Source organism: Nematostella vectensis, chromosome 11 (assembly GCF_932526225.1).
Source record: "Nematostella vectensis chromosome 11, jaNemVect1.1, whole genome shotgun sequence".
NCBI lineage: Eukaryota > Metazoa > Cnidaria > Anthozoa > Actiniaria > Edwardsiidae > Nematostella > Nematostella vectensis.
The window spans coordinates 3,418,601-3,693,190 of NC_064044.1; the positions used below are offsets into that span (position 1 = coordinate 3,418,601).

Genomic DNA, 274,590 nt, shown 5'->3' on the forward strand with positions numbered 1-274,590 from the left:
GGGGAAGGCATGCACGGCATTACCCAAGATGGTGACTTGTGCAAGTATATGGGGGAAGGCATGCACGGCATTACCCAAGATGGTGACTTGTGCAAGTATATGGGAGAAGGCATGCAAGGCATTACCCAAGATGGTGACTTGTGCAAGTATACGGGGGAAGGCATGCACGGCATTACCCAAGATAGTGACTTGTGCAAGTATACGGGGGAAGGCATGCACGGCATTACCCAAGATGGTGACTTGTGCAAGTATACGGGGGAAGGCATGCACGGCATTACCCAAGATGGTGACTTGTGCAAGTATACGGGGGAAGGCATGCACGGCATTACCCAAGATGGTGACTTGTGCAAGTATACGGGGGAAGGCATGCACGGCATTACCCAAGATGGTGACTTGTGCAAGTATACGGGGGAAGGCATGCACGGCATTACCCAAGATGGTGACTTCTGCAAGGCTGTTTTTTGACCTAATACAACCACAAGCAAATTTTGGAGTTTTCAAAAAATGAAAGATTTATTTGACATCAATAAGAAAATAAAAATAGAATTGAGTTTAACCCTGGGGGTGCACCTTTTTAGACATTTTTCTTACTATAAATATGTTGTTACTCAAAGATTGTATTTTATGCTACTTGGCATGGCCCCAACGACGGCTGCAACAAATTTAATTTTAAAATATTTAAACATGTAATTACAGCATAGCTGATCAAGTTATACTCGAACTCACTCATCGTAATTAACTATCTAAACTTTACCAAAAACTAAAGCTTTGGTGACTAACTTAATTAACTTTAACATACTATACATACTCAACTAGCAGATTGGTAGTCTTCTTCTAACAAGTCTTATTGCTGAATAGAAGCAAATGTTTCTAACAATATGAATTTCTAGCAAGTAGCTCAGTCAGGAGCAGGGCTATGAGTTTCAAGTGGGCAGAAGCTAGGGTTTTAAGAGGGAGGGGGGCAGGTGGATTTATTGTTCTTAAGTGGATTATTGCCTTATACTCCTTCAGATTTTTATGTGAAATCTTTGAAAATAGGGAGGACCAGCTTGGCCCACCACTAAATCTGCCTGTGCCGACGCCCGTGCCAGTTTGGAATATGTGGAAATCGTTGTAATTTTCATCATGGTACTAAAAATAAATGTATGCTGTCAAATGGAGGCTATGCAATGGTATCTAACCACTGTGAGTAGATTGCCTGGTGCATACCCTCCGCTAGTGAGAATGCAGATGCTCTGCCTGTACCCATCATAATCAATCAAGGAAGGTTTGCGTCCTCCTATTGCATATCTCTTAGAGGGTGTTTTAGGGTTTTTCCCATTCTGCTATCTTTTAGGGTGTCTCACGCTAAATGGTGGCCCAATCGCTCGAAACATATTTTACAATAAACCACACGTCCACTGATCGGTTGATACTTCCGGCTATATTGTCGGTAACATAACAATACAGGATCCTTCGACCACACCCAATGTGCTATCTCTTAGGGGTAAAAATTGTTGTTGACCACGCCCTAAGTGCTATCCCTTAGGGTTAAAATTGATTTTGCTTTCGAGCACCCCCGTCTGTTTTTTTCTGGGAGTCCCCCAGGGGTTTTTAAACTCTCTGCATGGAGGACAGGAAAGGCATGATTAAATATTGAAGACAAAGTCAGAAGTAATGTACAGATGATCAAACAATAAGAATTTTAATGCATTGGTATCTAAGCACTGTGAATCCCCTCCACTAGTGAGAATACAGATGCTCTGCCCGTACCCATCGACATCGATCAGGGAAGGTTGCCGTCCTTCCATTGCAAGGATGTATAAAATTTTAAACTAATGATTAGAAGCAAATGTTTCTAGACTAAGCGTGGTACAAACGAATGTCTTTTATCATCATAGTACCAAGAATATATGCATTCTGATCATTAATCATTTCTGCTGTCAAATCATAAAAATAGCCAGCTAATCACAATTATGTTGAGTTCCTTGATGACCAATATAGAAGTGTTTTACATAAATGGTGCTGAATGGGGGTCAGAGGAGAATGTTTTTTTGATCACATTCAGATAGAACTCGGAAGAATATTGCATCATTTGATACCCAATAAAAAAAACATATCCTACAAATACTTACAGTAGCTACAGATAACAACATAAAAAGTGTTAGAAAACACAGGCTATATTTTTAGGCAGGCCTTATTCTAAAATAGATTAGATCTATTAAATAAAGTACTAGAATAGAGTGAAAAGAATAGTAAAAAAAAGCAATTTTCACCATGGTAACCAAGACTAATGTACTCACTACATTTCTGCCGTCAATTGGAGGCTTATCATGAAACAGCTTTATAGTTTGAAGATCTAGCCATTGGCATAAAAACTATCGTATAACAAAATCCGAATTTATGATAGATGATTTATTCAAACATACCAAGACCAATATAGGTGGGGGGGGGGGGGGTATAAAACAGTGCTTAGGAGGGGTCAAAGGCTAATATCATTTTTATCACATCGAGATAGAGCTAGAATCAAATATCGTAAACATTTCATTAATTATTATCATCAACTCACACTCTAGACACTGTACCTATATAATATATATCTATAAATATCGCTATAAAAGGAGTTGGAAAGTGCAGGCATTATTGCAGGGCCTTATTTTTAACAATATTTCTCTTCTTTGCCAAAAAAATATAATCTAGCTAGTTTGTAGATATAAAAATTAGGAGATAAGACAACAAAATGTCTAGTATGCAAGCGGTTAAAAGATATTAAACAAAAAATATTTCCAAGGTACCAAGACTAAATGTTTTCTGATCTCATTCGTAACTTAATCACTAAGACGCAAAGTGCCGGCTTAATTTCTGCTGTCATATAAAAGCACAAGTCACGAAACAGCTGCTGTTTTCAGTGCTAGCTAGCAATGCAAGCTCTACATGCAAACCATGTAGACAATAAGACAAGCTATGCAGTGGTATCTAAGGGTTTTGAGTAAATACCTTGTGAATCCCCTCCACTAGTGAGAATACAGATGCTCTGCCCGTACCCATCAACATCAATCAGGGAAAGTTGATGTCCTTCCATTGCAAGAATGTATAAAACTCTTAACTAATGAATAGAAGCAAATGTTTCTAGCCTGAGAGTGGTAAAAAGTGAATCATACCACCATGGTATATATGCATTCTGATCATTAATCATTTCTGCTGTCAAATCATTAAAATAGCCAGCTATCGTAATATGTTGAGTTCCTTGATGACCAATATAGAAGTGTTTTATATAAATGGTGCTGAATGGGGGTCAGAGGAGAATGTTTTTTTGATCACATTCAGATAGAACTAGGAAGAATATTGCATCATTTGATACCCAATAAAGAAAACGTATCCTACAAATACTTACAGTAGCTACAGATAACAACATAAAAAGTGTTAGAAAACATAGGCTATATTTTTAGGCAGACCTTATTCTAAAATAGATTAGATCTATTAAATAAAGTACTAGAATAGAGTGAAAAGAATAGTAAAAAAAGCAATTTTCACCATGGTAACCAAGACTAATGTACTCACTACATTTCTGCCGTCAATTGGAGGCTTATCATGAAACAGCTTTATAGTTTGAAGATCTAGCCATTGGCATAAAAACTATCGTATAACAAAATCCGAATTTATGATAGATGATTTATTCAAACATACCAAGACCAATATAGGTGGGGGGGGGGGGGGGTATAAAACAGTGCTTAGGAGGGGTCAAAGGCTAATATCATTTTTATCACATCGAGATAGAGCTAGAATCAAATATTGTAAACATTTCATTAATTATTATCATCAACTCACACTCTAGACACTGTACCTATATAATATATATCTATAAATATCGCTATAAAAGGAGTTGGAAAGTGCAGGCGTTATTGCAGGGCCTTATTTTTAACAATATTTTTCTTCTTTGCCAAAAAAATATAATCTAGCTAGTTTGTAGATATAAAAATTAGGAGATAAGACAACAAAATGTCTAGTATGGAAGCGGTTAAAAGATATTAAACAAAAAAAAATTTTCAAGGTACCAAGACTAAATGTATTCTGATCTCATTCATAACTTAATCACTAAGACGCAAAGTGCCGGCTTAATTTCTGCTGTCATATAAAAGCACAAGTCACGAAACAGCTGCTGTTTTCAGTGCCTGCTAGCAATGCAAGCTCTACATGCAAACCATGTAGACAATAAGACAAGCTATGCAGTGGTATCTAAGGGTTTTGAGTAAATACCTTGTGAATCCCCTCCACTAGTGAGAATACAGATGCTCTGCCCGTACCCATCAACATCAATCAGGGAAAGTTGATGTCCTTCCATTGCAAGAATGTATAAAACTCTTAACTAATGAATAGAAGCAAATGTTTCTAGCCTGAGAGTGGTAAAAAGTGAATCATACCACCATGGTATATATGCATTCTGATCATTAATCATTTCTGCTGTCAAATCATTAAAATAGCCAGCTATCGTAATATGTTGAGTTCCTTGATGACCAATATAGAAGTGTTTTATATAAATGGTGCTGAATGGGGGTCAGAGGAGAATGTTTTTTTGATCACATTCAGATAGAACTAGGAAGAATATTGCATCATTTGATACCCAATAAAGAAAACGTATCCTACAAATACTTACAGTAGCTACAGATAACAACATAAAAAGTGTTAGAAAACATAGGCTATATTTTTAGGCAGACCTTATTCTAACATAGATTAGATCTATTAAATAAAGTACTAGAATAGAGTGAAAAGAATAGTAAAAAAAGCAATTTTCACCATGGTAACCAAGACTAATGTACTCACTACATTTCTGCCGTCAATTGGAGGCTTATCATGAAACAGCTTTATAGTTTGAAGATCTAGCCATTGGCATAAAAACTATCGTATAACAAAATCCGAATTTATGATAGATGATTTATTCAAACATACCAAGACCAATATAGGTGGGGGGGGGGGGGGTATAAAACAGTGCTTAGGAGGGGTCAAAGGCTAATATCATTTTTATCACATCGAGATAGAGCTAGAATCAAATATTGTAAACATTTCATTAATTATTATCATCAACTCACACTCTAGACACTGTACCTATATAATATATATCTATAAATATCGCTATAAAAGGAGTTGGAAAGTGCAGGCGTTATTGCAGGGCCTTATTTTTAACAATATTTCTCTTCTTTGCCAAAAAAATATAATCTAGCTAGTTTGTAGATATAAAAATTAGGAGATAAGACAACAAAATGTCTAGTATGGAAGCGGTTAAAAGATATTAAACAAAAAAAAATTTTCAAGGTACCAAGACTAAATGTATTCTGATCTCATTCATAACTTAATCACTAAGACGCAAAGTGCCGGCTTAATTTCTGCTGTCATATAAAAGCACAAGTCACGAAACAGCTGCTGTTTTCAGCGCCTGCTAGCAATGCAAGCTCTACATGCAAACCATGTAGACAATAAGACAAGCTATGCAGTGGTATCTAAGGGTTTTGAGTAAATACCTTGTGAATCCCCTCCACTAGTGAGAATACAGATGCTCTGCCCGTACCCATCAACATCAATCAGGGAAAGTTGATGTCCTTCCATTGCAAGAATGTATAAAACTCTTAACTAATGAATAGAAGCAAATGTTTCTAGCCTGAGAGTGGTAAAAAGTGAATCATACCACCATGGTATATATGCATTCTGATCATTAATCATTTCTGCTGTCAAATCATTAAAATAGCCAGCTATCGTAATATGTTGAGTTCCTTGATGACCAATATAGAAGTGTTTTATATAAATGGTGCTGAATGGGGGTCAGAGGAGAATGTTTTTTTGATCACATTCAGATAGAACTAGGAAGAATATTGCATCATTTGATACCCAATAAAGAAAACATATCCTACAAATACTTACAGTAGCTACAGATAACAACATAAAAAGTGTTAGAAAACATAGGCTATATTTTTAGGCAGACCTTATTCTAAAATAGATTAGATCTATTAAATAAAGTACTAGAATAGAGTGAAAAGAATAGTAAAAAAAGCAATTTTCACCATGGTAACCAAGACTAATGTACTCACTACATTTCTGCCGTCAATTGGAGGCTTATCATGAAACAGCTTTATAGTTTGAAGATCTAGCCGTTGGCATAAAAACTATCGTATAACAAAATCCGAATTTATGATAGATGATTTATTCAAACATACCAAGACCAATATAGGTGGGGGGGGGGGGGGGTATAAAACAGTGCTTAGGAGGGGTCAAAGGCTAATATCATTTTTATCACATCGAGATAGAGCTAGAATCAAATATTGTAAACATTTCATTAATTATTATCATCAACTCACACTCTAGACACTGTACCTATATAATATATATCTATAAATATCGCTATAAAAGGAGTTGGAAAGTGCAGGCGTTATTGCAGGGCCTTATTCTTAACAATATTTCTCTTCTTTGCCAAAATATATTATCTAGCTAGTTTGTAGATATAAAAATTAGGAGATAAGACAACAAAATGTCTAGTATGCAAGCGGTTAAAAGATATTAAACAAAAAATATTTCCAAGGTACCAAGACTAAATTTATTCTGGTCTCACTCATAACTTAATCACTAAGACGCAAAGTGCCGGCTCTGTCATATAAAAGCACAAGTCACGAAACAGCTGCTGTTTTCAGCGCTAGCTAGCAATGCAAGCTCTACATGCAAACCATGTAGACAATAAGACAAGCTATGCAGTGGTATCTAAGGGTTTTGAGTATATACCTTGTGAATCCCCTCCACTAGTGAGAATACAGATGCTCTGCCCGTACCCATCGACATCGATCAGGGAAGGTTGCCGTCCTCGCATAGCGATATGTTCCCGCTTCGCTGAAGGCCCTGAATCTGTGAAAACATCGTCAGCCTTGCGTTTAAGGGACGTCATTGTGGGGTTGGTGGAGTCAGGAGAAAGTTTCAGGTATGAGAAAAGTTTGCGCGTAATTTCGGTCAGGAAAAAGAGAAGTAATTGAGACATGTCGGACAAAAGGGTCGAGCTGCAACACGGCACGCAAAGGAGCCTGGGTATCGAGCCCGTAATGACCGACGGGTAAATTATGTTCCGGCATTTAACGCCTTTTTATTCTGGGCAGGGGTCGAAAGGCAGCCTAAGGCGCTCAACCTGCCTCCCAGCCCCTCCTCTTTAATTCGTCACGTTTGCTCTCCACAGAGCTCCCGCGTCTAAATTTTCTGTTCTTTATTGTTTTGACTCTACAGACCACGTAAAACTACGGATATAAAAAAGGAGGCATATGAGTAATAGTCGTCCTAAATTTACTGTGTCTAGAATAAGAAAAAGAAAAATCAATGAATAAAATGACAAACAAACTTTTCCCACCTTTTTTCGAATGCGAAACAAGTGTTCAGACCTGTATTTGCTTTTTATTTTTGTCGCTTGCTTGTGGGAAAGATAGTTATATAATCCTACAATAAAATTTCGCATAGGAACTAAAATATGCGGTTTTATCTTCAAAATTTAAAATGCGCTTGATCCTTTTAAAAATTCTAATTCAATCATGCCTTGAAAATTGCGTTACTCAAGCCCAAAAATAGGAATTCCCCGGTAAGAAATCTAGTCTGAGCATAATGACCTCCTAGAACTACTCTTTCTTTAAATAGAAGCAGCGAAATTTTTGGCTGGGCTTCAAATCCCGTCTCGCGAACAAGAGTCTATATATGACACCTGCTGACAAAGTATTAAAACATAGAACGAGAATTTTATTTGCTCGACAAGCTTTTTGCCGAGTGGTGTATAAACATAGTATTCCTACCTTCCCAGAAACGGCCTGAGTTTTGTAAGTCTTCCATTCCCTCTTGGCGTGGTAACAGAAAATCGAGAATTCAAAACAGATGAAGTACACTTTAGCTTGGGCTTTGACCCAAACACTAACAGATTTTTAAGATCTGAAAATTGGTTAAAGCACTCAAAACTTGGTAAACGATAAAAGTGTTTCTGCTTATAATGAGAAGGATGAATATAGCTTTGTCGTTTGGATGTGCGTTTTGCTATAATCAACCAGATTATTTTGGAACAGAGTTTGATGGTTGACTTCGACCGATTGGAATGAATGTGTGACAATCAATCTGCATGATAATCACTATAATCTTTATCAAATATAAAAAAAAGATATCTCTTCAATAACCACACAAAAGCCCTCTGATCGTTGGAAAAAGACGTATTTTATCAGCCATTAACCACTATCCCTTCAATAAACCCCCATCCATACCACCAACAAAGCAAAGCATTGCTCAAATTAAGATATATACAATATATTATTAATATTTAATATATATTTTTTATATATTTTAATATATTAACATATTATATTTTAATTAGTATTAAAAATTCTCTCCTGCTTGAAATGTGAGTTTCTGGCTTCGCGAGGCAGTTAGCAAAGTGAACGCGTGAAATTTTCCTCACATGTGCGCAGGGCTTAAGCCGTAATCATGCCTTGCGATGCGGTTTCCGCTGCGAAAACGTGTGCCCCGTGAGCTTTTCGAAACGGGTTAATGTCCAAGCTAAAAGCGCTTGCGACATGAGAAATGACCACGGATTAACAGATTAATTAAAGCATTTACATCGAGCATCGGTATAGCTACCTCATTAAAATGGCATTACTCCCATTCGACCACACAAAATAGATAGACTAATATTCTCATTCCAATTGTACAACCTCTCCAATTACAGTAAGCCCATGCTGTTCAGGATTACCTTTTCGAAAAGTCTAAAGTTTCATTCTCTCTGCATGTAGCAGAATGATAAAGAGATGAAGGTCAGGTTACCGGGTGAAAGGGCAGAAACTTCCTACTGCGCCAGAAAAAAAAGTAAACAGAAAATGTATCAACTTGCATCACATTCTTGTACAATGCTAACCACGCTATCTTGTTTGCCTTTCTCCCCAGTAGATATTGGATTATTTTTGCATTATCATTTTTCTAAAAAATTTTTTCTGAAAACTGACTGAAGCACCCAAAACTTGCTAAAAGATAAACTGGTAAGATAAACCTCCCATCTCACGAAGCGATATATTTTTGTTAACCCAAATACAATAATAATACGATTGTGACGGAGGCTAACACGACCTGCTTCACATCGGATTCAACATAAAACAGAACAATTACCTGATTACCTATCTATTGCTGCCGAAACGAGAGGTGCGGGAAAAATCAGAGGGAGGGGAGGGGGCAGATTGAAGTTTTTCTATCCGTCAAAATGCATCAGAGACAATGTCTTATTCTAACAAGCACGCTATTTTTAAAGTTTGTTATTTTGTAGTCATTTCAGATGTAGAAAACAAATTTCTCATGATCATCAGAGTAATCTTTACCAAGGAGGAAAATAAAAATACAATATAAAAGGCATATTGAGTAATGAAGGCTCGGAAGAAAGCCGTGTATGGATTTGAAAGGCAAAGAAAACATCTGTTTTCAAATTTCAACCTTGATTTTCACTGTCGGAGGATTCGGCGTTAATCGAGCTAGTTTCTTCCTCGGAATGCATCGGTACTATTCCATCTTGCTTTTACCGCCTTCATGACTAAGATCATCTGCGCGCCATCACGACGCGCGGCGGTTGATAATTTGCTTTGACGAAGTGTATCATGGGAAGGTTGTCAACCACCCCCGGCCCTGGACGCACACGGTGAGGAAATTTTCACGCATGCACTTTGCTAACTGCCTCGCGAGGCCAAAAATTTTCACGCGTGCACTTTGCTAACTGCCTCGCGAGGCCAAAAATTTTCACGCGTGCACTTTGCTAACTGCCTCGCGAGGCCAAAAATTTTCACGCGTGCACTTTGCTCACTGCTTCGCGAGGCCAAAAATTTTCACGCGTGCACTTTGCTCACTGCTTCGCGAGGCCAAAAATTTTCACGCGTGCACTTTGCTAACTGCCTCCCGAGGCCAAAAATTTTCACGCATGCACTTTGCTCACTGCTTCGCGAGGCCAAAAATTTTCACGCATGCACTTTGCTAACTGCCTCGCGAGGCCAAAAATTTTCACGCGTGCACTTTGCTAACTGCCTCGCGAGGCCAAAAATTTTCACGCGTGCACTTTGCTAACTGCCTCGAGAGGCCAAAAATTTTCACGCGTGCACTTTGCTAACTGCCTCGCGAGGCCAAAAATTTTCACGCGTGCACTTTGCTCACTGCCTCGCGAGGCCAAAAATTTTCACGCGTGCACTTTGCTAACTGCTTCGCGAGGCCAAAAATTTTCACGCGTGCACTTTGCTCACTGCTTCGCGAGGCCAAAAATTTTCACGCGTGCACTTGCTAACTGCCTCGCGAGGCCAAAAATTTTCACGCGTGCACTTTGCTAACTGCCTCGCTAGGCCAAAAATTTTCACGCGTGCACTTTGCTAACTGCCTCGCGAGGCCAAAAATTTTCACGCGTGCACTTTGCTAACTGCCTCGAGAGGCCAAAAATTTTCACGCGTGCACTTTGCTAACTGCCTCGCGAGGCCAAAAATTTTCACGCGTGCACTTTGCTCACTGCCTCGCGAGGACAAAAATTTTCACGCGTGCACTTTGCTAACTGCCTCGCGAGGCCAAAAATTTTCACGCGTGCACTTTGCTAACTGCCTCGCGAGGCCAAAAATTTTCACGCGTGCACTTTGCTAACTGCCTCGCGAGGCCAAAAATTTTCACGCATGCACTTTGCTCACTGCTTCGCGAGGCCAAAAATTTTCACGCGTGCACTTTGCTCACTGCTTCGCGAGGCCAAAAATTTTCACGCGTGCACTTGCTAACTGCCTCGCGAGGCCAAAAATTTTCACGCGTGCACTTTGCTAACTGCCTCGCGAGGCCAAAAATTTTCACGCGTGCACTTTGCTAACTGCCTCGCGAGGCCAAAAATTTTCACGCGTGCACTTTGTTCACTGCCTCGCGAGGCCAAAAATTTTCACGCGTGCACTTTGCTAACTGCCTCGCGAGGCCAAAAATTTTCACGCGTGCACTTTGCTAACTGCCTCGCGAGGCCAAAAATTTTCACGCGTGCACTTTCACTGCGTCGCGAGGCCAAAATCTTTCACGCGTGCACTTTCACTGCGTCGCGAGGCCAAAAACTTTCATGCGTGCAATTTGCTCACTGCCTCCTTAGGCCACAAACTCACAGGTGTGCTGACGTCGATCGAACGAAATTATGTCTCGCGAAAAACTGAGACAAACCTCTCTCCTGCTTGAAGTGTGGGTTTCTGGCCTCGCGAGGCAGTAGGGGACGTTATCACGCCTCGCGATGCGTCCGCTGCGAACTGACCACGGATTAACAGATTAAAGCACTTATATCGAGTCCAACCAGATATAATCGGATATAGCTACCCCATTATATTACTCCCATTCTACCACACAAAATAGGTAGACTAATATTCTCATTCCAATTGTACAACCTCTCCAATTAAAGTAAGCCCATCTTGTTCAGGATTACCTTTTTGAAAAGTCTAAAGTTTCATTCTCTCTGCATGTAGCAGAATGATAAAGAGATAAAGGGTCAGGTTACGGGGTGAAAGGGCAGAAACTTCCTACTGCGCCAGAAACAAAACTAAGTAACCAGAAAATGTATCACTTTGCATCAATCTTATTCTTGTACAATGGTTACCTTTTTTGTCTTTCTACCGGGTAGATGTTGGATAATTTTTGTAGTAAAATCATTTTTCTAGACAAAAAACTTCCATTTTAGCCTTGTCTTCTTTCCTGAGATTTGATCATGGGACCAGTGCTGGCATGTGTACCTCGGCAGGGCAGTTGTAAAAAACGATTCTTTGCGCTGAGGCGAAAAAGAAAATATTTTGTGTTCGTGCTAAACTCAGACAAAGAAAAGGAAAGAAACTAAGCCTCCTTTTTTGCATTTAGCGTTTTTATTTTGCCTTCAAATACACTTTAGAAGGCTGTTCGAAATTTACTACTCAGGAATGGAGATGTTACTGCTATATCTGTTACATATTGTGACAGGTTTCAATAACATGCATACCGCATGTAATTCATCACCGGTTAGAGCAGCTATCTTGTATTATCGTGACTTTTTTGTAGCTTGGGGCTAAAACTCAACAGGCTTTCTTAATCACCTAAGTAGGCGGGGAGGATTGACATGCGACAAAGGGGTTTTATAACTGACAAAGAAGCCGGTAAGACGTCAGAGTCAATTCTTCTCCACAAGAAAGAAGTTCGGTAAACGAACAATAGAATGCAGCCAATGTCGGAGTTTGACAGGCGCACTAGAGGGCCAACGAAAGAGAAATTGAAAACATTCTCTCGAAGACGATATTCTACGAGTGATGTCATTGCAGAGTGGAGTTTATTGGTCGTTGCTGCTGTGGGCTTTTTTTTCGTGGTCGCAGCAAGAAAGATGTTGGCACAAAGAGAAATACACAATGTCCTTTATTGTTGAATGTGTTACAAGTTGCGCTGAAAGGGAGATTTGTAACAAGAAAAAGGAAGAAGCACTTTGTCCCAAAACTTTCAACAAGACCCGAGGAGAAAGACAGCAAAGATGAGCGTGCAAGTAGAGGTGATATCTAAATGCGGGTAAAAAATGCAAACAGCACAATAGCAAAGAGCCTATAAGAAGTTACAGAGCTTCTTAAGACGTTTGACAAAAATGCTGTTGCAGTTAAAGATCGAATTCAGAAAAAAACACAGAATGCATTCTGCGAAGTAGCAAATTCTTTTGGAAATTCAATATGACCGGAAAATAAAAAAAAACACCCGATAGAATGTTCTAGAACAAAACCAGGATAACACAGAAGTAATTGTACGCCATCCACATCCACTATTCTTTGTGGGCAATTGTCACTGACATTTTTATTGAGATAACTTTGAGGAACTAATTAGGTTTCTGTTTTAACGACAGCCAGCTGGTCTGGTACAGAGAGATATTTGTAAATTAGAAACATTATATTTATGTCATAAGGCCTGTAGCCAAGGGAGGGGGGGGGGGGTAGTTCGGGATTCGGAATAATCTCCCTACTCGACTTAAAGGTCCGCTCGAATGGCGGAAATTTAAGTACCACTTCGCTAAGAGAAAATGATCCACTAAATGGTTTTACGACCCTTGGCAACGGCCTTGAATCGATATAAGGAATGTGAAAGCTTGTCTGCTTTATAATGCATAAACATTCTAAATGATAACCCACCAAAACGGGGTAAAGGGATAGAAGATTACTTGCATGGCTGGCTGGACCGACAAAGAAGCTTGTGGCGGTTACCTGATGTATATGGAGTACGCCAATGTCAGTTTCCCTAGAAGTAATAGTTATTTTGTACACGTTTATGAAGAGCATTTTGATGTACACACATAGCCGTAGCAGGCCTCAGAAACTTTTAGAAAACAACACGCCCCTACTGGTCATTTCCTTTTAATTTTTGAAAATATTGTGTGTGTGTGTGTGGGGGGGGGGGGGGGGGGGGCACGTGCCCCCAGTTCCCCACTCCCTGCTACGGCCCTGACACAAGTGCAAACCAAATGAATCAAGTTTTTTGTAGCTGTTTCTTTTTTCGAGTTCGCGCATGCGCATATGTTTTTTATCGCTGTCCCCTAGCACTCACTGCAAAACACCTGTGTGTAAGTTGCATATAGGGCGACCGAATGGTGCTTTTCAAGCAATTAAGCAACTTTTTTAACATGCAATTATAATGAATAAATATGAAAAATTAACGGAAGGCTGTAAAGAACCGAAAGGCCCCAAGCACCGATAATTCCTGCGATTGTTGTACAATGCTTTTGCAAGGTATAGATAGATAGATAGGTAGACCAACCCGCGCATTAATGGAGAGGGTTCTCAGGTTCTCAGGCCTGCTAAAGTTGGTTAAGCCACGCACAGCTCGCTGGGATATAGGAGAAACAAATACAAGGTCTATTTGGGAGCCTTCGCTCTCTTGGGTGCTCGCTATGTCGCCATGGCATCCAAACGCACGGACGTACAGGACATCAAATTAGCAAAGAAAAATGACGTTGTTTCACTTGAAATGCATAAAATAAATATAAATAAATAAACTGCGATTTGGTGATTTTCTCTTCAGGGTATCTAGAAATATCTATTCCAGGATATCTAGAAAGTAGTTAATAAATGCTTAAACTATTATCCTGAAGAAAATCCCCGATTTTAATGAATGTGCTAACAACACAAAGATGGTTTGATGATTTTACGATCATAGCTCGATCTCTCCTAGACCTTGACTTTCCAGACAGATCCAGGTTCAGTTGCGTTATGTTGAAGAAGATTTAAGGGCCGAGAAATCTGAGAAAGTGGACCTAATTTTCGTTCGCACCCCCTGCTCCCCCCTGGGTACGGGCCTGAGTATGCTGTTTTCTTATTTTTCAGTGGTCATAGTTACAACTGGTATAAAAGCAAAGTTCCGAGTACGAGTTAATAAAACGGTCACTGTTCGAAGGCCCTTTTCCAGTTTGCATTTGAAAAGGAAATTTAGCGCGCAAAGCAAAAAAGCAAAACAAATTTGATGTTATTTCTTCCTTTCATCACTTTTCAGGTAAAACCACATGGTGGTGGTCGACCACCACCCCTCCATCTCTATCTCCTGTACTTGATGAGTCTAGGCTTGAACAGGAACGACCCCGATGGCGATGATGCCCTTTGACATTAAGCGATGATCCCAACCTCTTCCTCCCAGGCTGCAGAATGTGGAGAGCGCCTGTGAATAAGAACACAAGCATGCAGGATCTGCAATGAATAGATAAACATCAACGCAATGGCCGCCATCTTGGCCTTGCACAATCCCATGGTGCACCGCGCTGGCCACAGAAAGACCGCGACGATACTACAAGGATCTGTAATGATTAGGATAAATCTAAATGCTAATCACTCTCCTTACAGCTGGAATGCTGAATCACGTGAGTGCAGATACAACGTGGCTGAGTCAAAGGGCAGTCGCCGTATAATATCCATGTCTAGCTAAGGTTCCCCCGGGCGTTGTGAAAGTCACATATATGTGCTCGTTCAATGCCTTAGGGTGTAAAATTTGTGTGCTATCCCTTAGGGTTTAATTCAAGTCTGCTTTCCCTTAGGGTGTAAAATTTGGGTACTATCCCCTAGGGTCTAATTTAACTCGCTTTCCCTATGGCTGTAAAATTTGAGTACCATCCCTTAGGGTCTAATTCAACTCTCTTTTCCTATAGGTGTAAAATTTAAGTACTATCCCTTAGGGTCTAATTTAACTCTGCTTTCCCTTAAAGTGTAAAGTTTGTGTACCATCCCTTAGGGTCTAATTTATGGGTGTAAAATTTGTGTACTATCCCTTAGGGTCTTATTTAACTGTACTTTTCCTATGGGTCTTATTTAACTCGCTTTCCCTATGGGTGTAAAAGTTTGTGTACTTTCCCTAAAGAGTGTAAAATTTGAGTACCATTCCTTAGGGTCTAATTTAACTCGCTTTCCCTATGGGTGTAAAATTTGTGTACTATCCCTTAGGGTCTAATTTTGGGGACTCAATCGTCGAAAAAAAATAACAATTTTAGCCCTAAGGGATAGCATTTTGTGTGTGGTCAACATCAATTATGACCCCTTGGTGTGGTCGAAGCAATTTCTAACACCAAGCACTAAACTGCTAAAAGCAAACACATTTTCAGTTTGTCGAATTGCCGTCCTTAAGACACTACCATCGAACACATCTCTTTTAACTACATTCATGTACAGTTGATATACAGATGATCCACTAGCTTCATCCCCCTAAGGGATAACAGAAGCAAAAAAAACTTTGAAGAACCCCAAGGGAAAAGCAGCTTGAAGCATCTTTTACACCTCCTCCCCCCACCCGGCGGACAAATTTATGTATCTCTTCAGGAATGATTCCCTTAGGACACGATAAGAGGCCTTTTTTAAGTTATTACCTTTCGAAGGCTGTGCTTGTTTTAGTGCAGGGTAGTCCCTCAGTGATTTCTGCAGATGGACCTGCCTTGTCTTTAACGCCTCTTTGGATAAACCACATCCCGACCGGAAGAAGCTATGAAACCGGATGTCGAGGCCGATATCGATGCTTACAATAGACAGACCGATCAGTTTCACATCACTTCCGCCGGAAGTAAACAACACGTTGCTACTGCTATTGAAGTCTGTCTCTCGCATGTCTTCAGTGAAATATGCGCTGAGATTTTTGGCCGAAACAACTTCAGCCTGAAGAATAAACGTATGAAATAGTTATCAAGTTTTTAAAAAATGCGTAACCAAAAAGAACAATTATGGATCTTTATTTTTAAAAAATAGGAGATTCCTAGCCGTATGTTTCTTTATTTAAAAAGATGAAAATAACGGAATTAATCAGATCCCTAAGAAGTACCAATCTTTTGACCGCTTCCCTTTCATGCCCTTCTTGCCAGGATTTTTAGCTCTGCCTAGTCTCCGACCCGGCAAGCCTCCCTCACAGGACCCCCATTAGCAGCAAAACGGCCAACTAGATGTCATGTACCCCCACCCCATTCTGCGCATGCGCGACCCGCCAAGATATTCCTAGCTACGCTGTTACATGTTCCTGGCTAATATTATACTAGAAACTAAAATATTACAAAAACTCACATTTTCCAGCGAAAATCTAGCGAATTCTCTCCGCGTTGTTTTGTAGCGCTTTATCTGCTGTTTTCCCACTTGTAATCCTATGACAATGTGCTAATGTAAAAAGAAGACCCATTCAAATTTTATTTACTCATTAGTCACAAAACAATAAATAAATAGATAAACAAATTAATGAATGAATGAATCAATCAAAACGTTATAGATTACGCTCATATCTACCGTTCCCCATTTGTCGATAAAAGTGACGTAATCAATGGCAGAGTAGAGCTGGGGCAGACGGCACACGGCGTCCGTGAAGGCCTGGGTCAGAGGTGTGCTTGCTCGTCCCAGGAGATACCGCACTCGACCTAGGCTGCAAGTAGTCTTTTCTTCATATAATACTTCATGGTCGATAATAGTTTTTCGGTGAATGATCTTGAATCCTGACAATCATTTTGCATATTTAGTTATGCTATTTCCATATATACTGTAGTTATGTTTTTTTTTTTCTGGAAAATCAACCCTTTTCCGAAACAGAAGCAATTTCACACAAATTGGGGGTGTATCCATTAGATTTTTAATGTTGGCTTTCTTTATGTTCTGTAATGGAGGTTAATACTACAATTAAAAGAAGACACAGAATATACAGTTGTTTGACAAAAGGTTGTCGTGAACCGGCTTTGCGACTACGCGACATGGGCTAAAGCGCCTAGCTGCATAAATTAGCTACCACTACCACGTCTAAGTCTGAAATTATGCGGTGGCTAATATACGCAGCTAGGCGCTTCAATGGTTTTTACCCATGCTTACATGCGGGCTTGTCCTGTAGTCGCGAAGCCGGTTCAAGAAAACCTTTTGTCAAACGACTGTATAACATTCTTACTTTGGCTTTGACTGAAGGCGAAGTCAGCAAGGACATGATTGGCTGTACCTGTGAATAATGTGTAAGGGTACGTAAGTACACCCGAGTAGCAGAAAGGTTGGCAGGTAGGTACCTAAGAGGCAGGTAGGTGGGTAGGTGGGTGGGTGGGCTGGTTGTTAGGTAGGTAGGTAGGTGGGTAGATACGTAAGTGGGCGGGTAGGTCGGTGGGTGGGTTGGGAGGTGGGTTGGGGGAGGTAGGTATGCAGATAGATAAGTCAGTGGGTGGGTGGGTAGGTATGTAGGTAGATAGATAAGTCAGTGGGTGGGTGGGTAGATATGTAGGTAGATAGATAAGTCGATGGGTGGGTGGGTAGATATGTAGATAGATAGATAAGTCGTTGGGTGGGTGGGTAGGTATGTAGGTAGATAGATAAGTCGATGGGTGGGTGGGTAGATATGTAGATAGATAGATAAGTCGATGGGTGGGTGGGTAGGTATGTAGGTAGATAGATAAGTCGATGGGTGGGTGGGTAGGTATGTAGATAGATAGATAAGTCGATGGGTGGGTGGGTAGGTATGTAGATAGATAGATAAGTCAGTGGGTGGGTGGGTAGGTATGTAGATAGATAGATAAGTCGATGGGTGGGTGGGTAGGTATGCATGTAGATAGATAGATAAGTCGATGGGTGGGTGGGTAGGTATGTAGGTAGATAGATAGATAAGTCGATTGATGGTTTGGTAGGTATGTAGGTAGATAGATAAGTCGATGGGTGGGTGGGTAGGTATGCATGTAGATAGATAGATAAGTCGATGGGTGGGTGGGTAGGTATGTAGATAGATAGATAAGTCAGTGGGTGGGTGGGTAGGTATCTAGATAGATAGATAAGTCGATGGGTGGGTGGGTAGGTATGCATGTAGATAGATAGATAAGTCGATGGGTGGGTGGGTAGGTATGTAGGTAGATAGATAGATAAGTCGATGGGTGGTTGGGTAGGTATGTAGATAGATAGATAAGTCGATTGATGGTTGGGTAGGTATGTAGATAGATAGATAAGTCGATGGGTGGGTGGGTAGGTATCTAGATAGATAGATAAGTCGATGGGTGGGTGGGTAGGTATGCATGTAGATAGATAGATAAGTCGATGGGTGGTTGGGTAGGTATGTAGATAGATAGATAAGTCGATTGATGGTTGGGTAGGTATGTAGATAGATAGATAAGTCGATGGGTGGGTGGGTAGGTATGTAAGTAGACAGATAGGTCGATGGGTGGGTGGGTAGGTATGTAGGTAGATAGATAAGTCGATGGGTGGGTGGGTAGGTATGTAGGTAGATAGATAAGTCGATGGGTGGGTGGGTAGGTATGTAGGTAGATAGATAAGTCGATGGGTGGGTGGGTAGGTATGTAGATAGATAGATAAGTCGATGGGTGGGTAGGTATGCATGCATGTAGATAGATAGATAAGTCGATGGGTGGGTGGGTAGGTATGTAGATAGATAGATAAGTCGATGGGTAGGTGGGTAGGTATGCATGTAGATAGATAGATAAGTCGATGGGTGGAGGAGTAGGTATGTAGGTAACGCTTTTGTGTTATGCTTGAAATGTCGTGGATAGTCAGTATAGCAATCGCACCTGTGATATTAATCTGTGCTGCGAGTTTTGTCTGATAACCTTCTGTTCCTGTAATAATGCTTGTCTCAGTAACATCGACGCACGATCGGCGATAGTCAAAAGCAACTTCATCGGCGATGAGAAATTTCCCGTCTACAGAAGTCTTAAAAAACACATTGGTTAGGAAATATCCTGTTTGACACATAACGAAGTATTGGATTACACATGCACAGGACTTCCTTCCAATATAACACGAGGCATTTAGTCTTCATTTTAATTTTCAAGTGCCTCCAGGTTAAGTGTCTACTGCTTAGAAGCTGCTCTAAGTGTCACGCACTTAGTGTCAAGCACTTTGTGTCACGTTCTTAGTGTCACACACGCATTCCTCACTAGCAAATACAACTTGCACATTATATTCTTACAACTTTTGTTGGAAGCGCAAACACTGGCTGAAACCCCTCGCGCTAAATTTCCACAGATCCCCCATTATCTAGAAAAGCTCATATTTCAAGCATTTCCTGGTTTGAATCAACATTCGGGAGCCCTGTGGTTTTCTTTCACCTTGTTGTGCCTGAAGTGAAGCTGAAGTACGCGTCTCTTCGGCATGAGCCCTGGGTCGATCTGCGCGGTCTGCTCACCCTCAGGGTTCCCACTCAAAATGTTGTACCCAGCACCTATGAAGGGCAGAGCTCCTAGACTTTCCTGCGCATGTCCGAATCGCCATAGAAATAGAAGGGCGAAGAGACTTGGTACTGTCATCATTTAGTTATGCTATTTTCTGATAAACAGCAATAAATAGTTCCATTTAAAAATCACTCCAGTGTATTGTTCTTTCATCTAATTGTGCGAAAGCTTTAGTATGCTTGTCGTTAAAGAGAATGCGTGCCTCTGGGTCGTTTTAAAAAATGTCCAACAAGCATTGAGAATTATTCAAGCGGGCTGCGTTTGTGAAAGAAATTTCCTTTTACGAAAACGTTTCGTTGCCGGCGTTATGTTGTAATTGCATTTCAAGACCTATACGATCAAAACATTGTACCCAAATATATTTTTCGACATCAAACGAGACGGTAAATATCGCTGATCCCATAAGACATAAACAGCAAGCAAACGAGACTTACCAATCTAAGAATGGATTTGCTTCCTTTTTCACCAAGCTCATTGATCCGTTGTAATCAAATCTATTTGAAAACGAACTTCTTGCTTGCTGGGCGAGAATGTTTATTTTATCAGTCTTTGTCTTGGCAAACTCATCATACCCGTAAGTGCCGGCTGAAATTACTCTAGGGCTTCTTGACAATACGGCCTGCGTTGACACAACACACATATGATAAAGAAGGAAGCAAGTTATCTCCTTAAGAGAGTGATAATTGGATCAGATGAAAAGAACTCTATTTAATTTACCTGGTCCTATCATAAGTCTTGAGGGATTAAATGCCAAAGTGTTTCTTTGGCATCCACTCGATAAACTTCCTAACAATATTTTCTTGCCGGAAGAAAAACAGAATCTGCAACAAATGGAAATTTCATATGGCGTTTGTTGTTCCTATGAATCTGAAGTCAGCGACACCAGTTGAAATTCTCGACGTTTTATTTTTCATCATTAGAAAAAGGAATCTATATCGAAGGCGCATTTTATAATCTCCAGTCCTCTCCCGCACAAACACAATATCACTCATAAAGCAAAAGATGATTCTTGTTATCCCCCGTCGTCATTTATTTTAATTGCAGGGGCGTAACGAGGGTATTATGTAAGTTCTGGGAGCCGATGATGGCCTTTTAAATTTTCTGTTGAAAAAGAAAAGAAATGAAACAGACAATCACTAAGAGGGTGTTACAGTGCGATGCAAGTGACCACCATGGCGGTTTTTGTGAAGTAAACCAAATAAACCAAAGGGAATGCGAGTATCATCCTATCTGATTGACATGAACTTCAACTAGGCAATCAGCGAGGCAAAGAAATCCCTGAATACGAAGGAAACGGAACCCTTCCAGTTGTGACATTCGTGTCAATCAAACTGTGAGCCTTGGTTGCTGATTGGCCAACGCTCATAAAACTAGTAGCGCGCGTCGCTCTATAAAAGTGGAACTTCGAGAGTAGAAATAGGGAATAAAAATAATAAAGACATTTTTGCACGTACGCGGCGTGTGGCTCGTCTATCATTATCGATTTCTTGAAATGCGCGCTTGGTCTTTAGTAGTTACTTAGGTATATATGATATCTTGCCAGATCCTGACATCATCGTAAGAAAAATCAGAGACAACAAAAACAACAAGAAAAAGGCTAAAGCCACTTATAAAAAGGATGGTAACTTTTTTCTTTCGCTATAGAAACGCACAAACTAAAAATGTCGCCATCTGGTCACACGGGCCCATTTCCGAGCGAGTAATTCAGTTACTTTCTATCAGATAATTTGCTAATTTAGTATCAGATCCAATCGCAGGATGGTTATTTTAATTCTTGTAAATAGACTGTTTTATTTTTAGATAGAACTGTAGATGTAAAGGAGATCGACATTGGCATCTCCGTGAATCGTTTCGTAGAGACTATTACCATCCCTCCCTGGGATAATAATTTTCCTAACCTATTATCAATAACATGACAAATAGATGACAAATAGAAACACCATGAAAAAAACAAAAGTCATCAACCTATTTTAGTCATTCCAGGTTACTAAGAATCTGAGATGATTGGATTTGTTCTCAAAGGCTCTTGTTTTCTCGATGGTGCGAGAGTTCACATACAGGTGGGGACAATTGAAGGCGCATTCAGGCAGCTCAGATGTCTTTGCATTATTCATCGCTTTTTTGGATTACGCTATTCTGGTAATCAAATTACTGTGGTTGTTGAACGTTTGAATTCCGAGAAGCTGTACAGTAAAGTTGTATTTTTGTAGGAGGTTTCTTGAAAGTCATCCATTTAAGTTTAATTTTCGTGTAAAAGCTCCCTACTTTTTCAAAAGTAACAAGGTAGGTCACATTTAATTGTCTTGCTTCTACTTTGTGTTCTTTCAAAAGGTTTTTTTTCTTCCTAATTCTTTATCAGCACAATTTTGGCGGGTTAACTATCATTATACAGAAATAAGAAAAGACTATCGTTCACACCAGAGTGCGATGTTCTTTTGAACAGGAATTTAAAGGCACCGAGCAATTTTATTCCAAAGTGCGATTTTATTAGCATTATTCACACAGAGTCGCTCTTTTATGAGTCTTTCTGAGGTTTGAGTAGTGAAACATAATAAGATTAATTTGGCATTGGACTATAATTTCTGTCGCCATAATATTCGCATTCATAAACAAACGTTCTTGACAATTATCTTTAGGTCACAAACGGGTCATTTGGAGAGCGTGTTGGGAGGGTCCCTATCACTGATCTTATTTGAGCACAGGAATCCCATCACAGAAGACATCGGTGATTATCCCATCCGTCTCGGAGGCAGATGCACTGTTCCCACAAGCCTCTATAACTAGAGGGAAAGAACCTGTCATGACCACACCCAATTCATTAGGCTTGATGTCACCCGATGATTCTGATTTCTGTTTTCACGCGGCTTCCCCATCAGGGTTGGAAGAATTCTGTTCGTTATGACAGACGACATTTTATTTTAATTATTCACACAGCCCAAATCATTCCAATTATGCTTAGACATAACATGTTTTTTTTTTCTTTTAGCAGCAAGCTGTCATCATGTCTATCGTGTTGGTAGAAGGACGAAATCAGTGTCTGCAAAGCTTCTTGGTCTTTGCTTTATTTTTCATCCATTCAGGTAGCGCAGTCATAGGATAAAATATGGAAAAGTGTGATAAGTAATGATTCGAATAAGCGCCCTTCATATAAGCACCCTCCTGCTCCCCGACCTTACATTTTGGAATAAGCGCGCCCTCCTCTTCCCCTGAAATGATCTCAACAGAAGCATGACTTGCGCCCAAGAATCTAATTATCGATGAAATCGACTGTGTAGACAACACTTTAACTGTCATTTCAGTTTTACCACAATTATACTTTTCTTCTATATTCAGAAGATTCAGAAGCTGAGATTTTCCGCCGAAATTAATAAGCGCCCCCTCCCCAGTCCCTTCCCAAATAAGCGCCCCCTCCACAGTCCCCTCCCCAATAAGCGCCCCCTTCCCAGTCCCCTTTTTCAATAAGCGCCCGCTCCCCAGTCCCCTTCCCCAATAAGCGCCCCCTCCCCAATAAGCATCATCATCCCCAATGACCCGAAAAGTAAAGCCCCGTCCACACGTATCCGGAAATTTGTGAAAACGCAAAATCTTTTCTACGAGTCTGGCTGTAATTTCCGACTTTAAAAGCACACTAGCATACACACATTGGCATTGGGACTTTAAAATGGTTGCCGAACTTGGCCCGACTAGTGCCAATGTGTATATGCTAGTGTGCTTCTAAAGTCCACATTTATGTATACATACTCGCAAGGATAGTTTGGCTATCCGACGGAGTTTTAGACTAGCAAAGGTCGCATGCGTGATCCGCACAATTGGCATCACGCTAGTCGCAGCTCTAGATCCCACATGGATCTGAGCTGTGGTTTAAAGCACTTCGTTCGAGTCGAAGTCGCCCTGCAGTTTTTTTGCCGATGAAGTTTAACTGAGGCAAACCGGCTATGCCATGCTGACGAGTCCTAATAAGGACGAAACCGCTGTCCATGGTTGCCGAACTGCACGGATAATAGACTGTGCTAGCGTCCTGTCTTGGCCCGACTGGTGCCAATGTGTGTATGCTAGTGTGCTTCTAAAGTCCACATTTATGTATACATACTCGCAAGGATAGTTTGGCTATCCGACGGAGTTTTAGACTAGCAAAGGTCGCATGCGTGATCCGCACAATTGGCATCACGCTAGTCGCAGCTCTAGATCCCACATGGATCTTCCTCCATGTGTTGGAGAGGAAGACCGCTTACTGGAGTTTGACTGTACTAGTGACTGTGGGCTCTTATGTTCAGTTGCAGCCAAGCCAAGTGCAGAGTGGTGGAGCTACGGACCTAAAGGCTCGTATTCAGGTATAGATTGACATTATTTTTTTATTCATTAATAGAGGACTTGCGCTTAGAGATCATCTGACTTTTAGGAAGTTCTAGGGTGTTCTAGGAAGTTCTAGGGTGTTTGAGGAATAAAAGTCGGTTCTTGATACCTCAGCAAGTGTGCTTAATGATTGCGCGCTCATTGTTATTGTTTATTTATTATTAATTTTTAATACGGGGTTCGGTCAACCCCCTGTACCCACCTCCTGTAACCGCCCCTGTTATGTTAATGTTTTGGTCAGTATGATTCGCCTACTTGCTCGAGGAATTTCGAGGGGCCTGAGACAAAGTTTTCTGAATTATTAAGGTGAATACATTACCTCATCTTTTCAGAGTCTCTCTTTGACGGGAATCAGCATTTTCTAGCATGTTTTCTCGATAGTTGTGAACAGAGAAACTCCAGTGGACATATATGCCCATATTAGGCAAAACAAACAATACTCAAACGATTCGTAGGTACCAGCAATAACTATAAGCCAGTTTTACAAATCCACAGTTGAAGAACTTGGTACACTTCCTCCTACAACTCGTTCAACACCTGTTAAACCAGCCGTAGCACCTTCTCCGCCACCTCCTGGGATCCCTGTTGGATCAAAACCAGGTGCTGGTCTACCTGTGGCACCTCAAACGGGAGCTGGGAAGCCTGTGGCACCACCAGGGACGACTATCCGTATCGCTGTAACCGTAAACCGGACTGGTCAGCCGGAAATACATCCCGAGGTACATCCGGGACCTTTACCACCACCACCAGCAGCAACTGCAAGACCAGGGAACCAGGCCAGCACAGCAAACCCACTCAGCACCCCTGTAAGCACAACAAGCACAAAGGCGACACAAGGACTTCTTCCGTCAAGTACCCCTGAAATGCCGGAAACAGCTAAACCAACGACAGTCGTCACACAAGTAACAACAATGCCAAACACTTCTGTCACGCCACTGACATCGCCAAGCACTTCCGTCACGCAAAGGACTAGGCCAACCACTCCTGTCACGCAAGAGGCTACACCATCGCAAACTTCATCGGCAAGCACTTCTCATGGAAAGGAAGAAGGTATTTAAATTTTAAATTTACAAGAAAAGAAAATATTTAGCTGTCATATTTGAAAGACAAGTCTCGTCTTCTTTTAACATCTATTTCTCACGGGCGTGAGTGGCGCGTATCATTATTATCGGTCGCGCTAAGACTGGGACTCTCTTTGCGCTCGACATTCTGGCTCGGGTGAAAGAGGGCCCAGTATTTATTGCATGCGCATGCGCGAAAATACACCACATATATGTGGTGTGGCGTGATTGCTTATTTCAAGATGGCTGCGAGAGGGACGAGCGAGGGTTTATTTCAGAAATAATACGCTAATTTTGGTCTTGGGTAAATACTTGATTGTCAATCTTTTCTGGGAATGGGAGAGATGATAATTAGAGTCTGAAAAAGATATAAATCAATGATATTTTAAGATTTCGTTATTTTTACGCGCGCGTTTTATATTACAATAGTGTCATTTCAAATGAGCGCGCGCTTTTTTGGAATTTGATTTTTAACCACATTCCATTGTGTTGTTATAGAAAACAAATCGCAAGCAATTCGCCGATATTCCTTCACATGTATAAAACATTCTTTTCAACTTAGCGATGATCGATTTTCGGAGCTCTGCACTCGACAAGGTGTAGCGGGAATCGACTCACCTTAGGCACATCCGTTTTTGCGCGCGCTCGTATTTCAATTTTTGCCGCGAAGATCGCTGATTGGTACATGTTCGCGCATGCGCATGCGCATGCAATAAATACTGGACCCTCTTTCACGCGAGCCAGAATCTCTAGCGCAAAGAGAGTCCCAGGTCTGGACTATCAAGACACTTACTCTATACAAAGGCAAGCCTAACACATTGTTTCACAGTAATCGCCGACTTTGTACCAATCGGGTGTTATCGGGATACATTCGGAACGCCCCGACCGCTTCCGAACCTAATCGGAGACTTGCGTAACGGTGAAATCGAACCACAGAAGCTCGAAAAAAACGAAACCATCAAGTCATGCGCGCAGAAGGCGCGGGGCCTGGGTATGAGTGTATTTGGGATCCAGTCCTACGCAGAATGCTGGAGTGGCGAGCAAGCGCAGTTGACCTATGACCGGGACGGGCCTTCAAGTAATTGTGAGGGAGGGGTGGGACGATTTGGAGCAAACTTCGTCTACAAGTTTACCAAGAAGAGTAAGTACGCGAATCATTAAAAATACTGTTTCTTTCAGCCTTTTTGCCAGGTCAATATATAGCTATTTAAGCAACGATACCCAGGTACTGGACTCTGATTCAAGATATGGATAGATTTTTAGAGAGAAATTCCAAGCTAGCTCTAGCACGTCTATGCCAAGCTGCCTTTTTTGTTGTAATTCGCGCAATACGCACGTTTAAGATACTATACTTGGAAAACATAACAACCTATCTTTCTGTAATAGCTGCGACTTATTCGATTTTTCATAGTATTGGTATTTTTAATAATATTGCGATCAAAGTAAACTCCCTCTATCAGTCTTCTTCCCAATAAAATTTAAAAAGGTATTTTTGCACTTGGTGGATATTTCCTAAAAACAAGAGCAAAATCGTAGGACGCGTTTTTGCGTTTCAAAGCCTACTTTAATTGTAGGGAAAAAATATTTTGCAATTAATTAAACAAATTCAAATGTCTTTAGAATCTTCTACAAAAGACCCGAACATGAACTTTATTGACTAAAAGCAAGAGAGCTCTTCTTGCTAAAGTCATCTAAGAACCTATAATTTATGAAGCATCCGGTCGATCGTATGAATAAAAAAGCAAACCAGAGTGGATTTTTACATTTCCAAGACTTGCCCAAACCTTCGTCTAATATGAAGATAGGGAAGGGTAAACACCACTATTTGAGGGTCGAATTTAGGAGACTAGTTTTCCTACTTGGTCCTCAATCAGTCATAGACATATACCACCAGGCTATTACTTGGTTCAGTCGAGATGGCAGGGCGAAATGTAATTTCTTTCTTGCGAAATAGACTTTTGAGTATTTGGTACTACATAATTGAGTTCGGGCGTTGCTCCAAAGCCGTTTTTGTTGATTAATTGCTAATGCCACGGCGTGGAATTTACTCCTTTGAAAGGAGAGCGCGTCGCAGTACAAGGCACATTTCAGCCAAGTGTTTTTCATGGTCTATTATCACTATTTTGTTCCTACTGCCCTTGCCTCAGCGGCCAGGAACGCCTAGCACATATTTTATCAATACAAAAATCATGTTGATTCGATAATATTCGAGTCCTAGACTTCATTCTAGAAGTATGAATATCGTGTTTGGAAATGGCCGTTTTCTAGCGGCCTTGATCGTTTTGGTCTTACTTGCGCTGGTAGTTACGGTGATGCAAAATAGATCTGGCATTAAGAAGAAGTTAAAAGAGTATACATGGCAAGAGAGTAATATCAAGATTTTAAGCTTCGGGGACTCGCTTACTGCAGGAACTCTAACGCGAGGAGATGATCAAAACATGCACCCTTACTCAAAACAGCTACAGGAATTACTATCACAGCATTTTAAGAAGGAATTTAAGGTGCAATCTGACGGTTTACCCGGAGATAGAGTTCAAGCTGGTATGGCTTCAAGATTAAGGAAACAACTGGTGCGAGACAAGTTCGATTGGATCATCATACTAGCCGGGACAAACGATTTGAGTTATCAATACATGAAGCGAAAAGAGTTCCCTCGTGTCACGATAAATGGTATGCTTAAATCGTTGATAAATTTGCATGAAATGTCACAAACCAATGGTACAAGAACGGTGGTTGTAACAGTGCCAGCCCGCGAATGCGAAGAAAAAGAACCAATATGTATTCGACACAAATTAGAGAGAAAAAAGTTCAACAAACATCTGCGAATTTACGCAGAGAAAAATAAGCCAAAAACCATCGTCGCAGACGTGGCTAAGGAGATGCCATTTAAAAAGTTCAAGTCGCTATGGAGTAAAGATGGATTACATTTTACTGAGAAGGGTTATGATAAACTTGCTACCATAATATTTAGTGCACTAAAGAGTGAAATGGAGAAACCGATAACGCCATGATTCTACCCGGTGGGTGGTGTCCGCTGAATATAATAACTCTTGCTTAATGTAAAAAAAAAAATCGCATCTAAATGTAATACCAACGCTTAATGCAATAACAAATCAACGCTTAGTATAATAACACGCTAACTAGTGCCGTAGCAAGCCTCGAAATATTGGGAGGGGGGGCACGATACAGTAACATTAGGAAAATATTAGGGGGCACAGCCACGCCTCTACTGGTCATTTCTTTATAATGTTTGAAAATATTGGGGGGGGGAGGGGGTGCACATGCCCCACCACCTGCTAACGCTTAAAGTAATAACTCCTAAACTCGAGAGACGATCAAAGTGATTGTAAGTCGTTAACAGGGCACAAGTAACGCGGAATACCTCAACTGCTCAAACGTTAGAAATACCGCTTTATTCTGAATAAATACACATCACAAAAGCAATGAGAGTTTATTGTGACCGTTATTTTAGGATATAAGACAATTATAGCACAATTACAGGAGGTGAACATCGTGAAAATATTCAAGCTAGTTTCTTGGATTGACTGGAGACTGACTAAGAGGCTGGTAAGCCTGTGGTTAGGGTCAAGGGGTGCAACAAAAGGCCATGTGACGTCACGCAACCAGAGATAACTAGCGACCAATATACAGAGGTGTACCCAGCCGAGGGGGTAGGCAGTCATATGTATCATACGGGTCATGTAGTTTGCTAAAAATACGACTCTTCTCGCATACTCTACAGATCAGACCATCGAGACGGGCAAGCGATGTTTCCCTGGCAACGGAAAATCCGAGCTAGAATCCGGTGTGCAAATGTACATACGGGACTTGCGCATCGGAGACCGCATCAAGACCGTGGGCTCAAGTGGTGACGTAATTTATAGCGATGTCATAGCCTTCCTCCACAAGAACACTAACATAGTAGTTGAGTTTGTTGCACTGCATTTAACCGGTGAACACCGCATTATTATTTCAGCTAAGCATTTGATTTTTGTCTCTAAAAATGGCAATTCTACTAGCGAGGCTATATTTGCCGACAGAGTTCACGTTGATGACACCGTGTACGTATTAGAGGGGGGTAAGCTAGTGGGTAAGAAAGTAGTCCGTGTTGCTATGGTGACAGAGAGTGGCATATATGCACCGCTGACCCGGGAAGGTACCCTAGTTGTCAATGGAGTATTTGCCTCTTGTTATGCACACTGGGAGTCGCACCAAATCGCTCACGGTGTCATGCTACCGCTCAGGGCCTGGTACGACTTGTGGAACTTTTTTGGCCTTTCTTTTTCTGTTTTCGACATGCAAAATTCTGTCACCGGGAATGAAATTCACTGGTTCGCATATGCTCTAATGAAGGCTAGATTTGCATTACCTAATAATTTGGCGTCATTTCTTGGGGCGTAACGCACAGTGACGTTAAGGCACACATTACGGGACTTGCGCTAAGAGATCACGTGACCTTTCTAGGTGGCAAATTCGCGCCAAAATAATCCATATCAGTCAATCTTGTTTTAAAAACTGTCGTTTTTCTAGCTTGCTCGGTCATTTCCTTATTAGGCATTACATACCATATTTGGGAGTCCGCTTCAATCATTTTTTCGCTATTTTTATCGCTCTAGAGCTTTGTAAAACGCGAATTTCCACGTAAACTTGCAGGAATTCGTGTTTACTACGGTTTTACTTGCAGCCATCTTGGAAATGGAGCCTAGTCCCTAACGTTTTGGAATATCACAGATCTCCCCCGCGCTCGCCCCTCTTTTAGACCATTTAGAAAAACGACAGACATTGATTGATATGACAGAAAAGACTGAGCCCGTCACTCCAGAAAACGACGAAAAAATACAATCTTTAAATGAAAATTAACCCTTTCTGAGCAAAATAAATTATGGCTTATTCATAAGCGCGAAATAAGTTGCTTTTTGTTGCTTTTATTTTGCCGCTAAAGCCTGAGCGCGCGCTAGCTTGCCACCCAAAAAGTCACGTGATCTCTTAGCGCAAGTCTCAGGTAATAAAGTCACAAAAATCACAATTGAAATCTGTATTGCAAAGAAAAAGGATACGGTACTGATCAGGGGCTCGTCTGCGTCCCGGTAATAATGTATTATACAATGAAGTGAAACTTTTTTTTCTTACGCGGAGAGGATGTAATATATCGCATGTAAAAACACGTCGCGCATTTACACGCCTCGTAGTTAAATGTAGTTTAGCCTGCCGGGGTAGCCTGGGTACCAGGGGCTGGAGCTTCACTCGTTTACTGACACGTGACACGCCGGTCTTGGCTCTAGTACCCAGGGTAGCTCTTATTCGGGGTTATTCGCAGGCGTGTACACAGGGGGGGGGGTGCGCATGGTGCGCGCGCACCCCCCTTGGCGTACGAAAGTAGGTCATCGCAGTACAAGGCACATCTCAGCCAAGTGTTTCATGGTCTATTATCACTATTTTGTTCCTACTGCCCTTGCCTCAGCGGCCAGGAACGCCTAGCACATATTTTATCAATACAAAAATCATGTTGATTCGATAATATTCTAGTCCTAGACTTCATTCTAGAAAGATGAATATCGTTTTTGGAAATGGCCGTTTTCTAGCGGCCTTGATCGTTTTGGTCTTACTTGCGCTGGTAGTAGCGGTGATGCAAAATAGATCTGGCATTAAGAAGAAGTTAAAAGAGCATACATGGAAAGAGAGTAATATCAAGATTTTAAGCTTCGGGGACTCGCTTACTGCAGGAGCTATAACGCGAGGAGATGATCAAAACATGCACCCTTACTCAAAACAGTTACAGGAATTACTATCACAGCATTTTAAGAAGGAATTTAAGGTGCAATCTGACGGTTTACCCGGAGATAGAGTTCAAGCTGGCATGGCTTCAAGATTAAGGAAACAACTGGTGCGAGACAAGTTCGACTGGATCATCATACTAGCCGGGACAAACGATTTGAGTTATCAATACATGAAGCGAAAAGAGTTCCCTCGTGTTACGATAAATGGTATGCTTAAATCGTTGATAAATTTGCATGAAATGTCACAAACCAATGGTACAAGAACGGTGGTTGTAACAGTGCCAGCCCGCGAATGCGAAGAAAAAGAACCAATATGTATTCGACACAAATTAGAGAGGAAAAAGTTCAACAAACATCTGCGAATTTACGCAGAGAAAAATAAGCCAAAAACCATCGTCGCAGACGTGGCTAAGGAGATGCCATTTAAAAAGTTCAAGTCGCTATGGAGTAAAGATGGATTACATTTTACTGAGAAGGGTTATGATAAACTTGCTACCATAATATTTAGTGCACTAAAGAGTGAAATGGAGAAAACGATGACGCCATGATTCTACCCGGTGGGTGGTGTACAACCGCTGAATATAATAACTCTCGCTTAATGTAAAAAAAATCGCATCTAAATGTAATACCAACACTTAATGCAATAACAAATCAACGCTTAGTATAATAACACGCTAACTAGTGCCGTAGCAAGCCTCGAAATATTGGGAGGGGGGGCACGATACAGTAACATTAGGAAAATATTAGGGGGCACAGCCACGCCCCTACTGGTCATTTCTTTATAATGTTTGAAAATATTGGGGGGGGGAGGGGGTGCACATGCCCCACCACCTGCTAACGCTTAAAGTAATAACTCCTAAACTCGAGAGACGATCAAAGTGATTGCAAGTCGTTAACAGGGCACAAGTAACGCGGAATACCTCAACTGCTCAAACGTTAGAAATACCGCTTTATTCTGAATAAATACACATCACAAAAGCAATGAGAGTTTATTGTGACCGTTATTTTAGGATATAAGACAATTATAGCACAATTACAGGAGGTGAAAATCGTGAAAATATTCGAGCTAGTTTCTTGGATTGACTGGAGACTGACTAAGAGGCTGCCTGTGCTAAGTTTTACCCTTAACCTGCTTTCAACACATCCCGAACGCACTTTATGTGTATCTAAGGATGTTTACAGGAAATTGGTTTCTTCTGACTGGATTACATCTCAAAATAAGTACGCAAAATGGGATATTCTGACCAGCTCTCGAGATGGTTTCTGTGATCCATCCGCCTGGATTTGCATAAGAGAACAAAGGAGGTTATCGCCATCAACGCCTCAAGACAATGGACACCAAGCCGAAACCAGCGAAGCGAATTATTCAACTCGACAACGAGCCAGGACAACTTTGAGCCTATTCTGCGAAAGTATACGGTGATACAAGACCCAAGCAGCCTCTTACAATCTTACGGTGAATAATATTACTCATGTAGACTGTGGCAGTATCATTTCTTGGCTCTCCTTTCGCACCACAGGATTCCCGTCTTCATTTGTCCCATCATCTGCCACAGGGTACCCGCCAAATCGCTGGAATGCTTCACATGGGTTCACTTGTTGATCATCGGGTGCGCATGGAATTCAGTATCAGGATTAAACGCGCCAAACGCCCGTGCGCGTATTATACTAACAGTACCGCTACTTTCCATTGTCTCCTCGAAGGAGATTTAATCTTCAAACTGAATCCCGGCCCTTCAAACAATGGGAGCGCCAAAAAGGATTGCGCCACCTCCAAGAACAAAGCGTCTCGTCGGACTCCAGCGCCTGTATGCCCTGTTTACGATAAAGCAGCATATGCAATCAGAAGCGGTATGTGTGCGCGACGTGCAAACACACAACTCACGCACGGTGCGCGTCAATCTCTGGCCTCAACATTAAAACATTTCGCTTCGATTCTCCATGCAGCTGGACTTGCTCTAATTGTTTGCTATCTGAAATGCCGTTCTTTGGACAGCGGTCTATAAATACATCCGGACCATCTGATGGAAACCCTGTGCATGACGATTCTCACTTATGTGCTCTTAAGGAGAGAGAACATCAACTCAAGATCATGCATATAAATACCCAATGCATGACTTCCACTTTTGACAGCCTCCTCCACATGGTCAACCGCTATTCCCTTGACATTATCACTATGAGCGAAACCTGGTTAAAGGAAAATAAACTTCTTCTACAGCATGTAACTATACCTGGGTATGTTCATGCCTTCAACAACAGGGATAAAAAGAAAGGCGGCGGCGTTGGTGTATATGTCAAGGAGTCAATTGAATTCAAAAGGAGAACTGATATAAAAAGGCGATATCCTGCAATGGAACATCTCTGGCTGGAAATCAAGGGACGCAACAGGCACAGTAATTTGCTGTTGGGTGTAGTCTACAGGTCTGGAGCTATTATGACATACTCTGACTGGTTAGACACCTTCGAGTCACTCTTATCCGATCTGTCCATCTCCTGGCATGGGATGCTGTTAGTCACTGGAGACGTTAATGTGGACCTCTTCCGCCCATCGGAATGCTATGTGCGCAAGTATATGGACGTGCTGGAATCCTTGAATTTAACGCAGCTTGTTACCAAGGCAACACGCACTACTCTACACTCTGAGACACTAATCGACCATATGATTACGGACTTGCCTAAACAAGTGTCGTACTGTGACGTCCTCCCGTGTCCGCAAATAGGTGACCATGAAGCACCCTACGTGTGCATGAATATTCGCGTTACGCGTTTTACCCCCAGATACAAGTACATACGCGATGAGCGCAACTTTGATGAACATGCTTTCACAAATGACATTGAACAGCTTCCTCTTAGTATCGTTTATTCCACTAGCGATCCCGAGATGCAGCTCGAAATGCTTAATACTTTATTGCGCGAATGCATTGATCGTCATGCTCCGCTCAAGCGCACCAAGGTGACGCGACCACCCTCGCCCTGGTTGAAGGAACTTGACATCCAAAAGCTCCAACAGGATTGTCGTAACATGCGCACTGAGGCACGCAAAGATAAGAGTGATTCAATTTGGAACTCTTTCAGGGAGAAACGTAACCAGCTCAAGGCTATGATTGGCAAAGCGAAGCGTAATTTCTATTACAAAGCACTGTCGTCAGTCAAAGCCAAAGATGTGTGGAGGGTGATTCACCGGATACTCCACCCAAACCCTCAGCCTCTCAGGTTTGACCCTGATGAACTTAACACACATTTCGCCTCTACTGCTGAGCGTGTTACTGGTGCCACGCCCACCTCTGCTAATAACATCTCGGATCTTATCCAGTCTCTACCGGAAGATCCTGTTTGGGCTTTTACGCTGAAGCCTGTCTCATGTCTTCAAGTTCTAGCAGCACTCAAGAAATTAAGATCAGACTGTTCATGTGGCCCAGATGGGATCCCTGTGACATTCATCAAACACGCCGCTGACCATCTGGCTTCACCATTGACCCACATTTTAAATACCTGTATCTTGCAAGAGTATTTTCCATCCGCCTGGAAAGTGGCTCGTATAAGCCCTATACCCAAGCAGTCTGATGTAAAGGACAGGAATGACTTACGTCCCATCTCTATCTTACCTGTCCTCTCAGAAGTCTATGAGCGCTTAGTGCTTGGTCAAATGAGTGACTTTGTCTCCAGTGGTCCTGACAGCATCTTAAAGGACACTGTTAGTGCATATAGGAAAGGTCACAGCACAACAACAAGTCTCCTTGCAATAAAAGATGACATTACTAAAGCAATGAAGCGTGGGGAAGTAACCTTAGCTGTCTTAGCCGACTTCTCCAAGGCTTTTGACACCGTTGCGTATGAAGTTGTCTTGAAGAAACTACACCATCTTGGTTTTTCAAAGTCATTTTTGATGTGGGCCACCAGCTATTTAACAGGACGAAAGCAGTTTGTGCAAATCGACGACAAGAGCTCTAGATTGGCGGACGGGTATTTCGGTGTACCACAGGGATCAGTGTTGGGCCCCTTATTATTCAATCTATACGTCAACGATCTCTCAGAGCATCTGAGCCTTGTTACATGCCATCAGTACGCCAATGACACCACGTTTTATGCTTACGCCAAACCTTGTGACATCAGTGACTGTGAAAGACGCCTGCATCGGCTGTCGATCGGCTGTCATCTTGGTCGAGTGAGTGTAACCTCACTCTAAATCCCAAAAAAACCAAAACCATGCTCTTGTCAACAGCACAGATGGCCCATCGTCACAAGCTCGTCGAGCGCCAAGTCCAACTCACCGTTGACGGGCAGTCTCTCGAGAGGGTACAGTCCACTTGCCTCCTCGGCTCCGAAGTCCAACAGAACTTAAAGTGGAACAATGACATTAAAACAAAAATTAGTTCCTGTTATTCCACTTTGTCTGTTCTCGGAAAACTAAAGAACCTATCTCCTTTCCACGTGAGAAAGCAGCTAGCAGAGACTCTGGTCTTGTCGAGAAACGACTTTAACGATGTTGTAGCCTACCCTGCGCAGGATTATCTCTTAGCGCGCTTACAAAAAGTTCAGCTAGCCGCCGCGGGTTTTGTCACTAAGAGGTACGCTGGTTTAGAAGAAGTACTCAAAATAGGCTGGCTGCTATCACCGAAAGACGGGATTTCAGTCTAGCTAAACTAGCTTTCAAGGCTGTACATTTTACTAATTGGCCGGTACATCTTCGGCTTCAACAATATGTACCTGGCAGAACTTTAAGGTCCAGCAGTGAATTTAAACTTAGCACGGCCCACACACCTGGTACTTTCTCGTATAATGCCTCTCAAATGTTTAACATGTTACCAACTGCAACGAGAGAGGCTCGAGATTTCACAATGTTTAAGCGGAGCGCTAAGCTCTACCTCAGCAATAGAGCCAGGACCAGAGAAACCACACTTAATGCTAAATAGGAACATGTATGTTTTCTTGTATATTTATATTTTTAAAATTTCAAGTTTATAGTATATTATTTATTATATTGTTAGTTAGTGTAGTTAGTTTCATTAGCATAGAAAAGCCTCTCATGTTGGAATGCTAATAAACCATTATTATTATTATTATTATTATTATTATTATTATTATTATTATTACTATTACTATTATTACTATTACTATTATTATTATTATTATTATTATTATTATTATTATTATTATTATTATTATTATTATTATTATTATTATTATTATTATATTGGTTAGGGTCAAGAGTGCAACAAAAGGCCATGTGACGTCACGCAACCAGAGATAACTAGCGACCAATATACAGAGGTGTACCCAGCTGAGGGGGTAGGCAGTCATATGTATCATACGGGTCATGTAGTTTGCTAAAAATACGACTCTTCTCGCATACTCTACAGATCAGACCATCGAGACGGGCAAGCGATGTTTCCCTGGCAACGGAAAAGTCGAGCTAGAATCCGGTGTGCAAATGTACATACGGGACTTGCGCATCGGAGACCGCATCAAGACCGTGGGCTCAAGTGGTGACGTAATTTATAGCGATGTCATAGCCTTCCTCCACAAGAACACTACCATAGTAGTTGAGTTTGTTGCACTGCATTTAACCGGTGAACACCGCATTATTATTTCAGCTAAGCATTTGATTTTTGTCTCTAAAAATGGCAATTCTACTAGCGAGGCTATATTTGCCGACAGAGTTCACGTTGATGACACCGTGTACGTATTAGAGGGGGGTAAGCTAGTGGTTAAGAAAGTAGTCCGTGTTGCTATGGTTACAGAGAGTGGCATATATGCACCGCTGACCCGGGAAGGTACCCTAGTTGTCAATGGAGTATTTGCCTCTTGCTATGCACACTGGGAGTCGCACCAAATCGCTCACGGTGTCATGCTACCGCTCAGGGCCTGGTACGACTTGTGGAACTTTTTTGGCCATTCTTTTTCTGTTTTCGACATGCAAAATTCTGTTACCGGGAATGAAATTCACTGGTACGCATATGCTCTAATGAAGGCTAGATTTGCATTACCTAATAATTTGGCGTCATTTCTTGGGGCGTAACGCACAGTGACGTTAAGGCACACATTACGGGACTTGCGCTAAGAGATCACGTGACCTTTCTAGGTGGCAAATTCGCGCCAAAATAATCCATATCAGTCAATCTTGTTTTAAAAACTGTCGTTTTTCTAGCTTGCTCGGTCATTTCCTTATTAGGCATTACATACCATATTTGGGAGTCCGCTTCAATCATTTTTTCGCTATTTTTATCGCTCTAGAGCTTTGTAAAACGCGAATTTCCACGTAAACTTGCAGGAATTCGTGTTTACTACGGTTTTACTTGCAACTATCTTGGAAATGGAGCCTAGTCCCTAACGTTTTGGAATATCACAGATCTCCCTCGCGCTCGCCCCTCTTTTAGACCATTTAGAAAAACGACAGCCATTGATTGATATGACAGAAAAGACTGCGCCCGTCACTCCAGAAAACGACGAAAAAATACAATCTTTAAATGAAAATTAACAAGCGCGAAATAAGTTGCTTTTTGTTGCTGTTATTTTGCCGCTAAAAGCCTGAGCGCGCGCTAGTTTTCCACCCAAAAAGTCACGTGATCTCTTAGCGCAAGTCTCAGGTAATAAAGTCACAAGAATCACAATTGAAATCTGTATTGCAAAGAAAAAGGATACGGTACTGATCAGGGGCTCGTCTGCGTCTCGGTAATAATGTATTATACAATGAAGTGAAACTTTTTTTTCTTACGCGGAGAGGATGTAATATATCGCATGTAAAAACACGTCGCGCATTTACACGCCTCGTAGTTAAATGTAGTTTAGCCTGCCGGGGTAGCCTGGGTACCAGGGGCTTCAGCTTCACTCGTTTACTGACACGTGACACGCCGGTCTTGGCTCTAGTACCCAGGGTAGCTCTTATTCGGGGTTATTCGCAGGCGCGCCCCCCCCCCCCCCTCCTTGGCGTACAAAAGTGGGTCATTTCAAGATACATATGATTGTGTACCCCCCCTCTCAGCCAATCCTGAGTACGCGCCTGATTCGGAAATGTTTTGATTTCGAGTATTGGGAACTCTGTGGCGCCAATCACTTCCGAATAAGCCCAAACGAGAGCCGGCTAGCGGGTTACACGTAGTTCAAATGTTTCTACAGCTTGTCTGTAGTCTTCCTTCCAGCGCGGCCGCGGAGCTCCATGGGTATAGAAATATGGTACAGCTTGTCTGTAGTCTTTCTGGTTATACCAGAAAAATAAAAAAGGCGTTCATTTTGTTGTCGTTATACTGTCATCATCAAAATTTAAGATATAATAATCATGCTATCATCGATCCTACAAAAGAAACTGTAAACTTGTTGTAAACTGTAAACTAGATGAAAGTACTGGAAATGATGCTCTATTCGGTTTTCTATTCGGCTCAACGCTGCGAAATAAAATTTAAATCTTATTTTTAACTGTTCAAAGTTTCAAAATTAAAGAAATAAACACCATTGGGGCTTGTTATTGCAGTTTATCTGATAAATCTACTAGACTTGAATGATTTGGCGAGTCTTTAACTGAAAAAAAGACCGTTTTTTGGCGGTAAAGGGGAGGGCGGAACCCTTTTTCCCCCTTGTTCATTTTTACAATTTTACACCTACCTATGTAGCGGCTCAAGGGAGAGGGACTGGGGGGGGAGGAGACGAGAGAAGAAAATGCGAGCGCGCGGCCGAGTCCCCCCCCCCCTCCCTTGATGAGCCGCTTCGCAGGCTATTTTTTTTTTTTACAAAGAAATGATACGTCGATAAAAAGGCAGTTTGACGACTGTAGAGGATATGTTACAGGAAATGTATGAAGATGAACAGAAAAATTGAGACATTTTTTTAAACACATCCATTAATACTACGCCCCAGGAAGCCAGTAAAATATAGGCCAAAACATCAAAACGTTAGGAAAGCAAATTAAGCATTACTAGACCCAGATACTAAAGGATTCATCCAAGGCAAAGACGACCTTCAAAAGCGCATCCAAGCAATGAAAAAGAATTTACTCCGTTGGAAAAATATCAATTTTGATTTCTGACAAATTCGTAAACAAATGCTTAAACTCAGAAACATTTCAAAGACACCAAATTCCGAACTACAAATAGAGACAAGCAAACACAGATCAAGTCACAAATAGATAAATACCTTTATTTTGCTTTCCATCAGGCCCCATTTTACAGCCATCAGCCGCAATAATAAATGCTAGTACCTTCATTACAAGCGAGCTGCCCTGCGCAAAAGTACTCAGGGTTATAAAAAGGCCATTGGCCTGGGATCGAACCCGGCCTGAAGATCAAAACTAAGCTAATAGCTTCTATGGAAGGCTGTAAAGAACCCGAAAGCCCCAAGCATCGATATTTCCGGCAAATATGCTGTACAACACTCTTGTGGCAAGGTATTCCAACCCGCGCATTAATGGGGAAGCAATAACCAGGATCCCAGGCCTGTTATACGGTTACGCCACGCACAGCTCGCTGAGATATACAATGAAAAAAAAAACAGGTCTATTTAGGGCCTTGGGTCCCTTGGGGGCTCGCTATGTCGGCGCGTTGCATCGTAACGCACGGGTGTTGTCTCTGATTGTGTACCAGGATACCAAAGTAGTTGTTTTGGAAACAGCTGTTTTGATATCATTTGAAATGCATAAAATAAATAGCAATAAACAAAGTGCGCTTTAGCGATTTTCTTTTAGGTTAAAGGTTATCAAGCCAGACAAAAAATCACAAAATGCAAATAAAAAGTGGGGCGCAAGGGGGGTTGTGAAACCGCATAGAATATAAACACAATCTGCAATACAACTTTAACTTTTTCTCGAAATACAACCCGGTCTATCACCGAAAAAAAACGCAACGATTTGATTGACCGCACTACCGCAATAAGAGGGCCCCCGAAGGGTCTTTTGCGAGCGCTCCCGTTTTTTATGCGAGACCGAGCATTTTTAGGCGGAAAAAATTGCGCGAGCATGTGAGCGCGGCTAAATTTCGGGGGCCCTAATAAGAGGGTCCACAATATGTTTTTCGAGATACCGTATTCAGCGTTTTTAGCGATCGGGATACGAGAATTCGAGTTTAACACGAGCAGGTATTAGGGTAGTAATTACTAGTAAAAACGCATCAAGCAGGATAAACGAGCTCATCTACGCGGTGGTTAACTCAATGTCTGCATTTCTGGATTGAATGCAAATGAATCACATAAAAACAAAATGCCTAGGCATTGGGTCATTGAAAGCTTAAAATCTTCAAATAATATCCTTTTTTCATATGAAACCTATGACTGCGCCTCTCCCCGCCCCCCCCCCCCCCCCCCCCCCAGCCAATCCTGGGTACGCGCTTGATGCCCTGTCATAAAAACAATTTTGTTCATCAATGAATAGACCCACCTAGAAAAAGGTATAGATCAACACGAGGCTAAAAAAAGGCCCCCGAATGGTCCCCGAAATTTCGATGTGCTCGGTCTTGCATAAAAAACGGGGTGTTGAACGCTGTGTGAACAAGAGAAGTTGCGCTGTTTCGGGCGTGCTAGCCCTTTCTGCTCCGATCCTATTTTTTTGTGTCGATTTTGTGCTGGCGCCTAGATAGAGAGAGCCGACAAGGAATTTTTTGTCATTTTATAGTTACGTTGAAAGGTTTGTCCTTTATCTCACTTGGTTGGCTATGATATTTATAAGCTTGCCGTTCGTCTTTTCCCATTTTTGTCTTTATCTTATCTCTATTGACGTATTTATTGTGTATTTGTGCGTAACCGGCGAAGCTATTAAAATAAAATAAATAATCCACGATTTTACATTGCAAAAGACCGAAAAGCGTTTTATACTTACTACCGAAAGGGGCTCCCTGTGTAGTGGAGCGAGCGGGAACTGGACATCAGCAAGACTTATAAAGAGTAAAATGGCGACGATAAAGAAATTGGAGAAAGTATAAGTTACATCGTAAAAAATAACACCCAACGCACTTCCTTAGCAAACGGCGAACATGTCGTCGGTAGAAAAAGCTATCCAGAAGATACAGAAAAGGCTTTTCTGTGATGATATCGATGCTCGGAAGGTAATAATTCGCGGATTATTTTGATTCAAATCAGTTTTATTTTGTATATGTGTTGTACTTAAGTAATATAACTTACTTATCGAATATTTTTTTTTTCTGATGTCATTTTTTAATAAATTTTCACAGGTTCTTAAATACATTAAGTATTTGGAACAGTTAGAGGTTGATGTCGACGTATTAAAGGTACTGGAACAAAAAAGCCTTTTATAATTACTTAAATTTAACCAGCGGGGCAGTAAATTTGCATAATATAATGCCAAGAAAACTTTAAAGCTGTCCCAACATCTTAAGGAAATATAGTGGGAAAGCGGAAAGGGGGGGGACTTTGAAAAAGCAGGAATTGGAATTCTTATGATATTATAAAAAACAATTTTTTTCCTGTATGCATTCTTCATGTATTTGAAACAGTTTTAAATTATGCTCCCTTTAAAGGAAAATTCTGAATTCAAAAAACATCCACAAACACATACACATTATTCCTGCATTCTCAGAGTGACAACGCACGATCAGACACATTGTCAAGGGTTTACTCATGGGCCGTATGATTATTCCTGCTAAAAAGCACTTTTTATTTATTTCTTAATAGAGGACTGGTATCGGCAAGACTATTATTGGCCTTATTATCTTTTTAATGGACTGGTATCGGCAAGATTATTTACAGCCTTATTATTTTTTTTAGAGGACTGGTATCGGCAAGACTATTAATGGCCTTATTATTTTTTTAATAGACTGGTATCGGCAAGACTATTTACATCCTTATTATTTTTTTTAGAGGACTGGTATCGGCAAGACTATTAATGGCCTTAAGAAAATGGAAGGTCCTATAGGAGATGCTGCTGCAAACTTAATCAAGCGCTGGAAAGAGATTGTGACAGGCAAACCTGACAACACAAGTGAACTTACTCCTACCCCTGTAAAGTTGAACACTGAGTTGTTATTGCAGGAGAGTGATACAGCAAGAAAATCTTTGTTAAACACAAGCTTTTCTGAAAAAGAAAAGAATTGCAGTGGTAAATCCCATGCACATTCCAGTGACCTTGGGGAAAGACATGCCAGAAATATAGACGGTGATGATAAAGTGAAAGGAGATTCTAAACACAAAGATAAAATGCAATGGGACAAGAGAAAAGATAAAGATAACAGAAAAAGAGATAATTTGGACAGTAGAGTAGAACATAGCGATAATAGACATGATAATGAGGCAATTAAGCAAAAACACAAAGAGCACAAGAGACGAAGAGAAGAAAAGGGGAAAATAGAAAAACAGCATGAAACTACAAAGGATGGAAGAAAAGATGTAAAATACACTGAGACAAAGGCAAAGGTATTTGAAGGGAAATGATTGTCAAATATGTACTCATGCAATCAGCATCTGGCATTATTGCTGTCATAAGCTTAATTGAAGTTTAAGGAATGGAATTTGCGTCATCATTGACATAAACCAAGTACATCCACATTACCATCAGCATTACTAATAATGGCAAGGTACTGTCAAAATTTATCATGATCATCAGTATTGTTATCACCATCACCATCATCAGTAGTCTTGTTGACTATTTCTTTGATTATCTTAGATTTTTCTTGCTATAACTGTTTTTCTAGGCCACACAACAGCCCTATTAGTCCTGTTTCTAATCTATATTATAAGACCTAATACAATAATTTAAATGTATTCCAGGCTCCATCATTACAACTATGTGATGTCTCCTTTGGCTGTGAAACTCTTCCTCAACCTGTTAGACAAAAGAAGAGAGACACACATTCTTCCACCAGAAAAGATAAGCAGCCTAAGACTGACAGCAGTGGCTTGAGTGATCTGCCGCCATTACCATCTGTGTACTCCGTCAATGAGGCCTTATTGCCAGAGATCCAACCGTTGTATCGCCCTTCTCGGCTGCTCGAATGTGAGGGATCGCCTGCTAAAAAAAGCAAAGGTGTGTTTTAAAGAGTGTTCATCAACCATACCTATGTTTCTTGTTTACATTTTGAAAATAAAGTCTTTTTTGAAATCAAAATTGAGCAATAAGCAGTGAAACCACAAAAAAAACAAAATAATAAGTAATAAGAATGCTGACTAGAAAAAGATTGGGATCAATTAAGCTTTAGGGCCAAGGCCGTAATATCAGTGCGAATTCCATTAATCTTAGAATGATAAAAATTAAACTCACAATCTTGCTGGTATTTGCAAACAGTTTCCTGAAGCCAAGCCTTTGCGGTTATTATGATTCATTTGTGCCATTAGGTACGTTGAATTTGAAGCTGGTTATTACTGCAACAACAGTTACAGATTAGTGGTTTTAACTTTAATGTGAATATCATGAAAATGGCATCACATAGCTTTATTCATGATATCAAGACTGAGTAAAAACTGCAAAAGTTTATATAGTATGTGCATAGGTTATGGACAAGGGAGAGGTAATGACCCTAAAAAATTAAACTAGAGATCACAATTACAATTATTAAACATACATAATAATCAATAAGCAGACAAACATGGATGAAGACTAGACAGCCAAGGCAAGCCAGCAAAAGAATCATACTACATAATATATATTTATGTGCATGTCCTAACACAAGAGGTCATCAAATGGGTCCAGGCATTTCAGTGTACATTGTGAAACTAAACAATTAGTTCATTTTTTAGGTACCATCTCTGGGAGCATTCTCAGTGATTCTGCACTTACGTCAAAAAAGACCAGAACACAAGTGTTTTCCGGAAGAAGGAATGCTTTCTCTGGTGGGGGTAAGATCTGTCTTTCACTATTTCTGTTATTTTTTTATCCCTTAAAAGGAAAAAAAATGGTTTGTTATAAATCATAACCTGAATATTGCGAAAAATGGTGCCATTACACAGCACACAAGATTTTTGGCCTTCAACCACTAGACTTAAGAAAACTTGCTTGGTAGACCATTCAAGAAATTTGACCAAATTGTCCCAGAATAATTGGAGAAAGCCAAATTACATGATTCCGCCCAGAAAGTGTTGCTCCAGAAGCCCTGTTAATAATGTACTGAAAGATTGTTTTTTTTTCCTAGAGATCAGCAAACTCTTCAACATGTGCATGAAAGTTCTTATTGAGAACATTGATGGTAAGAATAAAAACAGGTTTTTCCTGGGTTTCGATTTATAGGGGCTTTAGTGTATTTTATAGAGTCTTTGTTCTAATTTTTTCAGCTCTTCATGACACTGGAGGTGTCCCAGGAATTATCCTAATGCCTGTTCTGATGAAGTAAGTGGAATTATTTCATAAGAAAAATTATTTCTAAAAAGCATAGATAAAGAAATTATTTATAAAAGGCAAGGATCAAAATATATTTCATATATTCTAAACATGAAAACAAAACATTTCAATCTTAGCTCAGTTATCTGTGCTATGTGGTCAGACATGGGTCATATGGTGGCTACCCCTTGGATTCAATGACTTTGTATCTTCACTCTCTCAATTCAGTATTCCTACTGCAAGGAGAGTGATAAGCCTATTTTATTTTATAGACTGCCTGGTTTTTTTTAAGACTGCCAGGGTTTTTAGACTGCCAGTGTTTTGGATGGCCTGGATTTGTAGGCTCCCTATATTATCCATTTAAGGCTGAGCATCCAGTTGTTCTATATACAACTACCTTGTTGAATGATAACGTGTGTCTACCTTCTACCTTATTGTATACCTCAAAGTGGTTGCTTTACTGAGGGTTAAATGATTACTTGTATCTACCTTCTACCTTATTGTATACCTCAAAGTGTTTGCTGTACTAAGGGTTAAATGGTTACTTGTTTCTACCTTCTACCTTATTGTATACCTCAAAGTGATTGCTTTACTAAGGGTTAAATGATTACTTGTATCTACCTTCTACCTTATTGTATACCTCAAAGTGGTTGCTTTACTGAGGGTTACATGATTACTTGTATCTACCTTCTACCTTATTGTATACCTCAAAGTGATTGCTTTACTAAGGGTTGAATGATTACTTGTATCAACCTTCTACCTTATTGTATACAGTACCTCAAAGTGAATGCTTTACTGAGGGTTGAATGATTTCTTGTATCTGCCTTCTACCTTATTGTATACCTCAAAGTGTTTGCTTTACTAAGGGTTAAATGATTACTTGTATCTGCCTTCTACCTTATTGGCGTATACCTCAGAGTGATTGCTTTATTGTGGGTTGTGTCTGTCAGGTGTACCCCCCAGCAGCTGATACATCTTGAGGAGTGCAACCCAGTAAGTGCTTACCAGGTTTTCTTTAAGTAATTCTCCATATAAGAAATTGGGCATGTAAAAAATATTTATTTATTAGTTGACATTTAATTGACACAAACACAAATTTGGCATATAGTTGATGTAGAGCATAAAGAACACATACTGTACTAGAAATACCATTTATCTCAATATTTCCCCTGAATTGCAGCACTTCCTGGAAGAAACAGAGAGTCTGTGGCAAGGCCATTGCAAACGAGAGTTCAAGTGTGAAAAACCTGGACATCGTATGACCTGGAGGGATACATTCATGGTACTACTAGCCATTACCACCCTCCCCCTCATGGTACTACTAGCCATACCACCCTACCCCTCATGGTACTACTAGCTATACTACCCTCCCCCTCATGGTACTACTAGCCATACCATCCTCCCCCTCATGGTACTACTAGCTGTACCACCCTCCCCCTCATGGTACTACTAGCCATTACCAGCCTCCCCCTAATGGTACTACTAGCCACACCACCGTCCCCCTCATGGTACTACTAGCCATACCACCCTCATGGTACTACTAGCTATACCACCCTCCCCCTCATGGTACCACTAGCTATACCACCCTCCCCCTCATGGTACAACTAGCTATACTACCCTCCCCCTCATGGTACTACTAGCCATACCACCCTCCCCCTCATGATATCACTTGCTATAACAACCTTTCCTCTCATGGTACTAATAGCTATACCACCCTCCCCCTCATGGTACCACTAGCTATACTACCCTCCCCCGCATGGTACAACTAACCATACCACCCTCCCCCTCATGGTACTACTAGCCATACCATCCTCCCACTCATGGTACCACTAGCTATACCACCCTCCCCCTCATGGTACTACTAGCTATACCACCCTCCCCCTCATGGTACTACTAGCTATACCACCCTCCCACTCATGGTACTACTAGCCATACCACCCTCCCCCTCATGGTACTACTAGCTATACTACCCTCCCCCTCATGGTACTACTAGCCATACCACCCTCCCCCTCAGGATATCACTAGCTATACCACCCTCCCCCTCATGGTACTACCAGCTATATCACCCTCCCCCTCATGATAGTAGTACTAGATATACGACCCTCCACCTCATGGTACTACTAGCTATACTACCCTCCCCCTCATGATATCACTAGCTATACCACCCTCCCCCTCATGGTACCACTAGCTATACTACCCTCCCCCTCATGGTACTACTAGCCATACCACCCTCCCCCTCATGGTATCACTTGCTATAACAACCATTCCTCTCATGGTACTAATAGCTATACCACCCTCCCCCTCATGGTACCACTAGCTATACTGCCCTCCCCCTCATGGTACAACTAACCATACCACCCTCCCCCTCATGGTACTACTAGCCATACCATCCTCCCACTCATGGTACCACTAGCTATACCACCCTCCCCCTCATGGTACCACTAGCTATACCACCCTCCCCCTCATGGTACTACTAGCTATACCACCCTCCCCCTCATGGTACTACTAGCTATACCACCCTCCCACTCATGGTACTACTAGCCATACCACCCTCCCCCTCATGGTACTACTAGCTATACTACCCTCCCCCTCATGGTACTACTAGCCATACCACCCTCCCCCTCAGGATATCACTAGCTATACCACCCTCCCCCTCATGGTACTACCAGCTATATCACCCTCCCTCTCATGATAGTAGTACTAGATATACGACCCTCCACCTCATGGTACTACTAGCTATACTACCCTCCCCCTCATGATATCACTAGCTATACCACCCTCCCCCTCATGGTACTACCAGCTATATCACCCTCCCCCTCATGATAGTAGTACTAGATATACCACCTTCCCCCTTATGGTACTACTAGCCATACCACCTTCCCCCTCATGGTACTACTAGCTATACCACCCTCCCCCTCATGGTACCACTAGCTATACCACCCTCCCCCTCATGGTACTACTAGCCATACCACCCTCCCCCTCATGGTACAACTAGCTATACCACCCTCCCACTCATGGTACTACTAGCTATACCACCCTCACCCTCATGATAGTAGTACTAGCTATACCACCCTCCCCCTCATGGTACTACTAGCCATACCACCCTCCCCCTCATGGTACTACTAGCCATACCACCCTCCCCCTCATGGTACTACTAGCCATACCACTCTCCCCCTCATGGTACTACTAGCCATACCACCCTCCCCCTCAGGATATCACTAGCTATACCACCCTCCCCCTCATGGTACTACCAGCTATATCACCCTCCCTCTCATGATAGTAGTACTAGATATACGACCCTCCACCTCATGGTACTACTAGCTATACTACCCTCCCCCTCATGATATCACTAGCTATACCACCCTCCCCCTCATGGTACTACCAGCTATATCACCCTCCCCCTCATGATAGTATCTCTACTTTATTACTTTTCAACACTTTCGTATCAAGAAAAGATGACAAAATATATATAAATCTAAATATAGCCATACCACCCTCCCCCTCATGGTACCACTAGCTATACCACCCTCCCCCTCATGGTACTACTAGCCATACCACCCTCCCCCTCATGGTACTACTAGCCATACCACCCTCCCCCTCATGGTACTACTAGCTATACCACCCTTTCCCTCATGGTACTCCTAGCCATACCACCCTCCCCCTAATGGTACCACTAGCTATACCACCCTCCCCCTCATGGTACCACTAGCTATACCACCTTCCCCCTCATGGTACTACTAGCCATACCACCCTCCCCCTCATGGTACTACTAGCTATACCCCCCTCCCCCACATGGTATCACTAGCCACACCACGTCTGTATCCTGGCAGCTGCAAAGTAAAGTATTGGCAAAGCTTCCTGTACTCAGACACACACACACACTCACACACTGTATTAATACTTTTCACTTCTTTCAGCAAAAAATGGAAGAGAGAGAAGAGAGACTGGAAAAGATCAATGCAAAAATCAGTGCTGCACAGGCCGCTAAAAAGCCAGGTAAGCTGGTGATATTCCACTTTAAAGGATAATATTTTATTGTTTTGTATACAGGATTTATTTTGCATTCTGGGTGACGTATTCTAAAATCCCAGGGGCACTAACAAACCGAATAAAAGAATAGAAACGAGGCAAAATGACCTTGTATTTTTTTTTAATTATTTGTGCTTACCTGACTTTTTCATTTTTTAACCACAATGAGACCTCAAGAGAAGGCAAGTTTTTGTTCATCCAGTAAGCACTGAATAAGTTGATTTTTTGGCTCTCTTATTTTGCTGCTATAAACCTGATCGCGCGCTAGTTTGCCACCCAAACAGTTACGTGATCTCTCAGCGCAAGTCCCCTATTACCTTTTTTTTTCAAGAGCATCAAGTAAAGCTTGCATATGTGATCTCTCAGCAAAGTCCACTATTCTTTTTTTTTTTCCAAGAGCGTCAAGTAAAGCTTGCATATGTGATGACTGAGGCAAAGCCCCCACCCCAAGTTCGCAGGAAGCAGGCCAAGTTTGGGACAGGGAAGGGAGACATCCCTGTGGTGGCCATCTCGCCTGGCAAGTCAAGAGCTCCCGTCAGGCATAGCGCTGACTCAGGGCCTAGCTATCAGCAAGAAGCTGCCACAGCTAAAAAAAAGAATGGTGAGTGGAAATCCCGAATTCCTGTCTACAGTTGGATGACCAATAAACAGACAGACGGCCTGAAAAAACTGACGCACACAGACCCCCAGATGGACGGACCTACAGAGGGACAAACGGACGGACGGACAGAAAGGCATATACAGACAGTTGGACAGACAGACAGAAAGGCATATACAGACGGATGAACGGACGGACAGACAGACCATCAGACAGAGAGACAGACTGACAGATTGGCAGATGGATGGACAGACAGACAGACAGTCAGATAATAAAGGCATATACAGACGGACACACATTAATGCTATCAAAAATTATCTTTTACCATTAATATCCAGGTGTGGCACCAATGATGAAGAAAACCATGAAACTGTTAAAGATTCAGAGGTCAGTAATATTATTATGGCCAAACTTTATATATGAACTTGGTCTGTAACAACATTGGCAAAACATTCTCACAGCCTATTGAGTATCTGAATATTATATGCTGTGTGCGATGATTAGTTACCGTCAATGATCTAATAAACGTGAATAATTGGGGGGGGGGGGGGGGGGGCTATCAGAGAAAGGTTGTTATTTAGAAAGGTGTTTATTATAAAATTACAACAATATAATACCGTAGTAGCCCTAAAACTCAATGTCAATTGCTGGTATCCTAAGCAAGGAGATCAGGAAGTTACTCACTTGCCATTGTTAAGCAAGAAGGCAATTAAATGAGATTTATGCTACAGGCATTTCTATTTCCTTTGTTTTTAGGAGGGGAGGGGAGCAGGGAATCGGGGAGTGTAATGGATAGGGGGGAATTGTTAGAGAAGGATGCTCAATGCAAACTTAGCTAAGCTAAGTCCATTAGATAGGTGGCGTTTATTAGATCATTTGCGGTGTTATATCGAAAATATTTTTTTGTTTGTGTAGAAATTGCGCTGGGGCCCAAATAAGAAGAAGATGAAATGGGACAAGATGGCAAAGGAAACCAAAAACAAGATGAATATTTGTGACGATGTACAGAGTTTAATTATGAATTTAGAAATTAACTTATGGATTATTATTAAAAAAAATTTCCAAGCTATATTATAAAATATAAACCTAAGTTATTAAAAATAGTACTAGATAATGTATTTCAAGTTTTAGAAAATGCATACTAAAGTAGAGTAGTTAGGATAGTAATGTACATCTTTGGTTTATTTGTATGTATTGTTTTCATCGTCCCATTAGATAAGACAAAATTCTAATGTCTGTAGATCAAGGTCTTGTACTATACCTAACACAACACAGCGACATCAGAGTAGATCAGGGTCTTGTATTATACCCAACACACCACACCCATCAATAAGACCTTGCAGTAGATCAGGGTCTTGTATTATACCCAACACACCACACCACTCAATAAGACCTTGCAGTAGATCAGGGTCTTGTATTATACCCACCACACCACACCACTCAATAAGACCTTGCAGTAGATCAGGGTCTTGTATTATACAAAACACACCACACCCATCAATAAGACCTTGCAGTAGATCAGGCTCTTGTATTATACAAAACACACCACACCCATCAATAAGACCTTGCAGTAGATCAGGGTCTTGTATTATACAAAACACACCACACCCATCAATAAGACCTTGCAGTAGATCAGGGTCTTGTATTATACCCACCACACCCACCAATAAGACCTTGCAGTAGATCAGGGTCTTGTATTATATCCACCACACCACACCCACCAATTAGACCTTGCAGTAGATCAGGGTCTTGTATTATACCCAACACACCACACCCACCAATAAGACCTTGCAGTAGATCAGGGTCTTGTATGATACCCAACACACCACACCCACCAATAAGACCTTGCAGTAGATCAGGGTCTTGTATTATACCCACCACACCACACCCACCAATAAGACCTTGCAGTAGATCAGGGTCTTGTATTATACCCACCACACCCATCCATAAGACCTTTCAGTAGATCAGGTTCTTGTATTATACCCAACACACCACTCAATAAGACCTTGCAGTAAATCAGGGTCTTGTATTATACACACCACACCACTCAATAAGACCTTGCAGTAGGTCAGGGTCTTGTATTATACCCAACACACCACACCCATCAATAAGACCTTGCAGTAGATCAGGGTCTTGTATTATACCCAACACACCACACCCATCAATAAGACCTTGCAGTAAATCAGGGTCTTTGTATTATACCCAACACACCCATCAATAAGACCTTGCAGTAGATCAGGGTCTTGTATTATACCCAGGACACCACACCCATCAATAAGACCTTGCAGTAGATCAGGGTCTTGTACTATACCCAACACACCACACCCATCAATAAGACCTTGCAGTAATCAGGTTCTTGTATCATACCCAACACACCACACCCACCAATAAGACCTTGCAGTAGATCAGGGTCTTGTATTATACCCAGGACACCACACCCACCAATTAGACCTTGCAGTAGATCAGGGTCTTGTATTATACCCACCACACCCACCAATAAGACCTTGCAGTAATCAGGGTCTTGTATTATACCCAACCCACCACACCCACCAATAAGACCTTGCAGTAGATTAGGGTCTTGTATTATATCCAACACACCACACCGCTCGAGTGTGGCAGAGTAGGAATGATTAGGTCACCATTATCATGGAGTAGGACTACCGAGTAGGTCAACAGAGGACCTGATATAAGGAAAATTTGAACAGAGAATTCGGAATCCCTTCTAAGGCTGTGTGCCTTTTGTTGGTCCTTGTGGTGGTGAATTGGGCCTCTAAGGTGAAGAAATGTATATTTTATTATCAGAGCTTTCTTTCTAGCTCTCGCAACATATAGTTTCGCGGAAAGAAACAATCAATATATAAATTGCTCATCTATGCAAATGCGTAAGAAACTGTATCCTAGCTTATTCTCACAAGTAGTATCGAAAATATGATGTATCACCTTTTATTTTTTTCCAAATACTTAATTAAAAGCATTTATAGAGCTTAATTACATGTCATATGTTTATGCTTAAGGAGTTTAGGAAATCAAGAAGCACTTCAACTTTAAGGGAAGGGTTACCTAGTGCATAGGGGGTGGCCCCCCCTTCTAGCAGCCAAAATTACCGTAAATGTATGAGGCATTATTTAAAATACAGGAGAAAATGCCTTTAAAGGACCTTTTGGGTCCCCTTTTGTTAAACATCCTGGCTACGCCGCTGTAGTGGAAATACCACATTCACTTTGACATCACATGGAAGGAGGGCGGCTTGGCATATTTGTTTTTTGTGGCTTGGGGTTCATGTTTCTTTTGGTGGCATCCTGACAATTGTCCCAAAGGAGGTTATAATTCTTTCCTCCTCGCTTGACAAAGTCGCTAACCGTCTCGCCCGGAAGTCCATTTCGACCTAAAAACAAACACAAAGTTCCAATTATGTTCTAGGTACCAGGCCGGCGGAGAGTGACTGATAACTGAGCCACTATTTTTGTTTTTAGATACTAAACGGTGATGATTTTCGACCTTTTTTGCGTCTGGGTGAGAGGTCCCCCTTTACGATGCTTAATGTGGAGGGAGGGGGAAGGCATATCTCCCAAACTCAAGAAAAAGGTATAAGGTCATGACCAGAGCAGTGAACACAGACACATGAAAAGGTTTTGAAGTTTGCTAAGTAAATTTTTTCAACATTCAAGCTGTGTTATAGTTACTAAGGGCCCTAAATACATCGATGTTGCTACAAGTTTGTAATAGGTCACTTACACTTGGAAATCACGTGACTTCTTGGGTGGTAAACGCGCGCGCCCAAGCTTTCGGCGGCAAAACAACAACATGAAAAAGCAAGTTTTTCAGCGCTAACGGATCATCTAGAAGCTTTCTTTGTCAGAAAGGGATTATTTGCATTGAAAGATTTTAATAAGGCCGAAGCCCTTTCTCGAGCGCTATCCTCTTCAGGGCAAAAAATCACGCCGCAGATAAAGAGTAGTCTCCTTCGCAGCCGTTCTGGACTGTCACGCTAGTCGAAGCTTTTCTGCGCTAGATACTGGGTCACTCTCCTCTGCTATCTAGAACAAGAACGGGAGAGAACAACAACGAGAGAGAGAAAGAGAGAGAGAGAGAGAGAAGAGAGAGAGAGAGAGAGAGAGAGAGAGAGAGAGAGAGAGAGAGAGAGAGAGAGAGAGAGAGAGAGAGAGAGAGAGAGAGAGAGGGAGAGAGAGAAAGAGAGAGAGGGAGAGATGCAAGTGTCTGGCCACCCTGTAAGGTCTGTAAGTGTCTGGTCACCTTGTCTTGGGTAACCCACCATCGCCATCCGTATACTCACTGTCTAGTTTGTCCCAGTTAGGGGGCATTTTATTCATCTCCACTACCACCGTGTCGCTGGCTATACCAAAACCCTTTCCCTTGTGCACGAGATACGTTTTCCCTGAAAGGAGCAAATAGCACAATATCAAATCAATTGAATTTTCGTTCTCAAAGCTCTTATAGGTCTTGGTTCTAGTCTACTGAATTCAAGAGAACAAAGATGATTTATGGGTTATCATTAAAAGTTCATAAATATCTTGTACTGGTACTGCCGGAGTTTGATGCGAGTAGATATTGATCCCCATTAAGCACAGGGGCGGATCCAGACCGTCTGTTTACAGCGTTACAGCGCTTTTTTTGGAAACATGACAGCATTTCCCTTGGATACATCCCCTTTCAAACCCAAAGAAAACAAAAAAAAACATACTCCTCTCTATCATGTTTTCTTATTTCTATTTAAGATCGCCTAATATTGGGTCGTTATTTTTTTTTTTTTTGAAATATTTTAAGACTGAAAATGTTCGAAATTTCAGTGATAAAGATATGACACAGTATTAGGAGAAGAATAACATACATGGCACATAACAATAATATTTATGCTTGTTATTATATACACAGCATTGACAACATTGAAAGGCGGATCTAGTTTTTTGCAAAGGGGGGTGGTGGGTTTGATTAAAAAATTTTAGTTATTATTTTAACCCCCCCCCCCCCCCCCCACCCACCACCCCATCTCCCTGTAGATCCGCGACTGACATTTCATGCTGCTATCTGAGCCTCGGCATGTTGGAATGTTCTGGCATGTGTCCTGTGTCTGAAGCAAAAAAGGAAATTTAAGCGGCATTGTCGCCAGTTTACTGCCGGAGGGCCAGCGAGAACCCCAACCGACATGAGACAAATAACAGAATCAGAATCTTTTTCAATCCTCGCTATTTAACAGGCCATCCGCTCTAAATTATCAGTCACAAAATTAAAAGAAAGTGAAAGTTCCAACAAACACACTGCTTTCACAATTTTGAAATATTTCCCCCCTTTTTTTCGTAAAAAATCATAGGAGATTGTTATGCAATCGACCGGAAGTAAACTGCTGACAATGCTTCTTTGCCTTTTGTCAATCGACCACAGGCAACCCAAAAGTATAGAATAACGGGAGTACGCCGGGGCCGTAGTACACTTTACCGCTTTTTGTTTCGACAAGGACGCCATCATGCTTGAGTGGCCCGATTTTTTTATCAAAACCCTGTAAAGGCCTCTCGTATCGAGTCACTTTCGCCACTTCCTCGTTGTATATATCCGTGAGTTCGGCCTGGCTTTTGGCCGAGTGTGGCGGTCTGAAACATGAGAAAAACATAACTTTAATCAAAGAATAAGAAAGCTATCGCTTGAAGTATATAATATATATATTTCCTAGAGTAAGAAAGCTGTTCTTTAAAGTATATAATAGACTGATTACCTGGTTGGATTGGGTCTAGAACTTGAACTTGATCCTGAGCTGCGTGGCGGGATCGGAACAGGTTTCCGTGGCGGGACCGGAACAGGTTTCCGTGGAGGGACCGGAACGGGGTTGCGTGGCGGGACCGGAACAGGTTTCCGTGGCGGGACCGGAACAGGTTTCCGTGGCGGGACCGGAACAGGTTTCCGTGGCGGGACCGGAACAGGGTTGCGTGGCGGGACCGGAACAGGTTTCCGTGGCGGGACCGGAACAGGTTTCCGTGGCGGGACCGCAACGGGTTTCCTTGGCGGGACCGGAACAGGTTTCCGTGGCGGGACCGGAACGGGTTTCCGTGGCGGGATCGGAACAGGTTTCCGTGGCGGGACCGGAACAGGTTTCCGTGGCGGGACCGGAACAGGTTTCCGTGGTGGAACCGGAACAGGGTTGCGTGGCGGGACCGGAACAGGTTTGCGTGGCGGGACCGGAACAGGTTTGCGTGGCGGGACCGGAATAGGTTTGCGTGGTGGGACCGGAACAGGGTTGCGTGGCGGGACCGGAACAGGTTTCCGTGGAGGGACCGGAATAGGTTTGTGTGGCCGGACCGGAACAGGTTTGCGTGGAGGCGAGACACGTGACGGGGTCTGTCTGCGCGACGAGACCGGAACAGGGTTGCGTGAAACGACACGTGACGAGGTCTGTTTGCGTGACGAGGCCGGATCAGGTCTGCGTGACACGACACGTGACGATGTGTCACCAACAATCATAAGCACAACCAGCGCAACTAGCACCAGCTTGAGGTCCACCTTCATGTTGCTATCGAAATAGGGAATAGTTGGGTAAACAGGCAATGCATAAAATAGGCGCGTACAAATGATTTGCTGGGGGGAGGGGAAACAGGGAATAGTTGGGTAAACAGGCAATGTATAAAATAGGCGTATACAAAGGATTTGCTGGGGGGGGGGGGGGGAACAGGGAATAGTTGGGTAAACAGGCAATGTATAATACAGGCGTATAAAAAGGATTTGCTGGGGGGGGGGGGAACAGGGAATAGTTGGGTAAACAGGCAATGTATAAAATAGGCGCGTAAAAAGGATTTGCTGGGGGGGGGAACAGGGAATAGTTGGGTAAACAGGCAATGTATAATACTGGCGCGTAAAAAGGATTTGCTGGGGGGGGGGAACAGGGAATAGTTGGGTAAACAGGCAATGTATAATACAGGCGTATACAAAGGATTTGCTGGGGGGGGGGGGGAACAGGGAATAGTTGGGTAAACAGGCAATGTATAAAATAGGCGCGTACAAATGATTTGCTGGGGGAGGGGAAACAGGGAATAGTTGGGTAAACAGGCAATGTATAATACAGGCGCGTCCAAAGGATTTGCTGGGGGGAGGGGGACGATATTATATTTGACGATCCTTGAAATGAACCACTTTAGGGGACCAAAGGGGAATGCTCGCCCACTCTTTGTAGTTAGGTGCGCGCCTCTTATAATAATAACATAATTCTTCAACACACTTTCATACATAAAAACTTGTGATCAAATTTACTTAATAAACAAATATCGAAAATAATAAGTGTAGAGAAAAGTAGAGTAAGTACGCAGCTGCTTTGCTTTGTTCTACAAAGGAGTTCTTTTGTCTCTATTCTTCTCGTTCTTTGTGTCGAGGTGCGGATATTGTTCATTTGCCCAATCAAATTCAGCTTGTAAGAGCTGCGTACTGACCCGAAAAGTATGTATAAAAGCAAACCTAAAACTAACAAAAGACGACGAAGCTCAAGAAAACCCATGTTTTAAACCCATAAAGTTTGTTAAAGTAAACAGTGTATAATCATATAAGTTTCAAAGATCTAAAAGGAATTAAAAGTGGAAATCTTATGACGCACAATCCTACAAAAGTGGCAAATGTTCATGTAGTGTGCCAGGCATCTCTTCGGAAACTCTCGCAGCGTTTTTGTTTTGTTTTGGAATTCTCTCTTCCCCCGAAGATTTTATCCTCTCTAAACGGACATGCTAAGTACTATGAAGCCCTTTCCTTTTTCCGGAGTGTAATTATTAGTTACCTTTCGTAAGGCTCAGCCTGTGTTTTCTCAATGTAGTTTTTCTTCTTCTCCCTGTGAAACTGCACGAAACTCAGTTTTATGCGTATTTATAAAGGCAAGAGTCTATAGCGCGTTAATATACATTAGAGCGTTAATATATTAATCCTGACCAATAGAGATGCGAGAGAGTTGAACTCGAGGGCAATAACTCGAGTTATTCACTTCCTCGAACGTTGAGGAATCCTATGTGTTATACGTGCTATACTGGCTATATACTTGCTATACTGGCTTAGTACAACCGACAAAACAAGACTCTAATCAAGAATCATTTTCCTTGGATTCGCTTCATATATATTCACTGTCGTGATTTTACACCATTTTTACTACGATGACCGGATGCTCTATACTCCGAGCAAATGCTTAATCATTTGTCAAGATTTAGAGCATATGTCAGAAAAAAAAATGAAATATCGGGCAGGGAACCATTCAGATGGCATTCTATCTCTCTTAAAGAACCAAACTATGCTCATACCCAACATTTAATGATAAAAAACATATCTTAAACTTTATCTACAGATATTTATTACCCACCGCTAGCGAAATACATAAAAAAGGGCTTCTGCCAGTAGGGTGCGCATCTGTTTTTTTTCTCTAATATTGGAAAACTTTGGTTATTTTGGAGGATGACTACAGTTTAGCATTTAAATGGGCTAGGCTGTGTTATATTATTGTCGGATGATTGAATTTCAAAAGAAGTTAGTTTGCAATTGTAACGTAAACCTTGTGCTAATGCGGCTGTGAGTGATCCATTACCAAGTCGGGTCTAAGTCAAGTAAGATTCGACGCAGTAATACCACACTAGATTCTTCCCATACCTCTTCCATCGTTGGATCGTGTGGGATTGCTAGTCGCTGCGCAATGCACGCCTTTTTACCATTTGTTGCTATGATCACGAATTTCGCCCAAGGGTCTCCGATGATACGCGCAATTAAAATTGAGTATTATATAGGGTTGTATGTTATATACCTTATATCCTTGGTATCATTAACTTAGCACCCCTTCCACATATTTAAGCCTTGGTACTGGGTACATTATTCTCTTCTCTTTTCTCTAGTATTGCTTCTATTTACACATTCTTGTGTTAACTTTTTATTTTGAAAAAGGACGTGTCATTTTGTAGCCTCGTAATTCAACGGCTCATTTCAACGCACTTTACTTTATTTGCGATAAAATACACCCTCACTTCCTACCCCACCCACATTTTGCTTTTCATTTAGATTTTCATTTATTTACTTTTCGGTTCATGGTCCCCAATGCTTAAAAGTTTATTAAATGCTACTATTTGAAAGAGATCATTTTCGCAGGGGTTTCAAAACAGCATTTCAAAGCTTCGAAAACATGCCTCCCCCTGCCTATTCAAGTGACATGACCCCCCCCTTTCCCAGCCTCGACAGAAAGTAAGACGCGTTGAAATAGAAGTGCAGCCCTTTTAGTTGTTAGTATTAAGAAAAGAACGCAGTATTCTTTTAAACGCACTCCTAAACTCCCTGTTTCTCAGCCCGTATATGATGGGATTCATTGCAGATCCTGAGCAGAGAACAATGAGTGACCAAGTCCATATTTGGAAAATGTGATATCCTTTTTCGCAGCTCTCAGCTTTGCTGAACCAAACAGCGAAAAAGAGATTAGGCGTGAATGTCACAACAAGCATGGATGCAATTATAGCGAACGTGGCCACTGCTTTTCTGTTTTTCGCAAAGCGGGAAGGGGCCATCGGTGCGATTCGGCCTTGGTTGAAATTGCCTAGAGAGTCTTCTATGGTGTTCTCAACCCCTGGAAGCTGACGGGAGGGTGATGGTGCGATTCTGGCGTGTCGTTTAGAAATTTTCACAATCTCAAAGTACGTCCAAGTAATGATAAAAGAAGGAAGAATCAATGTTATGAAAGCGCAAAACGCTGTGTAGGCACTTAATGTTGTTAGATCTTTAAAGACCAAAGTCGGTACTGCTAAAATGAAGGATGAGATCCAAATAAATACAATCATTCCCGTGTATACTCTTTCGCTTGTTAAGGCATACTTAAGCGGCCATTTTATCGCCATGTACCTATCACCACTTACAGCACTGAGATTTAACGTCGTTGAGAAGAGAGTTTGCGTCCACAGAAAGAAATCAAGTTTGAGGGTCGCCCCGCTGCTGTCGGCGCGAATGGCGACCATGATGCAGTAAAACGGGCAATGGAGTATACCCACCAGTAAGTCCGCAAAGGCCAAGGAGCACAGTAACTTGTTTGATACCGTTTGTAGATTTGGGGTCTTGTAAACGGCTACAAGAACTAAAGTGTTGCCACTGATTGCCGCGAGACCACAGACGGAGTATAAAATAAAAAAAAATGCTTCAAGACTCGGTTTCGGCTCGTCGCTGAGTTTGTAAGATAACGGTAAACAGGAATTGAAGCTGGAAGTATTCATACCTGAAATTAAAGGAAAGATTCTCAGTTCTGCTTAAAGACAATATTTACGTTATTTGTTTTCAAAGATATTAGAATAGAATCCCTTTTGTCTAATTAAATCATTCGTTAGTGAATCCATCGCTTTGAAATACAAGATAAGATAAGAAGATAATCATCTCTCCAGGTGCAAAGAGGCTGTTTTTTTTCAGTGCCAGTCATCCTCAATAGGACAAGAAGCTACGTACACGGAGCCTAGCTTTTCCATGTGACCTCGCTCGGCGCTAAGAGATCACCCGTCACGTCGTTCTCTGGTGTGACGGGTGCAGTCTGTGATCTCTAAGCGCAATTTCCCTATTCAATCAAGTAGCTGCTTAGCTTGATGGTTGAATCTATTAAAAATGTGCAGAGCTCAGGGTGGTCATGCAGGCATTTATAAGGACCTTTTCACCAAATTCAAAGAACATGCTAAAAACATGTGCAGATGTATCCGGTGGCTCAGATAGCAGGAAATAATGTTTTGTTAGTGATGTTTTTTTTTAAAATGCAGAATCAAATTGTGCTCATGATAACATTGATTACCACCTTAGATATTATTGCTTTTCATCAATTGTGTAATTTTTTCTGATATTTCCGTACGTATTATATTTCTATATACACTGATAAATTTAACAAAATTCTTAAGAACACTTTAGCCTTTAAATCCCCCCCCAAAAAAACTACCCAGCCTCAACTGAAACTGGACCCTGCTAGAAGAGCTTTTTTCTTTTTGTTTCTACCAGTTCAGTTCACTTATTCGTGTCGCGTCTCTGTTCTAAATTCGCGTTCCCGTTTGTTTGTGACACAAACAAACTGAAAATGTGTCGTTCTTACAGAAAAAAGATTGTCCGCAATCTCAACGCCGAAATGCTAAGGTCCCATACACTCATCCCACATCAAAAAAAGGAAAAAAGAAAAAAAAAATACTGAAAACGAGGAATTCAAGCCCTAAAGATACTTCGGAGAACATGCTGTATTCCGACTATATCCCTGGGGACAACACGTTATCCTGTCGCTGAGAGTACTTCAAGAGAAAAAGGCCGATCTTTACCTGATTGGAAAAAGACGGTTTTTCTGGCTTGATAAGAGAAGTTCGTTAACAAATAAAGTTATCTTTTGGACAAAACTGTGGCAAATAACCAGGTATCTGCAACCCGGCCTTGATAGCTTGATAGCTTGAGAGTTGAGGCTGAGACTGGAGACGTATGAGTTAATGAAAAGTATTTGAAGGCTACATGTCTCACTTGTCTTTTAAAAATTATTTATATAGCGCAACAAATTATTCCATTTAGCTGTTATAAAAGTGTTAAAAAAAGAGAAAAGAAGTCATTAACGCAAAAACGCATTATAATCGACGATCATCCTATCTTAACAACAAATTTAAGCATTTGAAATTGCCCCCTTAGAATATGAGAGCATCATAAGTTAAAAAGCGCTAGTAGGCTTTTGAACATGGATTTGAGTGGAGAGCATTTTTAAACCCAGCGGTTGCACAGCCCAGGATACCAAACCAAGTCATTAGGCCTAATTGGTTCTTAGACGGGAGAACAAAAACACGTAAGTACTTTTTCACAACATCCTTGCACGGGATGCATTTTAAGTTATTGCGATACTGTGATAAGGAACCTTCGTTTTTGAGAGTTAAACAATTTTTTAAATGGTGGTCAATATAGTTTTAGTTTACGTGAATTGAAACCTTTCTGCTGCCTCGCTTCATGACTCCTGTTTCGCCCTGAATAAGAATATGTTTAATTTCTGTTTATTTTTTTGTTATTTTTTTGTCAATTAAATCTAGGCAAACAGATTCTAATGATAGGTATTTATTTCCACATATTCGAAGATTGAACGTTATTGTTACAGATGTGTTTCCCAATAAATCAATCATCCACAAGAGATCACGGATTAACGGTGGTGCTTTTTCATAACTTTTATGAAACAGGTGTCTTTAAATCTAATTACATAAATCAAGTATCAATTCATGATGTTGTATTCGTCGAAGGCTCGACTTTGGGTATACAGATACGTTACTAAGGGTATAAGGCAATGAAATGAAGGAGAGATTTAGTACAATTAAAAAGGTTGGTTCTTACTTGTGTTGCGCTTGTTTGATATTCTCACTTGTGTTTGACATTCTTACTTGTGTTGCGCTTGTGTTTGACCGATTCTCACTTGTGTTTGATCGATTTTCACTTGTGTTGGGCTTGTATTTGACCGATTTTCACTTGTGTTGGGCTTGTATTTGACCGATTCTCACTTGTGTTTGACCGATTCTCACTTGTGTTGGGCTTGTGTTTGACCGATTCTCACTTGTGTTGGGCTTGTATTTGACCGATTCTCACTTGTGTTTGACCGATTCTCACTTGTGTTTGATCGATTTTCACTTGTGTTTGATCGATTTTCACTTGTGTTTGATCGATTTTCACTTGTGTTGGGCTAGTTTTCCAAGTGAAAAGATATAGTGTCTACTGTAAAAAAGTTCCTTAACCTCAGCCTGGGCGACACTTTCTCTAGCTGTATAAAAATCTGCTTAGTTTTCGTAATTTGTCGGACGGCTGTACTTTTTTCTTTGTTTTCTTCTGGCAGTTTCAGTTTCAGAGGTCCACGAAGTCTAGTTGTGGAATGACGACGACTTGCGCGAAAGCTTGCGAAAAAGGGGGCGGACCTATCTCTTTTATAGCACGCCTTCGTGTTTATGTTTAATCCTGCTTGTGTTAAACCCGAATTCTCGTATCCTGATCGCTAAAAACGCTGAATATACCGCATCTCAAATGCCTATTGTGGACCCTCTTTTTGTAGTAGTGCGTTTAATTAAAAAGTTGCGGTTTGCGATAAAAGACCGGGTTGTATTTCGAAAAAATATATAACGTTGTATTGCGGATTTTGTCAATATTATATGCTGTTTTAAGACCCCCCTCACGCCCACTCTTTATTTGCATCTTTTATTTTTTGTCAATGGGTTAATAACCTTTAAAAAAAGAGAATCGCCAAATCACACTTGATTTATTTCTATGAATTTTGGTATACCTTGCAAGAGCATTGTACCGCAATGTGTACAGCAATCCCAGGAAATAACGGTGTTGGGGCCTTTCGGTTCTTTACAGCCTTCTGTAAAAATCAATTACAGTGAAACCAGGATTTTACGACATGCCTCGGGAGAAAGAAAATGTATCCTAAAATCGATGTATCGTTGAAAAGAGGTCTTCGGTTTTGCGATTATGCAATGCACAGCTTTTGTCTTTTGAGTCTAGCGATAATTACCTTATTCAAAGATTGCTTTCAGGCTTATTCTGGGTTTCTTGGACATGGAAATTTTTCGAGTGGCTTCAGGTCAAACAGACAGTATTTTCATATGAAGAATCTTTGGGCAGTTTAGGGAAAAGACCCGAAAGACTACAGTTTTGCTATTTATTTTGAGGACAAAAAAAGATCCATAGTTACAACATTCACCTCTGTATGGCCTGAGATACACATTTTCAATAAACGTCAGTGCAAATGGCGAATGGCAAATGGCAGTTCTAAGGCTAATCACTGCCAATTTGAATTAATTAGTTGTAAGAATAAAGATGATATGTAAAATAATCGAAGGAATTATCAACATTTTTCTTCATCTAGTAGAAAGTTGACGAGTTCCATGGTATTTGTCGATCAAAGAACTGCCATTTGATAATCATCATTTGCGTTTGCGCTGACAACTTTATTTCAAATAGTTGTATATCATCCCCACCCCTTTTGAATACATACAACCGGTTTCAAATGCATGGTCCTGGCTTTATTTTATCAAATTTTAACTATTTTCACATTGCAATGAAATGCTTGACCTACTCCCAACTTACAGTATGTGTTCCCTACTCACACATACTGTAAGTGTTCCCTGCTCACACATACTGTAAGTGTTCCCTGCTCACACATACTATAAGTGTTCCCTGCTCACACATACTGTAAGTGTTCCCTACTCACACATACTGTAAGTGTTCCCTACTCACACATACTGCAAGTGTTCCCTACTCACACATACTGTAAGTGTTCCCTGCTCACACATACTGTAAGTGTTCCCTGCTCACACATACTGTAAGTGTTCCCTGCTCACACATACTGTAAGTGCTCCCTGCTCACACATACTGTAAGTGCTTCCTGCTAACACATACTGTAAGTGCTCCCTACTCACACATACAGTAAGTGTTCCCTGCTCACACATACTGTAAGTGTTTCCTGCTCACACATACTGTAAGTGTTCCCTGCTCACACATACTGTAAGTGTTCCCTGCTCACACATACTGTAAGTGTTCCCTGCTAACACATACTGTAAGTGTTCCCTACTCACACATACTGTAAGTGTTCCCTACTCACATATACTGTAAGTGTTCCCTGCTCACACATACTGTAAGTGTTCCCTGCTCACACATACTGTAAGTGTTCCCTACTCACACATACTATAAGTGTTCCCTGCACACACATACTAAAAGTGTTCCCTGCTCACACATACTGTGAGTGTTCCCTACTCACACATACTGTAAGTGTTCCCTGCTCACACATACTGTAAGTGTTCCCTGCTCACACATACTGTAAGTGTTCCCTGCTCACACATACTGTAAGTGTTCCCTGCTCACACATACTGTAAGTGTTCCCTGCTCACACATACTGTAAGTGTTCCCTGCTCACACATACTGTAAGTGTTCCCTACTCACACATACTGTAAGTGTTCCCTGCTCACACATACTGTAAGTGTTCCCTGCTCACACATACTGTAAGTGTTCCCTGCTCACACATACAGTAAGTGTTCCCTGCTCACACATACTGTAAGTGTTCCCTGCTCACACATACTGTAAGTGTTCCCTGCTCACACATACTGTAAGTGTTCCCTGCTCACACATACTGTAAGTGTTCCCTGCACACACATACTATAAGTGTTCCCTGCACACACATACTGTAAGTGTTCCCTGCTCACACATACTGTAAGTGTTCCCTGCTCACACATACTAAAAGTGTTCCCTGCTCACACATACTGTGAGTGTTCCCTACTCACACATACTGTAAGTGTTCCCTACTCACACATACTGTAAGTGTTCCCTGCACACACATACTGTAAGTGTTCCCTGCTCACACGTACTGTAAGTGTTCCCTGCTCACACATACTGTAAGTGTTCCCTGCTCACACATACTGTAAGTGTTCCCTGCACACACATACTATAAGTGTTCCCTGCACACACATACTGTAAGTGTTCCCTGCTCACACATACTGTAAGTGTTCCCTGCTCACACATACTAAAAGTGTTCCCTGCTCACACATACTGTGAGTGTTCCCTACTCACACATACTGTAAGTGTTCCCTACTCACACATACTGTAAGTGTTCCCTGCACACACATACTGTAAGTGTTCCCTGCTCACACGTACTGTAAGTGTTCCCTGCTCACACATACTGTAAGTGTTCCCTGCTCACACATACTGTAAGTGTTCCCTGCTCACACATACTGTAAGTGTTCCCTGCACACACATACTATAAGTGTTCCCTGCTCACACATACTGTAAGTGTTCCCTGCTCACACATACTGTAAGTGTTCCCTACTCACACATACTGTAAGTGTTCCCTGCTTACACATACTGTAAGTGTTCCCTGCTCACACATACTGTAAGTGCTCCCTGCTCACACATACTGTAAGTGTCCCCTGCTCACACATACTGTAAGTGTTCCCTACTCACACATACTGTAAGTGTTCCCTACTCACACATACTGTAAGTGTTCCCTACTCACACATACTGTAAGTGTTCCCTGCTCACACATACTGTAAGTGTTCCCTGCTCACACATACTGTAAGTGTTCCCTGCTCACACATACTGTAAGTGCTCCCTGCTCACACATACTGTAAGTGCTTCCTGCTAACACATACTGTAAGTGCTCCCTACTCACACATACAGTAAGTGTTCCCTGCTCACACATACTGTAAGTGTTCCCTGCTCACACATACTGTAAGTGTTCCCTGCTCACACATACTGTAAGTGTTCCCTGCTCACACATACTGTAAGTGTTCCCTGCTAACACATACTGTAAGTGTTCCCTACTCACACATACTGTAAGTGTTCCCTACTCACACATACTGTAAGTGTTCCCTGCTCACACATACTGTTAGTGTCCCCTGCTCACACATACTGTAAGTGTTCCCTGCTCACACATACTGTAAGTGTTCCCTGCTCACACATACTGTAAGTGCTCCCTGCTCACACATACTGTAAGTGTTTCCTGCTCACACATACTGTAAGTGCTCCCTGCTCACATATACTGTAAGTGTTCCCTGCTCACACATACTGTAAGTGTTCCCTACTCACACATACTGTAAGTGTTCCCTGCTCACATATACTGTAAGTGTTCCCTGCACACACATACTGTAAGTGTTCCCTCCTCACACATACTGTAAGTGTTTCCTACTCACACATACTGTAAGTGTTCCCTACTCACACATACTGTAAGTGTTCCCTACTCACACATACTGTAAGTGTTCCCTGCTCACACATACTGTAAGTTTTCCCTGCTCACACATACTGTTAGTGTTCTGTACAGGACCCGAAATGATCCCAGGACCCGAAACGATCCCAGGACCCGAAATGATCCCCAAAAGTACCCCAACTGACCCCGGGACCCGAAACGATCCCCAAGAGTCCCCGAAATGAACCCCAAGGAATTGCAGTAATGGACAAACAAAAGGAATGTGGAAGGATTGGCTTTCAGTTTTAAAAACATATGAAACATTTAAGCGTCATTTTTGTCACTATCCAGAAATTTGAATTAACTAAAACCATAGTATTAAGATTTTTATATACGACTGCGCGGGAAATACAGCTTTCGACAGCTTGGTTGAGTCAACAATTGGGGTCAAATAAAAATTCCCGTGATGGTAATTTGAAGAACCAGGCGTGAATAAATAATTCATACATAACAAGCCATAAACGAATGTCTCCAAAGATTAGACATGCCTCTGCTTTCCCGTAGAAAAATGTTTGTTTGTGTTCGGTGAATGAAAGACCTATCATAAAGAGAGATAGAGAGAAATCATGCAGTGGTGTACGCACTACTACATAAGGAAATTCAAAACTCACATATTGCTTTCAACAAAAGCCACATCTCTTAATATTTTGCAACGGTAGTAAAAGGGTTGTTCGAGTGCATTACTCAGTGTGCTTTTGTAATTCCATCTTCTCGGCCAAACCGGCTGTCGGTAAATATTCGCTCGTGTGAACATGGATTTCGTGGTGAAAAACACGTTTGGTTGTCAAATGAATATAGATTTTTAGGGTGATGTTTACCGGAAACGAGATTTATAGTGTCAGAGTCATGTGTTGGAACTGCAAATGTTTCGAAGGTCAAAAATTTGGTTGTTCTGAGCAAGGCTGTGCTTTGGCTGTGCTATGTTTATGTTGTACTCCTTTCAGTAGCAATTAAAAGTTGTGTATTTGTTTAGGACTCTGTTTATGGGTTTACCGCCGGGGCAATGTAATAAATAGAAGTATTGTATTGGAATTTAAGTTTTTTAAGTCATGTTATTTAGAAATAGATTGGCTGTCAACCCTAAATTATGCTTTAAGAATTGGAAGTGCTTCTTCTGCTTTCCCTTTGTCCATTACCGCATTTCCGTGGGGATTATTTCGGGGACTCCTCGGTATCGTTTCGGGTCCCGGGATCGGTTGGGGTACTTTTGGGGATCATTTCGGGTCATGGGATCGTTTTGGGTCCTGGGATCATTTCGGGTCCTGTACAGTTCCCTGCTCACACATACTGTAAGTGTTCCCTGCTCACACATACTGTAAGTGTTCCCTGCTCACACATACTGTAAGTGTTCCCTGCTCACACATACTGTAAGTGTTCCCTGCTCACACATACTGTAAGTGTTCCCTGCTCACACATACTGTAAGTGTTCCCTGCTCACACATACTGTAAGTGTTCCCTGCTCACACATACTGTAAGTGTTTCCTGCTCACACATACTGTAAGTGTTCCCTGCTCACACATACTGTAAGTGTTCCCTGCTCACACATACTGTAAGTGTTCCCTGCTCACACATACTGTAAGTGTTCCCTGCTCACACATACAGTAAGTGTTCCCTGCTCACACATACTATAAGTGTTCCCTGCTCACACATACTGTAAGTGTTCCCTACTCACACATACTGTAAGTGTTCCCTCCTCACACATACTGTAAGTGCTCCCTGCTCACACATACTGTAAGTGTTCCCTGCTCACGCATACTGTAAGTGTTCCCTGCTCACACATACTGTAAGTGTTCCCTGCTCACACATACTGTAAGTGTTCCCTGCTCACACATACTATAAGTGTTCCCTGCTCACACATACTGTAAGTGTTCCCTGCTCACACATACTAAAAGTGTTCCCTGCTCACACATACTGTAAGTGTTTCCTGCTCACACATACTGTAAGTGTTCCCTGCTCACACATACTGTAAGTGTTCCCTACTCACACATACTGTAAGTGTTCCCTCCTCACACATACTGTAAGTGCTCTCTGCTCACACATACTGTAAGTGTTCCCTGCTCACGCATACTGTAAGTGTTCCCTGCTCACACATACTGTAAGTGTTCCCTGCTCACACATACTGTAAGTGTTCCCTGCTCACACATACTATAAGTGTTCCCTGCTCACACATACTGTAAGTGTTCCCTGCTCACACATACTAAAAGTGTTCCCTGCTCACACATACTGTTAGTGTTCCCTGCTCACACATACTGTAAGTGTTCCCTGCTCACACATACTGTAAGTGTTCCCTGCTCACACATACTGTAAGTGCTCCCTGCTCACACATACTGTAAGTGTTCCCTGCTCACACATACTGTAAGTGCTCCCTGCTCACATATACTGTAAGTGTTCCCTGCTCACACATACTGTTAGTGGTCCCTGCTCACACATACTGTAAGTGTTCCCTGCTCACACATACTGTAAGTGTTCCCTGCTCACACATACTGTAAGTGTTCCCTACTCACACATACTGTAAGTGTTCCCTCCTCACACATACTGTAAGTGCTCCCTCCTCACACATACTGTAAGTGCTCCCTGCTCACACATACTGTAAGTGTTCCCTGCTCACGCATACTGTAAGTGTTCCCTGCTCACACATACTGTAAGTGTTCCCTGCTCACACATACTGTAAGTGTTCCCTGCTCACACATACTATAAGTGTTCCCTGCTCACACATACTGTAAGTGTTCCCTGCTCACACATACTAAAAGTGTTCCCTGCTCACACATACTGTAAGTGTTTCCTGCTCACACATACTGTAAGTGTTCCCTGCTCACACATACTGTAAGTATTCCCTGCTCACACATACTGTAAGTGTTCCCTGCTCACACATACTGTAAGTGTTCCCTGCTCACACATACTGTAAGTGCTCCCTGCTCACACATACTGTAAGTGTTCCCTGCTCACACATACTGTAAGTGCTCCCTCCTCACATATACTGTAAGTGTTCCCTGCTCACATATACCTTGAGTGCTGTCTACTCACACATACCGTAAATGCTCCTTGCTCTTTATCGCTGAAGCACTATGCAGGTCGGCAATGAAAATTGGGAAAGAATTCTGCTCTTCTTTTTCTTATCAAGAAATATTACAAATTCCAACCCCTTCACTTTGAGCAGTATTATTTGATTAATTAATACATCAATTAATGTATATACTAAAGCGCGTCAACATCCCAATAAAATTGACGACACACATAGACGTGCGTGCAAATGCAAAAAGAACCGGTCTGAACACCTGTTCAGACTGGTTTCTTAACGTCAGAGGGATGTGATTCACGAAAGAATACGTAAATTCATGTGCAAATAAAGACCCTTAGAAAATCTTACAAATCAACGGGAATATTCTTGCTTGAGGGAAGGCTAAAAAAAATGTTTTGCTACCTGTGGACTAAATCAAAAAAGCACGATAATAATTTCAATTTTATCCGATTTCTACAAAAAAAGGGCCTATGGAGGAGGTTTAACAAAATAAATAAAAAAAGCGGGGGTGAAAAGTAGTAGTAGGGTTTTGGCGCAGCTGGCGCAACTTTTTGATCTCCCCAAATTTCATTCCAAAATGGCGCGAAAGTCTCCGCGCACCTCCGCCAAGCCTCGCGACCTGCGCATGCGCGAGTTTGCTAGAGATCTCTTGCACGACCACGCCCACCCGTCAATCACTTTGTCACGTGACGACCACGCCCACCTGTCAATCATTTTGTCAAAAACCTGTCAATCATTTTGTCGAAAACCTGTCAATCACTTTGTCACGTGATAGCCACGCCCACCTGTCAATCACTTTGTCACGTGATAGCCACGCCCACCTGTCAATCACTTTGTCACGTGATAACCAAGCCCACCTGTCAATCATTTTGTCACGTGATAGCCACGCCCACCTGTCAATCATTTTGTCGAAAACCTGTCAATCATTTTGTCACGTGTCGCATCTAGGGGGAGCTCGAGGGGGCTAACCTCTAAGCTTCACATCTAAAAAAAAGCTTTTGAAAAGTGGTTTAAAGACATGGCTGGTTTGATAGAAATGGAGAACCTGAAGGTGAAAGATCTGAAAGCCCTCGCCAAGGAGCGGGGTATCCCAAGATATTACTGGATGCGGAGAGACGAGCTCGTCGGGGCGCTGACCAGCACGTCACCACCACCACCACCCCGACGGGTTCCTTTACCCAAACTTGTCAAAGGGCTGCCACGACCACCCCGCATTACCCCGTCCAACACGTCGGAGAGTATTCTCGACGGCCCGGTACCTGAGATTAATGTCCCTATTCTAAAACCCTCCCAACCCCCACGGAGTTCCCGCGTCCAATCACTCAAGCATTTTGCAAACAGGGCGGCCAACTCGATCAAGAGCGAGTTAGACAAGTTTGTGGATTGGATACTATCTTATGTCCCCGAGCCCGTCAAAAAGACCGTCAAAGAGGCTGCAGATAAACGGGTCGAACGTCTGAAGGAGAGGATTAAGCGTCTACACGAGGAGGTGGAAGATCGCTTCACACCCAAGGAACAACAGACGGCGTTGAAGGGGTATCTTAAAACCCACGGAATAGCCGGGCAGAGAGGTTACGACCCCAAGACATTCATCGCCAGAATCAAACCGAAAGTCTTAGAGCTCATCAGTCAACAAAAAAAGCCTATCAAAGTGAAGTTTATCTTTACTTGCGGGTTTATAAAAGAGGATCCGGCTACAGCTCAGATCGAAGAAGAACTGGGATATTTTCATACAGAAAAGCCCGAGATTGTGACAGAGTCGACTGATCTCTCTGATTTGTTCGATACGATGACAAATTATTTACTCGGATTAGTTGAGCTGTTCCAGAAGCAAGGCTCCGGATGGCAGTTTGACCAAGTGGAATACTTTGACATCAACATAGATCCCTTTGAACCGCTTTCTGGGTCTTCCTATATTCCGCTGCCGCCGAAACTAGCGTCTAAGAAGGCGATCATCAATGTTAAGAACGAGAATGATCACGAATGTTTCAAGTGGGCAGTAACCTCTGCTGTGTATCCTAGGGAGAAAGATCCTCAAAGGTTCAGTAAACAAATGATAGAGAACTCTGAGAAATTCGACTGGTCAGGGATAGAGTTCCCCGTCTCACTAAAACAGATTGACAAGTTCGAGAAACAGAACCAGTATACGGTTAATGTGTTTGGATACGAAACCAAAATATATCCATTGAGAATCAGTGAGAAGGATCCAGATAATGCGATCAACTTACTTCTCATCTCGGATGATGAGACGAATCATTACTGCTGGATAAAGAATATGATGAGATTAGTATCTACTCAAATTGATGAGTTTCATCATACTCGTTTTTTATGCTGTAGATGTCTGAACTCGTTTCGGTGCAAACAATCATTAGAAAAACATTCTGAATGCTGCGGCAATCATGAAGCGGTTGGAATAGAGATGCCTAAGATAGATAAGGATGGAAATCTACCCCACATTAAATTCAAAAACTACAACAGAAAAATGCGTGTCCCCTTTGTTGTCTATGCCGACTTTGAGAGCTTCACAGAGAATATAGACACATGCTCCCCAGATGGGAGTAAAAGCTTCACTAAGCAATACCAGAAACACAAACCGTCTGGTTTCTGCTATCTCATCAAGTGTTTCGACGGAGATATATCCCCACCCGAGCTTGTACGATACACAGCTGAATCTCCAGACGAAGATATCCCACAGCTTTTCGTAGAGTCTTTGGAGTCAGACATTAAGAAAATTTACGATAAGTTCAGGTTCCCTAAGAAGGTGAAAATGACTCCGAAGGACAAAATCGCCTATAACGACGCCACTCACTGCCACATCTGTGAGGGTGGATTAGGGGAAGACAAGGTTTTAGACCATTGCCACCTTACAGGGAAGTACAGAGGTGCTGCTCACAACGCATGCAACTTAGATCACAAAATTCCAAAGTTCTTTCCTGTTATCTTTCACAATCTGTCTGGGTACGACAGCCATCTATTTATCAAGAACCTTGGTACATCGGAAGGTAAAATAAACTGTATACCTAATAACGAGGAAAAGTATATTTCTTTCACAAAACAGATTGTAGTCGACAGTTTCACGAACAAGGAGGGCAACAAGATTGATGTTAAACGTGATATCAGATTTATCGACAGTTTCAGGTTTATGTCGGCCAGTCTCGACAGTCTAGTGGGTAATATGTCAAGGGAGTGCTTCAAAAACCTGGCGGAGTACTATGAGGGGGAGGAGCTCCAGCTGTTGTTGAGGAAGGGTGTTTTCCCTTACGACTGGTTCGACGGCTTTAGCAAGCTCGACGCAACACAGCTCCCACAGAGAGAGGCATTCCACTCCAAACTTAACGACACCGACATATCGGAGGAGGATCACCTGCACGTGCGGAGAGTGTGGGAGGTCTTTGGGATGGGGACCATGAGGGATTACCACAATCTGTACCTAGAGTCGGATGTGTTGCTTTTAGCTGACGTTTTCGAGAACTTTAGGGACGTTTGTCTCAAGAATTACGGTCTGGACCCCGCTTGGTACTACACAGCGCCAGGGTTGGCTTGGGATGCAGCGTTGAAGACCACCAAGGTGAGGCTAGAGCTTCTAACGGACTATGACATGTTGCTCATGATTGAGAAGGGCATCCGTGGGGGTGTCTCCATGATAAGCAACAGACATGGGGAGGCAAATAACCCTTACATGAAGGAGTATGACCCTGACCTACCCACAAAATATATCACCTACCTTGATGCTAACAATTTGTATGGCTGGGCGATGAGCAACCCTTTACCGACTCACGGTTTCAGGTGGATGGGTGACCAAGAGATGTCAGGTTGGAGAGACCGCCCATGCATTCTGGAGGTTGACTTGGAGTACCCTCACCACCTACATGACTTACACAACGATTACCCACTAGCCCCGGAATCTATCGGGCTAGGTAATGTGGACAAGTTGGTCCCCAACCTTAACGACAAGACAAAGTACGTTATCCACCATGAGACTCTGAGACTTTATGTGAGTTTTGGGCTAAAAGTCACTAAGATTCACAGGGGTGTCACTTTTGAGGAGTCTGCTTGGCTGGGGCCCTACATTGACTTGAACACCGATCTGAGAGCCAAGGCGACAAACGATTTTGAGAAAGATTTTTTCAAGTTAATGAACAACTCCGTCTTTGGTAAGACTATGGAGAACATTAGGAACAGGGTGGACATTCGGTTGGTGACGGACGAGAAGCAGGCCAAGAAGCTCATATCAAAGCCGAACTATCAACATCGCACCATCTTTTGCGAGAATCTAGCCGCCATCCACATGAAGAAGACAAAGCTGATCTTCAACAAGCCTGTCTACTTGGGCATGTCCATTCTGGACCTGAGTAAGACGCTCATGTACGATTTCCACTACAACTTCGTCAAGCCCAAGTACGGTGAGGATGCAAAGCTCTTATTCACTGATACTGACAGCCTGATGTATGAGATCGAGACGAAAGACTTTTACGAGGACATCAGCGGGGATGTGAGGTCCACGTTCGACACCAGCAACTTTCCGAAGGGTCACCCATCTGGTATTGAGGTGGGTGTGAACAAGAAAGTCATCGGAATGTTTAAAGATGAGGCTGGGGGTCAGCAAATCACAGAATTTGTAGGACTGAGGGCCAAACTTTACTCGTACAAGATGGATGAAGGTAAAGAAGAAAAGAAATGCAAGGGCGTCAAGAGAGCAGTCGTCAAGAAGAGCATCGGTTTCGATGACTACAAGGATTGCTTATTTGGTAAGAAACCTCAGATGAGACTTATGAATGTCATCAGAAGTCATAAGCATGATGTTTACACTGAAACGGTGAACAAGGTCGCTCTATCTCATGAGGATGATAAACGGGTCATCTGTGATGATGGTATTCACACCTTCGCTCACGGTCATTTCAGAACGCTATTAGGTGGTGGCTCAGTATCTTCAGGGACGACTTGAAGTTCTTCCCTAACGAACGACCTCCTTGGAGCGCCTTCGGAGAGGTAGTACAACACAGGCTGTCCAACTGAAACAACACTGCGTGATAGATCAAACACTTTTAAACTCCAAATAGGATCTGTGGCTCGTCTGCGTTCACCTCCTTCCTCTTCTCCAGGAGCTAACAGATATCTAACTCTAACCCCTGGTGGTAGTCTAACTTCATCAAGTCCAACAGGCCGCTTATACGTTGGAGGGTCAATATCAACCTCTTTCAAACCAATAGATTTTGCAGGCTCTTTGCCAGTAATTCTTATGGGTTGACTATTCAGAGTTTTCAAAACATCTGGCAATCGTTTCACCCAAACTCTAGACCGATCATCGCTAATCATTTCTTGAGCATACTGATGAGAAAACAACCTCTCCGCCAGTGTTCTATTGGCGCGTTCGACAAAAGCCTGTGCGCGATGGTTCCCAGCTTCGCTTCGCTGGATGGTAACCCCCTTCTTTTTCATAATCTTCGTTACCTCTCCCCTAAATTCTGTCCCCGGGTCGACAATCACCGTATGAGGCCATTTAAGTTTTCTGGAGTATATCTTTTCAAACCCTCTAGCAATTCCACTCGAATCCTTGGTAGTCAGTGCTTCTGCATCTTTATATCTCGAGGCAATATCAATCACGACCAACGCGTAACGGTAGGTTTTTCTGCCTACGTTATCGTGGGGCATAAACAACAGATCGGCTTGGTGAATCTGATTAGGTTTATTCACAGTCCAATGCGGTCTGGGGACATACTTTGGGGCTGGGAGGTAGATCTGCCACAACGCCTGTTTTTCAAGCCACCTCTTAGCCTCGGCTTCACTGACTTTAGCGACACTAGCTAACTTAGAAATAGCTGAATACCCTTTCCAGTATCCATCGGTGGAATAGTATATTTTTGATAACCTGCTTTCGTTACTCATTTAAAGATTATCTCTCTTTTCTTAAAATAAAAGATGGCACAAGCGATATCAGAAAAAATTAACCCAAACAGGATCCCACGGGAACCCTTCGGCCTGAAAGCGGAATCGTCGCTGAATCGGATTACATTCAATCCCTCATCAGCAAGTCCTGGAGAAACCCTCTATATAAATATTCCAAAACTTGCTGAAAATGTAGTGATTGTTCCAGGTAGTGTATCCTTACTATTTGACTTAGACGTCGCAGGACACGCGAATAATACTCTCGTCAACAACGTTGGCCGGAACCTAGTGTCAAGACTCAAGATTCTTTTCGGTGGAGAAACACTACAGGATACTCAAAGATACGATCTCTTCCAAACCTATCACGACTTATACTTACAAGCTGAAGATCGTGAGGATAGAATAAAACAAGGTATCTCCTCTGAAAACATGAGGAAGCTCAGGACAAATGCAGGTGACAAAGCGACATCAGATGCTAAGGAAGTAGCTCTTGCAGCGGTTCACAACACCAAGTACTGCATTCCACTCGACCATCCTATTCTCGGCGAGCATGGGGTCTTTTATCCAAAGGCGTTACCTCATCCGCTAATCTTTGAAATTACTCTAGCCCCAGTTTCCGACGTCGTTGTTTATGCTGACACGGTCAAGACTCCAACGTACACAATCACAAACCTCGAGTTGGAATATGCTTGCATCTCAAGTGAATACTTGGCTCGTGAGGCGTTGTCGGCTTATCAGGTTGGTAGAGGATTCTTTTACGAGAACGTCATTCTCCACAAAACGTTCACCATCTCCAAACCTAATGATGGTGTCATAAACGAGCACATTAATCTGCCGAGGAGGTCAATGACAGGGATATTGTGCCTGTTCACAGAGAGCTACACCGGAGGAGCAAGGGATTCCGAAAAGTTTGTCAATCCAAGCATCACATCGATCAACATTAATGTGGATGGCATGCCAAACCGTCTCTACTCCAAGGGGATGACACCGCCGGACCTCTGGGAGTCGGTAAAGAAACGTTTCGGTAGAGAGGGTGTTAAGCAAAAGGATTTTTACGCTAATAACAAGTTTGCTCTGTGGGTCGACTTGAGGGCACATCCAGATAACAGCATTCACGGAGGAGGTCTGGTCTTGAACAACACGCGGGACGGAGTAAAACTAGAAATGAAACGGAAAGTTGGAGGAACGGGAAACATCACCTGCTACATGTTTGTAGTAGCCGACGCGTTGATGGAGGTTATGAACTCGAATTTGAGAGCAATCATGTATTAAAAAGGACTTGTGTGATAATACAAAAAGAATGGAAGAATTACGGGAAAAAGTTCCTTTTCATTGTATTATCACAGGACCTACTAATTGTGGGAAGACAAAGTACCTCACGGAACAGCTCCGAGGGCCGTTCCGGCATGTGTTTGAATACATTGTGTTGATTTGTCCGACTTATGCGAAAAACAAGTCCTATCGTAGATTTGCTCACGGAGATAAACGTTTCTTGGTATTATCGCCGGATGCTAGTAACACCGATGAGATTAACGAGTTACTAACAGATTGTGCGGTGCTATTTTCTGGTACAAATACGTTACTCGTTTTGGATGACTGTGCTGTATCGAAAGATCTAAAGCAACGCTCGAACAAGTTTATCAATCTAGCGTTCTCAGGGAGACACGAAGGATTATCAGTGTGGGTATTGACGCAACAATTAACATCCATAGCAAAGCCCTTCCGTGATAACGTCGCCTGTGTGGTTACATTCCATAATCCATCTCAAATCGGTACCAAAACACTGTTTGAAGATTATGGGGGTGACTTAGACGTCGAGACTCGTAAAAAGTTTGTAGAACTGCTGAAAACTGAAAAGTATTCCAGACTCTGTTTCTGCCTACGACATCCATTCCAACGTTATTTGGAGATTCCTGCCACGCGGTGAGAGCTCGAGGGGCTGACCCCTCGAAGTGGTTTAAAAACATCTTGGTCTACTTACAAAATAAGATGGCAAGCATTGAGGATTATATGGAAGAGGAGCCTAAGTCTAAGGGGAGCTCGAAGGGTGAGCCTCTCGAAGACGATGTTGAAGTCAAACGAGAATCGCTGGCTATTCTCGCATCTCTTGGGACTACGAAGGAATTTCTTGGTGTGGACATGAGTTTAGGGGATATCAAGAAGCTCTCGGCGAAAGACGTCGAAAAGTACTTTGTTCGCTACCAGACTGTCTTAGGCAAACAAGTTACTGATGGATTAGTAGAATCAGCACTTCAAGTGGTGTCTCAAGTCATTTCCTACGTGGTTCCTGTAGATGACACCGAAGCGCTTAGCAAAGACTTACAGAACGACGAGTTGGTTAAACGCGAATTGTCAAACTTTGCAGGTCTCTTGGTATTGAAGGGAGGAAGGATGGTAGCACTTGCTAGTGCCCTCTTTCGGGTCGCTAAGCATGTTAAACTAACACCTTCACAGGAGACTTCCAACAAACTTCAAGAAGTTTCAAGCACAACTGAGCAAACTCTTGACCACACCTGAGCACACCTAAGCAAGCTCTTGAGCACACCTGAGCACGTCTAAGCAAGCTCTTGAGCACAACTGGGCAAGCTCTTGAGCACACCTGAGCAAGCTCTTGAGCATGATGTGATTTAAAGATTCTTTATCCAGAGTAAAGAATCATGTCTGACGAAAATCAAGAGGTTGAGCAAATCACAAAGGACCCTCCCCCCAGGAAGAAGAGTGCCGCTAAGGAGAAAGATCCTATAAAAGTCGCTTCTGGTAAGAGAGTTGCCGAATATAATAGGAGGTGTAGAGAAGCACTTGCTAGGGAGATGAAACGCGAGGCGGAGGCGAGTTCAGAAGACGCTGCACGAGCAGAGACACCCCACCAAGAGGGAGCTCGAGGGGATAGCCTCTCGGACGCTTGGATTCCAGAGCTATCGTTTACAACTGTACTGGCTCTAGTCGGAATAGGGCTCACCGCATTGGATATGTATATGCGTTTTTACAAAAAGACGCCTAAGATCAACGCCAACGAGACTGAAACTTTCGAGAGGCCTGCCGCCCGAGGGGCTAGCCTCCCGAACGCGACGCCAAAAATAGGAATGTTGTGATTTAAAGATTATCTGAATCTGTAATAAATAAAATCATGTCAACTGAAAACAAACTTGTGAAAACGATCACCGACTCAGCAGTCATCATCGGATTAGCCGCCGGTATGGGTTATGTTGCTAAAAAGGCTATGAAAGAGTCATTCATCAGCGACCCTTCGTCAAGTGTTACAAACTACGCTAAATGGGTTGCTGTCCTGTCCGGTAGTATGTATCTGAAAGATTATCTGGAAACACAAAAGATTTTGCCAAAACCGCTGTAGGTGACTTAAAGATCTTATAGATTGATTAATAAATGGCGAGTATAGCATTTATGATTGGTGGAGCTATTCTTAATGCGACGGCATTCGTTGGAGGGAGTTACCTAGCGAGATACTTATCTTCTGACGCTACTCATGTTGATAAAGAAAAAATAAGACACGATAAAGCGCTTGAAAAGTATCAACAAGCAATGGGTGATTGGCAGAAAAAACGACAGGAATATCAGGATTGGTTGGGGGAAGAATATAATAATAAACTTCGTGCAGACCAGAATGATAAGGAGACCGATCAGGCTTTCAAACTATACGCTCAAACACATCCAGATTTTGATTTGAAAGAGCCTGAGCTCTCAGATTACTACAGACCAAGTAGCAACCAAAAGATGGGAGAGATGGCATATGTTGGAGGTGGAATGTTAGCTCTTGGCTATGTAGCGAGTAGGTGGATATGAGCCGGCACGACTTAAAGATTTCTTATTTTCAAACAAAATAAGAAATGGATATAGATTTTGATCCCACAACAGAAGAAGGTAGAGAAGATTTGAATACTACCGTGGACGAAGAATATGATTCTCTTCTTCCAAACGATGATGAGGGAGTAGAACCATGGATTAAAAGGATCTCAACTAGATTCGGTAGAGCTACAAGCCACGTGATAGGGAGGTTGCGTGATTTATGGAAAACACGAAACCCTGGGAAGGCTGTCCCCGAGTACATGGAGTTACAGAATATGGGGGGTTCTTCTTCAACGGACGCACTTAGGGTAGACCTTTTGTTATCGAAATATCCAGATCTTGATGAAAATTTAGTTCAGATTTCAACGGATGAAAGAGGGAAACAATTCATTTCCTTCTATTCTGCGAGAAAAGGTGGTTGGACTAGACCAGAAAGGTTGTATAATGAGGATAGAACGGTGCGGAAGAGTGTTGACGACAAAATCAGATCCGGAAAGTACAAGCAAATTCAGATTCAACTCGATGAACTAGACGCTACAGGTAATACACTCAGAGAAGAAGAAGAGAGAAACACCGAGCAAATGAGAAAAAATAATGAGGAACGAAGTGAAACAACTAACCAAGAAAGACTAAGAGCTATAGATCGTAAAAATGAAGAGCTCAGCGAAAGAAATTCTGTCATAGATGAGACTTTGGAAGAGAATCAATTGGAGAGAGAAAATCTTGAAGAGAGAATGCCGTTGAAAGATCGTGTCAAAGCGATTTTTAAGAAATACGGATTTACAGTCGCTGCTGTCGTTACCGCTGTGGGTGTTGTTATCGGTGTTATCGTCTCTAACCTGAAGACGGGTTTGACAAGTGTTGTAAAAGGCGTTGGAGACGGTCTTAAAACAATAGGCAAGAAATTAGGAGAAATACTCCCAGGAATGGTTGGTGCGATAGCTAGTTTCATCTTTAGAACGGCAGGTGAAGTTGTTGGCTTTTTAGCTAAAAACGCATGGCTTCTCATCGTCGCTGTCGTCCTGTATTTCGTAGAACGATTTAAAAGGAGACGGAAATCATAACAAATGGTATTACTCTACATTGAAGGGAACGTTGGTGACTTTACCGTCTATTTAGAACACCCTATTGAAAAGCCGCGGTTTATCGCGCTGCGAGGATGTGCGTTTCATAATCGTTGTAACAGTCTCTCAAGCGAGGGAACGGTCTCCAACGGTGAGAACATTATCCTTAGGATCCCCGCGGGGCAGTATACGATCGAGACGCTAAAACGTCAAATAGATGGGGGTATGCGTCTTGGTGAAAAGTCAGTCTCTATTAGAGACTCGTCACTCGAAGTTCATCGGAACGTCGTGTTGAATGAGCCGCTCGCCTGCCTGTTAGGACTCAAGACCAGGGAGCTGGAAGCAAACACTCGCCACGAGATAAAGATGATAGGTCACGAGGCTATTTTTATCCACTGCGATCTTGTGAACGCGTCCGACTCCCTCCAACAAGGGGCGCCCTCACAAATCCTAGCAAGTGTAGAACTTGATGAAGGAAAGATATACCTCAATCCAAGCGATCCGGTACGGATTAGTACCACATCAGTCGGTTACGTGAGTAGTCTCCGTCTTAGTATAAAGGGCGGTGACGGAAACACAATAGAGCGCGGTCTCTACCCGATACGTCTAATCTTAGAAATTACTTAAAGAATAAACTCTCCCCATAATAAAGCTATGGAAGAGTACAACTCGATCTACCCGAACGTACCCCGAGGGGTCAGCCCCTCGGGTGATAACTTCAGACTCCAAAAGACCCACGATGTTTTGGGAAGTTTGGAGCAAGAAGTTAAACATTACGAGAACGTGAGGAAAAAGTATAAACGAGGGCAGAGCGTGTTTTCAAAGTTAAGTGTGGTCTTAGGACTCTTATCCGTCATTCTTGGGTCTAGTGGTTTGGGGACTTCTCTGTCAGGTTTGGGCATCATCGTTGGAGTTCCGTTGGGTGCTTTGGCTGGTGTTTTCGGTCTCACCTCTGTAGGCTGTGCGGCGGTTTCTAAACGGCTGTCGCAAAAAGTCTCCAAGCACGACCAAACAGCGGCGATGGCAAAGGCAAAAGTAAATAGCATACGCGACCTGGTCTCTAAAGCTTTAAAAGACAACAAAATATCAGACGAAGAGTTCTCTTTAATCTTGAACGAGTTGGACAAGTTTGAGGCTCTAAAGCTCCAGATCCGTCAAAAGTCGGTAAGAGAGGACGAAAAAAACGTAAACATTACCAAGCTGAGGGAAACAGTAAGAGAAGAGATTTTGAAAGACCTGGCGAGTCGACCCGCTCGGTGAAATTTCTGTACGAGAGAACTCCCGTCGGATGGATCTATGAATTGAGATGCGTAAAGGACTGATTTAAAAACATCTTATATGTCATATAAGATGAAATTTACAGAATTTGTGAAAAGGTACCCCTACTACTCACGCTTAAGGTTCTCTGCCGACGAGCACGGCAATGCGCAATTCGTTTTCAATGGGGACGAATACGATCCATTCGACAAGAATGGGAATCTAGTCAAAACGTTATATCACTTCCCTGGTAATAGCTGGAAACCCGAGAATATCCAGGATTTTCTAGTCGCCGACGACACACAAGCATACAAGGAAACGATCCAGCAACTGTTTGGGTTCCCAAAACAATACAGACTAGACGCGCGTGCAGAGTACAAGATATTGCCGTTGGACGAAAACCCTACGAGAAATAATTACGTCTCTTTTGATGTTTTTATAACACCAAAGGTGAAGACACACTTTGTTTTTAGGGACATATTCACCGACAGCTTGCTAGTATTCAGAACAGCAAAGGAGGCTAGTAGGTGGCTCGACGCCCCGAACCTCAGTTATTGGAGTCAAGCCTTAAATTTTGCTATGTTTTGCGCGACTGCTGGATGTGGTGTGACGCGTGACATGATTGACGGCTCTCAAGTGGGGTCATTCTACAGATTTCACATCATTTTCACTATCAGACGAATATTAAACGAGCTACAATGCCCTCTTCCAAAAGATAGGCTCTTTAGTTGGAATAAAAACTTCTACAGCGAAGCGGCTTACCAAAAACTAAGAACAGAATTCCGAACTGGTGACGATTTCCGGTTCCTCGGACCGATAAATCATGGGTTAGGGAACGTTTATAATTATGATTATCACGGCTTGTCATCTTCTAACGACAAGTATAAGCCTTATGACACCATTGATCAATTACACGACGAATGGGACGCTGCCAAAAGCGACCACGAACACATGAATCACTTTGAGATCGAATACCTGAAAGATCTTAGAACTGGGTTTCAGTATGAGTGGTTCTTTCCGGAAAAATCAATGGGGTTAACCAAAGCTGGGTTGTCTAGGATAAACCAGAGCATCGAAGCCTTTGTTTACTGTATTCTAGGCGCGCAAGTTCAGACCCGGTCGTCAATCGTTGGTGATAGCGGTTCAGCTCAGGAAACGAAACAGGTCTTTTCGAAACTCTTTGAAAGCGCGGTGGTGGAAAACAGTATATCGAAAAGTATACAACGGTATCAGTTTGCTTTACAACAGGCGAGACAAAAACTAGACCTGGCTTTCGCCCTCGGCTGTTGGTTAAGTCCATCGTATCTTGTGATAAATAACAACACTTCGATCGCTGGCTATAATAACAAGTTACAAAAAGCCACCACAGATATGAAACTGGGGTTGAATCCGATAAATAACGAGATAAAAACGATCCCAAAACATAATATGGGTCATTCAAAGATTGTGTTACCTCATACCGAGTCAGTCACGGCTCACAAACCGGAACCGGAGGCGAAAACTAACCCAAAGCCGGACGTGATTAAACCCACGAACACACAGCACGAAACTAACCTTGCCACGATCACAGCCTTTACGGCTGGTTTAGCTTGGTATCTATTCCGGTAACATGCGGGGTGCATGTGGACGGATGTGACGTACCGCAAGAAGACAATACCTGTTCACGTGCCAAACAATAGACTGCATACCAGACCACCCTGGCGACCGCGAACTCCCAATGTAAATACAAAACCTATTTTCAGAATCGCTAGTTGTTAGGGCGATTAGGAATGTATGTGTTTTGTAACGTGAGACGCGTTACAAAACTGAGTGGGTCAATGCTAATTTCCGTTACACGTTCTGCAATGGTGCTTTTGTCTATCGTGTTCGCATATTTGAGACCCTCCGCATAACTTACAAAAGGGTCTCTGTTTGCCGTGTCCACACATCCCTTTCCCCTTGCAGTCTTTACAGACATATCTTGCTCGTCTGTGCTCACAAATGCTACCGCCGTTACATTCTCTGCACCGCGTTTTTCTCCGGTTGTGAGGGCAGATTTGCGATCCGTGACAATCTTTGCAATAATATTTCACTCTACCATGAAGACACTTATAATCCGTTGTTCGCTTTACGGGGGATACTTTCGGGTCTTTCACCGTTTGGTTCTCCATTTCTATCAAACCGGTCATGTCCTTAAATCACTTTTCAGTTTTTCACGCCTCGATACTCACCCTCCTAGCCGGCCGACGTCTACCTGGCGAAACACTCTTCCAACATTCCCTTCTCTTGCTCATCCATGCACCAATCCCAAAACCTGTCTGGGTGCCAAGCTACTGGCATTAGTTCGTCCTCCAGCTTTCTACGGAATCTCACCTTGTGTAGCTTCTCCGGGAGCTCCTCATGCACGAGACTCCACCCCCAAGCTGCACGTATCACCGCGAGAATCTCGTGTAGACCTAAGAATCGCGCGTAGTTCATATGTACAATGAGATCGGTCGCGCCCCACTCCAAGCACATCCTGACGACCTCGAGGTTGCCAGATTCGGTGGCTGGTGTTATAGCATAGTCCGGGTCAAACTCGCTGAAGTTTTCTCTCAGCAACTTTAGAACCTCAACGTGACCATTGTACGCCGCCTCAGCGGTGGCCCAACCGACATCGACATCGGCACCTAGATCTATCAACAACTCAACAACCCCCACCTGACCTTCCGCCGCCGCAGCACCCATGGCCTCGGTCATGGCCTCTCCTCCGTCGGCACAATACTCGCCCATCACCTTCAAAACCTCTACGTGCCCGCCTTTCGCGGCCATGGACGCTGGATACATGAAGTCACAGGCGCCCGACTCACAACACATCTTAACGATCTCGGCGTGGCCGTTCATTGCGGCCCTGACCATCGGCTTTTCGAAATCCGTCGCACCCCAACTCTTACACAACCTCACGGTCTCGACGCACCCCTCCCACGCCGCGCGCTCCATAACGGCGTCAAAGTCTGCGGCTCCCCACCTCGCTAAGGTGGCGGCTTGATCCTCCACGGTGAGATTTGTAAGACTTCCAGCACTTTGCATATCCATTTTGTTATTACATCCACGTCTTTAAACCACTTTTTTCGAATTTTTTTAGACGTGTTAATTCACATCTACTCCGAACTGACAGTTTTCTGGAAATCCTGATTTCTCTGGAAATCAGGAAACATCATACCACACCAGGCGTACCCAGGACTGTGGCCACTTCTCTCGCTTTCCTACTGATGGTTAACTCGGAGACGCCCGTTCTTTCGGAGAATTTTTTAAGTGTAATATCGACCCCCTTTAGCCGTACCCAGTAATAGGTTAAAGCGACCGCAAAGGATTGTGGGCGAGCGCGATTCAACTCAGACGAGCGGTTCTTAGATCTGTAGTAGAGCTGGACCACCTCTCCCTTCTGTGCGGGGGACGCCGAGAATCTGTCCATCACGTCGTGAATGTGATGCACAACTGTGGGAGACGCTCCATGTAGTAAGTAATCTTTAGGCGCGTTAACACTAAAGATTTTTAGACCCTTAAGGCAGCTCTTCTTGCTCAATCCAAAAGTTTCCATCAAGGTTTTCGGTGTCTGACACTTACCGGACATCTTGTAGGCGTAGTAGATGCATGCAAAGACGATCGCCTTCCGTGGGTCGCCGCGAAAAATCTGGCCTTTCGTCACCTGAGTGTATATCTCGTTAGCTTTGGCTACAATTACCCCGCTAAAACCCATGTTCTCCACATCCTTGTCAATGTTTCTATCCTCAGACCTACGTACCTGGACCCGACTTGGATTCGAAGACCGTTTGCCGTCGGAATGTCCGTAAAAACCCCATTCTCTTTCGTGCGCGATCACGCGCTGCATCTGTTCCCCGCACTCTAAGCAACTAGTGACCCCGTCTTCTGTGACCAGGTCGTCATGATTGCAAAGGGTGTTACTACTATCCTCGTCTCCCAAGGAGGCTCTACTAGTCTCGTATTTGGTGAGGGCTCGGTCAAACAGTGCAAACTCCGGCATGAGGGTGGGGACGTTAATCCTGGGTACCGGCCCGTCGGGGATATTATATGGTGGTGGTGACCGGTCTTCGGCCGTACGTTCAACCGTTTGTTCCCCCATTTTATTGAACTGTTCACGTCTTTAAGCCACTTTTCAAAGGCTTTTTAGATGTGAAGTCAAGATGCTAGCCTCTCGAGCTGCCTCTAGGCGTGTTGTGTGTGGTCGCTAAGACTTCCGAAGGGGTCCGCGTGAGGGCGGTGCGGTCTAAAGTCTCCACACCTCATTCGTGGACTAGTATCTTACCCATCTTTTTTCGCCATACCGTGGCATGGAGACTAACATTGCTAGAACACCAAGGACAATTGTCGCCGCTCCGGCCACAAACCCAACGGGGTCGAAGCTTCCGTATTCTGAGTCTTCATAGTAATCAGCGTTACAACAGCAGTGTTCAGGCCCCGCATCCGCAGTGTTACTCACATTCACCTCCGGCACCGAACAACCGCCGGCGGTAGCCGCACCATCTCTAATCTTAACCTCCGTCTTTAATGTCATTTTATCTAGGACCCCATACGTCTTTAGACCAGAATAGCCTCCCCGAGCTCCCCCTAGGTGCGACACGTGACAAAATGATCGACAGGTTTTTGACAAAATGATCGACAGGTGGGCGTGGCTATCACGTGACAAAGTGATTGACAGGTTTTTGACAAAATGATTGACAGGTGGGCGTGGTCGTCACGTGACAAAATGATTGACAGGTTTTTGACAAAATGATCGACAGGTGGGCGTGGTCGTCACGTGACAAAGTGATTGACAGGTGGGCGTGGTCGTGCAAGAGATCTCTAGCAAACTCGCGCATGCGCAGGTCGCGAGGCTTGGCGGAGGTGCGCGGAGACTTTCGCGCCATTTTGGAATGAAATTTGGGGAGATCAAAAAGTTGCGCCAGCTGCGCCAAAACCCTACTACTAAAGTATTTAATATGAAATGTTTGTTCTATAATAATTTATGCACTGCTGAACAGTCATGGTTGCATATCAAACAAATATTCGTTTATGATTAACTAAGCATAACCTTTGGAGCAGAAACAAAAACTCCTTGTTCTGCAGCAGTTAACACTACAAACTAAAGGTATGAGCTTATACCAAATATAGGCCAAGAAATACAGCACCCAATTACTATATTGTTCTAGTCCAGATCAGGATACTTTCGTTGATAAGACTAAAAGCCTTTTAACGTTGCTATCGAACGTTTCTAAATTGCATAATTTACCTAGAGCCCATCACACGAGATTTTGGTAGCGCGTTTAATTAAAGGGAGCACTGAATTTCCTGGAAAATGCTAAGGCCCCGGAGGCCTAAATTAAACTGCTGCCAAAACTCGCATCATCGTGGATTTCGTGACCAGAGTGAAGTTAGTTCCTTATTCGCAGTTCCTTTTTCGTCTGTTTCCTTATTCGCTCAGTTCCTTATTCAAATCCAGGGGGGGTACTTACATAATACCTTTTAATTCGAGTTGAAACAGTATTTAGGCATAACAGTTTATTCAGAATAAGTCCAACAGCATTTTCGTCGGGTAATTTTGGTTGCTTTAACGTGCTCGCTGCTAAGCGGAGCTGTGAACATGAGACTCTATCTGCTACAAAAGGTCAAATTACGAAATGCGTGCAATCGCTTTCACAAATGAATCTAGCAAAAGAGAGGAAATCTACCTCTCATCTAATAAATGTATTTGTATCTTGGGCTTTATTTCCAAACGCATTAATATATTTAGAGGAGAAATATTCACGCTTTACTTGACTACGTACGCGTGTAGAAGGAATTTGACATTGCTAACAAAACCACAATTTGACAGATAGTAGTTAAAGTAGTAGTTATAAGTAGTTAAAACGAGATCGGGAGTTATGAAATACCATTTCCTTTTCCGAGAACTCTTTAGAAAGGAGTAGTTAAAGAGAAATCGGGAGTTATGAAATTTTCTTTCCTTTATTGAGAAATGATAAGCAAACACTGACAATCCTCTTCATAGTCTATTCCTTATTAGGATAAGTCGTAAAACGAAATGGGACGTTTGGAGATTCCATTTCCTTATTCGCGAAAACTAACTTGAATAAGAAACAGTTCCCTATTCGTGTCACTGCACTAATCTATTTGTTTTGTCAGAGCCATATCTAGTAGCCAAGGTGTTAATTGACAACAAGCACTATCTGTCAAATTGTGGTTTTGTTAGCAAGGTCAAATTCAATATTTCTCCTCTAAATATATTAATGCGTTTGGAAATAAAGCCCAAGATACAAATACATTTATTAGATGAGAGGTAGATTTCCTCTCTTTTGCTAGATTCATTTGTGAAAGCGATTGCAAGCATTTCGTAATTTGACCTTTTGTAGCAGATAGAGTCTCATGTTCACAGCTCCGCTTAGCAGCGAGCACGTTAAAGCAACCATAATTACCCGACGAAAATGCTGTTGGACTTGTTCTGAATAAACTGTTATGCCTAAATACTGTTTCAACTCGAATTAAAAGGTATCGTGTAAGTACCCCCCGGATTTGAATAAGGAACTGAGCGAATAAGGAAACAGACGAAAAAGGAACTGCGAATAAGGAACTAACTTCACTCTGGTGATTTCGTGCCGCTCTAGAAAAGTTCGACGGATAATGCGACGTTAGCACGCCGTCTATTAAAATCAACTGAACGGAACTAGAACGGCGCGACTCTAGCACTGGTCGAATTTTCGGCAAATTCCCACAGTTAGCTGTACGAAACCCGTGTGAGTTAGTTGCTCATGACTAATATACTTCACAGAAGAAAAGGAATATGTGTTTTGTCGGCTTCCTGAGTAAATAAATACTTTTTTATAAGCACTATTTCTAATCACCCCTCACTCTTACATACTCACCCCCTCACTCCCACACACACACCTCTCCGGTAACTTTTTGCCCTGAGTGCCTGCTTTTTCATTTAGAATTTCATCCTTGAAGCAGATCTACTGCAGTGCAATGATTGCCGAAGTCGTCACTTTCGCAGTCATTGTTCTGACTGTCCTAGCCTTACTCGAGCGCCAAAGGAAGCCCAAGAATCTTCCCCCAGGACCTCCCGGTCTGCCAGTGATCGGAAACTTGTTACAGGTCTTGAAATGGTCCTCAAAACATCAGGTATGCACTGTAGATGATATGGGCTTTAAAACATTTTCCCAGGAATGCAGGCTGAGAGGGGGGTGCGCGCACCCTGCGCACCCCCCCCCCCCCCCCCCCCCCCCCCTGTGTACGCGCCTGGAATGAGTTTTTGCTTCTTGTGTAATTCCTTCTGGGCAACTTTTGTTTTTTCTGAATATACGAAATAATTTAGAAAATTATCATTATCAATGGATTATGTTTTAGTAACTAAATAGAGCAGTTTGAATTGAAGATGGATTAGATTTCACAGTGATTCCACTGAATTTAGCCCACTGCAGAAATATGTATCTCGTTCGATTAGATATTTCTTAAGGTCTGTAAAAGTCGTCGATCAGCAAGTTTTTTATTGTTTTTGGTTTGTTTACATTTACAATTTTAAACCCTTGAACTGGTTTATTTGGTGCATGACATGGTTTCATTTGTCGGAGCTCACTATTTCTATTTGCAGATTCAAATCGAGTTTACTAAGGCCGCAAAGCAGTATGGGGATGTCTTCATGCTCTGTCTCCCTGGGGAGCGTACCGTAGTGATAAGCTCAGCCTCGATCGCACGCGACGCGGTGCTGACGAAGAAAGACGACTTCTCTGGCAGACCTTACAAGTTCACGTGGGACTACTTGACTAGAGGATCACGGGATATCGCTATTGGGGACTTCAGTCCGTCCCTCATATTACAGGTATGGGCCTCTGTCAGCCATTTTGTTATCCTAGCAAGGTATCAAGTGTGAAAAAGCATCCATTTCCATCGGCTGATTTGCAATATTTCCATATTGAATTTGGTGAATAAAGTTCAAACTTTGTTTTTAGATGGTTATTTCGAGATTTTAATTACATTATGTGCCTCCAAATATTAAATGAAAACAAAAACAGGTGTGGCTGAAGTAATCTAAGGTAAAAAATTATTCACTAAACGCCAGGGTCTTGGGTCTTCAAAATGTGGGCATGCTGAGATGGCCGAACTCCTCTCAAACGATGCCGATAAAACTTGTGAGAAAACCTCTTGGAGATATCCGTACTCTTTTTCCCGTCTCTAGTCTGTAGAGAATGATATAGATATCTCATGTTGAGATTGATTGACCGGGTTTGCTGTGGTGGGTTATAAAAAGTGTGTCGTCATAGGTAACCCTCGCCACAGTCCCCCCACCTACTTACGGTTCATCTCTGAAACAGGTCTAGGAACGCCTGGGGATCCTCTTGCCGCAAACCTCGGGTTAGAACAAACATGAAAACGAACGAGAACTGCCGAATGGCGTCTCATATCTGGCATAAAATCCCACTAGATCTAAAAAAATTGTATTGTAATGATACATTTTTAGCGCAAGATCGTACATTCTGCAATGCGTTCATACATGTCTCGGCTTGAAAGCACAGTCATCCGGGAAGTCGACGAGCTTACCAAGCGACTCCGGTCACACCACAGCAAACCCATGGATCCGGGACATGACTTTTTCTTGACAACACTAAACGTCATTTGCGCTATTGTATATGGGCAAAGGTAAATGTGATCACCGATTATTAGCCTGCACAACATAACACGCGCTTCTTCACCTCAAGATCTGGATCAAGCAAACGAACCCTCTAAAGATCCGGATCAAGCAAACGAACCCTCTAAAGATCTGAATCAAGCAAACGAACCCTCGTTTCTCAAAAGTATTATATCTATGGCAATAGCGGTCTACTCAAAATTGTAATAGACTCTGCCCAATTTCCGTCTAAGAAATCTTCAAAATAATTATAGATCAGTTTTGACTGACTACCGTAGCTGCTCAAATAACCGCCCTCCCTCCCCCCCACTCCCCGAATAAACGCTTCGCCTAAACGTGACCCACTTAAAAGACTCTGATAACGAGAGGGAGCGAATATAAGAGTGGTATGGTGCAAACTTTCATCATTGAAAGCTTGGTTTGTTATGATCCGGGAGGATTTGTACTTCCTGAAGGTTGTAAAAACAGTTCCTACATTGAACGGGTTTTTAAATAAGCGCTTCTCCCTATATCCGCCCCCCCCCCCCCGGATAAGCGCATCGCCTGGGAACAATAAAACAATCGTCCCATCACAGCAATAACGGTTTGGAATTTTATGTATTTAAGGTATGAGATTGACGACCCAGAGTTCCTGAGAATCGTTGATTATAACGAGAAGATGTTTCGTCTGTTAGCTGCCGTTAATTTGTTGAATACTCTCCCCTTCCTGGCGAAGCTTCCAATCAAGGATTCAAGGTGAGTACCTTTTAATATCTCAGAACGTCTTGAACCACAATATGGACCTTAATTAGCCTCTGTCAGCCGCCATTTTGTCATCCTAGCAAAGTACCTAGTGTGAAAAAGCATCCATTTTTATAGGCTGATTATAAACAGATGGTCAGAAAAAGATGACCGTGCATTCATTAACGTAGATGAGTTTTTTGGAGTGCAAACGTCCGCGTCTTCAGTTGACCGTGAAACTTTTCACGTCGTAGTTTGGTTAGATATATCAGACACAGCGGGAGCGTGTCAAGGACAAATAAATTCGCGCATGGTCAGAACGCAGTGCCATGTGCATCACTAAATACTTTGAAGACTCAAGAAGAAGAAGAAAACTTAGCCTGCTAGCCAGCTATCATTCGGTGTTTTTTTTTCCGAATATTCGGAGGGAAGGCCGAGGGGCGCTGTGGCGAAGGTGCTTATTTCTTCGCCCCAGCGCACCTGGTCCTTTTTCGCGATCCACTTGATTCCCAATATTCGAAAACAAAACATTTTCGAATAACCCCGAATGAGAGCCGGCTAGCAGGCTTGAGAGAGCTTAGAGGAGCATTATCGCCATAACTCATTACCATCACCATAACATCATTGTGTTACCGCCACTACCAACCATCTCACACATTATCATCTTCACCTCCATCATTGTGATGATTATAAACTCTCTTTCAGGGATTTAGAGTATGTTCGCATAACACGTGACGAGCTACTGGACCGTAAATTAAATGAGCACAGAGAGACGTATGAAGAGGGGAACATACGGGACCTAACAGACGCCCTTATCAAGGCTCTTGAAGAAGCGAAGGTGATCATGGTGGTCACCCTGTATGTGGTGCCTGATTTTTTTTTTATTGGGGACGGGACGGATGGGTTCTTGGTGGACCAATGAGTATAAAGGGGATGGGTGTACTTTTATTTGTTCTCTTTCTTAGGATTACTTCGCTTCAGGTCTCGTCAACATAGACCAGTTTTATGTACATCTGTGACGCTTCAGTACTTTTCCTTTGTTTTATGCTACATGAAACTATACATGAAACCGCAAAAATTCCAAAAATCATCATCTTTGTATAAATACAGTGGTACCTCTATTTAAACATGACCCTCAGAACCAAGGCGACTGCTGCATTTTTGGTTAATGATCGACAGATAGAGGAATCATGGTTGTACGCAATCAGCCAGTGTTTACGCCAAAATCATCCTACTTTTACCCGGTACAAAAATCATTGACTAAAAAGAGTTTCAGCGACAGCAACATGCATTTTATTATTATTATTATTATTATTATTATTATTATTATTATTATTATTATTATTATTATTATTATTATTATTATTATTATTATTATTATTATTATTATTATTATTATTATTATTGTTATCGTTATTGTTATTTTTTCGACATAAAAATGTTTTTTAACTGACTTACCTTAACTGACTCATGACTTTTCTGTTTACGTCATTCAGAAGGAAGATAGCAAAGTGAAAGACCTGATAACACAAGATCACGTGGTGCTTACCATGGCGGACGCGTTCTCGGGGGGCCTGGAAACAACCACGTCGACCCTTCGCTGGTTTTTCGTCTACATGATGAGCAACCCAGAAGTCCAAGCGCGCGTGCACGCCGAGCTGGATGACGTCATAGGTCGTGATGTCATGCCCCGCTGGGAGGATAAGGACAGATTGCCATATTTGGAAGCAGTGATTGCTGAAACCCTGAGACTAAGCAGTGTGGTGGCCCTGGCAGTGCCGCACAAGACTATTCAGGATACTACTTTGGAAGGTAGGGCCTGCTAATCTGCTAATAAGTCCAATAACAACAACCCTCCTATTTACCCATAAGCTTACATACATTCTTTTTAATAGAATCAAAAAGCCCAAACTGTCGCGATCTCGTACCAGAACAATGAATACAATACACCAAAAACTGGAAATCGACTCTGCCAAATTTTCGTCTTTAATAAGACTTTAATAAGACTTCTTCAGGCCCTGAAGAAGTCTTATTAAAGACGAAAATTTGGCAGAGTCGATTTCCAGTTTTTGGTGTATTACATTCTTTTTAAGATACAGAATAAATATTTACGGGGTACTGGCATCTGAGATAACCTCAGGGTTAACAAAGACAGATGCCAGAAAAACAGGTACAATGTGAAGTAGGTCAGGACACACACACACTGAAACAAAACGATAAACATAAGAATGGTAGTTTCAAAACAGAATTATGAATTAGATTTAATAAGCATCAACAATGCTCCGAGAAATTTAGTTATAGTTTTCTTTTGAAAACAGGCAAAGAAGAATCCTTAACATTTTCGTCTAAAGCATTCCATGTCATTCCAGTCATTCCACATACATTTTTATAGTCAATGTTGAGCTCTCTTCTGTTGGACTTACAATGCCAACGCCCTAATAACTCAAGCCATTAGTACTTGCTTCCTCAGGGTACGATATTCCCAAGGGGACTACAGTGCTTCTAAACATCTGGGCTATGCACCATAACGAGACTGAATGGACGTGCCCTTTAAAGTTTGATCCAAGTCGCTTCCTGGATTCTGATGGAAACTTCAGTGCTGGTTCCGGTTCTCGAAGCTATCTACCTTTTGGCGCCGGACGTCGAGTTTGTATCGGAGAGGCGCTTGCTAAACAAGAACTCTTTGTCGTAATATCGAGGCTCATGCATCAGTTTGTGATTGAGAATCCCACGGGGAGCCCATTACCGCCTTTTGTTGGGAGTATGGGGTTGGTTCATGTAGCTGAACCTTACGAAGTGTGCTTCAAGGAAAGGCTTCGTTCAATGTAAACAGCCGACAGCCCATTACCGCCTTTTGTTGGGAGTATGGGGTTGGTTCATGTGGCTGAACCTTACGAAGTATGCTTCAAGGAAAGGCTTCGTTCAATGTAAACAGCCGACAGCCCATTACCGCCTTTTGTTGGGAGTATGGGGTTGGTTCATGTGGCTGAACCTTACGAAGTGTGCTCCCAGGAAAGGCTTCGTTCACTGTAAACAGCCGACAGCCCATTACCGCCTTTTGTTGGGAGTATGGGGTTGGTTCATGTGGCTGAGCCTTACGGAACTGTGCTTCAAGGAAAGGCTTCGTTCACTGTAAACAGCCGACAGCCCATTACCGCCTTTTGTTGGGAGTATGGGGTTGGTTCATGTGGCTGAGCCTTACGGAAGTGTGCTTCAAGGAAAGGCTTCGTTCACTGTAAACAGCCGACAGCCCATTACCGCTTTTTGTTGGGAGTATGGGGTTGGTTCATGTGGCTGAACCTTACGAAGTGTGCTTCAAGGAAAGGCTTCGTTCACTGTAAACAGCCGACAGCCTCCGGTATTTTCTTATGTTTCTGTATCGTGTTCCCAAATATTTGGAGGCCTGTTACGGCACTGAAGAGCATTGTACAGCAATCCCAGGAATATCTGTGCTAGGGGCCTTTCTCAATAGAACATTCAATTTCTGTGATCGATTTGTTTATATCTATTAAAATTTCACGAGATGAAAGTTCGCGGCCTTTATTTTTCGCGAGTCTTTAAGTTTTTTTTAAATCGCGAAAACCGCGAATTTAAGTAACACTAAGTAGAATAAGGTATTGGGGGAGAGGCATGAAGATTAACAGAAAAATCAATCACGTGCCCCACCCCCGGCCCTGCTCTTGTAATGTATACCAACCCGCTTATTTATAGGGAGGCAATTAAACCAGGATCCCAATCTTGTCATAGTCGGTGACGCCACGCACAGCTCGCTGAGATATAAGGTGATAAAAAAATACATGTCTATTTGGGGCCTTGGGTCCTTTGGGGGCTTGTTATTGCATATGGGCGCATTTTCTGTCTTATATAGGTGCTGTTACATTTGCAAAAAAAGAAGACGTTATGTCCTGGAAACCGTTGTTTTGGTATCATTTGAAACAAAATAAATAAACAGAAATAAATAAAGTGTGATTTTGCCACTGCTCAAAATACCTAATTCATTTTTTTGTCAGTTTTTCGGGATGCATTTCTCAGGACGGATGCATTTTGTTGACAATTCCCTAAACATACTCTCTTATGGTTTATACCCCAAATAGTCCCTAGTCAGTTAATCAGTGATAAAGTATTGTGGGGTGTACATGGGAACGTCATTTTGAGAGGTTCCTGTGAGCAGAACCCAGCTATTTCTACCACCCAACAAACCCTTACGGGGCTGTTATTTTATATCCTCCATTCTCCTCCGTGCGGTCCCTCACGCAATAGCCGCTAATACAAGATGGCCGATATGCAGAGAAGTAGATGAACGCGCGTAGCTAAAAAGGAGAGAGGGCGCAAATATAGGGATTCTGCCAAAATGTATCTTGTTATTTTCAACCGCTTTGCGACGGTTGAGGTTCCCAATAGCCTGTGTAGCAAGCGCAAAGGGAAATGAGGAAAACGAGGGATAGATCACCCACGCCTGGAGAGAAGGATGGAGCGAATGCACAGGTAGCCCAAGCTCTTTATTTCTTCCTATTGATTTTACAGTAAACATAGGGCGAAAATCAAAATAAGTGAAAAATAAAAAAAACATCATGTTGAAAAGACGTGTTTAGTCTAGTGTTGTGTCTATGTTTAGCTTTTTCGTGTTCTTTGGCCGTATTAAAGGGACCTTTTCAAGATTTGAAATTTAAAACGAAAATTTTTCAAATCATGAATCTTGAATCTTGAAAAACTAAGCAAAATAAGGTATTGGGGGAAATGCTTGGGCTATCTGTGGTGAATGCAGAGAAAGGGACTCATCCTTCTCTCTCCCTCCCCAGCGCGCCTCGTCTCATCTCTTCTTTTCCAACCTGTTGGGCTTTCTACACTTGCTACGCAGGTTAGGTTCCGAGGTATCGATTGGCTTCTTGGGTTCCCTGTGCTGACCAGGTCCCTATTATGCAAATATTCCTGCGTATAAGCCACCAGGACAAAGAAACCGGGGAGTGTTGGAGGGAGTGTGTGGCTGTAGAAATGGCTGCTCTCAAATCCTTCGCTACCGCCGTCATTTTGGGAGTAGTCCTTTCACAGCTAGCTTGTGTGTCGGGAATGCCCCACAGCTATTCTCTAGGAAGCTCTCTGAAAGGATTTCTTCACAAAGTCTTGGACAAATTTCACGCAAGTGTGAAATGTGACGCATGCAAAGCTATTGTCGGTTTTACGCAAATTGCGTTCAAAACAAACGCGGCCCAAGACGACGTGGCTGGATTCGTAACAAATCTATGCCTGAAACTCAAAGTAGAGGATACAAGAGTTTGTAAATTAGTCATCCAGGAATTCAAAGGCGAGGTTTTGACAGTTTTTGATGAGTTTTTCTTGAGTTCTAATGAAGTTTGTGGGACATTGTTTGGATCGACTTGTGCAAAGACATTCAACCCGGATATCTTTTGGAACGTAACGTTTCCCAAGACCCCCAAACCACCTGTTGTACCCATACCTCAACCGAAGGTAAGCTTATAGATGCTACAAAATAACCTGAATATGCCCTGACTTATTTTATGGTGAATCTGTTAGTTGTATCAACTCGTATAACACAATCACATGACGGTCAGCGTGTTTGGTTTTCAATTTCACCCAATATTTTTTGTTTCCACTAAAACAAAATAATGTTTTCTTTGTTTCCTTTAGTAGATCTTTTATAAAAACACAAAGTTTTTTGTGTAGGTCTTTTTATGTACCTCGATTGTTGTATCTGGTAAATTTGACAACATTTAGGATCTTGCGTAACTTGTTGACATTGATGACACAATATGGCGTGATCGTTATAAGCCCACTTTTGAATACGAGAACCGGTTAGGGGATTAGAGGGAGTCCCGATTGGGTTACAGACCTTACAGATGTTGATAACAGACATTGAGTCCATCTTCGGTGTTACAACACATGACAATGTTTTATAGCCTACTTTTTAACCCCTATACAAACTATTATTTGTATAAAAATTCTAATACAAAAAAGATTTTTTACATATATGTGTATGTTTTGATCTTTTGTTTTGATATGCTCCTGTTAAGATAGAAAAATGCTCACTTTACCAAGCAAGTGTAGTGTACTTGTAAATTCAATCACTTTGTACATACAACCTCATGTTTGGTGCTTTTAAAATATATTGTTTTGAGGCTGAGTATCCTTTATAGGATCTCCTTCTTCAGTAAGAAAAGAAAATTATGCCCTTAGTGGGGGGGGGGGGGGGTGAATAGGGGTGCGTAAATCCACCGATCCGCTACATTTTCTGGGCAAATCAGTGGAATTTTTAGATCCGCACGGTTTGACAGATAAACAATAGCATCGATTGAAATTCATTTAAAATCCGAAATTGGACCGTCAAAACAGTCAAAATCCGAAATCCGCTCCCAAATTGTCGACAGATCCTTGGTCCGCCGTATTTCCAAAATCCGCCAATCCGCTGAAATAATCATCAAAATTCATAATCCGTGAGCATTTCCGGGCAGAATCTGATGATCCGTTGACTTATTCAGCCCCTCCCTTAGTTAAGTTATGTGCCTCCTCAGAGAACCCCACCCCCGCCTCTCCCATTGTCAAAATTGCTGAGCCTTTGTATTCTCTGGTTGCAGTAATATTTTTTACATGTTTTTAAAAGGCTTTCTATGGCTTTCTTGTTTTGTAGGCAGGGTCTCCTGTCAGTCGAGTTCTGCACATCTCAGATATACACCTGGATCCGCTGTATACAGAAGGTGCAAATCCTGACTGTGGGGAACCACTATGCTGCCGCAGCAATGACCCCACCCCAGGTGATGTGATAAGTTTGATATTATGTTTACAACTTTTAAAAAAAGGTGACTGGTAAACAGCAACAAGAAAGGGGCGAGAAGGGGATAATAGATAAGATATATAAAAAATAGAGTTGAAACCCTTGCATTTATATCCTAAGCTCATTTTTTGATTAAACAATTTAGGTCCTGGCAAACGCAAGGCTGGCAAATATGGGGACTATTCTTGCGACACCCCCTTGATCACCCTTGAGAACATGCTACAGCATATCAGCAAAACACATAAGGTAAAATACACAGATAACATTAAGGCAATGAACCTTTAAGAACATGCTACAGCATATCAGTAAAACACATCAGGTAAAATACACAGATAACATTACAGGCAATGAACCTTTAAGAACATGCTACATCCTATTAGCAAAACAGGCCATATTCGGGTTAACAAATTATAAAGCATCTACTGTATTTTTCTTCTTGACACAGTGCCCAATCCCCTTTCTTTGTTTGTACTGCACAGGTTGCTCGTTATTACATTTGTGTGTTTACTTCGTTTGTGGGCAACTTCTTATTACATTGTGGGTGTTTATTACATTTGTGGGCTCGTCACTCATACAGTTATATGGAAGAATGTGCCGTACACAAAGCATCTAACTACTAGAGTATAATTTAAATTAGCGTACCCACCAGCAACCTATAAAAATATTTCTTCTCTTCCGGTGCCCATATATGGGCAGTAGGAATCCTACCAATTCTTACCGCAGCGACGTCATATTCCTACCAAATTACAAGGCTCGGTCACATATTATAACGTGACCGCTTAGCAAGGATCACTTGGATTCTGTAACTCGTTGAGAACAGAAGTTCTCTATACTATCTAGCCTCTTTCAAAGCTTACCCCTCTGGTGTATGAAACTCCAGTTTGGTTACACTGTGTGCTGAGTTCAACCCCCTGTGCGCACGTACTCAACAAGCTAAATGGCTACACAACGAATCTGCCCCGAGTTAAGGGGACTTGGGATTTCAGCGCAAAACCATTAATTTTTATCCAAATTGACTTATCGTTCAGAAGCATAAAATACTGGACACGTTTATTGCCAAAGGATGACCAGGCTCTTTTGAAAACAGTAATTTTATTATGGAATGTGTGAAGTATAACAAACATTTAAAAATTAGCTCAGCTTACTCGGCTCTTATGACAACAGGAAATATACTAACGAACGCAATAAACTGAAAATTGTTTAAGAATAATAAGCAGAAGCCTATCAGTTAGCCTACCTGTTAGCTAACCCTGCTATAAAGCAAAGAATTGCTCTAACTCTACTAACAATAAGTAACCACATAATTATACAAAGGCTGAAGAAAGAATTAAATTAATTAAATTTCGTAGTCAAATGCAAAGGATTTAACAGGGTAAAACTGTGATTATAAATCCTACAGCTAATATAGAGGGGATAAATGCAAAACTGACATACGACTGTTTCCTATTAATGGCAAATATTAAAAAAAATAGGCTGTTTCTATAACAAAACTAGTCTGCGTCTGTCTGTCTGTCTAAAGTGATCGCCTTTTCAGGCTGGTGGATCATTATATCCTAATAACAACTCTAACTTAATTTTATTGTTGACTATTTTGTTGCTTTTTCAAAATGTGAGCTCGATGTTTAGACATGTACAATGAAGTCTAAAATGAACATAGCCATTGAAGATGATACGCGGAAGATGTTTTTTTATTACTTTTGTGTCTTCCCTCGTCTAATTTATAACAATATATTACCTTTTAATGATTTCCAAGTCTTGTGCTCCGCTTTAACAGGTATTTTCCTGAGAAAGATCGCACTAGGTAGACCTCAAAACTTGCTGACATTTGTTACATTTGCTGACATTTGCTACGTACGCTGACATTTGTTACATATGCTGACATTCGCTACCTGATCATAACCTCGGCAAAGAGAATGAAACTCTACCTAATTACTTCTTCTTAGTGTCTACTTCTTTGTCATTTTGGAACTCTGTACCTAATTACTTATTCTTAATGCCTACTTCTTTGTCATTTTGGAACGAGTTCATCTTTCCTTGCAACTTATCATGTTGCGCTGCAAAAAGCCTTTACGCGCTTATAGTGGATGATGCTATTCTTTGGGGAAAAGGATCTAGAGACTACGCACTTTTTCTATAACTTAGGGGTCAAAACTTATGTTGGTCTCACCTATTTTTCTTCTCTCTGAACGAGCACACCGGCTTATTTAGGTCCCCCAACGGCCTTAGTAAACTACGAGAACAGAGTTGTTCCAAAACTAAGGGGCGGGTTGTTGGTTTCAGGGGGTAGTGAAGGGGTGGGGTTGGGGTGAGATGAGTAATTTGAATTAGAGTAAATCCTAAAGATAAAACAAACATTGAAAATGAATGATATAGTGTCGTCTTTTATGAAGTATTTGACTTATCATTAAGTGAAACCACTTTAACACGGGTATCCCTATATTGACTATACGGGGACGTGGATAAAGTAGGGTAAAGTTTTTCCTTTTCTCTTTCCTACATTTGTGTATACAGTTCCCACCGCTTTTCTGTCATGGACAGGGCTCCGATTATATCAGTTTGCTTTCACATTAATCTCAAAGAATTACAGACCTTTTAGCGGCACCTCTTTCGGGCCAAATACCCACCTCACCTGGCAAAATGTATAATATTTTTAAATTTTGTTTTAAATTTTTATATAAGAGGGGTCTTTTACTTTTTATTTTTTAATTTCCGCTTAATATAGTAAAACTGTGATCATAAATCCTACAGCTAATATAGAGGGGATAAATGCAAAACTGACATACGACTGTTTCAAATGTCGCAAATATGACAAAAATAGGCTGTATCTATAACAAAACTAGTCTGTGTCTGTCTGTCTGTCTGTCTGTCTAAAGTGATCGCCTTATCATTTATGTATGAAATTATACTAACTGCTATCCATTAGGAAGTCTCACGCTGGTGGGTCATTATATCCTAATAACAACTCTAACTTCATTTTATTGTTGACTATTTTGTTGCTTTTTCAAAATGTGAGCTCGATGTTTAGGCATGTACAATGAAGCCGAAAATGAACATGGCCATTAAAGATGATACGCGGAAGATGTTTTTTTATTACTTTTGTGTCTTCCCTCGTCTAATTTATAACAATATATTACCTTTTAATGATTTCCAAGTCTTGTGCTCCGCTTGAACAGGTATTTTTTCTGAGAAAGATCGCACTAGGTAGACCTCAAAACTTGCTGACATTTGTTACATTTGCTGACATTTGCTACGTACGCTGACATTTGTTACATATGCTGACATTCGCTACCTGATCATAACCTCGGCAAAGAGGATGAAACTCTACCTAATTACTTCTTCTTAGTGTCTACTTCTTTGTCATTTTGGAACTCTGTACCTAATTACTTATTCTTAATGCCTACTTTTTTGTCATTTTGGAACGAGTTCATCTTTCCTGGCAACTTATCATGTTGCGCTGCCAAAAGCCTTTACGCGCTTATAGTGGATGATGCTATTCTTTGGGGAAAAGGATCTAGAGACTACGCACTTTTTCTATAACTTAGGGGCCAAAACTTATGTTGGTCTCACCTATTTTTCTTCTCTCTGAACGAGCACAGCGGCTTATTTAGGCCCCCCAACGGCCTTAGTAAACTACGAGAACAGAGTTGTTCCAAAACTAAGGGGCGGGTTGTTGGTTTCAGGGGGTAGTGAAGGGGTGGGGTGGGGGTGAGATGAGTTTGAATTAGAGTAAATCCTAAAGATAAAACAAACATTGAAAATAAATGATATAGTGTCGTCTTTTATGAAGTATTTGACTTATCATTAAGTGAAACCACTTCAACACGGGTATCCCTATATTGACTATACGGGGACGTTGATAAAGTAGGGTATAGTTTTTCCTTTTCTCTTTCCTACACTTCTGTATAAAGTTCCCACCGCTTCTCTTTCCTGGACAGGGCTCCACAAATTCAGCTAATGAAAAATGTCAGATCTAGATTGTTATGAGGGTTGTGATTGCAGAAATAGCAACAAGCAACAAGTAGGAGGACTTCTTTTTGAACATTGTACCTTTTGTTTTAACAACAAGTAGTCTAGGATTGATGAAGTGCGAGAGTAAATCGAAAGATTTACAGCGTAGTTGCATATCCGCCCACTGCTGAGAACTGGATTCCTTGGAGGGTTACAATAACAAGAAGAAGTCGAGAAGGAATGAACAGCTTCCCTGTTTCCCCACACGACAGAGGCGATAATTTTAACTGCTATCCCTTAAGGATAAATCATCTAAAACGGAGACCTTTTCCTGTCCCCTAAGGTCAAAACTCATTTTATTTTGCTATCCCTTAGAATTTGAAACTCATTTTCTCGAGGAGCATATGTTTTTTTTAGAGGTGTCCCACCCCTACCACCCTAACCCCTGTCGCTGCCCTGTTCACCCACCGTTAACCAGAATATCAAAGAACAATTTCATTCGTTAAATAAACATTGTTGTTTATCATGATTCTGGTCAATGGTGAGAAAGTAAGTCCGCTTCAAAACCCAACTATGCATCTGATGTTTGCAGAGTTTCTGTAAAGGTATACAAAACAAAAACCCAGTAACGGTACGAACAGTGCGAGCTCGATGCAAAAAAAAAATCCTTTACATTTGTCATTCAACATGGAACATTTCCAGCCTCGAGTTAAACTCGGGATGAATTTGAGAAAGCGAGCATTTACTGTCATAGATCTGACGACTGCAAAATGACGCTTGGCTACTTTGCCATCGCCTGCACATCGCGTTACACTGAGAATCGCTGTTAGTAGAACTGAGACATTCTACTACAGTTGCAATATAGTCTGGATACACTGTCTGAAAACGAGCCAATAACAAACCGTCACCATCATTGGTCACATCATGTCAAATCCCAAAGAAACCAATCAAAACCGCGGGTTTGATGTTGCTCTCCTGTCACATTTTCGAGTTTTGAGTTGCAGTGTCGCGTGGTGAACGACAGTAAAATTGGCGGGGAAAACATGACAAGTATTCAGACCTTGATGACCGTGAAAACAACTAGTGAAAACTACTAAACAGCTAAGGAACACAAGGAAATCTTGTTAAGAGGTTTAATACTTGGAAACAATGTTAATGGTGACTACAGACTAGAAAGGGAAAACGGAGTAAGCTTACACTTACGGCAGCTGTTCAAAGGGATGAGGTTCAGAAGAAGGAGTTTGTCAAAATTGCAGGTATGTGTATTGTTATAATGCATGTCCAAATCTTACTTTAAAGGTTTCCTTGGAGAGTGAGAAGTTATGTACCTATTTCAGCCTATAGAAAAAACATAAAATGTTCTTTGCGCGCCTTATTAGCTTTAGGAAAACTGGGTAAATTTGGTTTGGAAGAGTTCAGGAGCCGATATCTCTTAGGATGTAAAATTCGACCAACTGCTATTCCTAAGGGAGTAATTAACCTTTTTTTTTTTTTTAAATTCTGTTATCTCTTAGGGAATAAAATTCGACCAATTGCTATTCGAAGGGGGTGTTTTGGCCTTTAAAATTTCCTTGAACCACACCCAATTTGTTATCGGAGTCCCCCTCGCACATCTTCACGACTCCTCCCTGGTGCCGGAGGAGTGGTGGAGATATGCTAAAAATAACTCAATTCTCAGACACAAATTAAAAAGATCCTGGATCAAATTTATTTCAACAAGACAGCACAGCAGAATAAGAAAATATATCTGTAAAGGGATGTCCAATATTCCACTCCATATTTGACAACCAACTGCCACAAGCATAAAGCATTGGAAAAGGATGTGCAAGCACCTGCATAAAATGCAGTGAAAAATTTAAACAATCTCCAGGTGCATTTTCCCATCAGTATTGTTCACCTTTACTTTGGATTCACTGAAAAGAATGAAAAGAATTAATTGGATTCAATGAAAAGAATAATCATGGGGTTTTTGGTAATGGTGCAAATAGAACGAGTTGTGTAAAATTGGTAAGAAACCTAGAAAAGATAACCAAACAAGGGATATTCAAAATGCAAAATACATATCAATTTCAGTTCTTAGGCTATAGGCATGAGAAATGGCCCTGACTTTGGAGTCAGATAAGAAGGAGGCAACAACATTAAAGTACCTCTATTTACCTGTGGGGCAACCCAGAAATGCCGAGGGTGGTATTGGCAGTAAGGGTTTTTGTTCTTAGAAAAGAGAAAAGGGAGGCTAGTGGTGTCTTATCACTTGTCCAAGGCAAACACTGCAATGGTTTTCCTTTGATGGTTTGAATGGTTTCAATTCCATGGTTTTACTTCCATGCATGGTTTTGTTGTCCATTTTTTTGATTAAGGATGGTTTGTAAGGTTTTCCTTCCATTCTTGAAGGTAGCCAGTTAGGGAAGTTAAGACTGTTACAGAATGGAAGCTGATGAGTGTAAATTAACGAGGAATGGGTAAGTCACTGAAGTACAGGCTAGCCAGTTGGAGGCAGGTAAAGTGGTGAAAGGCAGGTTAAGCCGATAAGGGTATGTGAGATGATGGAGGTTGGAATACCTAATCAATATAGATATGTTCAAATGAAAGTATTGTTCTTTTATTTCTTACTTGCTCTTGTATAGATAAGGGCTTCTTGGTCCCCCCGCATAATTCAATGCGGTATTAACGATCAATAGATCGGGGTATCACCCTTGCCAAGGGCTCATTGTCGCCAAGTTTTTATCTGACGCTATCTTGTAACCTAGGGCAATGGGAGGCTAGAGGTGGGATATCACTTGCCCAAGGTGAACACCTAGGGTAGTGGAGGGAGGAAACGCCTGACATCTCCATTCTACACCCCATGGATGTGTAGCCACTGCCCCTCAGGGGTTTACATGGTTTTCCTTCCATGCATGGTCCCATTGACCATGACCACTTCTGCTCTTGTGTCTTGGGTGTAAAGTTCAAAGCTGCTCGACTTCCTAAAAGAAAAGATGAAAATTTACATGTTATGGTGGTTTGTATGGTTTTCCTTCCATGGTTTGAATGGTTGTCCTCCATTGGTTTGAATGGTTTTCCTTCCATGCATGGTCCCATTGATCATGACTTTGATGGAGGGTGGTTTGTATGGTTTTCCTTCCATGGTTTAAATGGTTGTCCTTCCATGTAGGATAGCATTTGATGATGGCTATGATTTGACAGTAGGCTGCCAAGGTGCAAGGGCAGAAATAATTGTCTGGATGGCATGTAGTGGGAGGTGCTTCATCTGAGGGGCTTGAACATCCACAGCAGATGGTCCTGGCTTGGATTGTCGTCATGAAGTTCAGTAATAATTTCTGCTCTTGCGTCTTGGGTGTAAAGTTCAAAGCTGCATGACTTCCTAAAAGAAAAGATGAAAATTTACATGTTATGTATGACGACTTAGAATTCGTCAGGAAATCATGATAAGCAAAACATTCTGGGGTGTGCAAAAGTCCTGAGACTAGCAATTAAGAACACATCACTCACTAACTAATAATATGATAATATGGCAATGACAGCTTGCATGCTTGCATTTTTTTACCAGGGCAAGCATAACCCAAAAAAACTGAAGACAAAAGCTTTTTGATTTTTGGTAAAGAAGCGATGAATACCAACAAAGAAAGCGAAAGTGAATTCTGCTACCCCAGAGGCAAAATTTGCAAGCAAAAGTCAAAACAACAAGAACAACAACAAAAGTGACCTTTCAAGACTATAAAGAGAAGATGCCTAACAACCAGTAGGAACTGAAAATATCAATACAAGGGCAGAAGAGCAGGAAGGACAATTGGAAAGACATCAAGTGATTTTAATGTTTTTTGTTACTGCTGTAAGGTATATTTCAATGAACCAAAACCAGTAAAAACATTCTTTGATTATTATATTCATACAAAAGTTCATATCACATCACAAAATTAATGTCATTCTGCTTTTGGCAAGTGTTCTTACCAGCGACCAGCCCTTTTGATTGTGCTATCATCAGCACCACATCTGGCTGCCCAGCGTGCTGCTGACCTTCTAATGCTATGTGTGGTGTATGGCTTCTCAAATAGGGCCTTGGTCATCTACAAGCAAGAGGGAAATAATTAATAAATGCATGTATAAAATATTAGAGAGGGAGCACAATTTTGTCTGCATATATACCTGTAACAAGCATGCAGTGCGACATGCTTGAGAATCCAGCATACTTTGCAGGCACTGCCAAAGGCCACTACGGGTAGTGCGAGTGTGATACAAAATTAAGAAAAGTGCATGGCATGGTCATATTATTATAACATTTGTAAGAATCTCTAAATTAGTTTTAAAATTCCTGCAACCTTTCTCCTCATTTTGTATTTGCTTTGTATTTGTTTTTGAAAGGAAACCACAAGAATGAGAGAAAAACAGTATTTTATAATTGTAAGCCAGGCGGAAAAACAAGTGATATTATATAATTGACTGTTCCTTATGACAAGAAATTAGAGATTTGATTAAGATATTGATGTACTGATGTATTTACCTTGGAAAAAATAGTACGATATGAGGCCACACTTCGCTTTGATGGAAGTGCACGTCGGTTGTCTTTGGCAATGCGAGGGAAGATGTAACCCTTCGTGATTCCTAATAATATATCACTAGATTAGATTGCTAGGTTTCTATTGTGAGTAATGGTGGAGGTAAATTAAAGGTAAGGTTTTCCTAAAAATGAAAAAAAAAGGAAAAGAAATAAAGAAATAGGATGTGTAGGGGCAACCCAGAATGTGACATTGTGCCTCTAATAACTTACCAGAAAACAGCAGCCACGAAATGAGTGCCATAACAGGGCACAACTTAGGGTTTAGGGGATTGGCCTATAGCGACAGATTAACCCCTGCAATATGTAAATTATAACAATATTATATACCTCAAAAGAAAAATAACTATTCACAAGAAAAGGTTAAGTACGCACCTATGGCATGCTTGTCAGCCTTTGACCATGGCAGCTTTATCTGAATGCGGGAGGGAATTTGGCCAGAGTTGACTAAAACAAAAAGAGGAAGCTGATTAAAAAAATTATAGATGGAATAAGCTAAATCTAAGGATTGAAAATAATGTGACATTTGATAATTTACCATGACTTTAGATTTTATTGCTGATTTACAGTGATAGTAATAGTAGTAAGACATGTGTTCAGTCAACTCTACACCTCACTCAATTTTCAAAAGGATATAGGGATCCTTTTGAATGAACAGACATATAGGTAGTGCCAGGCTATGAATAGGAGCTTTCAAATTCTAATGAAGTTGTTCCAAGTAGGCAGTGTAATTTTTGACTACTTTTAGATGAAATTTGCCATGAATTGCCATAATGGCATTACAATGGCATTATTATGATATAATGAATAAGTTTCAAATCTCAGATTCTGCATTTAAGCTCCCGTAAGCGGCCAACACCTATTGTTCAAGTTTTTGGCGCCCAGTGGTTGCTTATGAGAGCAAGCTCTTGTAAGGGACCAGCTCTGTTAACAACTACAATTATCAGTTCCCAAGGTGGTCGCTTACGAGAGCTTCAACTGTTTATTGAGATTAGGATATTATCATTGTTTTCCTCTAATATGCTATTAGACAGATGTCTATTTAGTTCCTGCTTCTTCCATCTGCTGGACCCTTGTTTTTGTGATAGTATCGGAGATTATCCTAGAATCTACTAGATGCCGTCGTCCTCTCTGATGGACCCCTGGAATATTATGGAATATTCGACTACAGAATCTATTGTGTCTGTCATGTTTGTAGACTGGACCTATATGTGGTATTACCTGTTTATTTCTAAGGCACTTTTTTGTGATGGTAATTAAATTGTTTACCTCAACTGTCTTCAAACAGTATTCTCTCATCTTGAGCATATCCTCAAGAGAGAATGGTGGCGCCTTCTTTGCCTCATAGGGCTTCATGCCGGCCCTCAAGTCTTTTCTAGAAGGTCGGCGCTTCCTTTTATTTAGCGAACATATCAATGTCTTGACACCTTTAAAGAAAATGATAGAAATAAAACCTTGAGACTGGAAAGATATTCTTTATTCCCAAGGTCACATAATTGTTTAGTAATAAACGACAATCTAAGTATTCAATATTTTAACGCATCACGTGAGCCGTAGTTTGTATGAAATAGATAAAGCAAAAAAAAAAAAATGTAATCACCCGACCTGCATTTTGTACTCAACCTGCAGCCGACCTGCAACCTGCATCTTGTACCCTCCGTGATAGAAATAAATCTTGAGACTCCCGCCTAATGCGGGAGAGTTGACAGCTATGCTACAAGTACAAGACAGTCCAAAAATCTGTTTCTTGTACTGGTATAATGATAAGGCTGACAGGAATACTGTCATAATCATCATAACATCATAACCAACATGCCCAAACTTCGGCATCCAGAATCTGTATGACAGAGTCATTAACCAATTATATTATTGCAAAGTGTCTTAATCAAAATACCAAATCAAGTGTAGTTAATCAATATGGATGTCACTAAACCATCAAACTAGAGTAAAATATCTCACATTAAAAATCACTGTACCATCAAACTAGACTAAAATATGTCATTAAAATATATCATAATTAATCTCAAAATTATTAGCTACTAGATATGATACTATATGCAATATTATGTTTAGAGAAAAAGTGAAGACATCTATAATTTATCTAATATGTGATAATTCAATTAAGCAAGTAAATAGGAAAAATATAGTCTATTTTGTTTTCAAATAAGCATTGGATATAAACAAGAATCACAGTATCAGAAAATATCACAATACAGTATCAGAAAATATCACAATATCAAGAGGTACAGCAAGGGAGAGTTAGATATCTACTTTATGCACACAAAATAGAAAAGAGTAGTGAGTGTTTTGCAATCTTTGAATTGTGTAAAGCATTATAAACATGTTGTACGAGTTTATATGAAATATAATCAGGGCTTAAAATTTAAAAATGACAAAAAAAAATTGCCCGTCCATCTCTGTTGGAAGAGCCAACTATGAAAATATATAGTAAATAAATAAAATAAAAACCTGGAAAAACATTAACATTTCAATATTAAAAATATTAATATTAATACCTTAATGCTGCTTCCATTCCTTTTATGGAAGGTGGCGCCAGACCCTTGCAGGCGAGACTGCCAATTTTGGTGCCCTTCGGTTCGCCTAAGTATTCTAAAATATAAAAACAAATGAGTAAATTTTTGCAATTACAATATTTAAAATTATTAAGGTTCAAATTATATAAAATCAACACAAACACAAAAGATGTGTGAATAGATCCATTTGGGGAACTGGATATTTCAAAAAGCCTTAATAATTTGAAAAGTAATATGTTCCTTGAACAAGGACCACCACTATATAAAAAGGCTTAGCCACACCCCTTTCGGAAGAATAAAATTCAAATTCAACATTGCATTAATAAATTGAAGTAATTTTTATTGCACATAGGCGGGCTATCCATTGTTAGAAGCTTGGGAAAATAAACCAAGGAAATGAAAAGAAAAGCACTTTAAAATTTGAATTTGGGTTTTACAGTACTTCTTGTTTGTAAACAAAACAAACTTAATGATGTGATATTCGGCTATTTGCAATTTTTCGACAAAGCATCGAGGCAACCTAGGTTCTTTTAAGTTTCTTTCTCTCGTGCCCGTTTGTTTTTCAACTCTCACTCACCTTGGGCATTCTTACCATCGATAATACAGTGAATACAGACATTTAAAAAAATGTAACCTCCTTTTTATAACACCTCTTTCCTCAGTGCATGTGTAAGAATAATGAGTGACAGTCTTGAGCATTTCCATTATCCTAACCTAATATTTCTATACCAGTACACAGTTTAATAGAGGTTGTTAAACTTTACTAATAATAGCCCTAACTCATTTCAAACTTGTATAATTCTCCCTTCTAACACCAGCCCTCCCTCCCCCTTATCAGCCAGTTTTGAGCTGGCTTGAATCAGTTAGTATCGGAAGCAAATGATAAACGACCTAAATGGCCTAGGGTCTGTAGGGTTAGTGTAGAATCTGTAAGAAATTGAAAGGAACTTCTTATTACCGCATTATTTTACAACAAAGCCGCCTATAAAATCCGGCGCTCCTGGTATTAGCCTAGATTAACAGGGATGGTCTAGCAGGGCAGTACGTTTATCTAGGATATAGATTGAATCTATAGTTATTTCATCTAAATAAGGTAAACTTAAAATCATGAAAGAGCGGCTTTAGGGCAAGTAAAACTTTAAACTTTGCCCGGCGAACGCGGTGAGGAAAATTTCACGCGTGCAGACGCCGATCGAAGTTACATGTCACGAACAACTGAGACAAAATCATCTCCTGCTTGAAGCAACTGTGTCAAAATTATGTCCTGCTTGGAGCAACTGTGTCAAAATTATGTCCTGCTTGAAGCAACTGTGACATAATTATCTCCTGCTTAAAATGTGCGTTTTTGGCCTTGCGAGGCAGTAAGCAGAGTGAATACGTGAAATTTTCCTCAACATGTGCGCCGGTCTTGAGACTTTACGTACGTAAGTTATTAGATCGTTCTTTTTTAGTCTCATTTACAGTATTTAGATAGAGCATCATACTTTACACTTTCCGAGAAAGGTCTTGATAGTAGCCGCCCTAAATGGACGGCTATTTTCACCAAAAAGAATAGCCGTGTCCTTCTCTCGTATGGCGAAATTTCTCCATCTGAATGAGACGGAGTTCATATAGACGAGCTGTGCTCTCTACATGAACTGCCGTCTCATTCTTGGTGGCCAAGCGAGACCCTTCCGATACGTTCTCACTCTCAAACTCGCTGAGATCCTCAGAGAGTCCCGCACTCTCAATATAACGCAGAACATTACTGCTTCTCATTTTGGGAGCCATGTTAAAGCTTAGATAAGAGCAGGGAAGTGGTGTTAGAGAATGAATGAGGAATTTTCAACGGCGTGATGTAATGACGTAATGCGAGCTGGCTCTCCTATTGGCTGAAAATGGTATGAATTCCGTATGAATCGTACGAACCAGAAACCTTCAAATAATCGTTCACTACCAAACTCTAAATTATGCAATACCTTTTTTTTGTTCTGAAGGGGGGGGGGGGGGGGGTTAGTTTTTGGTCACCTATTTGGAAGAGGGTCACCATTTTTGTGCTTTAGATTGGGGGAGGGTGGAAATATTTGAACCAGAAAAAAATCAACTTAGCAGCCCCCCCCCCCCCCGATAAATAATGACCTTACCCTAACAGACAAACTTTCATATCTTTTTTGCCTGAAATTTGGTAGGCTTTCAGCATATTCAGCTATGTTTGTGTATAAGTGAATCATTTATTGTGTTAATTATTCCCAGGTGGATTATGTGCTCTGGACGGGAGATATACCACCTCATAATATCTGGAACCAATCACGAAATGCCCAGGTAGTCACAAAGTGCAATTAGGAATATTTTTAAATTTAAAAATTTAATTTGTTACTTCGATTTTAGATGGTTATTTTTAGATTTTATCCCATCCCTATGGCTAGGGATGTTTGGGAGACAGTGCCTGTGACTTTAATTTGAATGATGTTTTAAAGTCCTGGAAAAGCATACAAAATATAAGTCCTTAAAGGAAAATGTACACATTACTCAGGAAAAACACACTAACATGTACATGGAATTGTTTTTCAAACTAGGAATCATTTTTTCCTATCATTTGTCAATGTTCCTGGAATTCATTGCCATCTGACGTATGGCTAAATATAGTGCAAGGAATATGGCTGAATATTGGTCCATTGTGTTGCTGCGTTTTTTTCCTTTATCTTTCTGATGTCATTACAATCCATTTGTCTCTTTTTTGTAGCTAAAATCTCTGGATAATGCAGTGGATTTGATTTTGCATTACTTGCCTGGAGTCAAAGTCTTTCCAGCTATTGGGAACCACGAGGGATCCCCTGTGAACAGGTAACCTCTATAATGCGGCCAGCTCTCTTAGGCTTTACAAAGTGACTGTGATATATGAACCTCCATTATATTGAACAGCTGTTGGTAACCATGAGGGATCCCCTGTGAATTGGTAACCTCTGTAATATGACCAGCTCTCTTAGGTTTACAAAGAGACTGTGTTATATGAACTTCCATATGTTGACCAGCTATATCCCCCTTGGAACAGGTGACCTCTATAATACGACTACCTCTCTTGCGCTTTACAAAGTGACTGTATTATATAAATCTCCATATGTTGACCAGCTGTTGGGGAATAGTGAGGGATCCCCCTTGGAACAGGTGACCTCTACAGTACGACCACCTCTATTAGGCTTTACAAAAAGACTAAGACTATGAACCTCCGTACCAGCTATAGGGAGTCATGAGGGATCCCCCTTGGAACAGGTGACCTCTACAATACAACCACCTCTATTAGGCTTTACAAAAAGACTATGTTATATGAACCTCCATACCAGCTATAGGGAGTCATGAGGGATCCCCCTTGGAACAGGTGACCTCTACAATATGACCACCTCTATTAGGCTTTACAAAAAGACTATGTTATATGAACCTCCGCACCAGCTATAGGTAGTCATGAGGGATCCCCCTTGAAACAGGTGACCTCTACAATATGACCACCTCTATTAGGCTTTACAAAAAGACTATGTTATATGAACCTCCGTACCAGCTATAGGTAGTCATGAGGGATCCCCCTTGGAACAGGTGACCTCTACAATATGACCACCTCTATTAGGCTTTACAAAAAGACTATGTTATATGAACCTCCGTACCAGCTATAGGGAGTCATGAGGGATCCCCCTTGGAACAGATGACCTCTACAATACGACCACCTCTATTAGGCTTTACAAAAAGACTATGTCATCAGGGCACCTCTGTGAACATGTAACCTCTGTAATAAGACCAGCTCTATCCGGCCTAGCTCAATTGAAATAACATTATGTGCCCTTGCCAGCAACAAGAGAAAACGTAAAAAACCTGCTTCCCTCTTCGCTTTGTCTATGAAAAAATGAAAAAATTATAGCATTGTGACATGTAGCCTGTCTATTATAAATCAAAGATATCTGTTTAGGGCCTATTTCAGTTGACAAACATTAATTTATTTTGTAGTTTCCCACCGCCCTCCATCACAGATGAGAACTCCAACTCATGGTTAAGGAATGAACTGGCAAAAGACTGGGGTAACTGGCTGCCGGAATACACAATGTCAACTATTAAAAAGTAAGATACATACAAATACCACTTATTGACCATTGCACAGGCTGTGCGGAAGCCTTTTGACCTCAGAGCTTGAAGCACCACACACGACATTCTCATACGGCCCAAGCAAATGACTTTGCACGGTCAGCAACAAATCTTTAGATCTTACAGTATCTCTTGGTTCATTCTAGGGGTGCTTTCTACTCCGTGCTGGTGAGCAAAGGGCTACGGATAGTTTCTATCAACATGAACTACTGTAACAACATGAACTGGTGAGGTTTAAACTTCTTATACACTGCTTATGTATGCCCTACCATACACCTACATGCATGGCTTATATATGACCCACCATACACATACATAAATGGCTTATGTATGCCCCACCATACACATACATACATGGCTTATATATGCCCTACCATACACCTACATACACGGCTTATATATGCCCTACCATACACCTACATACATGGCTTATATATGCCCTACCATACACCTACATACATGGCTTATATATGCCCCACCATACACCTGCATACATGGCTTATATATGCCCCACCATACACCTACATACACGGCTTATATATGCCCTACCATACACATACATACATGGCTTATATATGCCCTACCATACACATACATACATGGCTTATATATGCCCTACCATACACCTACATACATGGCTTATATATGCCCTACCATACACATACATACATGGCTTATATATGACCCACCATACACATACATACATGGCTTATGTATGCCCCACCATACACATACATACATGGCTTATATATGCCCTACCATACACCTACATACACGGCTTATATATGCCCTACCATACACCTACATACATGGCTTATATATGCCCTACCATACACCTACATACATGGCTTATATATGCCCCACCATACACATACATACATGGCTTATATATGCCCCACCATACACATACATACATGGCTTATATATGCCCCACCATACACCTACATACATGGCTTATATATGCCCTACCATACACCTACATACATGGCTTATATATGCCCCACCATACACCTACATACATGGCTTATGTATGCCCCACCATACACCTACATACATGGCTTATATATGCCCTACCATACACATACATACATGGCTTATATATGCCCCACCATACACCTGCATACATGGCTTATATATGCCCTACCATACACCTACATACGTGGCTTTTATATGCCCTACCATACACATACATACATGGCTTATATATGCCCCACCATACACCTACATACATGGCTTTTATATGCCCTACCATACACATACATACGTCATGGCTTATATATGCCCTACCATACACCTACATACGTGGCTTTTATATGCCCTACCATACACATACATACATGGCTTATATATGCCCCACCATACACATACATACATGGCTTATATATGCCCTACCATACACATACATACATGGCTTATATATGCCCTACAATACACATACATACATGGCTTATATATGCCCTACCATACACATACATACATGGCTTATATATGCCCTACCATACACCTACATACACGGCTTATATATGCCCTACCATACACCTACATACATGGCTTATATATGCCCCACCATACACATACATACACGGCTTATATATGCCCTACCATACACCTACATACATGGCTTATATATGCCCCACCATACACATACATACATGGCTTATATATGCCCCACCATACACATACATACATGGCTTATATATGCCCTACCATACACCTACATACATGGCTTTTATATGCCCTACCATACACATACATACATGGCTTATATATGCCCCACCATACACCTGCATACATGGCTTATATATGCCCTACCATACACCTACATACATGGCTTATGTATGCCCCACCATACACCTACATACACGGCTTATATATGCCCTACCATACACATACATACATGGCTTATATATGCCCTACCATACACCTACATACATGGCTTATATATGCCCTACCATACACATACATACATGGCTTATATATGCCCCACCATACACCTACATACATGGCTTATGTATGCCCCACCATACACCTACATACATGGCTTATATATGCCCTACCATACACATACATACATGGCTTATATATGCCCCACCATACACCTGCATACATGGCTTATATATGCCCTACCATACACCTACATACATGGCTTATGTATGCCCCACCATACACCTACATACACGGCTTATATATGCCCTACCATACACATACATACATGGCTTATATATGCCCCACCATACACCTGCATACATGGCTTATGTATGCCCCACCATACACCTACATACACGGCTTATATATGCCCTACAATACACATACACATACATACATGGCTTATATATGCCCTACCATACACATACATACATGGCTTCTGTTGCCATGGGTTTCAAAAGTTCTTTCCAGCCAAAAACCTGAAAGCGTGATGAACTATGGGTGGTGCAGTTTGCCTTATGATTCTGCCAATTTTTTTAGACTGCCATAAATTAACAAAATACAAAAAAAAAAAGCAAACATTGCTTTCAATCAGCTATTGATAATAGAGTGTTGCGCTGCATTGTCAACAGTTTACTTTTGGAAGGCCTTATAAACAGGCCATCCGCTCTAAATTACAGTCACATCCTCAAAGAAACTTCCAATAGACAGACTGCTTTTTTCAATTTTGAAACATTTTTTTGCATTGTCTGTTAAAAATCATAGGAGATTGTTATGTAATACCGGTAGTAAACTGGTGACAATGCAGCTTACTGTCAAATCCGTTGTATCGCGACGCCGCATTTTCAAAACATCGATTTGTTTTTGTCTTTTGGGATTTTCTGTTCCGCCAGTCAAATTATTCTAAGGCAATCAGATTCTTGCCATCTCTCGCCTAGTGCAGTTGCCTGGCTCTCTGTCGCGACACTTTCTGGTTTTCGTCCAGAGAATGACCAGGGAAGTGCACAAATCCAGACTCTGAGTGGCTCAGAATGGTTTTACTGACTGAACAGAATACCAAAGCAAATCGTGTTTTGAAAATGCGGGGTACGATACAAAGAATTTGACGGTAAAGCTTCAATAGTCAGAAGTTAAAAAAGGGGGGGCCGGACTTATTTTTCTTAAGTATATTTCCTTATATTTCTTGTTATTTTTTAGCCAAATATCTGAAAATAGGGGGGGCTAGATCCTCCCCTGATAGTGGATTGCAATGTTTTCATACAATAAGAATTTGCGAACGAAATAAGATGTCAGTGTTTAAACAATCCCCCATTTAAACTCCTGCTCAATACCCAGTCACACAGAGTATCCATTTTCATCGGTTAAGTCAAGAGATTAATTGATATACTTTCAATCAAATATTGTTAAGCAAGTAATAAGGTGGATGGTTATTTTTTTAAAGTAAACCTTTAAAATGTCAACAACAACAAAGGGGTGGCCTGCGACATTCTTTAATTGTGGTTGTATCTTCTTCCAGGTGGCTGTTGCTTGACAGCATCGATCCTGCAGGTCAGCTACAGTGGCTTGTTGACACCTTACAGGAGTCAGAGGACAACGGGGAGAAGGTAGGAGCTGACGACGAGCCATACCAAAGGATGACCATTTCCCGATGAAGATTGTTCATTTGTTACCTTCTTTGCTCATTGCTCTCTTGCACGGTTACTTGTCGTCTTGAGAACTTGCGACTTCCACCTCGCTTCTTACGCTGCTTAGTACTAAGATAGTTGCTTGTGTCAAAGGGCCATATGTTTTTTTGCACTCTAAGTTGTTCCCTTGCTTTACAGGTGCACATTATCGGACACATACCTCCTGGAAGCAGTGACTGTCTCAAGGCCTTCAGCTGGAATTACTACAGTATCATCAATCGTTATCAGTCAACCGTCACAGCACAGTTTTTTGGACACACCCATAGCGATGAATTCGAGGTTTTCTACGACGAGAAAACACGTCGAATTCCGATCAGGTACCCCCTTCCCCGTTTTGTTGGAATTTTTAGAAGATCTGCGAGAGCTAAATTCCACACACTTACCTCCCGCCATATGTTTTGTATGTTGCGTTGAGTTGACGCTTATCTTGTTTTGTTTTCCAGTTTTGCATTCCTTGGCCCAAGTGTCACACCATACCAATTCCATAACCCTGGCTACCGTATTTATGACATTGATGGAGACTATGACAATAGTTCAAGGGTAAGTTCTGGTATCTTATATCACTCCATACCAAAACCCTGGCTACCGTATTTATGACATTGATGTAGGCTATGCCAATAGTTCAAGGGTACGTATCCGTATCATCTGTCAAAGCATACCAAAACCATGGCTACCGTATTTATGACATTGATGTAGGCTATGCCAATAGTTCAAGGGTACGTATCCCTATCATATGTCAAGGCATACCAAAACCCTGGCTACCGTATTTATGACATTGATGTAGGCTATGCCAATAGTTCATGGGTAAGTACTGGTATCTTATATCACGCCATACCAAAACCCTGGCTACCGTATTTATGACATTGATGGAGACTATGACAATAGTTCAAGGGTAAGTTCTGGTATCTTATATCACTCCATACCAAAACCCTGGCTACCGTTTTTTATGACATTGATGTAGGCTATGCCAATAGTTCAAGCGTACGTATCCGTATCATATGTCAAAGCATACCAAAACCCTGGCTACCGTATTTATGACATTGATGTAGGCTATGCCAATAGCTCAAGGGTACGTATCCGTATTATATGTCAAAGCATACCTAAACCCTGGCTACCGTATTTATGACATTGATGTAGGCTATGCCAATAGCTCAAGGGTACGTATCCGTATCATATGTCAAAGCATACCAAAACCCTGGCTACCGTATTTATGACATTGATGTAGGCTATGCCAATAGCTCAAGGGTACGTATCCGTATCATATGTCAAGGCATACCAAAACCCTGGCTACCGTATTTATGACATTGATGTAGGCTATGCCAATAGCTCAAGGGTACGTATCCGTATCATATGTCAAAGCATACCATAACCCGGGCTACCGTATTTATGACATTGATGTAGGCTATGCCAATAGTTCATGGCTAAGTACTGGTATCTTATATCACGCCATACAATAACCCTGGCTACCGTATTTATGACATTGATGAAGGCTATGCCAATAGTTCATGGGTAAGTACTGGTATCTTATATCACGCCATACCAAAACCCCGGCTACCGTATTTATGACATTGATGGAGACTATGACAATAGTTCATGGGCAAGTACTGGTATCTTATTTCACGCCATACCATAACCCTAGCTACCGTATTTATGACATTGATGGAAACTATGCTTTTATAGTTCATGGGTAAGTATTGGTAACTGGCTATCGCATTTATGACAATGATCGAGGTAAAATCTTCCAAATTCTTTTTATTCCAAGTTATTTTTTTACTGTTAATAAAAAGTAGATTTGTGGCGAAAAATAATGCAATGCCAAACATGTATACTCTTATACCCATAATCAGCCAGTGTTAGCTCTTTTGAACTCAAGACAAAAGAAACATTAGCAAACTACTTTGCAGTACTTTTCAGCATTGCTCGATGACAAGCCTGGTTGAATCTAGAATTCCCTACTTGGTGATTCTTACACGTGTTTTATTAATCTTATTTTTAGGTTGTTTTGAATCATGAGACCTATATTCTGGATCTTATTGAAGCAAACAAAGGGGAGGTCCAGTGGACACTGGAATACAATGCAAAGGTATGTTACCCTGCTGCCCCTTTTCAACTCCACCCATTCATGTGCACATTCCACATTCAGTTGACATATAGAAGACATACACTATCAAGGTATGTAAATATCTTTAATCCCCTTTTAACTCCCCCCCCGTTTGCACTTACAAAACAAGACAAGTTTGGAAGCAAAAAAGGGACTGTGTTCAAGATTCATTTGGTCACGATTTGATTAGATTTGATTAAACTTATGATAATAAAGAAAGTTTCTGTACGAGAAAACGAACTATTTAGTTGATTTAGCAGGTATTGAATTATAAAAGGATCGAGTTACATGGGGTAAAACACAATTAATGTATTTAGTAGTCCAAAGGGAATAGACTTTGTGACGGGGTTCAAGATATCCGCCGGGGTTCGAGTTAACCTTCTACCTGACGCCATTTCCCCTTATCCCAGGATGCCTATAAAATGCCCTCACTGCTCCCCTCCGCTTGGCACGATCTCTTGATTCGCATGACCAAAGACCCCAGTCTCGTGGAGCTCGCATACAAGTACTTCTATAAGTCCTCCCCGGAGAGTATACACGGCGGGAAATGTGACTCACCTTCGTGCCAAAAAAGCTTCATATGCCGGATGATGGAAGGCCGGAGCAACGACGACGGACTTTGCTTTCTGCACGGTTTGACGGTCGATAGGAGCATTAAACATGCATACGAGAAACACGTGTGTTGATGAGGGACACGAAAACTGAAACTGGTATCGTGTGGTATTGGGGTCCCTGTGGTTTATTATATGACGTCAGCACCGTCTAACCACAGAAAAGCCAAAAAATATAAAAATTGGAAAAGAAAATGATGATTTTGTTTCGTTGGAAGGGTCGATGGAGGCAAAAGAAATAATACAATCCAGACTCAAGTAAATTTTTATAAAAACATACAAAAGCAAAAGACATTCAAAACATGAATGCTGAATAATGGTGATGAAAATTTCTCAATTTAAAAGCAGGCTAAATTTCATAATTAATAGTATTTATGATAAAATATTTCCAGTGTATATTATTTACTACCATTTAATGAAATCACATTCACTGTACGTGCGACTATCAGTGCTCATGAAAAAAAAATATAGGGCTTGATTTTCCGTTATTACGGAGTTCGTAGGGAAATCTCTTTAACAGGCTTTAGTCTTGTAAACATGTGAGATGTGATCGCAGACTATGACCTGACCGAGTAAGATTAGATAAAAACCTCACCCTGCTATCAGGGGCGATCTGACGTTCGAATTAGCTGCGATCGTGCGGATCATTATTATTACTATGCAAGGGCTAGTAACACGATTTCTCTACTATTAGAGTCCTTAAAAAAGATATTATCGTATAGTGTTTACCATTTATTAGAGATAAATAGAGGTTATTTAGAATTCGAGGAAGCTATCGCTTTTTCTAATATATTGATGCATGTAATTGTAAATATATTTAAATTTTGTACTCTTGAATGAGGTATTTGCAATAAAAACGCTGCGCTTTCTTGTTCTCTGTCTATCTTTGTCATGAATAGCTAGCTGTTATGGATTCTACCCACCTTAAAAAACTTTTGACATTTTATTTATTATATTGGTAACCAATATAATAAATAAAATATAAGCTCTATTATGCGGGAGATACTGCAAATGCTCGTCTTAACTGCCAGCTTCCAATAAGCGCACAGCTTCGAATTAAATAATAGTAAGAATGATATATGATGGATGATGATGATGATGATGATAATAATACTTAATTTATGTGCCAATTTTCCATAAGGTTAAACATTAACAACCGCCCCCTCCTCATCCATGAGTAAAGTAACTACAGGGGCTCATAAGTTGGTGCAATCAACTTCCCCACATTCTGGTATAATATGCCACGGCGTTTTTAGACGCGCAGATTAGCCGGATTTGTGATGACGTTTAAGCTGAGCTCAAGTGCACGCGCAGTCTCAGACGAAAAGCTATGTTTATAATACAATAATTTATTTATAATGCGCTAAAACTATGTAAACATATTCTACTTAGACCCGCGCGCGTCTAAAAAATAATCTGATCCAGTGAATGCCGTGACACGTGTATATAATTCAGATGATTGCCCCTACTTATGAGCCCCTTGTAACGAAAAGACAACACGCTTTCAATCTCTCACTAACAAGACGCCTCGTACGGGACTGGGTTTGTTTTTGTTACAGCTGGTCTTGTTTTTTGGTGTTCGATGATTTATCAGGATCATTTTATTTGAGCGATCACCCCTCCCCCCCCCCCTCCCCATGAAAAAAAAGTGATCGAATTCTCATTCCGCAAACTGCTGGTGTTGGCAAATAACTATTCGTTAAAAGTTCTCTTCTTTGCTATTGAGTTTTGTGTTGGGTTGGCTGTCTTGAATTGTCGAAGTGGAAGACTGAGGAGAGGTTCTGATTGGTTGTTGGGGATTCCTCCCGAAGTTTCGTGCGAGTACGCGCGAATTTACAAACTGAACAAAATGTCGGAGAAGACGGAGTATATCCTAAACAGCCGATACAGCTGCAAAAAGAACATAAACTATTTTTTCTTTTCTTATCCTGGGTTTCCCTCTGGTGCTTTCGCAGAAGTAAGTATGAACTGAGAAAATTATCGATAGATTGCACACAGATTACTTCTATCGAACACATCCCGTCACACATCCCCTCTTCCAGGGGGCGACATTAAAGGGTTATTTTCGTGATCCGTGGACTGCTTTTTTCATCTTCCAACCTAGGGTTTTTTCTTTCAAAATTTGTATTTATATTTAAATATTGTAACGGTAAAGAGGACGGACTAAATCCCGAACAGAATGCCAATGTCGGGCTAGACAGATAACACCGGTAGCCCATCTTTAAGCTTTTTGTACTCGCTTTTGACTCGCGAGATGTCTTTTCATGGCAAAAAAAAAACTCCATAAAGGAATTGAAATCAAAACAAATACCATATGTAATATTTAGATGCGTAATTTGATTTAATTTCTAAGCTCGAGGGATGATCATTGTTTTCGAATTTTGATGTTCACTACCTCCTAGAGCTAGGGTTATTATCTTAGAGCTTGGGTTATTATCTTAGAGCTTGGGTTATTGTCTTAGAGCTTGGGTTATTGTCTTAGAGCTCGGTTGTGATGACTTCCTTGTCCGGTATGTAGCCTGGGGTAGCGTTTCTGTTGGTTTTCAGCAGAGAGCAAGAGAAAAGTATGGCCATGTAAAGAATGAGGAGAGGGGGAAGGAAACTCTTGGGTTTCAACATAGTTTTCAAGGGGAAAAAAGGGTTTCAACAAAGGGGTGCCAGATACATTGACCTGCCGTGAATTTACAAAAAAAATTTTTACTCGACCAACAGCTCTGCTTTTTCAATATTTACAGAAGACTGTACTCTAAAGGGGCAGATTTAGGGGTGAGCCAACCACCCCTCCCCAATTTTCAGATATTTGGCTTAAAAATTACAAGAAATTTAAATTTACAATATTTACAGTCTTCTCTAAATATTGAAAAAGCAGAGCTGTATGTCGAGTAAAAAGATTTTTTTTTGTAAACACAAGGCAATAACAATAAATTGATTGGTGTTTGTTTTCTATAACAGAAACACCCAAAACATGATTAATTAAAAAAATAAAATTAAAAAATAGCACATGCTCATTTGAATTGACGCTATTCGAGTGTGTATGTGTGAAATGCACAAATCAAATGCCTTGAATTCTGCAATCAGAAAATGATTGCAGTGCCTGAAAAAAAACAATGATTGTTGGCGAGCATTTGTTTTGCCTCTTTCCTCATTTTTCATACCTATTCTTCATCCATCATACTCTTCGCTTGCTCTCTATTTCTTCTAAAGCCATACGGAAATGCTTGCTATACATTATAACCCTGAACACATGCATTGCTAGGGGGTGTACAGGGTGTGTAAACTTCCAAAAAAGGTAATTTCTTATTATAGGATCCTCAAATTTTAGATTTTTTCTATATACCCATGAGTGTGCATCTCCACCCCCTCCCCCCTCTTAGCAATCCCCCCTCCCCCCTCTAACCAACCCCCCTCCCCCCCCTTAGCAATCCAGGCCATGTGCTTGCTTGCTACCAGGCACTTGTCACCCAAAGGCACACCTTTTTCTATGATTGACTTGTCATTCTAACCTGGACAATTAATTGGTAGTAATCTGTTCAGAATTTTAACTTGAAACCTCAGTATCTTGACCAAGTTTGTATGCGTACTGTAAATGATCTAATAAACATCCTCTATCTAAAGAACACACAAATGCCCCGGGCATTTATTAGATCATTTACGGTATCCAAATAACTTACTGTATATTACATATATAAAATATCTTACCTTGAAGGCTCTAATAAGCCCTCTGTAACATGACCATGTTTGTATGCATATCCAAATAACTTACTGTAGAAGCTCTAATAAGCCCTCTGTAACATGACCAAGTTTGTATGCATATCCAAATAACTAACTGTAGAAGCTCTCATAAGCCCTCAGTAACATGACCATGTTTGTATGCATATCCAAATAACTAACTGTAGAAGCTCTCATAAGCCCTCTGTAACATGACCAAGTTTGTATGCATATCCAAATAACTTACTGAAGAAGCTCTCATAAGCCCTCTGTAACATGACCAAGTTTGTATGCATATCCAAATAACTTACTGTAGAAGCTCTCATAAGCCCTCAGTAACATGACCATGTTTGTATGAATATCCAAATAACTTACTGTAGAAGCTCTCATAAGCCCTCTGTAACATGACCATGTTTGTATGCATATCCAAATAACTTACTGTGAATGCTCTTATAAGCCCTCTGTAACATGACCAAGTTTGTATGCATATCCAAATAACTTACTGTGAATGCTCTTATAAGCCCTCTGTAACATGACCAAGTTTGTATGCATATCCAAATAACTTACTGTAGAAGCTCTCATAAGCCCTCTGTAACATGACCAAGTTTGTATGCATATCCAAATAACTTACTGTAGAAGCTCTCGTAAGCCCTCTGTAACATGACCAAGTTTGTATGCATATCCAAATAACTTACTGTAGAAGCTCTCGTAAGCCCTCTGTAACATGACCATGTTTGTATGCATATCCAAATAACTTACTGTAGAAGCTCTCATAAGCCCTCAGTAACATGACCATGTTTGTATGCATATCCAAATAACTAACTGTAGAAGCTCTCATAAGCCCTCTGTAACATGACCAAGTTTGTATGCATATCCAAATAACTTACTGAAGAAGCTCTCATAAGCCCTCAGTAACATGACCATGTTTGTATGCATATCCAAATAACTTACTGTGAACGCTCTAATAAGCCCTCTGTAACATGACCAAGTTTGTATGCATATCCAAATAACTAACTGTAGAAGCTCTCATAAGCCCTCTATAACATGACCATGTTTGTATGCATATCCAAATAACTTACTGTAGAAGCTCTCATAAGCCCTCTGTAACATGACCATGTTTGTATGCATATCCAAATAACTAACTGTGTAGAAGCTCTCATAAGCCCTCTGTAACATGACCATGTTTATATGCATATCCAAATAACTTACTGTATATTACATATATAAAATAACTTACTGTGAAGGCTCTCATAAGCCCTCAGTAACATGACCATGTTTGTTTGCATATCCAGATAATTTACTGTAGAAGCTCTCATAAGCCCTCTGTAACATGACCATGTTTGTATGCATATCCAAATAACTTACTGTGAACGCTCTAATAAGCCCTCAGTAACATGACCAAGTTTGTATGCATATCCAAATAACTTACTTTGAATGCTCTAATAAGCCCTCTGTAACATGACCATGTTTGTATGAATATCCAAATAACTTACTGTGAATGCTCTAATAAGCCCTCTGTAACATGACCAAGTTTGTATGCATATCCAAATAACTTACTGTAGAAGCTCTCATAAGCCCTCTGTAACATGACCATGTTTGTATGCATATCCAAATAACTAACTGTAGAAGCTCTCATAAGCCCTCTGTAACATGACCAAGTTTGTATGCATATCCAAATAACTTACTGTAGAAGCTCTCATAAGCCCTCTGTAACATGACCAAGTTTGTATGCATATCCAAATAACTTACTGTAGAAGCTCTCATAAGCCCTCTGTAACATGACCATGTTTGTATGCATATCCAAATAACTAACTGTAGAAGCTCTCATAAGCCCTCTGTAACATGACCAAGTTTGTATGCATATCCAAATAACTTACTGTAGAAGCTCTCATAAGCCCTCTGTAACATGACCAAGTTTGTATGCATATCCAAATAACTTACTGAAGAAGCTCTCATAAGCCCTCTGTAACATGACCAAGTTTGTATGCATATCCAAATAACTTACTGTAGAAGCTCTCATAAGCCCTCAGTAACATGACCATGTTTGTATGCATATCCAAATAACTTACTGTAGAAGCTCTCATAAGCCCTCTGTAACATGACCAAGTTTGTATGCATATCCAAATAACTTACTGTAGAAGCTCTCATAAGCCCTCAGTAACATGACCATGTTTGTATGCATATCCAAATAACTTACTGTGAACGCTCTAATAAGCCCTCTGTAACATGACCAAGTTTGTATGCATATCCAAATAACTAACTGTAGAAGCTCTTATAAGCCCTCTGTAACATGACCATGTTTGTATGCATATCCAAATAACTTACTGTAGAAGCTCTCATAAGCCCTCTGTAACATGACCATGTTTGTATGCATATCCAAATAACTAACTGTGTAGAAGCTCTCATAAGCCCTCTGTAACATGACCATGTTTGTATGCATATCCAAATAACTTACTGTATATTACATATATAAAATAACTTACTGTGAAGGCTCTCATAAGCCCTTAGTAACATGACCATGTTTGTTTGCATATCCAGATAATTTACTGTAGAAGCTCTCATAAGCCCTCTGTAACATGACCATGTTTGTATGCATATCCAAATAACTTACTGTGAACGCTCTAATAAGCCCTCATTAACATGACCATGTTTGTATGCATATCCAAATAACTTACTGTATAAGCTCTCATAAGCCCTCTGTAACATGACCATGTTTGTATGCATATCCAAATAACTTACTGTAGACACTCTAATAAGCCCTCAGTAACATGACCAAGTTTGTATGCATATCCAAATAACTTACTGTAGAAGCTTTCATAAGCCCTCTGTAACATGACCATGTTTGTATGCATATCCAAATAACTAACTGTAGAAGCTCTCATAAGCCCTCTGTAACATGACCATGTTTGTATGCATATCCAAATAACTTACTGTAGAAGCTTTCATAAGCCCTCTGTAACATGACCAAGTTTGTATGCATATCCAAATAACTTACTATGAATGCTCTAATAAGCCCTCTGTAACATGACCATGTTTGTAATGCATGCAGGCTTGACCCTGCAGTCTTCTTTTTTCTCTTTTGTCCTTGAAAGGCAGGCCCGTAGCCAGATACATGTTGCTACCTGGTGGCAAGTATCTTTAGTTTTGCTGCCCTGCATTAATAAATGGAACCCCTCTTCCTCATACATTTTCTTGAAATTTATTTTTAGCTTTATTTCAAAGGATGCGAAAAGCGTCTTCCTTTTTTCGTTGTACATTGGGCAATATAGTATGAAATGCTTTTCCTCCGTTTTTGTCTTGCTGTTGCAGCATGCTCTTTCTTCCGACATTTTGGAAGGCCTTTTGTGGTGACCTGCTTCGATTGTCTGCTCTAATTAAGGAAAATTAAGTACCACTCCCCCCCCCTGCCCTGGCTATGGGCCTGTAAGAGTTCCAATTTTTAACATCCAGGCTCTTTTTGCCCCTATAGAAGTCTCGGATGCTATAAACATTTGATGTCCTTGTTATTTAAAACATGTGCTTTTTGAAATTTTTGTGATGTGTCTGTTGTTTCTATGTTCTTTTGCATGGTACTCTGCCATGGTCAGGGCATTATATCATTCAATATATTAATACTTATGTTGATTGATTCTAATAATTGTCCTTGAAAAATATGTAAATATCACTAATCTATGATTTTTTTTGCCTTATAGACGGTCCGAAAGCATGCAAATGCTCTCATTAATACCAATGGGGGCATACTTGTTTTTGGGGTTAATCCCAATTCAGGTGAGATATACCATTCTTTTTTTTCTACTGTCAGCATGGACATTTTTCATCCTTTTTTCTCATTTTTTCTTGTTGCTTTGCTCAATTAAAACAAATAACACAAATTGAACAAAGTAAAATCATTTTAGTTAAAGTACTTTTTTTATTATTAGCTACAAAAATGGTTGAAAAGCTAATCCACCTTTTTTGGCAGAATTCATAAGTGGAATAAAAAGAATAACACGGGCAGAAGAAGACCTGTATCGCCTTTCACTTGACAGGGAAATAAGGAATTTCAAGCCGAGTGTATCACCAAGTCTATACAGGTATTTATCTCGGGTAGGGTAAAGTTGGAGCGCCACCTTGAGAGGTGTTTTAAGGTGTATAGGGTAGAGCTGGATCGCCACCTTGAGAGGGGTTTTAAGGTGTATAGGGTAGAGCTAATGCGTCACCAGGGGAGTTGTTTTAAGGTGTATAGGGTAGAGCTGGAGCGTAACCTTGAGAGGGGTTTTAAGGTGTATAGGGTAGAGCTGGAGTGCCACCTTGGGAGGTGTTTTAAGGTGTATAGGGTAGAGCTGGAGCGTAACCTTGGGAGGTGTTATGAGGTGTATAGGGTAGAGCTGGAGCGTCACCAGGGGTGGTGTTTTGAGGTGTATAGGGTAGAGCTGGATCGCCACCTTGAGAGGGGTTTTAAGGTGTATAGGGTAGAGCTGGAGCGTAACCTTGGGAGGTGTTTTAAGGTGTATAGGGTAGAGCTGGAGTGTCACCTTGAGAGGGGTTTTAAGGTGTATAGGGTAGAGCTGGAACGTCACCTTGGGAGGTGTTTTGAGGTGTATAGGGTAGAGCTGGAGTGTCACCTTGAGAGGGGTTTTAAGGTGTATAGGGTAGAGCTGGAGCCCCACCTTGGGAGGTGTTTTGAGGTGTATAGGGTAGAGCTGGAGTGTCACCTTGAGAGGGGTTTTAAGGTGTATAGGGTAGAGCTGGAGCGTAACCTTGGGAGGGGTTTTAAGGTGTATAGGGTAGAGCTGGAGTGTCACCTTGGGTGGTGTTTTAAGGTGTATAGGGTAGAGCTGGAGCGTAACCTTGGGAGGTGTTTTAAGGTGTATAGGGTAGAGCTGGAGCGTAACCTTGGGAGGGGTTTTAAGGTGTATAGGGTAGAGCTGGAGTGTCACCTTGGGTGGTGTTTTAAGGTGTATAGGGTAGAGCTGGAGCGTAACCATGGGAGGTGTTTTAAGGTGTATAGGGTAGAGCTGGAGCGTAACCTTGGGAGGGGTTTTAAGGTGTATAGGGTAGAGCTGGAGCGCCACCTTGGGAGGTGTTTTAAGGTGTATAGGGTAGAGCTGGAGCGTAACCGTAAAATAAGACCTGGAAGGATAAAACGGAAGCAAGAATCGCCTTTATTTTAGGCTTTAGAGGACAGAGGTTGAGCTTGTTCCGCCAAGGTGTATGACTATAAACTTGCAGTTGCTCTTTGTTCCTAACCTTCACAATCATATCTGGTGTTCCTTTTGGGGCTCCTGTGGTTTGCCTTAAGGGAAGAGGGACTGGGAATACCTTCAGGTGACGTCACAGCATTAACCACAGCAAACCCCAAACACCACACGAACCCCGAGTAAAACGCCAGGTACAAGACAATAATCTGTTCGATGGAAGATATTATGGATAAGTTTAAGCCTTATCTGTGTCATCTGTCAAAACACCAATGTAGCTAGAACATAAGTGGTGGTTTTATTCAAGCTTTTCTAGTGCTCTTAAAAAAGACAAAAAAATGAGTTAATCATCGTTTATTCACTAAATCTACAAACTTGTGGAATTTTTTGCCTAGATTCGGTATTATCCATCAGCCGAATGTCTATTAGGTGTTCAGGATGCTTGTTCGGGTCGAGATGGAATTCGAGATGTCCATTCGGGTGTTTGGGATGTCCACTCGGGTGTTCGGGTTTTCCATTTGATGATCGAGATGTCCATTCGCGTGCTCGGGTTTTACATTTGGTGATCGAGATGTCCATTCGAGTGTTCGGGTTTTCCATTTGGTCTTCGGGATGTCCATTCGGGTGTTCGGGTTTTCCATTTGATGATCGAGATGTCCATTCGCGTGCTCGGGTTTTACATTTGGTGCTCGGGATGTCCATCCGGGTGTTCGGGTTTTCCAATTGGTGAGCGGAATGTCCTTTCGGGTGTTCGGGTTTTCCATTTGGTGATCGGGATGTCCATTCGAGTGTTCGGGTTTTCCATTTGGTCTTCGGGATGTCCATTCGGGTGTTCGGGTTTTACATTTGGTCTTCGGGGTGTCCATTCGGGTTATCCAATTCCAATTCCAATTCTATTCCAATTCTATTATCCAATTCTTCGTCCATTAAACCCTTTTTCTTTAATTCCTCATTTAACTGTACTGAGAGGGCGTGGATTTCAGCCTTCACACTACTTTTGAAATCCATTGCATCCTTGTGCATTTTCTCTACCTTCGCCACGATCTCCTCCTTCGTGAGGGTGTTCTTGCTTTCCTTGAAATCTACCCAAGCCTTTTTTTGCTCTTCCTTGAATTTCTGGACTTTCTCCCTAAGGTTAGCCGTCACGACAGTATTTCTGCAAAAAGAGGGACCCCAAACTTAATTCAATTTGATCTGTTTTAGTCCTGTACTTTTTTCATACTGCTAGTTTTAATTTTTGCCTTGATCGAGCTCACCTTGGCTTTTGAATTGAATCCTGATAAAGGTTTCTAATTACCATGAAAGTACTTCAGCCAGGATTTGTCTTTGTCTTTTTTTTTGTATAAATGTAATCCCGCGACTTGGCAAGATCCCAAAATTTAACTGTTAAACTCTGTGCTTCATTTTAACAAGACCGGTGCAGTATTCTATTACTACAATTGGCCAGTTTAATATCATGCCTAAATATTGTACTGGACTCTTGTAATAAAACATTAGCGGCCGTTTTAAAATGAAAGCACAATTTTTTTTGCAAGAAAGCGCACATTTACGTATTGTAAACAGCTCATGCTTGGCCCCCGTCTTTGCGCCCCCCTGACTGATGTGTGCATTTCCAACACGCTCTCGATTTGCATACCGCTGTTTGGCGTGAAATTGACAACCCCCGCCAGGACGAAAACACAACCCGAGATAGTCCCTCACTTTAAAAAAATCCCCTGCCCCAACAAAGCGCTATGTAGTCGAGTCGATCAAAGAAGTTGTCTAAAGGACCGAATTTTATCGTTGACAAGTATCTCTAAAATTCCACGGTTGATTGTTGAAATATTGTGAAAAATATGTTTTTATCAGTTTTTTTTAAGGTCAATTCCAAAAATACATCTAAATTTTTTTTCAACCCAAAGTTTTTTTTACCTTCACAGAGGCTGTATCATACCATTGAACTGATTTTGGCAAAATCGTCAAAAAGCTAACGCTCAATTTTGCGTCAGTCTCGAATAAGTGCAAAAAATGTTCTTTACTTTTTAAGTGCTACTACATTATTGCGTGTTAATACAAATACAATTTTTAAATGTGTGAATTCTCCATACATTGAATTGTCTTTAGGAAAAAAATATAGAGCAATCGAATAAACATTGACGCTTCTGTGCGAAGTTTAAAATTGATGACGCCACAGGCAGCCCAAGCTCATTATATGCAAAATTGTTGTGTCGTTTATTACTCTACCGAGTTTAAAACTATTCGACTGGGATTTCACCGGGTTGCTGAGTTTTCTCCCCCAAATATATATATAGGGTTAGGGTAAGGGTGAGGTAAGGATGAGGGTATGGGTGAGGGTGAGAAAACACTTCCTGAGAATTTTCAAAACCAGTTGCTGAGAAAACTCAGCAACCCGGTGAAATCCCAGTCGAATGGCTTCAAATGACGTTTCAGATGACGTTTGTGATCTGTTGATTAACGCGCGAGCGACCTTGAGAGAGATGTTTGCCAGTACGATTTTGGAGTATTTTATAATATTGGAAATATTGGAGTATTTGAATTATTTGATTTCCTTTCTAGGTTTTCAATTCGCTTTTTAAGCAACTCGCTTTGCTTGCTGGAAATCCGCATCAGTGCTGGACCAGTTGGTGAGATGTACATGACAGGCGATGAAAAGGTGTGTAGTACTACCGGACAAGTATATGCCATCTCATTACTATCACCCAACACTATCATAACCGCAACATTACCACCCAACACTATCACCACCGCAACATTATCACCCAACACCTTACTACAACAACATTATCACCCTACACCACCACCACCACCGTATCACCAAACACCATCACCACAGCAACACTATCACCCAACACCATCACCATAACAACACTATCACCCAACACCATAACCCAACACCATCGCCATAACAACACTGTCACCCAACACAATCACCATAACAACACTGTCACCCAACACCATAACAACACTATCACCCAACACAATCACCATAACAACACTATCACCCAACACCATCACCACTACAACATTATCACCTAACACTATCACCATAACAACACTATAACGCAACACAATCACCACAACATTATCACCCAACACCATCTTCACAGCACCATCATCCAACACCATCACCATAACAACACAATCACCCAACACCATTACCACCACAACATTATCACCCAACACAAATCATCATTATCACCATAGCTATTATGATAATTGCACAATTTGAATCACCATTGCCATTATCATCACCATCATCATCTTCTTCATCATCATCATCATTAGGAAGCATGGGTGGCCTAGTGTGTTAGCGCATGGCATCTCACTACTGTGGCCCAGGTTCGAATCCTGGCTCAAACTGGGGATTTTTTCCGGGTTTCCTGCTTTGATTCGAATTTGTGTCACAAGTGAGTTGAAGTTATTCTCCAATGTTTTCAGTCTTCTTGGATAAGGACAATAAACCAGAGGTCCCGTTTCTTCAAGCTGCACTACACTAAACCTGAACCGAAGGGACGTAAAAGAACCACTGGGGACGCAATAAACCCTCTGGCAGTTACCACCCCCAGTGAGAGTGCTTACTAACCGGGGGCCATATGTTAGAAAACTGTATATTCGGTTTAATATGCTACCCTCCATAAACAAAGATTACAAAGACAATGACATCTTCAAAATCATCATCATCATAATCACCATCTTTATAATCATCATCATCATCATCTTCATAATCATCATCATCATCAACATCATAATCATAACCGTCACAACAATACGAGTATAACACAACCAGTATGATGAAAACGCATCTTATATACTTGTTTGCATTCTCAGGTGTATATTGTAAAACATCATCATCTTCACGGGCCACTCTACCCGTTCGAAATTAAAGAGCTTGTTCTTGCCAAATACAAGGCGGTAAGTATCAGTAATGCATGGTTCTTGTATGAAATGTACATACCACAAAATACGCCTAAATAGGTTCTTATAAAATAGGTTACTTGAAATGGCCTTTTCTTTTTCAGGAGATAAAGCATAGCCAAGGTGTGATCACGCCAGCCTTGTATTGATGAAGAGTTAGCGGTAATTTTGGAAAACCAAAAAGGGGGAATGAAACCAACTTTTTATACAGGAGGACTTGTTAAAAAAAAGGAAAATTGTTTTAAAAAAGATATCCTAAAAATTGTCAACGAGGGCAACATCAAATCATGGACCTTTATTTCCTATCAAGAGCTTGTACTCTAGATGCATTTACCTTAGAAACGTTAATAATTGAAAACTATTGTTATAAAAGACCTGAAAAGAGGGCATAACGAAGCCATTGGACGGATAAAAATGATTAAAATAACTGTTATTACATGAATTACTTGGTTAATACGTTTTCTTTAGCCAGTTAGGGGCAGTGTCATGGTACTACGCATGTCTGGTTTTCAAATTGTCTACAAACAGTTGAACTTAAAGCTGCCTTGTTAAAATAATATGCAATGTTTTATTGAAAACTATGTTTATTGACAGTTTGTGGTCATTTCCATGTCTCCCACATGTACCAAAGGCTCATAAGTCAATATTAGAATTTGATTGAAATTCATTGTGTCCGGGCAGGAGAGCTATTGCAAAGCTCTTACAATGACACTGCCCCTTTAAAGGGCTCCTAGAAGCTATTCTGGATATGGAAAAACACCATCCATGCGCGCGTTTTTTTCTACCTTCAATAGTACGCACGCACGTACGTGTCAACAGGTCGTCCTTGCGTAAGATCCCAACTGAATAACTTTTACGGCAGGGTAGTGAATAACTTGGCTCATCGTTGCAAATTAAGAGAATTATTCAAACTCCCCATGATCCATCGCGTAAGCAGCTGTTTCACATGCCAATAAAAAAAAGCATTTGTCAAATCAATCTATATTTTGCGCTTAGAACAGCATCTGGAAAGGGTTTAGTGGTCCATTGAACGTTGAAAATTACAAAATATATAAAAAAAAATGTTCACTTTTATGTGCACAATTTACATTACCAAATGAAATATACCGACATTCATGTCAATTTCTCACTGAGTTTTTAGGCGATGTACTTTTCATCTGCTGTTCCGGTGATATTACACGGGATAACATGCAACAAAAAACTTTTCGCGATAAATTCTATCGTATTCATTCTGACATGTTGCCAAACAACTGTTACACGGAATAACTTTCCAGATATTCGTCATTCTGTGTTAAATGTTTGTGAAGCGGGTTCAAAACCTCGCAATATTTTGCCGAGTGAAATAATGCGCGGAAAGTTGTGTTGAGCGATATGTTACACGGTCAAAACTTTCTACGATACATTCTATTGCGAAAAAGTCTTTGTTGCATGTTATTCCGTGTAACACCACCTTTAAGCCCGGCGCACACGTTGAGGAAATTCACGCGAGGCCAGAAATTTTCACGCGTGCAATTTGCTCACTGCCTCGCGAGGCCAAAAACTCAGTGTGCGGACGTCGATCGAACGAAATTACGTTTCGCGAGCAACAGAGTCAAAATTATTTTCTGCTTGAACTGTGAGTTTCTGGGCCCGCGAGGCAGTGAGCAAAGTTCACGCGTGAATTTTCTCACCGTGTGGACCGGGCTTTAAGGCTGGTTTACATATGCTCACACTCGATCGCTGAGTGAGTCCCCGTATAGTCGTATACGATCGCAGGGTCTCCGTATAGTCGTACAGGATCGCAGAGTCTCCGTATAGTCGCACACGACTGCAGAGTGAGTCTCCGTATAGTCGCACACGACTGCAGAGTGAGTCTCCGTATAGTCGTACACGATCGCAGAGTGAGTCTCCGTATAGTCGCACAGGATCGCAGAGTAAGTCTCCGTATAGTCGTACACGATCACAGAGTGAGTCTCCGTATAGTCGTAAACGATCGCAGTGTGAGTCTCCGTATAGTCGCACACGATCGAAGAGTGAGTCTCCTTATAGTCGCACACGACTGCAGAGTGTCTCCGTGTAGTCGTACACGATCGCAGAGTCTCCGTATAGTCGCACACGACTGCAGAGTGAGTCTCCGTACAGTCGCACACGACTGCAGAGTGAGTCTCCGTATAGTCGCACACGATCGCAGAGTGAGTCTCTGTATAGTCGCACACGATCGCAGAGTGTCTCCGTATAGTCGTACACGATCGCAGAGTCTCCGTATAGTCGCACACGACTGCAGAGTGAGTCTCCGTATAGTCGCACACGATTATCTGCAATCGCATGTGATCGAGCGAGATCATAATGGAAGCAAGCCTTAATACGCACAGGATAAAAACATCCAGATCATTAATTTCAAGGGCACACGGCATCAAGGTGCGACATAACTTTTCCCCCCCTAAACACGAGCAGCGACCTTCGAGTGGATAGCTCCTCCGTATAACAAAAAACGGATTTCAACTTTGATAACGTTTACACCTACTTTTCAATTGACGTTAAATAGGTGTTGAATCATGTATAATGATTTTATGGTTGGCAAGCCATATGTTTGCTAAATTGTCTACTTTTCTTAGACTTTTAGCCATAGAATAATAAATATTTGTTAGTTTAATTCACAGCGTTCTCTTTAGATAGAAACCATGGCAAAAATTCGCCAGGGTCGGGTTCCTGGAAAGCCGTTTAACGCTAACCCAGGGATGAATGTCCTCTTTATCCAATCAAATCAAATATCGAGATAACAGTATTTTTCCGTGTGTTAGCGCTAATCTGTTTTCTAGCAACCTGCCGTAGAAGAATAATACAGTGCGAGCTACGAAACGCGATAAAAAAAGTTCACTCCAATATCAATTACAGTAATCATAGTCGATTGAACCCTTCGCAATCGAGTAAGACCAGACGGCTGCTTCGAGGTTTTGAGTGAACTGGGTATCTTGCCAGTTATACAGTAGGCTATTGCCCGCAGGAGTTTTCAAGAGAGTTGAGATCTTGCCAGTTATATAGTAGGTTATTGCCCGCAGGAGTTTTCAAGAGAGTTGAGTATCTTGCCTGCTTCTCTCATGCCACTAAGATATGCCCCAGTTACCGTCTGTGGGAATTGGCGATTCGTTGCCTGATAAAAATGAAAAACAGGGATGATTTCACTCGTTTCCATTTAATTTTCTCACAAGAAATCATTCACGAGATGAATCACTCATAGAGACTTTGTATTTATTAACCACACCTCTCCCGAAAATATTTTACCTCGCAGGGCGGGGATCAGCAAAAATACATACCACTTTTTTTCCTTAAAAAGAGTCTTAACCCTATGGTTGCCAAAGTATACTGTTGTCGCGAGGACACGTGGCTCAAATGAGCACTGAGCACCCGACCTCCCTCCCCCCCATCCTCACACTTTACTTCTTGCTTTCTCATTCTTACCTCCCCCGCAAAGTAGACCTTGCCATCGATGTCTTGTGCTAAGTCGTCATACTCTTGCCCTGAGCAGCCTACAGGCACGTAAGAGTACGCCATGCTAGCGTAAGGGTCAGCACCCCACCTGCTCACGATGTACTTGGTTGGCAGCGGCACATTCTGGCAATCAAAGTAAGTATCAGAACAAAACACATTAACGTCCTTATCAATAAACGGCTGTCCTCAAGGGCCTTCAGGCCACCCTATACCCGCCTAGCTCTGCCTTAAATAAAGCTTACACACTTAGAAGAGAATGTTATACGCCAACCCAACGCAAATCATACACCCCAAAAGACCCCACCCTCTACCCACTTCCTCTGTCTTGGGTGAGCCCTAGACCTTAGATGAATTTGTTATAGGCCTACCTCACTCGGAGACGGCCTATTAAGCTTTTCATCATACACTTAGACAACCCTTTGATAAAAATGTTATACTACTACTCACTCGGATAGAGACCCTTTTTAAAAGCTTCTCACCATATACTCCAAAGTGCTCACCCCTTTTTTCCTTCACCCCTGCACAAAAGCGCTCCCTCCCTCCCTCCCTCCCTCCCTCCCTCCCTCCCTCCCTCCCTCCCTCCCTCCCTCCCTCCCTCCCTCCCTCCCTCCCTCCCTCCCTCCCTCCCTCCCTCCCTCCCTCCCTCCCTCCCTCCCTCCCTCCCTCCCTCCCTCCCTCCCTCCCTCCCTCCCTCCCTCCCTCCCTCCCTCCCTCCCTCCCTCCCTCCCTCCCTCCCTCCCTCCCTCCCTCCCTCCCTCCCTCCCTCCATCCCTCCCTTTGTTCTTGACTCTTCCTTCCTTTCCTTTGCTCTTAACACCGGACGACAGTTTTATATGCCTACCTCACTCGGGAACAATGCCCTTAGCTTATCGACACATTCTTGTATAATATCCTTGTCGGTCAGGCCTTGAGCTCGTCTCGCTCCTTCACCAGACATTACTGTCATAAGTACGTTGCATTTCTTTGGACTACCCTAATGGATAAAGATAAACGGAAGCTATAGACAAAATCACATTTACAGGCCCGTAGCCAGGATCTTGAGCGGGGTAAGGAGGGGGGGGGAGGGGTCATTTACCCATTTAGCGGACCATTTTCTCTTAAGTAGCTCGCCTTGGCTCGCAGTGGTACCTTCATTAGAGCGGACCTTCCAGTCAAGTGAGGTGGTTCTTTCGACCTTCCCTGGCTATGGCCCTGTCATTGCACGTCGCATTTTGGTGTGGCTGTCTTAGTACGATTATAAAAAATGGAAACTATAGACAAAATCACTTTCCAGTAGCGACACCCACGCATTGCTGTTGCCTTTTTTCGGCTGTCCCAGTAAGCTAATGACGGAAGTTCTAGAAAAAAATCACATCGTACCCTTTAAGAAGTACACTCGAAAGTGCCAACCTTGTAGCGACAAATACAGAATGTGACCAACCACAGAGTTACGTGACCACTTACCTCTCCATTCAAGTCATAGAATATCTTGAACTATCTGACCACTTACCTCTCCATTCAAGTCATAGAATATCTCGAAACTATCTGACCACTTACCTCTCCATTCAAGTCATAGAATATCTCGAACTATCTGACCACTTACCTCTCCATTCAAGTCATAGAATATCTCGAACTATCTGACCACTTACCTCTCCATTCAAGTCATAGAATATGAGAAACTATCTGACCACTTACCTCTCCATTCAAGTCATAGAATATCTCGAACTATCTGACCACTTACCTCTCCATTCAAGTCATAGAATATGAGAAACTATCTGTCCACTTACCTCTCCATTCAAGTCATAGAATATCTCGAAACTATCTCTGGCGTTACTGTCCGATGGGATGCGACCGAAGAAGTTCGCAGGTCCAAGATGACCCCTCCAGAAATTACGTGAGAATTTCATAATGACCTGCGAACAAAGAGTTTTTAGCAAGGTGTTACTTACAAAGAGTCAACATTGCCTGTGTACAGGGATCGAATTATTGGGCAAGATGTCAACATGGTCTACATGAATTAGGCAAGGTGTAGAACTAACAACAAGTCAACACAGTCTATATCATCCATTCAACGGTTCGGATATGACTAGAAAAACTGTAGGATAACTCGGTGATCTGCGTAAACAACAACAAAATAACAACAACAACAACAACAGAATAAAACAAAACAAAAACAAAACAAACGCAGATGACTTCATATTTCTAGAATAATTGAACAGATAATTATCCTATTGGGGCCTTTTTAAGATGAATCCCCCCAACAAAAAAAAAAAAACAAAAAAAAAAACAGAAACAACAAAAAACAATTTAAGCATTTGCCGACCATCATTGAAGCAGGTCCCGTACCTTTTCTATAAGCCCCGCTCCCAGCTTTTCAATGGCTCGAGACTTTGTCGTGGATATGGGCGGGTTAAATTTGACATTACCAGCTTTTAGAACAGCCAAAGGCAGCGTGACAATAATCTGTGAAGGAAAATTAGGGAATCTGTTATGTTAGACAGTCACCATGGGCCTTAAAGAGCCATAATCAGACACAATTTTTATTCAATTAAAATAAAAACAAGCACACCTATTTTATTTAAGGTTGCACCCGCGAATCAATGTATTGTAACCCGCAGTGGTTCTTAAGCTTTCTAAGCCTGTGTCTGTTTTTATTTACGCTTATTCTATTTTTGTATTTGATACCCATGAAGCACTGCAGGCTATGACACAGATTCCCCGAGTACAACCTTATTTGACATAAGTGCATACGTGAAGAGAATCTCGAACCAGTTAAGAACAAACTTATACTTCATTTACCAAATTTAATAAACTAAATATTCGCAATAGTTTTCCACACTTTCATACAGCACCATGTACTTAACAAATAAAAGCTGCACAGATTACGTCCCGGCCAGCGTATCGTGAACAAAAAAGTACGCAAAGAGACGCAGTTGAGTTGCACGTCTTTTGTTCACGTCTTCTGTGCATTTATTAGAGGACAAACGCACACAAAAAAAATATTTATGCAACAATAGAAATGTTTTTTTAAAACATTACAATCTACTTTTGTGGAGCGCGCGCATGCTGACTGACCAATAATAACACATGGACCATTGACCAATCAAAGGGTGCGATCAAAGATGGTCGTTGTATAAAGTTGTCCAGGACACCCCTTACGGTCACTGGCATAGTCCAGGCCTGGGACTCTCTTTGCGCTCGACATTCTGGCTCGCGTGAAAGAGGGTCCAGCATTTATTGCATGCGCATGCGCGAAAATACACCGCATATATGCGGTGTGGCCTGGTTGCTTAGTTCAAGATGGCTGCGAAAGGGACGAGCGAGGGTTTATTTCAAAAATAATACGCTGATTTTGGTCGTGGGTAAATACTTGATTGTCAATCTTTTCTGAGAACAGGACAGATGATAATTAGAGTCTGGAAAATATATCAATCAAAGAGCTTTTCCGTTTTCGTTATTTCTTACGCGGGCGCTTTTAGGCAATAGCGTCATTTCAGACGAGCGCGCGCTTTTTTGAATTTGATTTTCAATCACACTTTATCGCGTTTTTATAGGAAACAAATCCCAAGCAGTTCGCTGATATTCCTTCACATGTACAAAACATTCTTTCCAACTTAGCGATGATCGATTTTCGGAGCTCTGCACTCGACAAGGTCTAGCGGGAATCGACCCTCCTTAGGCACGTCCGTTATTGCGCGCGCTCGTATTTCAACTTTTGCCGTGAAGGTCGCTGATTGGTACATGTTCGCGCATGCGCATGCAATAAATACTGGACCCTCTTTCACGCGAGCCAGAAAGTCGAGCGCAAAGAGAGTCCCAGGTCTGGACTATCACTGGCACTGATCGCAATCGAGGCTCCACAGAAACATGCATGTACCATATCGCAGTGCTGAGTGTTCCCATCGGCCGTTTTCAGCAAGACCTTCTCACCAGAATAGTCTATATTCGTCACCTGGGGATAGAAAACCCATCATTTAGTGGCGCCTCAAAGCCGTGTACACATTATAAATTCTTATTCTCATTCTGAATTATATTTTATGAGCCAGCCCATTTAAGAGCCTCTGAATAATATTTGATGTCCATGACTTTGGCCAGCCCATTTAGGAGCGCCTCAAAGCCGTATCCACACTCTTATGTCACATTCTCACCTCTTAATAATATTTTATGTCCATGACTACTTTGGCCAGCCCATTTAGGAGCCGTATCCACACTCTAATATCACATTCTCACCTCTGAATAGTATTTTATGTCCATACTCACTTTGGCCAGTCCATTTATAAGCGCCACAAAGCTGTATCCACGTTACCAAGTCGCATTCTCACCTCTGTGTTATATCTGATATCCATGCCTTTGGCCAGCCCTTTTAGTAGCGCCTCAAAGCCGTGGACGAGAAGGGTGTGCTCCCCGGTGAATTGTGGGTAAGCCTCGTTCTGGTCCCAGTTCAGGGCTGACACGTGACTAAGGGGCGCGGCACATGAGTACTCGAGGTTGCCAAGGTGGAACTGAAGCAGCTTATTCTCTTCCTGATAAAAATAACAATTCTCATAAAAGAGCTACTCGTATAGTTGAGGAGTGATCTTGGCCATATTTGGGAGAGTATAAAAACATAAGAAACTGTATGAACCTGAAATAAAATCATGTCTAGTGGTACAGAAGTTTCGGGTCAAATCTTCTAAGGTCAGTCTCATGCGTTTTTAATACATAAAAAGGTGGTACTCGTTCTTTTAGAATAAGGATGCTTGCACGCGAGTCTCACGTTCTTAGGAAAGCGGATACTTTTTTACACATCAAGGCGTGGCTCAGCTCATTAAAATATGGACTTGCTGTCCGCTCTACTAGAGCATTACCTCGTTGAATTCAAGGCTTGTTTCTTCCAGGAATATCTTATGCAGCTCTTGTATTCTATCTGTAAGACAAAAATGTGTAAAGAAAGACTGATAAAGAATACTTGCTTGGTGGATGGTACTTTTGACATTATAAGGATTGTCTGTTTAAGAGAGAGTATTCGCGAGTTTAGATTCTCCCATTTTCGGGAAAATTTAAGCCTACCATTATACGGATTGCCTGCTAACAAGACAGTAGTTCGCTTTTTTAAGACTGCTTATGAGAGAGTATTAAAATTCTGCTTCTTAAAGACTGCTTATGAGAAAGTAATGCGCTTCTTAAAGACTGCTTGCGAGAGAGTGATGCGCTTCTTAAAGACTGCTTATAAGAGAGAAATGCGCTTCTTGAAGACTGCTTATGAGAGAGTAATGCGCTTCTTAAAGACTGCTTATGAGAGAGTAATGCGCTTCTTAAAGACTGCTTGTGAGAGAGTAATGCGCTTCTTAAAGACTGCTTAAGAGAGAGTAATGCGCTTCTTAAAGACTGCTTATGAGAGATTATTGCGCTTCTTAAAGACTGCTTGTGAGAGAGTAATGCGCTTCTTGAAGACTGCTTATGAGAGAGTAATGCGCTTCTTAAAGACTGCTTATGAGAGAGTAATGCGCTTCTTAAAGACTGCTTATGAGAGAGTAATGCGCTTCTTAAAGACTGCTTGCGAGAGAGCCTTACCTTCCAGGGGTGTATCATCCGCTTGACACTTGCCCTTCCTCCACTCGGCGTTCGCGTCAAGAAGCGCGTTAAAATGGAACTCGACCTTCCTATCGCGATCGGGATCAGCGAGCTTACCGGACACGCCCAGAAGGTCACAATGACCGCTAATATTGCGCATCGCCAAGCCAAGCTGAAACAACATTTAAAGAATATCGATCAACCCCTTGTTATTGTATACAATTGAAAAAAAGCAGTCCATTTTATACAAGAAATCTTCAAAATAACCATCCACGGTTGAAGTCTGCTACTTTATTAATGATATCTGATTGGAATTTTTTCAGTGATCTGCTTGAATTAACCGATGAAAATGGATTTATTGAGTCATTCGTTATTGTGCGGGAGCGTAATAAGGCGTCGTGGTTGGCCTCATTTAAGAGTCGGCCAGCAGCCATTCTGTCATCCTACCAAAATGTAGGCTGCGTCTCAAACCCAAAGGGTTGGGGGAGCGAGACGGAGACGAGGCGCGCGCGCTAAGGAGAGGGGACGATATCAGCTCAATACTTTTCGCGCGGAGTCTATCCATCATCTTCCTTATGCTTTCTACGCAGGCTAAGCAAGATGCCAAATGTCGCTATCTTGTATGCGAGTTTCGTTGATCTTTAAGTGCCGTTGTCAGCCACGCCTTTGTTATTGTTATCATTTAATATTGGAAGGCACAAAGTGTGAAATTGTCAAAATAACCATCAAAAAACAAAGTTTAATACTTAATTTAGCAAATTCAATCGAAAATATCAAATTGGCTTCCCCAAATCAGCCGATGGAAATGGGTGCCTTTTCATACTTTGCTAGGATAACAAAAAAGCGGCTGAAAGAGGCTGTTAAAGGACTTTGTCTCACCTGCTCACAAAGTACAGAGACGGGGTTATTAACGCAGCCGTTGAGGATCTGAGCACCAGTCCCTGCGCAGCAGCCGAGAGAGAAGTCATCCTTTACACGACCCCCTATTCGATCTCTTGCCTCTAATAACGTAACCTGCGTAACGGGGACAATAGCACATAAGACACATTTACTCATCAGGCGCTCTTGGCATTTGAACCTGCATAAGGGGGACAATGAACAAGTGAAATTTATATCCACCTTTTTTATTCGACCTACGTAACGAGAACAAGAACAATACCCTCGTTATTCGAATAAGCGCCCGGGCGCTTATTTAAATTTTCGGGTCTTTGGGGGAGGGGAGGGAGAGGCGCTTATTGGAGAGGGAGCGCTTACCAGCTTCTGAATCGATTGAAAAACCACCTTTAATTGCGGTAAATTGAAACTACAGTAAAAATGCTGTTAGGTTGTTTATAAATAGATGACAATATCGCTGTAATGTGAGAATGTCAATGCGAGCTAAATAAAAAAATATTTTTAGGGGGAGGGGACGGTGGGGCTTATTTGAGGGAGGGCGCTTATTCGAATAATTACGGTATCTTGCCTCATAACTTGCGTAACAGGGGGAATAGCAAAAAAGGCACTATTGTTATGTAAGGCTCTTTTAGAATTAGAACACGTATTAAGGGGACAGGGTGACGTAACATTTATATCCGATTTATATCTTGAGCGTGAAAATGACAACGATTTCAACACAAGTTATTATATTGGTAATACGAATCAGTAACCATTATCTAAACCAGACTTTCAGGAAAGTATTCTTTTGGTAATACGAATCAGTAACCATCATCTAAACCAGACTTTTAGGAAAGTATTCTATTGGTAATACGAATCAGTAACCATCATCTAAACCAGACTTTTAGGAAATTATTCTATTGGTAATACGAATCAGTAACCATCATCTAAACCAGACTATAAGGAAACTGCTACATTCTTCTGTAGGTACTACGAATAAGTAACATTCGTCTAAACCGGACTTTAGGGAAACTACTACATTATTTTCTAAGAACTAAGAATAAGTGACCATCGTCTAAACCGGACTTTAGGGAAACTACTACATTATTTTGTTAGAACTAAGAATAAGTGGCCATTGTCTAAACCGGACTTTAGAGAAACTACTACATTATTTTGTAAGAACTAAGAATAAGTGACCATCGTCTAAACCGGACTTTAGGGAAACTACTACATTATTTTGTTAGAACTAAGAATAAGTGACCAGCGTCTAAACCGGACTTTAGGGAAACTACTACATTATTTTGTTAGAACTAAGAATAAGTGACCATCGTCTAAACCGGACTTCTCACCTTGACTCCAAAGCGTTTCAGATGCCGCGCAGCTGCTAGGCCAGATGCACCAGCACCAACAACTACTACCGTCCCCTGGAACAACAACAACAACTACTACTACCGTCCCCTGGAACAACAACAACAACTACTATTACCGTCCCCTGGAACAACAACAACAACTACTACCGTCCCTTGGAACAACAACAACAACTACTACCGTCCCCTGGAACATCAACAACAACAACAACTACCGTCCCCTGGAACAACAACAACAACTACTACCGTCCCCTGGAACAACAACAACTACTACTACCGTCCCCTGGAACAACAACAACAACTACTACAGTCCCCTGGAACAACAACAACTACTACTACCGTCCCCTGGAACAACAACAGCAACTACTAGCGTCCCCTGGAACAACAACAACTACTACCGTCCCCTGTAACAACAACAACTACTACCGTCCCCTGGAACAAAAACAACAACTACTACTACCGTCCCTTGGAACAACAACAACAACTACTACTGTCCCCTGGAACAACTACTACTACTACCGTCCCCTGGAACAACAACAACAACTACAGTCCCCTGGAACAACAACAACTACTACCGTCCCCTGGAACAACAACAACTACTACCGTCCCCTGGAACAACAACAACAACTACAGTCCCCTGGAACAACAACTACTACTACCATGCCCTGGAACAACAACAACTACTACTACCGTGGCCTGGAACAACAACAACAACTACTACCATCCCCTGGAACAACAACAACAACTACTACCGTCCCCTGGAACAACAACAACAACTACTACCGTCCCCTGGAACAACAACAACTACTACTACCGTCCCCTGGAACAACTACTACTACTACCGTCCCCTGGAACAACAACAACAACTACAGTCCCCTGGAACAACAACTACTACTACCATGCCCTGGAACAACAACAACTACTACTACCGTGGCCTGGAACAACAACAACAACTACTACCATCCCCTGGAACAACAACAACAACTACTACCGTCCCCTGGAACAACAACAACAACTACTACCGTCCCCTGGAACAACAACAACTACTACTACCGTCCCCTGGAACAACTACTACTACTACCGTCCCCTGGAACAACAACAACTACTACAGTCCCCTGGAACAACAACAACTACTACAGTCCCCTGGAACAACAACTACTACTACCATGCCCTGGAACAACAACAACAACTACTACCGTCCCCTGGAACAACTACTACTACTACCGTCCCCTGGAACAACAACAACAACTACAGTCCCCTGGAACAACAACAACTACTACCGTCCCCTGGAACAACAACAACAACTACAGTCCCCTGGAACAACAACTACTACTACCATGCCCTGGAACAACAACAACTACTACTACCGTCCCCTGGAACAACAACAACAACTACTACCATCCCCTGGAACAAAAGCAACAACTACTACCGTCCCCTGGAACAACAACAACTACTACTACCGTCCCCTGGAACAACTACTACTACTACCGTCCCCTGGAACAACAACAACTACTACAGTCCCCTGGAACAACAACAACTACTACAGTCCCCTGGAACAACAACTACTACTACCATGCCCTGGAACAACAACAACTACTACTACCGTCCCCTGGAACAACAACAACAACTACTACCGTCCCCTGGAACAACTACTACTACTACCGTCCCCTGGAACAACAACAACAACTACAGTCCCCTGGAACAACAACAACTACTACCGTCCCCTGGAACAACAACAACAACTACAGTCCCCTGGAACAACAACTACTACTACCATGCCCTGGAACAACAACAACTACTACTACCGTCCCCTGGAACAACAACAACAACCACTACCATCCCCTGGAACAAAAACAACAACTACTACCGTCCCCTGGAACAACAACAACAACTACTACCGTCCCCTGGAACAACAACAACAACTACTACCGTCCCCTGGAACAACTACTACTACTACCGTCCCTTGGAACAACTACTACTACTACCGTCCCCTGGAACAACAACAACTACTACCGTCCCCTGGAACAACAACAACAAATACAGTCCCCTGGAACAACAACTACTACTACCATGCCCTGGAACAACAACAACTACTACTACCGTCCCCTGGAACAACAACAACAACTACTACCATCCCCTGGAACAACAACAACAACTACTACCGTCCCCTGGAACAACAACTACTACTACCATGCCCTGGAACAACAACAACTACTACTACCGTGGCCTGGAACAACAACAACAACTACTACCATCCCCTGGAACAACAACAACAACTACTACCGTCCCCTGGAACAACAACAACAACTACTACCATCCCCTGGAACAACAACAACAACTACTACCGTCCCCTGGAACAACTACTACTACTACTACCGTCCCCTGGAACAACAACAACTACTACAGTCCCCTGGAACAACAACAACTACTACAGTCCCCTGGAACAACAACTACTACTACCATGCCCTGGAACAACAACAACTACAACTACAGTCCCCTGGAACAACAACAACTACTACTACCGTCCCCTGGAACAACTACTACTACTACCGTCCCCTGGAACAACTACTACTACTACCGTCCCCTGGAACAACAACAACTACTACCGTCCCCTGGAACAACAACAACAACTACAGTCCCCTGGAACAACAACTACTACTACCGTCCCCTGGAACAACAACAACAACTACTACCGTCCCCTGGAACAACAACAACAACTACTACCGTCCCCTGGAACAACTACTACTACTACCGTCCCCTGGAACAACTACTACTACTACCGTCCCCTGGAACAACAACAACTACTACCGTCCCCTGGAACAACAACAACAACTACTACCGTCCCCTGGAACAACAACTACTACTACCATGCCCTGGAACAACAACAACTACTACTACCGTCCCCTGGAACAACAACAACAACTACTACCATCCCCTGGAACAACAACAACCACTACTACCGTCCCCTGGAACAACAACAACTACTACCGTCCCCTGGAACAACAACAACAACTACTACCGTCCCCTGGAACAACAACAACAACTACTACCGTCCCCTGGAACAACAACAACAACTACTACCGTCCCCTGGAACAACAACAACAACTACTACCGTCCCCTGGAACAACAACAACAACTATTACCGCCCCCTGGAACAACAACAACTACTACCGCCCCCTGGAACAACAACAACAACCACTACCGCCCCCTGGAACAACAACAACTACTACTACCGTCCCCTGGAACAACAACAACAACTACTACCGTCCCCTGGAACAACAACAACAACTACTACCGTCCCCTGGAACAACAACAACAACTACTACCGTCCCCTGGAACAACAACAACAACTACTACCGCCCCCTGGAACAACAACAACAACTACTACCGTCCCCTGGAACAACAACAACAACTACTACCGTCCCCTGGAACAACAACAACAACTACTACCGCCCCCTGGAACAACAACAACAACTACTACCGTCCCCTGGAACAACAACAACAACTACTACCGTCCCCTGGAACAACAACAACAACTACTACCGTCCCCTGGAACAACAACAACTACTACTACCGTCCCCTGGAACAACAACAACAACTACTACCGTCCCCTGGAACAACAACAACAACTACTACCGTCCCCTGGAACAACAACAACAACTACTACCGTCCCCTGGAACAACAACAACAACTACTACCGTCCCCTGGAACAACAACAACAACTATTACCGTCCCCTGGAACAACAACAACAACTACCGCCCCCTGGAACAACAACAACAACTACTACCGTCCCCTGGAACAACAACAACTACTACTACCGTCCCCTGGAACAACAACAACAACTACTACCGTCCCCTGGAACAACAACAACTACTACCGTCCCCTGGAACAACAACAACAACTACTACCGTCCCCTGGAACAACAACAACAACTACTACCGTCCCCTGGAACAACAACAACAACTACTACCGTCCCCTGGAACAACAACAACTACTACTACCGTCCCCTGGAACAACAACAACAACTACTACCGTCCCCTGGAACAACAACAACTACTACCGTCCCCTGAAACAACAACAACAACTACTACCGTCCCCTGGAACAACAACAACAACTACTACCGTCCCCTGGAACAACAACAACTACTACCGTCCCCTGGAACAACAACAACTACTACCGTCCCCTGGAACAACAACAACTACTACCGTCCCCTGGAACAACAACAACTACTACTACCGTCCCCTGGAACAACAACTACTACCGTGTTCTGGAACAATAAAACCACAACAACTACTACCATGCCCTGGAACAATAAAACCACAACAACTACTACCGTGCCCTAGAACCTTACCACCACAACAACTACTACCGTGCCCTAGAACCTTACCACCACAACAACTACTACCGTGCCCTAGAACCTTACCACCACAACAACTACTACCGTGCCCTGAAACAATACCACCACAACAACTACTACCGTGCCCTGAAACAATACAACCACAACAACTACTACCGTGCCCTGAAACAATACAACCACAACAACTACTACCGTGCCCTGAAACAATACCACCACAACAACTACTACCGTGCCCTGAAACAATAAAACCACAACAACTACTACCGTGCCCTGGAACAATACAACCACAACAACTACTACCACGCCCTGAAACAATAAAACCACAACAACTACTACCACGCCCTGAAACAATAAAACCACAACAACTATAACCGAGTGACACTGTAGATTTGAAACCTAATCATTTGAAAAATATCATTATAAATAGATTATGGTATGGAAATAAAATGAAGCCGTTTCACTGTAAAATAGCTCAAAATTCCTAGTGATTCGAGTGGATTTATTTGGGTAGTGAAATGTACATCTCGCGTTTGAGCTGATTTCTCATTTGAAAATTTAACGGTGAATGGAAATCCAAAACTCGAGCAACAATATTTTATAGTATCTCAGTTACTTGGTTGAGTAAGCCGATGGAAATGGATGCTTTCTGTGACTTGGTAATAGGCGTATTGTGTATTCCCTGCTTACCTTGCACTGAGAAGGCAGAGCAGACGGTATATAATCAACAATCCCGTGATTTACGAACCCCCTCAAGGAGAGGAAGTGGAGAATGGACTGGGCCTCGTGTAGTAACGGGATCCTCGCAAGCCCTCGAGTGATCACGTGACGGGACACCTTCTCCATCGTCAGCGGCGCCTGCAATCAAGATGGTCACTTCTTATATGAGGCAAGGCACAATCACAATAAGCGCGAGTACAACAGCTATGATAGACGTAGCAAAGATAAAGGGTCTATTGATAGGGGGGGGGGGGGGGGGCTGGGGGGTCTAATTACCGCAATACCGCACAAAATTTTTGAAAATACCGCAATACCACAGAAAAAAGAAAATCTTGCATACCGCACAGAAGGACGAGGTTTAGAAGAGCATGCGCGACACCCCGACATTTCCCAGGTTTCCCGCTAGATCATCCCGTACCACGGGAATTCCCGCTTGTCTTCTAATTTCCAAGAGAAACAAAAAGAAGGCAGCTTCATAATATGCGCAGGAACTAAACTGTAGATATGTAGAGCAACTATGTAAATCAAATATGTTTGATTTAAGAATTGTTCGTGAAAATGTGGTGGTCTCTAGAGTGATAAAAAGAACCATGCGTATGCAATGCCCTGATCCATTGAACCGTATTCGCTCATCCAGCCTAACATTAGTCGTAGTTGCGAGTTTATTTCCTCGGTGATCATGGTATTACAAAGATATAGCATGGCATCTCGGGGAATTTAGTAATTAAATGTCTCCTCAACCTCGGGATGACTTGTCATCACTAATCATCCCTCGGTTGCGGGGACATTTAATCACTTAATTCCCCTCGTGCCATATGCTATAACTTATAAGAACATTATCAGCCTTAAAATGCTCCAAAACTAAGAACGACCCAGCTTCAAATAAAAATTAAATGTTTATATAAATAAAAGATTGTAGTTGAAAGCAAGACGCGACAGCTATCGGCTCTGACCGACTGAGCAAGTCTTCAGATAGAAGTAATAAAAAAGAGTGCTGGGAAAAGAAACAATTTTTATAATCAATTTATTCCCTGATTAAACGCTAAAATGTTAAATTAGATTGTAAGTAGACGAGGATATTAAATAAATGAGGCACTTCCGATAATTGATTTTTTGTTTATTTAAGGAAAAAGCAATAATCTCATCAATTGATATGGTCAGGAGAGAAATCATTATACCATGTATGTTTTACTGACGTGTAAAATTATAGTCGCACTTTTTATTTGAAATCTCATTCAAAATACGTTAGCAGTGGAAATAGCAATTGCCAAATGGCAGTAAAAAATGGATAAATCATACAATTCTTATTGTTATCTTTATACTTAGAAAATATTAAAACCAGAAACAGCTGTTGGTCTTGACGGCAGCTAGCAATGACAACGATTTCTTAAAATAGATATTCTAAATGAAAAAGCATCGTGCATCTGCATTTGCTCTAATGCAACACCGCGTAAAAAATCAAGAAATAAACCATCTTGTGTAACTGGCACACAACTGGAGTTCGTGATTAATAGAACGTCGCTTTTAAACTTAGCTTTACCGATGTGGTGTCAAGTTAAAAAACTGGACTTGGATGATAACACCTTAAACAAAATCGAATTCCACAATCCATTAACTACTAATATCAAGTGAATGCTTCTATTCATTGAATGGAAACAGCAGAAATCAGACCAGCACCTGTCCCGCTCAAAACATATTAGCACTCCAGGATAGTTAGAGGCTGGCCTTTGTGAAAACAAACATGAGAAATAGATCAAGGAAGCAGAGCGCGAGCGCGCCCACGTTTGAGCGTGATACCTGTTATATCAGAAACTATTCATGCAACTGCTCGAGGTCAGGACCACAGCTCTGTAAGTACAAGTGATGGCGGCTTCATAAATGAGGGAAATTCTAAGAATTTTCCAAGAACAACAACTTTTGCGATGAAATGAACGATGAAAGACGGGTTCGCTCAAAGGCTAGAAGCAAGAAATCTATGTCCCAGTCCAAGAGAAAGAAAACTAAAGCGATAAAATTAAACGATGAAAAACAGTTCCGCTGAAAGGCTTACAGATAGAGAAATCCTGGTCGTGGTTATTACAAGCTGATTCTTCTAATAACCGCAGCCTCTCTTGTCGAGGTGGAATAAATCATTTCTATGAACTTAAGCAGCAATAACACTATTGCGATAAAATACACGATGGAAAAGGAGTTCGCAGAGAGGTTAGCATCCAGAGACCTTCCAGTGGTAGCTACCACTGGCGTCCTTGCGTTTCTGATAGCGGCAGTCTCTCTGATCGGGAACGCGATGGTTCTTCTGGCAGCGTACAAAAACCCGCGTCTGCGCGTGACAGCGAACCTTTACGTTCTCACTCTTGCAGCAGCCGAAGTTCTTATGTTCTGGTTCCCTATAGTCGCCACGTGCTATGTAACGGTGACCGGGAGATGGGGCCTTGGGGGAGCTCTCTGTCACGTCGAGGGTTTTGCCATTATCGCCTACAGCATGGAGATGGTCTTACTTTTCACCCTTATAGCTGCAAGTCGATACTTCCTTATGATACGTCGAGATCTATACCATAAATGGTACACAAAGAAGTTCACAATCGCCACTATCATCGTCTCTTGCGCTGTCACTTGTTTGGTAGTAGCATCCTTCGTGGTGACGCCGGGGTTCAAGTTCCACCCTGCCTTAGAGGTGTGTCTATTCAACTTTGCGGATGCGAACTTTTATCACATAGCAATACTCGCCCTTGCTTTTGCGCTTGCTCCATGGATTTTAATCGCCGTCTTTTATTACAAAATCTGGCGTTTCGTACGGACACACCAGGAGAGAATGTCGAGCTCTCAAGTCAATGCGACCGAGCTCAGGACGACCAGAATACTCGCCCTCGTTGTTTTAGTATTTTCGGTGAGACTCTCCATTTGCTTTGCCGTCGTCTTCGCGGATTTGATCACAGGTGGTCCATACTTCCCGTACGAGTGTTACAAGGTGGCTTGGTACGTGTTTGAAGCTGGAAGCATGGCGACACCGTTCCTATATACAATGTGCCATCAGGAGTTTAGGCGTGAGCTCCAAAGAATGGTGCTCTGTGGGCATGGGCGGGCAAGATGGTGGCTTCGAAGAGGTATACGTGTCGGAGAGACTAAACAGAAGCGGACAGATCAGTTTAATGACACATCTTGATAAAGTCTCGTGACCGACAGCTTTAAGATGAATACAACAAAAACAGCGTCATAAGATCAACAAGCACGGGAGTTTTAGCAGATAAAGTACTGCCACAGCAGTAGAAAGCGTCCACGCACGACGCACGAGGCATTATAGCAAAAGCTGAGTGAAAAGAATTAGTCAGCCACACCTTTGTATGTTTTCTAAAAAAATATATGATGCTTCCACGCTGTTACAGGTGAATAGGCCATTCCAGCTATAAGTTTGTGCGCGCATAACCAAAGAAACCTACCTCAAGTACCAGAGTGCAGCGCGCGCTTTTCTAAGCTTTCATGGTGAGTGCGCGCGCATTTTTACTGCTTGAAAAAAGTCATCGATGACATTAAAGGAGACGAACACTTGGTAGCTTGATTGATACGCTGCTTGCAATAAGTTATCCATGATACTAAAGGTGACGAACACTTGGTAGCTTGATTGATACGCTGCTTGGAAGAAGTTATCCATGATACTAGAGGAGACGAACACTTGGTAGCTTGATTGATACGCTGCTTGAGAGAAGTTATCCATGATACTAGAGGAGACGAACACTTGGTAGCTTGATTGATACGCTGCTTGAGAGAAGTTATCCATGATAAGACAGGAGACGAACAATTGGTAGCTTGATTGATACGCTGCTTGCAATAAGTTATCCATGATAAGAGAGGAGACGAACACTTAGTAGCTTGATTGATACGCTGCTTGCAATAAGTTATCCATGATAAGAGAGGAGACGAACACTTGGTAGCTTGATTGATACACTGCTTGCAATAAGTTATCCATGATAAGAGAGGAGACGAACACTTGGTAGCTTGATTGATACACTGCTTGCAATAAGTTATCCATGATAAGAGAGGAGACGAACACTTGGCAGCTTGATTGATACGCTGCTTGCAATAAGTTATCCATGATAAGAGAGGAGACGAACACTTGGTAGCTTGATTGATACGCTGCTTGCAAGAAGTTATCCATGATAAGAGAGGAGACGAACACTTGGTAGCTTGATTGATACGCTGCTTGGAAGAAGTTATCCATGATAAGAGAGGAGACGAACACTTGGAAGCTTGATTGATACGCTGCTTGCAATAAGTTATCCATGATACTAGAGGAGACGAACACTTGGTAGCTTGATTGATACGCTGCTTGAGAGAAGTTATCCATGATAAGAGAGGAGACGAACAATTGGTAGCTTGATTGATACGCTGCTTCGAAGAAGTTATCCATGATAAGACAGGAGACGAACACTTGGAAGCTTGATTGATACGCTGCTTGCAATAAGTTATCCATGATACTAGAGGAGACGAACACTTGGTAGCTTGATTGATACGCTGCTTGCAATAAGTTATCCATGATAAGAGAGGAGACGAACACTTGGTAGCTTGATTGATACGCTGCTTGCAATAAGTTATCCATGGTAAGAGAGGAGACGAACACTTGGTAGCTTGATTGATACGCTGCTTGCAATAAGTTATCCACGATAAGAGAGGAGACGAACACTTGGTAGCTTGATTGATACGCTGCTTGCAATAAGTTATCCATGGTAAGAGAGGAGACGAACACTTGGTAGCTTGATTGATACGCTGCTTGCAATAAGTTATCCATGATAAGAGAGGAGACGAACACTTGGTAGCTTGATTGATACGCTGCTTGCAATAAGTTATCCATGATAAGAGAGGAGACGAACACTTGGTAGCTTGATTGATACGCTGCTTGCAATAAGTTATCCATGATAAGAGAGGAGACGAACACTTGGTAGCTTGATTGATACGCTGCTTGCAATAAGTTATCCATGGTAAGAGAGGAGACGAACACTTGGTAGCTTGATTGATACGCTGCTTGCAATAAGTTATCCATGATAAGAGAGGAGACGAACACTTGGTAGCTTGATTGATACGCTGCTTGAGAGAAGTTATCCATGATGAGAGAGAAGACGAACACTTGGTAGCTTGATTGATACGCTGCTTGAAAGAAGTTATCCATGGTAAGAGAGGAGACGAACACTTGGTAGCTTGATTGATACGCTGCTTGCAATAAGTTATCCATGATAAGAGAGGAGACGAACACTTGGTAGCTTGATTGATACGCTGCTTGAGAGAAGTTATCCATGATGAGAGAGAAGACGAACACTTGGTAGCTTGATTGATACGCTGCTTGAAAGAAGTTATCCATGATAAGAGAGAAGACGAACACTTGGTAGCTTGATTGATACGCTGCTTGCAATAAGTTATCCATGATAAGAGAGAAGACGAACACTTGGTAGCTTGATTGATACGCTGCTTGAGAGAAGTTATCCATGATAAGAGAGAAGACGAACACTTGGTAGCTTGATTGATACGCTGCTTGAGAGAAGTTATCCATGATAAGAGAGGAGACGAACACTTGGTAGCTTGATTGATACGCTGCTTGAGAGAAGTTATCCATGATAAGAGAGGAGACGAACACTTGGTAGCTTGATTGATACGCTGCTTGAGAGAAGTTATCGATGATAAGAGAGAAGACGAACACTTGGTAGCTTGATTGATACGCTGCTTGAAAGAAGTTATCCATGATAAGAGAGGAGACGAACACTTGGTAGCTTGATTGATACGCTGCTTGAGAGAAGTTATCGATGATAAGAGAGAAGACGAACACTTGGTAGCTTGATTGATACGCTGCTTGAAAGAAGTTATCCATGATAAGAGAGGAGACGAACACTTGGTAGCTTGATTGATACGCTGCTTGAGAGAAGTTATCCATGATGAGAGAGAAGACGAACACTTGGTAGCTTGATTGATACGCTGCTTGAAAGAAGTTATCCATGATAAGAGAGAAGACGAACACTTGGTAGCTTGATTGATACGCTGCTTGAGAGAAGTTATCCATGATGAGAGAGAAGACGAACACTTGGTAGCTTGATTGATACGCTGCTTGAAAGAAGTTATCCATGATAAGAGAGAAGACGAACACTTGGTAGCTTGATTGATACGCTGCTTGCAATAAGTTATCCATGATAAGAGAGAAGACGAACACTTGGTAGCTTGATTGATACGCTGCTTGAGAGAAGTTATCCATGATAAGAGAGAAGACGAACACTTGGTAGCCCGGGACTCAAATGTCGATGATAGGGAAAGGGGTGGCATGCGCTAGAAATGTACCTCACACTGGGCCTTTATTTGAAGCCAAGAAGAAGCCTTCAAAGGAGGACAGATGGATGTGTAATGACACACAGGGAACCCGCATGATGTACCATGGAATTTGAGTCGAATAATATACTACCTTTCTTTGCGTATGGACCTATTGTTTTGAAGCCTTGAAGAAGAAGCCTTCAAAGGATGATTTCTTGTATTAGAAAATACAAAAAAAGCACAGCCGACACCTTACCTTGCAATCTATTGCCCATAGTGCGAGCATTAGATTTCTCAATGCCAGGTAGATTATCGAGTTTTCCCTGAAAATAATAAGGTTTACATTCTAAAAACACTATATAGGTCTGTCGAGTACCCGTTATGCCCCACCCTTCAGAGACGCCACCTCTCGACTGCAACAAGTGCAATACACACTGTACACGACACTTGCACTTGTAGCATGCCTAAAGCAGCGAGCTTTATCAATCCACCTCGAGCCCTCCACAAACTTTCTCGGCTAGGACGACTGCACTCTACCTAGACTTACAATCATCCGTTCTTTTGCTACAACCACAACAAACAGCTTTATCAACAAGCCCCAAATTTGCCCTGTACCGAGTCAAATCACTAAAAAAAAACGGCCCTCCAGTGCTGTTTATCTCCATCTTCTTTGGCATACACCTATTTCACAAAAGGTTGTCAGTGCAAATGGCTTATAGGTACTAATTATTTGTAAAATTAAAGGTGTTAAATAAAGTCCAACAATCTCAGAGTGAAGCATTGGTAACCTTTAATTGATAATTGTTTTGATTTATCCATATTCTTCGAGACGCATGGTTACTTTCGGTTTCGGTCGTAGAACTGCAATTTGCCAATCGGCATTTGCCAATCGTCATTTGTACTGCCAACCTTTATTGAAATACGTGTATGACAGTACCTGGCTTTGGAAAATGCAGGAAAGTATTCTTTTTCTTCCTCTTCCATGGTGTCAGGGCGAAATGTGAAGGCAGTTTGTCCTACTTCAGGGTCGTAGAATGGCTGAATATACCCTAACAAAACAATAAGGTAACGATGAAGGTAATCGAATAACGACCGGTTTTGTCCGGCGTAGGGGCTAAAGGGTTTAACTATTATGATAGTTTTGCACGACTCCAGTTCTGCTTACCTTTGGAAGAAGTTTTTGCCTCCTCTTTGTCTGCAGCGTCTAAACAGGGCGAGAGCCCTACACCATCAGGGAAGTAAGGGGCGAGATAGGGCGCAGCGGGACTGCTTTTTAAGAGAGGGGGCTCAACTAGACTGCATAACCAACCGCATCGCAAGGACTCGGAAACTCTCTACGGAAAAGAGTGTGGTAATAGTAACACCAAACAGAGGAAAGCGCAATGAAGGACTCAAAACCTCTGTGTGGAAAACAGAATGGGGTAATAGTAACACCAAACAGAGCAAAGCGCAATGCAAGCACTCAAAAACTTTGTGTGGAAAACAGAGTGGGGTATTGGTAACACAAAACAGAGGAAAGCGCAATGAAGGACTCAGAAACTCTATGTGGAAAACAGAGTGGCGTATTGGTAACACAAAACAGAGGAAAGCGCACTGCAAGGACTCAGAAACTCTGTGCGGAAAACAGAGTGGGGTAATAGTAACATCAAACAGAGCAAAGCGCACTGCAAGGACTCAGAAACTCTGTGTGGAAAACAGAGTGGGGTAATAGTAACATCAAACAGAGCAAAGCGCACTGCAAGGACTCAGAAACTCTGTGTTGAAAACAGAGTGGGGTAATAGTAACATCAAACAGAGCAAAGCGCACTGCAAGGACTCAGAAACTCTGTGTGGAAAACAGAGTGGGGTAATAGTAACATCAAACAGAGCAAAGCGCACTGCAAGGACTCAGAAACTCTGTGTGGAAAACAGAGTGGGGTAATAGTAACATCAAACAGAGCAAAGCGCACTGCAAGGACTCAGAAACTCTGTGTGGAAAACAGAGTGGGGTAATAGTAACATCAAACAGAGCAAATCGCACTGCAAGGACTCAGAAACTCTGTGTGGAAAACAGAGTGGGGTATTGGTAACACAATACAGGGAAAGGGAAAGCGAAATGCAAGGACTTGGAAACTCTATGTGGAAAAAAGAGTGTGTTAGTAGCTATTCTGATAATAGCCACCATCTAATAATAGCCACAATCTAATAAAAACAATGAATATGCTCTAGTTATTTTTTACTACAAGAAAAAAAAAAAGGCTCACCCGGAGGAAGAAAGGTTGGATGGTGTAAAACGTCAACGTTTATTACAAAAATGAAAGAAATTCATAAGGAATTTGATACAAAAAATGTGAATGTATATGTCATAACGGTATTCTATTCTATAAATCACGTACCGGGTCTTCAGGGTCTTTGCAGGGATTTAGGGCCCGCTGAGAAAAAAATATCACATATTCTAGATAGGATTTAGACAAATGGGCGATACTGCTTAACAGTATGGCTCGATGTGTATTTTAACGCACATCTTAAAAGATGTGAATTGTGAAAGACTCAAATGAAATTCAATAATATTACGAACTTATCTTCTTTGTTATCTAATGGGAAAAATAAGGAAATATCAAAGGACCATTTAAAAAAATATATAGATAAATCAAGACGATTAAACTAAGTAAGCAACCGAAATGCTTTCAAATAGGCTCTAGAATTTTGTTTTGGGGTGGTTATTTCGAGATTCTCTGCAGATAATCTGTCTTTAAATATTAATAAAAAACAATAACAAACGTTTGACTGATTTAGGCACCTTTATCACCATATCACTTATTTCACCTTGTTTCCCAGCCCTGTTGGGCGGCATGTGAAGCTGTCAACAAGCTCTGAGGTGAGGCTCCCCTCTACTCGCCTCAGCTTTCGCCACTTGCCGCAATTCCTGCACTTCACCCAATACGCCATCACTTGCTCTGCAACGTAGCACTTGGCACTAGGCTCACGCTGACAACAGCTACCCCAGTCAAACTTCCACTTCGCAAATGCCGCATAGCCCTCTTTGTGGCTAGGTAATAGGGTGAAATTAATATGGAATTAAATTTGGTTATAATTACACTGTTTAAAGCGGCTTTACTTCCAGTGTACTTCAGGTTGATTACGTATAAATCTCGCAAAACGCGAAAAATATTTTTCAAAATTGTAAAAGCAGTGTGTCTATTTGAAGTTTCTTTGAGGGTGTGACTGATAATTTAAAGCGGGTTCTAATAGGTTTTTTGTCTCTTGTCGGTTGAGGTTTCCATCGGCCCTCCGAAAGTAAATTGGTGACAATGCCGCTTTCATTCCTAAGGCTGATAATGGTCATGACGAGTAGGTCTAGGTGTAGATGACAACAAAAGATGGCGGTAACAATGATGATGCACGGATGAAGATTATGTTTATGTACATAACTAAGTATGATGAAAATAATTATGGTGACAAACAATGCTAAGTGATGATGTTGATTTTATGGTTCATGTCCTTTGGGGACTTTGTTGAAAATTTTAGATATTTTATTATAAGCCATGCAGCAAAGCTTAAGTGACAAACACACTGAAGGAGCAATAAGCTGGACTACTTTCTTTCCTCTTCCCCTGGGGATTGCTCTCATCTCAGCCAAACTACAGTCAAAACAAATCTTTATCTTAATCCTCTTTTTCCGGTATTAAAACCTTATAATATAGAATAGCTGTGGCTTTATGCAATCTATAACTACATCTACATTACCTTCTATATATGTAGTCAAAGCAGGCATTACAAAAATGCTCTCCATTCGAAATGTGGTACCACCTAGAAGTGTAGCCATCACCACAACATCTGCAGAGAAAGTAGATAAATAAATAAATAAATAAATAAATAAATAAATAAATAAATAAATAAATAAATACATAAATAAATAAATAAATAAATAAATAAATAAATAAATAAATAAATAAATAAATAAATAAATAAATAAATAAATAAATAAATAAATAAATAAATAAATAAATAAATAAATAAAAAATCAAATCAAATCACCCTATCCCTTGGAGTATTGGATCCCCCTATCCCTTGGAGTATAAGATCACCCTATCCCTTGGAGTATAAGATCACCCTATCCCTTGGAGTATAAGATCAGCCTATCCCTTGGAGTATAAGATCAGCCTACCCCTTGAAGTATAAGATCACCCTATCCCTTGAAGAATAAGATTACCCTATCCCTTGAAGAATAAGATTAACCTATCCCTTGAAGTATAAGATCACCCTATCCCTTGAAGTATAAGATCACCCTATCCCTTGAAGAATAAGATTAACCTATCCCTTGGAGTATGGGATTGCCCTTTTCCTTGTAGTATAATATCACCCTATCCCTTGGAGTATAAGATCACCCTATCCCTTGGAGTATAAGATCACTCTATCTCTTGGAGTATAAGATCACCCTACCACTTGGAGTATAAGATCACCCTATCCCTTGGAGTATAAGACCCCCCCTATCCTTTGGAGTATAAGATCACCCTAATCCTTGAAGTATAAGACAGGGCTTCTGAAATTACGCGCTTGTGCGGAAGCGTGTAATTTGGCTTTTTCAGCGTAATCCACAAATTTCTGGGTAATCCCGCTTAATTTGGCTAAATTTTGAAAGACAAACCATTTAATTGCACAGCTTATGTGTTCTTTTAGGGTTGTTACCTCTATTTCTCGTGAGAAAAGAGAGATATTCTTCGTAAGAGTGCGATATTTCGAACTGAATTTCCAAAAACAAATAAAATGAATAGGTTTTCTTTGCTAAACCGCGAAGGCCTAGGACTAATAATAAAATACTTTTTTTAATTGGCTGGTGGCTAGGAGATATTTTCACACAAAAAATCAACCTTCTCAAGTTATTTCGTGCTTTCCTTCGGTACAAAATGTTGTTTGGGCGTAACAGTTGATATTCCGTGTAATTTAGCGCGTAATTCAGTAAAGAATCCCGCTAAATTTTGATTTTTAAAGAAAAATGTATTGCAAAATCCCGCGTAATTTAGCGCGTAATAATTGATTTTCCGCGTAATTTAGCGCGTAATTTTGAGTTTTTTCCGCGTAATTCCAGAAGCCCTGATAAGATCACCCTATCCCTTGGAGTATAAGATCACCCTATCCCTTCGAGTATAGGATCAGCCTATCACTTCGAGTATAAGATCACACTATCCCTTGGAGTATAAGACCCCCCTATCCCTTGGAGTATAAGATCACCCTATCCCCCAGAGTATAAGACCCCCCTATCACTTGTAGTATAAGATCACCCTATCCCTTGGAGTATAAGATCACCCTATCCTTTGGAGAATAAGATTAACCTATCCCTTGGAGTATAAGATCACCCTATCCTTTGGGGAATAAGACCCCCCTATCCCTTGGAGTATAAGATCACCCTATCCCCTGGAGTATTAGATCACCCTATTCCTTGGAGTATAGGATCAGCCTATCCCTTCGAGTATAAGATCACACTATCCCTTGGAGTATAAGACCCCCTATCCCTTGGAGTATAAGATCACCCTATCCCTCAGAGTATAAGAATCCCCTATCCATTGGAGTATAAGATCACTCTATCCCTCAGAGTATATAGGATATCCTTACCCTTTGCTTAAACAAGCACAGCACTGTGGTCTCTCAGCAGGGCAACCGGCATTCTCACACTTCCGATAGCGTTTGGCATCGCATGAGCTGCCATCATCAAGCTTTCTCTGCTTGGGTGTCCGTCTACTCCGGGGGGCGCAATCCGTCATGGCAGCATTTAAGTCATCAATAAATGTGTGCTTTGAAAGAATCTATCAATATTGGATCCATCAGCAAGAAGACCTGAGGATTTTAAAAATAACCTTTTGTTTGTATGCAGACTTTTGCTTTGCACAGTGCTGTATATCTTGAGCAATACCACACAGGCTCTAAAGTATTCTTAGAACTAACAAGTAAGATTAAATTCTATTAATAGGACTTAAACCGCTCTAGACATCAGAAAGGCAGGAAAATAATGATTTGAGAATGTTATGATGTAAGTAAAACCCTGATGTAGCCTACGTGTAGCTGCTGACTCGGGAATATCATAATTTCTAGCCTCACCAACACATACCTGTCAACCCCTAAAAATCTCAAGGCTTGAGAATTCTTTTGGGGGGAGGGGTGTGGTATATTAATTTTTGGGGGGAGGCGTTTGCCGTAAGGAAAGCTCTCAAACAGCAAACAAATCCACTTATAGATCTCATGAGGGTGTTAGATAATTTGCGCTATGCAAGGGAATTATTGTTTCAAATATTTTAATATCAAATAGGCAAAATGACAATGTTCTATAGGATAATTCTTCGGAAGCGATAAAAATCGCTAAAAAGCGGGAGAGCAGGAGAAAGGGTCCAAAACCTTGAGACACCTGCCTAATGCGGGAGAGTTGACAAGTATGCCAACAGTAAAATATATATTTCTATTAATGATTTTATTTACATGAATAATGCAATTTTTGGCTAATTGAAATATTGTTTAAATTTGAGCTCCACATAGCTCAGTGGTTTCAGCTTCACTTTCAGCTCTGTAGCAAACACCTAGGCATAAGTTTATATCCAGCAGACTAAATCCTATCAGCATTAGGATAATATATTTTAAAATTACATAAAAATGCTATAATACTTAAAAAAACTGTTGTATTTCATTAAATTTTATAAATGCTAACTAAATACAATGTAACTATGATCAAAGGGGGTGGGTTTGTTTAATTTCAATACAAATATTGCTTGAAAACTGTCAGCTTTTTTAAATGGTTGAAATACAGTAGAAAGCAAGCAAAATTTAATCATTCTTTTATTTATGGGCATAAAATAATAATGACAGCAACGACCACGTGCATACTAATTAGTTAGGGGCTCTCAAAAACAAATGGACTCTTTAGAAGAAAGGCATTCAGAGAGCAATAGAAACACACAACTACAGAATTTAACAAGTATTTCTGAAGAGAAAATCACTTAAGAAGAAGAAAGATTGACATGAGCTTCGATTCGCCAAAGGAACAATAGACGTTTGGAGCTTTCTTCTGGCGCGAAACACAAAATTTACGGAAACACAACGCGTCGAGTCGATACATGTTCACCTAACAGCAAGCCAAAAACGTGCTTGTGGTCAAATTGATCAATGAAGACTTATATAAATACTAAACAAATTTCACTTTTATGAACCAAGTATCAGAGAAGGTGACTTATGAACAGAATTTGTCTAAATTCAACTCTTACCTTCACGTTGGTTTTGTTCGGGTTCGAAAGTGAAATTTCTCTCAACCAAAGAAAGGAAGAATTCGTGTAGTAAGAGATCCACCAGGCAACAAAGCACTGCGGTTAATACAAATATACCTTAAAGCATCTATGTGCCGTTAAAATAGATTCGATAAACTGTTCGTAAGAAAGAATGGCAGAGAAGCTCACTCTGAACACACATCAACACAGCGCCATCATTGCCACAGGATACCCAAGTGGATCGGTGCTAGCTTGGGATCCCTGTGGTTCTTCAAAATGGCAACTCGCTTGCTACTAGAGGTGGGCCATTGCGTGCGATGTACATCGGGGGGGGGGGGGGGGGGGGGGCACTTATTCCAGCAATAGGGAATTTGCGCTAAGAGATCACGTGACCTTTTTGGGTCGCAAATTCAAAACAAAATGATCAGATTAAAAAAAATCAGAATAATAATAATTTATTAATTTATATTGCGCTTTTTTCATATAATGATCAAAAGCGCATTACAATATAACTAAATGTTGAACTATATAATAAAATTTACAATTATAATCGAAAATAATATGAAATAATAGATTCATAGGAAAAATATTGAATAAAAAATAAAATAATAAAAATAAAAATATCTTTATATTGATGATTATGTGATATCAAGTGTTAAAAGCTAATTTAAAAAGATGAGTCTTAAGTTGCGCTTTAAAATGAAAGATACTGCAATTGATGGTGGGAAGATTTGCAGGGAGAGCGTTCCATAATGTAGGTGCAGCAACACTAAACGATCTGTCACCGAAAGACTTCATCATTTTTCCTGGGGGATGCATTAAAGAAAGGCCCTCATTTGAGCGCAGTGAATAGCGCGCGTTATTCTTAATTCTAATGAGATCAGTTATGTAACGAGGAGCTAGCCCCTGAAGAGCTTTGAAAGTGATCAGCAAGATTTTAAATTTAACCCGATACCTTACAGGCAACCAATGAAGATTTCTTAGCACAGGCGTAATATGATCGTACTTTTTGCATGACGTGAGCAGCCTAGCTGCAGCATTCTGCACCCTTTGCAATTTACCCATTTCTCGTTCTGGTAGTCCATAAAGGAGTCCATTACAATAATCTATTCTACTGGAAACAAAGGCATGTAACACCATTTCTAGTTTATCCCTAGGCAAAAATTGGCTTATTCTCTTAATATTGTGCAGCCAGAAAAACGCTGAACTACAAGACTTAGAAATATGGGTCGACATAGAAAAATGTGAGTCGAACCAGGCACCAAGATTGCGCACTTCTGAAACGGGCATAATACCTATATTGCCAACACGAACTGAACAATTATCTACTTTCAACAGCTGTTGTTTCGATCCGATAACAAGAAATTCAGTTTTATCGTCATTGATTTTTAACTTGTCCTGGTACATCCAAGTACGTAAGTTATTGATGCATCGTTCCATAGCATCCAAAGAATCCGCTAGGTCCGTCTCACTATTGGGATCAAAAGATAGATAAAGTTGTGTGTCGTCAGCGAAACAATGTGCATCCGGCAGATGGGCTTGCACTATCTCAAAGAGCTTGGAGGTGTAAAGTACAAAAAGAAGCGGGCCAAGACAGCTGCCTTGTGGGACACCAAAACGCAGATCAAAGCTGTCCGACGTCACCCCCTCAAACAACACACGCTGGCTGCGCCCTGATAAATATGACGTAAACCACTCCAAAGCCTTCCCAGCGATGCCGAAGCTAGCAGTTAAACGTTGGAGCAAAATTGAGTGATCAACTGTATCAAATGCAGCACTTAAATCTAAGAGTACAAGTAATGTAACGCGCTGCGAGTTCATATTCAATAATATATCATTAGCAACTTTGACCAACGCCGTTTCCGTACTGTGATGCTTGCGGTATGCAGACTGTAATAGCGGATAAAGCGCTGACTGAATAAGGTGATTATCCGTCTGATTGAAAACTGCACGCTCAATGAGCTTGGAAACAGAATTAAGCTAAATTGCTCACAGGACGCAAGTTCTTGAAGATAGATTCCAATCCCTGTTTCTTTAACAGTGGTACGACAATAGCCTTCTTCCAGCAGTCAGGAAAAATTCCTGATTCTAACGAGTTATTGATTAGCTTGGTGATCACGGAAACGAGTGGCTCACTACAGGATTTCAACAAGTGCGTAGGTATGGGATCGAGGCTACAAGAAGTACATTTCGAATTCTTAATGAGCATGCGTACATCTTCCTCAGTCAACAACTTGAATGCTTCCATTCGAGGGACTAGAGAGACCGTTTCTACAGTACAGTCATTCACCAGATCACCGCTCTGTACATTCTCCGAGGCACTACAACCCTTGTCAAGCTCATCACGCAGTCGGTTGATTTTTTCCACAAAATACTTTCCTATGTCGTTTGCCAATGCTGATTTATCCGCATAGTCCGAGAAGCATAGTGAGTTCTTTTCCACTAAAAGATCTTTCGCAGCACGAAATAACTTGCCTTGATTATCAGAATTCTGACTGACAAAGTCAGTCAAAAAAAGCAGATTTGGCTACTTTCAGCAAATACGTCAAATGATTTTTGTGTCGTTTGAATGAGGCGAGATCATCAGCAGACCTAGTAGTTCTCCATTTTCTTTCTGCGCGGCTGCGCACTCTCTTAGCCTCACGGATTTCCTCAGAATACCAGGGCACTTGGGGTCTGACTGTAACTGTTTTCGTCTTGAGTGCGCATGGCGGTCGAGTAATCCAGCAAGTGTTTTGTTATAACAGTCGACCAATTGCACAGTCTCCGAAGGTGGGTCCTGACACAGTTCCGAGGCAGACAAATCACTCATGAATGCTGTTGTGTCAATAGCCTTCACTTTCCTAAAGGATACCTTTTTCCTAGAGAACTCCGGCGTTGAAACATTTATGGCGAAAAATGCTATACAATGGTCTGAGAAATAAGAGCCAGGTCGGACATCATGTATGAGACTAGAATCTAGAGTCCTTGAGATAAGCAAATCCAAGGTGTTCCCAGAGATATGAGTAGGGAAGTTAATGTGCTGCTGTAGACCCATTAATGACAGTAGATCTAAGAAGCGAGCTGCATCGTTATCAGAATCGATATTAACATGGATATTGAAATCACCAGTCAACACCAGAGGCTCAGTTGTCATGACAACAGACTCCAGGAACTCGGCGAATTCCGAGATAAACATGCTCACAGTGAGCGGATGACTTGACGAGTATGGTGGCCTATAGATGGCAAGTAAACGCAGACGAGTAGAGCCAGACACAATTGTCCACTCCGAATACTCAAAAGAATCATAAATACCCGCTCTTGCTTTTATAACTACAAGTGAGTCCCGTGCCAATATACCAGTACCACCCCCATTTCTGTCTGAGCGAGGGCGATCGAGTAGCCTGTATCCCGGCGGTGTGGCAGCAATCCTAGCCGCAGAATCTCCAGGCTTTAACCAGGTTTCGGTAATAACCGCAATGTCGACATTAGAATCGCAAATATGGTCAACAAAGTCAGGCGCTTTGTTCCTAATTGACCGGGCATTGAGAACACAACACCTCATAAACTGAGGTCTATTGTTGTGAACAATTGCCGGCTCTGTCAATGGAACTCGTACCAGATTTGAATAATGGCGCGGAAGATTTTTTGGTTTCGTCTTGGTTTGATTTAAATTGTTCTTATGTTGAGGGCCAGGATTCATAGACACATCAGAGTAGATTGTCATGTCGATTGGTGGATCATGTCCGGCTACAATTAACACAGTTTGTCCTCGCTTTGACCATCTTGAAAGACTCAGACGTGTTTTCCGAAAACCAAACTTCGACAAAGAGACCTTAACGAGCTGGCCAAGATCGATAACTGCCACTACTCTAAAACACGATGAAGGCAGAAGCTGATTTTTCATATACGGCTCGGCGATGAGTTTGGGTCCGGGTTAAAAAACACAAGATGACAAAATAGCACAGAAAATATCATAAACACCGGAGACCCACTCTTAGCCGCCATCTTCCTTGTCTGTCCAAACATTCCCTGTTGACACGCCCGTCACACCAGAGAACGTAGAAGAAGAAGAAGAAGAAAAAAAAAGTTTGCCAATAACTAGTTAGCGCATATTTTGCGCAAAAGTCCACCATTTATAACTTAAGTCCATATTGTTTTCTTGTTTTTCCAGATTAACTTCGACATAGGATCCCTAAAAATCCAGCCTCATCCACATTGGGAAGAAAAGAAGGGAAACAACGGGTTATCTGTGGGAAAAATGCGGGAGTGAGATTTTCCGGTCTCTCACTTCCGTTTTAGTGACACAGGAAACCCAAAACCAGCCCCTCCCACTCTCTCCAACGTCTTGCGACATTGACAGTTCAGGGACTACTAGCTAGTCGATCCCAGGCTTCAAATAAAAGTCGCGCACGTTGGGGCCCGTCATCCCGTCGGTACTCATTCGTCACGCTTTCGTGTTTTCTTTGGTGTGTAAAACCCAGAGGGAAAGAAGAAACATGCGTTTATAAGTGTCATTTATTTTATTTATCATTCAGTCTCGATAGGTAGGCGAGTCTGCCCAATCTGTAGTACGCGTCTAGATCTTGTTGAAGGAAACAATGTCAACACTCTGAATCTGAAATATGACAAAACGTTTGCATGTTAATGTAGAACATAACAGCTGTTATAAACAGCCTCTAGCAGTGAAGCCAAAATGCTATACAGGGCCTCTTATATGACTGGGTTTACTACGGAAACCCTTGAAAACAGCGAAGACATAAACCTAGTCAGATAGATAAATATTCAAGTTTCTTCCTTAACAAGAATAATAAAGATTGCCTTGATACTACATTTTTAACACCAGCATTGCTGGTGAAATACTGTGCTGATACTACAGGGGGGTACAAACAGACCCAGCCAGCAAAAATGCTTGGTAATACAGTAGACCACACACAGACATTGCATATACAAGGGTTATCATATTATAACAATAGACAATAATCTTGCATCTCAATGGGAATGGAATATTTGTCTCAAGTAGGAAAGCTCTGTTCTTTTGTTTTGTTTTCTTTTTTGCTATGTTTGTCCTAAAAGACAAATATTTAGCAGAGTTGACTACCAGTGTTTGATGTATCATGCACTCGTAGCGCATGATACATTGAGACACACACAAAAGTAATACAGACAACACTATAACTTACAAAATCCTCAAATTCACAAAGCTTGTCAATCAAGTCATCCGTGGAAACCTTGGCATCCTCAATGACACATGTGATCTGCAGTTTCTTGAGTCCATAGGCAATTTCCACCAATTTAGCTGTGAAAAAAGTAGCACGAAAATAGAAAATGAAGAACTAAGCGATACTTTAAAAAGTTAAAAGATTAAAAGTTATTTTAGGGTTATGTCTGAGAGCTCAAAGCCAGCTTAGTTGAAGTTAAAACAATTATACATAAAATAATCGATCATATTTTCTTTCATACAACTGTGTAACGTTATTAGGAAACTTTATCATACAGCATTAAGGGGCATTTCAATTCGTAACCCTAGAAAATAATGTTTCTATATGAGTGGTGAGGGAATTAGATTTTTTCCCAAGGGTCAAAATTCTTAATCATTAATTACTAATATAGTTATCATTCCCTACTCACAGGCTCCCCATAGTAGCCCATCCATGGCGACGGAGCGGACAGAATTTTCAAGTTCTTTCAAATCTGTATGAAAATATGATAGGTTAGAATTCTGGTGCCTTAATTGGGAGCAAATATCTATGTTTAGTAACAACTCACTCACCTGTCTCGTCATCCCACTAGTGGATGGATATGAAAGGAAAACAGACATTAAGTTAAGAGAGTAAGTGAGGCTTTATTAACAATATTCCATAAACAGGGGTTTCATTAGACCCAGGCAGCTGGTAGAACCTCCCACTATTTTCCACCGAGCTGCAGCTACATTGATTTAAGTTTTATTTGAACTAATAAAATAAAAAAAACCTCTACTTATCAGTATCTCAGGGTTCAAAATATCGTCCAGCTGCAGGCAATAGCCAGCTGTTTTCTGGTCTTTGACGGCTCTTTTTTTTCTGTTGTATTCCCCTCTTATATTTTGAGTATGCAGGCTTTTTTCCCCGCCAAATTCCACAAAGCTGGCAAAATCTAGCAGATTTAAAAAAAACTATTTTGAACCCTGTATCCACCGCCTACTCTGAACATTAATAAAACCCCTGCATAACGTATATGTAAAACATTTTATGTAAAAACATGTGTAACTTTGTACCAAGTCATTTCGATGCATTATGTGATCCAAATATCCTATCCCCCACCCCCCCTCCTCCTCAAACAAATTGAAGTGGAAACTCTGGAGGTGATTGTCTTTCAATCTCCATGGGGTGTTCCTGGGGTGAAAATTTTAAGGTGGAGGAGTCAATCGTCAATTGTACCTTTGCCTAAGGTGGCGCGAAACTGAGTTCCGCTCGTGCAACTTTGTCACATGTGAAACAAACAAGGCAGCACAGCGATTACCATGTATGACCCTGGCGTGGGCTTTGTTTGAAACGCATCCAGATACTTATTCAAATTTCTCATAAACACAGGTTCAACATGCAACTACATTTAGCAAGTACTTTTGGTAAAGCCTATTTTAGCCATAGTGGCGGGTAACTGTTTAAAAATTTGCACTCAATGTTGAAAAGGTATGAGTTCTTTAGTGTTCAAATAATCTTTAAAAAATACTCTCGAATTGACTTTCTGGAATTTATTTTTGTTCAACTCTGGTCCTCTTGCCCCTCTCACACAAGTTGCCGTAAGGTTTGGACTTAGCAGGGGGCGTAAATTCGAGGATGGATCTTTGTACGCTAGCATGCATTTATTTTTTCAAAGATTGCGAGGACAATTTTGGCTTAAAATAAAGATTCGTCAATTGTTTCAAAAGTTTGACAGGTCAGTTTTGAGCCAACAATTTGTGTGCTTGAAATGGAGTATTGGGAGGTGTTACTGTGAATTTAGAAAAAAAAATCATTGCGAAGATTTCAATATTTTTTTTAAAATAAAATTTTTGCTCCAATTTAGCTTGCATGAAAAAAAAACTGATTTCCAAGAAAAGTGAATCTAGCGGAATCTGATAAAGCATAGATGTTTTTAAATACATTATAATAAAATCTGAAAAATTTACGAAAATCATGCCAAACATGAGTCTTCATAGGGAACTTAGTATAAGCTGTTTATCCAAAACAACCTCGGTGCGCCACCTTAAACATTCTGATGATTGAAGCTACATTATCACTCCAGCTACATAATGTAAAATTCTGACATTACTAATATTTTAGTATTTTGCCTAGAATCATTATATACTACTGTATATACAGTCCACAAGTTAATATATTTTTACTAATCATAAATAATGTTCTGACCTTAGTCCCTTGTCAACAGATATCTCGCGATGGTGCACAATAAATAGTGTGAGGTGTTGTAGCGCTACATACTTACAGGTTTAACATCAAAGATAATATTTGACTTTGCAATCACTGGCTTCTCTGGAATAAAGAAGAAATGCAATGTCTAGAGAAATCATAATACCTGAAGATTTAAAAAAACCTGAAAGACACAGCTTTAAACCCTGAACTTACAGAATGCTAGCAACGAAAGTTTGGTTTTGATTACATTAAATAAATATGGGTACTTGATTTGTGATTCCTGCCCCCTCACCACCATCCCTTCACCACCATCCCCTCCCCCCGAAAAATGCACATCCAGCCCATAATGCACCGCCAGCATTAAGAAGAGTTTGATATGGGGTTTGATATGGGGTTGACCTCCACGGTCAGACTATATTAGACATGCATAAATAACAACTACCTTGAACCCCTGGTATGGAAAGTCACACTATTAGGAAGAGTAGACTTACTGGTGGCTTTCTTGGCATTATATTCAGCAAGTCGCTTCTCCCTTAACTGTCTAGCCTCTTCAGCCTTAAATAGAAATTTGTTAGACATACTCATTATACTCAGGAGACAAAGAAACATACAGTGGTAGCCATGCAGGCCCGTAGCCAGGAGTTTGAGAGACGGGGTTTGTTTAACCTTTTAGCGGACCATATTCTTTTAGGTAGCTCGCCCTAGCACGCCGTGGTACTCAACTTTCTTTTTAGAACAAACCTTCCAATTGACTAAGGGGTGATGCCGACCCCCAGAACTCCCTGGCTACAGGACTTCCATGTAAGAATTTAAAAGTTAAATTTGATGTTTATAATGTGGTGCTACTTTTATACCTCCTCTTCGTCATCTGAGCCAAACAGATCAATATCAGAGTCATCATCATCTTCCTTCTTTGCAGCAGCTGGCTTTTCTTCTGGTTTCTATCCACAACAAGGTAGTAATGTTAGACAAACTTTAAGTGATAGGTGGTTGTTTGTAATTTGTTTTAGTTTTCAAGATTTTTTCATTTAATGTTTGCTTACTATTGCAAAATGCTTTTATAAGAATGATGATTATTGTACAGTGGAACCTGTATTTTATGACATGCCTTGGGAGAAAGAAAATGTCCTTGATTGAAAAACAGGTCCTTGATTTTCCGATATAAAGGAAAACCCACTGAAAATGTATGGGGGTTAATTATCAACGTTTACAAAATAATAATTTTGGTACTTTTTGTAAGACTGTATAGTTTCTTTCTGTGATACTGTAATCAAAATTCCCAAAAAAAAGATTTATGTACAGTAGATCGTGTGTGGTGTCTTAAGTTTTTCACTGTTTATGATAGACATAATCAGTAATATTGCTGTATCAGGGTTAAAATTATGCTGGGGATAACAGATTTGTAGAAGAAAGTCGAGAATAACGTTGTATCCAAAATCGTTATTTTTTAAAGGTTATTTCTAATAGATTTCACTGCATTTCTGCTGGGAGAAAGGAGCACCTTCGTAAAATCGTGGTTATTGTAAAATCCAGTATCGTAAAATCCAGGTTCCACTGTAGTGTATTTTTTGGTAATTGAAATAAATTGCTCAATATTTTGTTGAAATCTTCCCTAATTATACAGAACAGGAGGGACTGAATACTTACTTTGGCTGGCGGATCTGCTGATTTCCCTAGGTATGGAACAACATAATGTTAGCAATAGGTAACAGAAGGTGTTAGTTTATACTATTTACTGAAGTTCAATGGACAATTACCTTATTACACTTAATTTCCGCGACATAAAAATTTTGCGATTTTGAGATGCCGATATTTTGCGACACTTTATTTTCGCGATTTTCCTATTATTTGTAAAATACAGACCACTTTATTTTCGCGATTTTGGGATAATAAATTCAAGGAAATCAAGTGGAATTAAAATGTGCTGTAATCATCAAAACTGAAACAATTTGAAACAAAAAGAAACTTTTAAAATCGCCAAATTCGCTAAATAAAAGTGACGCGAAAATTAAGTGTAATAAGGTATTAAAGAGACTGATGTGAAGTATAATATTGTTTCAATGGAAAATCATTTGTAGAGAGACTGGCTTGAAGAAATATACCTTTCAATGGAAAATCATTTGTAGAGAGAATTGCTTGAAGAAATTGCTATTGCTATTGCTTCAATGGACAACTATTTGTAGTATTACAGTATGTATGTATTGTGTATTATTTGAGACTGTCGAGGGGCAAACCTACCTTCCTCAAGCTGGGCCACCCTCAGCTCTAGTTTCTTCAGCATTTCAGTAAGGTCATCTGTCACTGCAGAGATAAATACAAAATTCTCAGCACAATGCACATTCAAAAGTAAGGTGCAAATGTAGATCTGACAGATGTACATAATGGTTGCTTGATTTGCAATGGAAACTATCTTATTCACAAGATTATTTGGGAACAGACAAGGCACTTGTCAAATGCAATAATAATCATATCATCATTAGATTTGTTACTATAATCTGTACCAATAATCAGCATTATAGATTTGTCGCTATAATCTGTACCTTTGCGAAGGCTTTTATTCTCCTCTTCAAGGTGAGCAATGCGCTTCTCTGGACCCTCATGGCCATGTCCATGGTGTCCACCACGCCCATGTCCGTGGCCGTGTCCATGGCCATGTCCGTGATGGCCACCATGATGTCCCCTGGTTGATGAGTTGGGTGTACCAGGAGCCTGTTGAGAAAACCATTACTATCCATCTTGAATTGATTTAACCACCCTCCAGCATGAATAGTGATACTACTGTAGTAAGCAATTGCTTGACTTAAAAGTAATGTAAGCAACAAAATAAATTTAGGCTTCTGTCAGTCAAAAGCCTTGAACTGTTTCATTGGCCTACACTTAAATGGCTTCCAACCAAGCATTGGCCAATAAGACGGTACAAAATGCATTCTGCTAAAATTCAAAACTTAATTGACAGAAGTGAGAAGATGTTCAAGCATTTTGTGAATTGCTGGGAGAGTTACTCACAAGCCCAGTAAACAACAAAACTCATGCTTATAGTACGGTAAGCCTGGATATTTTTTGGGCAGAGCTATTTCTAAACAGTGTCACTTCACTGCTTTTATGTTTGTTTTAATGTTTATTTTTGTAGTAGAATTTTGTCAGCGCTCTTTTTGCTATTTAGTGCAAATCAGATTACCATGTTTACATAACCGCATGGACACCATCCTTGACCCAATATGCCTTGCTTTCAAAGTGTACCACGATAATCAAGAATAAATATTCTTTTAAATTCTGTTATGAAATGGTTAATGGATAAATGATTTTTAAAATGGAAACTGAAGAAGATCAGAAAGGCAGAAAATGGAGTATTTAAGAGTAAGAAGGAAAATGGTTTTAACATAGTTAAAGACTCTTATCAAACACCTTGAAATTTTCTTAGGTTTGTTACATTAAATAAGTTTAATTCATTGCATAAAAAAAGCTTATTAAAAATTGTTTGCATTGAAAATGACTAAGGTAAGGCTTCAGCTTACCCCACTCAGAGTTTGCTGTATTTTTCTACGAGCTTCGGCAATCTCCCTTACAGATGAAGATGCTGAAGACGACCCCTAAGAAAGGAAGAAAATTTAAACAAACTCTTAACTAATTACAACGTAGCAAAAAAATGTTCCTCTCTGTTGCTTTGATTATATATTCGCAAGACATACAAATAATTATCAGCGTCAGAAAAGTTTTTATAGGAAAAGTGATTATCTGTGGAATGGGAGTTTTTCCATCTTAAAAAATACAAACTTTGAACCATGAAAATTGCTTATTCTTTGGCTGAATGAATATCTTCTATTTACTTTTTATTTATTTTTAAAAGGAATTTCTAGATTAAGGAACATCAAACAATCATATGTCGTGTGACACTATATGGTAGAAGAAGACTGTAAGACAGGAATAGAGAATTTTGAAAAAAAAAAGAAGAATTAAAGGCATGGTTGGTGACCATTAGATGATGTTAAAATCTCTTTTACCAGAAAATCCTTCAACATCTATTATAGTCTTGGGTTGTTGATTCATATCATGTAGAATTGGTGTGCTAAACGAATTATACAGCGTATATATATATATATATAGTGGAAGCACGGGTGGCCTAGTGTGTTAGCGCGTCGGCCTCTCACCGCTGTGGCCCAGGTTCGAATCCTGGCTCAAACTGGGGATTTTTCCGGGTTCCTGCCTTGAATCGAATTTGTCACAAGTGAGTTGAAGTTATTCTCCCGTGTTTCCAGTCTTCTCGGATAAGGACACTCAACCGGAGGTCCCGTCTCTTCAAGCTGTACTACAATAAACCTGAACCGAAGGGACGTAAAAGAACCACTGGGGACGCAATAAACCCTCTGGCAGTGACCACCCCCAGTGACAGTGCTTACTAACCGAGGTTACACTTGAGTTGGAGCCGTGCTCTGTTGTGTCAACCTTACCGCTATTTCAATATGTGTAATAGTGGTAGAAGCCTTATAAATCATAAATCATATTAATAATACAATTCCTCTAGTATTGGAATCCCCCCGTTTCCGATTTTGTTCAACGCTCTTACATGGGTTTTCACCACTCCGGCTAAATGAGCCTGGTAAGTTTCCTCGGCTTCATCAAACTTGTATCTGTCAAACCAGATGGTTTCGTGCATCATTGCCGCATTCATTTTAGCTCAAATTTAACCCGTGTCGGTATCCAAAAAGCCCGATTTTAGGAGAGCGAGAAGAAATTTCACCACCGGTGAACGAGATTGAGAAAGAGAAAGCTCGAAAGTTCACGTGGGAATTTTATTGACCATTCTATATAACGATCATTTTCATTGGCTTATCAAAAAATAAACCAATCGTGACCTCTGTACTAAATCTCTCTTCTCACTTATACCAATGGAAAGAACAAACCTTTCTATTGGTTGTTCTTCAGGTGGTCCAATCACAGTCGCTGATCGATTTTCAGAGTAGAGATAGCTAAGTTTATGGCGGAAAGTGTCTGAAAGTTTCTGCGAATTTTTAAAAATTATGAAAATTGTGTAGAGAGGTGAGTTTTATACTTGAATTCGTATAACAGTATGAGCCTGGTTGTTAATGCATTTTATTTTCCTCTTTATTGGACTTCAATCGAGGTGCAAATAACTATTTGGTAATAACAGAGATATGCCTAATAACTGCTTTGCACATTTCAAGCAATGGCGGTTGTGTCTGATTGTCAGATCGCTTCGTTTCTCTTCTTCTTAGAGGTCCTTCGTATCAGGACCCTCCACACCGCCAGTCCTTACTGTATTTTTGTCACTTTTTGTACTTCGACCCATCAGAATTGTTGGTTGTCACATAGAATCTTATAACTTTTCTGGCTCGTTTAAAGTGTAAAGATTATGTCGAATCTGTTGTTGTGAACACAAATATCAGAAAAGGTGCGCCACACACTCGCTTCTAGCTTTGTTTTTATTCCGTTTAGAGCTTTAATTTCAACCTCTAGCATGATTTTAGGTGTCACTCGTCATTTCAAAATGGAACAAAGTTAAGTCAAATTTATTATTTTTACCTAACTTGACATATTACTTTGAATATAAGCTTATGCACCTATCAGCGGCTTGCCCGAGGGGTCGACCCCTGGGGACACCACAGGGATTGTAAAATTGTAGAAACAATCTCAATGATTCCCCCCTGGGGAAGGGAATTTTTCATCTACAAAAGTCCCCTTGTTAGGTTCCTTTTGCATTGCAATCCCCCTGCTATATAACAGTTCCTAGAAGGTTGACAATATAATTCACCTTGAAGTTGAGACATGACTTGTGATTTAGGAGTTGGAGACTTCCCATGAAACACATCAACATGAGACACATCAACTTTTCCCCGTAGTCACATGCCAAATTCCATGCACTTTTCTCAAGAAATTATGGGTGATATTTGCTTATTGGGTGCCCTTTTTGCCATACAAGCATTTCTAATTACATGCCTGAACACACGAAACTGCTGATAAGAGTGCTGTGTGCGCATTTATAGTTAAAAACACAAAAATAAATTCGACAGCATAGAACAATTTATTTAACACACTTGCTGCAAAAAAACTTGTCAAGCAGCTCTGCCTCCTCCTCCCCAACGTCAATACATTCGATTTTACTAAACTTTTTTACTTCAAATCAGGCAGTCGAGGATGAAAGAGGACGAGCGGTAGTCACTGTCACGTGAAATTAAATCTGGGAAAATACAACACAGGGAGCCCGAACATTTAGTTCAATATTTTTCTTCAAATATGGCGACAAGCTTGCGTCCACGCAGATAAAGGGCCTCAAAACCAAATAATGACATTGACGGCGGTACCCAAATATATTTTTGTTGACAAAAGAAGAAATACAAAGTCATGACAATTCCCCCACCCAAAACTTGTTTCGCAACCCCGGGGGTCGACCTCTCGGGGAATGGGCTGATAGGTGCATTACTGATCCACAAAATAGTCTGATACTAATCTAAGTTCAGAAAATAGAAATTATTAAAAAATCACAATAGCTTGGTATGAACAGGCAAACACATAAACAGAAAAGCAAAGAAACAAACATACTAATACATACTACATTAAACTAATGAGAATTGAATTAAATTCTAGATTTCAGGACTAAATAAAAATAACCAAAACCAATTAGACTAGAAATCACTGTCAGCCGGTGTAGACAATCAGTGTCAGGCTCCATGTTATCAACATATTATTTATAGTATTCTCATTAAAATGAACTCAAACTTATCATGGCATTGTTTTAAAAAGTAGATTCATTAAAGCCCAAACTGTAAGCATGGGAACGGAGGGTGTGTATGGCACTACAAAGGCTGGGATCCCATTGCACCATCTAGACTACAAGTATGTGGGGTCTTGTTCAGATGGGAAGGAGCTTGAGAAAATCCTCAAGGTGCTGAGGTCAGGAGAGGAGGGTACATATCCTGAGCTTATAGAATTCACAGAGAAAAGGCTAGAAGAAGTCATGCCAAAGAGTCGAGCATTAAGAAAAGATTTGCCGGCCAAGTCGTACAGAGATCTTGGAAAGCCTGAGCAAGAGGAACTAGTCAATGACATTGAGGTGAGCTTTACTTTTTTCATATAACAAATTAAAAACTTGCAAGGAATCTCTTGAAGAGAAGTAGATTTAATTTAGGCTCCAATCATTTCTTCTGAATATAAATCCCTAAAATATACATCATATGAGTTATTTTTATGACTATGATAATTTATTTTACAACTAAAAAAAATTCAATTAGTCACATATACTTTTGAACAGGATTCATGCCTAACTGTTGTGGAATGAGAACTTAGAATTCCAGCCATTAATTCAAAGGCGGTATTTGAAGCCCTTGGACCTAGGACACCTCCCCACTCCACATCATCCCCACCCCAGCTACTGCCATAAGTTTTGTTGTTTATATGCAGGTAGAATATATGTAACCAAGGATCTTTCTGTTTTAGGAATGGATGACTGACATCAGTCAGTTAGATTCAAAGCTGAAAACCAATTCAGATGCAGAGGCGATATCTGACTTTCTCCCTCCTGTGCGGTCATCAAAAACTATAGGCTCAACTTCTTCACCATCACAGGTTAGAATACCATGTGCAGATGAACTCAAAAAGGGGAAGTTTGGTCCTTGTCTGTGACATGCAGCTTTATAGATTGTGCTAGGTTTAGATTCACTGTTATTTTTATGGATAGTTTTATGCTCAGTTTTGTACTAAATACAAACAAACATGCGAAAAAATAAACCTCATAATATTTTGCTTTCTATGAGCTTTACACATCTATCAATTGGTTTAAATCAATGACAATTTCTGATTTGATCACCTGTATTCTTTGTTTGCCTGTACTTACCAACATGGTAGGGGAAACCTTGATGAGGTATATTAACCTCTTCAACAAAGAAAGGAATGCAACAAATTATGGTTACAGATAACATGTATTTAGGCTATTGGTTGCCTATTGGATGGTTGCCAGGAGTTTCATTCAGTTACAGAGTAGGCAGAGGAAATTGATAAGTAGGGGTGGAAATTATTAGTTCCAATAAAACCTTAATCAACTTATTTTAAAAAGTAGGCACCACTCGGAAATAGTAGCTGGCGGTTCCCCCAGCCGCCAGGCCTTAATAAAACCCCTGGTTGCCTCATGTGACTTATCTGCTAGATACTGATAGAGCATGTTAGCTCTATCAGTTAATGTTAAATTTATTACTTTCTATTATACTTAGGCCACCAACACATTTGATAGACCACAAGGCAAACAGAAGGGGCCTGTAGCACCAAGATCATACACAGAGTGGGATAAGTAAGTCTAAACTTAGACTGCTTGTAGTTGCTTGTTTGGTTAACACCTGTGTACTCGAGTCTGTTTACACAGGCTCGTGTCATGATAAGCTCTGATTTCTCTGTATGCGATAGAGGAAATGAAAAAAATAAGTGACTGCAAAGTGTTACATTTAGTTACATTAAGATTACTGTTATTTAGTTACCATTAAAGCCCCCATCACTATTTTGTCATGACATTTTCCAGTTTTAGACTAGTAATGTTGCAGATTTTGTTTGCTGAAGTATAATAATGTAATCCTTGAATACTCTTTAACCCAGGTTTGACCCAGACGAGGAAGTTAAGCTGTTGGAGGAGAAAGAAAAACAGCAAGTCAAAGAGAAGAAAGAGAAAGCTCGCATTAACACAAGGGAAGCCAAGCTACCAACCAATGTCAAAACACCTGGTGAGCATTTTACTATACCTCACTTTACGTTACCTCACCCAACTCTACCTATCTCACTTTACCTCAACACACATGCATCTAATCTTCACACAAACATCACCTCCCTTTACAACATCTAACCTTACCTTACGTTACCTCACCCAACTCTACCAAGCCCACTTTACCTCAACACACATGCATCTAATCTTCACACCAACATCACCTCACCTTACAACACCTAACCCTACCTTACATTACATATTTCCTAACTCAACTCTGCCAAGCCCACCTCACCTCAACACACATGCATCTAATCTTCACACCAACATTACCTCCCTAACCTTACCTCCCAACATCTAACCTTACCTTACGTTACCTCACCCAACTCTACCAAGCCCACTTTACCTCTTACAACACCTAACCTTACCTTACATTACCTAACCCGACTCTACCAAGCCCACCTCATCCCAACACATCTGCATCTAACATTTACCTTCACACCAACATCACCTCACCTTGCAACACCTCACCTTACATTACCTAACCCGACTCTACCAAGCCCACCTCTCCTCAACACACCTACATCTAACATTTACCTTCACACCAACACCCCCTCACCTTACCACACCACACTTCACCTCAGTGTACCATATTTGAAGGCATCAGATCATTGATCATTGGCCAGATGCTCTTTGTTCCACAAATTCTAATTCATGATTTATTATTCTCAGCTAAGACAGATCAAGAGCTGACGTTCTTGGCAAATAGGGAGAAAGACAAGGGCAATGATGCCTTTCGCTCAGGAGATTATAAAGAGTCTTTGGTATACTACACAAGAAGTATTGAGCTCAAGCCAACAGCTGCATCATATAACAATCGGGCAATGGCAGGTATTGTCAATGTGTCCGTTGTTTTCATTTGATATATGTGTAGTTTATTGTAGGTCAGTAGACTGGTTGGTTGGTTGGTTGGTTGGTCTGTCCGTCTGTCTGGTGTGTCTTCCTGTCTGTCTACATCCACCAGCTTCCACATATATGCTATACTCCTGACCCCTCCCTGACATGCTTTGTACCACTGAAATAGAAAAATATATGGCCATTATCACTAGTATCACATATCTTTTACAGAAATCAAGTTGTCGGAATATGCCAAGGCGATTGAAGATTGCAATACTGTGATTTTCCTGGAACCAGACAACCTGAAAGGTAAGCCCATCCATTACATGATGATTACATGTGATCACATGTCAACAATATTGGTTAATGATCTCATGTCAGCAATGTTGGCTAGTGATTTTATGTCAACAGTTTTAGTGGTGTCATATCAACAATGTTGGTAATGGCAATATTAATGATTTCATCTCAACAATGTTGGTCATGACAATCTTCGCGATGGATGTTGGCCTTAAATTTGTAATTGAGTTTCTCATTGTAGTCACCATGTTAAGTTCTGTGTTAATATATATTAGTTATAATATGATGGTTTGGTTACCATAATGTGCTTGTAAGTACAAAGTATAGTTTCTTTTAACTTCTGGCCTTGCATTGCAGCTTTTCTTAGAAGAGCCATAGCACAGAAGCAGACTGGTAAGGTCCAGGCAGCAAAGAAAGACCTGAACAAAGTACTGGAGATCGAGCCTAACAACAAGAGAGCCAAGGTTTAATGTCAGATATAGTATATCCTTACATAGGAGAGCAGGGGGATGATATACAGTATCCTATAATTAGATTGTTTTAAAGTTATAGAAGTCACTGAACTAAGAATTTTTGTGGGGGAAGGGGGGAATCAGGGAATTTGATGTTTCGCTATTTGCTAAGATTTTTAACCACATTTTTATATAAGAGGTCAATATAAATATTTGACATTTTATTAAAGCTGGAAAAAGAGGACATTTGTTGAAAAAAAAAATAAAGCAGAAATTCATGATGTTAATATAGATATGATCTCTGTAAAGCTGAGAGACCGGTTATGTTAAAGTTTAATTTTATGAATGACTTTATAAAATTAAAATTATCTGCACATGTTGCAGCCTCCTAAAGAGACTAATATTAACAGCACATTGATATTGTATAATGTTTCAGCTATTTTATCACAGAGATATTGACAGCCCCTGGTAGCTTGTTGTATTGAGCACAACGCATATTCAAAAGTTTATTTTATTATTCAGGAACTTCTTGAGGAGATCACGAAGGAAAACAGGTAAGGTTTTAAGTTCTTATTTGTGTATTAGGTTTATTTTTCAAAGTTCAGGAGAATTGTAAACAGTCGATTAAAAAGATTGTAAACTGTAGTCTAACATCTTCTGTTTGTTGTTGTAAAGATAATAAAATTTTGGCCATTGCATTATTCATGACTGGAAAGTTAGAAACGTAAAAACATCTGATATTTTCAGTCAAGGGAAGGTGGCCAAGGAAGCGCAAAGTAAAAGCGAGAGTAATCCAACCTCTAGGAAACAAGGAGGGGGACAGCGGCTCAAGATCGTCGAAGTTGATGAAGAGGAGGACGATGAGGAGGAAACGGAAGCAGCAGATGAGGAGAAAATCAAGACAGTTAATGGACTAAATGGCGTAGAAAGGCCTGCTGAGAAACCAATGACTAATGGTGTTATTGAAGGCGCTCTTGCAAAATCTGGAGCCGAGAATGGACTGGAGTTCACTAGTCAAAATAACCGTGCGAAAAAGGATTTAGGTGCAAATATCGCCTCGCTTGATACCTCATCTATTGCAGCACCTTTAAGTGTTAACCAGAATAACCAAGTTGCAGAGAAACCACCGATGGAAGTTGCAAGCCAGCCTGCCCCACCCTCCCCTCCCAGGGATCTACCCAACCTTGCAGTGAGGGCTAAAGATGAGGGAATGAGGCTGTATAAGATTGGCAGATACGCAGAGGCTGTGGAGAAGTACTCCCAAGCTATAGATGTACTATGGAAAGGTGACCCCTTAATGAGATTATTGTCAGTAGCTCCGGTGATGATGCCTAACCTTTAACCTTTAAATGAGTTAATTGCCTTTAGCAAGCTAATCCCTCAACGAGGGTGCATCAGTGGTACATGCTTAAAATTAACTCAAGTGATGGAACTACTGTACTTTGTCATTTCTTGTTATCCATGTCAAAAGACTAACAGCAATTAGGTAGAAGGTTTCTTTTAAACCTTAATGTGTAGGTAATTTTTTCCACTTATACGTCCAACTATTTTTAAATCCCCTAACAAGTCTTCCACTATCGTTCATGCTTCAGATAAAAGCCACTTTAAGTCTGCTCTAGCGTCTCTGCTGTATAACCGTGCTTCGTGTCTGGGCAGAATCGGTGACGCGTCTGGATGTGTCAAGGACTGTACTTCCTCCTTAAACCTTATCCCAGACTCACTCAAAGCTCACCTGAAGCGGGCAGAGCAGTTCGAGCACTTAGAAAAGTAAGTACGTGGGGAAGAACAACTTCAAGCACTTAGAAAAGTAAGTACGTGCGGGGAGAAAGGTTCGACTACTTAGAAAAGTAAGCACACGAGATTAGAACAGTTCGAGCACTTAGAAAAGTAAGTACGTGGGAAGGAACAACTTCAAGCACTTAGAAAAGTAAGTACGTGCGGGAAAAAAGGTTCGAGCACTTAGAAAAGTAAGTGAATCTGGGCAGAGCAGTTCGACCACTTGGAAAAGTGAGTACATCTGGTTAGAAAAATGTAGTACACTCTACTATGTAACCACGGATTCTCTTTTATATAGCCTGAAAGTCGAGAATTAACAAATTGACTACAGTTTCCGTGGTATGTACTTTTATACGCAACGATATTTGCCATCTCATAAAAATGTTGTTTCACGAGTAAAGGGTTGTAAAAGGCTCAGAACCAAGTTCGTGAACTTGGGTCGAACCTTTTTTGGTACCTTTTTACTCAAGTGAACTTGCCTTGCATTATGTGAATGACGAATGGTGTGGTATGTCTCCTCTTCGGATTGGTTTCCCCCACTTAGAAGGGGAGATCACGGGCGCTAAACGAGTGTTGTAGAAATGTGGATTTTCCTTCAAATAATGAAGTTCCTTTTTTATTGTTTATGTTGAGCTCACTGCGTACTTTAAGTAATATCTTTAGTTGAAGTTAAGTACCGCAGGATCTGCACCGAGTGGACTAGTTTTTTGTGCATTACAAGCGTTATTAAATGGTATTGCGTTCCATATGACCTCTCAGTATTAGAAATAGTTTAGGGTGTTGGATGAAATTTGAACAATTTTGACATTATTACAGAGATTCGAAATTCCCCTCTTTTTGGAGAGTTCCTCTACCTCCGAATATAATTGAGAGGCGAAGGCACCCACATTCAGTCATTCCTATACAGTTATTCCTATTCTTAGCAAAGTGTTTGCCTTTCAGGTACAAGGAAGCCCATTTTGACTACCAAGCTGTTCTGAGAATTGACCCCGCAAATCAACAGGCTTTGAGGTCTAACAATAGGTGAGGCGTCTTAGAAAGACTCGTGTATCATTCTGGTCCATAAAATTTTTACTTTGTATAAAATCTCTTTTATAAAGAATTGGTTCAGAACAAGCGTGTGACTGTCCCTGTAATTACGGTATCGCTGTACAATTACTAAAACATTTCACTGCCATCTATAGATAGATTTATCTCAGTCCTTCGGAATACAGAATCAAGTGTCCTTGTATGCAGACGAAATAGCTTTTCTAGTTATACAGTATTGATAACTCTTCATGATAACCTAATAATAGTTCAATTTACCCTAACTCAGAGTCAACAGTCACTTGCTAAGTGTGTACGGTCCCACATGGAGGACAAAGATCACCGAAGCCAAGCCAACCAGCGCGACTTCACAAGCCTTACTAGACAATGAGCCCCAGTCTACACCCGCCTCTGTCTATCTTTCATCAGGGCCACAAAAGGTCAATAAGGTGGAAACGAAACCTGAACCATTGAAGAAGAGTGTAGCAGAAAGGTTTGGCGAATGCAAAGAGAGAGGAAACAACTTTGTCAAGCAGGTATGGCAGAGTGGAACTGCTGTGAGTCTGTTCGATGATATTTAAAAACTCACCAATTTGAAGAAATACAGCATTCCCTGCATTGTGTGATACCTTTAAAATGTGACCGTTTTTATTTGGGAAGGGTCAAATTCCACAATGATTCAAGGTAATTAAATTTGCTTAACGAAAGTGTTATGAGACTATTTGCCAATATCTCATAAATATGTGTTCTAGAAAGTTCTACGATGGTTCGCACCTGTTTTCAATATTGACCTTCGTCACCTTTTCATTGTTCATCTGAATACTAAGTATGCACCTGCTAGTCATACAGGTCATGCGCAGTGTGACTTATTCCAAAACCAGTTTAGCGTTTACTCAAGATAAACATCTAATTTCCAGATATGTCCAACAAGCCAAACGTATTCCTAAGCCTCATTTCTCCATAGTATTTTATATGATTATTGTTTCTAGTACATTAATTGTTATTCTAACATCGACGTATTTTCGCTTTAGGAATCATCATTTCTAAAATTGTACCTTTTCCTTAGATCAACACTAATTTGCAATTCTTGCATTACCTTCGTAAGAGCAGTCAAACCAGTTATCCGGAATTATTAATTAGTCAGTATAAATAGGAGTTTACTGTAAAACATATTGTACTTGTAACAACGACAGCTTGCTGCGGAGGCTATCGAGTAAGTTCTGTTGGCTTCGTGAAGACAATCCCTAGTCAAGGAAGAGGCCTAGTAAGGATTCCCTTCTATCAGCCTCACCTTCTGAGAATCGTCTGATCGTTGTCTCCTAGAACGAGCTCGAATCCCTCTCTGCTCGCTAAGCGTGGTTGCTTTTACAATAAAGTTGTTGGTGAGGAAACAGAAGCTACCTGGTAAACGATCCCGGAGAAACCCCTGTTTTTACAAAAGCATGCATCATGTTATTTCGGATATGGACAGACTAAGAAAGGCTGATTGCCTTGATGTTCCCTAGTCCAAAAGGTGTCCTACCCCAAGTAAAGCGTTTCTTATCGGACCAAAAGCCCCTTTCCGACTCTACCCCTCTCTGCGAAAAACGATAGCTCCAATAACTAAGGTTCGACATAAACGCCAATACACACAAGACAAAAGCATCAAGTCGAGACTTTCTTTTTACACGTCTACTGTAATTTTAGAAATATCTCGACTTGAGGTTGATGTTTGTACGCATTGGCGCTTATATCAAGCCTTGGCTATTCGAGAACTCTGGTCCTGGTACATATACTGGTAGTTCTCGCGCTGTGCTTTGTGAGCAGTGAACTGTTGAGTGAACCATAAGTCAGAATTGGACTATTGCAGATGGAGCTGCCGGAATAGGAATTTTCCCGTTAAATTATCGAAAGTAATGCTATGTGTTTAATAGGGCAAGCACAATGAGGCTGTTAGTTGCTACACGGAATGTATATCCATCAACCCCAACGAAGTCGCCAGTTACACGAACAGGGCTCTCTGCTACCTCAAGCTTGATAAGGTATTAAGGGAATTGAAACCAAGCTAAATAAGATATTCGTGGAATTGAAGAGGGCTCTCTGCTTCTTCAAGCTCAGAAAGGTATCGGGGAAATTGAAATCAAGCTAAATTAAATATTCGGGGAATTGAATATCAAGCTAAACCAGATATTCGGGGAATTGAATATAAATCTAAATCAGATATTCGTGGAATTGAATATCAAGCTAAATCAGATATTCGGGGAATTGAATATCAAGCTGAATCAGATATTCGGGGAATTGAATATCAAGCTAAATCAGATATTCGGGGAATTGAATATCAAGGTAAATAAGGTATTGGGGGAATTGAATTTCAAGGTAAATAAGGTATTGGGGGAATTGAATATCAAGTTAAATAAGGTATTGGGGGAATTGAATAGGGTTATCTGCTACCTCAAGCTCAGTAAGTTATTCGAGGAATTGGATCTCAGTAAAAATCATTAGGCAAGTGTCATTGAATTAGCCAGATGGTTTAGCAGACCTTTTTAATAGTATCTCGCACTCTTTTACATTTGACTTCACCTTCAAGTCGATTAGGGATGGGTCGATTGAGGAGGAAGAATAGCTCTAGCTATGGCTCAATTCCCCCTTCAGAGGTCAGCTAGGTCGGACTGTTATATACATTTTTTCTCACTTGTCCGTTTTAACCTCTTTGTTTTTGCAGAACGATCTTGCTGAGAAAGATGCAAACACAGCCCTGGGTTTGCAGCCAGATAACGTGAAAGCACTTTATAGACGAGCCTTAGCAAGAAAGGTAGGGATTGTACCCGGGGAACACAAAAGCGCTTAATAGAAGCGTCTTAGCGAGAAAGGTAGGGATTTTACCCGGGGAACACAAAAGCGCTTAATAGAAGCGTCTTAGCGAGAAAGGTAAGGGTGAAACCACAGAAGCTGGAAGGGATTCGCAGGCACGGCCTATCGACCTGTGTTATCACTTTAAGGTGCTAATGCGCGTCTAAACAAAAACAAATGTAAGGATTTGTAGCCATAGAACACATCTGCGGACCTCATTTAGAAAACTAGGGGTTGCAGCCAGGAAAATGTTAAAGCGTTTTGCAGACGCTTTTTAGCGAGAAAGGTAGAGGTCGCAGCCAAGGGAATAGTGAAAGCACTTTACCCGACTAGAACGTACAAACCTGATCTTTATCAGTACAAATTAGCTCATCGCTGTCTATTAGAAAAGTATAAGTTGTCTTACTGAACCTTAGTCAAATTTTCTCACAATCTTTGTACTGTTTTCTCTTGTTTTTAGGCGCTTGGCAAGTACGACACAGCAGCTAAAGACTTGCTCAGCCTGGTGAAGATCGACTCTAAGAATATGTCTGGCAAAAAGGAACTTGATACTGTGCTTGAACTATGTCGAAAGGTAAGGTAAAGACGCAAGTTTTATCAGACTCGTCATGTTTCAGTGTCGGTCAGGTAAAGCCATACCATTGTTATTATTTACATTCAACATTTTAAGACAAAGTTAAAAATAACCATCTAAAAACAATGTTGAATAAGTCATTTACCATAAATCGAAAATGTTGCACCTATGGCCTGCACCTATGCCTTCTCACAATTGTTTTTTGGATAATGAATTGTTGCTAGGATAATAAAATGGTGGCTGGCAGAGGATCTGTAAGTCTTTCAGAATCAGATGGAAGCATTTTCCTTATTAAACATACCATTACTAAACATACAAACATGTTTCGGGATAACGAGATTTAAAACGGAACTGTATATATTTTTATAGTAGCTTCATTACACCACTAGCTTGTCTTTGCTGTTAGCCCGCTTGATGGATGTGTCTTGCTTCAATAGCAAACAAATCCAACATATTACATGTTACATTTATCATGTTGCGTCTAATTTTGAAAATGTTTGTTTTCGGGTTTCGATTATTTTCGATTGTTTAGTGATTAGTTTTGGACAATTCCATGCTTTGTTTTCTTTCCAATGTATCTGTCTCGTCATTTTCTGCTGTTATTTATATTCCATGCAATGTCAAAGTCTCCCACCTACCTCCCCCCACCCCCTTCAAAGCCTCATCCTAGATTTTTTTTTCAGGAGCGTCGTGAAACGCAGAAGAGCCAACCAAAGGGGAAAACCAATAGTAGGCCACCCGCCAACAAAGAAAAGCCGGCAAGTGGCAAGACCACAGCCGAAGGAAACAATGTCAGGCGGCGGCGGGTTGTAATAGACGAAGTCAACAATGACGATGAGGTACCGTTTACTTATTTCAGTGCCACGCGCGCTATCGTGACAACTTTGAAAGTTTTGTGAAGAATTGCAATTACCGCGCGACGCACTACTTCGGCCACCTTGGCGGTCTTGTGAAGTAGAGGGAGAGTATGCTATTTCTTGCTTTTTTAATTTAATTGAAAAGCTGTAGTTAACACCTGTGCGGTCGGTCTTATAAGTTTTAAGTACACCTCTTGCTGCTCAATAACGGAAAGGGACATTCATTTGTGCCAAACGTTGTATCGTTAACCTGCATTGTACACTCATCAACATCGCACGAAACATCCTTAGCATGACTTGACTTTCAATAACAATGATTGAATATGCGAGGACATTCAATAGCATCAACGGACAATCAATAACGCAATGGGCATTCATTCGAATGGAATGAAATGGAAAATTCAATTACAGGTTTGGACAATCAGTAACGTTAATTGACTATCAGTTATAAATTATTATTATTACTTTGGAATCTTAGTATCTTCTTCTCCCGCTTAAAAGGACTCCGAGGAGGAGAATGCCAGCAGCAAGAAGACCCCTTGTCCAGCATCCAAGAAGGCTCCCCCTAATAACCAGCAAGCGAAGAAAGGAGGGAAAGACCAGCCAAGCAAACAAGCAGGAAACACCACACCAACTCGAGGAACCAAGCAGAAGAAAATCCACCTGAATAAGGTAACATATTAATGAATGTATGAAGCTAATCACTCTTCTCGCTACTGGGATGCTCAAATACGAGAGCGCAGAAATAACGTGTGCGTCTGGATGCATACGAAGGGTGAAGGGTGAAGGCTTATTGCGCGTTTGAAGTCAGCTTAAAGGAACCGCAAGCAAGGAAATAATGAGGTTTAATTTTCTTCCTTCTCTTTTCGCGCCTTATTTTTTACAGACATATACGTTTTTAACGTCACCCTTCCAGTCTCTGTTTCTTTCGCTGGCGGAAAGCCGGCCGTCATTAAGCTCCATCTAGCGCTTTAGACCATTTTCGAAGTTTGCAGGGTGTCCTTTCAAGACCGGGCAGATTTTCAAAGCAGTAATGAATGATAAGAATTTAATGCTTATGGAATAGTAATATTGGGAAAAGATGAATGAATGACGTAAAACGTGGAGGGTTAACTGAGTATTGCCATCCACAGCCAACCCCGTACGACTTTTTCCAAGCGTGGAACACGGTGAGAAGGAATGACCTTACAAGTTACGCCGAGATCCTCAGACAAGTCGAGCCAAAGATGCTACCGAAGAGTAAGGGTCCTATATTATTATACACCTAGTCCCTAGTCCCCTCATACTAAATCCCCCTTTGTGGTCAGCAAAGCATCATGGGCCACACATCCTCGGTACCACTGGCGCGAGAACGAGGCCGCGGGAGAGGGTAAAGGTGGAAGACGACTTCTCGGTCCTTTCTCTTCTCTCCCTCCCCCCCCCTTTAAAAAATTAAAATTTAGCGGGATTCTTTACTGAATTACGCCCTAAATTACACGGAATATCAACTGTTACGCACAAACAACATTTTGTACCGCAGGAAAGCACGAAATAACTTGAAAAGGTTAATTTTTTGCGTGAAAATATCGAGTTTTCATTGGCTCCTAGCCACCAGCCAATTAAAAAAAGTATTTTATTATTAGTCCTAGGCCTTCGCGGTTTAGCAAAGAACGCATATTCATTTTATTTGTTTTCGAAAATTCAGTTCGAAATATCGCACTCTCACGAAGAATATCTCTCTTTTTTCACGAGAAATAGAGGTAACAACCCTAAAAGAACACATCAGCTGTGCAATTAAATGTCTTTCAAAATTTAGCCAAATTAAGCGGGATTACGCGGATTACGCGGGAAAAGCCAAACTACGCGCTTCCGCACAAGCGCGTAATACCAGAAGCCCTGTATATTGCACCCAAGAAAGTCGGACAGAATCCAGTTTACTTATATTTCCCAAAAAAAGCCTAAAGCTTATAGCTTGTTTAGTAAAGACGATGATACTCAGGATACGTTATATAATAGGCGATAAACGCCTCGCGAAACAGGGATGAAACTGTTGTGCAAGTTGTCGCTGCGTAATAGCTACAGCTTTGGCTTGTAGTTGAACCGGGAAATCCCATAAAGTCGCAGTTCACGCTAACATAGTAATGCCGTGCCATTCAAAGCACCCATTCTCACCGGTTTATTTCCTTTGAGATATTTATCAGATTGAAAAGAGGTCTATCTTAGTGGGAAAGCTATTTGCTAGGTAGGGGAAGGGGGGGGGAGGGATATTGTCTTTCATACACAGTCTAACAACCTTGCTCGTCTTTGCAGTCTTATCCAACAAGCTTGATGCAGATATGTTCAGGAATATGATTGGGGCCATCTCCACCCAGCTCATACCCAATGGTGAGTATTCGCTTGTAGGAAAATGAGTCACTTGTTTCAGTCAGAGAACCGACAGGAATATAATAGGGGCCATCTCAACCGGGCTCTTAGAAAATGGATTGTGAGTATTCGCTTGTAGGAAATTGGATCATTTGTTTCAGTCAGAGAAACGACCGGGAAGATTAGTCAGGTATTCCCTTTACTCTCACTATAAAATGGTGTTTATTTCGCATTAAACTTTCCCTATCTTATATCCCTTCTACATGCTTGTCGTAAATTTCGAGAATATTAGGGGTGTAACCATCTAAAAGCACACCCACCTTTCTCCGTTAGTGCATATTCCATTATTCCGTTCCCTTCTTTCGCAGGCGAAGAGAAGCTCTCGTTTCAGATCCTTCAAAACGTGTGCCAGGCGCAGCGCTTTGACATGGCCATCATGTTTCTTGGTCGACAGGACATACAAGGTAACCTCTATCTATGGCAGGAGTTTGTTTGGCCAAATTCTGATGGTAAAACACGAGATCTTACATAAAATTAGCTGAATTAATTAATTAGCTCTTTCTTCGTTTGGCATCTGTTCCCTAATCCAGTTCCCTAATCGCTCTTTCCGTTTGCCCATTTTATTTCTGTTTGTCTGTTGGTTAGTTAATCTGGTCGTGTTTCCGTCCTCAGTTTGGCTGGCTTGTGTATTTGTTGCTTGATCTGTCTGACATATCTAATGTTAGTCTGTCCATCTGGAACTCACTGGCTTGTCTATTTGTTGCTTGATCTGTCTGACATATCTAATGTTAGTCTGTCCATCTGGAACTCACTAACATCCCCTAGACTACCCCTGTCCATTCTACCATCTATCAGTCTTTTTATTGGTCCGCCCGTTCATCTATCTTTTTTTCCGTCCCTCTGTCTATCCGTAATTTTGTTCGTTCTTTTGTCTGCATATTTCATTTGATAGCAAGCCTGTCTGCTCTCGCTGCTCACCCCTATTTTCCACGTGTTTGTCTGTCTATCATTTGTCTGTCAATCATTAGGTCTTTCCGTCTTTTTCAGATCTCCAAGACCTTTTTGCCTGGCTGGGAAGCTCACAGAAACTACTCTCATCTATCGACTCAAAAACATTTACTATTGTGAAAAATAAATATAATGCCTGAAAGGCAACCATGGCAAAAAGGAAATCTGCTTTGCGCGCTTTTGGCGGTTGTGACGCGCACTGAAATAGTTCGGGGAGAATGGTAGCGATCGCATTTAAAAGGATTAATAGTATGTATCTTACAATTTAGTTGTTATAGTGTCAATAAATAATGCAGTAGCCCATATGGACTTAAAGTATTTATTAAAGTCCTTCAAAAAATTACAAGAAACATTTCAAGCTTGCTGCAGGTCATAGTCTGGCCAACCATGCAACTGACATGACGGAAAAACCTGGAAAACGCGCAATTCCAGAGAGAGAGAGAAGACACAATTTCTTACAATGGCTATAGGTTCCTTGTATTGAGGACCGATTTTCAAAACACAAATAATAACGTGAGGCCGAAGTGCACATAACCAGATTTTGGATTTTTAAGATAATTTTTCCTTGATCATCATTTTCACTTTACAAAAAGTCGAATCAATTAAAAAACTTGATATTTTGTTCGCGTCATGTTTTCCTGTCATGTCGATGCAGCTATACTGGCGAGCCCAGTGGCGGGCGGGTGGGAAAATAAATAAATAAATAAATAAATAGCAAATAGCAGGCATGCGCCAGGTAAGAGCAAGCCGGGACCACAGACGATAGGGGCCACATACTACGACAGAAGAGCGAATGACCGATATGTTAATGAGTTTTGCCTTATATTCGCACTTATGAGTCCCGTGAGAATAGTAAAAGCAGGGGTGACACTCTAGCAAAGCGGTCCCAGCGTGTGCCCCGTCCAGAGACAGGGTAAGGCTCAGACGGTCCCAAACTGGAGAGAGCTTGCTAAAGAGAGAGGAGCGTAAAGGCGAGGTAAGAAACTGAAATAATGGCAGGCGAAAACTACGGCGTAATAAACACAACCTGAGCTAGTTGAAAATAACACGAGAAAACCACAGCGGGATAACACGGACCCGAGCTAGCAGGGGAAACTACGACGGGGTAATACGGACCCGCGCTAGCTGAAAATAACACGGCGGGTAATACGGACCATAGCTAACTAAAAATAACACGAGAAAATTACGGCCGGTAAGTACTGACCCGAGCTAGATGAAAATAACACGTGAAAATTACGGCGGGTAATACTGACCCGAGCTAGCTGAAAATAACACAAGGAAATTACGGCGGGTAATACTGACCCGAGCTAGCTGAAAATAACACAAGGAAATTACGGGGGATAAAAGGGACCCGAACCAACTAGAAATACACAAACAGAAATCCGGGCGAAGGACACGGTAGCCCAGAGCCAGTAAGATAAATAATAGGAGAAAACTACGGAGGGCCCAAGTTAGCTGAAAATATGCAAGCAATAAAAACACGTGCTAGAAAGTTGACTGAACCGTAAGGCAACAACAATGAATACGGGGAATACAAGTAATTTTAGAAGAAAGAGAAGAAGCAGACTACACAAGAGGGGCCTCAAACCTGTTCCCTATGTATGTAGATAGCGAAACAGTCGATTCTAACTCTGTATATATCCGGCACTACTTAAAGCCTAACAAGAACCAGGTAAGCCGACGGACAGGAAATGCTCTTGGTCAGCCAAAAAGGGTACTGTGAGGGCGCCTTGAAGGCAGGCGGACGTAAGGAGTGAATAGAGACACGAAGACGATGAAGTTCAATATGTGTCGCGTGGTAGAATGCTTGGAGCTAGGACGGCGCGAGCGCCACACGAAGACAAGAGAGCGAATGACTGATATGTTTGTCAGTTTTGCCTTAAATTCGCACTAATGAGTCCCGTGAGAATAGCTCACGGGACTTATTAGTCCTCTCTGTGTGACTCATTAGTGTTTTCTCTGTGTGACTGTCTGTGTGACTCATTAGTGTTTTCTTCTGTGTGACTGTCGTTTCATGTGCAAAGAAAGGAATCACATCTTAGTGTCTTCCTTCTGGTCCCCCCTTAGGATGTCATCTTGTGCGCCCCTGATATCTCTTAAGAGCTCCCCCTCTTCTCTGTGACCTGCCTCGAATTTGCGCATGTGCAGATATCTGCGAAGCACTCGCTTGATTAGTTCCCTTCTCTCGATGACCTGAGAAAGGCCAAGATTTCTCTTGCACATCTCATCCATTGGAATCTTCTGTAAGCACAAGTTTAAAGGGTGCTAGTCAGCTTAACCATTGTTGTTTTGCTGAGGAACTCGAAACAACCAATTTAAAAACAAAATGAGTTCGATAGTTGCAAAATGAGTAAGGGACAAGCTCCCTATCTTGCCGGTAGGGATTATGGGTTAATTTGTAAGTATGTAGCGCCTTAAATTGTGTCTTTTAAGATTAGTTTTACCAATAGGGGACTTGCGCACAGATCACGTGACCTTTCTGGGTGGCAAATTCAAAATAAAATAATCAAACAAAAAATTCACACCAGAGAACAACAAAAAAAAATAAAATCTTTAAATGGAACTAAACCTTTCTGAAAAAAAGAAATCTGGCTTCTTTCGTAAACACTCAACAAGTCGCATTTTTGTTGCTGTTGTTTTATCATCTGAGCGCGCGCTAGTTTGCCACCCAAACTGTCACGTGATCCCTTAGCGCAAGTCACCTATTCTGGGCTCTTTTGTATCGAAATTCTTCGTGTTTTACTGCATCTCCTCTCATAAGGGAAAGGCCCAATCCACTTTGGGTTCTCCGTAACTTCATTCCGAGTATTTTTTTAGGTATTTTGAAGGGGGGTGGGGCATCTTTGACCTGAAGCCGAAAACAGAAGGATTTTGCTATCGAGAACCTGATGTGAAATACCCGAGACTTAACGGTAACGAAGACTTCTTCACTTTTGAAAAGTTCCCATGTTTGCTTTTTGTTTTATTTGCAATCCTAGAGGACATTTAAAGAGAAGGGCGACATACCTCTACGTTGGCATTATTGGCGTTGGCATATGATTCATCTTTGTACGCGCTTGAACGAGATTTCTATGAAGAAAATAGGAAGTTTAGCGTGATTTCTAGGAATCAAATATGGAGTACATATTTAAATTATAGCGGAGCCAGCGCGGAGCCCCATAGGTATAGAAAAATGGTAAAAAAATCTATGCGACTGAGTTTTTTTGGTCATCGAGCGGGAGCCCTGTGGTTCTGCCTCGCCTGCTGCCTGCCGGCGCAAGCTATGTAACCACGCTTCGCTGACACTCTCATATCAAACATATTCCCCACGGATAGTGTCCTTCGTATGCATTGCCTTATATGGGCATTGATGCCCATATTTAGAAGAGCTAAAGTTTTCCCGCTCTCTGAACTCCAGAAAACATGGTGAAAAATACTGATTCCTTTCAATTTGAGACTCGAGGCAAAAATGTGTCAAAAAAACTTTATCGCTTGGTCAAATCTTTATCACACAAGTCTTGAAAAGCCCTTAGACCCAGGCCTCCAAGAGATTGGCCGAGCGAGATTTAAGGTCACCCAAATATTGATATGGTGTCGCCTCCACTTGAGAAAAACACAAATTTCCAAATATCTAAAGGCCCTGTCACACGTACGTTTTTTTTTCTCTTGCCTGTCTCACCAAAAAAATGGTTGCAGGTCGCATGCGCATTTTTTTGCGTGTGACACCCCTTTTGCAACTTTTTTTTTTTATTTCTCAAAGTCGCACGTAAAGTAAAACGCTGTTCTACTTTCTGCAACAAATTGCTTTAAAGGCCCATAAGCAGCCAAGCCTACATCAGATTGAGGCCCGATTTTAGCGCTATGCGGCTCAAAGTTTTAAATAGTTATCACTTTATCGTTTTACAACAATACCTGGCAAATAATTCTAAGATTTATCTATATGCTGGCATTTATGCGATGTCATATGAAAGCGGTTTTACCACCTTGAGCCGAAGGCCGCAGTTCACGGGAAATTAGGTTCGTGAAACTTGTATTAATCATTCACTGACGTCCAAGAACAATACAGAATTCCTTTTCGCTTTAGTCCTTCGCTTTTTGCGTTCGTGTCGATGCCAGTATCTTGCCTATAGGGAATCTTGTACGCATTGCGTGATAACAATCACAGCCACTACAAAGGAATTTTGGTTTAGTTCTCCTGGAAGTCAAAGTTTTTCAGACTCTGAGCCACTTATAGAGGGAATGAAAATAGCAGGTTCGATTCAAAGGTGAGCCTCGATGCAACAAACAAAATGTAGAAGTTTTGCTGTGAGTCAAATTTGCAAATCATAGCAATGAAATATATACTCCCTATGTGTTCGGCATATATTCTCCTCGACTTCTCGGTTCATGCTTATCAACCTAGAGTTTTAATTACAGATTATAGTACTTATCAGTGATAAATCAAGGAATAGTTTCGAGTTTGAGTGATCGCGTGGAATTATATGCATATTTTAGTCCTCCAATCAAATCGCTCGCAAGAGGCGCTATTTCAAAACAAAAACAATCGCATTGATTGCCAATGGGGCTTTAAGGTGTGGTGGTACCTTATAGAGGGTAAAGCTTCTGAAGCTGCTGCCTTGAAGGCTGGCAGAGGGTTATGTTAAAGGTTCCATAATCTGACTGCTCTGGGAGAGAATGAATAAGAAAGGCTCTTGTTACCGGAGCGAACTTTGAGATACATAAATACTTTTTAGTTTATTTAGTACTTATACACTGTTTTGTTCACTTGTTCTGGCTTGACTATTACACTTTAACAATTGCATTTTGTTGCACAGGATTTTGAAAACGACTCTAAGCAGATTTAGTTATTATTAAACCACCTCTGTAAGGCAGCCACATTTCTAACAGATTACTGGAGGATTTAATGTTTTTAGTGTCCATAAACTTAAATGATTTGTCTTAAAATAAGTCTATTATAGATATTAAAGGGGATAATAAGAAATTCAGAGGTAGTCTATAGTACTTTCATTGCTTTTCTTTTGAACAACAATAAAGTGGCCAAACCCTATCAAAAAGCTACTCGGCACAGTACCAGAGGTGAGTAGCAGAGGCATCAACAACATTAAATCAAAATCTGCACTTTTGCACTTACGTGATATTTTCTTAGTAACGGTATAAAATGATAAAAAACATGCATCATTTGCCTTCTTCGGCCCTTTTTCTAAATTTGTGGTTAGCAGTATTTGTACCTTGATATAAGATCTGGTCATTTACGAGAAATAATCTGCTAGTACGCCAAAGCGTACTAGCAGATTACGGGAGTTTTCTTAATTTTCCCTATCCAGAGTTGTCATTTTTTTTTACCGATACGCTTATTTTAAAAAAGCACGGATATAACCATTCTATGGTCTTGTCCATTTGAACTTTTTCGAGATCAAAAACAGTCTCATTCTGTTTAATCATGGTCCATTTCGACAATCTGCGAATAACTGGACGAAACTTGTTGACGAAATGGACGATTACTTGCAGTCTCTTGACCTGGTTGAATATGGACAGTCTTTTCTGTAGCTATATGGTTAATTTCAGTCTCGTACCCAGACGCCGCGCGATGCATGACGGTCAGGATGCGGTTTCGGAATTTTTTGTCTTCGCTTCAGGATTCCTGTGGATGTCCGCGCAACAGCAAATAACGACTGGGTACGAGTCTGGGTTAATTTGATGATGTGTGGTCACCGCTTGATATCTATATTAAGCATAACGGACTTATCGACCGCTTGAAGGGTTTGTTATAAAACCATTGACTCAAAGTGGACATGTTCTACTTTATCAACTTTTATTCAAGAAGATCATAATGTATACATACTATTTATATAAAATTTATCCTTGCTACTCCAAAAACAGCACCCACAACTACTCTCCGATGCTCTCCGTAAATTTACCATGCTCTCTGATGCTCCCCGTAAATTTACCATGTTCTCCGATGCTCTCCGTAAAGTTACCATGCTCTCTGTGCTCTTCGTAAAATTACCACGCTCTCTGATGCTATCCGTAAATTTACCGTTCTCTCTGAAGCTCTCCGTAAACTTACCACGCTCGCTGGTGTTCTCAGTAAATTAACTATTCTCTCTGATGCTCTCCGTAAATTTACCACGCTCTCTGATGCTCTCCGTATACTTACCACGCTCTCTGATGTTTCTCGTAAATTTACCATGCTCTCTGATGCGTCTCGTAAATTTACCATGCTCTCTGATGCTTCTCGTACCAACAGACCAAGGTAAATTTACAGAGAACATCAGAACAAGATAAGTTTATGAGGAGCATTAAATAAATTCACAAGGAGAATCAGAGCAAGGAAACTTAGTGGAAGAATCAGAAGTGTGACTCACTCCAATCTGCTTATATCGCTGGCGAAAGAACAACGCCGACGCGCTAGCCGGGATAATAGCAGGGAACGACATACGGAAATCAAAAATAAATAAATCTGACACACGAAAACCTTCTGGCTGATCCGTAAGAGCTGGATAAGTTGCTTTTTTGATGTTAATTTGCGCCAACAGCCGGAGTGCGCGCTACTTTGGCACCCAAAAAGTTATGTGATCAAAGTTAGTGCAAGTTGCCTATCATCATTAGCTTCAGTAGTTGGAAAGTGAAAATGCTAGTCACGTGACGGGAGTTGCGTGACAGATGCTTGAGTCTCTGCCGCTGATCTTCTTGGGTTGGTGCTGGGAATAATACATCTGCGTCTTGTCCTTCATAGCAGCATCTAAAAGAAAAAAAAGGTTTTTATAACCAATATAATTAAACTCTTTTTATTGGTAATTATTAACGGGAACTAGGTTTGAGCGTATCCTTTCGACCCCGAATGACTGTGTGTCTTCACATCGTATAAACTTATTATGTGAGCTTGAATTGTGACATAAGTACTTTCGATGAAAAAAATGTTGTAGACAGGGGTGATCACTATCTTTTAGGTTATAAAATCCTACCAACCGCTATCCCTTATGGGGAATTCAAAAATTATTCCACCTCTGTTATCCCCACTAGTGGATCATGATATCCTAATAGAACAACTGGACATGAAAGTTCTCAGAAAAGAGATGTGCAGTATCAAAGAGAATCAGGAAAAACTGAAAATAATGTTTTTTCGTGCTTTTAAGCACTTATAAGGTTACAAATTGCATGGACCACTCCCATCTATCAAGAATTGAAAAAATGGCTGTTGACCACTCAAAGAGTTAAAATTGATTTTGCTGACAATCACTCATCCCTGTTTGTTTTTATGGGAGTCCCCCCATGCTATGAAACCACCTTCTAAATAAACAGAAATTAGATTACTGTCGAAAAAACTAATGAAAAAAGTGTCCTCAATTTGATGCAGTCATTTTCATGTACACAGGAGATAATTGAGGAATTCTGAACATATATCCATTTTTTTCTAGGAAAACATTTTTTTTACAATCACTATTGTTTTTGTCTATTTTTCAATGCTATAATGATACTTTTTTTAATCGATTGGAAAATATGAGGCAGGCCTTTGAAACTTGTTAGTAGATCTCTGCCTTTTGGTCAGTATCTAAATAATATGTTGGAATCTTTTTGCGATTCAGTACCAGATACCTTCCACTAGTTCATAAATTGATTTTCAATCACGCTTTTGTCGTTGTTTGTGCAGAAAATAAAATACAAACAGTTATCAATCTTATAGAGCAGGTCCTTGTTAAACCCAAGTTGCTAAAACGCTTAGATATTAAAAATGGCCTCCTCGTAGTGTTGCGAGTATGCCCCTACCGAAGTATCAAAAGCATAAAAAAGGCACGATATCGAACTTTTCTGGCACTTTGATACTTATACGATATGTATCACTCATCTAAAATCGGATATAAATCAGATATTCTTTCACAGGGTTCTAGTATCAGATATTTAGCCGGTATTACAACAAAGCTCACAAATCTAATTTCTGATACTTATACCCTTAGAACTGCCATGTTGAACCTAGATAATTGCATCTCATGACTTGATAATATCAGATAATATCACAAGATTTACACACAGAAAGTCCAGCTAATTACTGATATATATCAGATACTATAACTTTAGAACTGCTGTGTTGAACCGTGATTATTGCATCTCACGACTTGATAATATCAGATAATATCACATATAGACTCGTTCTACAAACGTGACAGTCACAGTAGATTTTGTAGTCGAATATCCGATAATATGGAGGGGTCCAGCAGAGAGGACGAAGGAGTCTAGGGTTCTTACCTCTATTTCTCGTAAAAAAAAAGACAGATATTCTTCGTAAGAGTGCGATATTTCGAACTTAATTTCGAAAACAAATAAAATGGCTAGGTGTTCTTTGCTAAGCCGCGAACGCCTAGGACTAATATAAAATTCCCTTTTTTAATTGGCTGGTGGCTAGGAGCCAATGAAAACTCGCCTAAGATATTTTCACGCAAAAAATAAACGTTATTTCGTGCTTTCCTTCGGTACAAAATGTTGTTTGGGCGAAACAGTTGATATGTGTAATTTAGCGCGTAATTCAGTAAAGAATCCCGCAAAATTTTGATATTTAGAGAAAAATGTATTGCAAAATCCCGCGTAATTTAGCGCGTAATGATTGATTTTCCGCGTAATTTAGCAAAGAATCCCGCGTAATTTTGAGTTTTTTTTCCGCGTAATTCCAGAAGCCCTGTCTAGTAGATTCTAATAAGATAATCTCCGATAATATCACAATATCAAGGGTTCAGCAGAGGGAAGGAGGGTATCTAAATAGACATCTAGCAGATTCTAATAAGATGATCTCCGATAATATCACAATATCGAGGGTCCAGAAAGGGAAGGAGGAATCTCTATAGATATCTAGTAGATTCTAATAAGATAATCTCCGATAATATCACAATATCGAGGGTCCAGCAAAGAGGACGAATGAATTTCTATAGATATATAGTAGATTCTAATAAGATAATCTCCAATAATATCACAATATCGAGGGTTCAGCAGAAGGAAAGGGGGTTTCTAAATAGACATCCAGTAGATGGTAATAAGATAATCTCCGATAATATCACATTATCGAGGGTCCAGCAAAGGGAAGGAGGGTATCTAAATAGACATCTAGCAGATTCTAATAAGATAATCTCCGATAATATCACAATATCGAGGGTCCAGAAAGGGAAGGAGGAATCTCTATAGATATCTAGTAGATTCTAATAAGATAATCTCCGATAATATCACAATATCGAGGGTCCAGCAAAGAGGACGAATGAATTTCTATAGATATATAGTAGATTCTAATAAGATAATCTCCAATAATATCACAATATCGAGGGTTCAGCAGAAGGAAAGGGGGTTTCTAAATAGACATCCAGTAGATGATAATAAGATAATCTCCGATAATATCACATTATCGAGGGTCCAGCAAAGGGAAGGAGGATATCTAAATAGACAGCTTAGTACTGTAGATTATAATAAGATAATCTCCGATAATATCGAGGGAAGAGGAGAGGGGTCTAACCACTATCTAATAGCATATAATTAGAGGAAAACAATGATAATATCCTAATCTCAATATCAGATATCTGTGATAATGTTCGACATCGCGCCTAAAAGCATCTATCGGCCCAGAGATATGGCTAGGAACTCATACTAAATTTGTATAGAGTAGTTATCGAAGAATAATTTAGAAAAATATTACGATGACTTACCTTTAGTGCGATACTTCTTGTGCGATGAAACCGTCGATCTGAACCCAACTGAGATGGAGATGATTTTTGAAAAGTTTCGGATCGCAATCTCCACCAATCAAATGACAGCACAGTGAGCAACCGTGAGCATAAAACCATTATCGGATCGAAATACACCAATCACTGATCAAATGGCGTTTTCTAAATCTTACGTCTGCGGAAACACAGGCGAGGCGAAGGAACTAGTTCGACAGACAGTGTGACATGTCCGACAGACTATAGTTCGTTAACATTTGAAATCCAAACAGTCCAAAGGAAGCAAAACGCAGAATGAAAGGATTCCAACCACATCGTAAAATGACAACGACTGTAATTTTGAATCGATTTATTAAGGTAAGAAAGGGTACTTTGGAAGAACAAGCAGTCAGAGGTTTTTATGATTCTTCGCCCTCTTCGTTATTTGCTCTCGAAGAATGGTCCTCTCTGTTACTTCAAGCTCTTTAATCTATATTTAGCTGTTTAGTAGTAAATTTACGTGGACATATCGGAGCATTTGCGTTAGTGCGTGACAATTAAAGCCGCATTGTCACCAGTTTACTTCCGGTCGATTACGTTTCAATCTCCGATGATTTTTAACGGAAAACGCGAAAAATATTTTAAGATATTGAAAGCAGTGTGTATATTGCAAGTTTCTTCGAGGGTGTGATTCATAATTTAGAGCGGATGGCATGTTAAATATCTCGGATTCTAATATATTCTTTTGTCTTTTAACGGTTGAGGTTTGCGTCGGATCTCCGGAAGTAAACTGGTGACAATTTAAGAGCGGAACATCAGCATGGTAAATTTACGGAGAGCATCAGAGAGCATGGTAAATTTACGGAGAGCTTCAGAGAGCAGGTGTGGCCAAATCGTGTATTCATTAAGTTTATATATAGCATAACCACATGTAATACAAACGGACAAATAAAATGACACTTGTTTTATTTAAAAGAGTTCCGGTTTTGATAGTTGTCAGGATTTTTAACGATATTTACATTCCCAACCGCCCCAAATAGGCATTTTAATAAACATGGCTATAGACTGTGTGATTTTGGCCATTCATCAAGGAACCAGACTCTGGATAAGGTACGCAAAAATGGCTTAGACGAACTGTTCAATAGGATCACGTATCTCGTTATATTTCCCCTCTAGGGCCCAAAGCTCACTTCCATATAGTAAAGCTGGTTTCACAAATGAATCAAACAGGCGGATAGTAAGTGAAATATCTGAGCAGAAATTTTCGCCGAGGTTTCTTTTCAGGGAAAAAAGTGCTTTCAAAGCAGAATTTTTCAATTCCTGTTTCGCTGTATTGTACCTTCCGTTTGCGCTTAATGTGAGCCCGAGGTATTTGTATACGGTTACTTTTTCTATTGATTGTCCTTTCACGGTCAGCCTGTACCGTGAAAGTTTTTTCCCGTTATTACTAAAAATGATCACTTTTGTTTTCTCGGTACTTATTTCTAAATCGTTTTCTCTACAGAACTGCCCAAAATATCAAGCCTTCTTTGTAGGCCTTTTTCTGACGTAGAAAATAAAACAAGATCATCTGCATATAGGAGACAATTTAGAGGCTTATCATTGATACGTGTGGCGTCTATTGTAACCTCGTTTTGGGAAAGGGCGAAATCATGGAGAAAGATATTAAAGAGGGTCGGCGACAAAATACACCCCTGTTTCACGCCGACTGTACATTCGAAGGGTCCTGATATCTCATTATTGTTTTTGACGCGCGCCGTATCTTTGGAATACATGTCTTGTAGCACGGCGAGGAACCCGAAAAAGTCCCCAGTCTGTGATTTAAGGTAAAAGTGAAAACCTTTCCTAAACACGAGAGAAGGGTTACCCCACGGTAATTTTCTGGGACATTTTTGTCGCCCCTTTTATGAATGGGTACCAAATAACCCCTGGCCCAAACTGTAAGGAATTCCCCACTTTCAAGAATTTTGTTAAAAAGTTTAACTAATATAGGCAGCAGCGCACTGCTTATCGCTTTGATTACTTCATTTAGTATATTGTCGGGTCCGGACGACTTATTATTTTTGAGACCTTTAACTACTTTCTCGATTTCTTGGGGAGTGAAAGGGAAGTCCAGCGGTCCTGTCTGTTGTTCGTCTACCCTATCAATGCCACTATGGTCACTGACCCCATCATCTTGCTGGGTCGTTTCAACGCGAATCAATGATTTAAAATAATCGTGGAAAGCTTCCGTGCTTACTGACACGTTGTCCCTTTTTCTATTTTTTCCGCAAATTTCTTTAAGTTTTTTTCCAAAAGCGTTTTTGGTCGGTTCGTGAGAGATCGGCCAACGTGTTTAGTTGATCGCGCTCAAACGCTCGTTTTTTTTCTACGGATGGTCTTGCGATATATTCTTTTCTTCTGAAAAAGCAATGAATTTATGGATTTATCATTAGGAAATTTGCAAATGTTTTTCCCAGTCCAACAAGGTTGGCTTTTTCTTGCCGGCATTCTCGACCGAACCAATTTTGGTTGGTCTCCCGGTGCATTTTGGGCTTACTCGGGATTGGCTTAATTAACTCGCTCGTGACGTGCATTTGGATATGATCTTATTTAATGAATGCACACATTCATTAAATATCGAATGAAACTTTCGATAGGATTGCCGCTAAGCATAGCAACAATGGCGGTAAGAAAAAGCAAACTTAACTTTGAAATCTGGGTAATTGTTTATTTTTCTCCTATGCATTCCAGGTCCTACCTTGCGACAGCAACAGCGAATCACCCAGCGGGAGAACTGTCTAACCCCTCGGAGGATAAATGGGGGATTGGGGATGAGGTTGAGAGGCGGAGGAAGGCATCCGCTGCCCTTCTGGATCCAACTCATCCAAAGTCGAGTTCTGGAAACTTTCCATTTGACGTCAGCTTGCTCCTGCGTAACATGAGACATTTGACGTCAGCGTGCTCCTGCGTAATATGAGATATCCATTTCACTATCGCCGGTTCTATTGTCTAATTCCAACTTCAGGCAAAGGTAGCACGACAAAATGTAACGCACGATTACGATTATTACGAAAACCATTTCGTTATACACGGTGTCGTGTGTGTTTGTTTTGTAAGGGGAGTTATCACTTGAGCGGTTGGGGGCGCGGGTTCGGATTAATGTATCTGTCAACAGACACTTATATCGGATCGGCGAATTGTCAGCTGTGTACTGCAACCCAAACTCCATTGGAAAGAGTTCGGCTGTCATACGAACAGGCCCTGGTGACATAAATGTGAACTTTAGAAGCACACTAGCATACACACATTGGCACCAGTCGGGCCAAGACGGGACGCTAGCACAGTCTGGTGACAGACACAATTCAAAATCCAGGAAAGGATGTTATCGGAAACACCCCTTCTGTTGTGCAGTCACGTGGCTCTTTACTTGGTTCTTGCGTAAGTGTTTATGTGTAATGGTTGTGTTATAGAATAAAGGCTTTTTTAGGGGAGGGGGGGGGGGGGAAAGGGAGGATTAGGACTCTTTGTTTATAGCTGACCACACCCTTCCTCCTCACTACCACTCCCTGGCTCACATACCGCAATGCTTTCAAATGATCGTGTCATCATTGCGATTAGCATGTTGACTGCCACAATAACAGCGATGACCTGAAAAAACCCAAACATCACTTCCCCTGTCTCCTTGGTGATGGTGAATTTGGCGTCGTTTGTTCCAAAGCTGTTAAGTTCTGTTAGACCAAAGACCGACCAGAATAGACTGTTCAGACCGGATCCAACGCTGTAAAGCCAAAAGAAGGAAAATATTTAAAGAATGTCCACCAGTCTTCTTGTGACTTCAACAACGCCGCCAACTTGCGCTCGGGACTCCCTAAAGGCCCTGTCACACGTAGACGTTTAGGCTGCGGCTGGTCTCACAAAACATTGTGGCTGGTCACACGCGCCCTATCACACGTGAAGTTCTTCCTGCGACTTGAAGCAATCTGTTTTAGAAAGTAGAAGAGCGTTCTACTTTTCGTGCGACTTTGAGAAATTCAAAACAAGTTGCAAAAAGAGTGTCACACGCAAAAAAATGCGCGTGTGACTTGCAATTATTTTTTTGCGAGACAGGTCGCAAGAGAAAAAACGTACATATGACAGAGCCTTAAGTGTTTTTCCTACAACAATAGGCCATTGCAGCTATAAACATACGCGCGCACTAACATGGAAAACTTCCTCAATAACCGTCATGCAGCGCGTGTTTCGTTTGGTGCAAGCTTAAAAAAGCGCGCGGTGCAGTCTTGTAGTTGAGGTAGGTTTCTAAAGTAATGCGCGCGCAAGCTTATGACTGGAATGGCCTATTTGAAGTACTCTGTCTATCAGCATGTGGCGTCCCTTCGGTGCCTGCCCTCCCCATCCCACCCCCTGACGAATTTTGGCTACACCCTTGTCATTAAAGAAATTAAATCAATATTAAATTAAATTTTTAAAAATTGAATTTTTTGACTTAAGACGTGCTGGCTTAGCCATTGTCCTCTGACGAGAGACAAATACTGAAATGTGAAAACTGTTCGACTTATTTTCCTCTCAGTAAATATACGGGCATAAATATACAGTCAATCTACGTCAAAAAAGGGGCCAACATCGGACTAATTTCAACACAAGGTTTTTTTAACGGTTTCATGCACAGAAAGTATCCCTCTATAACATACTAAAAGTCTAAAAGAATCGGAGCAAGCAAACACCTCCAAAAACGGGATCGAATTTCCAAATAAAAGGCTTGTATGAAAAACCACAGGGTTCCCAAATCATGGAAATCACGAAAAAAATACATACTTTAGAAAAAAGGAATTTATACCACTATAGATTACTAAAGATACATATTTCTACACGATTAGGATAAAAATGAACGTTATTTGAAGTAGTTCAGATATTTTGGGTGAAATGCACACGGATTTTTTAGGTCCTTGTCAACGCTACTTTGATATTGCAGACATTTCGTTATCATAAGTAATTGTACGTGATAAAAAAAACTGGTTCTCATACAAATAGTTCTTAGTGGCTCTTAATAATAATGTCATTGATGCAGTATAAAACAAGAAAGTATACACCTATTTTAATTAAGTTTGACTATAAGAAAATGGAAAATGATGAATGCCAAACACTACTGGTTAGGGAAAACAAGTCTTGTATCTGTTAATGACATTCAGTGAGGCTACATTAGGGAAAACAAGTCTTGTATCTGTTAATGACATCCAGTGAGGCTACATTAGGGAAAACAAGTCTTGTATCTGTTAATGACATTCAGTGAGGCTACATTAGGGAAAACAAGTCTTGTATCTGTTAATGACATTCAGTGAGGCTACATTAGGGAAAACAAGTCTTGTATCTGTTAATGACATTCAGTGAGGCTACATTAGGGAAAACAAGTCTTGTATCTGTTAATGACATTCAGTGAGGCTACATTAGGGAAAACAAGTCTTGTATCTGTTAATGACATCCAGTGAGGCTACATTAGGGAAAACAAGTCTTGTATCTGTTAATGACATTCAGTGAGGCTACATTAGGGAAAACAAGTCTTGTATCTGTTAATGACATTCAGTGAGGCTACATTAGGGAAAACAAGTCTTGTATCTGTTAATGACATTCAGTAAGGCTACATTAGGGAAAACAAGTCTTGTATCTGTTAATGACATTCAGTGAGGCTACATTAGGGAAAACAAGTCTTGTATCTGTTAATGACATTCAGTGAGGCTACATTAGGGAAAACAAGTCTTGTATCTGTTAATGACATTCAGTGAGGCTACATTAGGGAAAACAAGTCCTGTATCTGTTAATGACATTCAGTGAGGCTACATTAGGGAAAACAAGTCTTGTATCTGTTAATGACATTCAGTGAGGCTACATTAGGGAAAACAAGTCTTGTATCTGTTAATAACATTCAGTGAGGCTACATTAGGGAAAACAAGTCTTGTATCTGTTAATGACAGTGAGGCTACATTAGGGAAAACAAGTCTTGTATCTGTTAATGACATTCAGTGAGGCTACATTAGGGATAACAAGTCTTGTATCTGTTAATGACATTCAGTGAGGCTACATTAGGGAAAACAAGTCTTGTATCTGTTAATGACATTCAGTGAGGCTACATTAGGGAAAACAAGTCTTGTATCTGTTAATGACATTCAGGTTGTAGCGAGGTCCTTGTAATGAATGAACTAATTTTCAATACAAGGAAACATTATTATTGGCCAAACTTTGTTCAATTTTCCCTTCTCTTATCGTCAAACTTTTTTGAAATAGGTGTATGAACACATTACATAACTATTCTCAATGTATCGGGTTTTTTTTCGTGAAAATAGATTCTCTAATGTTAGAAGTTTTTATGATTTCTTTCAAATTAAGACCCTGTTACAGGTTCTTAAACTCTAGGTTCTAACTCGTGGGTGCAGATTAAATCCATGGAATCCGTGACTTCGATTAAAAGGGAATTATTCAAGATGAACCTTTGGCCGCAGGGCGAACCACAGGTTCCCCAAGCTAATGTTGTGTTTTACGTGTTTCATTCATAGTTACTGTAAATATATGTTGCATTACAATAAAAAAAAAATGGGGACGAAAAATATAATAAAATACCTTCAAACTTTTCTTACACGTTTGTGGAGTTGTTATTTAAATCCCTGTGAAGTTTCCATCCATTTGGGGCAATATTGAGCGATTGAAGTTCCCCCATACTAGGAGAAGAGAAAGGTTGCACTCTAATGATGACGATCGGCAAAACGGGCGGTAGAAAATCGCTTCAAGAAAACTGGGAATTCGGGATTTCGCCAAAATACATGCAAAAAATATTAAACCGATACTTTACACTGCCACAAAGAAATTATGAATCCAGTTGATCAACTCTTTGCGTACCTAAAACGCCATTCTTTACCCGCCTTGCCGAATCAGGTATGCTTGACGCGAACCCATTGGATGGATATTTCAACAGTCGTAACAAAACAGCCCGTCTACATCCCCCTTCCCGCAAAAGCAACAACCAAGTACGAATATTCTCTCGTGAACTTCAACACAAGAAAACATGTAGCTTACAAAAAAGATTAAATGCAGTTCTCGACAAATGTAGCTGAATGTTTAGTTCTCTTCCTCGATATCGATGAAGTTCACGAGAGAATATCCGTAGTTACAGGTGTTTTTCAGTGTAGAGTCTTGCAAAAATGGAGATCTCTATGCAAGAATTTAGAAATGTCTAAAAGGGTTGAATGTCTACAAGCATGGTGATGGTGACAAAATTTATATATATTTTTTTACAAATGCGTTTAGCAACCTGTGGATTTTGCCAAAAATAGATAAGCTATATAAGATAACGTTGATTTTTATCCAGATCGTGTAGAAATATACATTTCTTATCATTTATAGTGGCATAACTTTGATTTTTTTCAAAGTATGTATATTTTTCGTGATTTTCATGATTTTGGATTCCTGTGGTTTCCATTCAATCCTTGTATGTGGAAATTCGATGCGGTTTTTCGAGCTGTTTGCTTTTCCGATTTTTTTAGAATATTAGTATGTCTTAAAAGAAGACGAAAACGTTGAAAAACCTTGTGTTGCAATTAGTCCGATCTTAAACCGTAGAATGACTGGACTAGCAAGAAGTACTCACTCCGTAAACTGGTGTTCGGTATCAGATCTAGTGCCATTCAAAGTCGTGTTTGAGCTCGAGGGTTTGTTCTTAGCGATGTACTTTTGGGTACTAATGTAGTTTGAATACAGGCGCCTTAAGCTAAAGCCGAAAGCCATGAAGATAAGCACGAAAAACACAAGGAACTTGAGAATGTCCACCAGAAGATGGTACAGCGATAGCTGGAGTGGGCCAAGAATGGAGTTCACCTAAGGAGGAGAAAAATAAGATTTATTCCAACGGGCATAACACCCACAAAAAGCTGATAAGGTGGGTATATTAATCATTTTGACGATGATGAATATGATGATGATGGTGATGATGAATATGATGATGATGGTGATGGTGATTATTATAATAATGGTAATGGTGATGAAATGGTGATGATGATGATGATGATGGTGATAATAATGGTAATGGTGAGGGTGAAGGTGATGATTATGGTGGTGATGGTGATAAGAATAGTGGTGGTGATGGCGATGGTGATAATAATGGTGATGGTGATTTTTATAATAATGGTAATGGTGATGGTGATGAAATGGTGATGATGGTGATGGTGATACTAATGGTAATGGTGAGGGTGAAGGTGATGATTATGGTGGTGATGGTGATGAGAATGGTGGTGGTGATGGCGATGGTGATAATAATGGTGATGGTGATAATAATGGTAGTGCTGATGGTAATGGTGGTGAAGGCGGTGGTGATGGTGATGGTAATGGTGATGTTGATAATAATGGTAATGGTGATGGTGATGATAATAGTCGTAATGGTGATGGTGATGAGAATGGTGATGGTGATGGTGATAATAATCACTCTTTCAGCATAAATTCAAACAAATAACGCGAAAACCCAGAGACGCGAATCTTCAAGTACTAAAACAAGGAGAATTAAAAGCTTTGCTAGCATTTTACTTGTTTTGTTTGCAAACTAAGAACTTGAATTGGACTGAACCGTAGAAGATCGATTGACGTCAGTGACGAAGGCGCATGCGCACGCTCAACCCTCATCGAAGACTTTTCTGAAAAAATTAGTTTATATATACTTTGCGGCTATAACACGTAATGACCGTATCGGTCACAGGTCGATGACAAGGCTATTTTATAGTCGTTACCGGAAGTTTACAGGAAGATCTAAGAATTGTTGTGTTGCGAAAGGCACAGAAAGACCACAAATAGTTTACGGATGATCCATCTAACCATCCAACGATCCGACGATCGAGTGACACAGAAGTCCTCCCAATAACTCGTAAATGCTTTGCAAGCATTCACGAGTTAAAAATGGTAATGGTGATGGTGTTGGTGATAATAATGATTATGATGATGGCGGTGGTGATGGCGATGGTGTTAAATTTCTGAAAGGTGACGGTAATGGTTTTCATTGAGGAGAAATAATATCGATTATGATAACGACTGTGATGATGATATAACTGCGATGTTCGCAGCTTCATACCTGGAATGCCCCCGATAGCCGTATAAAGCTGAGTACCATCGCGATTGAGAAGAAGCTGTTGGATAATAAGGTGAGCTCGTACCAAGAAGACGGGCTGGTACTCGCGATGGCGTTCAGCACTTCCCAATGGCCCGTGATTCCTAAGACGAAAGTAAAGATCCAAACCAAGAAAAATGTCGCACCAGTGTGAAAATTTACTACCACCCCTGCTGCCACTGACGGCAACGTGACATAATGAGTATTAAGCGATAGATAGCAATGATTATTAAGACGACCACAATATAGTAGTATAGATAAGAAATAGCATATGTATGCATAGCATATAAGATAAATCAATGGTATATAATCAGGGGCGTATCTAGGGAAACGCAGGATGAAGTCTAGATCGACGGACCACGAATCAACTTTTGTTAAAATAGGCACCTTAGCTCTTGTAATAGGCCACTCCAAATGCAAATCCAAATAAACACATAAACCGTCTTCTTATCTACCAAAGAAGGTGTCAACCGGAGTCGAACATATCTCGTCACATAAGCAGAAGGCGTTCGGACCCCTCGAAATCCTCGTAATTCAGAAATCCATCAATAAGGATAATAAACTTCCAAATCTGATTTATAAAGTCATATCTCACCGTATGCTATTACTCTCAAGGTAATTGACATCAGGAATAGCGTCACCATTAACATTCCGGTCACGTTCCACCACTGCTGTATGAAGCACCTCACGCCCTGCAGATAGAGCTCCCTTACTTCCTGGCAGAACAGACCAATCACCCATGCGAATATCGCCCACTCTGGAAATAAGGGTTAGAGTTATACTTCCCGGAACAACAAACCAATCACCCATGCGAATATTGACCACTCTGGAAATAAGGGTTAGAGTTATACTTCCTGGCAGAACAAACCAATCACCCATGCGAATATCGCCTACTCTTTAAATAAAGCTCGTGCGCGAGGAGCTGTGTCATTAGTTTTCCGTCAACCATGGAAGATGAGACATACTTCCTCCCAGTCAAAACGATCTAAATAAGCCTCACTTTGAAGCCACACATTCCAATAAGCCCCCTTTCCCTATTGGAAGCAAAAAGCTCCTTTGCAGCTTTTTTCACTACATTTCCCAGATCTTCTCAACTTCAACAACGGTCATTATTTTACTCACAGCAACGAAAATTGCTACGGACACCAGAGTTCACAGAGCTAGTATTTACAGTATATTACCCCAAATTCCCTAAACTTTTTTAACTTTAGCAACGGTTGACATCATCCTACTCACAGAAAGAACAACTGACATCAGGACTCACCGACCTTAGACGGACTGGTGACATTATCTTCGTACAGATCCTGAAAACTTGAGAATATCAACAGCAGTACAAAGAAATAGAAAGATGCCGTGTGGCTCATGAACTTAATAACCGGGTTACTGAGAAAGCGTGATGGACGGCTATGAGGCAGAAGGATGTGAATGAAGGCTAAGAACGGTAGAAGTACGATGTGACGAATGGCGAACAACACTCGGCTGAGATCTCCACGGTCACCCCATGGTACCTCGTAGTCAAACAGCCGGTAGATTCCCCGGTACAACACGGTGTTTAGATGTAGTTGGCTGTATGGATGGGCCACAAACTGGCAAAACAAAAAAAAGAATCAGCGTAATTATCAACCTTTTCTCTTTTTGCTGCTGTTAATTTTGCTGCTAATTGTGTGGTTGATGTTGTTTTTGTGATATAGCTGTCTATTACCTTGTCATTATTTTTCTTGATAACAAGGTTAAGTACTGCGAGGTCCCCAGCGCTGGTCTATTACCTTGTAATTATTGTTCTTGATAGCGAGATTAAGCACGGCTATTTCCTTCGCGCTGGTCTATTACCTTGTCGTTATTATTGTTCTTGATAGCGAGGTTAACCACGGCTAGTTCCTTCGCGCTGGTCGATTACCTTGTCATTATTATTCCTAATAGCGAGTTTAAGCACGGCTAGTTCCTCCGCATCCTTAGTCAGAACTTGGATATACTTGCGGGCTGACTTCTTGTACCTCTCATCGATCTCCTTGATCACATCTGTCATGACGTCCAGCTCGTTCAGGGTACGGCACTGATCTAGCAGATCCACCGCGAACTGTTCACAGGACTCGGATAACTCACGATACTCACTCTTAAATTCTGGGTCTTTCCTGAGAAACGAAACAAAAAAAGCATTTCGTATGTCACAGCCACAGCATACTCGCAATTACCAAAGGTCCACTCACCACCACCAATGGTCAACTCGCCACCACCAATGGTCAACTCGCCACCACCAATGGTCAACTCACCACCACCAATGGTCAACTCGCCACAACCAAGGGTCAACTCACCACTGCCAATGGTCAACTCACCACTGCCAATGGTCAACTCGCCACCACCAAGGGTCAACTCGCCACCACCAAGGGTCAACTCACCACCACCAATGGTCAACTCACCACCACCAATGGTCAACTCACCACCACAAATGGTCAACTCACCACCACCGATGGTCAACTCACCACCACCGATGGTCAACTCACCACCACCGATGGTCGACTCACCACCACCGATGGTCGACTCACCACCACCGATGGTCGACTCACCACCACCAAGGGTCAACTCACCACCACCAAGGGTCAACTCACCACCACCAAGGGTCAACTCACCACCACCAAGGGTCAACTCGTCAACTCACCACCACCAAGGGTCAACTCGTCAACTCACCACCACCAAGGGTCAACTCACCACCACCAAGGGTCAACTCACCACCACCAAGGGTCAACTCACCACCACCAAGGGTCAACTCGCCACCACCAAGGGTCAACTCGCCACCACCAAGGGTCAACTCGCCACCACCGATGGTCAACTCGCCACCACCGATGGTCAACTCGCCACCACCGATGGTCAACTCGCCACCACCGATGGTCAACTCGCCACCACCGATGGTCAACTCACCACAACCGATGGTCAACTCACCACCACCGATGGTCAACTCACCACCACCAAGGGTAAACTCACCACCACCGATGGTCAACTCACCACCACCGATGGTCAACTCACCACCACCGATGGTCAACTCACCACCACCAAGGGTCCACTCACCACCACCAAGGGTCCACTCACCACCACCGATGGTCCACTCACCACTACCAATGGTCCACTCACCACTACCAATGGTCCACTCACCACTACCAATGGTCCACTCACCACCACCAATGGTCCACTCACCACCACCAAGGGTCCACTCACCACCACCAAGGGTCCACTCACCACCACCAAGGGTCCACTCACCACCACCAAGGGTCCACTCACCACCACCAAGGGTCAACTCACCACCACCAAGGGTCAACTCACCACCACCAAGGGTCAACTCACCACCACCAAGGGTCAACTCACCACCACCAAGGGTCAACTCACCACCACCGATGGTCAACTCACCACCACCGATGGTCAACTCACCACCACCGATGGTCAACTCGCCACCACCAAGGGTCAACTCACCACCACCAAGGGTCAACTCGCCACCACCAAGGGTCAACTCACCAACACCAAGGGTCAAGTCACCAACACCAAGGGTCAACTCACCACCACCAAGGGTCAACTCACCACCACCAAGGGTCAACTCACCACCACCGATGGTCAACTCGCCACCACCAAGGGTCAACTCGCCACCACCAAGGGTCAACTCGCCACCACCAAGGGTCAACTCACCACCACCAATGGTCAACGCGCCACCACCAAGGGTCAACTCGCCACCACCAAGGGTCAACTCACCACCACCGATGGTCAACTCACCACCACCAATGGTCAACTCGCCACCACCGATGGTCAACTCACCACCACCAATGGTCGACTCACCACCACCAAGGGTCAACTCACCACCACCAAGGGTCAACTCAACACCACCAAGGGTCAACTCGCCACCACCAAGGGTCAACTCGCCACCACCAAGGGTCAACTCGCCACCACCAAGGGTCAACTCACCACCACCAAGGGTCAAGTCACCACCACCAATGTTCAACTCACTACCACCAATGTTCAACTCACCACTACCAATGGTCAACTCATCACTGCCAAGAATCAACTGACCGTCATCAACTGTTAACTAGACCACTGGCCACCACCATAAATAGTCAACTCACCAACACATATGGTAAATTCTTCGTTTTGTTGATGCTGTTGTTGTTGTGTTTTGTCCAATACGAAAAAATAAGTTACGATACTTGCTACCATAGCCAACTCGATTGGCGAGTTGAACATTGGTGGTGGCTAGTTGGCTATGGTGGCGAGTTGACCAGATACCTACGATACGATAATTCAGTTATTCCATATTATTTCTTCCCCCTTAGGGTAAACACCCAACCCTCTCCAGCACCTCCCAACCTCTACTCCTTAACCCTTCCTCTATTATCTACCATACTTTGCCTGTAATAGCAGTTCCTCGTTCAACTTGAACACTTGGAAGAGCGGATGAATTTGGAGCCGGTCGTATATATACGTATAGCTGATGTACAGCGGGTTCGCCAAAGCTTTATACGAGTTGATCTTTAGTAAGGCCATTCGTTCGCGCCTGGTGTGTTGAGGCTGTTCAACTATTGACGAAAGAGCTATGTCATCCGCTGGACCTGCCATATACAAGTGTACAGCGGTTACCTCAAACCTATTACAAACAGTGGTTCTAACAGTGCTCTTTACATCTATGATAGCAATCAACATTTCGGGTTCCGGGAGAAGCAAAATATATTTCATCACATTGTCTTAGTGCACCCGTGGAAGTGACTCTATTTTCTACTCACTTTGCATTCTTAAAGAGTTACCCTGCTCCTGCTTATTCACAAAGACCATGTCAAGTTCATCCCTCTCGGTGCATCCTGGGACTGACACCTTGTATCCTCTCGATACGAAGAACTCAATCATGTCGAACTCCTCGTACTGTGCCGCCATGATCAGTGGGGTGACAAACCTTCCTTTCTTGAAATCTTCTGGCCCCGTGTCTCCACACTCTGGCCTGTAGTACGCCAGAATAACTTCCGCACACTCCTTAGAGCCCCTACCTACCGCCGTGAACAATGAGCTGCGAATCTTAGCTCCGTTAGTGACCAAAACCTCAAATACGTCTGCATTATTCGCCTCGATGGCCGTTCTTAATAACAGACGAGTAAAATTCCTATCCGCCGACGAAAGATCAAGCTTTGGATTATCAGTTAGTAATCCCTTTAGGTCTTTTACTCTCCCTGTGAGTACGTAATCGAAGAGAGCTCTTTCATTCGATGTACGGTCCTCTAGTTTCACCCGCTCTAGATCTGATCGATTGATCGTTCGAACTCGGCCTCGTTTGGATTCTAGTGTAGAATGCCGGAACGATCGTGGTCTAAGTTCGTCTGTCATGACAGACCTTCGAAGAGAGAGACCTCGAGCCAAAAGAAACCCCCGTACCTCCTTTATAGCTATTTTCCGTGTTGCTGTTCGTGCTGTTGTGCTCTGATCATTCAAATGGAAATCAGTCATGGAATTTAAAATCAGACGGAAAGAACGGTTGAATAGAGACTATTCTTCAACAAATAAATTCCGTGTTGCTTTACGTGGTGTTGTGCTGTGATCAGTCTTGTGGAACATCAGCCACCCAGTCCGCGGATGTTTAAAAGGCTTCTCAATGGAATGAACGGTTGAATAGAAACACATTCTATTCATATTTACTTCATACTTTTTTTTATGTTGTTTTTGTTACTTGTTTTTTCTGTTCTAATGGAGAATCTGTTACGCAGTTATTCGATGGAATGTATTAAGGTGAGTTCATGGTTGAATAGAGACCAATTGTCAAAAAAATTTGAATGATAGTTGACTGATTCATTCACATAACATTCCATTCCCTTTTCAATTAAGACGTAGCGAATGCTAAGCAAGTGATTTTGACCACATATGTCCGTTGCGACTAAAATAAAAACAAAAATCTTATAAAAAATAAATCATTCTAGGCAAAAGCAACAGATATATTCCGAAAAGTGCCGAATCATTTCCGAAGAATATCGAACCAGTTCCGAATGACATCGAACCAATCCCGAACTGTACCAAATCGCTTCCGAACTGTAGCAACTCATAGAATGCCCGAAGGATTACCGATTAGTATCGAATCATCCACCAAACAGTACAAATCATTTTCCGAGTAGTACCGAGTAGTACAAAACCACCTCGAACTGTTTGGTGTTCACTGAAATTAATTCGAGTAAATCGGCATTCGAGATTCATATCATATCATATATTTTATTAGAACACCGTGAACCTGAAAGAACATTAGTGCTACAAACTCTAATAGATTAAAATAAAAGAACGTTATTTAGAACGTGTTTCAGTGTTTATATTGTCCCAATGTTCATTAGTTCATAGTTCCATAGTTCATATGTTTTTTTATTATTATTTATTATTATATTTATGGTTATTTCGTGATGAAGACTTTTTTTTTAGATAATTATTTCGTGATTCTCCCATAATGTGTCTTTCGATGTTAAAAGCCTTTGCGAAGGTGTGGCCGACTAGGACAGTTTGATTAATTAGTGTTGTTCCCGAAACCTCAAAGACTTTCATAATCGTACATCGCAATATAACTAAAATAGGCATCTAGATTTATCTAATGACATCCGATCTCTCAGATAAATACGATATTGTGGTGGATAAAGATGGTCTGAAAATAGTAATGTTATGATGGGTAATCAATTTCAAGAAAATAGGTTTCATTCTATTCATTTAACTTAGATGAAGTATTCAGAAAACGTTTGCACTGTTTCGATATAATTTGATAAAATGTTTATAGCAAATTTTCTTAGTAAAATCTCGTCAAATAACCCCTTTTTTCGCTCCTTTATTTTGGATCCTTCGAAGAAAGATCGAGGTGCGAAGATGCCCAGACTGTTAAGAGCTGCATGATTTCGATTCTTGTAGGCTGCCATGGCGTTAGGGGCCATGGAGGCTTTTTCGAGCACGCTTAATCCACAGGGAGCCCAGACCCCCACGAACTCAAAAAGACTTGACACAAATGGCTAATATGGTCACCCGCGTCAAGGTAATCCCGCATTATCCGCTAAATTCCCGAGGACAACACCGATAGTGTTCAGGGGCAGGTTCCTAGAAAGCAGGTTAGGGGTTAACCCATCTCAACATTTGATTGGATGAAAAGGCCATTTATTTATGGGTTAGCGTTAACCTGCTTTCTAGGAACCTGGCCCGGGAGAGCGGGCATTGAAGAGAAGGTCATCGTTCTGAAATAGCGTCACAGCTCTAAAATACTTCAATTCTATTCAAAGATTCTTTCGATTCTACTATCCCTTAGGGGGTCTTGTGCCGCGTTAACTAAACCATAGTTAAGAGAGGGAAATGGTGGAACATACAACGTTGAACTTTGAAGACAGAACTTTTTTTTGTTATTTGGCCCTGTCACTTGTGTAGGTGCGCAAGTCGAACGTACAAAACAAGAGAATATAAACAAAGAGTTGTTGCTCTCTGCATCAATACCGCAGTTCGATGATCTTTGTAAAACTCCACAGTACTGATGTAGATTCGTACAAATTCCATCATGCTTGCCGTGTAAGCTCAAAAAGATTGTTCGTTAAAGCTATTCTTTTTATAGAATTTTAGCACTTGTACAAACATATATGGCTGTATAATACTAATTTTTATATACTTCCTTCTTTGTTCCCGTCTCAGTTTTCACAGACAAATTAAGTTTTTAACGTCACCCTTCCTGTCTCTGTTTCTCCGCTCCATCTAGCGCTATAGACCATTTTCGAAGTATCCAGGGTGTCCTTTCGAGACCGGGCAGATTCTCAAAGCAGTAATGAATGATAAGAATAATGCTTTTGAATAGTAATATTGGGAAAAGATGAATGAATGACGTAAAACGTGGAGGGTTAACTGAGTATTGCCATCCACAGCCAACCCCGTACGACTTTTTCCAAGCGTGGAACACGGTGAGAAGGAATGACCTGACAAGTTACGCCGAGATCCTCAGACAAGTCGAGCCAAAGATGCTACCGAAGAGTAAGGGTCCTACATTATTATACACCTAGTCCCTAGTCCCATCATACTAAATCCCCCTTTGTGGTCAGCGAAGCATCATGGGCCACACATACTCGGTACCCAGGGTGTCGAGGTCACAGGCGCGAGAACGAGGCCGCGTGAGAGGGTAAAGGTCTAAGACGACTTCTCGGTCCTTTCTCTTCTCTCCCGCCCCCTCCCCCTTCCCCTCCGCCTCGTTGTCGCGCCTGTGACCTCGACGGCCTGGGTTTCCGAGGATGTCGGCCGCATATTGCACCCAAGAAAGTCGGAAAGAATCCAGTTTACTTATATTTGCAAAAAAGAAAGGCTAAAGCTTATAGCTTGTTTAGTAAAGACGATGATACTCAGGATACGTTATATAATAGGCGATAAACGCCTCGCGAAACAGGGATGAAACTGTTGTGCAAGTTGTCGCTGCGTAATAGCTACAGCTTTGACTTTTAGTTGAACCGAGAAATTCCATAAAGTCGCAATTCACGCTTATACATAGTAATGCCGTGCCATTTCAAAGCACCCATTTTCACCGGTTTATTCCCTTTGATATATTTATCAGATTGAAAAAAGTTCTATCTTAGTGGGAAGGCTAGGTAGTCTTATCCAACAAACTGGGTCTGCAGATATGTTCAGGAATATGATTGGGGCCATCTCCACCCAACTCATACCCAATGGTGAGTATTCGCTTGTAGTAAGTCAGGTATTCCCTTTACTCTCACTTTAAAATAATGTTTATTTCGCATTAAACTTTCCCTATCTTATATCCCTTCTAAATACTAGTCGTAATTTTAGAGAATATTAGGAGTGTAACCATCTAAAAACACACCCATCTTTGTCCGTTAGTGCATATTCCATTATTCCGTTCCCTTCTTTCGCAGGCGAGGAGAAGCTCTCGTTTCAGATCCTTCAAAACGTGTGCCAGGCGCAGCGCTTTGACATGGCCATCATGTTTCTTGGTCGACAGGACATACAAGATAACCTCTATCTATGGCAGGAGTTTGTTTGGCTAAATTCTGATGGTAAAACACGAGATCTAACATAAAATTAGCTGAATTGTGCTCGATACTTGCGAAGCTCTTTCTGTTTGTCATCTGTTCCCTAATCCAGTTCCCTAATCGCTCTTTCCGTTTGTCCAACCTTATTTCTGTTTGTCTGTTGGTTAGTTAATCTGGTCGTGCTTCCGACCTCAGTTTGGCTGGCTTGTCTATTTGTTGCTTGATCTGTCTGACATATCTAATGTTAGTCTGTCCACCTGGAAATCACTGGCTTGTCTATTTGTTGCTTGATCTGTCTGACATATCTAATGTTAGTCTGTCCATCTGGAACTCACTGGCTTGTCTATTTGTTGCTTGATCTGTCTGACATATCTAATGTTAGTCTGTCCATCTGGAACTCCCCTAGACTACCCCTGTCCATTCTACCATCTTTCAGTCTTTTTATTGGTCCGCCCGTTCATCTATCTTTTTTTCCTTCCCTCTGTCTATCCGTCAGTTTGTTCGTTCTTTCGTCTGCATATTTCATTTGATAGCAAGCCTGTCTGCTCTCGCTGCTCACCCCTTTTTTCTACGTGTTTGTCTGTGATCTTTCTATCATTAGGTCTTTCCGTCTTTGTTTCAGATCTTAAAGACCTTTTTGCATGGCTGGGAAGCTCACAGAAACTACTCTCACCTGTCGACTCAAAAACCTTTACTATTGTGAAAAATAAATATAATGCCTGAAAGGCAAAAAGGAAATCTGCTTTGCGCGCTCTTGGCGGTTGTGGCGCGCACTGAAATAGTTCGGGGAGAATGGCAGCGATCGCATTTAAAAGGATTAATAGTATGTATCTTATAATTGGGTTGTTATAGCGTCAATAAATAATGCAGCAGCCCAGATGGACTTAAAGTATTTATTAAAGTCCTTCAGAAGTTTACAAGGAAACATTTCAAGCTTGCTGCAGGTCATAGTCTTTCCAACCTTCCTCCCAAAGAGGATATTATGCTCAATGCAACTAATAGGTCGTAGGTGCCTCTTCTCTCTGTGTGACTCTCGTTTTATGTGCAAAGAAAAGAATCACATCTTAGTGTCATTCTCTCCCTTTTGGTCCCCCCTTAGGATGTCATCTTGTGCGCCCCTGATATATCTTAAGAGCTCCCCCTCTTCTCTGTGACCGTCTTTGTATTTGCGCATGTGCAGATATCTGCGGAGCACTCGCTTGATTAGTTCCCTTCTCTCGATGACCTTTTGTGAACGACCAAGACGTGTCTTGCACATCTCATCCATTGGAATTTCCTGTAAGCACAAGTTTAAAAAGTGCTAGTCATTTTAACCATTGTTGTTTTGCTGAGGAAATCTCGAAACAGCCAAAAAACAAAAACAAAAACAAAATGTAATTACAAAAAGTTAAAGAACAAGCTCAAAAAGTTTGCTAAAAGGATTGTGGGATAATTTGGATATAGCGCCTTAAATTGTTTTTTTAAGATTAGTTTTTTAACAAATCTGAGTTTATTTGTATCTCAAAATTCTTCGGGTTTTACTTATCTCTCCTGGTAATGAAACGACCTGCTTTAGAAAGGACTAATCTACTTTGCTCTCTCCGTAACCTCTTTCCGAGTTTTTCGTGAGTCACTTTCAAGGGGAGAAGGATGTTGCTATCGCTGAACCTGATGTGAAATACCCGAGACTTTTCGGTATCGAATACTTCTGCACTTTTTAAAAGTTCCCATGTTTGCTTTTTGTTTTATTTGCAATCCTAGAGGACATTCAATGAGAAGTGCGACATACCTCTGCGTTGGCATTGGCGTTGGAATGTAATTCATCTTTGTACGCGCTTGAACGTGATTTCTATGAAGAAAATATTAAGTTGAGCGTGATTTCTAGGATTAAAACATAAAGTACATAGTTTTAGATCTCTAGTTTAGATCTCATAGTTTTAGATCTCTATTTTTCAAATCATTCAACGAGATCTGTTATCAGGACCATTTTACCACCGTAAGCAAGTCCCCGTAAGAAACTTTTGCAGGCTCAAGCACAAAATATTTTATGGGACTGCCGGACAAAATTGGAAGTAAAAAGAGAATGCAGTAGGATTATTTGAATCGCGCTACAAATTATAATTATACTTGCAATAACACAAACATTAAGCTTCACTCATAGCTATAGAAAAAGCAAACTTAACTTTGAAATCTGGGTAATTGTTCTTTTTCTCCTATACCCTCCTAGCCCGTACCTTACGGCAGCCACAGCGAATCACCCAGCGGCAGAACTGTTTAAGCCCTTGAAAGATGAGTAGGGGGTTGGGGATGAGGTTGAGAGGCGGAGGAAGGCATCCGCTGCCCTTCTGGATCCAACTCATCCAAAGTCGAGTTCTGGAAACTTTCCATTTGACGTCAGCGTGCTCCTGCATAACATGAGACATTTGACGTCAGCGTTCTCCTGCGTCACATGAGATGTCTATTTCACTTTCGCATCTATCGTCCAATGCCAACTTTAGGCAAAGGTAGCACGACAAAACGTCTTTCTATTTGACGCGCGTTTACGGTTATTACGAAAACCATTACGTTATGCACGGCATCATGTGTGTTTGTTTTAAGGGGAGTTAGCACTTGAGTTGTTGGGGGGGGGGCGGGGTAGGATTATTGTATCCGTCAAAAGTCACTTATATGGGATTGGCGGTGTCGGCTGTGTACTGCAACCCAAACTCATTGGAAAGGATGAGGGCGTTATACGAATAGACCTGGTTGAAAGACGCAATCCATGAAAGGATGTTATCGGAAACACCCCTTCTGCTGTGCAGTCACGTGGCTGTTAACTTGGTTTGTGAAGGCGTTAAAATGGTTGGCTGTTGGTGGTGGTGGTGGTGGTATAGAATTAGGGCTTGCTTTTTATTTTTTTTAGGGGGGATTTAGGACTTGTTTCTTGAAATATTATCCAGTCGAGGGGGATGGTCAGCTATAAACATGGATGTGTTGATAGCTGACCACCCCCTTCCCACTCACTACCACTCCGTGGGTCACATACCGCAATGCTTTCAAATGATCGTGTCATCATAGCAATTAGCATATTGACTGCCACGATAACTGCGATGACCTGAAAAAACCCAAACATCACTTCCCCTGTCTCCTTGGTGATGGTGAATTTGGCGTCGTTTGTTCCAAAGCTGTTAAGTTCTGTTAGACCAAAGACCGACCAGAATAGACTGTATAGACCAGATCCAACACTGTAAAGCCCAAAGAAGGAAACTATTTAAAGAATGTCGATAAGTCTGGATGCGATCATTCTGCTTGCAGGGTCGACAACAACGCTAAACTTGCGTTCGGGACTCCCTTAGCCTTTCTCTGCTACAATTCGATTTAAGTAAGAACTCTGACATTTTCTGGCTTTGTCCTTGACATGGAACAACAAGATAGTGAAGAAAGATTTCAGACAAGCTGTAGAAAAAGGGTAGGCTTTGTTGAAATAATGAAATTAAATCAGTATAGCGTTGAATTTTTATGTTGACTTAAGACTTGGCTTAGCTATTTTGTCCTCTGACAAAAGAGACCAATACTGAAATGTGAAACTATTCGACTCATTTTCTTATAGGTGAATAAACTGTCGTACTCACTTTGTAAACTGGTGTTCGGTATCAGCTATAGTGCCATTCAAGGTCGTGTTTGAGCTCGAGGGTTTGTTCGTAGCGATGTACTTTTGGGTACTAATGTAGTTTGAATACAGGCGCCTCAAGCTAAAACCGAAAGCCATGAAGATAAGCACGAAAAACACAAGGAACTTGAGAATGTCCACCAGAAGATAGTACAGCGATAGCTGGAGTGGGCCAAGAATGGAGTTCACCTAAGGAGGAGAAAAATAAGATTTATTTCAAGGTATTGGAATCAACAAGCTCATTATTATCATACGATGGTGGTGGGGATGATGATGAATTCGTTAAAGGTAACGGTGATGGTTTTAATGGAGGAGAAATAATATCCATAATGACAACGGCTATGATATAACCGCTATGGGTTCGATTCCCGGTTCGAACGTGACTTTAGTTTGTTGGTCTAGCCATAGTTCCGAAGGTTTTTCTCCGATTTTCCTCCCTCCACAAAACCTACAATTTCGACATTAGCTATAATCCATGGTCGGACAGGAGTTTAATGGCGGCTTGAGGAGCCTTCTATGGCTTCAACTCGACCATGTCTGAATCTGCGCTCTTGTAATTTAGCATCTAGCTGCAATGAGTGATAAAGTGATATGCTACTCCAGTTTATCATCATTTTTTAATTTTAATTTTAACCCATTCGCTCCTATACCGCCCTTAATCTCCCAGGGAAAGGGCAAATTTCGTGCGCTATTATCTCAGGTGCGAATGGCTTAAAGTGCATCTGAAGGAATAAAACCGATATCCTCCAAAACGGCTCATTCATCGATATCTGATATCTCCTATATGCTAGAAGAATCTTTATTACCAAAAATCCCGATTTCCCTTAATCCACGACTTTTTACAGCCCTTTGAATATACCAGTCTGTAAAACACCTTTGTCGGTGACCGACAAAAGTATTGCGGGCGCATGGCGCGAAAATCAAACTTGTCAGCTCGCGCGCGCAGTCTACATCATTCTTCATTCACGAACATGAGCGCCTCTCCCTGTGAAACGACAAGCGAGCGAGAAAGCGATGCCAGTGACATCGCTACAGAGAAAGCGACTCAACAACGCTACAGAAACGTATTTTTGCCATACCAAGACGAGGCATTTGCGGACAAATGATATATGTCTGTCGAATTATCATAAAATACAGGAAGCGAAAAGGGAACAGGAGGAGAAGCTTGTCAGCCGTCTGAATGGTTTGACAACAGTAGAATCGTGAGTGTGAATTTGTAGATACGAACAAAAGGAATTATATCCGTTAACTTACATCATAAAGTTTATTGTTGTCTTATATCATGCAAGTGCAACTGCTCGCTATATATTTTATTGTTTGAGAATTTTTTTGACGTACTTAATATTACTCCATCGCTTCGGTCTTCGATTCTACGCTACTTTTGTTTAAACACAGCAAGTTTAACATTCAGATACCGTCTCTAAAACGGCTGGATATACGACCCTGAAATAAAATTAAACGATTTACCTGTTTGCCGTTTTCGTACTCATGTTGACATGAGTATTTTGAAATGCAAGTACTTATAAGATGTTTTCATGAGCACGCACTTAATTACATAAAAATAAAAAAAATAAAAAGCAAATCTTATATCGCATTTGTGCGAAAAAATGTTGGTTCTTTAGCTTTTCATCTAGGTTTTGAGGATCGTAAATCATTGAAATTATCAGTGATCTATACAAATACATAAAAGACCCCATTTTGAGAAAAAAAAATCAGGCATTTTGTGCGAGTTGAAATTACAGAAATCATCAACAAATTTGTGCCGACTTTTTGTGGGTAAAGCAAATGCTATGAGAATGGCAACAAAAATACTCAAGCCATCCCGATTGAGAATATGGTTCCCTTGGAAAGGCAAATGGCTACTATTTCACATACATAGTGTATATAACAAATTAATGCTTTAATTCATTCTTTAATCAAAGGGTGTACTCAAGAAAGGTTCTTTAGCAATGTTTACATTTTAAAAGGCAGAGAGCGCACGTCTCACAAGATACAGTCGATTGAAAAAAGGTTGTCCTCAACCGGCTGCGCGACTACGCGACAAGCCCGCATGTAAGCATGGGTAAAAACCACTAAGCGTCTAGCTGCATACATTAGCCAACGCATAACTTCAGTCTTACCGTACAGTACGATAACCAGTATCGCTCAGAATTTGGTTTCATATTTTTGCCTCGAACATTGTAGATTTGCACAATCCAAAAATACCTAAATGATAAAGAACTATTAAACCTTTCCTGAGATATAAATCCCGCTTATTTCATCCAATGGTTTGTTCAGAAAGTATCGTTAATATTCTGAAGCGATTTTCTTAATTATTACTAAAATGAGCGGCTTTACTGCAACAGCGATTGACTAAGATGATTAAATAAAACGACCAAGATTAACCGTAGTTAATTCATTAGCTGGCTAACTAAAAAATGGATATGGGATTGTCATTGCAGAACTCTTAAAAGTACGAAAACAACGCATTGGCGGTTGGCGGCCGTGCATGCACATTTTGTTCTTGTAAATAAAAACGGCTTTTTGTTGAGCTCTCGTGCACGAAAATTAACAAAATAAATCACCCTATTCTAGGTCTCACTTTATCCTGTTATGCTCTTCATTTGTGCATTTTATTGTTTTTATTTTACCATTTTAGGATTTGTGTGGGTTGTGGCATTTATTTTGGAAGAATTCTATCAGACCGTTTTGTTTCTACCAATATGGATTTTTAGCAAGACGCGAGCGAAAGCCCATTGACGATTGTTGTTTTGTTAACCTGCTGCATTGCGAAGTTAAAACCTTTTTTATACATTAATTTTGAGCATAAGGGAAGGGATGATATGTTATTCAGTAAATCTGTTTTTATTGATTCTCAAATGAAAAACAATTCGTACCAGACGACAGAATTTTTGAGCTACCTAACTACTACAACTATGTACAAACAGAAAATACCATATAAATCGATAAAATTTGTGTGGAGTCTTTTCTGTACATATTATATGCTTAAGTAAATTTGTAGTGGTCTTAGGAAAAATCATATGTGTGATCTATACGAAAACCTAAAGGACCCAACTTTGAGCAAAATATCAAGCATTTTGTGCGAGGTGGAATTGCTGTTACCCACAACAAAATGGCGCCGTGTTTTTTGTCACGCAGTACGATGAGATGAAATGGTTAGAAAAAATAAAACAGCTCAAAGGGTCTTCACTAGTCACGACTAGTCTAAAAAGTGCATATTGAATGCTTAATATTGACATTTGGCCAGAGCACTGAGAGGAGAAAGAAGACAAAAAGGATTTAGCGATTATTACATCTCTAGTGAGACGGAACAAAATATGATGTTTACATACACAGCAAAAATGTGAAAGCAAATTATATCACTGTTTGTGCAAAAAAAAATGTGGGTCCTTTAGCATTTCATCCATGTTTTAGGGGTCATACATCATTTAAATTATATGTAAGCTATATCGATATCTAAAGGACCCATCTTTTAGCGAGATAATCAACATTTCGTACAACTACTTTGGAAACTATGATAACTGCAATGGCACCATGTTGGGTCCAGTAAAGCAAAGTAAATGCTTTCAAAATTGCAAAATCATTTAAATTATCAATAAGTGGCTACTTTAAGTGCAAGCACGATATACGTTTTATATTTGTATAAGGTTATATTTACATTTGAAGCCCGCTAACAAGAGGAAAAGCACTTTATTTCCACGTCGAATATAGTTGCAAGATAAAGACGTCGCATGTAGCCAAAATTGTTTTCGCTCACGCAAATTCACGCGAGCTCGCGCAATACCCCTTATTTGGTGTTCATTTCGCGCCAACTCGAGCTTTATCCGTGAGGGGACTGAGCAAGTAGGTGTTTTACAGACTGGTATATTCAAAGGGCTGTTTATGGGAAATCGGTGGTTTTTGGTAATAAAGATTCTTCTAGCATTGAAGATATTATATTTGATAAATAAACCTTTTTAGAGGATATTGCTTTTATTCTTTCAGATGCACTTTAATGTTCGCAGCTTCATACCTGGAATGCCCCCGATAGCCGTATAAAGCTGAGTACCAGTACTAGCAGTGAAGATATTATATTTGATAAATAAACCTTTTTAGAGGATATTGCTTTTATTCTTTCAGATGCACTTTAATGTTCGCAGCTTTATACCTGGAATGCCCCCGATAGCCGTATAAAGCTGAGTACCATCGCGATTGAGAAGAAGCTGTTGGATAATAAGGTGAGCTCGTACCAAGAAGACGGGCTGGTACTGGCGATGGTGTTCAGCACGGCCCAATGGCCCGTGATTCCTAAGACGACGACAATATATAGATTTAGGCACTGCCAAAGAGGAGCCAGCATGCAATCAATTTAAGCCATATTATAATACCTATATATGTATGTATATATGTAATGTGTGAGTGAAACCGTTCATAGAAAAGTGCTCGATGCACAGGTGTAGAGTGGAATATGTGTGTATGTATATTTTTTATTGTTGTTTAACTTGTTGGGTGTATATGAAGGTATCATCCAATAGGGAACATTGAAGAATTGAAAATGAATTTTAGTCTCTCACAGTAAAATGGGTGCTTTTTTTATTCTCTTTAACATTTAAAACCATATCAGCACACAACTTGTTTCTATACAATAGCATATCGTTTTTTCAGTAAATGTGCTCCATACTTGCCTACACTGTCCAAATTCCCTTTCTTCCTTTCACATTGCACTACTACTAGATTTTCTTGATTTTTATAATTTTCTCTCAGTTGAAGGGTAATAAAAGTTAATTGGTAGAAATTACAAATATTTGATAAACAGTTTTATCAACCTTCTTTACTGTTTTTTTTTTTTTGGGCTAATAATCTTTGAATTGACACTTTGTCTTGGTTGGATCGTACAAAACACTGACCCTCGATGAGGAGGTCCATGGACCCACTAGACCCCCATATTGAAGCATTATGGTTTCAAGGGTATGTACACCTGGTATTTTTGTGTTAAAACATAAAATAAGGCTTGATGTGGCATCACAAAAAGATGTTTGTTAAAAAAAAGCTAGCCATATTTTCATTTCACATCACTTCCATGTATAGTGCTAAATTATCTTTAAAAAATAATTGCATGAAAGGCCAAATGGTACATTGGTGTTGATTTTTGCAAATATCATCTCAGATTCCTAAGTATTGAGCAGTATTCATATAAGCTATTTGAAAAGTAGATTGCTAAAAAAAACCTGTGCAATTAAATAATTCAAATTGAAACTATATTTTTTTTTACTAGAAAACCCATTTAGTCTATTTGCAATAAGGGCCAATGTTGGTCAGTGTTTTGTACCAGCCACTTTGTCAAAGGGTGAATGAAATAAACCACTCTAACTTGTTTTCAAAGTTTCTGACTATACTTTTAGTTTATTTTATTAGCCTGATTCATTTTTTTTTATAAGAAGTTTTCATTTGTAACTATTATCTATCTTTTTGTTACTTAGCTGTATTAATAAATACATCCTGCCCTAGCATCAAGCCTAGCTGGCAGCTTGCTTGAGTTGGGATTCGCCTGAAAAAATTGGAGAACAGTGACAAAACGCTACGGAAGAATACTAAAGATATAAATGTTACGCTGCACAAAACCTAATTGACAAACCTAAAATTAAAGATAATTCCGAGTAACCTTTAAAATAGAACCTTGAACAGAAAATTAGTATATGAAGTCTGTTTTTAGGGGCTAATGAGCCAGAGATTTAATTGTCTTTTGACCTTTTTCTTAGGAAAAGCTGTAGAGAAAAACTATAGGTATCAAACTAAATGCTCCCAACAAAAAGCTGTCTTTAGTTTTCTATGAAAATTGAGATGGGAGTTTTGAGATGTTGTATGAAAACGTTGAGCTAGGGTATTCAAGACATCTCTTTGTTAAAAAAGAATCATATGCATAAAGGGAACTGTGTAGGTAAAGCAGATCTTTTTAGAACCTATTACCCCTCATGAACCTTTTTTTTTCTAAATTTTCTAAATTCATTTTAAATTTTAAATGTTCTTCGAACTCACAAAATATATACTAAAACCGTTCCTCGCTCGATATCTTTCATAAAAGAGCTGACAGAACTTAAATGTGATTCATTCACTTCTTGAATGTATTCAAAGCAAAGAAATAACAACATTTTTAAAACAAACGCGACGTTTGTTTACGACAAACAATCGCACAATTTCTATCCTTTTTATGGGATATTGTATGAACAAACAAGAATTTCTTTCTTGGCTTTAGCCACGACAAAAATAATGCAAAATCAATTCACGGTGTCGGCTGCGAGTTAGAAGAGCAAAACGCGGGAAAAATTAGAGGCAGGGTTCCCGTGAGTGTAAATACAAAAACACTAATAGAATCAAAAAGCCCAAACTGTCGCGATCTCGTACCAGAACAATGAATACAATACACCAAAAACTGGAAATCGACTCTGCCAAATTTTCGTCTTTAATAAGACTTCTTCAGGGCAGACTTAGTCTGACTTTAGTCTGCCCTGAAGAAGTCTTATTAAAGACGAAAATTTGGCAGAGTCGATTTCCAGTTTTTGGTGTATTGTTATTATTATTATTACAAAAACACTAATATATAGATTTAGGCACTGCCTAAAAGCGGAGCCAGCATTTAACACCTTTTTGTGTTGACTGGTAGGGATGTTTTAGAGGGGATCTTGGTGTCTCTAGAAAGTTTTTTTTAATGAGATTAAAAATATGTCAAATTTTACTGCCATGTAATTATGAATTGTATTGGCCCCTCCAAATGGATCAAGCAAGCACTCATTCAATAATATTAAATATGCAGTATGAAAGTTAACAAAATACTAAAACTTGGTGTGAAAAAGGCTGTCAAAGTTCAAGGTGTCAAATTGACGAGAATGTTTTTTCAATAGTCTAATGGTCAATTCTTATTTCTCTTTATAGAAGTTCCACTATGTATATTTTTATCAATACACCATTCTTTGGTCTTGTGAAGAATATATCAAGGATAACAGCATTCCAAAGATTTAGATGCCATACTGTAGTTCAAAAGGCGGATCTAGCCTTTTGCCAAGGGGGGGATTTGGCCCAAAAATTTTCGTCATTATTTTACCTTCGTAACGGTTTTGGGGTGAAAAGATACACTGAAAATAATAAAAAAAGAAAGCCCAAGGGGAGGTTTAAACCCCCTCCCCCCCCCCCCATAGACCCACTACTGTAGTTTTCATGTACCACAACTGATTATTCAGAAAAATGTGTTGAAACTAAACTCAATAAATATACCTCCTGTCATGCATTACATATTGGTGCACCCACCCATTGGCCTGTTGGTTTTAGAAACCCTGGATCCACCCATACTGGCTAATCAAAAATGAATGCAATGGAGGCAAATCCTAAATTATTACTGAAAGTGCTTAATTCCAATTTCTAATTTCAAAACAAACCATGTTCATTGACCTAAGTTAGGGTTAGAGAGAAATAAATATAACAAAAAGTCAATGGGGAGAAGAAAAAGGGAGAAATGAATGACTCTATTTGAAACAAATGTGACTCTACTTTAAAAAATATATAACAACAATGCAATAATAGCTTAAATGAGCATATTCCTAACATTTTCCCCTGTTTTCTTTACAGATTTATTATTGAAAAAGCACAAGTTTGATGTTGTCTTTATATAATTTAAGTATATTTATGGTGATACTCCATCACCAAGGAAATTAAAATTCACAAACATACCTCCAGTCATGCATTAGACATTGGTGCACCCACCCTGTAGGATGGTGGCCTGCTTCTTTTTTATAGAAACCATGGATCCACATATGCTAATGCTACTCCAAAATTGAATGCAAGGAGGAGAACAAATTGATTGAAAATGTCTAATTTCAAACCTATTACCTATTTTAATTTATTTAGGGTGCAGAGAGGAAACAGCAAATAATATCAATAGTCAAGAGATAGAGGACTATAGCTTTGATAAAAAAAATCATCAGTAATGCAACAACTTGGTTGAGCACTCTCCTAACATTTTCCCTTTCCTCATTATCTTTAGGTTGATAGAAAAAATCTATCATTGAGGGCAAGTATTTGCTTTAAAAAGCCTATTCCACATTTACTGCTGTATAAAAGTAAGAAATCCTCTACTTTATTATCTTTAAGACATTTGCCTATTCTCATGCCTCCCAGCCTTCAGCATCAATCATGGCCCTCGGGTAGCCCTTGGTTGGTTTTACCTAAATAAAAGTGAAAACAATTATAAGTATTTTTTTCTTTCAAAACAACATTTTCATCATGCCAGTTATAACCTTATTATATAAATAAACACAATAGATAGTATTCAAGATGCAGACAATATAAGCTAAGCAAAAAGAATATAGGTAATAGGGGTTGCATTTTGTGTTTTTCTTTTCGATGAGAAAATTCTTTTGTAACTGTAAAGTTTATATATAGTAAGTATATATAGTATATATAAGTTATTTGTAGTTATGATAATGTTAAAAAAGTTGCTGTATCTTCGAGAAGCCTAAATACACAGAATATAAAGACAGGAAAAGTCTTCTTTAGCAATAAATGACAGGATGATATTTGTCAGCCTTTATTAAATACCTCAACGCAGTCAGTATAGAGAGAACGAAGAATATTAAAGAATATCAAATTGTTTGATTTAGACCACGAATTCTCAAAGCAAACTCTATAAACAAATGTATAAATCGAACAAGCTAAGTGACATTGAAACAGTAACTAGACTACTACGTATTTCTGTCGTTAAATTCTTACTTGCCGTGAGGAATATATGCCTGAATTTATAGAACGTATTTACGAATTTAACATTTTCATGGCGATTGCCAGTGGAATTAAAACCACTCAAGTGCACTCTAAAATTATAAGCCAATCAAAACAGTGATAGATGACTTTGATATGACATCTTTACGGCAAACTGGTACGGTGTTTTAGCTTGAGCGATTGGTTTTGTAAAAAAAACACGAATAAACGAGCATTATAAAAGCACAACAATAAAAGAAAAATAACTCTGACATTCTCAATACAAACCGTCTTTCAAAACTCACCTTGGCAGTGTTTTTCGTCGCTTTCTGTTTGTCGCTTGTGTGGTTGTGTTCGCTTTTTGTTGTAAACTGTGAACTTGTCGACTTTCTGATAGCAAGAAACTCGTTGACACAATTGAACTATTTTTATAGCTGAAAACATAATAAATCCAAGGCCCTTTCTTCTCAGGATCTCCTTATAGATCTCCATAGATATAGACGTGAAGGAATGTTATTAGAATGGTAGTGTAGAGTCTCTAAGTAGTCTTTTTGTTGCTGCAAAACGGACGGGATTCACGAACACTCGGGTAGATTTTACAATCGGCTCGTACTTCAGACAAAACGGTTCCTCAAAGATTTCAGCCCATTTGAATCCGCATATTTTCTCATTAAATACTATTTTCAATCTGCCTTTTTTGCTGTGAACATACGAACTTTGATGGCGGTAAAAAAATAAAAATACGTTAAAACGTAAGACCGAGGGGGCCTGGGAGTTGCACGATTGACTGGATGGATGGATTGTGACACCACAGAATACCCGCGCGATGACCACAAAACCAAGTCGCATAGCTATACCATATTTCTATACATGGCTCCACTAAAACTAAATAATTGTAAGTTTTGATGCAACTTTCGGGGTTTTATTAATTATGTAGCATTCTCGGATAGTGCTAAAATATATTCTTGTATAATTATTTCACTGAGGTGGCGCTTTGCTAAGTTATTGCAAATTGTGCTTGCTCCACGGGCAGGCGGGCGACACCACAGGGTACCCGCGCAATGACAAAAAAAACTGAGTCGCATAGTTATATACCATTTCTCTATACGTATGGAGCTTCGCGCGCTGCCTGCGGCCGCGCTGGCTCCGCTAATATAGTAATATAGATATATATGTATGCATAGCATATAAGATAAATCAATGATATATAATCAGGGGCGTATCTAGGGAAACGCAGGGTGGAGTCTAGATCGACGGACCACGAATCAACTTTAGTTCAAATCGGCATCCTTAGCTCTGGTAATAGGCCACTCCAAATGCAAATCCAAATAAACACATAAACCGTCTTCTTATCTACCAAAAAGGGGTCAACCGGAGTCGAACATATCTCGTCACATGAGCGTTCGGACCCCTCGAACTCCTCCCCCCCCCCCCACCCCTATAGACCGCGCCTGATAAATGACGGCGTAGGCTGGAAGCTACGTTCCAGGGGTCATATCCCTACCACCTTCTACCACCGTCTGTCACGCCTTATTATGTCTTCGACTCGACAATGCTAACTGCGCTCTTGTAATTCAGCAATCCAGCAATATGGATAGTAAACTTCCTCATTTATAACGTCATAACTCACTCATAATAAGCTAATCTCATTTATAATGTCATAACTCACCGTATGCTATTACTCTCAAGGTAATTGACATCAGGAATAGCGTCACCATTAACATCCCGGTCACATTCCACCACTGCTGTATGTAGCGTTTCACTCCCTGCAGATAGAGCTCTCTAACTTCCTGGCAGAACAGACCAATAACCCATGCGAATATTGACCACTCTGGAAATAAGGGTTAGAGTTATACTTCCCGGAACAACAAACCAATCACCCATGCGAATATTGACCACTCTGAAAATAAGGGTTAGAGTTATACTTCCCGGAACAACAAACCAATCACCCATGCGAATATCGCCTACTCTTTAAATAAAGCTCGTGCGCGTTAAAGGAGCTGTGTCATTAGTTTTCCGTCAACCATGGAAGATGAGACATACTTCCTCCCACCTTAAGTCAAAATTATCTAATAAGCCTCAAATTTAAGCCCTGCACTTCAATAAGCCCCCCTTTCCCTATGTGAAGCAAAATGCCCCCTTGCAGCTTTTACAGTACATTTCCTAGATCCTCTCAACTTCAACAACGGTCAGTATTTTACTCACATCAAGGAAAAAAAATTGCTACCGATAGTTCACCGGACTTTACAGTTACAGTATATTACCCCAAATTCCCTCAACTTTATCAATGGTTATTATCATCCTACTCACAGAAAATAAACTGACATCTGAACTCACCGACCTTAGACGGACTGGTGACATTATCTTCGTACAGATCCTGAAAACTTGAGAATATCAACAGCAATACAAAGACATAGAAAGATGCCGTGTGGCTCATGAACTTAATAACCGGGTTACTGAGAAAGCGTGATGGACGGCTATGAGGCAGAAGGATGTGAATGAAGGCAAAGATCGGTAGAAGTACGATGTGACGAATGGCGAACAACACTCGGCTGAGATCTCCCCGGTCACCCCAGGGTACCTCATAGTCAAACAGCCGGTAGATCCCCCGGTACAATACGGTGTTTAGATGTAGTTGGCTGTATGGATGGGCAACAAACTGGCAAAAAAAAAAAAGAAGAATCAGAACAGGACAGTTTTAATTGTCTTTTTTACAAATAATATTTTACATACTCACACTGTCGGCAAATAGCTTAGCTAGTCTAGGCCGATAGTGTGAGGGACGTAAAATTTCAAGCTTTAATTGGATAATCCATGTATAATCAATAAATATTGAATTATAGATACTTCCTTTTGTATATCAAGAAAAGAGAAAGAGTGAAGAAGAAAAAATATAAAAAAAGAGAAAGAGTCAAAGAAGAAGAATTTAGAGGATTATTGTTGAATATTAAGTATATATATATATAACAATAGCGAGGCACTGTTAGTTTTCGCCCCGCATATTTAATGTAACTCGCTATTGTTCCTCTTACCGCCTTAGCTAAAACTATCAGTCTATTATTATGTAAATTTCAATGTTCATAGTATATATACGATGGTAGGAATATTCTCATTAAATCCCCTGATGAGTGGGCAACCACGAAACAGACCTGTAGGGAAACCTATGTAGTTTGTATTTTTCTCAAACTAACACTATATTATATATATATAGATATATATATATAATGCTTTTTCAAGTGCTTGAAACTGAGGACTGCTATTTTGATATATGTCATGGTATCCCTGTGGTATCCATTAATTAGCATAAACACATGTGCTAGAACCCGCCATCTTGAATGGTACACACAAAGCTAGAAGCTCTATTAAAAGGTTGAGTTACCAGAACAATAACAATATATATATTTATATATATCAAAATAGCAGTCCTCAGTTTCAAGCACTTGAAAAAGCATTGATTGAATTTCTCAGCGTCACGTAATTATCAAAATTTCCTTTTTATTGTATTGTTGCTGATGTTATTTTCTGTTGATTGTGTTGTTGATGTTGTTTTTGTAGCATTGTTGTCATTATTGTCCGTGATAGCGAGGTAAAGTGCTGCGAGTTCCCCCGCGCTGGTCTATTACCTTGTCATTATTGTCCGGATTAACAAGGTTAAATACTGCGAGTTTCCCCGCGCTGGTCTATTACCTTGTCATTATTGTCCGTGATAGCGAGGTAAAGTACTGCGAGTTTCCCCGCGCTGGTCTATTACCTTGTCAAGTTGTTCTTGATAGCGAGGATAATTAAGGCGAGTTCCTCCGCGCTGGTCTATTACTTTGTCATTATTGTCCGTGATAGCGAGGTTAAGTACTGCGAGTTTTTCCACGCTGGTCTATTACCTTGTCATTATTGTCCGGGATAACAAGGTTAAAAACTGCGAGTTCCTCCGCAATGGTCTATTACCTTGTCATTATTGTCCGTGATAGCGAGGTAAAGTACTGCGAGTTCCCCCGCGCTGGTCTATTACTTTGTCATTATTGTCCGTGATAACGAGGTAAAGTACTGCGAGTTCCTCCGCAATGGTCTATTACTTTGTCATTATTGTCCGTGATAACGAGGTAAAGTACTGCGAGTTCCTCCGCGCTGGTTTTTTACTTTGTCATTATTGTCGGTGATAACGAGGTTAAGTACTGCGATTTCCTCCGCGTTGGTCTATTACCTTGTCATTATTGTTCTTGATAGCGAGGTTAAGTAAGGCTAGTTCCCCCGCGCTGGTCTTTTACCTTGTCATTATTGTCCGTGATAACGAGGTTTAGTACTGCGAGTTTTTCCACGCTGGTCTTTAACCTTGTCATTATTGTTCGGGATAACATGGTTAAATACTGCGAGTTTTTCCACGCTGGTCTATTACCTTGTCATTATTGTCCGTGATAGCGAGGTAAAGTACTGCGAGTTTCCCCGCGCTGGTCTATTACCTATTACCTTGTCATTATTGTCCGTGATAGCGAAGTAAAGTACTGCGAGTTCCACCGCAATGGTCTATTACCTTGTCATTTATTGTCCGTGATAGCGAGGTAAAGTACTGCGAGTTACTCCGCAATGGTCTATTACCTTGTCATTATTGTCCGTGATAGCGAGGTAAAGTACTGCGAGTTCCACCGCAATGGTCTATTACCTTGTCATTATTGTCCGTGATAGCGAGGTAAAGTACTGCGAGTTCCCCCGCGCTGGTCTATTACCTCGTCATTATTGTCCGTGATAGCGAGGTAAAGTTTTGCGAGTTCCTCCGCGCTGGTCTATTACCTTGTCATTATTGTCCGTGATAGCGAAGTAAAGTACTGCGAGTTCCTCCGCAATGGTCTATTACCTTGTCATTATTGTTCTTGATAGCGAGGATAAGTAAGGCGAGTTCCTCCGCGCTGGTCTATTACCTTGTCATTATTGTCCGTGATTGCGAGGTTAAGTACTGCGAGTTTTTCCACGCTGGTCTTTTACCTTGTCATTATTGTCCGGGATAACAAGGTTAAATACTGCGAGTTTCCCTGCGCTGGTCTATTACCTTGTCATTATTGTTCTTGATAGCGAGGATAAGTAAGGCGAGTTCCTCCGCGCTGGTCTATTACCTTGTCATTATTGTCCGTGATAGCGAGGTTAAGTACTGCGAGTTTTTCCACGCTGGTCCTTGTCATTATTGTCCGGGATAACATGGTTAAAGACTGCAAGTTTTTCCACGCTGGTCTATTACCTTGTCATTATTGTCCGTGATAGCGAGGTAAAGTACTGCGAGTTTCCCCGCGCTGGTCTATTACCTTGTCATTTATTGTCCTTGATAGCGAGGTAAAGTACTGCGAGTTACTCCGCAATGGTCTATTACCTATTACCTTGTCATTATTGTCCGTGATAGCGAAGTAAAGTACTGCGAGTTCCACCGCAATGGTCTATTACCTTGTCATTATTGTCCGTGATAGCGAGGTAAAGTACTGCGAGTTCCCCCGCGCTGGTCTATTACCTCGTCATTATTGTCCGTGATAGCGAGGTAAAGTTTTGCGAGTTCCTCTGCAATGGTCTATTACCTTGTCATTATTGTCCGTGATAGCGAGGTAAAGTACTGCGAGTTCCTCCGCAATGGTCTATTAACTTGTCATTATTGTTCTTGATAGCGAGGATAAGTAAGGCGAGTTCCTCCGCGCTGGTCTATTACCTTGTCATTATTGTCCGTGATAGCGAGGTTAAGTACTGCGAGTTTTTCCACGCTGGTCTTTTACCTTGTCATTATTGTCCGGGATAACAAGGTTAAATACTGCGAGTTTCCCTGCGCTGGTCTATTACCTTGTCATTATTGTCCGTGATAACGAGGTTAAGTACGGCTTGTTCCTCCGCGCTGGTCTATTACCTTGTAATAATTATTCTTGGGTTAAGTACGGCTAGTTACCCCGTGCTGGTCTATTACCTTGTCATTATTGTTCTTGATAGCGAGGTTAAAAACTGCGAGTTCCTCCGCATCCTTAGTTAGAACTTGGATATACTTGCGGGCTGACTTCTTGTATCTCTCATCGATCTCCTTGATCACATCTGTCATGACGTTCAGCTCTTTCAGGGTACGGCACTGATCTAGCAGATCCACCGCGAACTGTTCACAGGACTCGGATAACTCACGATACTCACACTTAAATTCTGGGTCTTTCCTGAGAAACGAAACAAAAAAGGCATTTCGTACGTCACAACCATAGCATACTCGCAATTACCGAAGGTCAACTCACCACCACCAAGGGTCAACTCACCACCACCAAGGGTCAACTCACCACCACCAAGGGTCAACTCACCACTGCCAAGAATCAACTAACCGTCATCAACTGTTAACTCGCCACCACCAATGGTCAACTCGCCACCACCAAGGGGCAACTCATCAATTCAACTCATCACTGACAAGAATCAACTGACCGTTATCAACTGTTAACTCGACACCACTAACGGTTAGCTTGCCACCACCATAAATTAACAACTCACCAACACAAATGCTCAATTCTTCGTTTTGTTGATGCTGTTGTTGTTGTGTTTTTCCCAATACGTAAGGATAAGTTAACTTACGACACGGTTTACGGCCACCATAGCCAACTCGAGAGGCGAGTTGAACATTGGTAGTGGCGAGTTGGTTGGTGGCAAATTGGCAATGGTGGCGAGTTGACCAGATACCTATGATACGATAAGTCGTTATTCCATATTATTTCTACCCCCTTAGGGTAAACACTCACCCCCCAGCACCTCCAAACCTCGCCTCCTTAACCCTTCCTCTATTATCTACCATACTTTGCCTGTAATATCAGTTCCTCGTTCAACTTGAACACCTGGAAGAGCGGATGAATTTGGAGCCGGTCGTATATATACGTATAGCTGATGTACAGCGGGTTCGCCAAAGCTTTATAGGAGTTGATCTTTAGTAAGGCCATTCGTTCGCGCCTGGTGTGTTGAGGCTGCTCAACTATTGACGAAAGAGCTATGTCATCCGCTGGACCTGGCATATGCAAGTGTACAGCGGTTACCTCAAACATTGCAAACAGTGGTTCTAACGGTGATAGCAATGATAGCAATCAACATTCAAGGTTCAAGGAGAAGCAAAATTTATTTCATCATATTTTCTTAGTGCACCCGTGGAAGTGCCTCTATTATCTTTGCGTTACACCGGACTTACCCAGCTCCTCCTGCTTATTCACACAGACCATGCCGAGTCCATACCTCTCGGTGCATCCTGGAACCTCCACCTTGTATCCATTCGAAATAAAGAACTCAATCATGTCGAACTCCTCGTACTGTACCGCCATGATAAGTGGGGTGACAAACCCTCCTTCTTTGAAATCTTCTGGCCCCGTGTCTCCACAATTTTGCCTGCAGTACGCCAGAATAACTTCCGCACACTCCTTAGAGCCCCTACCTACCGCCGTGAACAATGATCCGCGGATCTGAGCTCCATTAGTGACAAAAACCTCCAATACGTCTGCATTATTCGCCTCGATAGCCGTTCTTAATAACAGACGAGTAAAGTTCCTATCCGCCGACGAGAGATCAAGCCTTGGATTATCAGTTAGTACTCCCTTTAGGTCTTTTACTCTCCCTGTGAGTACGTAATCGAAGAGAGCTCTTTCATTCGATGTACGGTCCTCTAGTTTCACTCGCTCTAGATCTGATCGATCGAGCGTCCGAACTCGGCCTCGTTTAGATTCTAGTGTAGAATGCCGGAACGATCCGGGCCTGAGTTCGTCTGTCATGACAGACCTTCTAAGAGAGAGTCCTCGAGGCGAAAGAACGTCCCCTACAGCTCATTTATAGCTATTTTCCGTGTTGCTTTACGTGCTGTTGTGCTGTGATCATTCATGAAAATGGAAATCAGATGGAAAGAACGGTTGAATAGAGACTCTTCCTCAGTGAATAAATTCCGTGTAGCTTTACGTGCTGTTGTGCTGTGAGCAGTCTTGTGGAAATCAGCCACCCAGTCCGCGGATGTTTAAAAGGCTTCTCAATGGAATGAACGGTTGTATAGAAACATATTCTATACATATTTTCATAGTTACTTCATACTTTTTTTATGTTGTTTTTGTTACTTGTTTTTTCTGTTCTAATGGAGAATCTTTTACGCAGTTATTCGATGGAATGTATTGAGGTGAGTTCATGGTTGAATAGAGCCCACTTGTCAAAAAATTCAAGTTTGAATGATAGTTGTGATTCATTCACACAACATTCCATTCCATTTTCAATTGAGCATAGCGAATGCCAAGCAAGTGATTTTGACTGGAACAAAAATCTTTAAAAAAATTGATCATCAATGGCATCAATATCTTCCGAAATGTGCCGAATGACTTCCGAACAGTATCGAACCAGTCCTGAATGAAATCGAACCAATCCCAAACTGTACCAAATCACTTCCGAACAGAAGGCCCGAAGGATTACCGATAAGTATCAAATCACCCACCAAAAAATACAAATCATTTTTCCGAGTAGTATAAAAGCACCTCGAACAGTTTGCTTCTGAGGACTCAACTCCAGGGAAATCGAAAATGGTGTTCGCTAAAGAATACCGAGTTACCGTGGGTTTGAGTTATCAAGAGTCGATTTTCCGGACATGGCTTGGATAAATAATGAATAACCATGTTAGAAAATAGCTTTATTTTCCATTGCAAAATGTGCCAATAGTTTCAAAGTACCCCCAATTTAATGTTCAGAGTGAATGAGTTGCTAATATGCTGTCAAGTATTTTTTTCCACAGTTCAAATATAAAATAATAAATAAATGAATTGGGAAGTTAATCACTCTTCTTGTAGCTAGATGCTGCAAGGCAGATTCAGACGTGGTCGAGTTGAAAGCATAGAAAGGCGCCTTAGGCAACCGCCATACGACTCATATCTGACCACGGATCACAGCTTGGATCGAAATTGTTGGTTTTGTAGATAAGAAAACAGGAGAACCCGGAGAAAATCCCTCGGAGCAAAGAGACCAATTAACCCAACTCACGTGGGAAAGTGGTAGGCACAGGCGGTACAGACCGACGCTCTGCCAACTGCGCCCCGAGCTCCCCTGGTTCATCAAGTTTTATGCAAACGTTTCTCAGATTCGTATATAATAAGTGAAAGTAGCTATATACAATTCTCTCGTTGGCCTAGTTGCAGACCTATGTGAATGGATAGTGGATACAACTCTTTCAGTAGAAGTTCAATACAATCTGTCTTCTTCCTGGTTGTAGAATTGAATTGCCGGGATCTGGGAGATAGACTTGCTCAAAGCTTGGCTGAACTAGGATGCACGCAACGTGTGACCTGTTTTCTAGTCCTTTTGCATCCCCCACCCTCACCCCCCCCCCCCCCCCGAAAAAAGTTAATAATATTTTCTTGTCTTCGACCTTCAGAATTTTTCACATCTTATATTGTTTTCATGGTTAACTAAGCTGAGGACCATTTGAGAAACATTTCATGTGCCACTATAGCAGCGGGTATTTAGACTAGCAATCACAGGGTCCGCTATTCTAGTGGTCTTTCCTATGCTTGGACGCTACATGGCATCCTCGTTAAAACCCGGGACGCCTTCATAAAAGATACGATTCACCATCTATCATATGTAAAACAATGAATTTCGGAAAGTAGGAGCCAGAAGGAGTGTGACTCGTGAAACGTGTCGATGTCGTGCCGCTGTATCATGCTCCCGGAAAACCACCGAGTCACGCTAAGCATCCATTTTCTATCAGCTTATGTAAAATCGCGTGACGCAATATATATGTAAAATTGCATGACGCAGGTTCTGTGCGATGAACGAAGTCCTATGCAAATGACATGTTCATTCAGTAGCGAACTTAAATCCGCTTAAGTCACAGTAGCTTGAAACATTGGAAACAATCACAAAGCAACCTTGTCTCTCAAGTCAGACCAACGGTCTATCAATTGGATCCCTGACAGCCGCCATTTTGTCATCCTAGCAAATGCAGAGTCTGAAAAAACATCCATTTTCATCGGTTGATCTTGAGAAGCAGTTGTGATATTTTCTATTGAATTTAGTAAAAAAATATATTTATACCTCTATCTATCTTTGCATGCCATATCACTAGTCCATATCACGCAGGGGACAATTTTATATTTCACTGCATGGGATTGTCCTAATAAAAGATAAAATCGTCCTGTGCCCTTGGTCTGATAGATCTCCCAGGTCTGGTACTCGCGGGGGTGTCCAAAGCAGAGGAAAGTGGAGTCAACTTTTTGACATTGACATTATCAAACCTGCCATACTAGATTCCTAGTATGTTTTACAAATGCATATATTTCAGTTGTTGTTTCTTATTGATCCTATGGGTTCAACAGTAGTAAATGTAGCCTAAATATGTTATTGGCAAGGCTAGGAAACAGCTTTTCTTGGATTTTGATAACTCATTTCAATAATAATAAATAAATAAGTTTCCTAGTTCAAGGGGAATGAAACTTTTATACCCCCCCATCGACGTATCCAAAACTTTTTTAGCCCCCCCCCCCCCCCTATGTGGAAACCGATCCCCCCCCTAGGCCATAAATAATGAACACTCCCTTAGATGATAATTTCGTGATTCCCTCATAATGTGTCTTTTGACGTTAAATGGAAGCCTTGCGAAGTTGTGGCCGACTAGGACGTTTTGATTTCGTGTTGTTTATGAAACCTAAAAGACTTTCAAAATAATGCAGGATTACTAAAATAGCCATCTAGATTTAGCTAATGACACTGGATCTCTCAGATAAATACAATATTGTGGTGGATGAAAACGGTCTGAAAATATTTCTCTTATGATGGGAAATCCATTTCAAGAAAATCGGTTTCACTCTATATGTTTAAAGGTAAAGTAAACACCCCGTGGGTCATTTTTGGGATATGATAGAAAATTTTGCGTAGAATACGAATATCGAGGTCTTTTTGCCCGTTACGGCCTGACCTTTTGACGATTGCAATTTTACTTCCCGTTAAATATACGGCGGAAGTAAATTTACCCTATAGTTTTTAACATTAATTTGGTGGTTTTTGCCCTTAAATAAAACGATCTTCGTAGATTTCCACGGCTACGAAAAATATACCATTAAAAAAAAAATGATCTATTCGACATATCACTGCAAAAAATCTTGGATGTAAATATTCTCATAAGTTTTTGATCATAAGTTTAGGTCACTTTTTCACGTTTCGCGGGACACAAAATACTGTGTTTTTCCTATGTTCACCCAAGCCCATGCCTAGTGGAAACTCTCACAGCAAAACAGTCATCATGCGAAAAGTTTGAGAACGATAAAGAATAAGAACCTGTCCCTTACAAACCTACAAAAAAGAAATGTGAGCTGACATAAATGAGATTTACAACAATATTCCATCAACAGAACAGAGGTAAAACAAAGTCAAATGGTCGATTTCACTCGTGAAAGAAAGTGGTCTCAATTTACTCAATAAAACGGTCAATTTTATTCACAGGCCTTAATTCTATTATATGCAACTTCTACCATTTTATCACTAGAATTTATGCGAAAATAACAACTTCGCCGCCCAAAACTAACTACAATCTCAATCGGCATTATGATACTTCCCAAAGAGTTAAAAGCATACCTGTCAACTCTCCCGCATTAGGCGGGAGTCTCAAGATTTTGGACCCCTTCTCCCGCTATCCCGCGTTGAGCACAAAATCTCCCGCTTTTAGCGATTGTTATGCTTCCCAAAAATTGTTCTATAGAAAATCGTAATTTTGCCTATTTTATATGAAAATATTTGAAATAATAATTCCCTTGCGTAGCGCAATTTATCTAACACCCTCGTGAGATCTATAAGTGGATTTGTTCGTGAGAGCTTTTTATACGTCAAACGCCTGCAAGGTTAAACCCACCCCTCCCCCAAAAATGAATATACCCCACCCCTCCCCCTAAAAAATTCTCAAGCCTTGAGATTTTCGGAGGTTGACAGGTATTTAAAAGCCAATGTTTATATCGTCAAAACGTTACTATTTAAGAGCATGTTTAACTATGTTGTGGTTTGAAATGCTTCTTGGTTTGAAATTGTTAAAACCAGTTTGAAAAAAATTCAAACCATGCCACATTTGTTGTGGTTTGAAATGCTTCTTGGTTTGAATTTTTTTCAAACTGGTTTTAACATTTTCAAACCAAGAAGCATTTCAAACCACAACAACTATGTTTAATGTGGCTCGTGAGAGAATAAATCACCAAACAATTCAATTCAATTCACAACGATTCATGAATGAAACTCTGTCTAATTGCACGGCTTCCGGTAAAGGGGGGAAAAAACTAGCTGCACGGCTGTCTCCAATTTTCTCGATTTTTAACCTAAATAACAAGTTTCTGGCTTTAAAACACTTCCACGATTATTAAGAACAGCCAAGCGACGATTTTTAGACTGAATAGCAATGCAACAAGCGGCCCGCAAATGCTCGGCAAAGTATGAACGAAGCATGGAGCGACATTTCATGCATCGTCATTATGTGCCGAGCACTCGCATGTCGCCTTTTGCGAATTTTTTCAAGCTCGAAGCCATCGTTTGACGGTTCTAAATAATGGCTTTTGAAGTCAAAACTTTTTATTTTGGCTTAATGGCAAAAAGAAAAAAAAGGAAGTGCATCTACTTTTTTTTCTCCTTCACAGCTGTTAGGCGAAAACGAGGTGTCGAACTCCACGCTTCTTTCATACTGTGCCGAGCATTTGCGGGCCACTCGTTGCACAGCTTTTCAAGCTAAAAACATCTCTTGGCCGTTCTTAATAATCGTCGAAGGGTTTCAAAGCTAGAAACTTTTTTAGGCTAAAAATCGAGAAAATGGGAGACAGCCGTGCAGCTAGTTTTTTCCTCCTTTACCGGAAGCCGTGCTAGTAGACACAGCGTGAATAAAAATACTATTTTGTTGACGATGAGTTGTCGGATGCTTCGCAATCTTTTATTTCAGTCATTTCATCCTACTATCGAGGTTTTATAAGGACCAGGTTCTTCTAATTATTCATCGTTACCAAATTCTCTATAAACTTCCGAGTGTTGATTGTTTTGCTGTGCGAGTTTCAGCTGGTGCGTTTGCAAAATGACCTTGGATGAACTTGGAAAAAAAAAACAGCATTTTCATTTTGTGTCGTGTAGAACGAAAAAAAATAACCTCCTTAAAATCAAACTTTAATCAATCAAAGTAAGGGCAAATTTCTATCAAAGATCTTTTGCAGTGATCAAATTTTCCGATGAAACATTTTTCGTAGCTGTTTGTTTAATATCGACAAAATAGTTTGTTTGATACTAGGGGTACCTTCAATTAACTTGATGAAGTAATCAAACTTTTGCATTGTTTCGATAAAATTAGATAACATGTTTTAGCAAATTTTCTTAGTACTGGAGGTGCACGATTTCCATTCCTGTGGGCTGCCATGGCGTTTAGAGGCTTTTTCGAGCACGCTTAATCCACAGGGAGCCCAGACCCCTTCGAACTAAAAAGACTTGACACAAATGGCTAATATGGTCACCCGCAGAGGTCAAGGTCATCCCGCATTATCTCGCTAAATTAATTTTTTTTAGAGGCCAGGGCCCCGTTCCTCTAAAGCAGGTTAGTGCGTATCCACGGATAAATATGGTTATCGAGACATTTGATTGGATAACAACCTTATTTATCTCTGGGTTAGCGTAAACCTGCTTTCTAGGAACCCGGTCCAGGGAGGCTTTTTCGAGCATGCTTAATCCACAGATAGACTTGACACAAATGGCTAATTTGGTCACCTGCAAAGGGTCAAGGTCATCCGCATTATCCCGCTAAATACCCGAGGACAACCCCTATAGTGTTCTGTGTCCGGTTCCTAGAAAGCAGGGTAGAGCAAACCCAGGGATAAATACGGCTATCTTGACATTTGATTGGGTAAAAAGGCGTTCATCCCTGGGTTAGCGCTGCTTTCTAGGAACCCGGCCCAGGAGAGCGGTTATTAAAGGTCAACGTTCTAAAATAGAGTAACAGTTCTTAAATACTTCATCTCCATAAAAGCAGACAGGCGTGACCTACCTTTGCGGTATAAAATTATATTCAAAGATTCGTTCGATTCTACTATCATTTATGGGGTTATGTGCCGCGTCAACCAAATCATAGTTAATAGAGGGGCATGGTAACAAAAACTTCGAAGACAGAACACTTTGTTGGTTTATTTGTCCCCTGTCACGTGGTTGTGTAGGTTCACAAGTCGAGCGTACAAGTTCAAGAGAATATATGGAGTGAACAAAGAATCGTTGCTCTTTGCATCAATCCCGCACTCCGATCTTTGTAAAGCTTTGTTATATCGATTAGCCGAAGTAAATGTGTGCTTTCTAGCAATTGATATTGTTATGGTGACAACATACTGGCTGACAGAAACTCTTTAAAGAAATCGTTTTCTTCGGGAAAAAATAATTAATAGTGTGATTATGCTATTGACAGTATATGAGGGGAGGAAACGTTGAGCCATTATACAACTGCATGCGGACTAGAACCTCAGGCTAAAAGGTGCAGTTCGCATGGCGAGTGCGTCTTTTTCGACAGGAATAATAGGAAACGAATTATGTCATAGTAGAAGAAAACGTTGGAAAACGCATGCATGCAGATATAGGTGTATATACGATTGTATATACAAGCTTCGATCCACGCCTAGCGTTAGTATGTTAATAAAATTTGTTTGCCGTTCAAGATAGGCACAATGCTACTCCACCCTCTACAGGTTGTTTACTAATATTTACATTTGTGCATCTAGTTGCGGATCTGGAGTTTTCAAGAAGGCGTATCTAGCCCCTATCCCCCCCCTCCTCAATACCGGGTCAGCTCAGGTTTAAACTATTTCTCCTTTTTCATTGTATATAGGAAACCATTAGGATTAACGTGTGAATTTTAAGTTTAGCCTTTGTTGGATATCCGGTCCTTTTCCCACACACACACAAAAAAACTCGTTTTCAAGGGAATTCAATTTTCAAGTGCTTTACAAAATTACGCGTGGATTGATTTTTAGGATCAGAAACACAATTCCTCGCACTTTCTTCATGTGGCAGAAGCCTACTCCTTCACATACTTGCCATTATGTAAGCTAAAGTCTGCAAAGCCCATAATTATCTTCCCCCTAGGGCATACATTGTTTCGGTTGAAAAGAGACCAGCCCTGGATTGATCAGTCTACCCAAGCTTAAGCCGAAAAGAACTTATAAGCTCATAAGTACTGTAAACGAATCTTTATCTTACAATACACCAAAAACTGGAAATCGACTCTGCCAAATTTTCGTCTTTAATAAGACTTCTTCAGGGCAGACACCTGAAGAAGTCTTATTACAGACGAAAATTTGGCAGAGTCGATTTCCAGTTTTTGGTGTATTGTATTCAATGTTCTGGTACGAGATCGCGACAGTTTGGGCTTTTTGATTCTATTCGAATCTTTATCTTAGTATAGTAAAACTTGGATTTATCATTGTTTTTAAATTTTAAGATATTTGATTTAACAATATCATCTTTTGTTCAATGATTCCTCTTTTTTTCTCCCTGTCAAATATACAGCGAATGTTTTTTATAAAAAAGGATAACTCTATTATACTTATACTATTTTTTCGATTATCTTTCTTCTGGGTAAAAAAAGCACAATTTTAAAAATCTCTTTGGTACGATAATTTCTAATTGTTTTCTCGGTAAAAATACAGTAAAATGTAATGAAAGGATCTCGACCATTCCTTCATTATACGAAACATTTCTCCTCTCCGGTTTCACGTAGCAGCTTTTAAAAAATGCTCAAAAGAATACCTGTGGCTCAAAACTTCTTAAAACCGAGAAAAATCGTGAAATTGTTTTTGTCTTTGTGTTTGCTGTGCGGTTTTAATTGCATTAAAAAAAACAAAGATAGTGCTAAAAAAATTATTTCGCGCATGCGCATTAAAACACACAATTTGGCGCGATCTCCGTACAAGGCAAGACAAAACAACACTTTTTTCTCAAAAAGGCCTTTGCAACTAATATACCGTGTATCAAACAATTTTCATTAAACCAAAAATCCAATTAAGCTTATCTTAGATACTTTTGAAATTCAAATTTTTATAAGATTTTATACACCCCCAAAAAGAAAAATATTATCTGGAGGGTAAGCTAGGATATGTGGTCCTTTACGGCGGGTGGCAAAGTCAATATTGGTTTATTACCAATACGAACTACTACCTGTTCTTCAAATTGAGGATAACACATTGTTGACCTAGTCTTTTATTGTAAATTGATCATTTATTGGAAAAAAAATGCTGTAAAATAACTATTTTTTATTCAATAATTTTGAAAAAAAGCTTAAAGACAAAATAAAAAAACGACTATTTCTTGTACATGTATTTATCACGTTGTGTTTTTTGTTTGAATTTGGCAATGCAACAACAAAAATATCTTATTGACATCTTATATTTTGTAATTGACACCAATTTTTAATTGTACGTCAACGTTAACTCCTTTTATATCTGTCTTTCATTAAATTCAGTCAAAATTCACAAATTACACACAATCGCATAATTATATAAAGAAAACATTGCTTAGTTTTTGGTAAGTCCTTAAAAAGTATGAACATTAAATCTCACTTGTTATTAAAAAAATAAGCAAACACCTATGATTAAGAATGCTGTATAGTTAACACGCGAAGTCACATTTATAAATAAATAGAAAACACATGCGAATTTAGATTTTGTGCACGTAGACGTTTTCAAAGAACAACGCTCGATCTAAAAATTCTATAAGCCATTGTTTTCTCTATTCTTTTTAAGTATTTTTGCTATAATTTTCTTAATCAAATAAAGTCTTCTGGGGTTCCGAGTAAGGAATTTTAAGAATGCTTTATACTGTTTTAAGCATATTTCTGTCAAACTTGCAGCAACTTAGAACTTCTAGGTTTGAGGGAAAGGGACTATTGTCGGTCTTAGGGAGCGCACCATACAATCAGATATGCTAATTAGGAGTTTTGGTGTCTGTTCTTATTACATTTGTACCCATCAAAACTTCTCCAGACTGGGCCTAATTATAATACTGTTCCAAAACAAAAAAACTACTGACAATGTCATTTTCAATGGATCCAATTTCGTTAAGTTATCGCAGGATATGCTACATGGTGCTTTGAACCGCCTTGAGTGTCACTTAATTATGCATTTTTCACAACAATACGAGGAAAACCCTGCTATTTTGATGAACAGAAGAGCGATCCCCTTTGTTTCTGGGGTTCAGACGACGAGTAAAGGGCTAGACAGTATAACAGGTCATTTTTCATGGCTGAGTTATACCTCACTTTATTAAATGTTCCATGGCTGAGCCAACGTGGTGGAAACACCTAATTATCTGGGTGGGTTGACTCCCTTTCAACTAGAAATCCAACTTTGACAATAAAAACATGAGCATTTGTGCTACTTAAGCCTATTCAAGTCGTTGTTTACAAAACTCCGTTGTAAAAGTTTGGCAAAGAGCTCAGCAACATAGAAGTCTTATGAAATTTCCAGCTCACGAAATGCCCAACCCATGAAACCAAGCACCGGGCCACACGACCAGTTTTCCCATATTTTTTTTCAATCATCCTCTTCCCATTCGTTTTGCAAGCTCATTCAAGCTGTTAAGACTAAATACTGCGTTTACTCTCTGTCATCATCGGCTTTTTGAGGGGAGATTTGAACTTAAATGCAACAATGGCTAACTGTGACACACCTATTGTCATTTAATGACAAGAAGAACGAATTGTGAGAAACGTAAATACAGTTAGAAGGTGATACCCTTTGTACAGCTCATTAATATTCAGAAGAAACTCACTCGTTAAAATATTATCATGCTATACCATTAGTCGATGGGAAATACCCTTTAAGCAATTTGGAATGCCCTGGGTAGTGGCTAAGGTAAGCTGTAAGCTAAGGGGTAACTGGGGTGTAGGGTAGAAAGGGCTGGGGTTTTGGCCTGGCTCTGGGCCTACTTCACCTGTAAAGGTGTGCGTTATTCAAAGCTAAACTTTTGCCCTTATCTCACTGCTCCATGTGGCCCATTGTTCTGTTTGGTTTTCACATAATCGGCCAGATGGCAACCACCTTAGAGTCAGCCTCAACGAAACCACAACAATATGTAATTAGACGCGTCCCTTACATCGAGATCTAACCTCCCAAGCATATCACACACGGACGATCCTCTGGCGATTTCCACGCTCCATGTCAGCCTAGTTTCTCTGATCTTTACCTAGTTTAAGGCACTATTTTGCGAGAATTTGCTATCATCTTGCGCTGGGTGATCGCATAGTGGTGCTAAGTAGAAACCAAAGCGCATCGTCGGCGTTACAACATGGGCTTGCCCACTTGGCGGGTACCTCACTTCTCACAATCGTGAGAAGCAGAGCTCAAAGTGAATCTCGTATGCATAAAAGCTGCCGGCTAATTACGACGTAGATGCAGAGGCTATTGAGTTGATTCATTTTAAGTTGCATTGAATAGCTTGCCCTCGCTACCAGGTGGAACTGAATACAAATGTTACTTAGGCGAGCGTCTGCGAGCTCCCTTTCTCTCTTAATGTCGCATTCTGTCAAACAAAAAAGCCCAAACGCAACTTCCAGGATGGAGCCTAACGTGTTGCATTAGAACACTATCAAAACACGCTTTATTTTCATTCAAAACGCCGGAAATATTCCCTTTCCCGTACCACCCTAAGATATCCCCATTTGGCGCATGCGCAGAAAATAACACGCAGGCTCGAAGGCCGTTTAGTTGTTTGCTCGATGCCAAATAAACGAGAATTCACGCACGGTTGTCTAAGTGGAGATCACCGACTTGAAATGCGGTTAAATAATGGATCGGCGAGTTTCCCCCCGGGCCTACAAGAGCCTGCCTTCCTCACGCATGCTAATTTTGACTCTTCTTTTTAACGAAAATGGACGAAATGAAATTAAAATTATCCCCCTGTTGCCTTATTCCAAAGAACAAATATGTTAGATTTCTAAAGAGATGAAATCCCGAGAAAAGTTGTATATCGTGCCTTTTCGGCCGTAAGAACCCCAGCGATCTGAATAATGGCATTGAAAATTCGGAATTTCTTTAGCCACTCAAAGCGTTTTCGGGACAGTTTTGTGTTTTCAAAGGGTCAAAAAATGCCTTTGTCACAAAGCAAAGGATTTAATAACTATAAGTACACGTGGTATCATTGGGAGAATTCGCATTGTAGCAGTATTATTTCGGAATTCTGTGTTCTTTTACGTTTTAAAAGCAGCGCTCGGGGTTATTTCTGATGGGTCGTGCGGACAAAACTCACACACTAGCTGCTACGTCATTCACGAATCGGCATAACACAGGGTAGCCCCTAACACGTGCCGCCCGAGACAGATAGTAACAGGTCCCCTCACACCTTACTTCAACACTCCACTCCAAGCCAACACCACTCCGAGGAGCTTCTGTGCCGGGTCGAGAAAGTTACGGCATCCAGGTAATGTCTGAGCATTGCAAACTTTCTATTACTATTTAGATTAAACAATTTAGGACTCGTTTTCTTGAATCATTAGCGGTTTGGAGTATAAAGGTCTCGTTTTTCTTGTGAATACAAGATCGCGTGCGGATTTACAAACGTTCGATTTTGAATGATCCTGTATGTATTTTTTTCGGGTTGTGTATTGAGCAGGTTTTGTGTTACAGGTTGCTGGTGGTATTCTACTTCGTGTACGGCGTAACAATGATGGAACATCAGGGTCTTATTGGAGCTATTTCAACGTCCACGACTCAAACTACACGGTTTTATCACCAGCATACTGGCAAAGAACTCACAAAGCAAGTAAAAAGAGTACAGGAAACGGTTTATGCTACATTTGCAGTCGATAACCCTAAAACGGGCCATAAAGCTATCGGTGGAAATCGGGCAGAGAAAATTCAAAAGGACCGGCCAGAAATTCGCAGAGTACGAAGGCATTGTCAAGGGAATGCACGCTCAACTCGACAATTGAGAAGAAACGAGCGCGAAAGGGGACGAAAAGCTCGGCTTAACGCGGCATTCCAAGTATTAAAGAGCGTTGTTCCGGGAAACATTGCTACAGGCACGACAGATCGTAAACTAACTCAAGTAGAAATATTACGGCTGGCCAAGAATTATATTTTAAATCTGACAGAGTTATTGCAACAGGACTCAAACTACAGTTTTGTGTCCTTTGACGATGAATAGTGATCCGATAATGCTATAAAAACTAGTCAAGAAATTAACTATCGCTGAATATAATTTGCAAGTCTGGGTGCATTCTAGCTTTCCTAGCTCGCCGAGGAAGCAAGTTGCGAATTTTTAAGATAACTTTGGACCTAGTTTATATCATCGTTGAAAATACGAGCGTTGATTTCAGAGTTTGACGAGCGTTGATTTCGAGAGTTGATTTTGAGTTTTCAGTCACGTGATCTGAAAAGTAGTGAAGAAATTGACAGTGCATCCTTCGAGAAAAAATACGTTAGATTAAGAAATTTATGGCATAATTGTCAAAGACTTAACACAAACAGATGTAAAATACATTATTTTGTACATATGAACTACATACAAGGAATAATGTGGACTGTAATGATTCTATTTGTTTGGATCAGAACTTGTTAGTTATGAAAAGAATTCGGTTAATTTAGATTATTAATACAAACCAAATTTCCCCTTCTTTGCTTTACTTTATTACATTATTGCGTGGCAACAGAGGGATAGAACTTTTACTCGTATTGCAAAAGACCAAGAAAGCGATATCTCTCAAGCTATAGAGCAAGTGCTTTTTAACAAATGTCGAACGTGACATACGCAAAAACAACTGTTAAGCGTCGAATCAATTTACACGCAGTGCTGACCGTTTTGGAAAGTACCCGTTTATGTGGCTAGACTTATAATAAGAGCTAACGAAATGTGTCAGGTCGAATTTGTTGCGCTATTCTTTTATTTTCTCTTTTGTAAAGACATGACATTAAGGTCCATATCGGTTTCGCCGGCCTCGCTTGCAATCAGACTTTCTGTTGGCCTATTTAACGAGTTTAAACAAACATAACGTTACGCTTAAAGCTCTACTATCTAACCGATTTATCTAAAGAGCAAAGAGAGTTTTACAAAATGCGTTGTATGCCAAAAGAGGCTGTCTGTACAAACACCAAATGCACTAAGCTCTAGGTCTCCAAAAAGTTTATTTTCGACATTTATTGAAATTCAAGACGGAAATTTCCATCTATTTAAATAGTTTAGGAAATTTAAGTACCAAAACCTTAACATGATCAGCTGTGGAGTGCCTGTCCACAATAGGTGTTAGACAGAGCACTTTAAAGACTCTAAATGAGGTTCTCTCGATAGTTGATTGAGTAGCATAATTGTCCCTCCGCACTGCTAAACTAAAAACTAACGCTAATTAACTGAAAGCGTCTACATAATATGTTTACAAAATCACTTTCTTATACAACTGCATTCTAACAATGGTAGCGACCGTCCATACAAACCAGTATTATAATTTGTTTAAAACCTGAAAAAAAAAATCAAAAAGTGCTTTTTATTTGACCTACTAATCACGATATATTTCTTCTCGTTACACGGGATTTGTTTTCATCTTTTAAGTTCAACAAAATAGAGGGGGAAGTCGTTTTTGTACTTACGTTGCCACTCGAAATTCGTTCTTTTGACTCGGGGTGACGAAAACAACACAAATAAAAGATAATTAAGTTTAAAACCCATAATAAATAACTTTTTGTGAAAATAGTGTTAATTTGAGCGTGCTATTTGCCTGTTGAATGCAAAGAGACAAAGAACACACGGGTTGACAGCGAACTAATCCGAACAAGTCCATTCAACAGCTTCTTCTCAATGTTTACAATGTTCTTGCTGATGCTTGTTGCTGTGATTTAGGAAGTAAACCCGGAGAATGAGCTTTTTATTGTTGCTAGGTGAGCGGTAGTATGCTTTTAGAAAAGCCGAAATTATTAGATCGGTAATTAGGCTGGAATGATGATGAATTATTCCTTGATAGCCGACCCGACAACTCAAATACAAAAGGGCTTTTTATGCAGTGCTTTGTTAAACACTAAAGACTTAATTGTACTAAAAAGACAGTGGAAATATACTAAGTTGTATAAGCACATAAATTCGTGTTTAAACAAAAATCTTTACAATACCTTAACGATATTTTTACAAGATCAATACCTTGACAAGTGAAAATCGATAGTAATTTTGATACAAATGCGATTTAAGAATAATCGGTGATTTACCTCGAGGAATTCCAAACATTCTGTAAATAAAATATTTAGTTAACTTGGCTTTACTATAGTTTTAACTTCAGTAAATAAGCTAACAAATAGCTCTTCTATATAGCTCTTTAAAATTAAAGTAAAGAAACAGCCAAGAATTCTCACAATACTTGATCTACCCACCGTAGTTACTTTATTAAAATTTTCTTATATGAAAACCATCAACTGATATTACTCTCGGAAGACTGAAAGGTTTTTAAAAGTTTAGAAGTCTTCTTTTACTTAGTTCTGAATCAACAATCAAAAAGGCCACTCTAACCCTTAGGCACTCAATTCAATGCAACGTGGAATTAAACGTGCAATTTTGTCTTATGCGTCTAAAATTAGCGAATGCATCTTAGACAAATAAAAAACCCCTTCAAATAAGAGGCGCTCTTTAGCTTCAACGATTTTAGAAAAAGGACAAACAAAAGTTTAAGTTAGTCATCAACAAATTTTGTAGCAAAAGAGAGAACAATACGTTGAAAGATATTCCACAGTTTTAATTATCTAATTGCAATGCAAAAACATCAGAGAGTTTACGCAGCCTATTCATGCACATTTGGTGTTATGTCAAACGGGGCGCCTCATATTGCTATTCAAACATTCAAGTTTTGAGTAATTTTTAGATATTTTTGGTTTATATGTAACAGGACGAATACCCATGGTCTCAAATCTAGATAGAATCGTTAATGTTGTCGCAAATTTCGGTAAAATGTCGCAAAGATAAAATTCTCGGTTTCTTTAAAAAAAAAAAAAGAAACACGTTAAATGTTAACGTTTAACGTGCCACTATTCTTTGATAGTGGCAGCGCTTTTCTCTATGCTCTGTTTTTAAGGGTTCATCCAAATGCGAGTGTTGTTATCAATTCGGTTACCCGTTGTCTTAATGTTTGAAAAACACTTGAATGAATCATAGGACACAACTATCGTAAACGTTGTTCAAAACGGGTATTCTTCTTAAAAACACAACAAATCATCCAACATAAGACAGCATCTAATAAGGTTTTATTCACCGGTTAAAAAGTGATCTCGCAAATTTACAACCAAAAATGCAAAAAAAGAAATAGCTTGGGTGTTGCGCGTGTTCTTGTAACGAGGTCGAATAAAAATATTATACAAAAATATGAGTCAAACGTTTAAGTTCGCGTTATATTAAAACAAATAAGTAAATGGATTATAATAAAAGAAGTTAGAGATGACGGGCTACACGCTCGAGGGAAAGGAATAGTTAGAAAAAGCGGGTTATAGCCCATCATTTGTCAATGAAAAAGTCTAAAAAGGATAGACTTGTAAACTAAACATGCAATAAAACTATCTAATTGCCATGGTGCCCTACACATGTCTAAATACAAAACAATACTTGATTAGAAAGTCTAAAACTCATTTGACGGATCAAAAAGTACCTAATTACTAAAAATGAATTAAAACAAAGCGAAAGACTAGCGTGTTGAAGCAAAGAATGATATCTATCACAAAGTCAGCTTAGATTGTGGTTAAAATAAAAAAGGCCGGTTTTGGGGGAATAAAAGGGCCAAGTGTTTTCTGTTATAAACCTTAACAGTCTCCTGAATATTGTGACTACCAGGGCGTTCCAGAACTTTGTGTAGCTACACGTATTTGACCAAAGACTAATTTCGACTAATTGCTGGTCAAAATTACATTGTAGTTTGTTTTGTACGTACATATGCGGTCACAAACAAAGGATTTATTCCCATATAAGACTTGTGGCGTACGGATCACTTAAGTTTCAATAATAGATTAACTCCAGGGTTACAAAGCCATACATTGAATTTTGATGGATATTTGTTAGCATTTGGCTGAAGTATATTGGAGATCAATGTTTAATTTCAGAAATGCCATTTGCGCTGTTTTTTTTTTCTTGTTTGATGAGTGTCTATACTAGGCAACAATAGATTCATTTTCTGGACCATCACAAAAGTAAGTAATTTTGATTGTGTACGGTGATCTAATTAGCTTTTCAAATTTGTGCAATCAACCACCAACTCTCCTGAGGCCCGTACCCAGGATTTTTCATGGGGGGGGGGGGGGGGATTTTTCTTCTGGGCCCCTCCTGGGTTTTTTAAAGATCAATAATAACCTGGACCTTGTTTTAGTCAACTATTATTGAGTTTCATCTCTTTCCAAGTATAAATTGTTATTTACTAGGTATATACATGATGTATATGACGTATATCATCGTCTCTTGGTATATATCATGTATATCATTCGGGCTGCGCCCTCAGGCTGTCATACGGCGAACTGCCTCCGTGCGAGGTATTTCACCCATTTAATGGAGCCTTAAATCATTGTTTTTAAATGTTCGTCTAAAGGTGGCACTATCGCCCTGCCTTATACCCTTTTCCGTCTAGTTACATATTGGCGAGGCAAAGGTCCCCCCAAAACCCTGTGCCCATGCTTACACACACTAATGACTTCCATCACATTTCTCTTTGTAATTTTCACCGCACTCCCAGATCCCAATGCTTTTACCACTACACTAAATGCCCCCCTAAATCTCCAGCACTCTTGTGTTAATAGCACACGCTAACATTTAGAACAAATGTGCCAATCACAGCAAAATCATATTAACTTTTATAAATATGCTACCTGTCCGCCATATTGGGCGTGAATGCGTGGGGCCTGGTTATGATAACACAGGAAACCCGAAATTTTAATGAAACAACTCTTTATTGGGATAGTATGTACAGTAATAATATATGCGCATGCGTACGCTTTATGTAAATATATATCTATTACAGCACGTTGTGCTGATAATAACACGCACTGGAAGACACAGGAAGCCCATGTTACAAGGTATCAAACATCGAAATTAAAATTCAATGAATTAAGATTTGTATGCAATAATACCAAAAAGTATTTAAGAGAATAAAAATAACATGTGTTTAACCAGAAAACATAATCTAATCTGATATATAGGTTTCTGTATAAATCCTTTACTGCATTGCCCCTATCATCGATCAGTCGTCGAGTTTTACGAAGACTTTCGGTCGGGAGAATATTTTGATGGCGTTTTCGATTTCGGTGAGCCTTCGCTCTAGTTCGGTTTTCCTCGTACGTACTCGTAACGTGTCGACTCGCACCGGAAGCAGTCGGAGTTCGTTTAGCAATTCCTCTTGATCTGTAAATAAAAAAAAATAAAAATAAAAATAAAAAAACAATTAAAAGTTGAATAGAAGTCTAGACCTTGTTTTTTATGCTTTCAATAGTAGCATAGGAAAAATTCGGAATGGGAAGTCTGTCTACGATAACTTATACCAATATCTTGTGTTTTTTTTTCAGCTACATCAAGTGTCATAATCCTTAAAATTATATCAAGAAAGCTTATTTTAAAGTGTCATCTTTTTAAATGTCCTTATATGGAAACCATATTTGGAAGGTTGGTGTATATTTTCTCTTCTATAAACGTCTAAACATGTGGATATCATCAATTCTTTTAATTTGATTAGAAAAACTTTCTATAAACTCGTTTACAATATTGGTTTATCATCGAGTTATAACATGGCTTTTTTCGTCAATTTTCCGTTTAATTTTTGTTAAGCTGGCACTTGACTCCGCAAAAGGATAGTCGGTTCATATCTTATGGTTTACTACTTCGAAGCATGAAATGCACTGTGATGTGTCGTATAATTATTACAATTTTGACATTTATAAACATTTCAAAACACTGCCATAGAAATATAATAATAATAATAATAATGCTCGTTTATTTCAACCGTTTGCAGTTCTTTTACAACTGAATTATCGGATAAAATGATAAGTTTATGACATATTTTTTATCCGCACTGCATCATGAGTAAAGCGCAAATAAGACAAAAAAATGGTGGCTGGAAAACACGCGGATAAACAAGAGTATCATATCAACAATGATTTTTAAGTATTCCAAACCTGGATTCGTTTTTTATTTAAGTTCATATTCTCATAACTGTGGAGAATGCATTGAATCATTAGCAAGGAAGCGGGGAAGGGCACGAGAAGCAGAGAAGTGAAATGCGTACTTGGGAACAGTTCCTTTTCTCTTCTTCCATTGCGTCTCCTTTGCACTGATTTTCAAACAAGGGTAAGTTCTCACGTCTTCTTTTCCTCTGCCGTTTTCTTCGTTACTTGTGTAAAGCCGACTTTATATCAAATAGATGTAGTGCATGCGAACTACATTCCCCAGTATGGATATACTCACTCTTCTGCAAAGCGTCTAGAGTCTTGAGTCTTTCATCTCTTTGCATAAGAGTGTGTCCCGGAGGAATGCTAGGATCGGGAATATTTGCTATCCTAGTTTCTTCCTCCTTTTTCCATTGCTGCTGGCGAGTCTTCAAACTGTAAAGAAAAAAAAAATTACAATCTTTTAGCTTCTAAATTTAAAGTATCCTTCTCGAGCTCAAAACTAGAAAAAAAAAACACACGAGATTCTGGAAAAAAAGGAGCGAGAAAACCTACTGTCAATTCCATGCTTACCATTCATAGGAACGGCCAAGATAACATTTGGTTTATACGCATAGAAAGTGTAAAATGTATATAAGTCAAAGAAACAGTATGGTAAACAGTAATGATGTCAATTAAAATATCTGTTAACGCTGTACACTTCCGGAGAAGCTTTAAAATTTGTATGCAGACAACCACTAGTGCATCATGGGAGGTTGGCCACATTAGAATTCTTAAACCATGAATTGCTTGTAGAAATACGCGGAGAAAAAAGCAAAGACTTGTCATTCTTACTGTTTATTTTACTATTTGCAAGTGAATACAGAGCTTATGGCACTTCAAACGAAGAATGCACCGAATGCAAATGATACCGATCCGAGTCAATGCATCTTATACTGAAACTTGTGCTCTTCAATGGCCAGGCAAACGTATTTTCTTTCGATGTAAGATATTTTGGTAGAGTTTTGATCTTCTAATGTTTCTAGAAACCAGAGGCTCTAAGCAGCTTCACTCTCAAGCCGAGCAAAGCAAAGCTTGTTATCATTGTACAGTACTCACTATTTCGGTACATTTCCATAAGACTTTGTGCGATATAGTTCTTCCTCAGCTTTTTTCTTCTGCTTGAGTTCTTCAAGTGCCATGGCAGAGGGCGATCGTCGATAAAGCCCAGGAGATGCAGCCCGTCTGGCATTTATGGCTACATGGTTTCTTTCCTTTCGGACAGGCTGTCGCTAAGGCAAACAATGCACTTGTTAGTAGTTAATAGACTTTTGCTAAGGCAAACGATGCACTTGTTAGTAGTTAATAGACTTTTGCTAAGGCAAACGATGCACTTGCTACTTTATTTACTTGTCAGTGGTTCGATAACTGTATTTACTTGTCAGTGGTTCGATAACTGTATTTACTTGTCAGTGGTTCGATAACTGTATTAACTTGTCAGTGGTTCGATAACTGTATTAACTTGTCAGTGGTTCGATAACTGTATTAACTTGTCAGTGGTTCGATAACTGTATTTACTTGTCAGTGGTTCGATAACTGTATTTACTTGTCAATGGTTCGATAACTGTATTTACTTGTCAGTGGTTCGATAACTGTATTAACTTGTCAGTGGTTCGATAACTGTATTTACTTGTCAGTGGTTCGATAACTGTATTTACTTGTCAGTGGTTCGTTAACTGTATTTACTTGTCAGTGGTTCGATAACTGTATTTACTTGTCAGTGGTTCGTTAACTGTATTTACTTGTCAGTGGTTCGATAACTGTATTTACTTGTCAGTGGTTCGATAACTGTATTAACTTGTCAGTGGTTCGATAACTGTATTTACTTGTCACTGGTTCGATAACTGTATTAACTTGTCAGTGGTTCGATAACTGTATTAACTTGTCAGTGGTTCGATAACTGTATTTATTTGTCAGTGGTTCGATAACTGTATTTACTTGTCAGTGGTTCGATAACTGTATTAACTTGTCAGTGGTTCGATAACTGTATTAACTTGTCAGTGGTTCGATAACTGTATTTACTTGTCAGTGGTTCGATAACTGTATTAACTTGTCAGTGGTTCGATAACTGTATTAACTTGTCAGTGGTTCGATAACTGTATTAACTTGTCAGTGGTTCGATAACTGTATTAACTTGTCAGTGGTTCGATAACTGTATTTACTTGTCAGTGGTTCGATAACTGTATTTACTTGTCAGTGGTTCGATAACTGTATTTACTTGTCAGTGGTTCGATAACTGTATTAACTTGTCAGTGGTTCGATAACTGTATTAACTTGTCAGTGGTTCGATAACTGTATTAACTTGTCAGTGGTTCGATAACTGTATTTACTTGTCAGTGGTTCGATAACTGTATTTACTTGTCAATGGTTCGATAACTGTATTTACTTGTCAGTGGTTCGATAACTGTATTAACTTGTCAGTGGTTCGATAACTGTATTTACTTGTCAGTGGTTCGATAACTGTATTTACTTGTCAGTGGTTCGTTAACTGTATTTACTTGTCAGTGGTTCGATAACTGTATTTACTTGTCAGTGGTTCGTTAACTGTATTTACTTGTCAGTGGTTCGATAACTGTATTTACTTGTCAGTGGTTCGATAACTGTATTAACTTGTCAGTGGTTCGATAACTGTATTTACTTGTCACTGGTTCGATAACTGTATTAACTTGTCAGTGGTTCGATAACTGTATTAACTTGTCAGTGGTTCGATAACTGTATTTACTTGTCAGTGGTTCGATAACTGTATTTACTTATCAGTGGTTCGATAACTGTATTAACTTGTCAGTGGTTCGATAACTGTATTAACTTGTCAGTGGTTCGATAACTGTATTTACTTGTCAGTGGTTCGATAACTGTATTAACTTGTCAGTGGTTCGATAACTGTATTAACTTGTCAGTGGTTCGATAACTGTATTAACTTGTCAGTGGTTCGATAACTGTATTAACTTGTCAGTGGTTCGATAACTGTATTTACTTGTCAGTGGTTCGATAACTGTATTTACTTGTCAGTGGTTCGATAACTGTATTTACTTGTCAGTGGTTCGATAACTGTATTTACTTGTCAGTGGTTCGATAACTGTATTAACTTGTCAGTGGTTCGATAACTGTATTTACTTGTCAGTGGTTCGATAACTGTATTTACTTGTCAGTGGTTCGTTAACTGTATTTACTTGTCAGTGGTTTAATAACAGCATTTACTTGTCAGTGGTTCGATAACTGTATTTACTTGTCAGTGGTTCGATAACTTATTTACTTGTCAGTGGTTCAATAACTGTATTTACTTGTCAGTGGTTCGATAACTTATTTACTTGTCAGTGGTTCGAAAACTGTATTTACTTGTCAGTGGTTCGATAACTGTATTAACTTGTCAGTGGTTCGATAACTGTATTAACTTGTCAGTGGTTCGATAACTGTATTAACTTGTCAGTGGTTCGATAACTGTATTAACTTGTCAGTGGTTCGATAACTGTATATAACGTTGCTGTCAGGCTAATATTTTAACAAATTAAAGATTAATTTGTCTTTTTCTCATTTTCCCATACCTGTCAACTCTTCCACATTTGGCGGAAGTCCCAAGATTTAGAACATCTTCTCCCCCTCTCCCACGTTGAGCACCAAATCTCCCACTTTTTATCGATTTTACTTGCTTCCAGGAAAAATTATTCTATAGAAAACTGACATTTTGCCTAATTTCTATTAAAATAATAAAAACAATGATTTCCTTGTGTAGCGCAATTTATATAACATCCTCATGATATCTATAATTGGATTTGTGTGCAAGAGCTTTTTATACGGCAAACGCCTGCACCACACCACTCCACTAAAAAATGACATACTCCACCCCTCCCCCCCAAAATACTCTCAATCCTTGAGATTTTCAGAGGTTGAAAGGTATGTATGATTTCCTCTCTAGTGGTCCAAAGACATGCAACCCATAATACTTGTAATAAAAAGGCAGCTTCCAAAGCATTAATTTTTTAAGTCCATGAAATAGTAGTAGATGCCCAGTGGGAAAAAGCTGGTGGATCCCCTGCTGCCAGGAACTAATGAAACCCCCGCTTGGACTACACAGTTTTAGCTTGCAGTGCCAATTCTGCCATGAAAGTACTGTAGCACTACAAATCACAGGCTCTAAGAATCTCTTTAACAAAACAAAAGTTACCTCTTTAGCAATGTCTGCTTTGGGGACTGTCAGCTTCTGTTCTTTGGGGATCACAGGCTCTGTTGAAGAGGGCCTATCTTTAACAGGTGGACCATTTCTTGAATGTGCTCTTAGATATGTAGCTGAGTTTGACCTTGGTGGAGGGGGAGGGGCCTGTAAAAATAAGGTCAAACTTAGCAACCCAGTGAATAATGATGATGATGTTGACAATGATGACAATGATGATAATAAAAAAAAAGAAAAATAAAAAAAGTGAGAATTAAGACAACTGAAACTTATTGTACTTGTTTATTTTCGCATAATTGTGGACCATCCCATTCAAGTCCACTGATCATTGTTTTGCTTGTTGTGCTGTAATATTCGTTCTGGAAGTGCAAAATGCTGTCTTTTCTTATTAAAGAATTGCAATAATAACACCTTAGCAGGTTCTTCTGGAATTACGCATTTGTGCGGAAGCGTGTAATTTGGCTTTTTCCATGTAATCCACAAATTTCCGCGTAATCCCGCGTAATTTGGCTAAATTTTGAAAGACAAAGTATTTAATAGCACAGCTAATGTGTACTCTTAGGGTTCTTACCTCTATTTCTAAAAAATGAGAGATATCCTTTGTAAGAGTGCGATATTTGGAACTGAATTTCGAAAACAAATAAAATGACTAGGCGTTTTTTGCTAAACCACGAAGGCCTAGGACTAAAAATAAAATACCTTTTATAATTGGCTGGTGGCTAGGAGCCAATGAAACTTGCCTAAAATATTTTCATGCTTAAAAAAAAACCTTTTCAAGTTGATATTCTGTGTAATTTTGCGCGTAATTCAGTAAAGAATCCCGCGTAATTTTGAGGTTTTTTTCCGCGTATTTCCAGAAGCCCTGCCTTTGTTATCTAGGGCAAGGTTCCAAGTGAAACTTCATACATTTTCATTAACTGCCAACCAACATAAAGAGGACATTACTTTAATGCAGACAGTTTTTAGATCCAACAGCAGCCTTGTCAACAGGGTTACACTGTCTGAGGAAAGTTTTATGGTCTCAACAGTACCCATGTTAACAAGGTTTCACTGTATAGGGAAAGTCTTATGGTCCCAAAAGCGTCCTTTTTAACAAGGTTCCATTGTATAAGGAGAGTCTTATGGGTCCCAACACTGATCTTATTAATGCGGTTCCACTGTACTTTTAAAGCCGCATTGTCACCAGTTTACTTCCGGAGGGCAAAAGAATAAATTAGAATCTGCACCATTTAACATGCCATCCACTCTTAATTATCAGTCACATTTTCTAAGAAACTTCCAATAGATGCACTGCTTTTACAATTTTGAAATATTTTTCATGTTTTTAAAATAATCGGATATTGTTACCTTATCGACCAGAAGTAAACTGGTGACAATGCGGCTTTAACTCACTGTACTGCTGCTTCTCACCTTAACTTCTTTGGCGACTTTAGATTCCACATGCTCAAACTTGTCAGGTTTATAGACAGCTTTAATTGGTTCCCCAACAACAGATAGATCCTTTTGTTTCTCCTTATTGGCTTTTTGGATTTTCTTGATGTGATTTACATTTTCTTTGGTGAAATTCTTAGGCTGGGCAGAACCTGACAAAGGAAAAAAAGCTGAGAAAGCTGTAAATTCAAAAAGACTTTAGAGCCTGGGGCACCTAACACACACAATGATCAACATTTATTATATCTTTATTGGAGGGAGGGGGCAGGGGTAACAGCACGAGGACTCTAGGTTTACCTTTCAACAAAGTAAATCAGAAATAAGTAAATTTTCAACTTAGTGGTTAACATCTAGTATCACATGTTTGAATACTAAATAATACAGCCCACACACTTGCATGATTCCATGAAATCTCACTTTTACAAATGACTTTTTTCTCTGAAGAAAAACTAAAATAATTTATGGTAACCACAGTTGCGATACTCTTCATAATTAATGTTTAATTATTATAGTAAAATGCAATGACAGTATATCACAGTCTTAGTGTCTGGAGGAATAATTAATTTCATCACCAAACATGTGACCATTTATGCTGATAAAACAATTAACTCAGATAGCATCTCCCCTGGAATGTACTATCTATTTATCTGTCATCTAATTTGACCATAGCTCTCTAAAACCTCTTTACATTGTGGACAAATATTGAAGAAGGTGTTAATTGGAGCTCTCAATTCTTATGCACTTGAAAAATTAAAACACACAAAAAAGTATAATACTTGCAGTACTAATTTCAGTAATCTATTTTTTTATTATGCATTTATCAAATAAAAGAAACTTAGTGATAGAGATACTATTCTAAACTACTATTCTAAGTAAGCTTAACTTCACTCATTTACTGTGTTTGACAAGTGTATCATGATTATATTCTTCATCCTAATGGCAACGCGACAATAATCACTTTATTTAAAATTTTCGGAGCATAGATTTGTAATCTGTCACAAATCAGACAGGCAGTCTATGAGTTTCAATAGAGAAAAACAGTAAACTCCTGTTGATGCACTTGTAAAAATACCCTTAGAGACACCTGTAGGATGCCGAGTTAGCATGTTAGGCGAAACGGAAACATAAACAATTTGAGAAGCCAAATACATAAGCTATTTGTCTTTATGATAAGGATATCATGTGCATAGAATCACATGCTATGAAATAAACAGATGCTAAAAGTACTACAGCAACAGATTTTTTTCGTATAACTCACCAGGTCTTGACAAAATGTTATATGGCTTGGATGTCGGATTAAAAAGCTGTGAAAGAGATCCTTGCCCTTTGATTGCGTTTGTTATGGCTTCTGGCTTGACCCTGGGCTTTGGACGACATTCTAGCGGACTTTGTCTGTATCTTTCGGCACTGCTAGGTCGCCTCGTGTTATAACCAGGGTCTGTTGGAATCGTCCAAGTTGAAAGCATTCTCTCACACTTAGTCAGCTTCGGAACCAAACGAAGAAGCTGCAGCTGACTGATTTCCCCATCTTTTCGCAATCCGATTAACAAGATAATTTTACAGTAGCCTCTATAAGTCGGATATTTCCTCCTTGTGCCAACGAATAACTTAAACGATGGAGGAATCAAGCTTGAAATAGCGTAGAAGTTTCGCACGGTTCAGACGTGATTATTACGATATTTTGTTCCGTTGATATGTAAACTAGAGGCGCCTTTCCCAGAATGCAGCGGGCCTTGTGTTTGCGCTGACTAGAACTGCAGGCTCAGCACAGGACTACCGTAATGTTTGTAAACTACGACCAAGAGCATTCGAGCCGTCCTTCTTATGAACATTACACAATTTTAACAGTTTGTTAATTTAGGCATCTAATTTGGCCAAGATAAGAGAGAATTGCTCCTCAAAACGGATCGAGACCCACGCGCAAGGATGCTTAGGGAAGGGTCATTGTCATTATTTAACGGGGGGGGGGGGGGGGGGGGGCTGCTATTTTTTTTAGCATCGATTTGGGGGAGGGCCTCAATTTTTGAACAGCTATTCTTATAAATTTGCGAGCCTCGAAAAAGTTTGGAGCCCCTGACCCCCTACAAAATAAACAAATTAATGTGATGCGCCTTCTGCTTGCAATTACATGACTTTCGTTTGGCTGGCATAGAAAATCATTATCCTTTAAAGTATGGCCTCTACTATTTTAATATTTTGCAGTTTTGGTTTTATCAACTTCCATCAATGAATTTTCAAATTTCCATGTCAAAGTCCCCCCTACTAAGTTTTATGATTGGTGATATGAAAACATATTTAAATAAGATTTAGGTTAGCAAGGACCTAATAATGCTGTTTTCTATTTAGGTTTTAACAATAATTAACATTTCACATATTTGAAGGAAGGGAGTATGCCCCCTGACCCCCATATACAATATTATTTACACCCCTAAAAATGTGCTCGAAATCAACTTATCTCCTGGCTTGGTGGTGTTGAAGGCGAGCTCCTTAATGGGCATGTCTATGTCAGTGCCCCCCCCCCCCCCCCCCCCCCCTACACACAAAAATGTTAGTTCTTGTTTTCTTCTGGGATAGGGCCTTAATTTTTTATCACCTTTTGGGGGGAGGGTCACCATTTTAGTGCTTTAAATTGGGGGAGGGTCAAAATATTTGAACCAGAAAAAAATTAAACTTAGCAGCAGGGGGGGGGGGGGGGGGTAAATAATGACCTTTTAATGACCTTTTCCTTAGCCCAATGTTTTGACCGCGAATCATATCAACAGGCATTGCCAGGTATAGCTTAAGCAATGCAATGATGCACATGATTTGCTTATTGTCTGATTGATTCTCCGCTCATTTTCGTTTTGTGTGTATTATGTGTATTATGCACAGTCTGAATTGTGTGCTATACGTTTGCATTCAGTGTATGGGTGCAGTGCTACTTAAGGGTATTATTTTGCGCAGGGGAGAAGAAGAATATTGCTGCCGCAGTTAGCAGAGCCTCGCTCTGTTAGGGCCCTCGAATGGTCTTTGGCGAGCACTTGCGAGCTTGCGAGCACCCCGCTTTTTATGCGAGACCGAGCATTTTTAGTTGTTGAATAAATCGAGCAGCGAGCACATAGAAAAATGCAATGCGAGCACGGCGGAAAAAATGGGCGAGCATGCGAGCATTAGCCGAAAACTGCGAGCACATCGAAATTTCGGGAGACCATTCGGGGGCCCTTCTGTAGTGCCCCTCCGACGTTTAGTTTTTTGGTTCTCGCCTTTGCTTCAAGAAGTTTTCTCCGTGTTCTCCACCGTTTTCGATCTAAGCTGTGTTCCGTTGTCAGACATGAGTCAGACTCAACAGCGTTTTATCTGCGCTCTTGCAAGTTTAAGCATTACCAGCAGCAATGAGGGTGAAAGTCTTTCCATATATTTACTGTGTTGTTTATTGATTTTTTTTATTATTATTATACTCCAGTGTATGTATTATTGTATTGCCTCACATCCTTCACTATTTATTTCTTTTCGCGTTAGTCTGTTAAAAATATAAGTGAACAAAAACAAATAAAGAAATGTCGTAGTGTTTATATTGTGCGTAATGCATTTATTGTACGCAGGTATCGTGCGCAGTGTATTTATTGTGCGCAGGTGAATATTGTGTTTAGTTTGTGTATGAATTTTCACACTGTTTATTGTACGCAGTGTATGTATTGTGTGCAAAGCTAGGTATTTTCGTATACTGTGCGCAGTTTATATATTGTGCGCAGGTACATTCGTTGTGCTCGCTTATATTTTGTGCAGTATATATTGCAGTGCCGTAGCAGGCCTCAAAATAATGGAGCGGCACAAACAGAAAAATTAATATTGGGGCACAGCCACGCCCCTATTGGGGCGAGAACGAGTAGTCTAATTCATATTAAACATATTCCCCACGGATAGTGTCCTTCGTATGCATTGCCTTATATGGGCATTGATGCCCATATTTAGAAGAGCTAAAGTTTTCCCGCTCCCTGATCTCCAGAAAACATGGTAAAAAATACAGATTCCTTCCAATTTGAGAATCGAGACAAAAATGTGTCAAAAAAACTTTATCGCTTGGTCAAATCTTTATCACACAAGTCTTGAAAAGTCCTTAGACCCAGGTCACCCAAATATTGATATGGTTTTAGTATAAAACCACCCACATACTACCTTAACAAAAATTACAATTTTTTTAATATTTATTTAAATCTTTCATATGAGATATAGTTTGAGGTCCTATATGACACGAGACACTTGAGTACAGGTAATATATAATGATATTTTTTGTTTGAATTTTGTACTATAGCTTCAAGAGGTAAATACTCATACCTGGCAACTCTCCCGCATTAGGCGGTAGTCTCAAGATTTTGGACCCCTTCCCCCACTCTCCTGCGATGAGCACAAAATCTTTTTAGCGATTTATATTGCTTCCTAAAAGAGAATCGTCATTTTGCCTATTTTCTATTAAAATATTTAAAACAATAATTCCCTTGCGTAGCACAATTTATCTAACACCCTTGTGAGATCTATTAGTGGATTTGTTCGCGAGAGCTTTCTATACTGCAAACGCCTGCAAGGTTAAACCCACCCTTCCTCCCCAAAAATGAATATACCCTACCCCTCCCCCAAAAAATTCTCAAGCCTTGAGATTTTCGGAGGTTGACAGGTATGAATACTAAACAAGTATCTGTGAGCCAACTTGTATGCAAATGTATTTTCCTAGTTATTTTCTTGCGTGCATAAAAGATATACAGGATACTGAACAAAGCTTCAACACATCCAAGATTCTGAGATGAGAGTACATAAACATGTCCTTATACCTTTTTTCTTTTCAATATCATGACACACCATGAACAGTATAATTATTATTTTTATAAAAAGTTTAAAAAAAACAACTATTAAATCACTATCCGTGAGAAAAAGCGCTAACAGTGAGAATCGATCTTGGGTGGCTGGGGTAGTAGACAGGTGTCGCACCACTAGACTAACGTGGCATCAGGGAAGGGTCATTATTTAATGGGGGAGGGGGGGCTGCTATGTTTGTGTTTTTGAGCGGCAATTTGGGTGGGGGCTTAAAATGTGAAACAGGGTTTTGGGAGGGCCTTATTTTTTAAACAGGTATCAATTTCCAAGCCTCCTTAAAATCTGGAATTTTAAAATTTTTCTTGGTAGACCCCAGACCCCCTACAAAATAGATCAATGAATGTGATGCACCTTCTGCTTACACTTTCACGACAATTGTTTTGCTAGCATTTTAAACCATTATCCATTATCTTCTTTTCCAGTTTTGTGTTTTTTTACTTCCATGAATCTGCAAATTTCAATTCATTTCAAAGTCAAAATAGATCAATGAATGTGATGCACCTTCTGCTTACACTTTCACGACAATTGTTTTGCTAGCATTTTAAACCATTATCCATTATCTTCTTTTCCAGTTTTGTGTTTTTTTACTTCCATGAATCTGCAAATTTCAATTCATTTCAAAGTCCACCCACCCCCTTACCAACTTTTCAGATTAGTGGTGAAAATATATGCATGCATATAGCATGCCCCAGACCCCCTGTGCAATAGTATTTACACCCCTGAAAAATGGCCTTATAAACAACACTTCTCCTGGCTTAATAGTATTTAAGGTCAGCTCCTCCGCCCCTTCATGGGCATGCCTAAGTTAGCCCCCCCCCCCCCTCACACAAAACAATTTGGCATGGAAGGGGGGGGGGGGGGTGGGAGGGGGCAGTTCCTGTCTCCCCATTATTTGAATTTGAAACTGCTACACTCATACCATACCCCGGTTAATAAAATATAAAGCATATATTTTTCTTCTTTGCAGTGCCCAATCCCCTTTTTGTTTGTACTGCACATATTTTATCTTGGTTACACTGCTAGGTTATTTATTCATTAGTGATACCGTGTGTGGCTTTTGAGGGGTTTTGAGCGGATCGTATTTTATGTCCTTCGGTGTTGTGTTACCTGGAAATTATTCAATCCTCTAACTTTGACTCAAATTTGCATAGGAACAAACAAAATATCTCAAAAGCCGCACACGGTCTGGTATAAGTGTGTAAATGGTGATTGACATAAGCCATAAAACGTAAAGTAAAACCCGTCAAAAAATAAACCATTTCGTCAAACATAAAAACAAAAGGATTATTGTATTCCCCATTTATTAAGATGTCCAATGACAAAACATGAGCATATATTCGATTAAATCTGACGCGCGTATCGACATTTTTCCACGATACTTTGGGTTTTTTGGCGTCCCGCGGGCTGAAGGCACCCCGCAATCTTGACTACATTTAACTTCTTATTAAAATAATGGGTTTATTACATTTGTGGGCTCTGGATTCATACGGTTACATAAGTTGGTGCTTCTGGAAGAACGTGCCGTACGTAGAGCATCTCACAACTAGAGTATAATTTCAATAAACTAACCAATATGCTTTTTTTGTTCTGGGGGAGGGCCATTATTTTTGTTCGCCTTTTTGTGGGAGGGTCACAATTTTTGTGCTTAAAATTGGGGGAGGGTCTAACTTTTTGAACAAGAAAAAAATTCAACTTAGCAGCCACCTTCACCCCCGATAAATAATGACCTTTCCCTTACTGATTCGACGTGTAACTAAAATTAGCTTTAGTACTATTTACTTTTTTGCTAGCATGTCAAGTTTCAGCATATTCTTTCCGAAAACAAAATAAAATACCCACAATAATTGATCACGTTACTGTCATAAAATGTGTTTTGTGCATGTAAACATTCTAGAAAGGCGCAAAATCGTTGTTCGATTAATTTGTACGAGTTTTATTTGATATTTAGTTTAGTTGATTGGGAAGAATTATTAGTTTGTGGAAATCTATCCTCTTCTATTTTGTCCTTCAAACACAGGCTTTCGCGAACGCCAGCCCAGCGAAATACAGAGAAAAAGAGGCCTCTGCTAGCAGGGAACTTATTAAGGTATACAAGAGTGAAACTGAGGAAAAGCTGTCCCAAAATCAAAACTTCAGTAAATAACCCTTATCTATTTTCAAAACTCTACTATCAATGTTCTACCATCGAAAAATGACATGGGATTTGTATTTTTAATGAATTTAGGAAAATGTGAAAAAAAAGCCAAAACATGTAGCTGTTTCCTTCACATTTTTTACAAGTATTACCCGACCAGGGAAAACGTACACTAGCAAAAAAATGTGTTATTTTTGGATCATTCTGAAAAATCGACGAAACGCATTTTGTTTTATGATGAACGCTTTCAATTAGTGGTGATGACGAAAAGATCTGGCTTTGCTGATATCGTTTCTTAACGACCTTGTCTCTTAGGACAATGTTCTTAAAACTCGGAAGATAGTTCCCTTGAAATTCAAAATATCGTTTAACAGTTCGGAACATCGCTTTTTAGAAATTCTTAATAACTTTTACCCATTAACAGCGGTTGGTCTTAGAATTTACCTTTTGCCATTTGCACTGACAAAGTTGTTTTGAAAATTACGGTGCATACGATGAAAATAGAGCAGTTCCTACTCATCTTTCCTTCAGGTGTACTTAGATATATTCTTGTTGATACATTCTAGAATGCTAAGAACCTTTAATCCGTTTTAAGCTACTTAAACAAGTAATAAACAATACAGACCGATCATTATCGCTTCACCTGCGCCTCCTTTCGTAGATCTTTTTTGCGAATAACAGTTTCTCATAATAACAGTACTATTTTGATTAAGGTCCAATATTGAAAAGATTGTTCCCACGCTGTTAATGAATCATTCTGAACACGCCGAAGGGTTCTTTGCGGATCAAGTACAAATTTCGCGAAGAGAGACTTAGACATTAAGCAGACCATCGATATTAAATATGTTATCTGGAGTCAGTTTCCGTAAATCGAGATTTTTTCCCCATATATCCTTGTGTTCTCTACTGTTTTTAATATTGACATTGAGTTTTCGAGTATCAATTGTTTTCATCGTAACAACTTAAAAGGCTATCTATAATTGTCTATTTCCAGTCGCGAACTACCAATTAGAGTTTCATTAAAGCTTTCTAATTTCTTCTTAAAATGCATTTAGTGGCACATATGATTTGTTATTATGGGCTCAGTGATAAATCTTTCTGAAAATCACGTTATTTATAAACTATTTCTATAAGTTAATAAAAGCTAAATCAATTTACCCATCATGTATACCCAATTCTATGATTGCTTTAATTGCGAATTTTACTTCAGGTTTACAATGTTTTAGGATGAGAAACTTCGATTGTAAAGCTTTTTATTTTGACATTTAAGTCATTTTCCCTGCTGTGACGCAAATTAAAGAACGAAAGAAATAAAAACAGAAGATGATATCTGTATGATTCATTATGTAGCGTGAATGATAAAGTTTGCATAAGTTTGTTTGTATCCACTGTAGCACTTTCGCCGGCGTTGTAGGACGCGTATAGATGAGTCAATAAGAAAACAGAGTCGTTTGTTTCCCATTGAAAAAGATGATCGAGTATCCCGCTGGCTTTTACAAAAACCTTTCTCGTTTAAGTCGCCTTTCACAGGTGCTTTCAATTGAGTACTAATCCGCAGGAAATTACAACTCACGCAGAAATCACACATTGTATCGAAAGACGAGAAATAACATGGGCTGCATACTTCATCACACCCTAAAGGAGCATACAAATTTGATTCTCCTTTTCAACTTCATACCATAGAGGCTTCCTAAATCATTTATCAATTAGTTTATTGGAATAAAAGCTTTAAAAGCTTGTTAATTTGATGGAAAGCCACGCATTTGTTTAGGGGCCTTCTGTTTTGCCTCCCGGAGACCAAACTGCGTCTTGTTTATTTCCTCAAAGTTGTTTCACTGAATTAAAAATTTTCAGCGTCTTAGAAACCTAGCCACGCTTTGATTGGCCCTGAAAAATATAAACAAACAATCTCCATCCTCACCGGATTAGAAAGAATGGTTAAACCATAAAAGATAAAGACAACCGTTGTCCAAATACCGTCTCAAAGTAAAGCAATGTGGGACTGTATTGCACGCGAAATGACGGCTCGATGCCTTTGTTATTCATTCATTCATAAGAAACACTGCACAAAAGGTAGGAGCCAGTAATTTAAAAGGTCAACGTTTAGTCTTCGGTTTTTCATTGTCAACAAGCTGAACGTAGCGTTAAAGGAAGCGAAGCCATCAGTGCTAATTATACAAGAGGAAAGTATTTATTTTCTCTTTTAATTGACCGGTGCTTACCGGCTCTCGTTCTAACAAGTCTCGCACGTGGATTAGGTTAGAAGAGCTAATATGGTGATTAGAAATGCAAAGTCGAGCGCCGTGAGAGAAAAACGAGTGAGCAAAGCGGTGCGCTTTTAAGCACTGACTCAAGTACCTTAACTCAATTACTAGCAGCAATAATCAATACAAAATCTCCACAATAAAAGCAGCTTTATAACAGTTAAGCAGATAACTACCATTTTATATTTTCATGTAAAATGCCGCCTAACCTAGAGAACGTGTACCGTATAATATACATATGTACAGTGACTTTTTAAAGGTCTCATAATTCAAATTTACTCTTTATCAATATAAATGTTTTTGTTTAGATTCTTGGGGAGCCGTTTCCTGATAATATTTCAAGTCTTTGCGCAACAGAAAATCCATTGACTACAGCATCGGCGCGCGCTCGTTTCCTGAAAACTGAACTTGGTCCGCTTGATTCACCCCTCAGTGTGTCCGATAAGGATTTAATATAATTGCATGCAATCCTGAGAATCTCTAGTTTGGTCACTCTTCGCTTACTCTGTGGCACAGGGATGCATTTCTTTAGACTGTCCAGTGCTCTGTTAAGAGATTTCATGCGCCGTCGTTCACGATCGTTCGCGCGAAGCCTGCGAATCCGTTTCATTGGCTCTGCTTTAACACAGGGGGATGGGACGCCAGTGTTTAACTCCTCATCACCGCTCCACGTGCCGGTGGGGGATTCGCTACCAGTTGTACCTCCCTCGCAAGAGCCCACAGAATATCCATAACCGTCGGTAAAATTTTCGCTGACTTCTTGCACAAAACCAGTTTCTGTTAAACCTTTTGATAAATCTGACCCCGACAGGCGATCGCCATCGGCCCCGCTTGAGTCAAATCTCGGGTTAAACAATCCCGCGTCGCCCCGTCGGGATCCGGCGTCTCTGCCAGGGGACGTATTTTCCTCTCGATATTCATCTTCGTAAAGACAAGACGTTATTTCCCGGCAAAATGTATCCTCAAAGGAGAAATTTGGCTCAGCGTATAAACCACGGTCGTGATCGAACATGCCTTCCATGTTGGAACTACGATTAAAACGACATAAGGCAATTAAACAATATACCACTTGGTAAATTGACTTAGCGAGTACTGAGCGCGCGATTATCTGGGTGATAGGGCTAGTAATTTTACGTCCAATTTGCACACTCTGTTAGAATAAAACCTTTCTTCTAGGTGACAACAAACAATTGAAAAAGAAACTTATAACACGTCCTGCAAATATAAGCCTTCAATTAAAAACTTTACCACTTTTTCCCGGGAAAATTAACTTTCTCTCATAATAAGGGTAATAAGGAAGATTGAATTTTCCGTTTTCTTTTATGGAGAAATAATTCTTTATAAAAGTTGTAAATAATATTACAAACGAGAATGAATATTTTTATGCTTACCACTTCGATGCTTCAGAAGTGAGGACTTCTCGCTGCAGTTTGTTGTAAGAAATGAGCAGGGAGCGTGTAAATGGCTTATATAGCACTTCTGGACGCTGTCATGCCTGGCCTAAACAATACGGACCTCTTGTGCGAGACAACAGCCACTGAATAGACTCCGGTGTCGCTGGGTAGGGGCCTATCCCTGCGTGAATAATCAAAGCATCAACCAATTATGGTTTGTTTGGCAAGTGGGGAGATGAAAAGTAAAAGGAGTGAAATTGCCACGGGGTCGGCTTGGTAATTTATTAAAAGCTAAACTAATTAAAGTTAACCTTAACTAAAAAAAATGCCATTAAGTCATAGACAGGAAAATTGAAAATCAAATTTCACGTCTTTAAATCGTTGAGAAAAGGTTTCCAAAATTGAGGGAGCAGAGTTGTTTATTTCTGGGCTTAAACAAACATAGGGTGTTGTTACTTCGCGCGTGAGCTATTCATGGATTACAATGCCGAAAAGCCATTTCTATCTGAACATTTTTGTTTGGCGGTTTTTCATAACTCTACCGACAGTGCAGCGATTGTCTATTACGAAGCCCGCATGGCAGCAATCATCCCTACACGCTTTATTAATCAGATTTGCACTGCTCTTAGACACCAGTTCCTTAAGCAACACGCCTCTTACCCGATGTGAAACTTTTTTTGCAAGTTTCACCGATCTATACCTCGCGCATGCGCAATTAAGGCAGAGCTCATATGAGAATGAAACTTGAGTTAAATGAATGAAAGTCACTCGTAAGACAGACAGTTTTGAGGTGTTTTTTAGCTGTTATCGAGGTCTTTACTCTATTGTCCGTCCACTTAAACCTGTTTTATTTTTTTTCCTCAAAACACATACGAACTAATTAGCATTTTGATGTGTGACTCGATGTCCCGCCAAATACAGCGTGTTCGCGCGCGTTTTTGCTGCGCCGTTGGATTCTCGCTGCACGCGTGCCAGCCCATTTGAACCACAGGGAGCAGCTCTATTCAGTTTGTTTTTAACGATTTATACTGCAAGAGAACTTCAAATTTGCTCTCAGTTTTGACAACCCGGCATTTCTGCCTAATTATAATAACAAAACTAGGCGAAATCCGAAAGCATATTTACCGAGCAAAGGCCTCAACTGTCATCAATGAGATAAGTTCAATTACAAGTTAGAAGATTGTAATTTCATTCAAACTCGAAAAACTTTTAAAAGCGTCGAAAATTCGTGGTCCGGGGGCTTCCCAAAGATGGACAAGATCGACAAAAACTCCAAAACGGCCCATCCCTTTAACCGAAACCTCAAGTTGAGGAAATCTCGACAGATTGGCCTTCCGTTCGAAGCTTGCTCACAACATGTTCCTATAAAAAGAGTCCTTTGTTTCCGTTTAACAAAAGATGCATGTTTGAGGCTAGGTCTAGTAATAATTGGTATTTTGATGGCTGTAGTGTCTCGGGTGGGCCGCTTTATTCCTAGCACAATATAATGACTTCGGGGTGGGTCGTACCGATTGTTGGCCCACGTTTCCCCCATCTGATATTCAAGGCTACAACAGCGTCACAGAACAATGTGTGTAAAGCAGGCCTTAGGAGACTTAACAATGCACATCAATTATGATACGCGCTCTACCCATACGGTGATTTCTTAGGTAACTGCAAAATAATGAGAAAAGACCCTACAATCGCCGCACACGTGCGGGCGTACAGTCGCGTATGGCGGTCCACTGTCTCATTCACATGCTGTAGAGGCGGCCTTCAAGGTTTGCTTAGGCTTCGTGAAATCTGCAAAAGCATGGGGATATGATGATTAGACCCAGCGAGCTTGTGGCTTGAGAACCCATGTCAAGCACTATACTACGTAGGGTGAATCTCTCATTATCCTCTTGTGCAATACTTTAAGTAAAGCCAGGAGGTATGGTATAAGACTTAAATTACGCACATGAGCGAATATACAACACACAAGGCTGATATTGATAATTTTTATCGAGTATAATACCCTTTTTTATGGAAAGGCCTTGAAGGTGAAGGCTTAGCAGGGTGACCAACCCTTCCGCCCCTTTTGCCAATGATGAGAAGGATCTAGATGAATAGCTAATAAGGCTCTGAGGACTTTCCCACTCGTCTTAAGTTTCACAGGTTTCGTCATGAAACCCTAACCTCGTGAGGCTCAAAAGTCTACATTAATGTCTTTTTATTATTATGTAAATGACTCGATTAGCTCACGCTAAGATTCCAAAGATTCCCTGCAAAGTGTTCCTCGACGTTCTACTCTCGTTTTGGGAACTTGTCCAAGTAATTAAATGCAGGCGTTTGCGTAAATCATCTCATATTCTTGTGGCGTTCGGTGCTAGCGTGTGCGGTAGTGAAACCCTAAACAGTAGAACACCCGCGAATCTGAACACCCACTAATTCACCCATTCACTAAAGTGTTTATAGCACCCAGCAAATAAATACTGCTTACAGATTCAACACGCGACGTCAAAGTACCATTACTAATATCATTGCTGGGTTATCATAACCCTGTATAACTCCCAAATGCCCCAATTTTAACATCCAAGCACCGTCTCGGATCACAAGGGAAAGCCTCCAAAAATACTAGAAAAAAAATAGTCCTTTGTTCAGGATATCTGTCTATCGGAATTAATTAAGGGCTCTTGAAAATAAGCATTACTATTTGAAGTTTGATGTGTTTTGTAAGACTCCGTGTAAGACTGTGGGATGAATGGGCGAAGTCGAGTTGTTAGGATAGACACGCGGGGAGCACAAAAACAACAGTCATAACGAAAGTCGAAGAGGAAAATCCGTGAGAACCCCACGACTGCTCTGCACTACACCACGTGTGGATTGCTAAAATAACCCGCCTTTTCAACCCCTGTTTCACTAAAACTCAAAATAAAGTCGAGCACGGATGCAATTCGACTTTGTGATATGAATTTGGCGGGAACCGTTCACACCCTGGGTGCGACTTTAGGATTCCTCTTTGTTTCTATTCTTCGGGATAACGAGAAGCGGTGTTGGTTTAGTCGCTGAGAATAAAGGAAATATCAGTTCTGGAGAGCTTGTATTGTATAATTTTCACTGGGGTACATCTGTCAGAGCTAGTCAACCCTGGGAAACAAGCTCTCAGTTCTTCATCCGGGAACCTTAGTTCTGTCTGCCAAGTATTTATCTAGGGAGGGCTCGAAGTCTCAGGAGCTCGGTGCCTTTAGGGTTTTGGACTCTTTGAACAAAACAAAATTGAATTATCTGCT

General features: G+C 40.6%; 19 protein-coding genes and 6 long non-coding RNA genes across 34 annotated transcripts in view; 10 read left to right on the forward strand and 15 right to left on the reverse strand.

Moving 5' to 3' along the window:
* Positions 1-7,039, reverse strand: part of LOC116603038 (ATP-dependent 6-phosphofructokinase-like) — a 25,544-nt gene extending 18,505 nt beyond the window's left edge. Inside the window, exon 1 of the mRNA XM_048734718.1 lies at positions 6,745-7,039. Coding sequence (XP_048590675.1) covers positions 6,745-6,994 — 250 coding nt within the window. The 5' untranslated portion in view covers positions 6,995-7,039. The remainder of the gene's footprint in view (positions 1-6,744) is intronic.
* Positions 7,040-14,090: 7,051 nt separating this feature from the next.
* LOC5519144 lies at positions 14,091-20,305 on the reverse strand. Of its 2 annotated transcripts, none has more exons than XM_001639076.3 (8): positions 20,101-20,305; positions 19,544-19,760; positions 19,004-19,145; positions 17,395-17,442; positions 16,752-16,954; positions 16,536-16,625; positions 15,854-16,136; positions 14,091-14,658 (listed from the first exon to the last, which is right to left on the reverse strand). In XM_001639076.3, the coding sequence occupies exons 2-8, from the start codon at positions 19,742-19,744 to the stop codon at positions 14,486-14,488; spliced, it is 1,140 nt and encodes a 379-aa protein (XP_001639126.2). In that variant the 5' UTR covers positions 19,745-19,760; positions 20,101-20,305; the 3' UTR covers positions 14,091-14,485. The 2 variants fall into 2 exon arrangements, with proteins under 2 accessions (XP_001639126.2, XP_032219855.1); XM_032363964.2 differs by having other exon boundaries at positions 14,091-14,687.
* A 2,353-nt stretch (positions 20,306-22,658) lies between these two features.
* On the forward strand, positions 22,659-31,839 carry LOC5519156. The gene is made up of 5 exons (XM_032363965.2): positions 22,659-22,746; positions 23,941-23,997; positions 24,515-25,069; positions 25,910-26,221; positions 28,823-31,839. Exons 1-5 carry the CDS (start codon positions 22,668-22,670, stop codon positions 29,479-29,481), a joined length of 1,662 nt encoding a protein of 553 aa, XP_032219856.1. The 5' UTR covers positions 22,659-22,667; the 3' UTR covers positions 29,482-31,839.
* On the forward strand, positions 27,160-28,524 carry LOC125556681. The gene has a single exon (XM_048734380.1). It carries the CDS (start codon positions 27,315-27,317, stop codon positions 28,089-28,091), a length of 777 nt encoding a protein of 258 aa, XP_048590337.1. The 5' UTR covers positions 27,160-27,314; the 3' UTR covers positions 28,092-28,524.
* Positions 31,840-31,984: 145 nt separating the features above from the next.
* LOC5519158 (probable RNA-directed DNA polymerase from transposon BS) lies at positions 31,985-38,306 on the forward strand. Its single transcript, XM_048734379.1, has 3 exons — positions 31,985-35,425; positions 36,060-36,146; positions 36,218-38,306. The coding sequence occupies exon 1, from the start codon at positions 32,836-32,838 to the stop codon at positions 35,041-35,043; it is 2,208 nt and encodes a 735-aa protein (XP_048590336.1). The 5' UTR covers positions 31,985-32,835; the 3' UTR covers positions 35,044-35,425; positions 36,060-36,146; positions 36,218-38,306.
* Positions 38,307-40,693: 2,387 nt separating this feature from the next.
* Positions 40,694-49,970, forward strand: LOC5519164 (transcription elongation factor B polypeptide 3). Its single transcript, XM_032364043.2, has 13 exons — positions 40,694-40,882; positions 41,009-41,065; positions 41,655-42,206; positions 42,561-42,816; positions 43,527-43,625; positions 43,919-43,972; positions 44,058-44,112; positions 45,054-45,096; positions 45,284-45,385; positions 48,021-48,099; positions 48,530-48,733; positions 49,069-49,117; positions 49,646-49,970. Exons 1-13 carry the CDS (start codon positions 40,811-40,813, stop codon positions 49,677-49,679), a joined length of 1,656 nt encoding a protein of 551 aa, XP_032219934.1. The 5' UTR covers positions 40,694-40,810; the 3' UTR covers positions 49,680-49,970.
* Positions 49,971-51,657: 1,687 nt separating this feature from the next.
* Positions 51,658-56,637, reverse strand: LOC5519152 (vegetative cell wall protein gp1). 2 transcript variants are annotated; one of them, XR_007314105.1, is made up of 6 exons: positions 56,499-56,637; positions 54,459-55,250; positions 54,185-54,336; positions 53,734-53,819; positions 53,025-53,126; positions 52,087-52,115 (listed from the first exon to the last, which is right to left on the reverse strand). XR_007314105.1 is itself a non-coding variant. In XM_001639077.3 (5 exons), the coding sequence occupies exons 2-5, from the start codon at positions 55,244-55,246 to the stop codon at positions 51,958-51,960; spliced, it is 1,200 nt and encodes a 399-aa protein (XP_001639127.3). In that variant the 5' UTR covers positions 55,247-55,250; positions 56,499-56,637; the 3' UTR covers positions 51,658-51,957. The 2 variants fall into 2 exon arrangements, 1 of the variants encoding a protein (XP_001639127.3); XM_001639077.3 differs by lacking the exon at positions 53,734-53,819 and having other exon boundaries at positions 51,658-52,115.
* Positions 56,638-57,588: 951 nt separating this feature from the next.
* Positions 57,589-62,915, reverse strand: LOC116603075 (dopamine receptor 1). Its single transcript, XM_048734047.1, has 2 exons — positions 61,055-62,915; positions 57,589-58,949 (listed from the first exon to the last, which is right to left on the reverse strand). The coding sequence occupies exon 2, from the start codon at positions 58,945-58,947 to the stop codon at positions 57,967-57,969; it is 981 nt and encodes a 326-aa protein (XP_048590004.1). The 5' UTR covers positions 58,948-58,949; positions 61,055-62,915; the 3' UTR covers positions 57,589-57,966.
* LOC5519147 (steroid 17-alpha-hydroxylase/17,20 lyase) lies at positions 60,298-93,816 on the forward strand. 2 transcript variants are annotated; one of them, XM_048734046.1, is made up of 8 exons: positions 60,298-60,521; positions 87,416-87,605; positions 88,075-88,302; positions 88,942-89,120; positions 89,716-89,844; positions 90,535-90,667; positions 91,326-91,641; positions 92,300-93,816. In XM_048734046.1, exons 2-8 carry the CDS (start codon positions 87,450-87,452, stop codon positions 92,656-92,658), a joined length of 1,500 nt encoding a protein of 499 aa, XP_048590003.1. In that variant the 5' UTR covers positions 60,298-60,521; positions 87,416-87,449; the 3' UTR covers positions 92,659-93,816. The 2 variants fall into 2 exon arrangements, with proteins under 2 accessions (XP_048590003.1, XP_048590002.1); XM_048734045.1 differs by lacking the exon at positions 60,298-60,521 and adding an exon at positions 85,353-85,581.
* On the reverse strand, positions 83,650-84,576 carry LOC125573767 (transcription initiation factor IIB-like). Its single transcript, XM_048734531.1, has one exon. The coding sequence runs from the start codon at positions 84,574-84,576 to the stop codon at positions 83,650-83,652; it is 927 nt and encodes a 308-aa protein (XP_048590488.1).
* Positions 93,817-94,760: 944 nt separating the features above from the next.
* LOC5502086 (sphingomyelin phosphodiesterase) lies at positions 94,761-118,954 on the forward strand. Its single transcript, XM_048733990.1, has 12 exons — positions 94,761-95,295; positions 96,473-96,596; positions 96,762-96,862; positions 109,883-109,951; positions 110,373-110,473; positions 111,623-111,733; positions 111,904-111,984; positions 115,200-115,287; positions 115,507-115,685; positions 115,812-115,908; positions 117,365-117,451; positions 117,880-118,954. Exons 1-12 carry the CDS (start codon positions 94,822-94,824, stop codon positions 118,153-118,155), a joined length of 1,788 nt encoding a protein of 595 aa, XP_048589947.1. The 5' UTR covers positions 94,761-94,821; the 3' UTR covers positions 118,156-118,954.
* Positions 102,250-103,482, reverse strand: LOC116609560. The gene is made up of 2 exons (XR_004292979.2): positions 102,722-103,482; positions 102,250-102,477 (listed from the first exon to the last, which is right to left on the reverse strand). It is a non-coding gene; the product is annotated as an uncharacterized LOC116609560 (long non-coding RNA).
* Positions 102,895-105,453, forward strand: LOC125573520. Its single transcript, XR_007314094.1, has 2 exons — positions 102,895-103,023; positions 104,112-105,453. It is a non-coding gene; the product is annotated as an uncharacterized LOC125573520 (long non-coding RNA).
* On the reverse strand, positions 103,483-106,425 carry LOC125573521. Of its 2 annotated transcripts, none has more exons than XR_007314096.1 (3): positions 105,063-105,163; positions 104,513-104,628; positions 103,483-103,527 (listed from the first exon to the last, which is right to left on the reverse strand). It is a non-coding gene; the product is annotated as an uncharacterized LOC125573521 (long non-coding RNA). The 2 variants fall into 2 exon arrangements; XR_007314095.1 differs by lacking the exon at positions 103,483-103,527 and adding an exon at positions 106,386-106,425 and having other exon boundaries at positions 104,491-104,628.
* A 918-nt stretch (positions 118,955-119,872) lies between the features above and the next one.
* On the forward strand, positions 119,873-131,322 carry LOC116609559. The gene is made up of 6 exons (XM_032370351.2): positions 119,873-120,037; positions 125,481-125,556; positions 125,750-125,861; positions 129,522-129,618; positions 130,794-130,877; positions 130,985-131,322. Exons 1-6 carry the CDS (start codon positions 119,930-119,932, stop codon positions 131,027-131,029), a joined length of 522 nt encoding a protein of 173 aa, XP_032226242.1. The 5' UTR covers positions 119,873-119,929; the 3' UTR covers positions 131,030-131,322.
* LOC116609558 (lysine-specific histone demethylase 1B-like) lies at positions 131,161-160,955 on the reverse strand. Its single transcript, XM_032370349.2, has 20 exons — positions 160,711-160,955; positions 159,074-159,295; positions 157,208-157,297; positions 156,287-156,509; positions 155,857-155,892; positions 154,647-154,815; positions 154,419-154,530; positions 153,738-153,804; positions 147,167-147,334; positions 142,103-142,177; positions 140,760-140,894; positions 139,881-140,052; positions 139,175-139,233; positions 138,650-138,850; positions 138,205-138,279; positions 136,674-136,790; positions 136,115-136,240; positions 135,190-135,321; positions 134,319-134,471; positions 131,161-134,010 (listed from the first exon to the last, which is right to left on the reverse strand). Exons 2-20 carry the CDS (start codon positions 159,220-159,222, stop codon positions 133,906-133,908), a joined length of 2,364 nt encoding a protein of 787 aa, XP_032226240.2. The 5' UTR covers positions 159,223-159,295; positions 160,711-160,955; the 3' UTR covers positions 131,161-133,905.
* Positions 160,956-165,197: 4,242 nt separating this feature from the next.
* LOC5502087 (elongation factor 1-delta) lies at positions 165,198-172,858 on the reverse strand. Of its 2 annotated transcripts, XM_032370355.2 has the most exons (12): positions 172,645-172,858; positions 171,596-171,670; positions 170,621-170,789; positions 170,319-170,381; positions 169,728-169,753; positions 168,935-169,021; positions 168,572-168,635; positions 168,154-168,200; positions 166,463-166,478; positions 166,321-166,383; positions 165,873-165,988; positions 165,198-165,307 (listed from the first exon to the last, which is right to left on the reverse strand). In XM_032370355.2, the coding sequence occupies exons 1-12, from the start codon at positions 172,747-172,749 to the stop codon at positions 165,269-165,271; spliced, it is 870 nt and encodes a 289-aa protein (XP_032226246.1). In that variant the 5' UTR covers positions 172,750-172,858; the 3' UTR covers positions 165,198-165,268. The 2 variants fall into 2 exon arrangements, with proteins under 2 accessions (XP_032226246.1, XP_032226247.1); XM_032370356.2 differs by lacking the exon at positions 171,596-171,670.
* Positions 172,859-172,988: 130 nt separating this feature from the next.
* LOC5502082 (sperm-associated antigen 1) lies at positions 172,989-216,675 on the forward strand. 3 transcript variants are annotated; one of them, XM_032370353.2, is made up of 22 exons: positions 172,989-173,117; positions 174,840-175,149; positions 175,533-175,661; positions 176,303-176,379; positions 176,679-176,803; positions 177,514-177,672; positions 177,910-177,987; positions 178,333-178,439; positions 178,950-178,981; positions 179,175-179,713; positions 180,020-180,194; positions 181,146-181,226; positions 181,519-181,765; positions 183,143-183,250; positions 183,931-184,020; positions 184,519-184,632; positions 185,316-185,471; positions 185,991-186,161; positions 186,623-186,728; positions 187,779-187,853; positions 188,201-188,296; positions 188,880-189,143. In XM_032370353.2, the coding sequence occupies exons 2-22, from the start codon at positions 174,868-174,870 to the stop codon at positions 188,978-188,980; spliced, it is 3,048 nt and encodes a 1,015-aa protein (XP_032226244.1). In that variant the 5' UTR covers positions 172,989-173,117; positions 174,840-174,867; the 3' UTR covers positions 188,981-189,143. The 3 variants fall into 3 exon arrangements, with proteins under 3 accessions (XP_032226244.1, XP_032226245.1, XP_048590640.1); XM_032370354.2 differs by having other exon boundaries at positions 174,843-175,149; XM_048734683.1 differs by lacking the exons at positions 188,201-188,296; positions 188,880-189,143 and adding an exon at positions 216,497-216,675.
* On the reverse strand, positions 188,696-213,347 carry LOC5502080 (short transient receptor potential channel 5). Of its 2 annotated transcripts, XM_048734684.1 has the most exons (11): positions 212,372-213,347; positions 211,996-212,200; positions 209,512-209,746; positions 208,879-209,200; positions 208,210-208,371; positions 207,579-207,718; positions 206,112-206,338; positions 202,058-202,256; positions 201,237-201,407; positions 191,847-191,909; positions 188,696-191,081 (listed from the first exon to the last, which is right to left on the reverse strand). In XM_048734684.1, exons 1-11 carry the CDS (start codon positions 213,081-213,083, stop codon positions 190,872-190,874), a joined length of 2,646 nt encoding a protein of 881 aa, XP_048590641.1. In that variant the 5' UTR covers positions 213,084-213,347; the 3' UTR covers positions 188,696-190,871. The 2 variants fall into 2 exon arrangements, with proteins under 2 accessions (XP_048590641.1, XP_048590642.1); XM_048734685.1 differs by lacking the exons at positions 188,696-191,081; positions 191,847-191,909 and adding an exon at positions 200,797-200,896 and having other exon boundaries at positions 212,372-213,103.
* Positions 192,570-198,610, reverse strand: LOC125573876. Its single transcript, XR_007314243.1, has 2 exons — positions 198,503-198,610; positions 192,570-195,561 (listed from the first exon to the last, which is right to left on the reverse strand). It is a non-coding gene; the product is annotated as an uncharacterized LOC125573876 (long non-coding RNA).
* Positions 216,676-217,492: 817 nt separating the features above from the next.
* LOC5502079 (short transient receptor potential channel 5) lies at positions 217,493-237,276 on the reverse strand. The gene is made up of 11 exons (XM_048734686.1): positions 236,134-237,276; positions 235,752-235,956; positions 234,895-235,129; positions 231,303-231,624; positions 230,635-230,796; positions 224,389-224,528; positions 220,204-220,430; positions 219,618-219,816; positions 218,827-218,997; positions 218,382-218,441; positions 217,493-217,889 (listed from the first exon to the last, which is right to left on the reverse strand). Exons 1-11 carry the CDS (start codon positions 236,705-236,707, stop codon positions 217,671-217,673), a joined length of 2,514 nt encoding a protein of 837 aa, XP_048590643.1. The 5' UTR covers positions 236,708-237,276; the 3' UTR covers positions 217,493-217,670.
* Positions 227,722-229,675, reverse strand: LOC125573875. The gene is made up of 2 exons (XR_007314242.1): positions 229,271-229,675; positions 227,722-228,436 (listed from the first exon to the last, which is right to left on the reverse strand). It is a non-coding gene; the product is annotated as an uncharacterized LOC125573875 (long non-coding RNA).
* A 16,557-nt stretch (positions 237,277-253,833) lies between the features above and the next one.
* Positions 253,834-262,421, reverse strand: LOC5507719 (enkurin domain-containing protein 1). 2 transcript variants are annotated; one of them, XM_032376458.2, is made up of 6 exons: positions 261,958-262,421; positions 260,679-260,851; positions 259,263-259,415; positions 256,160-256,326; positions 255,360-255,496; positions 253,834-254,303 (listed from the first exon to the last, which is right to left on the reverse strand). In XM_032376458.2, the coding sequence occupies exons 1-6, from the start codon at positions 262,163-262,165 to the stop codon at positions 254,143-254,145; spliced, it is 999 nt and encodes a 332-aa protein (XP_032232349.2). In that variant the 5' UTR covers positions 262,166-262,421; the 3' UTR covers positions 253,834-254,142. The 2 variants fall into 2 exon arrangements, with proteins under 2 accessions (XP_032232349.2, XP_001628349.2); XM_001628299.3 differs by having other exon boundaries at positions 256,160-256,332.
* Positions 262,422-269,608: 7,187 nt separating this feature from the next.
* Positions 269,609-270,415, forward strand: LOC125573896. The gene is made up of 2 exons (XR_007314253.1): positions 269,609-269,754; positions 270,254-270,415. It is a non-coding gene; the product is annotated as an uncharacterized LOC125573896 (long non-coding RNA).
* Positions 270,079-271,451, reverse strand: LOC5507713 (neurogenin-1). The gene is made up of 2 exons (XM_001628300.3): positions 271,337-271,451; positions 270,079-270,973 (listed from the first exon to the last, which is right to left on the reverse strand). Exon 2 carries the CDS (start codon positions 270,964-270,966, stop codon positions 270,250-270,252), a length of 717 nt encoding a protein of 238 aa, XP_001628350.1. The 5' UTR covers positions 270,967-270,973; positions 271,337-271,451; the 3' UTR covers positions 270,079-270,249.
* Positions 271,452-274,590: the final 3,139 nt, after the last annotated feature.

Excerpts from the sequence above, each read along its gene's own strand:
- LOC5502080 (XM_048734684.1), bottom strand. The coding sequence starts at position 213,083 with ATGACTGATTTCCATTTGAATGATCAGAGCACAACAGCACGAACAGCA. Across the intron at positions 202,257-206,111 it reads ACCGAACACCAGTTTACGGA|CGTTGGATCCGGTCTGAACA; the intron begins GTGAGTACTTCT and ends TTGGCTTTACAG. Across the intron at positions 191,910-201,236 it reads TTCGCTGTTGCTGTCGCAAG|AAATCTCGTTCAAGCGCGTA; the intron begins GTAGGACCTGGA and ends TTTTCTTCATAG.
- LOC5507713 (XM_001628300.3), bottom strand. The coding sequence starts at position 270,966 with ATGGAAGGCATGTTCGATCACGACCGTGGTTTATACGCTGAGCCAAAT.
- LOC5519158 (XM_048734379.1), top strand. The coding sequence starts at position 32,836 with ATGCCGTTCTTTGGACAGCGGTCTATAAATACATCCGGACCATCTGAT.
- LOC5507719 (XM_001628299.3), bottom strand. The coding sequence starts at position 262,165 with ATGCTTTCAACTTGGACGATTCCAACAGACCCTGGTTATAACACGAGG. Across the intron at positions 260,852-261,957 it reads TAACATTTTGTCAAGACCTG|GTTCTGCCCAGCCTAAGAAT; the intron begins GTGAGTTATACG and ends TTCCTTTGTCAG. Across the intron at positions 259,416-260,678 it reads AAGTCGCCAAAGAAGTTAAG|GCCCCTCCCCCTCCACCAAG; the intron begins GTGAGAAGCAGC and ends TTATTTTTACAG.
- LOC116603075 (XM_048734047.1), bottom strand. The coding sequence starts at position 58,947 with ATGAATACTTCCAGCTTCAATTCCTGTTTACCGTTATCTTACAAACTC.
- LOC5502087 (XM_032370355.2), bottom strand. The coding sequence starts at position 172,749 with ATGAATGCGGCAATGATGCACGAAACCATCTGGTTTGACAGATACAAG. Across the intron at positions 169,022-169,727 it reads CAGCAGATCCGCCAGCCAAA|AAACCAGAAGAAAAGCCAGC; the intron begins GTAAGTATTCAG and ends TGTTGTGGATAG. Across the intron at positions 165,989-166,320 it reads TGGGCTACTATGGGGAGCCT|CTAAATTGGTGGAAATTGCC; the intron begins GTGAGTAGGGAA and ends CTTTTTTCACAG.
- LOC5519164 (XM_032364043.2), top strand. The coding sequence starts at position 40,811 with ATGTCGTCGGTAGAAAAAGCTATCCAGAAGATACAGAAAAGGCTTTTC. Across the intron at positions 44,113-45,053 it reads CTAATGCCTGTTCTGATGAA|GTGTACCCCCCAGCAGCTGA; the intron begins GTAAGTGGAATT and ends TGTGTCTGTCAG. Across the intron at positions 48,100-48,529 it reads ACAGGCCGCTAAAAAGCCAG|AGCGTCAAGTAAAGCTTGCA; the intron begins GTAAGCTGGTGA and ends TTTTTTTCCAAG.
- LOC5502086 (XM_048733990.1), top strand. The coding sequence starts at position 94,822 with ATGGCTGCTCTCAAATCCTTCGCTACCGCCGTCATTTTGGGAGTAGTC. Across the intron at positions 109,952-110,372 it reads ACCAATCACGAAATGCCCAG|CTAAAATCTCTGGATAATGC; the intron begins GTAGTCACAAAG and ends TCTTTTTTGTAG. Across the intron at positions 115,686-115,811 it reads ACACGTCGAATTCCGATCAG|TTTTGCATTCCTTGGCCCAA; the intron begins GTACCCCCTTCC and ends TTTGTTTTCCAG.
- LOC116609558 (XM_032370349.2), bottom strand. The coding sequence starts at position 159,222 with ATGACGGATTGCGCCCCCCGGAGTAGACGGACACCCAAGCAGAGAAAG. Across the intron at positions 138,280-138,649 it reads ATATCAGATATAACACAGAG|GTGACGAATATAGACTATTC; the intron begins GTGAGAATGCGA and ends TTCTATCCCCAG. Across the intron at positions 136,791-138,204 it reads ACACTCAGCACTGCGATATG|ATTATTGTCACGCTGCCTTT; the intron begins GTACATGCATGT and ends TTTCCTTCACAG.
- LOC5502079 (XM_048734686.1), bottom strand. The coding sequence starts at position 236,707 with ATGACAGACGAACTCAGGCCCGGATCGTTCCGGCATTCTACACTAGAA. Across the intron at positions 218,998-219,617 it reads GATCATTTGAAAGCATTGCG|GAGCACGCTGACGTCAAATG; the intron begins GTATGTGACCCA and ends CATGTTATGCAG. Across the intron at positions 218,442-218,826 it reads TTCGCTGTGGCTGCCGTAAG|AAATCACGTTCAAGCGCGTA; the intron begins GTACGGGCTAGG and ends TTTTCTTCATAG.
- LOC5519147 (XM_048734046.1), top strand. The coding sequence starts at position 87,450 with ATGATTGCCGAAGTCGTCACTTTCGCAGTCATTGTTCTGACTGTCCTA. Across the intron at positions 87,606-88,074 it reads AATGGTCCTCAAAACATCAG|ATTCAAATCGAGTTTACTAA; the intron begins GTATGCACTGTA and ends TTCTATTTGCAG. Across the intron at positions 88,303-88,941 it reads GTCCGTCCCTCATATTACAG|CGCAAGATCGTACATTCTGC; the intron begins GTATGGGCCTCT and ends ATACATTTTTAG.
- LOC5519156 (XM_032363965.2), top strand. The coding sequence starts at position 22,668 with ATGTCTATCGTGTTGGTAGAAGGACGAAATCAGTGTCTGCAAAGCTTC. Across the intron at positions 23,998-24,514 it reads ACCTAAAGGCTCGTATTCAG|TTGAAGAACTTGGTACACTT; the intron begins GTATAGATTGAC and ends ACAAATCCACAG. Across the intron at positions 26,222-28,822 it reads CTACAAGTTTACCAAGAAGA|ATCAGACCATCGAGACGGGC; the intron begins GTAAGTACGCGA and ends CATACTCTACAG.
- LOC5519152 (XM_001639077.3), bottom strand. The coding sequence starts at position 55,246 with ATGAAGGTGGACCTCAAGCTGGTGCTAGTTGCGCTGGTTGTGCTTATG. Across the intron at positions 54,337-54,458 it reads TCTAGACCCAATCCAACCAG|ACCGCCACACTCGGCCAAAA; the intron begins GTAATCAGTCTA and ends CTCATGTTTCAG. Across the intron at positions 52,116-53,024 it reads TAACTGGGACAAACTAGACA|GTCGAAATGGACTTCCGGGC; the intron begins GTGAGTATACGG and ends GTTTGTTTTTAG.
- LOC116609559 (XM_032370351.2), top strand. The coding sequence starts at position 119,930 with ATGTCGGAGAAGACGGAGTATATCCTAAACAGCCGATACAGCTGCAAA. Across the intron at positions 120,038-125,480 it reads CCTCTGGTGCTTTCGCAGAA|ACGGTCCGAAAGCATGCAAA; the intron begins GTAAGTATGAAC and ends TTTGCCTTATAG. Across the intron at positions 129,619-130,793 it reads ACATGACAGGCGATGAAAAG|GTGTATATTGTAAAACATCA; the intron begins GTGTGTAGTACT and ends TTGCATTCTCAG.
- LOC5519144 (XM_001639076.3), bottom strand. The coding sequence starts at position 19,744 with ATGATGACAGTACCAAGTCTCTTCGCCCTTCTATTTCTATGGCGATTC. Across the intron at positions 16,955-17,394 it reads CGCCTTCAGTCAAAGCCAAA|GATTCAAGATCATTCACCGA; the intron begins GTAAGAATGTTA and ends AATGATTGTCAG. Across the intron at positions 16,626-16,751 it reads TTATCGACAAATGGGGAACG|CACATTGTCATAGGATTACA; the intron begins GTAGATATGAGC and ends TTTTTACATTAG.
- LOC125556681 (XM_048734380.1), top strand. The coding sequence starts at position 27,315 with ATGAATATCGTGTTTGGAAATGGCCGTTTTCTAGCGGCCTTGATCGTT.
- LOC5502082 (XM_032370353.2), top strand. The coding sequence starts at position 174,868 with ATGGGAACGGAGGGTGTGTATGGCACTACAAAGGCTGGGATCCCATTG. Across the intron at positions 178,440-178,949 it reads CTAACAACAAGAGAGCCAAG|GAACTTCTTGAGGAGATCAC; the intron begins GTTTAATGTCAG and ends TTTATTATTCAG. Across the intron at positions 187,854-188,200 it reads CACCCAGCTCATACCCAATG|GCGAAGAGAAGCTCTCGTTT; the intron begins GTGAGTATTCGC and ends CTTCTTTCGCAG.
- LOC125573767 (XM_048734531.1), bottom strand. The coding sequence starts at position 84,576 with ATGGGGGAACAAACGGTTGAACGTACGGCCGAAGACCGGTCACCACCA.